Source organism: Magnolia sinica, chromosome 17, assembly GCF_029962835.1.
Source record: "Magnolia sinica isolate HGM2019 chromosome 17, MsV1, whole genome shotgun sequence".
Classification (NCBI taxonomy): Eukaryota; Viridiplantae; Streptophyta; class Magnoliopsida; order Magnoliales; family Magnoliaceae; genus Magnolia; species Magnolia sinica.
Window position 1 is genome coordinate 22,568,684 of NC_080589.1, and position 288,358 is coordinate 22,857,041.

The 288,358-nt window shown below is 39.1% G+C and overlaps 2 protein-coding genes across 11 annotated transcripts; both read right to left on the minus strand.

Annotated features, from left to right (window-relative positions):
• Positions 1–91,713: 91,713 nt before the first annotated feature.
• LOC131231488 (mitochondrial Rho GTPase 1-like) lies at positions 91,714–237,236 on the minus strand. 10 transcript variants are annotated; one of them, XM_058227698.1, is made up of 17 exons: positions 236,863–237,230; positions 235,071–235,203; positions 234,371–234,520; positions 197,222–197,398; positions 196,779–197,030; positions 196,053–196,121; positions 159,458–159,513; positions 147,840–147,921; positions 125,495–125,593; positions 125,076–125,287; positions 124,756–124,825; positions 120,665–120,780; positions 112,186–112,336; positions 97,556–97,742; positions 92,383–92,451; positions 92,149–92,188; positions 91,714–91,936 (listed from the first exon to the last, which is right to left on the minus strand). In XM_058227698.1, the coding sequence occupies exons 1-16, from the start codon at positions 237,075–237,077 to the stop codon at positions 92,163–92,165; spliced, it is 2,064 nt and encodes a 687-aa protein (XP_058083681.1). In that variant the 5' UTR covers positions 237,078–237,230; the 3' UTR covers positions 91,714–91,936; positions 92,149–92,162. The 10 variants fall into 10 exon arrangements, 7 of the variants coding, with proteins under 7 accessions (XP_058083681.1, XP_058083687.1, XP_058083685.1 ...); XR_009164385.1 differs by having other exon boundaries at positions 91,840–91,936; positions 92,308–92,451; positions 236,863–237,229; XR_009164386.1 differs by lacking the exon at positions 92,149–92,188 and having other exon boundaries at positions 92,308–92,451; positions 236,863–237,229.
• A 28,515-nt stretch (positions 237,237–265,751) lies between these two features.
• Positions 265,752–266,594, minus strand: LOC131230463 (uncharacterized). The gene is made up of 2 exons (XM_058226386.1): positions 266,427–266,594; positions 265,752–266,330 (listed from the first exon to the last, which is right to left on the minus strand). Exons 1-2 carry the CDS (start codon positions 266,592–266,594, stop codon positions 265,752–265,754), a joined length of 747 nt encoding a protein of 248 aa, XP_058082369.1.
• Positions 266,595–288,358: the final 21,764 nt, after the last annotated feature.

The following is a 288,358-nucleotide window of genomic DNA, read 5'->3' on the forward strand; positions in this document are numbered from 1 at the left end:
TTGTGAAACTCCCGGAGCCCAAGTTTTACTTTCATCTAAAATTTTGATGGCCCATGCAAAATGAAAACATTTTCCTCCCTTTATTTGCATTTCTCTTTTCCATGGCCCAACAGAATTTTAGATTAGGTTGAAATTTTGGCACATGGGGTTTCATGGAATTCTGCATCACATGGACCGTTCAGATTAGACACCGAAAAGGTACGCACGTGCATAGGTGCGCAGGGGAGCATGACTCTTGCGGGAAATCTGCGTCCCTTTTAAGGAGGACACGGATTGCGTACTAACCCCGCCCGTCCCTGGCTCCGAACGGGCAGTTCTGTGGACGGGCCCACCGTGATGTATATGTACATCCAAACCGTCAATCCCCTTTCTCAGATTATTTTAAGGCACAAATACATAAATGAGGCAGATCCGGCGCTCAAGTGGACCACACCAAATAATAATTTTGGTTGCATTAAAATGCACCGGTTGCATTAAATGCAAGAGTCATCTGTGATGTGGTCCATTTGATTGTTGGATCTAACTCATTTTTTCCTTAATGCCTTAAAAAAATATGAGAAAAGGGATAGAAGGTTTGGATCTAAAGATACATAACGGTGGGCCTGCCCACAGAACAGCCCGTTCGGAGCTAGGGACGGGCGGGGGTAGTACGCAATCTGTGTCCGTTGTACGAACGGTTCAAAGATCAAAGTTACATGGGCCACTGTGATTTTTTTTTACCATCCAACCTATTCATTAGGTCATGTAGCCGTGGATGAAGTGAAAACACAAAGATCATCTTGATCTGAAACTTCTCAAGCTCTCAAGAAGTTTTTAACGGTGGACGTTCAATCCCCACCTTATAGTCCAATTAATCATTGGACTTGTTTCTTTTATTGGATCACACCTTAAATCATCTAAAAAGATTGATGGACGATGTGGATCAAACACATAAATCATGGTGAGGCATAAAGAAATTCTGCAGGTTAAAGGTTGATTTTGTATTGCGCAAGCAATTGAAAAGAAAAACTTTCCGTAATAACTTGAAAAGGGGTACTTTTGGAAGCAAAAAATTTTTGTTTAATGAAAAATCACGGAGCGCATTCCGCGTTCACCATTAAGCCAGACTCCTATCACTGAAAGAATTCAGTGAAAAACCACTTAGCGCTTTCCGTCTTTCGCATTAACAAGCACCACTAAACACGGAAAATTTTCCACATTCCGCGTTAAGTGCAAAAATTCAGCGTTAACAAACATGGCCTTACTGTCAGATGATACACTCAATCTGAAGCCGTTAGATCTAGGATCATGTTTCCATGATCATAGTGTTTATATGATGGCCTCATTGTGGATGGTGGATATCCTAGAAAAAATCCATTGATTATTTAAATTTTGAATATGAGGTTTTAACTCTTTTCCTTGGAATATGAACTGCTCCGTAGCCTTTGTTTTGTTTGCCATTTATTGAAACTTTAGGATCTTTAAATTTTGAAGATTTCAGACACAGCCATCATCAGCTTTGCATGTATCCATGTGAACGGTTTGGATCGACGAAAATGGCCGCAGTTCCAACGGCTAAAATCTTAATAAATTCTAGAACAGTTAAGGACACATTGTAAGCTTGTATCAAACCTTTGCCTTACAAAGACATCAACCTTATCTCTCTTGTCCAGAGAAACTCACGTGAGAAGTGAGAAATGAGATGCTTTGTGTATGGACTCGGATAACGCAGCGCAGAATACGGCACCGTGTGCTGTGTTGACGTGGCAAAGGTTTCTGGGCCTCACCATGATGTATATGTTATATCCACACCTTTCATATTTTACCAGATTAATTTATGACATGAGGACAAAAATGAGGCATATTCAAAGATTACTCTTGCCCAGGTGGTAGACTCTCGGGAGTTTCAACTCCAGGTCAAGGGTTCGAGTACCTATAGGTGGTGAAATTCCACCCGCGTGAGTGTGTGGGGCTGTGTGTGCGTGTGGTAAAAAAAAAAAAAAAAAAACCTTTGCCTTTCTAAGACATCAACCTTATCTCTCTTGTCTAAGGAAACTCTCGTGAAGTGAGAAATGAGTTGCTTTGTGTATGGACTCGGTTAACGTAGCGCAGAATACGGCACCGTGTGCTGTGTTGATGTGGCAAAGGTTTCTGGGCCTCACCATGATGTATGTGTTACATCCACACCTTTCATACATTTTACAAGATTAATTTATGACATGAGGACAAAAATGAGGCAGATCCAAAGATTAAGTGGATCACACCACAGGAAATAGTAGGAATTGAATGCATATGATTGAAAACTTTTTGGGCCACGAAAGTTTAGGATCGAGATGATATTTTTGTTTTCCCTGTATTTAGGTCTGTGAATACTTATAAACAGATTGAATGACAAATAAATATCATGGTGGGCCCTAGAAAGGTTTCAATAACTGGCATCATTGTCCCACTGCTTTCTGTTTTGCCGTCGACCTGAGATTTAAATCTTACTCTTTTTTCTTTTCTTTTTTTTGATCAAAATAGATGGACGGTGTGGATATAACACACGCATCATGGTGAGGACAGATAACCTTGCACGTTAACACACTACTGTAGTGGTGGCGTGCGGCACAACGCGCAGTCCCCTTTCCACTGGAAGCTGATCGGCTGGTATACCAGCCACCACCGACCTGGCTGGTGTGTTGACGTCACCAAGTTTTGTTGTTATGTCCACTTTAGATGTGAATTTGACTATTTTTAAGGTTTATGCATTAAAATAATCTGCAAAATAGATGGACGGTGTGGATTTAACACACGCATTGTGGTGAGACCAAAGAACCTTGGACGTTAATACACTATTGTAGTCGTGGCGTGGGTCACAACACGCACGCAATCCGCAGAGTGTACCACACACCCACGACTTTGCTGGGGGCGGATTACTTACTACGCCCACCTCTTCGGAGCTCGGGATAGGCGGACGCTCCAAGTGCCAGTAAAGGTCCACTCCAAGTGCCATTAAAGGGCCACCGTGATGTCTGAAATTTATCCACACCGTCCATTCATTTTTCCATATCATTTTAGAATATTTGTCATCCAACCTTTTGACATGGTCTTATAGACCCGGATGAATTGAGAAAACAAATATCATCTTGATCCTAAACTTATGTGGTCCCTAAGAATTTTGTAACGGCAGTAATTTAATTCATACCGTATGGTCCATTTGAGCTTATTTTTGTATTCATAATTTAAAATGATAAAAAAAATAAAATGATTAGACTGTATGTGGATAAAATTCATATATCACTGTGGTCCCAATTGAAATATTTACAAGGCCACATAAGTTTTAAATCAAGTTAGTATTTGTGTCATGTTTATCACAATATGAATGACGTTATGAACGGTATAGATGGCATGCAAACATCACTGTCAACCGGGAGGTTTCAATGGTAAGAATTTTCCTACCCACCTTTTCCTTCGGTGCGGCTCACTTATGCGTTGGATCGTTCTAACTTTTGATCAAGTCTAAAGAGCTCGCAAAACGCATGGACAGAGTAGATTTGGCGCAAACATCATGTTGGCCTCACCTAGGTTTGGAGCTAAGGAACATCCTGCGAAAGCCTTTTGACGGAAATCCGTGTTCACGGGCGGAAATGGATTGGCTAATCCCCCTGCCACTAGCTCCGTGGCTGGTGATCGGTGCTCTGTGGGGCCAAGGGGAGTAGTCAATCCGTTTCCCCCTTAACCGTTCGTACAACTCCGAGCTGGAGGTTCGTCAGCGCTGAGCTGTTTTCGCACGACACATGCCCCACCAGCAGGTCGGTGGTGGGTGGTAGGTACACCATCTAATCGGCTACCCTTTTCAATTTCCATGGCTTTCCAATATACGTACCGAACTCGGATTGCGTGCTGTCCCACACCGGAGCGGATTAGGTGTTACCCGGATACGCCTTATAACGGTGTTCCGCTGGCCGTGATGATGCCGTTGCTTAGGTTTTCAGCTATATGTGCGGGGCTCACCTCGATGATGTTGTTGATGTGGTTGTCGGCCGTGCATGTCGAGGCGTAACATAATTGAAATTGCGGCTCCATTCAAACCAACTATGACCCAAGCATGAATACGTCGTAGCGCCAAGATACATGTAGTGTATGACCCAAATATGTTGAGATCTCCTGTTCACCCACTCACTTAATCTATAAATATGATCAGACAACACTCAGAGGGTGGGGTTCATCCTCCGATGATGAGTTGCACCTTTTATCTTCTATATGAAAAGACCTTTAAATATAAATAAATAAAAATGAGGAAGGGATTTTTATGTTCGGTCATGGAGAACAGTTGTGAAACACCTTTCCAGGTGAAGAACTGGATCCATCGTGCGAGCGTATGTTCACGACCCCAAGTGCGGGGCTATACTGTAGTAATAACTCGGCGAGAGTGAGGTCGAATCTACAACAAATGGAGAACACGACAAAGAATTCATCTAAGTCCAATGGTATGTCAGCATTTTTAATCCAACGATTTAGAAAATGGTTTTAAATAATCAAGATAAAAGCCTAAGGATCCAGGAATCCACTCGTAGCAATTACAATATATATTTTATTGATTTAACGATTATAACTCAATTGGAATCGAAGTCCTAATCATCTAATAAAAAAAATAGAGCAGTTAAACCATTTATAAACAATATTGGAATATGAATTCAATTGAACAATTCTCTCATGAATCACTCGGACATCAATCATAGAGAATTAAAAGTATCCAAAACACTTTTAGGTATCATTTGATCAATTAATTACACATATTGATTCCTTCTCTAGGTCGAGGCTAAAAAATTGTTAAATTAAGCATTCATCACACCCAACATGCACAACAAATTAAGAAATAAATAACTCATAGACTTTAAAGTAAAATCAAATCTATTCAATTTAATATCATAATTCCAACCATTGCTTGCTGAATTAAATAAACTAAATAATGTAATAAATTACAAGCTTAATCCATTAGCCTTAACTAAGAGATTAACCTAACAAGACTAACATTTTAGAAAAAATAAAAAGATCAACTAGAATCCGTGAAGAAATCGAAGTGGAAGAGCATTGTTGAGGCTCTACGTAGGCCTTCTCTCCCTTTTCAAGCCTTAGAAGATACTTTGGAATGTCATAGGTATTATTTATAATTGTGGAACACCGACTTTTGCACCGACTTCAAGATTTCGCAAACCGACATTGGATTTACGCACTTTTTTACGCTTCGGTTGCACTGAAATTGCATATGACAAAGTTGTGCAGAATCTGTCAAATTTTGGTGGGACCGAAGTTTGCTTTAGTGGGATCGAATTGAGGCTGAAAATTTCGCTTTCTTGATGGACTATTTTGTGCGATTTTGGTTGGACCAAACTAGACTTTAGTGGGATAGAAATATGTTTTTGGAATTATTTCAGGAGTTTCTCTTTTCAGACTCGAAATTTCAGAATATGATTTTTCTGGCCAATTTTCAGGATTCATTTCATTTACTTCAAATCTTTGATTGTCTTCATTCCTCAATTAGTTTCCTTGGATATTTGGCATGTGAATTCTTCATTAATGACTTCCATATCTCCAAATTTTTATTTGTTAATCTTTTGAGTATAAATCTTCTCTTTAAGTATTCTTTTTTCTTTGGCTTTCAAAATCACCTCGCAAGAGTAAACATGTGAAAATAGATCGATTAAGCGTATTTATGTTCTTAAAACCAATGAATAGCAAGGGAGAAATATGCAATATTTCACACTCAACACACCCCTCAACCATAATTTTGCTAGTTTTGAGCAAAACATGTGAAGAATGAATGTTTCAAGCCTTCAGTTTTCAAATCTTTTTTTAGAAAATAATATCTTGTGCAATCCTATACATGTGAGTAGAATTCAAAGATATAAGGATGAAATCTCATCAATCTAAAGTTCAATGTCAATAGCAATATTTTAAAGCAAGTTCTTCTTTTTCAATTACCTAATATAATGCACCAAACATCAAGTTTCTAGTGTGTTCAGTGACTCCCAACTTGTATTCTATACAAGGTAACCTTCTTTCATAATGTTAGCCATGCTTATCACTTCCAAGTGGATAGATCAAAACAAGTTACTGACTCTGAACCTATCTCCTTCTCACTTATTTTTGCAGCTTCCAATTTTATATCGATGACTTTTACACTATTCATCCCTTTTGTTTTTATTTCTCATCGAAACATATCTAATAGGTAGCCATTTTTTATCTTACTATTTTTTAGCTGCTTTTTTTCTTCTTATTTTCATACTTAAGGTAGATAAGGATCTTCAGACTTGGTTCCTAATAACTTTTTAGTAATTGTCAAGCTAAAACTAAGATTTCAAATTATCTTTTCAGGATATGATTTAGGTGTGAATTTGTGAATTAGACTCAATTGATGTTTAACTTTTCTATTAATCAATTCATTGAAAGAACTTATTCAAAAATCTACTAATTAAACTAAACTTTAGATTTTTAAAAGATACTCTATATCTTCTCCTAATACTCACAATTTATTCAGATTTACAACATAACTACATTAAAAAAGAGTTTTGAAACTGAAATTTTAATTTTTTTTGAAAATGTTTACTCAAAACTAAGAGAATACTGATTAGATCTATCTAATCTCACCCCAATATAAAATCTACATTGTCCTGAATGTAAGAAATATACAATAATAGCAGTAATGAGACTGTCAAATAAAAGAATGAGTTAGAAAGATAGTACTTGAGGAAGATGAATGAATCAATTAAAGTATTTAATGTGTAATTGGATTGGTACGAAACTAAAGCAAAACTAAAACAAATTAATCCTAAAAATCCCACTCTTAAGAAAGTAGTAAATTCTTAATCCTAACTACCACTTATCCTGAGGCATCGATTCTTCCTCTAACAAGTATCTTAACAGATTTCTGGCAAAGTTTTCAACAAGATCATCTAGAGACCTACTTTGGAGTAAGTTTGGCTGTCCTGGACCGTCATCATCCATAGAAATCTGTACACCTCACCAAAGAATTTATTCTTTACACCCTGAGGTGTCTAAAGAGTGTATGTTTCACTTGCAACAGAAAAAATTTCAATGTGAGGATGCTGAGGTGAATAACAGACTACAAACAATTGAATATTAGAAAATTTGTGCAATGTAGTCTCTCTAAAATCTGAAGTCTTAAACTTCTATTCAGAATTCAGCTCCTCCATCTATAATGGTAAGAATTCAGCATTTGTGGAGGGTTGGTTTTCAATACAATTATCTACCCGATCAATTTTAGGTACTGGGAAACAATCCCGCAGGCATTCACTATGTCTCTAATCATAGGATCATTTTAATCTTCAAAGTGTGTGAAACAGACTTCTAGAGGTTCAAGAGTTTTAGTTGAAAGAGGCTCATCATCTTCAAATGTATCAATCAAGTTTACCTCATGAATCACATTCTCATTCTTTTATTGTTTGTGCACATTAAACACATTCAGTTTATGGTCATATTCCCAAAGAAATCTTCATAATCCCATTCCGACAATTGATTATAGCATTAGTAGTGGCCAAGAATGGTCGGCCTAATATGACAGGGATTTGAGTGTTCTCGTTTGTAACTGGGTGTATATCGAAGATGATGAAATCTACCGAGTAGAATAATCTATCTGCTTGGACAAACACATCTTCTACCACACCCCTTGGTATCCTAGTCGAGCGGTCGGTCAATTGTATTGTTGTCATGGTGGATTTCAACTAACCAAGGCCTAATTGCTTATGTACCGATTATGGTATCATATTAACACTTGTCCTAAGGTCTAAAAGTGCTTTATTAACCCGGAAGTTTCCTATTACACATGAGACCGTAGGACTTTCAAAATCCTTGTATTTTGGGCGAGGTTTGATTTATGATGGCACTCACCTATTCAGTTAACAACATGAGTATTGGGCCACGACAATGTCAAGCCTAACTTGAAGAGAGTGAGGATGAGACGGGAAGTGAAGAGGAAGAAAGTGATGAAGAAGAGAACGAATATGAAATAGAGGAAGGAAGCGAGGGAGAGGAAGAGCAGGAAGAGGAAGAAGAGGAGGCCCAAGACTCTGATGGGGGCTCTCCTCTTGCAACACATAAGCACCACCGTGATCGGGCTACTTTGGAAGCCTGCTTAGCTTAGATTGAGGAGGGCCAAGTCACCCTGCAATAGGAGGTCAGTGAGACCCGGGCAAGGCTTGAAGAGAGTCAGGCCTTCATGAAATAGAAATTCAAGAAGGTGTCTCATACCTTGAAGGCTCTCCTGTGCTATCTGTAGGATAAGGGTGCTCCTCCATCAGCAGATTCAGACGGCTAGTCCTATGTTGTAGTCGTCTTTAGGTTTTCTTTGCTTTCCTATTTCTTATGTTATAGCCTTGATAAACTTAGTAGTAGGGTAGATTTTATGGTGTGTTTGATGTTTAAAGTTTTGTTAGATTTAGCTCACATGCATCTTCGGTCATGGTCCATGTAAACCTACCTCCCATGTATTATGACAATTTTGGTTTAATGAAATGCATGCTACACCTTTTGTTATGAAATGTATAGAATGCTTGAGAAATTGAGTGTTGTTATGCTAAATCTTACACATTTTGCACCCTATGTGGTATATATGGAATGCCACCTAAGGCCACTCGGAGTATGACACGTCTTACACTTGGCAATCGATTGACAGGGCACCTCCCCTAAGCGATATCCATACAGACCACAGTTTGGGCCCAGATCACGAGACTATGCCAGATTCACAGCCGGCCACTGGCACCACAAATGGGCCGACACCTTTTACACCACTGGTTCCGGAGTAGAACCGTGCGTCTACCTTGACGCCTCACATGCCTCAAGTGGCTCCTCCTCCTAATAAGTTGGAGCAGATGATGCTCCTTATGCAGTAGCAGCAATAGTAGATTTGGACCAACATAGCAGGGGCCCTTGCCCAGAATATGAGTGTGGTCCCGCCTGCATCACCTGTGCACCCTGCTGGGAACATGAGTGCCAACGGCTTATTTGAGTAATTTCAGCGCTTCCGACCTCCTACTTTTGCGGGTACTCACAGACCCTAGGAGGCCGAGCATTAGCTTGACTGCATCTCTAAGATGCTGAAGCCACTGCACTGCACTGAGGCAGAGCAAGTTGAGTTGGTCACAGAAGTCAGTCTCTAGTGGGACAGTATCCTTCAGACTGTTGCTCCCAGTTACGTATGGACATGGGAGGCTTTTGAGACACGCTTCCACGGGAAGTATTTCCCTCTCACCTACCATAATGAGAAGGAGGAAAAGTTCCTTCGCCTTCGACAGGGAGGGATGACTGTGGCGAAATATAAGAATAGGTTCACGGAGCTAGCCAGATATGCTCCTTTAATCCTAGTGAGCGAGCCGATGAAGATGCGACGATTTTCTAAGGGTTTGTGGCCTGAGATCCGCTTGAAGATGTGTTGCGCTATCATTAACAACTATGTTGAGCTGGTGAGCATGTCCTTGCAAGTTGAGCAGGATGGGGATAGGTTATACTGTACGCGTGTACCTATGGTTCCTAGGCCTCGACCAGATTTTCCGAGCAGACCGTTCCTCGGTAAGAGGCCACATACAGATTCTCCTCCTTGGCTTACGGCTCCATCGACACATCAGAGGCGACCTGATGTATGGTGCACTTACTGCAAGAGGTCGAGCCATTTTGACACTTACTGCTTCACCAGGATGAGGGACAACAGCTTCATGCCCCCTCAGAAGATTAATCATCAGATGCCACTAGCTGTCTCAGCTCCACCTCTACGATCAGTACTGCCTACACAGCCTTCTTACAGGCCATCTGTACCTCGATTTAGGCCTCCTCAACGGCCTATGACACCATAACCAAACTGTTCTCAATAAGCTTGTGTGCACTCACTTGCAACTGAGGCATCCAAGACAGTAGTTATAGCACCGGTGGCTTTTGAAGTCACAGCACATATTTAAGGTACACTAGTCTTCTTATTGGTAGACACCAGGTCCACTATCTCTATAATATCATGCGTAGCAATCAAGCACCTGGGGTTGAAAACTAGTCCTATGGTTGGGTTGAGACTCCTTACCACCACAGAGACTTTCTCAAACATACCAAGATGTGTAAGGGTTGTTCGATAGACTTAGGGAGTAGAATAGTACTCGTTGACCTAATTGTTGCCCCGCTGTGTCATTATGATGTCATTCTCAGAATGAATTGGCTCACTGAGATGAAGGCAGAGATCGATTATGATACTAGAGTGGTGACAACCCATGGACCTGAGAGCATGACCTTTACTTTCCCAATTCAGGTCAGTTGGTACTACCGTGTTAGTTGTTATGCTACCTTGCTAGAGAATGTTGATGATCCAACACTTGGGAGCACGCCAGTAGTTCAGCATTTCACGGACGTGTTCAGAAAGAAACCTGGATTACCTCCTCAGCGTGAGATCGATTTTACCATTGATCTAGTGCCTAGTGCTACACCCATTTCGATGTCGACATATCGCATGCCCCCATGTGAGATGGAGGAACTGAGGAGACAGATCGATGATCTGTTGGATGCAAGCTTCATACAACCGAGTGTATCCCCTTGGGAAGCACCCGTACTATTTGTAAAGAAGAAAGATAGATCACTGTGATTGTGTATTGATTATCGTAGGTTGAACCAAGTGACAATGAAGAACAAGTATCCTTTGCCCAGGATAGATGATCTGTTCAATCAGTTAAAAGGGGCACAGTATTTTTTAAAGATCAACTTATAGTCAGGGTATCACCAGTTGCCCATCAGGGATGAAGATGTGCAGAAGACAGCGTTCAGAACCAGCTTTGGGCACTACCAATTCCTTATGATGTCGTTTAGACTCACAAATGCACCGACCGTATTCATGGACCTGATGAACCGGGTGTTTCGGCCATCTCTGTACCGATTCGTCATCATATTTATCGATGACATTCTATATACTCCAAGAGTCGGGAGGATCACAAGGAACACCTACGAGCAGTTTTCGGTACGCTCAAGAAGAACCAATTGTTTGCCCAGTACAAGAAGAGTGACTTCTGGAAGGAAGTGGTCAAGTCCTGGGACATGTGGTGTCCAAGGAAGGAATAACTGTGGACCTTGATAAGGTGACCGCAGTTCAGGATTGGGAGTAGCCCGATTCGATTACTGAAGTGAGGAGTTTCCTTGGCTTAGCAGGTTACTATCGCCAATTCATTAGGGACTTTTCTAAGATAACTAGGTCGTTGTCTCAACTCACTCGGAATGACCTTAAGTTTGCTTGGAATGAGAAGGCAGAAGCAACCTTTTAGGAACTAAAGGACAAGTTGACATCTGCACTTGTGCTAGTATTGCCAGAGCAATGGGTCAAATATATGATATACACCGACGCGTCTCATGTTGGTTTGGGTTGTGTTCTGATGTAGAAGGACAAGGTTATTGCCTATGCATCGTGACAGTTAAGGAAACACAAGGAAAACTATCCTACGCACGACCTGTAGTTAGCAGCCGTCATCTTTGCATTGAAGATCTAGAGACATTACCTCTATGAAGAGGAGTTCGAGCTCTTTTGTGACCACAAGAGCCTCAAATACATATTTACGCAGAGGGACCTGAATATGAGGCAACGCCGATGGATGGAAACCTTGAAAGACTTCAAGTTCGAGGTCTCCTAACCATCCTGGCAAGGCTAACCTTATGGCAGATGCGTTGAGCCGCAAGAAAATGATAGCATTTGTAGCTCCACTAATGATAGATGAGTGGAACATGGTAGAATTTATGCGAGACTTCGAGCAGAAGCTTACGGTAGAGGAGCCGTTCGAGAGCGTCGCACACGTTCATGTGCAGCTACTCATTGATGACAAGATTATTGTGGCTCAGAAAGATGATGAACTATTGGCAATGATGAGAGAGCAAGTGAGCGACAATGAAGACTCGGAATGAAGAGTTGGTATGGATGGGGGTTACATTATTGTGGCCACCTATGCGTCCCAAACCTTCATGACTTGAGAAGGGAAGTTCTCGAAGCTGCCCATAATTCGAAGATGGCGATGCATCCTGGTAGTATGAAGATGTATCAAGATATGAAGCACTCGTACTAATGGGACAACATGAAGGCCCACATAGGAGACTATGTATCCCATTGTCTCAAGTGCCAACAAGTCAAGGCAGAATATTGCCGACCTCCTGGTTTACTTCAGCCCATGCCCATAGCTGAATATAAATGGGATTTCATTTCTATGGATTTCATCTCAGGGTTACCGAAGACGAGGAAGGGACATGACTTCATTTGGATGATTGTGGACCAGTTGACGAAATCAGCTCATTTTCTCCCAATTAGAATCTCAAACTCAGTAGAAGATTTGGCCAGGCTGTGCATCAAGGAGATAGTATGTCTGTATGGAGTTCCTATGGAGATTGTATTGGATCGAGACAAATGATTTACATCTATCTTCTGGACTCGTATCCATGAAGCAATGAGTGTGAAACTGAAGTTCAGTACCGCATTCCACCCACAGACGGATGGGCAGATGGAACGGGTGAATCAGGTGTTGGAAGATATATCGTGAGCTTGTGTGCTTGATTTCAAGGACAGTTAGGATGACTATCTTCCTTATACTGAGTTCGCTTATAACAACAGCTTTCAGGCGAGTATTGGCATGGCCCCCTACGTAGCACTATATGGGCGTCCATGTAGAGCACCACATTACTGGGCAGAGGTTGGCGAGAAGAGTTTGATTAGCCCAGAGTTAGTACAGGCGACCTCGGAGAAGATCGACATTATCAGGTGTTGATTTCTGGCACCGCAGAGCAGACAAAAGAGTTATGCCGATACAAGGCAGCGATCCCTAGAGTTTGAGATTGGGGACCACGTATGAAGGTCTTCCCCATGAAGGGAGTCCTTCGATTTGGCAAGAAGGGGAAGCTCATACCACGATTCATTGGGTCATTCCAGATACTAGACTGAGTGGGTGTAGTTGCATACCGCCTTGCTTTGCCCACACCACTCACCAGTGTATACAACGTATTTCATGTATCGATGCTGAAGAAATACATTCCTGATCCTTCCCACATTATCAGATGGGAGCAGGTACAGTTGAGTGAAGATGCTGGTTATATCTACGACCGACGCGTATTCTAGATAGGAAGGCACAAGTTCTGCTTAGTAAAGTTATTCCACTTGTGAAGGTATTGTGGACACATCATACTGAGGAAGAGGCTACTTGGGAAACAGAAGCCGAGGCCCACAAGAACTACCCTCAGATTCTCGAGGAGTACGAAAAGGTACTAATTTTGAGGACGAAATTTTTCTTTAAGGGGGGTAGATTGTAACGTCTCAAAAAAATACATACAAAGACTCGAGTACCACCTCATGCAGAAATCACTAAGGACTAAATCCTTTGAAAATTAGATGGAAATTAATTAAGTACTAAACTGAATTACTCAGCGAATTAGCTCGAATCACTTTCTATACGAACCGTAAGACCCAAAATCAGTAGAATCACTAACTCTACGTTACCAAAAAACCTAGGATCAATGTCAAAACCCAGTTGCTCTCGGGAGCATCTTGAAACTCCGCATCGGACTTAGACTATGCGTCGAAAGTCCGATTACCGTGAAACTATATGGTTATGACCGCCTTACTGGGCTTGACAACCAGCTCGGGAATCAAGTCTAAATAGTATCCAGAAACGTACAACTTGAGCCCGGAACGAAGTGTGTGAGAAACGCGAATATCTATAGAAAATGAACTCAAACTTAAGTGAATTGGGTCATTCGCTTGCAGGAAAAATTTAAGGTTTTGGACCGTAAGATTCTGATCCAACTACACCCTTGGATCAGGGAAATTTTCCCACATAGGTCAGCGTACTTGTAGCCCTGATCGAGTGACGATAGCCGTTGAACTGAAACTGGTCCTCCATGGTCGATCCACAAATCTGATTGAACTGAAATCTTAAACTGACATAGATCCATTGTTAGGAAACTTTCCTAAGACTGTGTGTAGAAAATGGACCTCCAGATGAACTCCGTTGGCCCGAAACGGACGACTTTTGGCTATAACCCAAGTATACCATGGCCCTGGGGCCATTGACTTCAGTTCTGGGCCTATATAAGGGCCTTAACCCACCCCTCTCTCATTCCATACAAATTTCCTAACCTTAAGAGAGAGAAGAGAGAAAAGACAAGGAAAGAGTGAGGAGAAGTGAGAGAGAGTTGTAGTTTATTACTGGGATTCATTCCCGCCACTCCACGTGCTGAATCCCCTCTTTCGTGTTGCTATACTGGCAATTTTGACTCCATATTTGGGTAAGAAATCCTAACCCTAATATGTTTTAGGTATCCAAATAGGTAAAATGATGAAATAGCTAACCTATTTCATGCTATAGGTTGCCGTTGTGCCATAGACAAAGACGTTGGATTCAAACTGAGTACGATACGAGTATACCGACGAAAGGTGTGGACTATAAACATTTAGGTTATGGTTTTCAAGGCTTTCAATGTCAGTTAATGATTTATGACTGACTTGATTGCTGTCACATGTGCATAAATGCGATATTTTCCGTGTATTATGCATATATGAACTATGTTTAGTATAATGCATACAATGTGTTTGTTGAAATGTTTGAATGAATATGAAATTATGATTTGTGCTTGCCATGATTATTTATTGAGAATACATGGTTGTTGTATGGGTGATAACTCCCTTGTGAAAGGATATGCTATAATATACGTTATAACTAATTTACTGCATGTATATTGATATGGATAGTCTAAGTGTTTGATAAAATGCCTAAATGAGAAAATGCTTGTTAAAGTGTGTTTAATGAGGGTGTTGAGATAAGATCCTCAATTACCTTATCTATAATTACAGTTTCCTTCACGTAACTTATCTTACTACTACATGACTTATGGGTGAAATGCCTATGCATGTTAACATGTGCACTACGTGTTTGTTAAAATGCTCAAATGAGATTTATATTTGAATTGGTTGTCACACATTGTTTTTGGCTAACACATATGAATGCCCATTGTGTTTGAGTATGATTGAGACTAATACGTAGTCTAGGCAATCGGTAACGGTTTACGATAAGTGGCCAAACCAGTTTCGCCACGACAAATAAGTCCAATGAATCTGAGTCGTATGGTGATTATCGATAGTGATTAGGCCACGAGGAGTGCATATGCGCTCCATCTCGATTAATTTAACATGTGCTCGTACCAGTCGAGCTTGTCAAGTAACCCGATTGGCCTAATATATGTTCACCATGTATGGACGATACTGCTTGAATCTAAGGTACCACTTATCATTGAAAAGCCCGTTTAACCTTGGTACCACGATCCACTAAGACTCATGAGATAAGCATGGTGGTGTTGGACATCGTGTTTGAGCTGTCGACCTATGTTGGGGTGACTAGCCTCCCCGTAGTCTCTAGTGAGCAAACCAAACTCGTGAGCCGAATATGGTGGTATGGGACATTGTATTCGAATTGTCGGCCTACGCTAAGGTCATGAGCCTTTCTCGTAGTGACTTCGAGTATAAATTAGGCCTACGCCGAGGTGACGAGACTCCCATAGCGACCTGAACTTGCCTGTCCACTGTTTTTAAATCTGGGGTGACATTGCCATGTAACTTGCCTATCGTATGTGATTAACTAGGATTGACAACCCTATATGGATCATAGTTTGGGTAAATGATATAAAGGGAGGTACCTTAGCTTCCCGAATCTGCTGTATGAATATGTTTAATTAAGAACTTGGCTAACACGACCATGCACCGTATTGCATGTGCCTTTGGCGTGGGAGTTGAGCACAGTGGGAATTTAACATACGTGGCCATGAGATGATGTCACAGAGGGAGTGCAAGTGAGGGCATGCATCATTAATACATATCATCCTTGCATTAACCAGAGTACTTAGGAATGCTTGTTGTATTACTTTATCATTACTGCTTGAATGAATTGATAACATGTTAACCTTTGCCTTATAGCTCCATTGAGTTGATCACTCACTCCCACTCTGGGACGGTGTTTTAAAACACCAACTAGACTCTATTGTAGTTTCAAATGATGGCGAGGCTTACGAGTGGGAGCCAGCCTTCTACGACGATGACGAGGAGTTCTCCTACAAGTAACTCTCTGGCTGGTCTATGTAGACCTAGAGTTGCATCGCAGGGATCGTAGGGATATGGACTAGTTGAACATTACACCTTATCATTTTGTAAATTTTTAAATTATACATGTAACTATTTAACTTGGTGACATGTTCATACTCTGGGGACTTACAACCACTTATATGCTTTATATATTTGTCACAGTCTTCTGCTTGCATAATCTAATTGTCTCTGGAGTATGATATGCTGATTTGGTATGATCTCACTCATGTTTAATGTACAAATATGAACAACATTTAATCATCATTATCTATGTTACATAAGTGATGCGTTGGAACTCGGGAGTTGAGTTTCTGCTCGATCCTTGATTTTCGGGGCATTACACTAGCGCACAATGGCTTCTTCTAGCGCATAGTAGCCTCTGCCAGCGCACAATGGCTTCCAGCACAGCATTTAACATAGTGTCTTAAGGCCTGATACTTTTATGCATAATGTTGCTGCTAAATATTTGTTTTATATTATAATTCATAATTATTCTATTTTGGAATCAAATGAGAGAAGGATGTAAAAGAACTTGGAATGAATAAATGATGTCATTATTTTATTTTCTTTTATTCATAATTAAGTGAATAAGATAATATCCCAAATCGAATGCATTTGTTTCTTGTTCGAAACAAAATGGTGACTCCACTGGGGATACCTTTATGATATTCACTTAATTATTAACTTAAGAATTGTATGGAGGATAACCACAACTGTTTAGCATCAATAAGGCACCAAAATGGTGACTCTTAGTGGGAACATCCTACCTTTCATCTCCAAATTAGAATATAACTTGATTTTATTACCAATTTATGTTGTTTTGTAATATAGAGAGAGATTCTTCACCGCAATCAACCAACCAATCAATGGCAATCTTTCAAAAGAGTACAGTCTTCTACTTCACCACGACGGGTTTCGTCGTAGAGTATGCTGAGAAAGAGGCGTTAACCAAGCGTATGGAGCCACGGGCAATTGGTACAGTTATAACTGCTTCCCCAATTGCACAAGAAGAAAGAGATGATTGGATCATCATCACTCGTAGAAGGACAAGAACCCGAAATATCACTGTGACAGGAACGAATGTACCACTGAGAAGAGATAGGGGACTGATAATGCGAAATATAGCCAGGAAACATCCTGAACTTACTCCGCCGACAATTTACCCTACGCAGGCGATGATTCCTCCAGCCACATAAGATTTCCCTGCCTTGCCTATTAGGAGTTCCCGGTGGACAAGAGAGCAAAAAGGAAGGGCTTTATAGGTAAGTCTACCAGGATCCACATCACCAATATCTATGTCTTCCCAATCGGCTGGTTACTCCAGAAATATACAAAGATCATATGAGTCTCCTCTCTCGGCGACTCCTATCATGTCAATACACTCTCATTTAGCATCGACTACTACCTCTTCAGGGAATGGAGAGGCTGCCATTCACATGGCCAGAACGACCCGAGGGTCTTCTCCAACTACAGATGATTGAATCGCTAAAATGGCAAAGGCACATAAAGCACTGATGGAAGAATGTAGAAACCTCCAGGGGGCCTTGGGGACTCTTACGCATAATGTAGCCCAGATGGTGGCACCCCCAGCGACCAATAACGCGAATGAACGAGAAGAGCACCTCAAAGGGTTGCAGCTACCGAGGACCGGGTCACACAGATCTGCCTCCATAATGAGAACTATAACTCAAGAGAAAATACGACAAGTTGTTAAGGAAGCCGTAAGAGTGGAAAGGGAACGTGAGAACGTTGGTCGGTTCAGATATCGGACACTATATCCACGGGAAGTAGAGGATGTCACGTTCCCAGTTAACTTCAAGCACCCTGATTTTCAAAAGTTTAACGGAGAAGGGTCGCCAGAGGAGAATTTGATGCACTTTATTACCAGCATGGGGAATTTGTCCACGATACCAAAGTACTGTCTACATTTGTTCGGATCATCCCTAACAAGTAAAGCGTTTTGATGGTATTCTATTTTGGCTCCAGGATCGATATGTACATGGGAGCAGATGTAGGATGCCTTTATGTCAAACTTCTTCTCTTCAGAACATGATGTCAGCATTACAGAGTTGGCTTCAATAAGGCAGAGAGAAGGGAAACCAATGGAGAAGTTTATAGACAGATGAAAGACATTGGGAGCCACAACAACCTGAAGAAAAAGAACAAGTCAAGATATGTTTAAACTCCATGAAAATGGGAATTGCATTTAGTCTCACTAGCACCGATATTAAAACTTTCCGTGACTTAGCTACCAAAGCTCATGCCCTAGAACTGATGACCTAAAAGATGCTAGCGTTTCACTATGAAACAGCCAGAAGGGGACCCACTAGGTTAATTGTAAATACTGTGGACCATGATAAAGGAAGGCATGAAACAAGGGACTTAGGAGAAAAAAAGACAGAGTGGAAGGAAGAATCAAACCATCCTAGAAGCAGATTCACTGGAAAAAGGCCCAGATCGCTTAATTCTCATGAAGGATTTACATTCGATAAAAAAGACGTTGTTCTTATGATGAGCTAGTTGTTGCAGGAATTACCCTGAAGATCGTTTACAGACAAATGAAAGACATTCAGACGATAGAATTACCCTAAAGATGCAGGAAGATCAAGAGAAAGAGATTTTTGCCACTACCATCATTTGGTAGGGCATCCGACAGAAAATTGTTATACATTAAAGTGTATAATACAAAGAATGATAAATAGGGGCAAAATACTGATTAGAAAAGAAAAAGAAAGAGACACAAAGGCGACAGTGAACGTGTTAACAGTTCGAGACAGTGCTCATGAAAGAGCAGAAAAAGAAAGTCGCAAGATGTCAAGGAAAGCCACAGTAATTACGCTATGGTCGGGAAAAAGAATGGCAAGTCCCCTAAGGTAGAAAGTTAGAACGACAAGGACTGAGGTCATCAAGGATCAACGTGATAGTGACAAGAAAGAAGGGAAAGAGGAAATGGCAAAAGTGACTTACGACGTCTTCAATCATTTGAAGGGTATACCAGCCCGGTTAAGTGTTTACGACGTGTTAAAGTTATCAGAAGATTTCAGGCAAAGTCTAATTCAAGCGCTATCCGACCACAATGTCCAAGAAACATTGTTGGTGGAAATGGAAAGAACGCAAAGAGCGGGAAGACTGTATGCCAATAATTTCCTTCTCTGATGATGATCTAATTTGTGATACAGGACATAACAGGCCATTGATGGTAGTAAGCCATGTTCGCGGCATAAAAGTAAAAAGGATTATGCTAGACAATGGATCTACGGTAAACTTGTTACCATTAACAATGTTGAAAAAATTGGGTTACCATCATTCCAATCTGCGCCCTAGTGGAATGATGATACATGGCTTTAATCAAGATGGGCAGAGTGCGCTCAGCAAAGTTACGATGACATTAGAAATAGGAGACTTAACTACTGATGTTGTTTGTCACATGATCAGTGCGGTTACAACATATAATCTTCTCTTGGGAAGACCGTGAATACATCAGTATGGCATTATACCTTCTACCCTTCATCAATGCTTCAAATATTATAAGGACAGAATACAGTACAAAGTAATGGCCGATGTAAGACCATACACAGAAGATGAAGCCTTCTTCGCAGATGCCAGTTACTATGATGGATTTTCCAGAGGGGAAGAGAAAAAGAATAATGAAAGAAAAACCCTAAAAAATGCTCATGTGAAAATGATAAAAAGAGAATCTGAAAAGGCAAGATCATTTGAAACTTCAGAAGTAAAGAAGAAGTTCTATTTTATGCCGAGACTTTTAAGGTAGCCAGGGCAACCACCATTAACATTACTGTCACCTGAATAGTTAAAAATATTGCAGTCAAACTATACAGTACCATTGCCATATGTCGAAAGAAATAAGCCATTCTCGACTGTTCCAGGACAGTTTTGCGTGGAAGCCAATGTAAGATATCCGGAACTGATTGATTTTTACGCCTCTTCGGAAGAAAAGATAGAAATGAGGGTTGAGAATAATGTGTATCACGGAGAGCTGACATCCTATGATCTCAAGAAATGTAGTCCAACAAGTCAAAGAATGATGAAAAGGATGGGTTTTGATAATGAAGAACTAACTGGTTTAAATCATGGGAAAGGAATTCAGGTCCCTATTGGAGTCAGTCAGAAGAAGAGAGAAAGATTTCAAGGATTGGGGGCAGAGTCTTCAGTAAATATGGTCACAGTTGATCAGATATCAGAGGCAGATCTCGAAATAGTCAAACATCTTGAGACAGCTCCAAAGCAGATAGAAGATGGGAGGCAGCCGACAATAGATAGTTTACCAGAGGTGAATTTAGGCACAAATGAAGAACCGAGAAATACATTCATAAGCGCTAGTCTTCCTAAAGAGGAAGCTGAAGAGTATATTCAATTGTTGAAAGAAAATAAAGATGTTTTCGCCTGGACATATATAGAAATGCTGGGTTTGGAACCTTCTGTGGCCATACATCGATTAAATATTTCTAAGGATAAAAGACCGATTAATCAAACGCAAAGGTGATTTCATGCAGATTAGGCCCTCTAATAGAAGAAGTGAACAAGTTGATCAAAGTTGGATTCATCAAAGAGGTCAAATATCCCAAGTGGATATCGAATATTGTCGTAGTAAAAAAGAAAAGTGGACAAATCAAGGTGTGCATAGATTTCAGGGATCTGAATGAGGTTTGCCCAAAGGATGACTTTTCCCTCCCAATAATGAAACTGTTGATTGACAATATGATGCAATACGCTGTCATGTCTTTCATGGATGGCTACGCTAGTTACAATCAAATTAAGATGTCTCCTGAAGATGAAGAAGCGACAGCGTTCAGGACCTCATTAGGAATTTACTACTACAAGATCATGTCGTTCAGTCTCAAGAATGCTGGGACGACATATCAAAGAGCATCACAAAGTATCTTTCAAGATATGATGCACAAACATGTTGAATGTTATGTTGATGACCTGGTGGTTAGGTCAAGTAATCATCAGGAACATCGCGAGCATTTAGCATCAGTCTTTCGTCGACTAAAAAAGAAGCAGCTAAAGATGAACTCAGCTAAATGTGCTTTTGGAGTGCTCTCAGGAAAGTTTCTCGGCTTCGTCATTAAGCACAGGGGTATTGAAATTGACCCAGGAAAAATTAAGGCCATCTAAGATATGCTGCCTCCGAAAACATTACAGGAACTGAAGAGCTTGTAAGGAAAACTGGCGTATATTCGTCATTTTATTTTGAATTTGGCAGGAAGATGTCAGCCATTTTCTCATTTAATGAAGAAAGGAACAGAATTTGCGTGGGACAAAGCCTATCAAAACGCGTTCGATTCGATAAAAGAATTGCTGAGACAGCCTCCGGTATTGACAACTCCTATAAAAGGTAAACCACTTATCTTGTATATATCTGTGGCTGAAAACTCGCTGAGAGCTCTGTTAGCATATGTAAATGAAGATGGAAAAGAAACTGCTCTTTATTATCTGAGCCGAACTTATTGGGCGCAGAATGTAACTACTCTCCGATTGAGAAAGAATGTTTGGCACTAATATTTACAGTATAGAAATTGAGACATTATTGTCTCTCCCATGACATAACTCTGATCTCAGAGCATACCCAATAAAGTTTTTAATGACCAGGCCGATGTTATCAGGAAGATTAGCCAAATGGATGCTGTTACTTTCGGAATATACAATCACCTATGAACCGGCGAAGGTAGTGAAGGGACAAGCAGTGGCAGATTTCTTGGCATCACATCCCATAACGGAAAGTGAGACGATTTGTGACAATTTTCCTGATGTGTAGGTAATGATGATTAAGTCATAAGGTCAATGGCAGATGTACTTCGATGACGCTTCTCGAGCGTTAGGAGTTGTTTTCATCACACCTCAGGGTGATTTATTACCATATTCTTTCACATTAGGCACTGCTTGTACGAACAATGAAGCTAAATACAAGCTCTAATCATTGGAATGGGAATCGCCCATGAGATGAAAATAAAGATGTTGCATATTTTTGGGGATTCCAAGCTGATTATAAATCAGCTAATGACTGAGTTTGAAATAAGAAAGAAAGAACTCTTGCCGTACTGTCGAAAAGCCCAACGGTTACTAGAGCGATTTTGCCATGTTGAAATCAAGCACGTACCTCGATCTGAAAATGCAAAGGCAGACGCTCTAGCTAGTTTGGCAACAGCCCTGTCCTATTCAAACCGAAGTCCGCTCCAAGTGACTATAGAAGAAAGAAGATTCCTGCCCTCTCCCGAAGTAGTCGATGAAGTCGTCGAAGCGCTTCCTATATCATGTTTAGAAGTGACAGCAAATGATTGGAGGCAATCATTCATAGATTACCTCAAATGTGATATCTTGCCAGAAGATCCAGCACAAAAGCAGCAGATCAGACAGAGAGCAAGCAGGTTCATCATTTGTAGTGAAATGCTCTACAGAAAATCTTACAACAGGATGCTGCTACGTTGTCTTAATAAACCAGAAGCAAGTCATATGCTACAAGAAGCTCCTTCTGGGGAATGCAGGGCACATCAGGCCGGACGAAATTTATTTCATCGAATACATGGAATGGGGTATTACTGGCCTGCAATGTTCAAAGATGTAATAGATTATATAAAAAGGTGCTACGAATGTCAGATTCATGGAGATGTCGTACATATTCCCCCTGAAGATCTTCATCAAACAGTCACTTCTTGGCCTTTCGCCGCCTGGGGACTCGATGTTATTGGGCTCATAAATCTGCCTTCATCTAAAGGAAAACAACATATTCTAGTAGCAATAGATACTTCTCTAAGTGGATAGAAGCAATCGCATTACGCAATGTTAGAGAGAAAGATGTAGTCAATTTCATTAAACATGTGATAATATATCCCCACGGCATCCCGAAGAAGATTGTTACTAATAATGGTACCCCTTTTAAGAACAGAGGCATGGAGAAGATGTGTCAAAAGTTCGGTATCCACTATTCATTTTCAACACTTTACTATCCATTGGCAAATGGATTAGCAGATGCATTTAACAAAATGATTGTGAAAATACTTAAGAAGACGGTAACTGGAAACAAGCACAACTGGGACGAAAAATTGCAGGAGGCATTATGGGCGTACAGGACCACTCACTGAATGGCAATGAGTACAACCCCGTATTCACTAGTTTATGGCGTAGAGGCAGTCATTCCGATTGAAACATAGGTCATGTCGCTCAGAGTAGTAATGCATCAGTCAATTACAGATGATGAAAATGTAAAGATAAGGCTGAAAGAACTGGACCTGCTTGATGAGAAACGTCTAGCAGCCCAGCAGCAATTACAGTCGTATCAAGCAAGAATATTGGCTGCCTTTGATAAACAAGTGAAATATCACTCTTTTAAGAAAGGGGATATGGTACTAATGTTGAAAATACCAATAGTGGTGGGCAAGTTTGAGCCTAAATGGGATGGGTCGTACGTCATAAGAGAAGTTTATTCAAATGGAGCATATAGAGTGGTCGATCAAGATGGACGAGGCATTAATATACCAGTCAATGCACGCTTCATCAAGAAGTATCATCCCTGAAGATGGTTCTAATTTTGATCTAGAAGATTATCACCATAATGCTTCTACATCAAAAGGGGGAAAAGGCAAGTGAAGTCATGTTCACGCATATTCTTTGTTAGATAATCGAATAAAGGAGGAATTTCAGATATATCACCAAAGATTACATATCAATGGTTTATTAAAAAGAAAGTAACCATCGTTCGTTGAAATTCATCGAAATTGGTATCATCACCAAGCCGATATATTATTATTATGAGCATAGCGCGAATATTGTCAACATTATTAGCAGTGATGATATATTGATCAAGATATTCATTATTATTATGACAATGATGGTAGCTTATCATCATTTAAGGCAGCCTAGCTAAGCCTATATGACCAACTATGCATAAAGCCTATCTTCATCGCCATTCGGGCAGTGGTGAGAAGCCAGTGGCCCTAAAAAGACCAGGAAGGTCATCAAACGCATACCCATGCAGGCAGCAGATGGAGTCAGTGACTAAAAGCCCTAAAGGGTCAAAAAGTCCTCAACGGCCAATCACGCATAACACCCATGCCGTCTATATAGCTCTCCGATAGCGTCATGGGGAACGGATGAAATTGCCCTCCCGTGAATGGGCCCAACCTTGCAAACGAAGAAAACGCAGGCTGCAGTGTGCGCTCTTTGGCCATTGACCATAGATAGGCCAACCATGCGTAAGAACCTCCAAATTCTTGGCTTAATTTCAGTAGTAACTCATGAGGAAGGGTCTAAACCTACTCATTGATGGACTGACGGCCCTGGATTTGGTAGCCCAAAGGTCGCCTTGTGCACCCCGTGAACTCTAGAGAGTTACTGCGGCCAACCCTGTGCATAAATCCAACCGAGTTCACGGCCCCGGTAGCTTCACTGGGCCCCTCTGATGAATCACGGTTTATGAACTCACCAGGCTATGAGAAGTTTAATGAACTCATAAGAGTTATAGAGACTATCACGTGAGACCCGACTCCACTACTCAAGAGTCTAAAAAACTATGTTGCTCCACTACTCAAGAGCTTAAACTGTGTGTAAAGCTAACTAACTAACTTTGAAATGAAATAGTTCCGCCCATTGAAATAAAACATCACGTAGGGTCGTCATAAAATGCATAGATATAAATAATAAAGTAATAAAGCATGAATATGAAAATATTGCAATAACATGTATCTCGAAATTGATGATTGTATTATCAAGAATGAATTGTGCTCTAAATAAAACACCGCAAGCTGTTTATGTATCATAACACAAAAGGAATATTTACATACAATGCCTACAGATCTTCAGCTATGTTTAGTATTTCTAAGTAACATTTTAACTCTTCTTTTAATTGAAATTGTGCCTCAATAGTTGTGCGTTCAGCTTCAAGAATCATGCTAGCTTGATAAGGAACGCCAATCAGTTCTGATTCCAAAGAAGCAGCAGCTTCCCTATTCCTTGTTTGTTCAGCTTATTCGGTATCAATTACTTGAGTATTCATTTCAAGCTCTTCTTTGATCTGACGAATAGTTAAATCTTCTGCTTCTTTCTAACTCTTGAGTGATAGAATCTCTCTCTCAAGAAGAGCAATTTGATCGTTAATGATCGCCTTACTTCTATCGGAAACTTTTAACTTCTCATGAAGAGATTGACTAATAGCATTGCAGTTAGCAAGAATATCATTTGAACGAGAGAGTTTCTCCTTAAGTAATGCCAATTCCTTCTGACGACTTAGAATTTCAGGAGCAATGACTATACTCTGTACTGCTTCTAAGTTTTTCATGGAATCATAAAACTGTGACAAGGAGGCATGAAGTGACTGAACATTAACATGCGTCAGATGAGCCCAATGGGTGAGAACTGCTAGAGCGCTATCCAAAAAGGGTCACTGGGTTGGATCTTTAAAAGCACCGATGATAATGAAAATTGCGTTCTTAAAGAGTCCCAACATAAGAGGTGGCACCTTTTCCAAAGAGAGTTTATCAAAAGCTACAGTTACTAAGTTAGACCCTTCAGATCCACTTGGAGTTAGCACGACTGAAACTGAAAGACAAGAAGAAGAGATTATAAGTTTAAAAGAAGATACATGTGTATATAATGATGATATAAAATAAGAAAAGAAAATATATACCCAGATTAGAGGCAACAGTAGAAGTAACTTGAACAGAATGGGTTGTGGGTGTTGCAGAGCTGGGGACTTCCGTAATCATAACAGCATTAAAAGAAAGCTCTTGAGCCCCTACAGTACTCGAGTTAAGAATACTAGGAGTTGGGACGTCATCCGAATCAAAAAGAAATTCTAAACTTTGAGCTACTGGCTGGATAGGAGAAGGACGCACAGTAGGAACTTATCAGTCTAAATGGGGGCATCAGATGTTGTGGGGACTAGCGGCAAGGTTTCTTCTGTACTGGGAAGAAGAAGTACATTCCCCATCGTTGCCTGAATTTCAGATGATTGAGCTTCTGCTTAAAGTTGATGTTCCGCGAGCAACCACATCAGCAGTTTCCATGATACATGGAGAATATGAAGCATCAAAAGAAAGAAAGAAATTCACACCAGGAGAATAACCATATTCTCCATAATCGAGTTGCTCCTCATCTAGGGAGGTCACCGAAATCAGATGAGAGGTATCTGGATGAGTGATTGGAGCATCAGGAAGTGGTGACTCAACTCTAACATTGCCTTCTTCTCCAACATCTACCTTAGCATTAGTATTTGCATTTAGCAAAGCATCTCCCTCATTGGTTAAGCTTGTGGGAGAAGACATATCATCGCTTGCAGTATTCACTGAATATTCTGATGAGCTGTCTTCTTCTGATATGGTTTGTTTTCCCTTATAAGTAGTTTTCACAGGGAGAAGACGTGCACTTTGAGCAAGAGAAGGGACCTATTGTGCCAAAACTTCAGGAGACAATGACTTAGCATGGTAGCGAGTCATAGGAGATGTAGTAATAACAATCCAAAGCACGGCCAGAGAAGTTATGGCTGTAGCACGATTTGTTGTGGTTTCTGTAAGATCCACGACAGGGATAACTGTGGCAGTTGTATGTTCAATGGTCTAAGAGATTGTAGAGGAGATGGGCTCTGTAGCAGGAGGAATGACGGGAGTAGGGTTTGTAGGCTGATCTCCTTCTACAGTAGTAGGGGAAGGCAGAATACCGCCTGCAGTTTCAAATTCATTACGAGGAGTGGCCAATCTTTCTCCCCATTTTATCAAGTCGAAAGGAGAACCGAAAGCAATCCATCCTTCCAAAGTGTTTGGAGGCTTTATTTCTCTGATGGGCTCTTCCACAAAAATTTTACGACAAAGTTGTCCCGGAACGGCGGCCTGATCTTTCTCGTAAAAATATCTAATTCTTTACTCCAGCGTGTAATTCCTCAAGCATGGAGGAGGAACCCAGATAGGTCGATCTACCTGAAAACAGTTGTGTACCAAGTAGTAATGATGTGCCTACCATCGCATCTAGGTATATGAAGTCGTTACTCGATGATTATACCTGGGGAGAATAAATCGAGAACCAAAATTTCTTGCTAAGAGCTGCTTCCATATTAAAGCCCAATTATAAGGGCTGACTCCATAGCTTCTCATTGTCTGTGTGACCTCCTCACTTGCCTGGGGCATAGCTTGATCATACCCAAATTGTCTGGCAAATCGACTTGGGTAGTATGGTTCTCGCCAAAACTCTACTCCTTCTCGTATAGGAAGACTAAAAGAACAAATACAGAGAAAGAAGGTCCTCTCAATGGGTTTCAAGTCATTGTTATCCTCAACTTCTCTGTCTTCAGCTTGGTAATCTAAGTAAAAAGGGAAGAAGTCGATAGATTCCATGTTGTCAATTTTATCTACTATCCATTCATATCCCTTCTTTATCATCTTTCGCTTCAAGAAATGCCACAGGGGTAAATGATCGGGAAGGACATAAGCTTTCTCTGGGTCATTATAAGTCTAGGGGAAATAAATACCAAGCCATCTGAAGAAATAATGCCATGGAGTAAAAGAAGATGTAACTCCTAGTGCCGAGCTTGAACAGTGCGCCGCGGCATGACCAAAAGTTTTATATAACGAGCATAAGACAGGAGGGATCAGAGAATATCTTTTTCTACCTTCCGCCATCGCGCTTGCCGCCACAAATAAGGTTGATTGAATAGAGTCTAAGCTTTTCGAGCTAGGAAGCACGACTAAGCTCAAACAATAAGCTAAGAAAGCAGCTAATTCAGTTTCAGCAGTGAATTCGGCCGGGCCCCTTATCTTTTTACAATTAGCTTCTAGCTCAGCACAATGGCTGCTAGGGAACCTGAAAAAGGAAGGAGTGAGCAATTTATATCTATAGGTAAGTATTGTCTGAAAGGGAAGGAAAATGTGAAAACACTTACACCAAGTATCGAGAAAAATATGCGAGCCATTAAAGAGGGGAAATCTTATGGACATCGGCAAAATAAGACATTTCGCGGAAAAGCTCGATGGTTGATGCTGTAATTTTGGGTACTTTATTGGGAGCAACATAGGAAAATTCTTCAATCGAGTGAACGTATTCATCGAGGAAAGATCCAAAAATGGGCAGGCCGACCATCCTATATAGATCCCATAAGGTGATACTTACTTCCCCTACCGGAAGATGGAAAGAATTTGTAGTAAAAGACCAATATTTCAGAAAGCCCTTATAAATCATCGTGTCCTTCTAAAAGAATTCTGAGGTGGCTTTTATAGCATAATATATATTTGCTGCCATAAGGACATTTTTGTACTTCTTTAAGATTGTTTTGGCATATGCGTTATAGTACGGATGATCATTCCAAAGATCCCGTGTCCTAAATTCTTCTTTGCCCCACAGGGAGTCGCGATATAGAAACGTTGTTAAATCGTTTCAAAGAAATGAGTGAAATATAAGGAATGAGGGTTGTAAAATGATGTGAGGGTTGTAACAGAGGAAGCCTTTCTCTGTGAGATAGCCTTCGAGGATTTGCGGCTCCTTGATCACCCAATTTGACATGTATAGAAGCCTATTTTGTGTCATATAGTCAGTCGATTCGCTCTGAAGAACGGACCGGTGGCGTTGAAGTTACAGAGGAAGAGCAATAGTTTCATCTTTATAAGGGTTGCAAAATTTAATTGCCTCGGCATTTAGCTTAATTGAATCCCAGGCATTTTAGAAACGCCTCCGATTGTGTTCTCGAATCTTTTCTTGAAAAGCTTTATCTTTGCTCTTTTCTCTTGTTTGCTTCGAAATGGTTGGAGTAGGAGAAGCCTCTGCAGTGGAAGGATGGGTGTCATCTGTGCCAAAATTGGCTGTGCATTTTAACCAATCCTCCCAATTAGACTCTTGTCCTGAAGTAGGGGGTCCCTTTATCTCCTTCATCAGTACGGCCATGTGGATATGTTCAGATAGGCGTTGGATGCGATCGGCAAAGTTAATAATGACAGGAGTCAGCTCTTTGAAGAAGTATAGTTTTTAGTAGATCGGGGTCTTTTCTGACTACGAGTCTCAGCTGATTCCAAGTCAGAAGGCCCAGCTGTACTTGGGGAGGCGAGAGGTCTTTTTGAGTTAGCCATTGGATATCTATACAGGAGTCAGTGAATAAATTAAAATCGGGAAGAGAAGTTCATTAAGTGAAAGGGGAAGTATAAAAGATTGCTAAAAGGGAAGGGGCGAACAAATTTGGAGTCCAAGTCTACACTTAAGCATAAGTCAGTGAGTGTAGAACATTGTGCACAAGATGGTGTGCACAAAACATTGTGCACAATGTAGTGTGCGCAAAAAGTGCATTGTGTGTAAGATAGTGTGCGCAGACATTGTGCGCAAAACATTGTGCGCAAGTTTGTTGTGCACAAGACATTGTGCACTAAAATAATTGTGTGCAAGTTCATTGTACGTAATGTCATTGTGCACTACCTATCCTTGCATTAAAAACTGGTTGAGCGCAATGAAGTATTGTACGCAAAGTTCTGTTGTGCGAGATAGGGGTTGTGCAGCGCACAATGGTGATTGGTGTGAAGAATAACTTGACAAGGAAACAGTGCAGCAGGCAAAAATGAAGTGAGGAAAAGAGTAAAAGTGTTGTATTTATAGGCGAGGTCTGGCTCGTTGTGCGGTAAACATTGTGCGGAAGACATTGTGCACTAAATGATGTGCAGAAGACGTTGTGCGTAGTTCAATGAGCGCATAACAGAGAAAATAACTGTACGCCAAAGGGTTTAATGATGTGCATAACAAAAGAAAGCAAAAATAGTAGTTAGAATGAATTTTTATTGATCCTACATTGTTTATTTTGTAGATATAAAAACAAAAGAATGCAGGATCAAGGGGGCATTTGTTGAGGCATAAAAAGAGAAAGAAAGACAGTAGAAAGTTCGTTGTGCACAACAGTGCTAGCGCACAGCATGAGACAGAGCACAATTGCTTCTTCCAGCGCACAGTAGCCTCTGCCAGCGCATAATGGCTTCCAACACAACATTTAGCATAGTGTCTTAATGCCTGATACTTTTATACATAATGTTGCTACTAAATATTTGTTTTATATTATAATTCATAAATATTCTATTTTGGAATCAAATGAGAGAAGGATCTAAAAGAACTTGGCATGAATGTATGATGTCATTATTTTATTTTCTTTTGTTCATAATTAAGTGAATAAGATAATATCCCAAATCGAATGCATTTGTTTCTTGTTTGAAACACTCAGCCCTCATTATCTGCAAGTCACCTCTTTCCCAAACAGTCGACTGACAATGACATAATGGTAGGCAACATATTCGAATCACTACCCTTTCTGACCAGGAGGGTGGGGTGTCCACTTGCTTTGGCTCTCGGTTACTCGCAACCATGGCCAAAGAGGGGCATCATAGACACCTCACCCATGGTAATTTCTTGAAAAGGCAAACATAGTACGAACCATGATCTAATCTGAACCTAAAACCCTAGTCCTAACCCAAAACCCTAATCCTAACCCGAAACCCTAATCCTAATGCGAAACCCTAATCCGAACCCAAAACCCTAATCCGAACCCAAAGCCCTAATCCGAGCCCAAAATCCTAACCCGAACCCCGAAACCTTAATCCAAACCCTTAAACCCCAGCTTAACTCAACTTAGCCTAGGCCGAACCCTAACCTGAACCTAAAACCTGTCAGAATCAGAGTATAGACTCAAATCAGCATGGAAACACACCTATTTGAACCCCAAAAGCCCGAAAAGAAGACTATCAGACAAGTCAGTGCACTAAACGAGGCCCATCGGATGAAGCTCGGCTCGAGCCCGGCCTGGACGATAGTTTGACTACCGCCGGTGGTACTGGATTACCTCCGCTCACAGGGCGCTTGTGTCCTTTGAGCAACAACTGTCTTTGCACCTGAAAGTCAACTTCCTTTTAAAATTACCCCTCCAGCCTGCACTATTTACCATTTTACCAACCCCAAGAGCCAATGAGAGTGCGCCACATGGCGTTTCACTCTCTTCAACCACTCACAAGCTTGCATGTCAGCTTTCACAATTCACGGCCGCAAATATTACCACAATTCCATTGAAGAAGGCTATAAATAGCCCTCTCTTCTTCTCATTTTCACACAACACATCCACATCCAAGAGAGAGAGAGAGAGACAGAGAGAGAGAGGAAGAGAGTGAAGGAAAGGGAAGGAGCCCCCAAACCTCCAAGTTCTGATCTTTTAGCCACCCCCTAGCCCTTCCTCTTAACCTTTTTAATCCTTAATCCTAGCCCAGATTGGTCATGGTTCGCTCCATGTTTTAGCCTATTCAAGTTCAAGCCAAAGATTAAATCATGTCATACAAGCATTCACCATCATGACATCTATTCCCTTCTCAACCCCCATACTTCTCTAGATCTCTAATGAACATATGGTCTGTGACTTGCCGTACCACAAATCCTATCACATCAGAAATTCCTGGTGACCTAGTCCACTTTTCTTTACTTTTTTACATAAGAATCATTACATCCGCTTTCTAGACATGCCGTTGGACGTATGCTCTGTGGCTTGTCGAAATCTCGGATCTTGCCACATCAGAAATTTGCATGTGTGTCTAGTCCTATTTCATCCTCAGCATCCATCATCCCTTGAGATTATTTTACCACACCAAGTAGAGACCGTACATTTGTATGGGCAAAGAGGGTGCCTAACACCTTTCCTCTTTGTAACCGAGGTCCCTTATCCAAAATCCCGGATTGCGGATCAGGAGTCAATCTAAGGTAGGAGAGTCTTTGAATTTCTCCAACCTCGCGTATTCCGCGGGTTCAAGCTGACTGCGGGATTCTGAGATTTATTGGCTAGTGGCGACTCCAACATCCACGAATAAGCCTAATCACCCCCACAAATCAAATCAAACACGTCAACCAACATTGGCACCGATTTCCAGCATTCACAGTTGTCTTTAAACAATTTAAGTTACCTTTGCCCAAAAAACAGCATGCCTATTAGACTGGCTCACTACATCATCTAACTCATTCAAAAAAGAAGAAGAAGAAATTTAGCAAGTGTATATTAGATCTAAGCAATTCATTCTGTAGGTTACACCATGTCCATCTACTCATGGCCAAAAATTAGGCGTGTCTAGACATCAGGGAGGGCAGACCACCAAGGGGCAGCGACCCATGGCTAGCCAAGGCAGGCGAACCACTAGCGGGTAGCGGCCCATGGCTGGCCGATGAGCCACGACGGTCCACCACAGCGAGCCATTATGCTTCTAGAATAATAAAATAAAAAATAATCTGATCGAGTGGCCGAGTGGGTCCTACCTGATGAATGGAGAGACTCGCGTGGTCAGATCGGGATCGGGATGGCCTAATAAGTGTGCCGGGTTGCGGAGTGGAGTCTGGAGTGGCCAGATCGGCAGTGGCCTAATGAGTGTGCCATGTTGCCTACATTTGGGTAGAGAGGGTAGGCATTTTGGAGATTTAGGATTCATAGTGGAGTCTGGACTCTGGAGTGGCTAGATCGGGAGTGGGGTGATGAGCATGTCGGGTTGCTTGTGTTCGGGTAAAGAGGGTAGGGTAAAAAGTAAAATAAGGTAATATATATATGTTAGGGTAAAATAGTAAATATACATACTTATTAATAGATCCAATCCAGATTGGATCGGATTTCAGATCGGATCCGTCCAGATTGACATTGATCCAAACTCAATCCGATAAATGGTCAGATATGCCTGATCCTACTCGAACTGCACCGATCCAGGCCTTCGGTTCTGTTCGGATCGGGTCAGAAATGCCTAGCTCTAGCTACTGGGTAGGGTAAAAAGTAATAGTAAAATTATAAAGTATATATATACTTATGGTAGAAATAATAAAAATATTTAATATATATACTTAATAATAGATTCGGATCGGATCGAATCCTCTGATAAATGGTCAGATCTGATTGATCCAACTTGAACCGCACTGATCTAGTCAGTTTGTGCGCAGCTCTACACCCAGGCTTATGTGAACTTATCAACATATTGGATGGTGAATAAAATCTAAGGAAACATTAAGGTGTGTTCTAACACATTTTTAATGGTAGAGTGTTCAATCACCACTGTTACTTAGAGTATAGTCTACCTGATAACTGAATCATCTTAATTTTTGGCATATGCTCTAAAATTATTTGAAAAAATGGATGGACAGCGTGGATACAAAATATACACATCAAGACGGCCCCTAGGGCTACAACGTCTTCGGAAGTGGATTATGTACATACTGAGTAAATTCTATGGGTCCCACAGTCATTAATACATTTTAGTAGATAAGTTTAGGTCATTTGACCAAAAATGAAGCATATCCAAAGCTCAAATGGACCACACCACCAGAAACAGTGTGAGTTGAACATCTACCATTGAAAGTTTCGCGGGGTCATAAAAGTTTTAGATCAATCTGATATTTGTGTTTTCATTTCATCCATGTCTTTGTGCTGTTATGAATAGGTTAGATGACAAATATACATCACTGTGGGCCATAGAAAGGTTTTGAATGGTGGAAATCATTATTCCCACGATTTCCTGTGGTATGGTTCACTTGAGCTTTAGATATACCTAAATTTTGGGCTCAACCACTAAAATGATCTAAAAAAGCGGATGGATGGAGTGGATAAGACAAATACATTCAAGGTGGGCCCAACTGGGTTTACTAAATGACGTTCTCTTTTGTATATATATATATAAAATAATGATAAAATAAATTTAAATTTAAATAAAACATAATTCCTAGTTAGTTAGAATTGTTATCATAACGTTGGTTTAAGATTCATACTATCTGTAACTCTTCATTGCTTTTCAAATACCTATTTTTGTGGTGTATCTAAACTACCCATCATCTAGACCAACGATTTAAACTAGCTAATATGTGGACCCATTGATATGCTTCAAGCAATTCTTCCAACACTAGCCATCCCATAGTCTTAGCCACAAATCAATTTTTCAGCTAACCACAATGCACCATCCATCCATCGTTTTCAAAATTTAACCATCTAAACTTCGACCACCATCAATCCAAACTATCCATTAGAGAGATCACCTAGATTATAGATCTACATTTTCTTTCGAGTCATACTAAGGCCAGCATCCTAGTCCATACCATTCCGCCGACTCCCGCAATCCTCCCTATCGAATTTCGGCACCCCATGACCTGTAATCGCCATTTGTGTGCAACCCAAAGTCTCTTTCCATATATCTAAGCTAACTCGACCCGAGACTTGTACCTTAGCGATCGCATCGTCGCTATGGTTCCAACGCCGCGACTTGCACACCGATGTCATAGCCAGGCTAGGAGTTGTGGGCCCATGTTTATTTCAAGGAAAATGCCACGCATTGTAAATTCTGAGAGAATCTTTACCCAAACATCACATCAATCAATTAAGTCAAGTCAAGTAGATAACCCATCCCTCTCTTACCAATAAAGCATAACACCCATCTCTCTCCTATTCCCAAAGTCAACCAAGCCCATCCCTTCCTTACACACACTCATCCCTCTCATCCCATCCCTCTTACAACACCCTCTCTTCTCTCATTCTCTCTACCATTTCCTAAGCTTCCATGAGAGAAAAGCTTTAAGGTGGAATAACCAAGTGTGGCCCACTTCCTACCCCCTCATCTCACCATCCAACCCTTCAAACTTCATCATCCACCCTTAAAGAAGAAGCCTAGGAGCTAAGGAGTCCAAGGAGTTAAAGAAGAGATCCATCGGTGGGTGATTTGTAAGTTTAGATTAGTGATTTGATAATGGTCCAAGTAGGGCCTACTGATTGATGGTATGGATCTCACTTTGGACCCTAGGTGTGGCCGATGGCCCAACATGATTCATATGATCATCCCATGATGGGGCCATTCTCCATGGACCCAATCATGATGTTTATTTTTTCCATTTATGGAAAGGCCATCTAGACCTTGCATTTTTGGTGGAGAAGGGATCTCCACTGTTGATTTTGATTGGTGCGCCCATATATAATGGGAACCTCTTGATGTATGTGTTGTATGAACCTTAGGGGAGCTCATAGTGGCGGAGCTCCCCCACCTTGCGTCTCTTCTCTCTCCCCTGTTTGCGGCCCACCATGATACATGTATTTTTATCCAAACCGTCCACCGAACGGACCACCTTGCTATCCACTAGTGGGACCACCCACGCTGTCCAAATGAGCATGCATGACCGGCCGGTCACACGGGCCCAATGGAAGGGAAAAAACACAAAGATCAGCTAGATCCCAAGCTGGGTGGGCCACTTATGTGGACCCCACCATACATGTGTTGTGCCCCTACCGTCCAGCACATGGACGATGCTGGACACACCTGATATATGTGTTTTGCCCACTATCTAGCTGGGACGATGGGACCCACTAGATGTATGGATTTAATCCACACCTTCTAGCGGTTCTGTGGACCCCACCTTGATATATGTGTTGTACTCGCACCATCCAACAGTTCCGTGGGACCCCACCTTGGTGTATGCACTTCATCCTCACCATCCACATGGGGCCCACCACGATATATTATTCTCACCGTCTATCCATCTATGTGGGCCCCAACAGCTTCAGCTATTAGAATGACGCTAGCCAGTTCTGTGGCCTGGTCTTGATGCATGCATTTTATTCCAGCCGTCCATCATCTGGATGGTGGGCCCCACCAGCATATGGCTGGTGGGATGACGTCAATAAGTTTTGTGGGTCCCACCTGAAATTTGAATCTATCTCATTCTCCTTGTAATGCGTACATGGGACCCCACCATAATGTGTGTATTTTATGTCCATGCCATCCATCTGCCGGGCCCACCTTGATGGATGTGTTTCATCCACACCATCCACTGTTTGGACAGTGGGAGATAGCTGTCGTATTGACGTATGCAGGTTCTGTGGGTTCCTGATCATGAGGCATGTGCTATATCTTAACCGTCCATCTGCTAGGTCACACCAGCTATATAGCTACTGTAGTGACGTCAGCAAGAGGGTCTGACCATGCAGTATGTGTTTCATCCTAACCGTCCATTGATGATAGCAAGTTTTGTGGGTTTGATCTGAGGTATGTGTTATATCCAAACCGTCCATCCACCTTGTGAGCTCGTCTTAAGGTTTGAGACTAAAAATAAGACAGATCTGCCTATGAGGTGGACCACACTACAAAAATCAGTGGAGAATGAACGTCCACCATTGAAACCGTTTGGGGTCACAGAAATTTTGGATCAATATGAAAAAAATTTTCCTCTTAATTCAGGCCTTTGTGACCTTATGATCAGATTGGATGGAAAATAAACGTTATGGTGGCCATGTGAATTATTAACAGTGGAAATCATTATCTCCACTGCTATTTGTGGTATGGTCCAAATGATCTTCCGATGTGATTCATTCTTTGGTTAATGCTCTAAAATGATCTCTATAATAGATGAATGGTGTAGGTAATCCAACTAGATCAGTGGGTTCCAGCCAATGTATATGAGGCCCATTGTTGTGGCCTATGTGATGCGGCCCACCCGATGTATATGAGGCCCATTGTTATGGCCCATTGCGATGTATATGAGGCCCATGAGATGTGGCCCATTGTCATGTATATTCGGACCGTGTATGAGGCCCATTGTGGTGAATTTAGGCCCATGAGATGCGCCCCACGGTGACGGATTTGGGCCCATGAGATGCGGTCATTTGTGAGGTATATAAGCCCATGTGATGAGGCCCGTCATGATGTATACGAGGCCCTTGTGTGAGGCCCATCGTGATGGTATTTTATATGTGTGAGGACCATTGTATATGGGGGGCCCAATTGTGATGTGTAAAGCCCACCACGATGTATGTGTTATCTTCACACCGTTCATCCATTTCTCTAAGGCCGTGGATCCCATTACCTTGGAAGGCCCACCCTGATTCATGGATTTTATGCCCACCATGGGGCTACCTTATGAGGCCCATCATATTGTATGTGTTTCATACACAATGTCCATTCATTTTCCCGATTTGTATAAGGTTCGTGGTCCCCATAGAGAGTTAGATTCAAATCCCAAGTGGACCACACTCTAGGAGACAATAGTGGTTAAATGTCCACCATTGAAGTCCTCCTTAGGGCTCGTTGTTAAGCCCATTACCTTGGGAGTAATGATGGTTAAATGTCCACGTTGTTGTCTCCCTAAGGCCCATTGTTAGGCCCACTCTCGTCTTTGACTTACCCCAAATTGTTGGGCCCCCCATTGATGATACCCATTTTCTCTTGTTAGGTTATCCTGAACTATTGGACCCCCATTGATCTAGTAATACCCATCTTTCCCTTGTTGGGCTATCCCAAACCGTTGAGCCTCCATTTGATAATAATGCTTTCCACCATACCCTGTAGGACCACCCAAGGCTTGGAGTCCATCTTGTGTTCGTACTGGGCCTTCCATGGGGAATGTGGCCCACCTAGATTCATGTGTTTATCCAAGCTTAGTAACCTAAACCTGAGGCCCACTTAGATGATGAGCATGACCGTTTGTAGGGTTACATAGTCCTGGATGTGTGGATCCTACCAAGGCTCACATTGTATTTGTATCGGGCCCTCATAGAAAAGCCCAATTGTTCGTAATAAAGGGAGTGAGGAAGTCCACTTGTTGTACATAGATTCACCCTTTTAACTCACCTTGTGATATACCCACTTGACTCACCCCATAAGGCATATCTTATCCTTGTATTCAGTTGCTAGAACCTTGGTATCACGTATATATCATCCACACCGTCCATTTACTTCTTTGGGACAAATGTGAGGCCTATCCTTGATGTTAGTACACCATCACCTCTTGCTGTAGATGGAAGTATATATGGTATAAGATTTAGTATATCCACTGTGTAGAGCCTATCTCGATGTATGGGTTAGATCCGTCGTCCTTCTCATGGACCCCGTCTTGGAATATATGATATATTAGTGCCTTGGGAGGCTAATGTTAGGCTAATGTAAGACATACCACATGGACTCCTATTGTTGTAGAAGGGACATGTCTTTAGCTCCTCCTCTTTGTATGTGATATGCCAGTGATGGTCGAGTGTGGATTATTGTTGTCTGCCCTATCAGATAATCATACCTATATACTTTATTACATCATAATACATGCCCATGCGCATCATATGTATGCTTATTATGAAGAGTGATTAATCATAGCATATGCCATTGGGTTAGTTTATTATGGGACTCTTTGTGAGACGGAGTTGCCCCACATGATCGCGCGATATGCCCAGGTTTGATGTGTGACTAGATGGTATGAGTCATGCATCTCACATTTGTGAGATATGATCACTTGGCGCCCCAGCGACATCAGGGCCATGGCTTCCACAGGTACATTGTGGACAGCCAGATGGGATACCAAAAATATTTGGTTCTAGCACCATGGGCGCAAGGGTGTCCTTAGGTAAAAGTCCCAGAATCCTCTTGGTACTGGAGGAGACTCCCACTATGTCGTGGTTGGTTGGAAGGGGGTGTGGCCTTATCTGCCCAAGGGTAGGGGGCATAGCTAGGCTGAGTTTGACCATTTCATAAATGGGTCCGCTATCGACATGCCGGGTTAATATTGGCCGACTACTGGCTAGGCGGATAATGAGGTCTCTTCCAGTGGGCAGCGATCTGGTGTAGAATGTACTAGACCTCGGTGATATCTTAGAGATGAGCCATATTAATATGTGGACTTACTGAGTAGAAATTGCGTACTCAGCATTTGACTCATTCATTCATTCATTCACTATCCACTCAGACTAATGGTGCGTAACTTGATCATTATGTACACCTTCGCAATAACTATGATTTTGGTTGGGTACGCGACTAACCTAAGATGAAGAGTTTACCACACTGAGTCTAGCTATCCAAATTTAGGTATGAGACTAGTTTGGATAGAAGTCCCTTATGATAGACCTCATAGCTTGCGATACTATGTATTATCATTTCGACTTCATACTCCAGTTGAGTCATTTCTTTCACACCGCATATTACATTGCATCCTCAGAACATATTATTTGGTTTATTATGCTTCTGTATTGCATAGCCTGAATAAGGTTGGTGGTATTATGGACTCCCCAGAATCTACATATTGTATTACATCCGCGACAATGGCATTTGAGTTACTACGTTTCTGCATTTATATGCCCTAGATGAGGCTGATAGTATTCGTGGCTCGTCAGGAATTACATATTACATTGCATCCTTGGCATCTGATATTTGGCTCACTATGACTCCGTATTACATAGCCGATCTGCATTGCATACTCTGATATTGAATGACTAATAGACTAGCCAGTATTTCTGCTTACTCTAATATTTGTGTGCTTAAAACTTATCTTGCGTACACACATACACTACCCTCTAAGCTTTCTATAAGCTTATGCATGATAGATACGTGCAGGTGATGATAGGATGCAGTCGAGCTGAAGCAGGAGCGTGCAGCGGAGCTTCTGGAGCTTTTGGCATTTATCTTGTATTTTCCCTTCATGTATTGTACTCAAGTTTTTTTATATTAGTGGATATGTGATGATGATGTTGCCTCTGTGATTTGGGTATGCTTGCTGTTATGCTTCATTACAAAAAAAATCATACTGAAAAACCTCCTTGTAGGATCCCAGGATCGGAACCTGGCGTATAGGAGCTGGGAGCCGAGAACGGGGTACTACGAAGGCTATAGGCACCAGATTGTGCGATTGGGAATTCTGTGAGCCCGTTTTTCAGAGTTTGGGGCGTGACACTCTAACTTAAAGTCACAAAGTAGAAGATCGATTTGGATATCCCCGAATCCCTCTCTAGTGGCCCCACTACTAAATAAAAAAAAGGAAAGAAAAAGAAAAGAGAAAGAAAAGCATAAATAAACTGAAATTGTGGTAAAGACCACTTTAGTTGAAGTAGGAATATGCCAATATGTCCTAGAGGGGGGTGAATAGGACTTTTTAATAATTTTATAACAATTTAAAATCCTATCACTCTAATCCTAACAACAAGCATACATTAGGATTACTCAAGAGTAACTCTACTGGCGTCCAAGCCCGGTAGAGCATCCAATCACAAACAATTTAAGAGATGAACAATATGCAAATTAGTTTATGACGGGTATGACTGTGGGTGTGTGTGAGATGTGATCTCAGATAATCAAATATGAAAGTATTTAAGAAAATCACATAAGAAAATGGAAGACAATAGAAATCTCAAACATATTCATTTTTATAGTAGTTCGACTACTTACTACTCCACTCCTGGCAATCGCACTCAACCTTTAAGTGTATCAGATTTCACTAAAGAGGTTTCACATGGTTTACCTCAAACCCAAGGTTTTAAATCAGGTTCACCTTTAACCAATACATCCTACACCTAGGCTGACAGTTTATGCTCTCACGAGCAAGGGTTAACACACAGCATCCGATTTTAGGCATACTGGCCAAGGATCCACACAAGGAACCTCTCTCGTTTATGCTCTCACGAGCAAGGGTCAACACAAGGCACCGACTTTTAGGCACACTGGCCAAGGATCTTCTATGAGACCCTAACTGTTTATGCTCTCCACAGAGCAAGGGTCAACACAACGCACCCACCATGCACACTCCCGCCGGAGGCCTCCTAGAGGACATGCAAGAGGTGAGAAATACCTTAGACCCAATCCTACAAAGGAATGATCACAAGGGTCCTTTGGACTCTAATAACTTACAGATAAGCGGATGAGTCCCTTTTAGCTCATTATCGAAGATCTCCTCCTTTATTGATGAAGAGTCTTCTACTTCCTTGAACCGCAACTCAGAAGATGTACCAATGCATGGCGACGGGTTAGGTCAAGGTTGTAATGGAATCCTACTCTATTGAAAGTTTCCTATAAGGGAAATAGAGTGATTCCAATTATTTATGCATTCAAGGCATCCCAGCTTAATGATTTTCCATTAAGGTGGTAGCTGGATGATCCTTGAATGCGGAAGTTCATTCCCCAATCCACTCTATTGAATGTCAATGATGAGGGTGGATTGGAGGATGAACTTCTATGAGAGAAAGGGCTTTGGGTATATGATCTAAGGTTAAACACTCAAAAGCACTCTCTTCTTTCTCTACCAGCAGTTAAGGCCAAGCTCTCTATAAATAGGCAAAAGGTTCCAACGGATATAAAACGGTCACATTTATGACAAAGTTCGATATCATTGAGCAGGGTCGATATCATCGAGCGTATACTCTCGATTGCATCGACTATCCGCTCAATGACACAAACTCAAATGTCATACACTTTTGAAACCTTTTGCCAGCTGGTCGAGGAAATCGAACATGCGTCGATGTCATCAGATTTCGAACTCTGATTTCATCGACACAAGGTTCGATTCCTCGACACTTTGAAAAGAGAGAGAGACTTGCCATTAAAATCTTTCAGGTTAAAATAATGATCGAGGCACACTCGAGATCATAGGAATTTGAATGTTAATGATATCGATAGTCGTGTCAATACATCGATAAATCTGAAGGATTTTCTAGTTAAGCTTGCTGGACAGTTTATGTCCATTTACAATGCCATCGACTCAGCCTCATTATCATCGATATTTGAATATCGATTCTATCGAGTGACCCTCAATCCGAGATAAAAACTACCTGAAAATATTGATGGTAACTAAGTGTCCAAGACCGATATCATCGAAGGTCATCCGATATCATCGACATTTGAATTCTGAGGATATCGAGGAGAACTTCAATATATTGAAGATTTTATGATTTTCCTTAGAAAAATAGGGACACAATATCTCTGCTGTCGATTTTATCGAGTCAACTTCGATAGACTCGAGATTCAAAGATCAATGATATCGATATGTATATCGATACATCGATAAATCCGTCCAGAAATATATGTGGTTGTTGGACATATTTTGTCCTCATTTCGATGGTATCGATTGGTCATCGAGGACATCGATAGCAAGGTTCGATTTCATTGAACACCTTATTAATAAATCGACAAAGGTAGAAAACTTAGAGATTTTCTGCAGTTTGAAAAAGTTTTCTAACCCAAAAACCTTATGATATTCTAATCAATTTTAAGGGTTTTAAATGCCTGGTGTTTTGGGACATGGGATGTGAGGCTTAGATTTACCTATGGCGAGTTCGGGCACACATCTGGTTGAGGCAGACAGTTGATTGATCTTCCTATGGAGCTTCTCTATCTAGCTGACTTAACACTCACGCTAATTGACAAACCAAGGCACTTTCAATCTCCCCCTTTGTCAATTACGTAACAAAATACCGAAACACCCTAGAACAACTTCTATACTGACACTCTAAATTGTGTGCACATGAACTTTACACAATTTTATAATGCTATCTAGTTCACATACACAAATATTCAGAAGCTGCTCCCCCCAATTGCATTCTCCCCCTATCTTGGTGCAGCTGCTTTCCTAACACCTGTATCACCATAAACAAATATACACAATTTTTTCGTCGGGGTATTTGACTTTTGTTCTCCCCCTTGTTGTCAGTCATTGGCAAAGGTACACAGTTGATATTTGACTGAAGTTTGAAGTATTTGAGAGAACCATCATGTAGAGATCATATGCACATAACAGATAGATGTAAGACAAACATCGCATTTCAACAACCATGTATGCATAGACAGTATGTAGATCAAAATATCATGTTCGCACAGATCATAAACTAGATGAACTAGGGGATCTTAGAACATAAGCATGGCAGTAAAGGTAGATATGAATTATAACCAATCATAGCCCAAAATATCCAAAACATATATACTGCCCAAGATTGGCAGTAATATAACACTTATCCCAAAAAAAAAAAAAAAACCAAGCCCATCCATGGTCACCCAAAACAAAATGTGATCCTCATTCAAAGGATATTGCACAAACTTGTCAAACTATGCAAGTTAGTAATTCATCACAAGGATGCAAATATGAGCGAAGGACATTGAAAAAGATATTTATGTCCTAGACGTTCCACAGAGACTCCAAATGTGTGATGAAGAAAAGAACGTACTACAGACAACGAAGGCCTTTACTGCGCAGGTGGGGAATCCAGAATTTGTTGTGTAGCATGTTATAGAGTCACCAGCATGTTTTTAATCTCCAATAGACAGACTTCACAGTCATCCAGCCGTTTCATCATGTAAGATTGTCTATCAAGCAGATCCTATATAGTGTCTCATTCTGTGACAGCCTGAGTGATCTTGACAGAGACGGGGCTGTGCACAGGATTATCCTTGCCTGAGGATGGATCGATTCTTCCCCCACGAAACACATTGTCAATGATATGCATGTTGCAGATATCTTCGTAGTTGAACCAGGCACACGGATGCGGGAGATCATTAGTAGGAGGCAACCCAAATTGACGTGAAAGGTTAGACATAAGACATGGAAAGGGAAGTGTAGTGATGGATTCTTCTGTAGATGCACGAATTAACTATTGTAAGATGAGAGTGGGTAGATAGACTGGAATACCTAGATGAATATCATATAGAATATTGAGAATGTATGGAGAAAGCTTATTACCGGAGACTTCACAAGGATAATCATTAGTGTTGAAAATGCTATGAAGAATTTTATATGCAGGATTGAGAAGCTTAACATGAAGAACATTCTTTGCATTTTTGGGTATTGTAGCACCGTTACAGAGCGCTCGAGTAACTTCTCCCCATACACCCAGACCATTCATATTTTGTTCTGAAGCAAGTATCCTAGTGACTTCTACACCAATCAGACGACTTATCAGATTAGGAGTGACGTGCTCGGTCCGATTTATGATAGCGACTAAAATGATTGGAGGAACATTTTCAACATTGTAAATTGAGTTCAGAAACTGATGCACAAGATTATGCTGAAATCCTCCACCAAAATTCACGATATTTCCCCACCCAATCCGTTCTAAGAGATCGATGATCCCAAAGGGTTCAATGCTCTTCCTCTAAACTTTTCATTCTGCCACAAAGTTTAAGTTGAAAAGTGAAGATAAGCTAGTTGCATTTTTCTTACCTTTCTTGTTTTCTGTTGAGGAACGTTGTGAAAGAATCAGTCCTTTAGACATTTTATCTTGAGATGAAAGGGAAAAAGAACTGTTCTGAGAAATACACTGCCATACTGAGATCAACAAGTGAGCCTCTTCTTCCGTTCTTCTATTTTTAATTGAGCAGTAACCTTCGATATCATTGAACATCGTTTCGATGACATCGGAATACCTTATTTGATATTTTCAATGAAGATCGGAGGGAAGCTCAACTGACCCAACAATTCAGCTTCTCGATAGGTCATCAATGGTATCGATTCTTGTTCGATGTTATCGAAACGTTCACTTGATGTATCGACACTTATATCGAAGATGAATATTTTGCATATTTCAGAATTTCGACAACTATTGTGCATAATTTCTTAAAATCAGACAGTATACACAGCAAAATTTTGTACAAGCATTGTACAAATCAAAATTATAAACATTAGAATGTTTATATACAAAAAGATTGAGGTGAGAGACCTTAGATGTATCATTAGGAGCTCAGCAAAAATTGCATCATTTCAGCAAATATCCAAATCTCGATGCATGACCTAGACTTGTTTTTCTATGCTTAGTATTTCTAGGCATAGGGATCATCCTTTCCTTTACCTTTGATGACATAGCAGTGGTTATTTGTGCGAGAACACTTCATCACTAATTTTCCTGAGAGGTTTAGGATTTTGCATTTTTCTTTGTTGAATGTAACCACATGCTCATTGTCACATATTTAAGAGATGCTTAGAAGATTGTGTGTTAATCCTTTTATACAAAAGGCATTCTCATTTTTGAGCAGATGTATTCCTTTAATAACTCCCTATCCAATTACCTTAGCAGTGTTTCCATCTTCATAGGTGACTATCCCATTATTAAGAACTAAATAATTTGTAAGGAGAGATTTGTCACCTGTGACATGTCTTGAACATCCGCTATCCAGGTACCACTTAGTTTCATTGCCTGGTATATGGTTTGAATGAGTAACCAGACAATTCTTCTTTTCTTTTGGAACCCATTTTGTAACAGGATTTTTAACAGTGGTAGATTTTTCTTTCTTGTTTAATTTGACCACTTGATTCAATTGCTCCTTGTTAGTCATTTTAGGTGGTGGTGGATGTGAATCTCTTTTATCCATATTCCTAAGTTGACTCCAGACATTTTTCATTTCTCTGGTTAGTTTGAATTTTCCAATATGATTATGACCAGAGCTATGTTGAGTCTTCCTAGGAGACATGCATTCGATCTTATAATGACCAGAATCACCACACAAATGACAAACAGGAGTAGTTTTTGTATTACTTCCTGAGGCAGCAGTTTTTCAACCATTGGTGCTACATTTCCAGATTTTGATTTAAATTTATCATATTCTAAGCCACTCTTGTCCTTTCCAGGTCTTCCCATACCTAAAAGTTTTTCTAACTTCTCACCACTCTGGGAAAACTTATAGTTTAGCTTAGCAATTTTTTTGAATTCTTCTAAATCAAACAGGAGTGTATGATTTTCATTTTGAAGAAGCATGTTTTTGTCTTTTTATTGCTCAACCTATTTGTTTAGTTTGTCAGACTCAGATTTAAGGAAGGTGTTAATTCTCTCAAGTCTATCATTATCTAAATGATATTATTGTAAATCATTTATTAGATGTGTATTAATTTCCAGAGTTTTATCCTAATCTTTTTACAACAATTTTTTTTTTTATTTTCAGATATTCCAAGTCTTGTAACAATGTTGATGCTATGAATGTAAAGTTGATTGTAAGCATCTTGTAGTTTATTCTGTTCTTTTTCTAGTTTCTTCATTGTCTGATGGAAATGATTCAGTAGTTTGTAGTTCTTCCTCGTTCTCAGTTTCAATGGGAATGATTGGAGTAGTGGAGACCATAAGAATTTTCAAGGATTTCTGGTCTCCATCGCTCTCTGAGTCGCTAGATTCTGAGTTTGACTCCTCTGTATCATCCCATGTGGTAGCCATTGCCTTACCCTTAGTTTTTCTATTTGGGCATTCAGTAGACAGGTGTCCAAACTTCTGACAAGCATAACATTGTGGTTCTTTGGTCTTTTTACCAAATTTACTTGTAAAATGCTTGTTGTCCATCTTTCTTCCTTTAAATGGATGGCCACGATTTTTCTAAAAGAACTTCCTGAATCGTTGAGCCAACAAAGCCACTTCCTCATCTTCATCTTCTCTTTCACTTTCAATGTCCTCATTTGTTGTTTTCTTTGAAGTTTTGAGGACAGTATTTTTGGATTTTAGGGTTAATTTGAAGTGTAGTTCAAATGTTTGTAGGGAACCTACTAGTTCTTCTACTTTTATTTCATTTATGTTTCTACATTCTTCAATGGTTGTTACTTTAAGATTGAACCGTTCCGGTAATGATCTTAGTATTTTTCTACAAACTTTTAGGACCGGAACTTTCTCACCTAATCCACCCATGGAGTTGCAAATGATATTCAACTTTGTGAAAAACTCCATGAAGGTCTCATGCCCTTCCATTCTGAGACTTTCGAACTGTGATGTCAAGAGTTGCAGTTTAGATCTATTCACAGTGCTTGTTCCTTCATGGGTTGTTTCCAACAAATTCCATGCTTCTTTGGCTATCCCACACATACTGATTTGATTAAAAATATCTTGGGACACAGCACAGTAGATAGCATTCATAGCTTTAGCTTTAGATGTTTGCTTTTCTTTGTCAAATGTTGTCCATATTTCTTTGGACTATGCCATTTTCAAGTACTACTTGTTCAGTAGGTGGCACATATCCTCTTTCAACAATATCTTAAACATCATGATCCAAAGATCTCAGAAAGTAGTGCATCATAACCTTCCATTATGCATAATTTGATCCATCAAATACTAGAAGTCTAGTGACCGATGAGCCCTCTCCTTTGGCCATATTCCCAACTTCAGTCAAGATCACTCTCTAGGCAATGAAGCCCTTTAAGAGAGACCCGCTCTGATACTAATTGAAATTGTGGTAAAGACTGCTTTAGTTGACGTAGGAATATGCCAATATGTCCTAGAGGGGGGTGAATATGACTTTTTAATAATTTTATAACAATTTAAAATCCTATCACTCTAATCCTAACAACAAGCATACATTAGGATTACTCAAGAGTAACTCTACTGGCTTTCAAGCCCGGTAGAGCATCTAACCACAAACTATTTGAGAGATGAACAATAAGCAAATTAGTTTATGATGGATATGACTATGCGTGTGTGTGAGGTGTGATCTCAGATAATTAAATATGAAAGTATTTAAGGAAATCACATAAGTAAATGGAAGACAATAGCAATCTCAAGCATATTCATTTTTATAGTGGTTCGACTACTTGTCTACTCCACTCCTGGCAACCGCACTCAACCTTTCAGTGTACCAGATTTCACTAAGGAGGTTTCACACGTTTAACCTCAAACCCAAGGTTTTAAATCAGGTTCACCTTTAACCAATACAACCTACACCTAGGTTGACAGTTTATGCTCCCACGAGCAAGGGTCAACACATAACACCCGATTTTAAGCACACTGGCTAAGGATCCACACAAGGAACCTCTCTCGTTTATGCTCTCACGAGCAAAGGTCAACACAAGGCACCCACTTTTAAGCACACTGGCCAAGGATATTCTACGAGACCCTAACTGTTTATGCTCTCCACAGAGCAAGGGTCAACACAACGCACCCACCATGTACACTCCCGCCGAAGGCCTCCTAGAGGACTTGCAAGGGGTGAGAAACACCTTAGACCCAATCCTACAAAGGAATGATCACAAGGGTCCTCTGGACTCTAATAACTTACAGATAAGCAGATGAGTCCCTTTTACCTCGTTGTCGAAAATCTCCTCCTTTGTTGATGAAGAGACTTCTACTTCCTTGAACCGCAACTCAGAAGATGTACCAATGCATGGTGACAGGTTGGGTCAAGGTTGTAATGGAATCCTACTCTATTGAAAGTTTTCATATAAAGGAAATAGAGTGATTCCAATCATTTATGCATTTAAGGCATCCCAGCTTAATGATTTGCCATTAAGGTGGTAGTTGGAGGATCCTTAAATGCGAAAGTTCATTCCCCAATCTACTCTATTAAATGTCAATGATGAGGGTGGATTGGAGGATGAACTTCCATGAGAGAAAGGGCTTTGGGTATATGATCTAAGGTTAAACACTCAAAAGCCCTCTTTTCTTTCTCCTACCAGCAGCTAAGGCCAAACTCTCTATAAATAAGCAAAAGGTTCCAACGGATATAAAACAGTCACATTTATGACAAAGTTCGATATCATCGAGCAGGGTCGATATCATCGAGCGTATACTCTCGATTGCATCGACTACCCGCTCAATGACACAACTCAAATGTCATACGCTTTTAAAACCTTTTGCCAGCTAGTCCAGGAAATCGAACATGCGTCGATGTCATCGGATTTCGAACTCCGATTTCAATGACACAAGGTTCGATTCCTCAACACTTTGAAAAGAGAGAGCAACTTGCCATTAAAATCTTTCAAGTTAAAAGAATGATCGAGGCACACTCGAGATCATAGGAATTTGAATATCTATGATATCGATAGTTGTGTCAATGCATCGATAAATCCAAAGGATTGTCCAGTTAAGCTTGCTGGACAGTTTATGTCCATTCTCGATCCATCGACTCGGCCTCGATGTCATCGATATTTGAATATTGTTCTATTGAGTGACCCTCGATCCGAGATAAAAACTACCTGAAAAATATTGCTGGTAACTGAGTGTCCAAGACCAATATCATCAAAGGCCATCCGATATCATTGACATTTGAATTCCAAGGATATCGAGAAGAACTTCGATATATCGAAGATTTTATGATTTTCCTTAGAAAAATATGGACACAATATCTCTGTTGTCGATTTTATCAAGTCAACTTCGATAGACTCGAGATTCAAAGATCAATGATATCGATATGTATATCGATACATCAATAAATCCGTCCAGAAATATATGTGGTTGCTGGACATCCTTTGTCCTCATTTCGATGGCATCAATTGGTCATCAAGGACATCAACAGTAAGGTTCGATTTTATCGAACACCGTATCGATAAATCGACAAAGGTAGAAAACTTAGAGATTTTTCTGCAGTTTGAAAAAGTTTTCTAACCCAAAAACCCTATGATATTCTAATAAATTTTAAGGATTTTAAATACCTGCTGTTTTGGGACATGGGATGTGAGGCTTAGATTTACCTGGGGCAAGTTCGGGCACACATCCGGTTAAGGCAGACAGTTGATTGATCTTCCTATGGAGCTTCTCTGTCTAGCTGACTTAACACTCACACTAATTGACAAACAAGGGCACTTTCATAAACAATTTAGTGACCAACGGTGACTAAAGAATCCAACCCAAGTCAATCTTCCTCCATCGTCTTTGTTTCATAGCTGCAACCTATCAAACCCAAATCTATCTGTAGCCGTCCAACAATTGGGACTGTTAACTAGATCCAAACTGTTCTTTTAATTAGGAACTAAGAAGACTTCAATGACATATGTTCAATCCCACCGTTTCTGGTCTTGCGACCATTTGAGCGGAGTGTCTTCTTCTTTTTCGAGTCCATAATCTCACATGATCTGCAGAAACTATTGGATGGCTTGGATTCCTCATCCTGTACCTCATTGGACCCCACTAAGTGTTGCCATCATCCGAAACATGCGCTTTTACAAACACGCCAGTTTCATTCTAAATGGAACTTCTCCTCCACACTCACGACAATGCCACATCCCACAATCTGTGTGCATTACTCCAACAAATCCCAACCATTCAGAGCTCTCCAGATCTAAAAATTCTCATCGTTCTACCACATCTTGTCATTACCAACCAATCCCAACGGTGCCCTACTTGAAAATGCCTTCTCGAACATAACCCGGTGCATGTGATAGCCGTACTATTCTCTTTGCGAAACCAGCAAGAAAATCTACCCAACCATCCGAATTTGGAATCCATTTTAAACTCCAACATTCACAAGGAAATTCCAGAGAGAGAGAGAGAAGAGAGTTTCCTCCATTCGAGTTCAACATCCAACTCAACTGACTCAAACCAAGCCATAACAGTCCAGCCACACCTCCTTGTTGTATTATGATAACTCCTGAAACCTGGCTAAGTCCTCTAGATCATCCCCAGGTATGTCGTTTGATTAAGACCAAGCAATTGTTCAAACACAGCCTGCTCTTGTGGTATCATTGCACCATACATATGAAACTTTTAACTTCTACGTAGATGTTTTTATTTTTCTTTTAACATGGGAATCGGGCCTGGCCCACGCTAATGTGTGAGATCTAATCCACATAGTCCATCTAATTATTGAGGTTGAATTACATTGGAACCCCGAATATTAGGTCGATCTAACCATCAGGTGGACTGTGTTGATCATATGGTATTTGTTAAAAGAGAAGTATTATTGTGTGGGCCACTAAGGTTTCAAACCAAACTGATTATTTGGCCCAGCTTATACCATTCCTTTACGGGCCATTAATTAGCCGGGATTTGACCGATGTATTTAAAGTGTACTTTAGATTTAAATAAGAAAAATCTTAAAACTTTAATTCATCTAAAAAATAGAGTAGAATTCTAGAGTTTTTCAGTTCGACACGTATGATTATCAATCCAAACCGACAGAGAGATCCTAATCAATTTTGATAAAATATGTACTTTGTCGGTTTGACTCGGTCCGACCAACAGAGGGTAAAAATAGACTGCTTATACTCCAAATTTAAGGAATCTAATGAATTGAAGCATTTGATTTATGATTAACTATAATTAGTGGGTTATTTGAAATGTAAGTGGAATGGTAGAGACCACTTTGATTAATCAAGTAGGTCCCGCATGAAATGGTGGTGATTACAAACCTCGTATCAAGGGTTGGATATGAAGATATCCAGATTTGAGAATATTGTGGACCCTGATCATGTCCTCAATCAATCAAAGGTGGGCCCCATCATATGAATTCATATAAATCAGGATAATGATTTTATGTACATGTTGTGTTTTAGGAATTTCTAAACTAACCTATTTCGATTATTCAAAAAATAATTTAACCTTACAAAAGTCATCAGGTGAGCGATTTCAACATGTTTCCTCTTCATTATTATTAAATTAATCATTTGATTGTTTTTGCTAATTGGGATTCCTTGTGTTAAATGCTTGTTTACTTAAAATTAAAATGACATATAGTGCTATATATGTGACAATTGTTAACATGATGCATAAATCATTCTCATACGTCCATGTCATGCGGATTAACTGTGTTAAATACATGGGGGCACTCCCTGAATGACTTGTAGGTACCTACGGTACTGGGTGACCTAGGGGACCATTCCTGGATGCCCACAATATGTGAAAGCCTACCAAGATGGTGGAAGCCTACCCTAAAAAGGGGGATATGCGGGTTGATGGGATCTAACTCAAGCAAGTGGACTGATCAACCCACTTGATGCATTCACGCATCCATACATCTCATGACATTCATGTATTTCTATTTTAATTATGATGTGCATGAACCATGATGGGTTTACTTACTGGGCTTGGTCAGCTGACGTTTTATTGATGGAAAAATCATACAAATTTAGTGGACGATGAAACCACTGCTCAAGTTTTAGGGCAGGAAGGTGAACCAGTGGACAATTCACAAGGGCTACAACCCTATCTTGGTGAAGACGCTAACATATCTAGTTGAACTCATGTTCTTCCTTTAATTATTTCTTTGAATAAAATTTAAGTTGAGTAATTGAAAGTTATGAATAGTTAAAACTTTTGTTAGTAAATGGTTTAATAGAGCCCTAAATGGGTGGGTGTTCACAATCCCAAGTGCAAAGTCGCGATGTAGTAATAACTCAGTGAGACCGATGTCGAATCCACAGGGACTATACTTGTACGTAGCCTGAAAATAAGTAGAACTAGAACTAGAACTAGAACTAGAATTGGAAATAAAACTAAATCTAGAAGAGTTGAGAATAATTGTGAATACATTATCAATCAAAGAGGGAACTAATGTGCTAAAGATCCACTTGTAGCTATTAAGATGCTACCTCACTTGATTCAAGAAACACAACTGGAATCAAAGTCCCATCCTATCCAATAGGAAGATAAAACAATTGAAGCACAATCTGAACTTATCATTGAAATAGTTCACACATGAAGAATCATTGTAAGATCGGAAGGGAATTCAACCATCTGAAACTGCCCTTGTTTGTCAATATACATGAGTATTGAGTTAGTCAGTCAAATGAGCCCCAAGTTGAAGACATCAAGTTCAAGACTCATCAAGATGAAGGCATAGATCATGCTTAAAAGGTAAACTAAGCCTTATATACCCAAAACAAACCCTGACAGGTATATGCCCCTAAAAAAACCTAACTTACCCACAACAACTCCTAAAAATTTCTGGTAAGATTGGGTTGTTTGTAGCACTTTGAGTATTGGAGGAAGAATGAAATATACAGGTAAAATAGAAATCATGACGATTACATCGATATGTAATCGTGGACACCTTTGATGGCATCAAACATGGTTCAATTGCATCGAAACCAACCCATATAGTCTAGCAATAAACTGAACAAATGCTAGGAATTATCGATTGCATCAACCTTGGGCTTATTTCCTTTAGAACCAAAAATACTTTAAGTGCTCCTCTATGTAATCGAAGCTTCTTCAATAACATCAAGAGTAAGTTATATATGGCATCGAAGATTGATCGATGACACCAAAATGAGGACTAGTTTATCCAACAAGCTTTCCAGGTAAAACAATATGTTCGATCACATCGAAGACCGTTCAATTACATCGAAATTCAAATCTTGATCACATCAAAGGTCTGATCGATTACATCGAACAAGGGACAAAACTGTCTAACAGCCATTGTGTATTTTTCAAAGAGGAATCCTGATGGTATCGAATACCCCTCAATCACATCGAAGTACATGTCAATGATATTGAAGGGTGCTCGATGAGAATAGACAGAATCTGTCCTACACCCAACTAAATATCTTATGTAGGGAGTCAATGTAATCGGAGAAGGTTCGATGACATCAAAATTCAAAATTCGATGGTATCGAATACCCTTCGATGGCATTGACAATGTCAGATTTCTGCCCGTTAGGGATTCAACTTTATAAATACACATGGCTTGCTTCTTAGTAACTGAACTCAAATTTCAGAGAATTTAAGAGAGTAATTGCAAGAGTTAATACCCTTATCCTCATTCCTTGTTTTCCATTAGAGTTCATCATTCAATCCTTTGCATAAGCATTTACTCTTATCTTCTTTGCTTAGATTGAATCATGAACTCTGACATTCATTAAGTTTCCAATAACACTCTTTACGCAAATCATTGTGTTAGAATACTTGAATGCTTAGCTTATGAGAATCTTCTCTATGTATTTAAATAATATCATTTAATAGAAAAGATTGAACCAAACCCTAAACCTCACAACCTCGGAGCATTGATCGAAGCATCAAAAGCGATTACAGTTCAAGGGAGATGAAGACTCTTCATCAACATAGAAGATCATCTACAAATTATGCAAGAAGGGGATCACTCACTTGTAAGTATATCGAGTTAATTAAGTCTGAAGCCCTTTCCTCGTGTAAGACTGGGATTCAGAGTTTGACTTTACAAACTTGCCAAGACCTCTCGTAGGCCTCTTACGGGAGAATACGTTGTCCTTGTGTAGAACATATTGCCCTTATGTAGGACATGTTGTCTTGTGTAGGCATAGGTTGCCTTGTGTAGGCTCCTAGTTGTGTCATTGTGTATGACTTATCGCCTTGTGTAGGCATTTAAGGTTGTCTTATATAGGCTCCTTAGTTAACATTGTACAGATTGTGAAGGTTCATGGTTAACCTGATTTAAAGCCATTGAATAGTGAAATCCAGTACACTCTAGGAAAGAGTACGTCAGCTTGGAGTAGAGTATGTAAGTAGCCGAACCACTATATATAATTGTGTTTGGGATTGCTCTTTATGCATTGATCTAATTATGCTTATGTCTATCAAATGATTATTATGATGCATGATTAAGTAAATGTCTAAAGCATTGATAGGAATCACATCTCACACACTCTCACGCACACTATCTTCATAGGCTAAGTGCTTTACATGTAAATCTTGTGTAGACTATTTGTTTAGACCCTCTATTGGCTTTGAAGACATAGAGTTACTTTGCCTTACTTATCTTGCTTGAAGTTAGGCATTGTTTGTTGTTATAAGAAAATAATTTTTGAAAAGTCCTATTCACCCCCCTCTAAGACACTTACAAATTCCATACTTCTACAATAACGGTTCTACTGCAATTTCACAATCCAGTATGCCCAAGAGACGATGGTGAATCACAAAGTTTACCAATCTCAACAATATAAAAATAGATAAGAAGATATTTAAAGCCATCACAACATCTATTATAATTTGAGTAACAATAAATCACAGAAAACTGAAAATATTCCTTAATTTAAATTAGGAATCAATGAAGTTAAACATAAACATGAATCAAAGCAAGATAAACATCACAATAAACTACAAGCTTCACCTCATAGCCCTAGCTAAGAGGTTTAGTTAACCATAGACATGATTGAGACTAAAACAGTTAAATAAAATATTAAAAATAAAATAAGAAAGAAGAAAAACTCTTGGGAGGCTGTTCCACCCTTTTGTTCTACTCCTTGAATCCTAATTCGTGTTTTAAACTCCTTAAAGAACCCATATTTATAGCCTTTGTCCGACCATCTTTGGAAATCACCTCAAATTTACGCACTCTGCATAACACCTTCAATGTCATCGAACATGAATCGAATCCGGAAGTCTCACCTTTGCGTAATGCCTTTCACACCGTGTAACTCTTCATGTCTTTGAACATAACTTCGATGTCATCGAAGGGTGTTTGAGTGATCGAAAATGTATCCAGAGTGTTCCAGTGAGTTGCTCCAGAAATCTTCAAAAATCTCGATGTCATTAAACTGCCTTCGAGCAATCGAACATGTTGTTGATATCATCGAGAAATGCATCCAATTTCTCCAGCAACTAAACTTGATTTTCAGATAATTCTCGATTTCATCGAACTACCTTCGATGTCTTCGAACACTTACTTCAATGTCATCGAACGATGTTCGATGGCATCGACAGTGAAGTTCAGTTTTTCTATTTTTATGCACTTTGCACTTTCGACTTCTTTTCTTCTTTACTTTCTTTCCTTAAATTTTGAGGTCTTGAAATCTTCAATCTTGGTCTCCTAAGATCCATCCTTTGCCTTGGTGATTCTTGAGTATCAAATCCATCCTTTTAATATTCTTTTCAATTTAAGCTCTTAGACTCACCTCGCAATACAAACATGGAAAAAATATATCCATTAAGCATTATCTTGTATATAAAACCAAAATATAAACAGGGGATATATGCAATATTTGACACTCAACAGTGGGCTATGGTACTATACTTAACTTTCGTGAATGTAATCAATATGTGGATTGAATGCCCATAAATGATCGTGATGGTGGATATATGTGTATTGATTGAAATAAAGGAATGTGAGATGCTGAAGGTTTGAGTTTGAAAACTTAGTATGCATTTTAACTAAGCCTCTAGAAAATGGTATGACAGAATGGTTTTCGTAAACATGGTGTACAAGTCATGTGTCGTAACTTGGGTCTGAGGGTACACACTCTGTATACGAATTTTGGGGCATGACAGTGAACACCTCTATGTAGGGTTGTTCATGAGTCGAGCTAGCTCGATTAACTCGGCTCAAGTCAGCTCGAATTAACTCGGCTTGAATGGACGACTTGGGCTGAGTCAAGCTATTTATTTGTAGCTCGAGTTGAGTTCAAGCTAATTTCGACCATGGGGCATTTTAACTCGACACGACTCGAACTCGACTCGACTCGATTAGTAATAAGTATTAAAATTTTAAAATTTAAATATTATATATATATATATAGATATATATATATATATATATATATATTATATTTATATTAAATTTATTATATAAACTCTTCGGTCGGCCTTACCCTTTCCCTTTCTCCATTTCCCTTCCTTCTCTTTCTCTACCCCACTCAGCGCCGCACGCCCACCCGACCAGCCATACACCGGACCACCACCACCACCAGGACTAGCACACTGCCCCCACGGCCAGCACTCCACTGGATCACCACCACCCAATCCCGATAGGGTAAGTGCCCAAATCATCATCATCTTCTTCTTCTTCTTCTTCTTCTTGTTCTTCCTCTTCTACTAATTGGGCAAATTGGGTACTGTTGAAATATTCTTAAGATCTACCTTGAATCTTAATGGTTAAGAAATTTATTAACATTCTTCTTGTAGACGTGCGACTGTGATGATAGGATTATATCATAGGTGAGAAATGCAAACTACCCACTGGGCTGCTACACGTGTGGTTCTTTATTGTGTTAGGTGAGGTCGTTTACAATGCCATAGTGTCGTTGAGTGGTTCCCATCTCAGCCCTTCTTTACAAAAACTCACGGCCAGTGGTTCCCATCGAGTTCTTTTAATATAACCTTCATGTGTGCTGCACATACTTTCCATGTGCAATTTGAGAAAAACAATGTGCGCATAGGTTGAATGCAAATCTACTGCTAGCATCAAAGAAATGACTTAGTCCATGAGAACCAAACCCCCCCTTGTTGTGCCACTCCATGTTTGGCCTTGACCTCAAAAACCATACCCACCCAAAAAGTTGAGTCGCGGCATAAGTCAATGTAGACACCCCCGTGTGACATTTGATTCTCTCCAATCTTGCCCAACGGATTGTCTGACAAGTTCATAAGAGTTCCAACAACAATTTGATTGTTGACTGTCATTTGAGTGTTTCCTACATTGGCACAAAATGAAAATGTTAAAAAACTGCCATCCTGAATGCAAGAACTGATAGAAGTTGGTTGCAAAAGATACATAATCACATGATGTAATTCATTTTGTTATATAAAGAAATACCAATTGAAAATATGTATCTAAGTCTTTGAAATTGACATATTTAAGACAGATCTGTTTCAAAATACTCTTTCATGTTGAAAGAGATTTAGCAGCAATTCAAATGAACGTTACTCAAATGCAGGTAAATATAGAAGCAACCAAAAACATCTCCTACGCATAATGCATGTCATATGGTTTTCTCAGGCCATGAGAGTTGCTCCCGAAAGGCAGACTTACTAAGTAATTTTCTTCAGAACAATGATATAAAAAATTGTAGCGTTAACAAAATCTACATTCAAGAAGCATGACATATTGGCAGAAACGATGATATTGATCTACCCAAAAAAATAGCATAATATACTTGTGCCGATTTATCTTCCCGAATCCTGAAGTAATACATAATAAAACTCTCTCTCCAACCCAACATCAGGATTATTTATCATCAAAGACATCTTCCCCTGGATTAATCAAATAGTGTTCAAATAGACTCACCAAATCTCCCCAGCCCAGCGCGCATCAATATCATTGATCATCAAACAACTCATTTTCCCCTGTATCAATCAAAGAAAAGTCATGAATCCATGCAAATTACATCACAACCTTAAAGAGAACGCAAGTCCAACGGACTTGCTGATTGAACTGAATAATGAAACAAAGAAATATGCAGATCAAACAGTGAAGAAATGTTGTAAGAAGATGGTTCTGCAGTAGGGTTTACTTATTTCACTGACCAATTTTGGATGAATATATATATATGATAAATTTGGTAAAAAAATCCATCCCCAGATCAATGTGATGTTTGCTTGGTAGCCCATGAAATGTGTGTTGGACCTGTGGATTGGACTAAGTGTCCCAATGCAACTAGGACTACTGGTGCTCTGAGATCAATGGAGTATTTCTCAAATCAGAATAACCATACAATAAAATCATAAAAAAGTGAAAAACCACCATGATTTTAAAAATCTCATGATACGTGGACAATAATATCATTTCAGTAGTTTTGTCGACAGTTCGATATGGAACCGATTGACCCAACACAAGGGTTCAAGTTAAGGTTTGAAAACTCCAACCCGCATTTGAAAATGGGTTAGGTTCAGGTTGAGGGGTTGCATCGTCTTGAGGTCAGGTTTGGGTCTGGTTGACCCTCAACCCAACCCAACCTACCCGAATTCTAACCCTCTATCACAGCCCCTTTAACGTACGAAAGAAAATTAACCACTCACCAACATCTCTTCAGGACCTTACAAGATGGGATGTATGGACTAGATTAAAACCGTCACTAGTCCAATAGTAAAGTCCACAAATGACATTGTTCAGACAATCCTAACCCTTCATCAATTGCATACAAATGGATGCTAGAAGAAGAAAATCAGCAGCGACATGCATTCACTCATGTGCATAAAGATGTTCAAAAATAGCTAGTTGTATTAACCATTCATGTTGGTATGTGCCCGCGCATGTGTGTGGACTTAACTTCGGTTTTATGTTTACTTCATATGGTTTTTGTCTTTTTTAGTACCATATGACAGTTGGCATTACAACGTGTATAAATAGAGAACTCATTGAGGAACCAATATGTTCCTCAATATGTTTGGATTTGTTTGCATTCAATCCATGCTTTAAAGCCCATGTTAAATGAGTATCTTGATTGCAGCTCTGAAATATGCTTTGTTTCTAATTGGTGTGCAACAAGTAATGTCTTCAGATGATCCATCAACCGATATTTGGGATTATGGATCCCAAGTGTACTCTCCAACTTTTGAAAAAATGAAAATCCAATGTAAATTGTGTGGGGCCATATTTGTTAACAAAACAAATCGGCTTAGACTATACTTTTCAGGTCCAGGGGGGGGACGCAAAACTATGTCCCAAAGCATCAGAGGAGATACGATTTTTATACCAGGCTCTTGTAGACTCCAACAAGAAGCCTTCTACTCCCTACCCCACACCGAATACAACTAGCCATATGATATACAATAACAGACTCATTCTAATCAATGAAAATTCTGAAATAGAGAGGGAGAAGAGAATAAGTAGGGAAGAGGAAGAAGAGAATGCAGCTAGATTAAGAAGACTGGAAGAAGAGCAATTACAACAATTAGCCTTGAAGTTCAGCAAGGAAGAAGTAGATGTATCAAGATATCAATGATGTACTCCTTGATAATATGACATAGAATTAGGACCGAACTCGGTAAGTAAGAAGCCATCAAAGTTTATTTCCAAACTCACCTCATTCTACATGAACTTGTGTATTCCGTATAGATCAGCTCAAAAAAATAGTTTTAAAAAATTAGTTGAATCTATACAAGAGCATGGTGAAATAATATCCCCACCTTCTGATTCAGAGGAGGTTAATGATCATATTGGAGAGGATAGTACCACTAGACTAAGCTTGGATAACGAAAATTATGGATCTGATCTAGAGTAGGAAAATTAACTTTAAAGTATTAAGTTTTTTAGTTGCAATCTTATAAACTTGTAGAGTTGCAGTTGTAGACTTGTAGTTGTACTTGTATGGACTTAACTTTCTTACTAAAATGTTATAAGTTAACTAAAATGTTGTATGTTAATGATCATATACATTATTTTTTTATTTCTTCTTAAATTTTTTTTCTTATATAGTTGTAACTGTATGGATAAACTGTTTTTTATATATTTTCATAGTTATTCTTTACATATTGTCATATTGATTCTTATGAATATTTATCATCTGATGTTGTTAATTAATATTTAGGTCACCTAGTGGTTTAGTAATGTAGCCCCCCTTTAGGAATTTATATTGAACAAGTATAATCATTCCACTGAAAATACTTGTTCTTTATGGATTCCTAAATTGTCTCATTTTGGACAGCTCTATACCATACCATGTACTTAGGTTGTCATCATTCAATTTACATGTGGTTGAAATTTCGGCAGTGTTTCTCTATGTTTTCTCCGGATATATGGTTCTTTACTAGTTGGTTTCCACTACATGTGTAATGGATTACATGTGAGTGTGACAACTAATTAGTATTGAATTTTACATATATCTGGAAAATATAGGGAGGTGCTGCCAAAATTCGGCTCGCATGTAAATTGTATGGGGACAGTACATAGTATTTTACCAAATGGGATAGAGACAATTAGCACCTCTAGATAGAAATAAGTAGGAATAAGATATTTAGAAACAATTAGGAAATAAAATTTGAAACAATTATGGATAATTTATAGTTATGTATATATATGTATCCCGGTGGATTTATTTATTAAGAGACTATTTGAGATACTTGTGTCTTGCAGTCTATAGAGGGGCTCGATATTGTTTGTATTATATATTTATATATACGTATAAATGTCGTTGACTGATTCTTTCAACCTATAAAAGCCCTGATCTTACCCTACCCTTATGATCTTTTGATTTTTAGATGACTACTGAAGAAAACCCAAGTATTCCTGGCCCTGGTGCGTCAATCAATTCTTCTTTTGCCATGGATGAAGAAAAATTAGAGAACAAAATTGAAATAGCTTCAGGTTCTGTGAAAGGGAAAAAAAGATCGGTGATATGAGAATCTTTTGATGAGATCACACAACCAGATAGTTCAGTCAAGATTAGATGCAAGTTTTGTAAAATTCTTTACAGCAAGATTCTAGTTCTTCTACAACTCACTATCAGAGGCATCTTGATAAATGTATAAAGAAATCAAGAACATTGAAGGATGGAGTTCAACAACTACTTTCATTTACTATTTCTGAAGATGACGACTCTAAAGCTGCACTCTCAACGTATAAGTATGATCTGGATAAACTGAATGAGTGGTTTGCGAGGTTAGTGATAGTCAATGAGAAGTCATTCAGCATACTAGAAAGCAAGGTTTTCATGGGATTTTATAAATTTCTAAATCTCAGAGTGAGAAGGCCTCTCGATCTACTGTGAAAAGAGAGTGCATGAAGATGTATGCTGTTGAGAAATCTAACTTGAAAGTTCTCCTCGAATCTGTATCTAGAATAAAATTGACTTCGGATATGTGGACGGCTTCGAATTAGAGAAAGGGATATATGTCATTGACCTCACACTTCGTTGATGCGGATTGGAAACTACAAAAGAGGATTTTAAACTTCCACCACGCTCCTCCTCCTCATACCGGTGTGGTACTGTCCGATTGTATTTACAACTGTCTTGTTTAGTGGGGCATTGAAAAGAAAATTTCTTTAATTATTTTAGATAATGCCTCGTCCAACAATACTTTGATTTCTTTCTTACGTACTCAGTTCAAGGCTGCCGAAAATTTATTCTTCGAAGGTAAAATATTTCAAGTTAGATGTTGTGCTCACATACTCAACTTGATTGTGCAAGAAGGGCTGAAAGTAATTGATTTAATGATTGTAAACATACGAGATAGTGTTAAATATATAAGGGGGCCACCTTGAAGACTGAATACATAGAATGATATAATCCAACGTTTGGATTTGAAATCTAAACAATAATTGAAGTTAGATGTCTACACTCGCTGGAATTCCACTTATGAAATGTTGGATACGGCTTTATAATTTAAAGTTGCATTCCCTGAACTTAAAGTGCGCGATAAAATGTATGTATACATGCTAAGTGATGAAGACTGAAAGAAAGCTGAAGATGTTCATCGGTTTCTCAATGTTTTTTACGACTGCACGAAGATTTTTTCAGGAAATAAGTATTCCATGGCAAATCAAGTTCTTCCTAAAATTATTTTTATTATGAATGCACTAAAAAAATATCCTACTGATGGTCCGAAATTTTTAAAAGCGATGACTCTAGGAATGCAGTTGAAATTTGATAAGTATTGGGTTGAATGCTACTTGTTAATGGCCATTGCAGTTGTCCTGGATCCACGATACAAGATGGCAATGGTTAGATTTGTTTTCAAATCGCTTTATTCCATTTCTGAAAGAGTTTCAGCGAGATCGCCATTATTAATACTGTAATTGAAGAGTTGTTTGCATCATATGTTGATAATTCAACTAAAACATCAAGTGCAATAAGTACTTCTCGAACTGTGAATAGTTCTTCTACTGCGGGCAAGCGACTTCGTGACTTTATGTCTTTTTTAGACAAATAAGAAACGGAAATGTAGAAAACTGAATCCGAAGTGGAGAAGTATCTAAAGGAACCGGTCATAAGGATACAAGATAATGATTTTGATGTTTTACAATTGTGGAAGTCTCGAGCTTGTGAATACCCTATACTTTCGTTGATGGCATGGGACATTTTATCAATTCCAATTTTGACCGTGACATCAGAATCAACTTTTAATACTGGGAGCAGGGTAGTTAGCAAGTATCGAATCTCACTCGCCTCGAATACAGTTGAAGCATTGATATGTACGCAAGATTGGTTGCATTCAGTTTGGGGTGATAATAGTTTCGATGCTGAAGAGTATGAAGAGGACAATGGAATTGAAAACGTATGCCAAAATGCTTGAAAGAAGATAAGCTTTAAAAAAATTTATGAACGGTTTTATAATTTTTGATGTATTTTAACGCTTTAGAATTGATGTTAATGTTGATTGTTGAGGACAAAATATGGTTTTGTGGTATGATACTGATAATATCTAAAGGTTTATGTCTTAGTAATGTGGCATTAGCATATGAGACATTTAATTTGTATTTTTTAGCCAAAAATTTAATAAATTAACATATGATGATACGAACAAGCTCGAGCTCAACTCAAGGTAAACTCGACTCCACTCAAACCACTAGCTCGACTCGAACTCGACTTGACAGCTTTGGCAAACAAACCAAGCTTCAATGTTGAGCTCGAGCTCGAACTCAAGTACAACATGGATAAGCCGAGCCGAGCTTAGCGCACCTCAACTCGACTTGGCTCAATGCCCACCTCTACCTCTATGAGACCAGTGCACTCGCTTCCTCAGGTGCCCTCTGGCAAACTGAAAAATAAGGTCTGAAAATTAGTCCTGATTTTTTTTTACACACCACTCACACCCATATACATTTATGCACTCACACCACAATGGGATTTCACCGCAATGGGTAATCGAACCCATGACCTCATGTCGAAACTCTTGTGAATCTACCACGTGAATTTTAGTACTTATGAGAACTGAAAAATCTATCTGGTAATTTATCTGGAAAAAAAGTCATGAAATTTGAAATTAAGCATTTTAAAAAAATCTATTTAGTAAACGCAAATCATTGATGTTTGAATGTAGACATTCCACCTTAGATAAAATCAAAACCCATTTGTCAACTTTAGTTAATCACCATCCAAAGCAATTGTATCGCCAGAAGTGAACCCTCTAGTGGGCCGCCACCACTAAATAAAAAAAGGAAAGAAAAAAAAAAGAGAAAGAAAAGCATAAACAATTTAGTGACCAACGGCAACCAAAGAATCCAGCTCGACTCAATCTTCCTCCATCGTCTTTGCTTCACAGCCGCAACCTATTACACCCAAATCTATATGTAACCATCTAACAATTAGGATTGTTAACTAGATCCAAACCTTTCTTTTAAGTAGGAACTAAGAAGACTTTAATGGTATATGTTCAATCCCACCGTTTCTAGTCTAGTAGCCATTCGAGCGGAGTATCTTCTTCTTTTTCAAGCCCATAATCTCACATGATCTGCAAAAACTAATGGATGACTTGGATTCCTCTTCCCGCACCTCAGTGAACTATTGAGTATCAAATATTGCATATTTTTCCCTATTTATGTCTTGGTTTTACGAACATGATAATGCTTAATGGTTTTGATGCGAGGTGAATATGAAAACTTTGATTGAAAAGAATGCTAAAAATATGGATTTGATGCTCAACAATCACCAAGGCAAAGGATGGATCTAAGGAGACCAAGAATGGAGAATCCACATGCTAAAGATCCAAGGAAATCAAGCACAAAGGATGAAGAAAGGACTTAAAAGGACTTCAGAATCCGTAGGAGAAAACAGACAAGTTCGGTCCGACCGAAATCGCACAAAACAGTCCAACGACCAAAGATGAAATTCATAAGCTAATTCGGTTCGACCAAAGGTTAATTCGGTCGGACCAAGACCTAAATCATCCAACCGAAGGGAGGATTCAGTGCAAGCGAAAGTACACAAAAAGCTCCAACGAAGAACGATGGATTTTTAAGTTAATTTGGACTGAAGATTCATTCAGTCCGATCGACAACTTAAGTTCGGTCTGACTGAACCCAAGCTTGGTCTGATCAAAATCGGGCAATTGCTGAAATAGAATCCTGTCACGCTTCGGACTTGACTTCGGTCCGACCGAAGGTAACTTTGGTCCGGCCGATGCGTAATGCGGCTGCGTAAATTAAGGTGGTTTCAAGGTCAATTTGCAGAAATTACAAGGCAGTGCGTAAGATGGCGATTCACAACTACAAATAGGAGTCCCTAGGATGTTCCTAGGAATCTTCTAGGGTTCAAGGAGTGGAGCCAAAGGGTGGAGCATCCATCCAAGAGTTTCTTCTTCTTCTTCCTTTGTTTTTATGTTTTCGTTGAGAGTTTTAGATCCAATCATGTTATGGTTGGGTAAACCTCTTACCTAGGGCTAAGAGGTGAAGCTTATAGCATGTTGGGATGTTTATCTTTCTTTGATTCTAGTTCATATTGAACTTCATTGAATTCTAATTTGATTTTAAGAAATATTTTCATTTTTCTATGATTTATTATGACTCAAATTACAATAGATGCTGCAATAGCTTTGGATATCTTCTTTTCCTATTCTGAGGTTGTGAGATTGGTAAATCTTGTTGATCACCATCGTCTCTTGGGCATGGTAGGAATCCCTTCCAATTATCACAATACTCCTTTATTGAGGGTTAAATCAATAAGAAGTTCACACATTTGATTATCTCATCTTCCGATTGGATAAGATTGGACTCTGATTCCAATTGTCTTTCCTGAATCAAGTAATGTAGCATTTTGATAGCTACAAGTGGATCCTTGGCACCCTAGTTTCCACCTTTAAATTCACAAGTTTTAATCAACTTTATTCACAATTACTCACCTTTATTTCAGATTTAGATGTAGATATTTTTCTAGTTCTAGTTCTAGTTATTTCAGAATACATAGAAGTTTAGTCCCTGAGGATTCAACCTCGATCTCACCGAGATTATTACTAATTCGCGACCCTACACTTGGGGTTATGAACAAGTTTTTGGCATCATTTCTGGGGACTACAACTACGTTTTTCTGAGATTAATTAGTTTTAGAATTAGGTTAAGATTATGATTTATTTTTCTGCTACATTTTTAGGTTAGGATTTTTTCTGAAATTGCTTTTAGAAACTAACATTGTTTTCTATTTTATAGTATCCTAACATAGAAACCCTAGTCGGGTAACTTCTCTTCAATCTCTCTTATCTTTTTTAGATCTCTTATTTGTTTTATTTTATTAAGTTTTCTTTTTAGGCAGTTGTTTAATTACTTAAGGGCTGAAAGTCTTTCACGCCCAAGTGGGTTCATGACAACACTCGACGTCTCTTAAGTGAAGGAGGATTAGTCAAAGGGTTGCCTATCCATCACTGGATTAGACATCACTTGAGATCCTCTAGTCAGTAGAAGTTATGGCTGCAAATCAACCTCAACCTCCAATTGAGAAAGTTCAGGATGAGAATGAGATGCATCATGCACCCCCACCTCGTACTCTACGAGATTATTTACAACCGGCAGGGGTGAGTACACCTTCCTGCATGATATTCCCATTGAATGCATAAACTGTGGATATTAAACCAGGGGTAATTCAACTCCTTAGTTTCATGGACTAGAATCTAAAAGTTCATACTTACATATAAAATAGTTCGATGAGATTATATCTACATTGCACTTCCCAAACATGTCGAAGGACATAGTTAGACTAAAATTATTTCCTTTCTTTTTGAAAGAGAAAGCTAAGTCATGGTTACATTCCTTAAGACCACGGTCCATTGGCACATGGGCTGAGATGACAAGGGAGTTCCTTAAAAAGTTCTTTCCCTATCATAAAATAAATACCTTAAGGAAAGCAATCATGAATACGCGAAAAGAGGATGAGACCTTCTTCTAATGTTGGGAGTGATTGAGATCTCATAAATTTTTTTCCACAACATGGCTATGAAATATGGCATAATACAAGCTTTTTCTATAAGGGATTGACCTCATCCATGCGCCAATTTGTGTAGATGATGTGTAATGGGGAATTCATGAACAAGGAAGTCGATGATGCATGGGATTGTTTTAATAAACTTGTTGAGAACGCGTAATCATGGGATACATCCTCAAGAACCACTACTTTTAAGCTTACTCAACCAAAGGAAATGGGAGGAATTTATGTCTTAAAAGAGGAAGATGATATAAATGCAAGATTGATCAAACTCACAGGAAAAGTTGAGGCTATAGAACTTAAGAAGGCAAAACCTAAAAAGGTTGTGGAAGTTGTTTGTGGTATTTGCGCGTGCAATATACATACAACCAAAAATTATCCAACAATTCCTGCTTTTCAAGAGATATTGACTGAGCAATCAAATGCCATGAACAACTACTAAAGACCTTTCAGTGGACCCACCTCAAATACATATAATTCAAGTTGGAGGAACGATCCAAATTTCAATTGGAGGAATGGACAAACGGATACTCCTCAAGGGATCCTTAACCAATTTCTCAATCAAAGGAAACTTCAAGAGGATCCGGTCTTAAAACATATACAAAACCAAGAGCTTTTTAATCAAGGTATGCTGCAAGCTTTTCAAGACCTTACAAATGCCATACAAAGGCTTGAACTAAAAAATTTGATTGGGTAGAAAGGGATCCTTCCGGCTCAGCCTCTCCCCAACCCAAAATTGTAATATGAAATCAGTGACCTAAGCTCTTCAAATCAGATGGAGCTAGCTAAGTCTATCACCACTCTTAGAAGTGGAAAGACAATTGACAAATCTATTCCGGTGAGGGCTAAAAAACATAGGGACCTGAAAATATATGAGAATGATATACCTAACATTACTCTACATGGGTTAGAACTGGAACCTCAAAGTAAGCCAATTGCGTCATTCCCTCAACGGTTGATTGTACCAAAACCTCTATCTAATTCTCAGAATATTCTAGTGGTGCTAAAACAAGTAAAGGTCAACATTCCTCTACTGGATGCCATTAAACAAATCCTTTCATATGCTAAATTTCTGAAAGATCTATGCACTACCAAAAAATGATAAAACATTCAAAAGAAAATTTTCCTAATAAGCAAGATGTGCCACAAAAATATAGAGATTCTGGTAGCCCAACTATCAATTGTATAATTGGGAATCACCAAATTGAGCACACACTTCTTGACTTAGGAGTGAGCATTAATTTAATTCCTTTCTCGATATGCGAATAATTGGCTCTAGGTAAATTAAAACCCACCCGAACCACATTATAACTTGTTGATTGCTTAGTTCATGTACCGAGAGAGATGATTGAGGATGTGTTAGTCCAAGTTGATAAATTTTACTATCCAGTAGACTTTATTGTCCTGGACACTTAACCCATCGTAGATATGAGCACCCAAATTCCCGTCATTCTTAGTCGCCCATTCCTTGCTATATCAAATGCAATCATTAATTGAAGGAATGAAATTATGAATTTATCATCCAAAAATATGACATTGGAGCTCAATATCTTTTTCAACATGAGCAAACAGTCAGAGAATGTTGATGATATCCACGACATTAACTTGATAAATTCCTTCGTGAAAAATAGAGCACTTTTGACTCTATACTCGACACCCTAGAAACCTTCTTGGCCCACTCCCTGATTTAGATGATGACATTATTAGGCAGATGGATGTCATGCTTGATCCTGTGCCAGTACTTAAAGTTAACCGGTGGAGGCTACAATTTGAAACCTTACACCAAACCGATGTAGTGCCTCTACCATCTAGCCTCAAGGCACTCAAGCTTGACCTAAAACCCTTATCCGTTGATCTTAAATATGTCTATTTAGGTCAAGATGAGACATACCCGGTGGTGATTTTATCCCACCGTGAGAAAGAACAAGAGAGTGTGCTTATTTTCACTCTTATGAGCATAAAGGAGCCCTTGGATGGTCGATGCGGACCTTAAGGGAATTGACCCTTTGATTTGTACTCACCACATTCATCTTGAGGATAATGCGAAAACCTCCCGACAACCACAACGTCGATTAAATCCAAACATAAAAGAGGTGGTTATGGGATAAGTGCTTAAGTTGTTAGATGTGGGTATCATCTACCCTATATCCGACAGTCAATGGGTGAGTCCAACTCAGGTGGTTCCTACGAAGACCGAAATCACCATCATAGCTAATTCTGATAATGAACTCATGCCAACTAGAGTTACTACTGGTTGGAGAATGTGCATTGACTATAGGAAATTGAATACCATCACAAAGAAGGACCACTTTCCTTTGCCCTTCATTAATCAAATTTTGGAAAGACTAGTTGGTCATTCTTACTACTGCTTCCTTAGTAGGTATTTGAGCTACAATCAGATAGAGATAGCCTTTAAAGATCAAGAAAAGACAACATTTACATGTCCTCTTGGCACATTTTCTTACCGAAGAATGTCATTCGAACTATGTAATACCCCCACCACCTTTTAGCAATGCATGCTAAGCATATTTTATGACTAGAGCTAGGCATCGAACCTAATCGGATCGGATTCGGTCCAACCTGATTCAATCCAGAATGCTAATAAACTAACCCGAACTCAATCCGATCCAGGACCAGATCTGAGAGATTTGACTCGATCTGATCTGTTTCGCGCTTGGCCTGACCCGACCCGAGTCTGACTCGCCTAGGGAAACTGAGTTGGATCGGGTTGGGCACGATTCGGATCAAAAATTTTAATGGTGAAAATCATTATCCTCATTGCTATTTTTAGTGTGGTCCATTTGAGCCTTAGATATGATTCAACTTTTTTTCAAATGCTCTAAAATGATTACCAAGTTTGGATAAACGGTATGGATATAATAAATACATCATTATGGGGGCCATGTTATTTTCATTTCATTTGAGCAGTTCGTACAATTCAGAGCTCGAGACGGACACTCCCCTCACCTTTGCATGACACATGGTGCAGACATGTTGTGCACGAAAGCACGGGGTGGTGGAAGCAGATTGTGTACGGAGTAACTCAGTACCCTTAATGTACTGAGTAAACTCTGTGGGGTCCACCGTTATTTATATATTTTATCCACTCCATTAATCCATATTAACAAATAATTTTAGGGCTTGAGCCTAAAAAGAAAGCATATCCAAAGCTTAAGTGGATCACACCACTAGAAACAGTGTGATTGAACCTCTATCATTGAAAAAAATTTGGAGGCTACGAAAGTTTTGGATCAAGCTAATGGTTGTGATTTCTCTTCATCTATGTCTTTGTGATCCCATGAATAGGTTAGATGACAAATAAACATTACTTTGGGCCCCAGAAAGGTTTTAACGGTAGAACTGTAGAAATCATTATTCCACATTGTTTCCTGTGGCATGGTCCACTTAAGCTTTGGATTTACTTCAATTTCGGGATCAACACTTAACAGTAGCAGGAAAAATGGATGGACGGTGTGGATAAACCACATACATTCAGAGTGGGTCCAACTGAGTTTACTCAGTACGATAAAAGCGTATGAGTAACTCAGTACGCAATCAAATTTCCAAGGTGGTGGCTTGCTTAGCAAGAAAGCACACCACGTGCACAGTGCATTGCACTATATTCACGTTAGCAAGTTACGTGGATTTGATCATGGGGTATGTGTTATATCCAAACCATTCATGCATTTGGCGACCTCGTCTTAAGGCTTGAGACGAAAAATAAGACAGATCTAACTATCAAGTGAACCACGCAAATTGTTAAAGGTGAAAATCATTATCTCTGCTGCTATTTGTGGTGTGGTCCAGATGATCTTTGGATATTATTCATTTTTTGGGTAATGCTCTATAATGATATCTAAAAATATATAAACGGTGTAGATATAATAAATACATCACTGTGGGTCCCATATAACTTTAATCTCCTTTGAACCGTTCGTACAACCCGAAGCTCGAGGAGCATTAGACGTCGCGTCTTTACATCACAGGATGCAGATTTCCTGTGAAAGGCTTTCGCAGGAAGCTCCTGCGCAAGTATTTCGGGTGGGGCCCACAGCGATGTTCGTGAGAAATCAAACCCGTCCATCTATTTTTTGATCTCATTTTAGGACATGTGTAAAAAAATAAGGTGGTCCAAAACTTAAATGGCCCACAAGAGATGACAAAGTGAGGATTTATTTTTCACCATTGAAATATTTATATGGCCATCAAAGTTTTGTATCGGTCTAAGTTTTTATTTTTGGTGTTTTCACTTCATCCTAGTAAAAATGACCTTATAAGCAGTTTGGATGGCATATAAACATCAAGATAGATCCTAAGAAGGTTTCAACGGTAGGAATTCCTTTTCCCACTATTTCATCTTGTATGGCCTAGTCGAGTTTTAGATCCTCCTAATGTTTGGTCACATATTCTAAAATGAGCTCAAAAAATGAATGGATAGGTTGGATTTCTTATAAACATCATGGTGGACACCGCCTTGCATCCCAGCACAGCAACTTCATGAGAAAGCCTTTTGCAACAGGTGTCCTCTCTCCTTCTTCCTGAGAAAGCCTTTCGTAGCAGGCGTCCTCTCTCCGTCTTCCTGAGAAAGCCTTCCGCAGCAGCAGGCGACTTACAGCAGCTATATAGCTAGTGTGTACTAAGTAAACTCCATATCAGGTCTGGTCGGACCAGATCGGATTTATTCGGATCAGATCTCGAATCAGATCGGTTCGGATTGACCATAATCCGAACCCGATCTGAAAAACATTCGGATCTGAAAGTCCTAACTCAACCCGCACCGATCCAGTCCGTCGGTTTAAATCGGAACGGGCCGGATCGGGTAAGATCGGGTTGGATCCATCGGATCGGGTCAGAAATGCCCAGCTCTATTTATGACATGGTGGGGTTTAAAGGTTTTAATGGATGACTTCTATGTTTTTGGTCCATCCTTTAACTAGTGTTTAGAAAATCTTAAATGTGTGCTAAAGCGATGTGAGGAGAAGAATTTAGTTCCAAATTAGGAGAAATGTCATTTTATGGTTCCCAAGGGAATTGTGCTGGGACACATAATTTCATCCAAGGGAATTGAGGTAAATAAGGCAAAAATCAATCTTCTTTCTAACCTACCTCCACCTGAGAGCATACATGACATGCAATCCTTCTTAGGACATGCCGGATTTTATAGACGATTCATAAAGGACTTTAGTCACCTCTCTCGTTCTTTATGTAATCTTCTCCAAAAGGACACCCCATCCAAGTAGAGTGAAGAATGCCAGAGAGCTTTTTCTAAGCTTAAGGGCATGTTGACTACCGCTCCTATCATGCAACCATCCGATTGGAATATTCCTTTTGAGATTATGAGTGATGCATCTGATTATGATATTGGGGCGGTGTTAGGCCATAGAAAAGAAAAAAAGCCCTATGTGATTCACTATGTGAGTAGAACTCTAAATTCTGCCCAAGTGAACTGCTCTACTACGGAGAAGGAACTCTTAGCCGTAGTGTTCGCTTTGGACAAATTTAGGTCCTACTTAATCGAATCCAAGATCATCATCTACACTGAAAATGTGGCATTAAAGTACTTTCTTTCTAAGAAGAATGCCAAGCCTCGTTTGATAAAATGGATTCTCCTACTCCAAGAATTCAATATTGAAATATGAGACAAAAAAGAAGTAGAGAATACAGTGGTTGACCATCTTTAAAGACTTAACCTCCCTGATTTCCTTAAGCTGACATTAATAAACAACATGTTCCGTGATGAACAATTGTTTAAACTTTTCCAATTACCTTGGTTTGCTGATATTGCGAATTATCTTGCTACAGGTTTTACGCCAATCCAATGGACTGCGCAAGATAAGAAATTGTACACCGAGGTACACAAATTTGTCTGGGATGATTCATACCTATACAAATATTGCCCATACTAAATTCTAAGGAGATGTGTGTCTGAAAAAGAACATCAAAGCATAATCTCCTTTTGTCACTATCGGGCTTGTGGTGGTCACTTTTCTACAAAAAAAAAGGACCACAACCAAAATTCTACAGTGCGGCTTTTATTAGCCACTATGTTTAACGATACTTATGAGTTTTGCAAAGCTTGTGAGTGTTGTCAAAAATTAGGAGGATTGTCCAGTCAAAACATGATGTCATTGAACTTCATTCTAATTATTGAAGCATTCGATTGTTGGGGCATTGATTTCATAAGACCATTCCCTAATCCTTTGGAAACATTTACATCTTGTTAGCAGTAAACTATGTTACTAAGTGGGTCATGGTGATCCTGTGCCGGAACAATGATCATCAAATGGTTATTCAATTCTTAAAAGAAAACATCCTTTCTCGGTTCAGAACACCTCGAGCCATCATAAGTGATGGAGGTCCACACTTTTACGATAGGCCATTCGAGAATTTAATGAAGAAATATGACATCTCTCACAAAGTCAGTACACCCTATCACCTGCTGATAAGCAGTCAAGCTAAAATTTTCAACAGGAAAATTAAACAAATTCTGAAAAAAACAGTAAAGCTCGATCGCAAAGATTGGTCCGTCAAATTGACCAATGCTTTATGGGCTTACTATATAGCTTACAAGAGTCCCATTGGAATGTCTCCCTTTAGACTCGTCTATGGGAAGGCTTGCCACTTATAACCTGCGAAATTACAACATAAGGTCTACTGGGCAATTAAGAATTTGAACTTCAATTTGGACAATGATGCCTTAATTTAGATCAAGGGACACTGGTGAAAAGCTGCAACATGCTGCAACGAGCCATGTGATTCGGATAATGACTCATGATATAATAACAATATTTCAGCTTCGCCAACTTGCTGTATGAACTGAGACTAATAACCACTTGGGTAATTATTCATATCATAGGATATGTTGTGATTTGGCCTTGAAGTCGCTTATGAGGGCGTATTGGTATTTACAAAATGGGCATTGAAGTCTCCTGTGAGGGAGTGTTGGTGTAAGTGTTATAATGTTTAAAGCACACTTCACACTTTGTTTGTCAAATTTCGTTTAGTCAAAACATCTTATCAAGTGATCTTTAAGTATGATTCAAGATCTAGTAAAAGATCAAGATTGAGTAAGATCAAGATCAAAATCTAGTAGAATATCAAGCTCAAGATCAAATTAAAGATCAAGCTCGAAAGACAACATGAAGTCAAGATCCACTAATGTTCTAGCAGAAGATCAAGCTCATTAGAGAAGTTCAAGTCTCTAATCTACTTCAAGACAATGAAGTTCATTCCATACAAGTATTATAAACCCTAGAAAGACCTTAGGTTTAGGTGCTTTCAAAATCTATTTAAAATTGGAGTTTTATGCTTGTATTTGGTTGAGTTTCGACCAACATAAGTTTTGGCTCGACCAGCCTAAGATTTTCTCAACCAGTCCTAGTACAAACGAGTGAAATAGAAATTTTGTTGCACCTTCGACCAGTCGAGTGATCTGCTCGACCAGTCGAAAGACAATCTTCGACCAGTGTAGAGTTTCTTGGCTTGAAGTCCATCAACTACATTAGTTCGGATTTTGGCATCCTCGACCAATCGAAAACCATGTTTGACTAGTCGAAGACCACCTTAGACCAGTTGAAGGTTTGTTAAATCTTATCCCGCTTAAATCCGAAAATCCGTTGGAATAGAATCTGGTGCTTGGGCCAGTCGGAGAAACAACTTCTTTGCTTATAAATTGAGGTTCTCTCTCAATCCGAAAATTCAATTCAAGACTATCCAAATCCTTCTGCAAGTAAGAGAGAAGCTCCATTTATATTCAAGCTATTTGAATGGTATTTATAAATTACTTTTTATAACTTTTTTTTAATTCATTAATCTTAGACTCTGTCATTCTAATTATAAAGAGAGTAGATATTACTCTTCTTATTGAGATTTAAAGGAATTAATACAAGTAACCATTGGTTTAAATTTAATTAAAATCAATAAAACCCTGAAATTTTTCTATAGGACTGAACATTCAACATTCAAGAAAAGCGGTTCTTCGACTACATCTTCTTCTATAGTGAAGATAAGTATACATTCAAATTTTGTATTTGGTTTTTCTGACATAGCCAGAAAATCTCAGTATTGATTTTTCTGAGATAAGCCAAAAAATCTTAGTGAGAGATTTTATTTGTGATGGCCCAGTAAAATCATAACTATATCAAGTTTTAAGGTGACCCTGTGAAAACCTTATTCATAGTGAAAGCTAAGGTGGATAGTAATTTTGGGCGTGGAATAGGTGTGGCTATTTGAGAACAATTTTTAACACACCGAACCACTATAATTCTTGGTGTTTGTGGTGAATGCTTTTATTATTTTTGTGGTGAATGGTTGTAGTTTCGTTTCAGTACAAGTGGTGAATGATTGTAATATTTATTTTATTTACTCTTGCTTAGTTTAGGGTTTTGATTCTAATCACATTCGTGAAATAAGGTTGTCCTACCTAAACTTGTTTGGGTGAAGGTTGTCCTACGAATCATTTTGAATCAACGTTTCAATACTAAGGCAATTGTGATCTTTGATTTATTTATTATTCAACACTTTATTTGATTATTGATATAGTCCTATTCACTCCTTCTCAATGACTTTTTTAGCTCTCCTTTTTAGTTAGATTGTAAGGAGCATGCATCATTTCATCATAATATTAATATACTTACCAACTAGATTAGGAAATTGTTTGTTTGCTATGCCATCATTACTTGTGCATGGTTGTGTTGATACATTATGTAACTACTTAGTATCTATGTGTTAAATATAACATGCTTAAGTGTATTATATGTATGAATATGCATTTGTTGTGATCCTGTTATTCCCTAAAATGTCACACTCTAAACCCGGAAATCGGATTCACAGGAATTCTGATCACCGAATCTGATGCCGATAGCCTCCATAGTACCCCATTCTCGGCTCCTAGCGTCCACATGCCAGATTCCGATCCTGAGATCTTACAAGGAGGATTATTTTTTTTTCCAATGTACATTTAACTCTTAATATGCATAACCACAAGTATACCGAAATCACAAAGGCAACATTATCATCACATATCCACTAATATAAATATTTGAATACAATGCTGAAAGGAAAATACATATGTAAAAATTATCGAAGTCAGTTACATACTCCAAGCTCCATGCTGCTGCAACCTAACATCACCTGCACGCATTTATCGTGCATAAGCTTATAGAAAGCTTAGAGGGTGGTGTAAGTGTATGCATAAGGTAAGTGCCAAGTATTCATCGCAATGCCATAATCATACAATGTCGAAATAGGCGCAAGATCATGAATCATACGTTATTAGAGTAAGCGAAAATACTGGCAAGTCCATAAGTCAAACAATATCAGAATACGAAATACAGATCAACTATACAAATGAGGAACAATATCAGAATATGCGATACAGATCAACTATACAAATGAGGAGTCATAAAGAGTCACCATTCTGTTGATGAGACGTCTTGGGAGCAAGAGCCTGAGATTCATAGGCATTTTTCCCATCTCTTTGGTGTTTGATTATATTGGTATATTGTGTTCTGATAAGATTTCCCTTCCTTGGTGAGTTTTGTATTGGTTGTATTGCGGTTTAAATTTTAAGGATGAAATTTTTATTAGGAGGGGAGAGCTGTGAGGCCCGTATCCTAGATCGTACCATTCTGTATGCTTCCGCGGTCATCCACATCGAGTTTCGGCAACCGCGATTTGTTATCAGCATTTATGCACATTCCGAAGTTGTATCCCGTATTCCAGAGTCAAATCAACCCGAAACTTGCACCCTAGCGACTGCGTCGTAGCCGCGGTTCCTATGCCGCATCTCGCTTGCTGAGGCAATACTCAGGCCATGAGTTGTGGGCCTAAGAATAAATCGAGGAAACACCGCGGGCAACTTGTGCGTCGTTCCAAGAAGATTCCTGGTTGAGAGAATGGAATCTCTACCCATATGCCTTCTTTCCACCAAGTCAACTAAGACCTTACCTCTTTCATACCTTTCATGCCAACAAGGCAATGCTACCCATACCCATCTCATGCCCAAAAAGTCAATTAGCCTCATCCCTTACCTATACACTCCATGTCATCCATCCTTACAACTCCCATCACTCTTTCATTTCTCTCTTCACCCCATTCAAGCAATTCTCAAAGGAGGAAACGTCCATGTCTTCCAAGGAGAAAAAGAGAGGAGCTAGTGTAGCCCTCCTTCCTACCTCCCATCTCCACCATCCAAGTCCATCTCGAACATTGAATTGCACCCCTTGGAGCTCTAGATTACATTGGCGGAAGAAAGAAGTGGAGATCTAGCGGTGGATATTTTTTTATGATTTTTGATGAATTGATGGCCCACTTGTGGTGGGACCCATCTTGATGTATGCTTTGTATTTAGGGAGGGCCCATAGTGGCGGGGTCCCTCCCCTTCTTACCGATCTCTCTCTCTCTTGTGATGGGTGTGGCCCACTAAATCCACATGTGAGGACCCCACCATGATGTATGTCTATATTATATATGACAGCAGGGAGTGGGGACCACTCCACACGTGCTGCACATGTGGAGATGGGCCCACATCAGCGCAGCCACCTCCCAACGGCCCTCTACCCAGCGTCCAGACTCTCTGGACGCTGGATGCCTTAATATTATTATATAATATTATATATACCAGGTGTAGTGTGTGTGTGTATATATATATATATATGTTATATTATATTATATTATATTATATTTAATATAAAGATCCTACGGTGGGCCACTCCCACGGTAGGACCCACGTATATGTTGTATTTGTACACGGTGTTGGCCACCTGAGGTTGGGTTTCATCCACACTGTCCAGATCACGAACGTGGAGCCCACCATGATGTTTTATCCACACTGTCCAATGGGAGGACGAGGGACCCACTTTGGATGCATATCTTGTACAGCCGCACCCTCCAGTCCAGTCCGCTGGACATTGGTGTTTTTTAAGAGATATATATATAATAATAATAATATAATATTATAATAAATGTATTATATACATGTTGTGTATATCTGGTGGGCCCCACGTGGAGCCCACCTCTAATGAACGGATTAGATGGTTTACCACATACCAGCTATATAGCTGCTGTATCGTGTCCGTGCTGTGTGGGCTTGATCCACACCGTCCATCTGCATGGACCACACAGCACGTGTGGGTTTGATCCACACTGCCCATCTGTGGGCCCACACATGAAATATGTGTTTTATCCCTGCTGATGCGGCCATGGGGTCCACAGCATGTGTTTATTCCCCACCATCCATCTATTTTGATGGTGGGCCGCTGCCAGCTGCTGTTGCACGTGCAGCAGCAGCACGCTGGACTCCAACATGATGTATATCCATCCACACCGTCCAGGCCTTGGATGGTGGGACCCACCATGATGCATGTGTTGTATCTATACCATCCAACCAATTTGAAATATCATTTTACGGCATGGGCGAAAGAATGAGTCAGATCTAAAGTTCAAGCGGACCCCACCATTGAAAATTAACGGGGACAGTGATATCCACCGTTTAAAAACTTCTTAATGGCCAAGGCAGTTTCCAATCTAAGTTAATATTTTTGTTTTCACTTCATCTTTCTCTATGCTAACTTATGAACAGTTGGATCTCAAAAAAATGCATCATGGTGAGTCCTATAAATGTTTAACAGTGGGTGTGGCTGCTCCCACGATTTTTTGTAGTGGTCCCTATAGGATTTTAATGGTGGAGATCATTATCACCACTACTATTTGTGGTATGGTTTAGATAATCTTCCAATCATCATCTCCGCCGCTATTTGGAGTGCAGACTAGATGATCTTTCGATATGATTTATTTTTAGCATGTGGTGCGGCTCATTGATGTAGCCCACTCGATGTCTATGAGGTCCATTAGTGCGGCCCATTGATTTAGCCCACTTAATGTGTATAAGTCCCATGTGTAGGGCTCACCGATTGTGCATTGAGGCCCATGGGACGTGGCCCATTGTGATGTATTTGAGGCCCAGGTATAAGGCCGAATATGATATGTATTAGGCCCATGGTGATGTATATTACGCCCTTGTGTGAGGCCACGAGCCCGCTATATATTTGGCCCTATGTGGGCCACTTCTTGGGAGCAATGTTGGCTAAATGTCTACATTGATGTGCGATGATGGTTAAACGTCCACATTGTGACCCTCCCTTAAGTCCTTTGTTAGGTCGAGTATCGAGGCCAATTTCGATTTGTCGAGACCGATTGTATAGGCCGATTCCGATTATCATGGTCGAGGCCGATTTCGATTGCCGATTCTAATTGACATGACCGATTTATCAATTTTGATTATCAATCGATTTTGATTATGGTGAACGATTTGCCGATTTTGATTATCGATCGATTCCGATTGTCGTAACCGATTGCTAATTCCGATTGAAGTGACCGAATTGCCGATTCTGAGTATCGATTGATTTCGATTGTTGTGACCGATTTGTCGATTGAGTATCGATCGATTCCGATTGTCGTGACCGATTTGCCGATTCTGATTATCCATCGATTCCGATTGACGTGACCGATTGCCAATTCCGATTGACGGACCGATTTGCCGATTGCCAATTAGCGATCGAGGCCGATTATCATGACCGATTGCCAATTCCGATTGGCGTGACCGATTTGCCGATTCTGATTATCGATCGATTCCAATTGTCATGACCGATTGTCGATTCCAATTGACGTGACCGATTTGTCGATTCTGATTATCGATCGATTTTGATTGTGGTGACCAATTTACCGATTCTGATTATCGATTGATTCCGATTGTTGTGACCGATTGCCGATTTCGATTAACGTGACTGATTTACCGTTTGCCGGTTAGCGATCAAGGTCGATTATCATGACCGATTGCCGATTCTGATTAACGTGACTGATTTGCTAACTCTGATTATCGATCGATTCCGATTATCATGACCGATTTGTCGATTCTGATTATCGATCGATTTCGATTGTGGTGACCAATTTACTGATTCTGATTATCGATCGATTCCGATTGCCATGACCGATTGTTGATTCCGATTGACGTGGCCAATTTACCGATTTTGATTATCGATTGATTCCGATTGTTGTGACCAATTTACTGATTCTGATTATCGATCAATTTTGATTGTTGTGACCAATTTGCCGATTCTGATTATCGATCGATTTCGATTGTCGTAACTAATTGCCGATTCCGATTGACGTGACCGATTTGCCGATTGCTGATTAGTGATCGATGCCGATTATCATGACCGATTGCCAATTTCGATTGACGTGACCGATTTGCCGATTCTGATTATCTATAGATTCCGATTTGTCGAGACTGATTTTCGAGGCCGATTCCGATTGCCAAGGCCGATTGTCGAGACCTATATGATGTATATGCGAACCGTAGTTGAGGTCCATCGTGATGTGTATTCGGCCTGTGTGATATGTATGCAGCCCGTGTTTAAGGCCTAATGTGATGAATAGGAGGTCTATGTGATGGGGCCCATTGTGATGAATTTGAGGCCCATGGGTAAAGCCCATTGTGATGTATTCGTGGCCTATGGGCAAGGCCCATTGTGATATATATTAGGCCCATGATACATGGCTCATTTGATGTATTCGAGACCTATGTGTAGGGCCCACATGTCATGTATTTGAGGCCCATGAGCAGGGCCCACCTGTTGTGTATATGTGGCCCTTGAGTAAGGCCCATTGTGTTGTCTATTAGGCCTTTGTGTGAGGCCGTGGGCCCATTATATGTTTAGATCTATGTGGGTCATTCCTCAGGGGCAATGATAGTTAAATGTCCACATTGTCGAGGCCGATTGTTGATGCCGGTTATTGATATCGATTATGAGTATGTGACAGCATAGCATCATAATACATGCACATAAGCATCATCTGCATGTTTGTTATGAGGTGTGGTTGACCATTGAATATGTTATTGGGCAAGTTGTGATGAAACTCTCTGACAGGCGGAGATTATCTCTCATAAGCGCATGGTATGCGAAGGATTGACGCATGACTGAATTGTGTGACACATGACTGGATACATGAGCACCCGAGTGCCGAATACCAGGAGGCCGCGTCTCCCACTATATCATAGTCAGTTAAGAGGGGGTGTGGCCTTACCTACCCGAGGGAAAGGGGCATAACTAGGCTAAGTTTGACCATCTCGTAAATGGGTCCGCTAAGGACGTGCCGGATAGATATTGGCAGACTATTGGCCAGGTGGATAGTGAGGTTTCTTATGCTCACTTGGACTATGCTGTTGGGAGAGGGGCAATGTAATTTAGAGTATACTAAACTTCGGTAATGATCCTAGAGATGAACAGTACTGATATATGTACTTATTGAGCAGGAGTTGCATACTCATTCATTCATTCATTCACTATCCACTCAGGCTCGTGGTGCACAACTATTTATTACGTGTACCTTTGCAATGGCCAGAATTTCGGTTGGGGCGCGCGACTAACCTGAGATCAAGAGTTTACCACATTGAGTCTGACTATCCAAATTTAGGTATAGGACTGGTTTGGATAAAAGTCCCTTTTGATAGACCCCATAGCCTGTGATACTACGTACTATCATCCTGACTTCACACTCTAGCATGGTCATTCCATTCACACCGCATATTACATTATATCCGCGGCATAGGCATTTTGGGTTACCTGTGTTTCTACATTTATATGGTTTAGATACGATATCTGATATTTGACTCTTTATGACTCCTCATTTGTATAGTTGATCTGTATCACGTATTCTGATATTACTCCTCATTTGTATAGTTGATCTGTATTGCCTATTCTGATATTATTTGACTCATGGACTTGTCAGTATTTTCGCTTATTCTAATAACGTATGATTCATGATCTTGCACCTATTTCGATATTGTATGATTATGGTATTGCGTTGAATACTTGGCACTTACCTTGTGCACACACTTACACCATCCTCTAAGCTTTTTATAAGCTTATACACGATAGATGCGTGCAGGTGATGTTAAGTTGTAGCAGTGTGGAACTTGGAGTATGTAGCTGACTTCTGTAATTTTTACATATGTATTTTCCTTTCAGCATTGTATTCAAATGTTTATATTAGTGGACATGTGATGATGATGTTGCCTTTGTGATTTGGGTATACTTGTGGTTATGCATATTAAGAGTTAAATGTACATTGGAAAAAAAAAAAAAACCTCCTTGTAGGATCCCAGGATCGGAATCTGGCATATGGACGCTATGAGCCGAGAATGGGGTACTATGGAGGCTGTCGGCACCGGATTCGGTAATCAAAATTCCTGTGAATCCGATTTCCGTATTTGGAGCGTGACACAAAATGTCCCAAGTAACAATCTTGGGGGTATTTCTTCACTATGTTGCCGTTTGACGCCTCCTGTTTGACATATGCAGATAACTCAGGAATAAAACTAGTCGGTGGTGCTCTCGGGACATGTATGAATTTGCATTTGTTGTAAACCTATTATTCCCTAAAATGTCCCAAGTAACAATCTTGGGGGTATTTATTCACTATGTTGACGTTTGACGCCTCCTATTTGACATATGTAAATAACTCAGGAATAAGACTAGTCGGTGGTGCGCTCGGGGTGCCTAATAGATCTCTAGCTTCTTTCCGATTAGTAGTTGTTCTTCTGTTCCTATTAAAATTATTGTGATTCGTATAATTCTCATATGAGTAGTCACCACTTTGGAACTGTAACTTTTGGGTGTTAGCCTTATATTTTTTAGATTTTGTTATCTCTACCTCACTTTGGTTCCACTAAGCTGAAATGCATTACTCTGATTATTTGTATATGAAATGAATGTAAATCTGAATATGGACACATGTGCATTTTATTAAGTTAACACCCTGAAACTTGGGATCGGAGTTTATGTACTCGGGTGTCGATTTTCGAGGTGTTACAAGCTGATTCAGCCTTCTTTGGTACCTTCTTTAATTGTGATCGTGTATTGCCTATATAATCCATAGCCAATCCATTGGGTATGAAATAAACAATTACGTCAGTCGGAAGGAAGGCCATTACAATTGTGTAAGAACAAATACCTGAAATCCAAACAAACTATTAGTTATTTCGATTAAGTTAAATTGTACTTTGTTTTAGAGATGAAGGGGGGAATGATCCCATTGAGAGTCGCCATTTTGACGCCATTACGGCGCCGATTGATGATGATTGTTCTTCTGATTATTCCGAGGTTGGTATTAAACATAGATATTCCAACTAGAGATTCTGGGTTCGATCCTCAGCAGAGTCACCATTTTGTTTCGACAAGAAACGAAGTATTACGATTGGAATATCTACATTCATTATTAAATAAAGAAAAGGTAAAAGAACAACCGTCATCATGTGTTTATTAATTCTGAATTCGCATTACATCCCTCATGTTTCCCTTGATTTCAAAATAAATTACATTGAATCAATGCAACAGAGAATGGATAAGCAGTTCAATGGCAATTTTGACAACATCACAGCATATATGGCGTCTGTTGCAATGACAGATGAGTTGTGTGGGTCAAAACCCTTGCTTCGCTCCAATATTCAAAGGATAAATGCACTAAAAATTGAATCGTAGAAGAACCCATAAAACTATAAAAACATATGAGTTGTGGAAGCTCTTGTTGCATGGGCATGCAACACAAGCCCTATTGCGCGGGCACGCAATAGGCTGGGATGCTGCTAGATCGAAATCTTCTTCTCCTGGGCTGATTTTAGCAGGATACCTAAGTACTGGGACTCCCTGACTCTGAGAGCTCCCGAGCTTCTCCAACTTCTCTGATGATGCAAATGAGGAGGAGAGGGGGGTATTTATAGGCTTCCAGATGTGTGAGCCCTAAAATCCACACAATAACATACTATTGCGTGGGTGCACAACACAACCCTGTTGCGCGGGTGCGCAATTGGCTACTCACCTAATCTGGGCAATCGACCCCCCCCCCCCCCCCCCCCAAACATCACTCTTACCTCTTTCTCTGTAGCTGCGCAACACTCCTCTGTTGCGCGACTGCGCAACAAGGCTATCTTGATGTGAATTTGTGAGTTTTTGTGCTCCAACAGATGTTTATTTTATTTTGATTCGAGTTATTTGGTTTTCGTGTTGAACAATTCATGATTATTAGTTTGAATGAAGCAATATTCTAGTTTATTTTGATCCATTGTTGACTCCGGGCACATTGGATGCTTATGAAGACTATGAATGTTTTCTTACCTGTTTCATAAAGGTTTGATATGTAGAATTCATTGAGCTATCATTGACTCTAGGTATGATAGATGCTTTGAATATACTAATATCAAGTTGTTGATGCTTTACGAGGGAACCAATTCAATAAAAGTTCAGAGTATGTTTTGATGAATGAATGATGTTTTAATTGTTATATTATCCGACTAGATAGATTAGGACTTCGATTCCAGTTGTGTGATTTAATTGAATCAAGTAGAATAACATTAAGATGACTATAAATGAATCTTTAGTGCTCTTGTACTTTTTCTTTGATAGTTTATTCACAATTACTCTTTAAATCCGAATTTAGTAGTTAGTTTAGATTCTAATTCTAGTTCTAATGTATTTTAGAAATCGCACAAATAGCAAGTCCTTATGTGTACAACCTCGGTCTCACCGAGTTATTACTACATTGCAGCCCTACACTTGAGGTTGTCATAACACATGTTTAATATGGTAGTCCCCAATCACGGATGATATGGTTAGGCTACCGGGGTCTTTGTATTTCTAGGGTACATCTTGTTTAAAGGTGACACTTTCTTTATCAAAAATATTTTTTTTTGAATGTTTTCACGTCTCTTAGTCGTACATAGATCTTTCAAGAACTTGGCATAAGATGGGATTTGTTTATGGCATCCAACATATGGATGTTGATTTTCACATGCTTTAAAACCTCTAAGATATCCTGAGTGCTTGACGGAGGTTTTGATGAGATCAACCTTTGTGGGAACGAATTAACCAACTTATACTGTTTCTTCGGTTCTTCCTCATGTGTAACATTACTGGGCCCATCATTGCTCTAAGATTCTTATGAGCCCTTAGGCTTCTTAGCCATCATTATGATGTTCTTGTCAACTATTTTACCACTTCTAAGAATACTGGTAGACTTTGCTTGCTTCATATGCTGGTTCGAAGAGCTAAGGTCACTGGGCTGCCCCTAATCCACTCCATTCTCCTCGAAGAGCTAAGGTCACTGGGCTGCCCCTAATCCATCCATTTTCCTAAGGTTTGATTTTTAAACTTAAACCTGACAATGGATCATTGCTACCCGCACAGTGAAAATGGCCATAAACCCAACAATTGAGATTATTTGTTTGTTTGGCCATCAAACTTAAAATATTAACCAATATTTTTAATCATTATGTCAATCCATCCATTTTTCCAAATGATTTTAGGAAACGAGCCCAAAAATGAATCAGGTAAAAGGCTCAAGTGGACTATACATTGGGAATTAATTATCTATCGTTGAAAACTTTTTTCGGAGCCACAGATGTTTTGGATATGAATTTTGTGTTTTCTGTTCATCCAGAACTATGCGACCTCATGAATAGGTTGGATGGAAAATAAACATCATGGTCCCTAGGAAGGTGTCAGCAGTTGGTGTCATTATGACCACTGCTTCCTATGGTGTGGTCCACTTGAGTCTTAAATCTACCTCATTTTTGGGCTCATAGCCCAAAATGACTTGTAAAACTGGATGAACAACGTAGATAAAATCCTTACATCACAGTTAGGGGTGTACACCGAGTCGAGCTAGGCTCAGCTCAACTCGGCTCAGCCACTCGTGAACCCCAGCTCAAACTCGGCTAGCTCGGTCCTCGAGCCTAACTGGCCAACTCGGCTTGGTTCGGTTAGCAGCTTAGGCTAATTCGAGCTGAGTTCGCCTGTGCAACATTTTCACAAACACATGTACTGTACCTTCAAAATCTCACTGTATATAAAACAACAATAGTGGTTTTACTAGTATTTTATCAAACACCTTCTAAGCAACATAAAAATCAAGAAAAAAAAAAGATATTTGTTTCATATACATACCTTCCTTACGACCAACCACACTTCGTTGAGTCATTTCATCAAACACTTGGTGAGCAACATCAATATCAAAGTAACCGAGTCACCGAACTGGTTCGATCCGAGTTAAGTCGAGCTGGGGCCAGCTCGAACTCATTTTTGAGCTCAAAAAATCAGCTTGACTTGGCTTGAACTCAGCTTTGAACCTAGTCGAATCGAGCTTTTTCTAGTCAAGTTGAGTGAACTAACCGAGCTAGCTCGGTTCATGTACACCCCTAATCACAGTGAGCCCCGCACAACCCCTGCCTGGATGAATTATCTTCAAGGAGAGCGCATGATACAATCTGCTTTCCATTTAACCTTAAAAAAAAAAAAAACAAAACAAAACAAAATTTCTTATGCAGTTAATTGGTGGCCATTTTTGTCATTTTAGAAAAAATATAATGAAAGTTGAGAAAAACTAACAGAAGATACTCTCTAACAATAACTTAATTAATGAGGTATCTTAATAAAAACATAATTTAAAAACGTACCAGGATGCAAATATTGTATTAGTGAGGTACTAATTTGTAAAAATCCCTTTATTATTTTGTAAACCTCATTACCCGGGTGACATTATCAATTGACCACACTAGTTGGACCGTCAAGCTGGCTTGGTTAGTTAATGCTAATAAATGTTGCATGAAGAAAAGTTATTTCAAAAAGAAAAATGAGCTTTTGGCTTAGGTGGGCCCACAATGATGTTAATGTGAAATCCACCCACCAATCAGGTGAGTCACCCCATGCTTGACCCATGGCCCCAGAAATGATCCTCATCCATGGTTCAGCTAGACCACACAATTGGAAACAATATACATGGAAAGCTCAGCCTCCAAACTGTTTCCTTAGTATGGGTCACTTGAATCGCCTATGGACTTGTTTTTTGGCCCGCAGGCCTAGATTTTGTTATGACATCTAATGGTTAGAGTGGATTTCACATTTTCATCAGGGTGGACCCTGTAAAAGTCAAGGGTAGACGTCTCTCCCAACTATTCCATTGGTATGGCCACTTGAATCACTGCTCATCCTTATGTTTAGGCTCTTGGCCCAACATTGCATTTGGTTGGAGTGGATCTCACCTACAAGTCACGGTGGGCCCTGTTTGAAAAAAAATGAAGGGTGGCCCGTCTCGCTAAAGTTAGTTCCCATAATAATAAAACAAAAATGATACGTTCCCGAGGGTTCGGATTTTGGAGTGTAGAACACAGCACTAAAGTCGAAACTGGGTTGACATGGCAAAGTTCTGTAGGCCCATGTCCATTCATTTTTTTCAAATCATTTATGTCAGGAGCCCAAAATTAAGGTAGACACAAATGTCACGTGGACCACACTATAAATAGCAGTGGAGACAATAAACCCATCATTGAAACCTTTTTGGGGGCACCATGTATTTATCTGCCATGCAATATGTTCATTAGATCACAAAGACCTGGATGAAGGGAAAACATAAATATCAGGATGATCTAAAACTTCTATGGACCTCAAGAAGTTTTCAATAGTTGATGTTCATTTCCCACACTTCCACTTTGTGTGGTGGGGATCATGCCCTAAACTGATATTGAAAAATGGATGAACGGTGCGGATATAACACAAGTCATGGTGGGCTAAATAACATTGCCATGTCAACACGACGAACCGATATCTGTGCTATATTATACCGTACGCAACCTGAGTCCCGAGAATAGTGGGGAGCATATCAAGGGATTTTTACGGTAATAGCACCATGGAATGATGTCGGGGATAAAATGATCAATTTCTCATGGGACTATACTTTTTTAGCCCTGAGATGGCATTTTGCCCTCCTTCAGACCAAACCACCCCTTTGCCCAACTGTCCCAGCTACGGTCGTAGCTTGCAAATGTCTTTTCAAGAAGAGGATATTGTAGGTCCCATGAAGCCATAAATGGGCCCACTACTTGGGAGATCCAAATTGTTCATTCTCTTCAGAGCATCCTCTGCCATCATAGGGCATTGATTTAATCTTCATCTGAGACCTCTATGGCTCCCAATAGAGATAACAATGGCACTTTCTTGCAGCTATTTCCTCCAATATGGTCCATACGTGATTTCTTTCCAAATTCTTGGGGCCATGCCTTGAAAATATTTTGCCTAAGCTAATAGCCAAAATGGGTTTCAATGGAGATGCACGATAAGCCCTATAGTATCATTTCTTAAACATATATGTGGGGGCAAACCCACATTCTAACCCATTCAAGGGTTTTCCGATTTTTTTTAAGGGAGGAGACCACCGCCATAGAATTGGGGGGGGGGGCGGGGGCGGGGGGCGGCGACCACCACCATTAAAGAAGGTGATTTTACTTCTACCTCCATGGGACCCATTCTGATAATCACATGAGAGTACCTTCATTCTGGTGACATTTTAAGGTGACAACACCTTCAATTTTGTGACAATCTTTATTTCACTAATCAATTTCAAGTTTTTCTTGAAGTGAGTGTGACTGATATGACAAATAAAGGTAAGAATACGTAGTGTGAATGTTTTTTTTTTTTTTTTTTAAGGGTTTCTATTGTGGATCTCACATGGGCATTATGGATCCTTCGACTAGTGTTGATCCCACTTGTGCATTGTGGATCCCTCCTGATCTATTATGGATACCAGTTGGAGACTATGGATCCCACCTAGGCACCCTTTTGTGAATGTTGAATGAATGAATGTGCATGTGGATGTGGTTGTTGGTTGTGAATATTGATTTATATGAACGCAAATGTGAATGCGGTTGACGCGAAAGTATATGAATGCAAATATAAATGTGAATGTTGAGTTTTATGAATGAAAATATGAAAGTGAATATAATACTGGATGTGGAGGTGGATTTGTATGAATGGAAAAGTAGAAGTGTGTTGATTGTGGATTTTGAATTATGTAGTATAAAATTGTGAAAGTGGATGTGAATGTGGAGTTGTATGAATGAAAATGTGGAAGTGGAAGTGGAGTGAATTTGTATGAATGTGGATGTTGATTGTATGATGTAAACATGTGGAAGTTGATGTAAATGTTGTTTTCTAGGGCATGCATGTGGATGTAGTTGTCAATGTTGAATTGTATGCATGCACATGTGAAAGTACATGTGAATGTAGTTGTGAATTTTAAATTGTATGGATTCCCCTTGAGCATTGGGAATCTTTCCCGTAAGTCCCAGGTAAGATCCACTGCTCATGGGGGGATCCCCCGGTGAGATCCACACTGCTTAATGGGGATCCACATCCAAACGCACATCTTCATACACATCCACATCCACATTTATATCTTCATCCACCTCCACATCTTCAATTCAATATTCACATTCACCTTCACATCCACATACACATTCGCAACCACACCAACAGTCGCATTTAGTCAATTCCAAGCTTATATCCACATCCACATCAATATTTTCATTCATTTATATTCAATATTCACATCAACTTCATGCATTCCACATCCACTCTTTGATTAATTTAATTCAGCAGTCACATACACATACTCATCCATTCTATTCAACATTTATATATCTCTCATTCTATGAATGCGGATGTGCATGTGAAAATAGATGTGCATGTAGGTATGAATTTTGAATTGTATGAATGCAAGTGTGAAAGCGCATGTGCATATGGAAGTGGATGCGATTTTTCAATTGTATGAATGAAAATGTGAAAGTGGATGAGAATCTTAAACTATATGAATGCAATAATGAAGGTGAAGGTGGAAGTGGTTGATGTGTCTGAATGTTAAATTGTATGAATGAAAATATGAAAGTGACTGTCAATTTTGAATTGCATGAATCAAATTATGGGAGCAAATGTGGATGTAAAAGTGGTCATAAATGTTGAATTGTGGATCTCTACTAGTTGGCTAAATCGCTCCTAAGCATCAAGGATCACACCTAGGATTCAATTTTTTTTGACACACACACACACACACACACATAGAGAGAGAGAGTAATGGTCTCTTACGCACAGTACCGCAGGAGACCTTTTACGCACCTTTTCCCTACTCGTCATGCAACTTGTCAAAGTGTGTTTGAGGTGAGCCTTACTGTAAAGTGTCTATGAAATCCACTCTGTCTATTCAGTCTGTGATAGTAATTAAGCCGTGAGGCACAAAAATATGATGGTTTGTGGTTTACGTGCCCCCACCAAGTGAAACAGTTTGGATAGTGGGCATCCTCCGCACTATTTTTTCTTATGCGGTCTACAAGAATTATGGATACTGCTGATGGTCAGAATGGATTTTACAAACACATCAAGGAGGGCCCACCTCCAGTCATCCCTGTATTGGTGGAGCCGCGTGTAGATTCCATGCTGAAATGGTCAGTAGCCACCTTGTTGGTAAGGTGTTGGTGGCTATTTAGTATGTATTTAATCTAAGCTATCCATCCATTTTTCTAACTCAATTTATGAAATGAGCTAAAAAATGAGCTAGATCCAAATCTCAGTTGGACCACACCATAAGAAAACAGTGGATTGAATTCCCACTTCCTAGGGTCCACTGTAATTTTTATTTGCCATCCTACCTATTGGTTAGGTCATAGAGGCCTGGATTAAGGGAAAACAAAAATATCAACTTCTTCCAAAACTTTGGTGGCCTCAAAGAAAGTTTTAATGGTGGGGCGTCCCTATACTGTTTCGCGTGGCATGATCCACCTGAGATTTGAGTCTGGCTGCTTCCTGGGATCATGCTATACAATGAGCTTGTAAAATAGAATGGACAACTTAAATTAAATAAATACATCATTGTTGGGCCAGGAGCGCTGACCAACAACCAATAGGCTACCCAAAGTCTCAACCTGCAATGACAATATCCCAACGGACCACATGAGCAGAAATAGTGCCAGGATGCCCACCATCCAAACTTTTTCACTTGGTGTGGCCGACTTACATTACATATGAGCATCATGATTGTTCTCCATGAATTAATTTCTACAAGGCAGCCAATGGTTGAAGTTGATTTTATATAAACATCATGGTGGCCCTGTAAAAATTCAAAGGTAGGTGCCCTCCTCTCCCATTGTTTCCCTTTTTGTGACCCACCCAACTCACAAATCTGCAAAAATTTTGTGACTCATGGCTTAATTTCTATCTAAAATTTAATGGACGATGTAGACTTAACGGACGCGTTACAGTAATGCCCACCTCAAACACACTAGACAAGTTGCATGGCGGGTGAGGAAAAGGTGAGTAAAAGGTCTCTTGTGGTACAGTGAGCAAAAGACCATTACTCTCTCTCTCTCTCTCTCTCTCTCTCTCTATATATATATATATATATATATATATATATATATATAACTTTGAGTTCTACGCCACCTCACTTACTCGGAAGTAGTGGGAGCCAAGCGCTAAGACTTTGACCACTCTTTTTTAATAGCTCCCTCACTCGTCGATCGTCTAATAGGGAATAGGGAACGAGAAAAGAGTTGTTGCCCCTTTTCTAGTTGTGTACAGTAGTACGATAAGGAAGATTATTAGTGAGGCAGTCTATTAACTCTTACTATTCCTTATCTGTCTTAAGCCCTTCTTTCTACCACATCTGGACCTAGAATCCAAATTTTCTTTAAGACGAGCCTTCTTCCGTGTGTGTGTGTGTGTGTGTGTGTGTGTGTGTGTGTGTGTGTGTGTGTGTGTGTGTGTGTAGAGAGAGAGAGAGAGAGAGAGAGAGAGAGAGAGAGAGAGAGAGTATCAAAACTCACTGGAATCAATCTGGACCTAACTTGACCAGATTCAAAATAGGGTAGGGTACCCATGACGTTCCTAGGCATATCAGTTCATTTGACCTGGTATACCGTTGCCTTTGGAGACATCAGTTCATCTATGGTGTTATGGGTTCATTTGTGAAGGTATACTGTATTTCGAGTTTTGAAAGTCTTTTAGTAATTTATAATAATAATTTTTTAGATATTTTCTTTTGAGAGACTTTCTCGATGATAAAACAAGGAAACCCTCAAAATCCAAAAATCTGCGAAGAAACTGCTGTGCCTAGAAATTGCCGAGAAACAGGTTTGTAATGGAACTATTTCAAGGTTTAAGTTGATAATGGAAGCTATTTTACAAAGCAGTGACTAACGTTCAGTGAGTAAACAGGAGTATGATAATCAAGGTTGTTCATCTTCATGGTGCGGATCGAGTATATACAGTACAAGATCATAGAGACCATTGACTTTGTGGTACCCATGTGAGTGGACTATAACCCAAAAACCAATCATCAGACTATATCCAGGCTGTCCAATCAGTGGCATGCATCAACGGCTAAATGATGTTGAGTGCAAACTGATAAACAGCTGTAATTCAACAAGACAGGAAACACAATTTCCACTGAGATTGACTGGAGTGGTGTGCAAAAGCCCTGTGACCAACTTCACTATTTTACTCAATTAGAGATCTCCAACCTCCGCCTATCTAAACATGTTGGGCTTAAAATCCATAAGAGACATCAAACCACTACCAAAAATACTGTTTTCAACATATCAGTCTATCCGCTCTTCTCAGGCAAACTTGAATTAAATATCAGTTTCCCGATCCAACACTGGAAAATGGTCATGTTGAGGAAACAACATGCCTCCAGGCTGCCTTTATCCTGCAGTTGCTGCAATTTTCAAGCCATTGGAGAATGGCCATCGGAGCTTGATATTAGGCTTCTTAGGGAGAATGACGTATACTTGCCATGATCATGCCATGTGCTTGTTTGGATGCCCTATCAAATTGAATTGCAATTTATAACCGATAAAGTGAAAACAATCAAAGTGTAATGGGCTGAAGATTTTGATTCTTCCTAACAATGATGCATGCACTACAAGATTGACCTCCAACTTAATAATCAAATAAAGTACAATAACCAAATTGCAAGTTCCCTGACGTGTATTCTGAGGCTCTGAATTGCCATCACGTTACTTTGGAGTAGGGCCTGAAAGGAATGTAAAAGCAACGTGAGGGGCCTACCTCCTCATTGTGAAAAGCAAGAAATATGACTAATTCTCATTATTTCCTCTTATTAAACTGAATGTCCCCAGTTAATTTCAATTGGGCATCTAAAGGCAGCCCCTCTCTCTCTCTCTCGCCCATTCTTTTCTTTTCTTTTTTGGACTAAATGAGAAGAACAGAACAACATCAACTTACTGAAATTTGAAAGATCAAACACTCAGCTCTCCACTTGCATCTGCAGACACTTCTAACCACTCATTAAATGTAAGTAGGAGCTAAACATTACAGATGTTATCAAAGCCAGAACTTCTGTCTCCGGCCTAAAGAAAATTGCAACTGCTCTGTACATGCTACCTTCATGTTGAAAATTGAAGAAAGCAACATGCTCCCAGTTCTGACCATATTCAATAGTAGGACAGGGATCCTAACTAGGGATGTTCTTTCTTGCTGCATATACTCTGTAGGCTGCCAACCCAACAATCGCAACTGCAGCACCAGCTGTTTCATGGAACGACAAACAGTTGGAATTCAATAACAAAATAGGAACTACTAAAGAAAAATAAAAGAAGACATGGTACATAACGGAGAAGATTAGAATATCTGCACAGTTCTAAAGGTTCAAAGTTTTGATAGATAATACTACTGAACAGCTAGGATGAAAAAGGAGCTATTGATAAGGCAATTATGTAGATATGACTCATAGGGCAAGGACATGAAGGGAAATTCAAAGGTAGTTTGGACGACAAGTGCAACCCAGGATAGATTTATACACAGTTTGGATCTATCTGATTCCAAAACAGGTCCTAAAGGGCTTGTTTGGATTTGTGGAAAATGTGGTAAAGGAAACATTGTTTCTTGGGAAACCTTGTTTCCAGAAAATGGTGAAGGAAAATTTGTTTTCCATGTTTGTTTTTAAATAAGATTTTCCTAGAAAATTTGGGGCATATTTCCTATTGTATTGTTTGGGAATATAAAATTCCTGGTAGTTATTAGCATGTGCCAGATTAACACGTGACAAATGGGGTGTGCTTAAGCTTAATGGTCTCACACATGACACATGAGGGATGCTTGAAGTTGTATGATGGCAAATGTGTCACAAGCAACACATTAGAACATTTGACATGTGGGTACTTGAACGTAGATGGTGGCATATGTGCACAGGCATAATGACACATGTGGCATGTTGTCACATGTAGCACATATAGAGTGATTGGAGATGGACAATGGCATATGTGGGGCACAAGCGAAAGTTTGGATGGTACCACATCTATGACACAATAGAAGATGGACCATGGAAAGTTGGCTTGTAGTACATGTTATGCGCTTTGCATATGTGAGGCCCAAGTGAAGATGAATGGTGGGCTGGTGGCACACATGCGATAAAATAGAAGATGAACAATGGAAAGTTGGCCCATGTGGCATATTTGAGGTGCTTTGTACATGTGGGGCCCAAGTGAAAATGGATGGTGGCACATGTGTGACAACATAGAAGATGGACAGTAGAACATTTGGATATGTGATCCATGTGAGGCAATTGGAGATAGGCGGTGGTACATGTATTTAACTCTTGCGAAATTCATTTTCCTCCAATTGCAGGATAATGCATTTCTTTTGGAGAGGAAGGTAAATAAAGTTATTGATTTTCCAACAAAAAGAGGAAGGTAAATAAAGTTATTGATTTTCCAACAAAAAGAGGAAGGTAAATAAAGTTATTGATTTTCCAACAAAAAGAGGAAGTGAGAAATAGTGTTTCCCGCCAATTCTCACAAAAAAGTCTCAAAAAACTATAGAAAATTAGTGGTGCTCTTAACTTATCAAAGCTTGACTCTCTTTTTAAATTGAGAAAAGCTTTTATACTCTGGCAAAGCATGATGGGTGATATGCAGGGACTTGGAAATTGCACAAGTGGCATACAAATAGTCTAACTAAATCGTCCAAATTATGGTACCTAGTGTAGAAGTATCATGAACCCAAAATTAATTCCATTATTGGTATCAGATTGGTGAACATTTATTGGATGGTTAAAAGTGAAAAATATCCAATGGTTGTATTTCCACAAACAAGCATCGACGAATCAGAGGCTACTATTGTTTGACCAATCTGTTCTTGGGATTGTGATTTGGCTAAATAGGGTTGGTCAATCCAGTCGGCTTTATTTGAGTTAATATATGCGAGGTGTACAATTTCTGAGTGCCTGCGTATCAAGCGTCATACACAGCCAGAGTATCATATCACTCTTTTAAAATTTAATTTGACTTTGCTAAGCCCACACATTTGCACAATAAAGTTCGTTTACATGCAACACTTGCCCGCATGGCATGAAAGCTCCTCCATCTAATCAAGCCATCAGAAGGGCATTGCTATATCGATACCATAACCCAAAAATCAGGTTGATCAACTCGTCAGGTAGGCTACAGGTTGTAAACAAATGTATGCCTCCAAAAAACTTGGATGAAGTTTTCCCTAACCCATCCACCTGTTTCTAATATTGGGGCACATGTGCTTATTAAACCAGATTTTCTTTTTGGGAAAACAAACACAAGGTCAAGCTAACCTGATGGATGGATTAGATCCCATGCCGGCACATGTGTGTCGTATACAGGATCTTTATTACACATGTGCACACTTAGCAAAGTGCTTAATGTCTTTTTATGATCTTTAGGGTTTCCCTCTCCATTATGGTCTTTACAATTACCCTTTCCATTCTAAAAAATAAGGGCAAATGTTGTTTTACCCTCATTAGTAGGTTCAAAGGCATGCTTTCATAAATATGAAAGCTAACAGTGTTTTTTGTTTTTTTCTTTGGAAAATTAGCAATTGTGAGGAATTTCCGGGTTAAAAAAAAAAAAATCCAAAAAACGGTCATTACAGCCTGTATCATAATAGTAATGGCCGTCACCATTATTGAATACCTTGGCTGACACACCCTTAGAGATTGATATGTATTCCAACACAGTCCTTCAAATCCTTAGTCACAAGATGCTGATAAAACAATTGTATCTCATGAGTTTTTTAAATGATAAAAACTATGGTTTGGTTTCACAAAGGGCTTAGTCCATTTCTTTGAAACCTTGAAACCAGTGGAAGGAACATCCTGCAAAGGGATGTGCATGCTAGTAGAAGAGATAATTCTATAGTTGAAGGCCACTCAAGTTCAAGTCTAAGGACTAAAAAGGGGAGTGGGAGTGCAAAGAAGCTATGAATGGTGTCATAAGAGAAAGAAAAGAAAGAAAAAGAGAGAAGAAGAGAAATGAGAGGAGATTTAAGAGAGGTGAAGGATGTTGTTGAGCTTGCCTTTTTCCCCCATTAGTGGAGGTTTTCCCCACCTACATAAGACTTCAAGGATCTTAATTTTTAGATTTTTGGTGAGTGCATATTAACATTTGTCACACATGTAGATCTTTGTTTCTTCTTTTTGCATATGTTGTTGTGATAGGGAAGGAGGTGGAACCCACCTCTCTTTGATAGGGTAGGGGGCTACCATCCAACCCTAGTGGCTATCCAAGTGGGTCCCACGGTCCATGCATTTTGGGCCATGCAGATAGCCCCAAGACACACCATCCCAAATAGGCCTTAGTAAAACATTAGCAAGGCCCACATTAATGCCCTTTTTGGGGTTTACTGTGATTACTCATGAAAACTACCAAGTGGCCCAATTGCTTAGCCACTAGGCACATGTTTAGGCTGCTCATATGCGTGCATAGTTGAGGTCCCAAGGGACAACTCATTGTGTCCACATAAGCTTGAGTGGTGTGGGCCCATCAGCGTGGAAGCCCACCCGCATGGAGGTTTGTGAGGGGCCCATTAGAGTTGGTCCTAATTGGGCCTCACCTCGTGCTTAGACTTGTGCTTTCACATGATATAACCGATGAATGTTGTGTATGATACAACCCTTGTATGTGGTAGTGTATTAGTTCCTTTGATTAACATGCTAGGCCAATTAATGTGGCACTACACGTACAATGCATTCTTAGGTGCTTAGATATTACACACCATTCATATCTCATCTGCATTATGTGTTTGCTTGACTAGTGGATGGTGACTTGATCATAATAGTGTACACCCGGCTGTGGGGCCTCGGTTAGTACACATGGCATTGTTATAGCTTGCATAATGCATGGGACTTGCATTGATAGCCCTATAGTTTTAGGATATTCAGGCGACCCGTATGAGATAGGGTTGCCACGTATGTATGCACTTGATGCATGACTTGGATGAGGTGATTCATGCATTTCTGCATGACACGCTTGCATGTACACCCTAGTGACATTAGGGTTGTGGCCACCACAGATTCATCGTGGTTGGTAGATATGGACATCGGAAATTAGTTGTGGTTATAGGGCGTGTAGGATCCATGGGTGAAAGTCTCTAAACCCGTTGGTACCATTGGATGCTCCAATGTCTGGATCGAGTGGCTACATGAACGCACGAGTGTCGAATACCAGTAGGCTGTGTCTCCCACTGTGTCGGGGTTGGTTGGAAAGAGGTCTGACCTCACCTACTCAAAGAGTATGGCGGGGTTGGTTGGAAAGAGGTCCGACCTCACCTGCGCAATTGAGGTCATGTCCGACTAGCTTGGAAATAGATGTGCTACTGGCGTGTCGGGTGGGATTTGGGATAGTTATAGGCCTTCCACTGCCATGGCAAGTAGTTTCCACCATTTAAGAATGGGGATGACTCTTCAACCATACACTTGATAGTTGTACTACAACCCAAATTGTCCAAATAACTTACCCAACTGTCTATGGAGCATAACAGAAATTTTACACTGAGAAGATAAATAACCATCTGATTTTTCCCATTGAATTTGGACCATTGACTATTTTACTGTTAACTATCTGTTCAATATACATTAACTAGATTGCTAGGATTATTTGATCCAAGTGATTTTAGAGATATGAACCATCCAAAATGGGACTCACAATTTGGATGGTCTGTATGGTGGTACATGAGAGCCATATGTAAGAAGGATGAATCTTCACGTTTCAAAACAGTGCTAAACTAACATAGGAGCCTAACCCGTTCCACAAATCACTCATATCTAAGACCCCATCCTCTGTAAATCAACAACAAGAAGCCTTTGTATCCTTTCTCAGCACCTTGATCCAAGTCCCTTGTAGGTTAATAAGCTTTCATATCCCTTCTCAACACCTTGATCCATGTCCTCTTTGATGAGTTCCGTCGACCTTGATAAAAGTTTCCACTCCAAGGTTGCCTCTAGTTTCGTTAACAAGTAGCCAAACCATCTCAACTTGTTCCCCATCATTTTATCTGTTTTTTTTTTTTTTTGAAAAGTGTCTCCATCACTTTACCTCCTTTCAGGGGAAAACAGGAATACCCAAGATTGTTTGGCAAAAAGCTCCACAACTGGTTGCCCACCTAAAATCAAACCTCCTTTACCCTAGCTGGGGATTAGTTAGCTCATTGGTATAAGAAGTTATTTCTCTCAATTGTTATGCTGCCACCAGTGTCAAAACATGCAAATAAAGGATTCCTTGCTTTGGCAAATTTTCAGTGTTCCCAAAATTTTTAAGTACTACGAACTAGCAAGATTTTAAGGGGAAAAACTTGTTTATAATAAAAAGGAGAAGCTGAATCATACCTGAAACAAACATTAGTGAGCGATTTACAAGCAGCCGATACTGCTTGCGGTTTTTCCCAGCTTCAGTTTCAGGAATGTTCAAATGGGGGCACTGTGCTGCAACAATAATCTGACGGAACACATTATTGGAATCTCCTAACTTCATGCTGACAGGTATAGGCGCTTGAATTCCCATTACATGGCAGACCTACGAAATATTAAGGAAACACATAAAAGTAGTAGGTCAACACCAATATACACTCCAAATGTAATGAGACATTGCCATAATCTACAAAACTGTAGTTGATGGAGAAATGGCATACATTAGGAGAGAGGCAGTTTTATTTCGTCATCGTCATCGTCATCTAAGCCCTATCCCAGTTAAATGCATATAGGGCCTGTTTGATTTTCCAGCTCAAGTGTAGTTACCATCTAAATGGGTAATAATTATTTACCTAGGTAATTACCACATCTTTCCCAATGCGGATGTGACAACTTACTTTTTTAACACTTAAATCGAGAAATTTACAACATCAATGTGGGGCCCATTGAGATGTATATTACTTATCTACACCGCTCATTTGTTATGCCAGTCGAATTTATGGCATGAGCAAAAAAATGAGGCAGATCCATAGCTCAAGTGGACCACACCACAGGAAACAACGGGAATCAAACGCTTACAATTAAAAACTTCTTGGGGCCCTTCAAAGTTTTGGATCAAGCTGATATTTGTGTTTTCCCCTTATCCATGTCTGCGTGACCCTATGAACGGGTTAGATGATGAAAAAAACCTCAATGTGGGCTCAGTGAAGAAAATAACTTTCAATGGTAGACGAATTAAGGCCATTGTTTCCTTTCGTGTGGGCCAAGTGTTGGATCTGCCTCATTTTTTGGTTCATGCTTCAAAATGTTCTAATAAAATAGATGGACGGCGCAGATATATCATATACATTACGGTGGGGTCCGCATATTTAAGTCAACACTTTTGTTTTGATTTTCGAGGTGGAATAACTCTCATATTTTCAAACAAGGTGAAAAAGTAATAATTACTTATTTACCATGATTTACATGTATCATGGAAAACCAAACAGGCCCATAGAGTAAAAACATAAATGGCATTCCAATGGAATAGTTACTGAAAGAAGGTAAAAGGAGTGACAATCAAGATAATGAAAAACCACATCACCCAAATAACAGTATCACCATCCATACAACTTCCATGGATGGGCATCAAGGGTAAGATGGGTGTTATTCAACTCTTATTAGAAAAACGCCAGAGTAGGTGTTGGAAAGGTGCAGCAGTTCTCAGATAGTTCAAGTGGAAGATAAAATTATACAAAAAAGAATAATAATAAATTGTGTTTCTTTACAAGAATGTAGAAGGATTCAAATATTGTATTTATAAAGAGAATAAGGTTTAGGCTGTCTAGATGAACTTTGTGGAACACATCCTGTTACTCATATACAACACCCAATCATCAAATCTTTGCCAAGCAAAATTCGTAAAGCCAACTCCAAATAGCGCGAGCAAGGAATTTATTTTCCTTCCTAGAATGTAAAACTAATATTTTAAATATTGTATTAAAAAAAAAAAAAAAAAAAAAAAGCATTAGTTGCAGGATGTGTTTTGCAGAATGCATCCAACATGGCATCTAGTCATCAAAACCTTTGCCAAGAATTTGAAAAGATGATTGCAAATAGCTAGAACAAAGCAATGATGAGGATGGTGATGGCCATGGCCATAATGATGATTTACAAGAATAGGACATTCAGATTAGAACCAACAAACGATAAAAACAGTACAAGAGTGACCAAGTAATAGATGACCATATGGCTACACAATCACTGAAGCTGCTTGTGGGAGAAGGAACATATTATAAAGCAGGATCCAGAAAGGACCAGGTTTCTAAACAGGAGAATGTGCATTTGGTAGAAGAACCCGAGAAACAAAAAAGTTTCAACCTTAATTCCATAACAATAGATTCTTGGCATGTCGGACAAGATATTGGACATATAATACTCAAATGGTTCAGAATAATTGCAGAGAAAACTAAGGGTCTGTCTGGATTCATGGAAAGCATTGGAAAGGAACTGGTGTTTCTTGGGAAACCAGATTTCCAGAAAACTGTAGGAAAGGAAACAGTGTTTTCCTTGTTTGTTATTATTTCCTAGTTCGTTTCCAACAGGATTTTCCTAAAAATTTAGGATCTATTTTCAAATTTCTTGTTTGACAAAAACAAAACAACAAAACAAATATATATATATATATATATATATATATAGAGAGAGAGAGAGAGAGAGAGAGAGAGAGAGAGAGAGAGAGAGAGAGAGGAATGCTCACCTACTCACCGGTTCGTAGCTAGTTTCATGTGAACCTCAACATCATTTGTTGGATCTGGCAGACGGATGAGATTAAAAGAGGTTTGGCGGGCGTGCCTCAAAACACTCGGTAAGACTCGCGATCTCCCAATTTCATTGCCGAATTTACCAGTATCTCTTTAGCTTTCCCTCTTTGCCTTCACTCGAAAACGAAAACTGTTTGCGGTGATTTGAATGTTAATTGAGTGGTGATCAGTGTTCGAATTATCTTCGATATTATCTTTATCTCTAGCTCAGCGATACCGATAACACTAGTAACGATACTGATAATGTTGGTGGTATCAGAAATTCTAGGTATTAGCAATGTATCACTAAGTATCGCCAATGTATCAATATCGCTAATGTAATCTTCATTATTTTCAACTATGTAAATTCTAGGTATCACTTGTATTGCGAATGCATCAATATTGTCAATGTATCGCCAATATTTTCGACTATGTAAATTCTAGGTAATGCTTATATCATAAGTGTATCGACGATATTTCAATAATATCGCCAACGTATTGATATCATCAGAATTTTGTTTATTAGAAAATTTTTTATTTCATAATTTTTTCGTGGGCACATGGTTGTATATAGTGTTCAATTTGTCATTGATAATATTAATAATATCTTGATATTATTGATATCGCAACACGCGCGATATTGAGACCACAATCTTTCGTTTCCTTTCCAATTGTTGATGATTTCTTGGTGAAATATCATGTGTTGTTGATATTTTGCAATATCAATGGATGTTTGGACTGATTTCTTATAACAACACATGCTTTTAAGGCCTCATTAAATGAAAACTTGTTATGTATGTATTCTTTTTGCAAGTTTTTATTTTAGTTTATTTCTAAATATGCAAATATCTATATTTTAACGTTTCCTGAAGTTTCGCTAAAAATTCCATTGTTTTCCCCGCATTTCCGGTTATCAGCGATATCGATATTGTTTCCGTATCCTTGGCAAGCAAACTTGTAGCGATACCAATACTTCCAACACTGGTGGTGATGTATTATATCCACTTCGTCCATCCGATTTGCGATATCATTTTAGTATATTAGACCAAAAATGGAGTGGATCCAAAACTCAAGTGTGCTACATGAGAGGAAACAATGGGGATTTAGTGACTACCATTGAAACATTCATTTGGCCACAAAAGCTTCTTATCGGGCTAACTTTTTCATGATTTTACTTTGTCTCATTATGAATGACCTTTTAAACGGTTTAGATGGCATATAAACATCAACGTGGAGCTCAGGAAGGTTTCTATGGTAGGAAAATCATTCCCTATTTTTCCATCTTATATGGCCCACTAGAGTTTTGAATCCGCCCCATTTTTGGTAGTATATCTTAAAATGATCTCGCAAAACATATGGACAGAGTGGATTTCTCACAAACATCATGGTGGATCCTACATAGCATACCTCGCTACATGCACAGTCAATACGCAATCTGCTTTAAGGAACGTGGATTTCCTGCCAAGCCTTTCGCGGTAAGTTCCTGCGCCAAATACCTAGGTAGGTCCCACCACCATGTTTTATTTATTTATTTATTTTTATTTTTATTTTTTTAAATCCACTCCGTCCATCCTTTTTTTTAAATCTCAATTTAGGATATGAGGTAAAAAATGAGCCGGATCCAATACTCAAGTTGACCAAAAACGTGAGGATTGAACACCCACAATTGAAATATTCGTAGGGTAATAGAAGTTTTGAATCAATATAATATTTCTTTTCTCAGTTCATCCCAGTAGGAATAACATTAGGAACAGTATGGATGGCATGTAAACATCACTGTCGACCCAGAAAGGTTTCAACGGTAGGAATTTCCCTACCCACCTTTTCCTTTAGTGAGGCCCACTTGAGTACTATATCATGCTTACTTTTGGTCTCAAGTCTTAAAAATAGCTCAAAAAACATATGAATGGGATAAATTTTTCACAAACATTATGATGGCCCCACCTAGTTTCTAGCATGCAACTTCCTGCGAAATCCGGGAGCGGACTGTGTACAGAGAGGACGCGGATTGCGTCCTACCGCCGCGGAGGACGCAATCCGCGTCCTCTCTGCACACAGTCCGCTCCCGAATTTTGCAGGAAGTTGCATGCTGGAAACTAGATGGGCATCATGATGTTTGTGAAAAATCTATCCCATTCATCTGTTTTTTGAGCTATTTTTAAGACTTGAGACCAAAACTAAGTAGGATATAATACTCAAGTGGGCCTCACTGAAGGAAAAGGTGGGTAGGGAAATTCCTACTGTTGAAACCTTCCTGGGTCAACAGTGATGTTTACATGCCATCCATATTGTTCCTAATGTTATTCCTACTGGGATGAACTGAGAAAACAAATATTATATTGATTCAAAACTTCTGTTGCCCCACGAATATTTCAATTGCGGGCGTTCAATCCTCACGTTTTTGGTCAACTTGAGTATTGGATCCGACTCATTTTTTTACCTCATATCATACAATTAGCTTTTAAAAAAAGGATGGACGGAGTGGATTTTTAAAAAAACATGGTGGTGGGACCTACCTAGGTTTCCGGCGCAAGAACTTACCGCGAAGGGCTTGGCAGGAAATTCGCGTCCCCCGAAGCGGATTGCGTATTGATTGTGCATGTAGCGAGGTATGCTATGTAGGACCCACCATGATAAATGTGAGAAATCCACTCCTTCCATATGTTTTGCGAGATCATTTTAAGATATACTACCAAAAATGGGGCGAATTCAAAACTCTAGTGGGCCATATAAGATGGAAAACTAGGGAATGACTTTCCTACCATAGAAACCTTCCTAAGCTCCACGTTGATGTTTATGTGCCATCCAAACTGTTTAAAAAGTCATTCATAATGGGATGAAGTAAAATCATGAAAAAGTTAGCATGATAAGAAGCTTTTGTGGCCAAATGAATGTTTCAACGGTAGTCGCTAAATCCCCATTGCTTCCTCTCGTGTAGCACACTCGCATTTTGGATCCACTTCCTTTTTGGTCTAATATACTAAAATGATATCAAAAATTGGATGGATAGGATGGATATAATACATCACCACTCAATCAACATTCAAATCACCGCAAACAGTTTTCATTTTTGAGTGAAGGCAAAGAGGGAAAGCTAAAGAGATACGGGTAAATTCGGCAATGAAATTGGGAGATTGCAAATATTACTGAGTGTTTTGAGGCATGCCTGCCAAAACCCTTTTAATCTCAACCGTCTGCCAAATCCAACGAATGATGTTGAGGTTCACATGAAACTAGCTATGAACAGGTGCATAGGTGAGCATTCCTATATATATATATATATATATATATATATATATATATATATATATATATATATATATATATATATATATATATATTCTAGCTTGTCTCTAGCACGTGCCAACTTAGCACATGGCACATGTGGATGCTTGAAGATAGATAGTGGCATGTGGCACAAGTTTAACATGGGTTTACACCATAAATTATCATCCAGATTATTCTATTGAGCGATTCAAAGCTCTTTTGGTAACTAAGGGCTATACGTAGACCCATGGACTTAATTATGAAGAGATTTTTTCTCCTGTGGCCAAACTAAACTTTATTCAAGTGTTGCTATCAATTGCAGCTAACAGGGATTGGCTTCTTTATTGGTTGGACATCAAGAACACCTTTCTTCATGGGGATTTAGCTGAGGATGTCTTCATGGTGCAACCTCCTAGATTCATTGCTCCAAGGGGAGACTGGCAGAGTATGTAGACTTCAGAAAGCGATTTACGTCTTAAAGCAATCCCCGAGGGCGTAGTTTGACAAATTTAGTAAGGTGTTGCTTACTTATGGCTTCTATCAAAGTAAGGTTTATCACTTGGTTTTCATGAAACACGGTGATAAGGGCATGATAGCATTGGTTGTATATGTTGATGATATCGTCATTACAGGGAGCAGCAAATCTGGCATCCTTGAGCTCAAGAAGTATCTCCAAAAGCATGTTCAGAAAGGATCTGGGGTTGCTTCTACTTCTTGTGGATTGAAGTTGTTAGATCGAAGTCTAGGATTAACCTTTCTCGAAGGAAGTACGTTCTTGATTTGCTAAAGGAGACCGACATGCTTGGGTGTAGATTAACTGATACACCTATAAAGACTCGTGGAAAGTTATTGGATGATTAGGGAGAGTTGTTTGATGATCCAAGTAAATATAGGGGGATGGTTGGAAAGTTGATATATCTCACAGTCACTCAGCCAAATATTGCCTTCTGAATTAGCGTTGTGAGTAGATACATGCACCAGCCAAGTATTCCACATTGGGAGGTAATCATCAAGATTCTCAGATATTTGAAGAAAGCACCTAGCCAGGGGATCTTATATCGGGCTAATGGTCATCTTCATATAAAGGCATTTGATGATGCTAATTGGGCAAGTTCCATCATGGATAGGCAGTCTACTTTAGGATACTGTACTTTTGTTGGAGAAAATCCAGTCACTTGGAAGAGTAAGAAGTAGAATGTCGGGGCTCGTTCCAGTGCAGAGTCCGAGTACAAAGCCATGGGTCATGCTGTTTGTGAGCCGTTATGGCTCAATTCCTTATTATAAGAGCTTCATTTATTTGCAAGTGGTACTATGATGCACTATTATGATAATCAAGCAGAGGCCCACAGTGCAACTAATCCAGTCTTCCATGAGAAGATTAAGCATATAGAGGTTGATAACCATTTTATCCGAAAGAAATTTACTTCCAATGAGATTACCACAGGCTATATTTGGTCCAAGTTACATGTTGCAGATATCTTTACTAAGGCCTCACTATATGCCTAGTTTTCTTTTCTTAGTTCCAAGCTGGGCAAGACCGATATCTACGCTCCAACTTGAGGGGGAGTGTTAGAAAGAGGGAATATTGTATTTTTGGGTGGTCCTGCAAACTATCATATCTATTATTTTATTAATATAAATAGTGGAGAAGAGAAAAGCCCTAATCTTGATTTTCCATCTAATTAAGATTGTTAACAAAAGTTGAATTGTGGCACATGTGGTACATGTGAGGTGCTTGAAGGTATATGGTGTCACATGTGGCACAAGACATGCATTTGGCACATTTGACACATAGGCACTAAAAGTAGATGGCAGCATTTGAAGCATTGGCACCAATGACACATGGCATATTAGGAGTAATTGAAAATGGATGATGGCACATGTGGCACATGTGGCACATTCATATGTGGAGTGCATTACATATGTGAGGTGCAAGATAAGATGAATGGTGGTATTTGTGGTACAAAGCTTAGCGGCTGGTAGCAAACTCTGGATGTTTGGTCTTTTCCCAATAGATTGGATGTTGATCTCTCATCAGCTGGACAACCTGGCCTGATTATGTTGCTTTTTTCAGCTTTCTGTTTTGTTGCCTTCTAGGCCGTGTTTCAAGTTGTATAGGTTTCTAGGTTTTGGGTTCAGCTCTTTCTGTTAAACACTTTTTTTTTTTTAAAATTGTTTGTGGTTTGCTTTTGTGCTTTAATAATATTTTTAATCTTTAAAAAAAGACCTTTAGGCCAATACAAGTATCGGTTTTGACGGGCACTGATACGCCCATTGAAACCGATATGACACATCATGGTGGGGCTAGCCCACCCAGATTGAGTATGATAAAACTCATGGTTTACTCCTAGATGGGTACAAGTGTTCAGTAGAGTCATTGATGCATAGCATCCTAAGATTTTCCAGAGGTTATCGATCTAGTCCACCTTTGCATCATAAATAGTAATGTGCTGTCCGCAAACTGAAAATGAGATGTGATGGGGCCGGACTAGCAACACGGAAGCCCGATATAAGTCCCACCTCTTAACCCTTGGTGAGCATCCTGCTAAGCACTTATGCTATAACTATAAATAAAATGGGGGATAATGGGTCCCCTTGCCTTAGACCCCTCGATGCCTTGAAAAATCCTTTTGGTGTTCCGTTGATTAGAATTGAAAAAGATGCAGATGACATGCATACCCTCATCCAATTTACCCATTTGGCTCTGTACCCAATTTGTCTCAACATATATTCCAAGAAGCCCCAGTCAACATGGTCGTGTGCTTTTTCTATGTCGAGCTTGCATACCACGTCACCTCTTCTCTCCTTATGTCGAGAGTCGATACATTCATGGGCTAAGAGTACATTGTCTAATATTTGCCTGTTTGTAATGAAGGCACTTTGGTTTTCCACAATGACTGAAGATAGTACTCTTCTGAATCTGCTTGCTAACACTTTAGCCAGGATTTTGTATGGCCTTCCAATGAGGCTAATAGGCCTATAGTCTCCAAACGATACTGCTCCTTCCTTTTTAGGAATAAGGACAATGAAAGTAACCCCCATACCGTTAGGACTTAGGAATGCAGCCCCTGTCATAGAATTCCTGGATGAAATCAACCACATCTTTCTGCACTGTCCTAGAACATTTGGAAGAAGAAAATAGGAAAACCATCTGGCCCAGATGTCTTGTCATTTCCCAACGCATCAATAGCCTCCTCAGTCTCCTCTTGTGAAAACGGTCTTTCCAAGGAGATCTTATCTTCTTCCGATATTTGCTAGAAGTCTAGATTGTCCAGGCTTGGACACATCCAAACTTCCCTTGATAGTAGATTAGCATAGAAATCAACCGCGGCTTCGCATATTTGATCCTTGTCGTATAAGGTGGTACCATTAATTAAGATTCTGCGAACGTGATTATTTCTAGCTTGTGCACTTGCTATACGATGAAAGAAAGAGGTATTTCTGTCACTTTTTTTTTTTTTAATTTTTTTTATTTTTGAATTTAAATTCCATAGTATATATTTCTAAAACGGAAGGGGATTTACAGAGGCTTTGAGTGGGCATCAGCCACATCACAAAATGATTGATACCTCATCTATCGTGTAGAGAGCTGGAGCTAAATCTCCCTCAAGTAACCTAAGCCTACCTTATCCAAAAACAGAAAGCCTACCGTATCGTGTATTTCTGTCACCTTCTTTGAACCATATGACTCTTGATCTTTGCCTCCACAATATTTCTTCTTGTTGAAGGAATCTAGTAACTTCAGTAGAAAGAGCAAGTCGTCTAGATTGGTCTTCTGCAGATAGAGACCAAATTGTCTGGACTGGTCTTCTGCAGATAGAGATTCTGCTTCTTCTTTGATGTTTGTCATGAAGCTCACTTATTATGGTGTTAACCTTTTCTGCTCCATTGCTGAAAACTTCCTTCTTCCATGCTGTCAATTTGGCCTTGTAATTTCATTTTCTAGAATAATTTGTTGTCGGCTGATCCCGCAACTACGAACTTGCGCCACCATTCTTTTACCAACTCTGTGAAATTGTCGACTTCCATCCATGCGAGCTCGAATCGGAATGGTTTAGGACCCCAGCTATCTTCCTTGACTTTGAGAAGGATCAAACAGTGATCTAAAGTTGTCTGAGGAAGAGCTTGAAGAGAAGCCATATGGTAATCGTCGGCCCAGTCTAAGGAAGGATATCACGAATCTGTCCGAGAATGATCCAATGTGGCAGTCCTCCGAGTTCCATTAATCTTTATTCCATGTGACTAGAACACCTCCAGCAGAGCCTTCTGCATTCAAAGCTAACCATACTAGGTTTTTGATTCCCCAAACAGAGTGAAGGATATTATCATCAAAAACATCTTTGTTTCTTGCAGTGCCAGAATCTGAATTTTGTATTTTTTACATACCTCTTTTAGTTGACCGCGTTTATCGAGATTCCCCATACCTCTGATGTTCTAGCAAAGTATCTTCATTGATGAACTTGTCAGGGTTCCCTCCCCTTTCAACTGTCGCAACTTTTACTGACAATATCAAAGATAGCTGGCCTTCCGAGACTCATCAGTTCCCTCCAGCCCTAGGGAACTTAGGCTTAAATTTTTGTCTACTAATCTCCCTCGCCTTTTGCTTACTTCTTTCCTCAACAAATTTCATGAAAGCTTGCACGTCGTCATCTTCTGCTCTGAATGACAAGCTAATAGATTTCCCCACATGGCCAAGCATGTCCTTATACCATTCCTTTTCAACTTCTGCCAGAGGGACGGAAACCTGGGAATCCAGCATTTCATCGAGGAAAAAAGGAGAAGACGGGTTGCTAGCTTGGATTGGAATCTCCCTGGCTGTTTGAAGGGGAGTGACATCCAGCGCATTGTTGAAAACCTCAAAATTGGTGTTTTCATCATGGATAAGGCTCAAGTCCCCCTCTAGGTGAGATCTGTCACTGATCTGAATAACCATTTGTGTGCCTGGAGAGGATGCCCAGATTTCTAAACAAGAAGAGTGGTCGAAAGGACCAGAACTCAAAGGGAGGAGAGGAGAGTAGCAACCTGGGGTGAGAGAAGTGGTTTCTATGCTAGACAGCCGATCTGGAGCTTGAAGAAATACTCCATCATTTCAAAACACAGTGTCAAGATCTATACTTTAGGTGGAACATGTGCTAGAGATGGCATGAGTGCCATATCATGGTGGAACTCACATGTGCTTGGTCTTTGTAGTCGAGTGAGAGGTTTGGGAGACATGTCTCGTTGATTTCAGTAAGGTAAACAGGTGTAGTGCTAGGATGGTGAGATGGGGACAAGGAAGGCTGTAGACTGACGTCGCAGATGAAGCTTGCTTGCGAATTGGCCTCGGCATTAGCGAAAGGACCTCATTTTCTTTGATATCGAAGCCAGTAAACAAGGCAAAGCCTCCTTCCGAGCCATCAGCTCGAGTACGAGCCGAACCTCTACAAGGATAGAATTGGCTTTGGATACGTTGTTGTCGACAGATACCTGAGGTATGTGTCCTCCCAAGCCTACCGGATGAAGCATTTGTTGCCACGAATCTCCTCCAGAGATGTTGACTTGTGCAGGTGTACTGCAAGTGCACTAAAGCCAAGCACCTTCTTCACCTTCATCACCCTTATCCGCAACAACTGAGATGACTCAGCCCTTCCTCCTCTTCCATTCTTCGCCCCATCTACAAGGAACTCCCCAGCTGAATTCTCTTATAAGCCCCACCACCACTTTCTCCTCTCCAATCCATAGATCGATCGATTTTGGATATATCCGGACACATCTTCTTCTTACACAAATCCTTGCAGCGCTGATGTCTTCGTTGTTAATGGTGTTTGGGTTTAGCGCTATGATATCTCCAAGGCAAGATCTGAGAGCCCTAAAAACCTCTTCTACCTAAAGTATGAGTGGGTTCCCCATAACAATACCATACATTACTCTCTCCAAACATAGATTTTTCTACCCATCTATGGACCTCCAAGACAGGGCCATCGTTGAACGAGGCAGCCACTGCAATCGCTAATATACATCTGCATCGGTCCTTAACAATACCCAGAGCTTGACCTCCCCAAGAGGATTGAAAATACAATCCTCATCCTTAAGCTTGCAGCAGGCTACCAACTTTTGATTTCCGAGATGGAAGCACCTATTCTAAAGATGACTAAAAGTGCATTTGCAAACTAACTCCGGGTTCTCTTCAATATGTCGGAATCACTGTTTTAAATATCGACGATATCGGCCGATATATCCCACATGTATCTTGTATCCCACCTTTGCGATACGAAACGCAAAAGTAGTGAGATATATTCCACATGTTCGATCTAGTGAGCATTTTCGAATTTCGATGCTCTTATTTTCTATAATTCATGTTGAATTAGTGTCAAATTGTTACAAATTCATGATTTTTCATTTTCTGCATGAAAAATCATGGATTGGGAGCTTCTATTTCGAGATTTGGAGGAGATGGGCCGAGTTGTGAAAAGTTGAAAAAAAAATCAAAATTTTCCAATTTCTTACAAATCGTTTGCAGTCTTTGTGTTCGAACATCACATTAAAAATGTTTGTAACCTAATTTAGTGATTCTTCTTTTGCTTTTGAATGTATTGCTTGTGTTTCCACACGCCTTCTTACATTTATAAATTATATGAATAGACATTGAATATACTTGCATCAATTCAGTTAGACAACGCATAGATTAGGACCCCGTACAAAGAAAACCTATTATGTGTACTTGTTTTTTGTAATGTTTTGATTTATAAGTGTGTATTGATGTCTTTTTAAACAATCACCGAAGTTTCATCAAAATATTCAACCAATTTCCCAATGTTTACCCATGTTTCGAACAACAGCGATACATTGCACAATACAACCAATATATCCCATGTGATAACCGATACGTATTCGTATCCCAAGAAAGCGATACATAACACGATACCGATATTTCGAACACTGGTCGGAATTTACTTTCACTACCCAATTCCCTGCCATGTTTTCATTCCATGCCCGAACAGTGAAATCACTACGGGACACTGAAGGTCTAGAAACTTCCACCTCCTCTTAACCATGCATCGGTTGTCCTTCCACTGCTTCCAAAAAGGATTTAGGAATCCATATAGGTTTGAGCCTGCCCCTCTCAATTGGATCTCTTTCCCCAGAGATAACCCCTCTTCGATTTGAAACCCCCTTGCAAATCTGGATTTGGAGTTCCAACCAACTCCTTGTTTCCGGCACGGGGCATGTCTGTCACCTTTATCGGTCCAAAGCAAGCTCTCTGCACAACTAGAGTTCTTCCGTCAAATATTTGGTTGTTAATCTCGCGAACCGCCCTACCTAATTCTTCCTCGGTTTGCATTCTTATGAATGGGAAGCCCCTCGAAGTTTTTCTTTGTCTATCCCTCGGGATAACTAACTCCATAACTTTGCCAAATCTCCGGAAGGCTCAGAGAATATGATTGGCACTCCAATGATGGGGGGAATTCTCCACGAATATTGTTAGAAAGTTTTAATGCAACAGATCTTCTGGTCCAACTATGAATCTCTTTTTTCTGGATATCGTGGTCCACCCATCTCTTTGGTTCTCTTCTCCGAGGAGGTTTCCTGCAATTGCTTCGAATTTTTGCTTTCCTTTATCCTCGAGAATGAACCACCAACCCAATTCATGATGTTGGGATGAAGAGTCGACTGTATGATTTGGAAATGATGTATAAATCTTCTCCTTGATTTCCAGATTTCTCCAACGATGCGCCATCTTCTGTGCAACTTAGAGATGCATCGTCGATACCTGGAATTTCTGATACTAGTAGTGTCATCAATATTGCTACCGATGTTATCAGTATCGCTGAGCCGGAGATATGGATAATATTAGGGATATTTCGGTAATATCGGGGATACTTTGAACAATGGTCATGTATAAAGTCAAAATCATACTGTAAGTTCCTAATGAGGCCTTCAAAAAGATGTTTTATGAGTTTTCATCATTATAAAAAGAATCAAATAAAGCTTTGAGTTTAAAATCACATAATGAAACTCTGGGAAAACAATTTGAATTTAAGTTATGTGGATAAAATAAAATAAGTATACATTTGTAAGTTAGAGTCAAATTCTAAACACCATTAATACAATAAAAACGGTAAATATGATTACAAATATCCATAATAGATTCCCGATAAGTCACGGATCAATTTGGTGTTTTGACAACACATAAGAAAGCTCCACAATTTTCTCTTATGGAATTTTATTTTTTTTTGACACATTTAAAAAGATTCTTAAAGCCCCTACAAATTTAAAAACATCAAATGGAAGCCCAATAAAATTTAAAAAAGAAGAGAACAAGTAAAACTTGAATCATAAATCGGGAGTTGAATACTAAATTGTAGATTCAAATTATAGAATCATAGGATTCATCCAGAAAGGGATTCAAAAGTGGGATTCAAATTGTTTTGCTTACGATTCGACTAACACCGTATAGCAATTCGTAATTCATATATTGTTGGATTTTGACAACAATGCTTAGTGCACACGTGGGGTTCAACAGACCTATTTGCAAAAAGTGAATTATCACACACAGTTAGCCCGATGATACTTGTCGTGCAAATCTTTCCCTCCACGTGCCATTTGTCTGGGACATTCGACCCCTGTAAACAATAGGCCCCACAACAAAAACCATTTTTCTTGAGAATGGGGTACATACAATTATTAGGTGAACCATACCTTTGAGTAAGACTGTTGGTTCTACATTAAGTCAAAATGCGTAGTTCACCTTTGCATGGTGTGGATGTCTTACTCAAGGGGCATGTTGGTGGGAAAAATGTTTTTGTATGGAAATTAATCATACAAAATATGTGCCCTTAGTCTTGTTCTAAAAACAGGACCAACTTGTGTCGCCATTTTAAAGTGATTTTTCCTCTAGAGGCACTTAGAACTGCTCCAAGACAAATGTAAGTATTTAAATATCAGCACTAGTGTGATAAGAAAGAACATGATAATAGATATAAGTGACTGAGGATGCAGCGAAGTGTAAATTATACATACCCTTGTTGAATCTTGTACAGCCATTGGAGATGGGTCAAGATCGCCCTTGGTTGGAACCACGAGGCAAGGCATCCCAAAACCTGTAACTTCTCCATGACTAGCAACATCCACAAGCAATTCCATTGATTTTCTCCATGAATTTTCATCAGAACTGCAAATGATAGATCTAATATCAACCAATACTTTTCCTCTATAAAATCAGCAATTGAAAGATGGTCAAATGAGACTGCAATTAAAATTCTTCATTGCCAAAACACACTAAAGAATAATGTGATTAGTAGAGAAGTGGCATAAGATCTGCAATTCTTTACACTTAGGGCCTGTTTGATTTTCATCGTGTCACCGGGAAAAGGTAAATACCCTGGAAATGGGTGATTATTACCGTTTCGCCTGTTTGAATATTCACGGGGATTTCACTTCTTGGAAACCGGTTCAAAAGTAGTAGTGGCCATTTTAGGACCCCATCTCGATGTATATGATATATCTGTTCCGTCCATCCATTTTATCACAACATTTTGAGATATGAGGAGAAAAATGAGTTAAATCCAACACTCAACTGGCTCATACCAAAAGAAACAATGGCCCCAAGAAGTTTTTAACGGTAAGTATTTAATTCACATTTTTCTATGGCGTGGTCCACTTGAGCATTGGATATGCCTCATTTTTTGGCTTATATCATAAATTTATCTGACATAATGGATGAACGGTGTGGATATATGATATGCATCATGGTGGGACCCACAAATGTTTTACAATATTTGCCACTTTTACCTCCAAAAAGTAGGCCGTCAAATCAGTTACGGGGAAGTGTGCGGCAACTATGTAGGGAAATAATTATTACCATTTACCCGGGTATTTCCCATTTCTTTGAAAAACAAACAGGCCCTTAATCATCTATAAGAAGAATAGCACTGCAAGACTCCTGATATCTCATACTCTAAAGATTGTAAATAAAAACAAAAACGGAGGAACTGCCAATTAAACCTAAAAGAGGTGGACAGTTGGTAATGCACTATATATGGGCATGCAAGCATGCGTGCGTGTATAATCTCACACACGACTAGTATATCTAACCAATTGCGTGTGTGGGCTCCACCATGTTGTTTGTATGACATCTCACCCATCCAGAAGGCTGTCCCACAATGAAAAAGGTATGCCATAAAAATCAGGTTGATCCAACCATTAGATGCACCCATTGTTCGTATCCCTGAAATTATCCAAATATCCTCGATATTATTTGTATCTCCAGCTCGGCAATACTGATAACATTGGCAGTATCAGAAATTCCATGCATTGACGATGTATCACTAAGTATCGATAACACCAATATTTTCGACTGTGTAAGTCGCTTGTATTGCCAATATTTTCAACTGTGTATACTCCATGCGTCGCTTGTATCACCAATGTGTATCAGTGATATTATTTATGGATATTTAGATTGTTGGATGGATAAATGGGATTGATGGGCTCGTTGGACTGATTTCTTACGACAACACATGCTTTTAGGCCCCCATTAAATGGAAATTAATTATGGATACATTCTTTTTCCAATTTTTTTATTCTTAAATATGCAAATATGTGTATTTTTGCATCTCCTAAAGTTTCACTGAAAAATTCCACTGTTTTCTCTCATTTCCCCAATGTTCCCCCGCATTTCCAGTTATCAACGATATTGAAATTGTTCTTGTATCCCTGGCCAACGAAATTTGTAGTTATGTCGATACTTCAAACGATGGATGCACCCCACATGAATGTGGAGTTTTTTGGGTGGTTCTTCACTGTTTACTATAGCATGCCCAAACTCATGCTAGGGCATTCCCTGTAAGTAATTCGCCACATTGGAACTCGACTGTAGTGAGAAATGGGCAAGGGTTAGCCAACACGTCCCCTAGAAATGACGCACCGCAACACCCCTTTGCTGCAAGTAGGCGAGGATTCCTACCTCATTCTAGACGTGCATGAATAAAGAAGCTAGTCTAGAAGAATACAATTCATCTTGTCACATATCAAATATAGGAACATTGACAAATAGGAGTATGGAGTTAGCAGATATGATGAAATGGAGGAGATTTAACATAGTTTGCATTCCAAAGACCTGTGTTTTGAACAGCATTGTGGTGTAGCATATAGAAATGTGTTAAATATTGACGTATATTGGCCGATATATCCCACGATATATCTTGTATTCCACCTGTGCAATACGAAACATACAAGTAGTGCCGATATATCCCATGTTCGATTCAATGAGCATTTTCAATTTTCGATTATTTTTTTATTTTTTTATTTTTGTTGAAATTATGTTAACTTAGTGTCAAATGGTTACAAATCCATTGGTTCTTCATGCTTTGCATGAAAAATCATAGAGTTGGAGCTTTGATTTCGATATCCATTAGTTCTTCATGTTCTCTACTTTTTTTTTCTTCAAAATATTCTTTCAACCAGTTGTCAATTGAGACTAATTTCGAAGTATTTAGGAGTATTTGATGAAATGATCATTACATAAACTCTAATTTGAAATTTGAGTGTATGTGATTTGATTGGGGAAAATTTTGAAATTTCCTCAATTTCTCCCAAATTGCTTGCAATGTTACACTCCAAACATGAAATTAAGCATGTATGAGAGAACAAGTGTACTAATTTGTTAAGTCCTTGTAAATTTTCGGAAAATAAAAAGCATTTTTTAATTAAAAATTGATAATAAAAAAATTATTAAAATATATATTTTTTTCGAAATTTCCCTTCAACTAGTTGTCAATTGAGACTAATTTCGAAGAATTTAGGAGCGTTTAATGAAATGATCATCACATACAACTCTAAATGTTATGAATTCAATTTGAATATAGTTGCATTAGTTTAGTCCAACGGAATATAGCCTAGGACCCTATGCGAATAAAACCTATTATGTGCACTTCTTTTTTGAGATGTCATGATTTAAAAGTGTGTATTAAGGTCTTTTTTAACAATCTCTGAAGTTCCATTGAAAAATTCAACCATTTTTCCAATGTTTCCCCATGTTTCCCCAAAAGTGCGAGAAATTACCCCATACAAACGATATATCCAATGTGATAACTGATACGTATCTGTATCCTAAGTATGCAATACATAATAAGATACCGATATTTCGAACATTGGCGTATAGTGCACGTTACGTAACGCAGTATAGCAAAAACGCTACGTAGTGCTGAAAATAATGTATTTCCCCTGTAGTGTATGCTATGGGGGGTATAACGTGAACGTATGCTACAATGTATGTTATTTAAATAAATAAAAAAACAAACTTTTGTTGTGAGTTTAATCCATTTATTTTATAATGGTGGCGGCCCATCCTTCTCACACGTGGAGATGTGTAGAGGTATCCAAACCTTCATTCGCACACGTGGCAATGTGTAGATGATTCACCTAACCATTTTTGATAATCTTATCCATTTAGAAATGGTCCTCCACATGTACGACTAAGAGCTTATGCCATGTAATAAATGCCATCAAACTCATATTTAAAAAAATAAAAATAATAAAAAAATAAATAAAAAAAAAAAAAACCTCTGAACTTAAGAGAGGGTTTCGAAGAGCCTTCTTTCGAAAGCCCTAAGTTGTCGACACAGCTCCCGTCCCAGACCCAAAGAGAAGTTTTGCAATTCTCTCAATCCAAAAAGCCATTGAAGAAGAGACTTTTGCCACTAAATTGACCCTGCAAGAAGATCAATATGTTGTATTTTCAAGAGCATTAAAGCCCAAATGAGGAAAATCAAGTTCTCCCCTTTTCCACATACGTATGGACACGAAGCTCAAAAAAATAGTTTTCTAATTGATTGAATCTCTAACCAATGTATGTTCTTGCCCCTTAATCTCTCTTAACGAGTTCTTTTTCATTTTGTTTCTTTTTAGGAGGTCAGTTCCTATGGATAGAATTCTTGTTCGACATTCTTATGTGTGGGGCCTATTGTGGCGTGTGTATGGCATGCATGTGACCCATCCAACCATCACATGGGCCACCATGCTGTGTTTCGTTATTTGTGCATTGTGTTTTATGCCATGGCATTAAATCCAACAGTTCAATCTGTCATGTGGGCCACCACTCTACAATGTGTACTGTCAACTGTGTAGTGTAGTGTGTACTATGTAGTGTCCAACTATCAATTGTGTAGTGTAGTGTAGTGTGTATTGCTTTTTTGCCGTTTGTCCTATATAGTGTAGTGTGTACTGGTTTTTTACTAGTTGTCCTGTGTAGTGTAGTGTGTACCGTCAACTGTGCATTGTCCATCTATGAGTTCCGTTTTTTCAGTAACTATGGTAAAATGATCGTCCATTGTGATTTTTTTTTTTTAGTAAACTAAAAGAGGGAGATGTCTGACGGGAATGAGAGATTTTGCATGGAAATATGTCGCCAAGTATCCACAAGGATAAGGTCGTAGAAATTATGCGTTTTGTAAATTTTGTGGTCAAAGATGTAAATTATGTGTTTTGTAAATTATTATTTTTACCTCTAAAAAAAGATGTACGGGAGGCATGACCCGCTTAAAGAATCACTTGGCTAGAGCCCACAATGGGATAAAGCCATGTAATTTGATAGGAGGAGATTGCATTGAATCGCAATAATGTAAAGCATTCCTCAAGTGATTTACATTTTCATTTTTATCGATACTATATTTCCACAATTCGTGAAATCATTTCATCAATTTCTAATTAATTTGTGTAACTAATTGGTGAGCACGCTTTGAAGATAGAACACCACAACTTAAGAGGTTTTCAATCGAGGTTTTAAGCTTCACATGCAATGCTTCTGGCTGTGAGAGAAATTAGAGTACTTTTGAGCAGGTGACTCTTCTACTCTTCGATGTTTTAAATTTGTTAATTAGTACATTAACAAGTCTTTGATAATTGGTATAAATCATCATATGGTATTGCAGATTCACATGAAGAGGAGAAATTGACTAGAGCAAGAAAAAAACTCTCCAGTATATGTGATATATAATATAATATGAAATTGAGGGAAAGAAGTACGAAGAGGAGGGCAGCAATGGATCCTATATTGGTTGACCACATTGCTTCAGATGATGAGTGGATTGCTGAGAAAGAAGACCACATTCTCCCAATCCCAACTGATGCATCGTAGCTTGAAGATCAAAACATGGCATTTGATATTAGTTCTATTGCAACTATTCTAGATTCAAATGATCTAGCTAGCAACAATTTGATACTCGTGCTATTTCTTTCCTTCTCGTTGTTGCAAGCTGGTTTGTTTTAATAAAATTATTACTCTTACAAAAAAAAAGAAAAAAAAAAAAGAAGCTACCAACAATGCACTACCACCAACATCTAGTGGTTCGAGTTCAACTCCTTGTTCTCCAAATCCTCCCCCTTCCATTAGTAAAACTTATAAAAGAAAGGCAATCAATTTAATTAAGTGCTTTTAGTTATACAATAGCTTCCAACTTCTAAGATTAAGTTTTTCATGCACATTTTTTCACAAAAAAACCAATGAATACATCTCTTTCTGGAAGTTGGAAGCTATAGCATAACTAAAGTGGGCAAGACTGTTCATGAAGTGAACGATGTAGATGATGTAGGCAATGTAGATGCCGATACCGATGCCGATGATGAAAGGCCTAGGCCTGGTGACAAAATGGATGAGGATGACAATGATGACGATTTATTAGATGATGAAGATGATCTCTAGAATCTAGAGTCTAGAGAATATGACATTTCTTTTGTACTAAAACCTCTAAACCTTTGGGATTTTATAATATAGTTTATACTTATGAATTGTGACTTGTGGTTTTAATTAGACATCATTAATTAAAGTAGTTTACTTAGAAAGTTAGTGATGTGATAGTGATTTGAATTGATTTAAATATCTAGATTATCTTTCTTTTACTAGAAAAACGAAGCATTTGTAGGCATTTTTCTTTTTTTCTTTTTCGCATTTTTTAATATTTATTCTTACTATTTATCATAATTTTCCTATTTTTAATATATAAAAAATAGAAATATCTTTTAGCTTATGCTACACTATAGAGGGTTGAACGCTACACAATATGCTATACACTATTTAAAACATTGTCGGAGACCAAGTGGAAAGGGGCAAAAACTAGAGAAATTCAAAGATACAAATTTTGGGATATAAAAATAGGGAGTGGTAGATAAAGACTTCAAAGGATAAAGTTGTAGATGTTAGGAAACAATAAAGACTTAAAAGGATAAAGTTGTAGATGTGAAGAAACTGAAAGGATTTTATAGGGGGGAATCAATGCTTTTAGTGCATATGCGCCGCAGGTAGAGTTAGAGGACGGAATCAAGAGAGTGTCGGTAGGATATGGATGGACAAAAGCAAGGAATTCCAAACGAAAAGTGGATATTTGTAGGAGGGGGCTTGGGGCTTGTTTGCTAAAACTTAGGGCTTGTTTGTTAACACTTGAAAAAAAAAAAATCAATAAACGTGGAACCCATAAGGGGTTCCGCATTAAGTGTTATTTGTTAACGCGAAACCATGAAACCGCTCTGTGATTTTCTCCGATTTTTTTCCATGATGGAGGTTTGGCTTAATGGTGAATTCAGAATGCGCTCTACGGATTCTTCTTAAGAATAAAATATTTACTTCCAAAATTTCCCTTGCGCACATTGCAACAAAGATTTTCTCCCTAATAATAGATTGTGTCATGCCCCGAACTTGGGAACCGGGCTCACTAAATTCTCGGCCGCCGAATTTAGTGCCAATAACCTTTGTAGTACCCCATTCTAGCTCCCAGCTCTCATACGCTAGGTTCCGATCCTGAGATCCTAAAAGGAGGATTTTCGGGGTGAATTTTATTTATAAATGAGTATAACTATAAGTGTACCAAAGTCACAAAATATCATCATCACCACATATCCACTAATATAATTTTGGAGTACAATGCTGGAAAGGGAAATACAAAATATAACCAAGAACTCAAAAGCTCATGCTCTGGGCTCAATGTTGCTGATACGCCCTAGCATCACCTGTAGCGTAAACAAACACACATAAGCCTCCTACGAAGCTTAGTAGAGTGTGCGTGTGCGTGTGCACAATGCATATGACAAGAATACAGATATCAGAGTATGCGAAAGATGATGGATCACCTAAGAGATCCAAGGGTTTTCATATCCAGGGGATTCGAAAACAATCAAATTTACACCCCATAATTCCCTATTGTATGGATCACCTAAGATCTGGATCGGCTTGAACTTTGGGCCCAATAGTAAAATTGAGTTGGCAAAATGGATGGATGGCATGGATGAAACATACGCATTATGGTGGGACCCACGAGTGGTCACAGTAGCCCTTGGAAGGGTTCAAGCATGCGTGGCATAAACTTAAAGGAAAAGAAGGAGAAAAGAAAGGAAAGGGAAAGAAAAGCAAGGGAAGAGATCCAGCCATCAGGGTGGCCCCCCCGCCACTATGGGGTCCACCATACACTCCATTCATGATCAAGGTAGGTCCCACCCTAGTGGGCCCACCAAAATGGGATAACACAAAGGAAACAAATGGTTTTTATCCTCCAATGCACTTGCAACGTCGGATGAACGGTTGAATCGTTTCGGATCAATGATCGGACAATCCACAAACTCCTCTCCACTCCTAATATCTTCTAATCTCTTTTCGTTTCTCTCTTTAACCTCTATATCTCTCCCTAATTCTTCTCAAGCTCTCTTTTTTCTCAAACCATCTCTCTAATTTTCTCTCTAATCTTTCTTTCTTTTCTCTCTTTCTTTCTTAATCTCTCCCTACTCTATCTCTTTCTTTCTCTTAATCTTCCTCCACTCTCTTGCTAGGAAATGTGTGGAAATGAGAGGGATTCAGGGAGTTGTGGTAGAACTTTTAGAATATAGAGGGGATTAGGAAAAGATGGAGGGGTAGAATGGGAAGAGGGAGGAGAGGAATGGCTTATCATAGGTAAGGCATGGGTTGCATGGCAAGGGCATGGGTTGCTTTGACTAATGGGGGGAGTGGTGATGGGTTGATTGATAGGACAACCTTGGGATTTGTGCAAGTGAGGCCCACGTGCGTTGCGCGGCCCACAAGTATTGAGACCTGGTGCATGATCCATTATGATTTATGGGTAGGTTCATCTTCTATTTGTAAGATGAGGCGACAACTTGCAAACCTTTATTTTTTTGTCTTTTGAAATATGGGAGAAAACAATAAAAAATCTAGCCAAAACTTTGATTCCTCAAAAATTATCAAAAGAAATCTAGAGTACTCAAAGTGAACACATTTAATATCCAACGAAGCTTCAAAGTGTCGTTAACAAAGAAAAGACCATTTATGCTTTGAAGATTATTGGGATTGAGAGAGAGAGAGAGAGAGAGAGAGAGAGAGAGAGAGAGAGAGAGACTTAATAATTTTCATAAACACAATACTTCCTTGCATAAAAGAATCCACAGAACATAAAATAGAAAGAACATATTTGGAAAAGTCAGAGACAATTAGACAAGAACAAATGAGCTGCTCAACAAATACCTGTCGTAGACAAATACTGCTATGTCACAAGCTGCCAAGGACTCTTTACTAGACAATAGCTTTTTAACTCCATCTTCGGGTACCTCACGCATTACAAGGGTCTTCTTCTTACTACCCTTCACGGACAAGAAAAAAATCATATATTTAATGAAAGGCACATTAAATGGTAAAAGAATGAAACTAATATATGGGCTAAGAATAAAAAAAAGATGATGCAAGACCATTTGAGGCATCAATCATGGTCCAACATTGGATATCACAAGCTGTCCAATTTTGATATGACATGTCTATCAAAGGATAGAGCCAAAATAGACCCCACTTGATCACAAGCATTGTTGTCATGTGCAATTGCATATGCCCATATCCATATGTAGATCGCATATGCGATCATGGCATATGCGATCGCATATGTTGCATATGTGAAAATATGTGATCGCATATGCAATGTATGCGATCGCATATTAGCCATGGCACATTGAATTTTTATTTTTATTTTTTTGCAAAAAAAATAATATTTTGCCTATAAAAAGGCTTCCAAATCTCCTCCATTTGCAATATTCTAACTCCAAAACTCTCTTACTCTATTTTTCTCTTACGTTTCTTAATTACAAGTGGTCTTAATCTCCCTGTCTCTTGTATTTCCTACTTCCAAGTGATCTTAATCTCTCTCTCTCTCTCTCTCTCTCTCTCTCTCTCTCTCTTACATTCCCTCTCTCTTGGAAGTTGGAAGATCAAGATTCAAGCACTTTTAAGTTTCAAGGAAGATATCTTGTTGATTTTCTACCATAATAAATAAATAGCTTGTTGATTTTGTTGTTACTTCTTGTTAACTATATTGTTAAATGTGGATGACTTGATGTTTAATTCATTATTTAATTGATTTTATCTCTCTCAAATGTATTTTAAATGTGTAAAATTAGTTATCTATTAACTTAGAAAAGTTCTCCTCAGTTTCTTATATTTTTTTTTAAAATTATTATATATATATATATATATATATATATATATATATATATATATATATATATATATTTTAAATGTGTAAAATTAGTTATCTATTAACTTAGAAAAGTTCTCCTCAGTTTCTTATATTTTTTTACATTTTTTTGAATTTTTCCCTAATATATATATATATATATATATATATATATATATATATATATGCGATCACATATGCACATAGGCATATGCGATCACACATGATCACATATGCGATTCGACAACATTGATCAAAAGTGTCATAGGTCCACTTTTATAAAGAATCCAATTGGATTTTGTGCCCACTTGTCCAATCAGGTGATGTTTTAAGTCGTACATTTCCTGAAGGTTTTGAGGGTTGTAAACCAACTGTACAGCACATACAGCCCATTCAGTTGCATACAAAGCCTCATATGGCTGACATATCAAGAGGATAATTAGCTTTTGATTCCTTAACGGCAGTTTCTAAGTTTCTTCATTCACAATCCATCTTTTATGGCAACTTAAGTAGAATTAGACAACTACACGGACCAATGAGGTATAAGGAAGACAGAAAAGTCAGATGATATTCTTTCTAGAATGGTGTAGATATTGTAGAGAACTTTATAAAGGCCCAAGGGCCATGCATAGGAGTCAGTGATGAAGATGATAATTGAATAAGAATTTTTTTAGTAGTGTATTCATGTTTCCTGCGATTTTATTCAAAACCTACTGGTGCAATGCCTCTAGAAGCCCTTTGTTGCAATTCAATTCAGCTTGTGTGGAACCCACATATCCACATTCACGTTTCCTGCAATTGTATTTGAAACCTACCAGTGCAATGCCTCTAGAACCCCTTTGTTGCATTTCAATTCGGCTTGTGTGGAACCCACATCAACCATTTGTTTGCTGTTTTCTTAACCATCATTGATGATAATTGAGCATATTACAACAAAAAAGCACTCGTCTTCTGCTAAGACAGAATGTAATATATGAACTCTCGAGAACTCATTCCTAGAATTCAAAATCTGAGCAATTCGTGTCAGCAGGACTTAAACCACTATAATCCGTGAAGATAAGGATTGAGCATGGTATTAACATTTTTCTATGTTTAAAGAAGGGTGTAGCTCATGAATAATGTTAACTTCGAAGAAAAATACATGCCGTCAGTTTCTACTTTAGAAGGCACGAAACCAAAGATAATTTCATCTAGAGTAACAACCTGAGAGGAGGGTTCCCAAATGACCAACAAGGCAAAAATGCATATAAAAAGTGAACATTATTATAAATAAATGAGAGAAGTATCAGGACACCTCAAAATGTTTAAATGAAGGTTCCTTTTACCAACTAAACACCAGATTGTGATGACGATAATAAATGAACAAATTGGACTTTGACAGCGAAGTTATTGGGGGAAAAAGACTCAAATGCAGTGTGACGCCTTATTTGGTGCATTGCTCATGGCAGAAGTACATGAACCAGATCATAAACTGGATATCCTACCATCGACCACCATTTGCAAATCACATGGATTGAACAACCCTACCATCTAATTGGTAGACCTTTCACACTGGACACCATTGCCAGTTATTCTCTTCTGCCATCAATTTTCAGGTCACTGAACAGATAATACTATCCAATCAGGTCGATTTTTCTCCCAGAGAAATCACAATTAGAAAAACTCAAATGAATGGTCCAAAACATGGACTGTTGCACCACCCTCACAAATGGGCTCAGCTGAAGTGTGCCACACCTTGCATGCAGTGGCTTACTTTCTAAATTTGAAAATTTCAACATAACAATAAATTTCACGAGGATTCGGAAATAAAGATGGGCCTAGCAAATTGTATCAAAAGAATGGTCCTAGATTCATGGCACCTGGTCTATACATGAGCAAATGGACAAGTTTAAGAAGGCTTTTGGCTTCTTTTTTTTTGGAAGAGATGTTGCAAAATAAACAAGAAAGACTAAAGAAGCAAGTAATATGTGTCATTATTTTGTTTACTACTCAAATGTCTATTTGATTTTCAAGTGATTTACTTTAATCTTTATGGGTTTATGGTAGGTGAGTTACAGAGATCATTGTGCAGCATTGCAAAGGTTGGCATTTTGTATTTTGAGTCTAACGTGTGGTGCTACTGGTTCTGAACACAACTAGAGCACATTTGAGCTGGCGAAAATTATTCAACTGATTCCATGATTCTCATTGTATAATATACTTAATTGTATACTTTACTAACAAGGAAATATTTTTTTCCCGCAGATGCATTCAAAAAGAAAGAGAAATAGACTCGAGCAAAAGAGTTTGAATGCCCTTGTTTTTTGTCAAATACAATCTTCAACTTGAAGTGTGTATTGTGAAGAGAGAATAATCAAAGGCTTAATCCAATTTGCTTATCAGACATGGACTCTGATAGAAATTTTGAGCTCTCATAGCTGGTTCCAAGCCCAGATGGAGGGTTGCATCAGGTGGGCAGCCAGGGTTAAATTTTGGAGCAAAGTGGAATGGTGGAACAGAATTATGTAGCCAACCCTAATTAGTTGTGATAGAGCTTAGATGATGACGACGATTAAGCGTGCCAGATCTAAACAAAGAGATCAGGGTCCATATCAAAACCCAACCCAACATGTGAGCTCAAGGCCTTTCATGGACCACCATCTTTGCCCACTATAGAAATAATCAGATCAAACCCTTACAACAGATTGAAATCCCAGGCAAGCCAGGAATCTCAGCAGGCGCAACCCTTGGGCCTTTAAGCTCGGCCCAAACCCAAACTGGGATGTAGTCAGGACAAGCTAGCCCAGCGTTACTTGCATCACACATCCGGGTTTTTTGCAGCCAATAATAAAGACCTCTGGTGCAATGTGCACCAAATGAGGAACCTCAAGTTTAGAGTCATAACAGCACTAGTCAATTAGAACATGCAAGTTTCACGAACATCAAAAGCAAGATGGACTGAACTTATTTCCACGAAGGAGCATAAATAGCTAAAAGATTTCTATAACCAGCAACAACATCAGAATATTAAAACACAAAATTTTGGAGAGGGATAACACTTCAGTCTCTATAGTGTGAGAGAGAGATCAAAATTCCCACCAGGTAACAAGTACATACTTCTTAAAATAATACCTACCCCTGGTAGCTCAACAACATTTACTGCAAAACGCTCGCTGGTGGTTGCAGTATATTTTTCTGAGAAAGGCCTGCAGTTGGATCCAGCAATTACAACCAGTCAAGGTTGATTAATGAGAAACGCAGAAACTATCATAACAGGTGCATTTTAAGGAAGACAGTTTGAAAGATATGACAATAATATGTATGAATGGCTATAAACAGAGATGTTTAAACAAGTTGATTCAAATGACCTCATCAATCAGATTCGAATTAAATTGAGATTACTGTACTGACTCAGACAACAAGTTCTGAAGGTAGCAAGTTCGGAGGGTGCAGTACCTTCCAATAAGTGCATTCAACAGTGCGGACTTTCCAGCATTTTTAGGTCCAAATACATAGCACTGTAAAACATTTCTCTGTGACTGTTGCCGCTTGCAATCTAAACGACGCCTCCTAGTTATATGGAATGCGGAAGCCGGATCCCCACTGTATCCAATGTAGATCAAATTTGCTAAACTGCTAGCTGGCTCTACTAGTGTCATAAGGGTCCACTGCAAACACAGGCATGTTCTCAGGTCTGAAATGCGCAGGTAGCTTGAATAGAACACAACTATGTCAAGTCAAAACTTTATTGAATTGGATATCAGGTCATCAACAATCAAAGTCCAAACTATGTCAAAACAAGACTTTATTGAATTGGATGTCAGGTCATCAAACAATCAAAGCCCGTGAAGGGATCCATGACCATGACTACACACCAGCAGGTTCCTTATTGATTTCAATGCTTTCCAAACAGTATCAGACCAGGTCTCTTCTTTCAAGGTGACATGGAATCGTAGGCTCCACATCATCAGGTCCTGTCAGAATCTAAGTTATTTTCCACAAACAGAACCTAAGAATTGCATTCAAGTATGTGGAAAATTACAAGACACACAATGGAGCCAAGGAAAGCCTGTTGCTAGAAAAAAGTAAAAGGCCATAAAATGCCACTATTTAGGAGTCATCTGAGGCCTTTCATGAATGAAATAATTTTATTGGAAAAAAAGGGCCACACACATGACACAGCCTCTGTTTTTTTTTTTTTTTTAAAGGTCAGTATCACAAACATTCCTTACTAGATTCCATCTTAATGCCTCTCAACAATATTCACAGTGATCACTTTCCAACCCTTCTCTAGCCAAACGGTCAGCCACAGCATTGGCTGAATGATCCACACGTAGTATAGAGAGGTCAAGAGCTCGCATAAATCAATTGCTTCCTCAACTATATTCACCAGACCCCATGGGCAGGTGCCTGAAGTGAGCCAACTTAGCGCAACCTTAGAATCCCTTTCAATGATGACTGACCTGGGTGGGATTACGCATGGATATGGGCTTTATTTCTTGAACCATTGCTGCATCTATGGCAAAATAATAATGGACTCTTAAACTAATAATTTTTAGTCAAGCAACAACTAGAAGATACCATCAACAAATGTAGACTTGTAGAGTGCCCACTTTAGATGTTAGTCCTAATGTTTGTACAACCCATGTTTTCAGTATCACCGATATCAGCCGATATATTGATTATCGCAAGTTGGTAATAGGACATCCTACTGTAATATCTAAAATAACTGGTGTCGCAGATAATATCATGCGATATCACAATATATCAAAAATATTGCACGTGCCCCTTTATATTTTTGCAATATATCGACATTGGCATCAATACATCACCGATATCACACAGTTATCCAAGGCAGCGCACCCCCTTCTCAAAAAATCCAAAAAAAAAAAAGAAGTCTTTAATTTCCAAAATCCCTTTTTCCATATCATTCTATATTGATTTCAGCCAGTCTATGATAGATTGTTGGAAGGAAAACTTCCACATTTGGGAGAAATTGTGATTGGAGGCTTCATGGGGCTGGTTCCAATACGGTGAGTACTTTTGAGTTTTGATTCGTATTTTTCTCGTGTTTTTAGGTTGTATTCAGCAGTGTTCGAAGTATGGGTATCGCTACAAGTTTCACTGGCTGGGGATACGGAAACAATATCGATATCGCCAATAATATCGTAGATAACTAGAAATGTGGGGAAACATAGGAAAAAACAGTGGAATTTTCAGCAAAACTTTAGGAGATGTTAAAATGTACATATTTGCATATTTAGAAATTATATATATATATATATATATATATATACACACACACACACACACACACACAAAAAGAATGCATACATAACAAGTTTCCATTTAATGGGACCTTAAAAGCATGTGTTGTTCTAAGAAATCAGTCCAACCATCTCATCCGGCCTATTTAACCATCCGACCTTCCATATGTCGATATTGCAAAATATCAACAACACATGATATTTCATGAAAGAAATCATCAACAATTGGAAAAGAAACAAAAGATCGTGGTCTCAATATCGCGCATGTTGCGATATCAATAATATTGAGATATTATCAACATTATCAATGACAAATTGAACACTACATAGAACCATGTACCCATGAAAAAAAATGAAATAAAATTTTTTCTAATAAACAAACTTTCGATGATATCAATATGTGGGCAATGTTATTGAAATATCGTCGACACACTTACGATACAAGCATTACCTAGATTTTACATGGTAAAAAATATTGGCGATATTGATGCATTGGCAATACAAGCGACGCCCAGAATTTACGTAGTTGAAAATATTGGCGATTACATTGGCGATATTGATACGTTAGTGATACTAAGTGATACATTGCTAATACCTGAAATTTTCGATACTACCAGCGTTATCGGTATCGCTACCAGTGTTATCGATATCGCTAAGCTGGAGAAAAAGATAATATCAGAGATAATTCAAACATTGGTAAACAATAAGAAATAGTTACAAATGCACGATTCTTCATGTTATGCATGAAAAATTAAGGATTTGAAGTTTCAATTTCAAGATTTAGAGCAAGTGGCCGATTTGGGGGAAATTGGGGAGAAAAATCAAAATTTCCCCAATTTCTCCCAAATTGGTTGCAATCTTAGTGTCTAGACATAAAATCAAATATGTATCAAACCTGATATGGCAACTCTTGGTAATTTGGGGACTTAGAAAAAAAAATGTTTAATTTTATTTTATTTTCAAAATTACACTTCTATCAACAGTTAATTGGCCCTGATTTCAGTGAAGTGTTTGATGAAATCATCATCAAATACACTCTAATTTTGGAATTTGAGGGTGGGTAGGCAGATTTGGGGGAAATTTCAAATAATTTCTTCCAATCAGATGCAATCTGTGTCCAAACACAACATCAAACATGTATCAAACCTAATATGGTGATTCTTGGTAATTTGAGGATTTTCCGAAAAAAAATTAATCAAAAATGTTAACAATTTTTTTTTTTTTTCGAAATTCCACCTCTATCAGCAGTAAATTGGCCCCAATTTCAAAATATTTAAGAGTGTTTGATGCAATCATCATCACATACACTTTAATTTTAGGATTTAGGGGAAAGATGGGACGATTTATGGAAAATTGTGGAAAATGAAAAATTCGAAATTCCCCCAAATTTTCTCAAATCAATTGCAATCTTAGTGTCCAAATATGTATGTAACTTCATCTACACATTATTGCTAGATTAGGGATCTTTTGAAAATTATAATTAATTTTTAATTAAAAATAATTACAATATGTTAATTTATTTTTATTTTTTTTCCAAAAATTCATTTTGGTTGGTGGTTAAATTCCATTAATAATTATGATTGTGGTACACTGCATATGCCAACATTGTGGTTTGCTTAACATCCTTTTACAAGTAGAACGTGTCGGGAGAAAAAGGGAGAGCCTAACATTAGATGGCATTATGAGACCCCTCTTCCCAATAATCAATTAGGTTCCCAGTACAATTTGTGTAGCCATGTAATGAAGAGTGGAGGGGTAACCCACTTAGAAGAACACTTTGTAGGAGGGTATTGAAATGTTTTAGATTGCACAAAATGTATGAATGTGAAAGCATAGATAAATAAAGTGTTGAAAAATGGTGTGAAGATCAGAGACAAACGTTCTACACGGGAGATGGAGATTAGGGACGAGTTAGGGCGGTCAACGCACAGTCTCAAAGATGTAGTGGATTTGGATGTGGAGGATCCTAATCTTAAATGGACCTACAAGGAGCCTTTACGGGATGAGCAGGAAAGGGATTAGGGGAGGCGGTGGGAGGCAAGTAGACCCACTTTTGAGGGGTATGTGAAGAAGGTTGGTGTGGGGGGTCGAGCAGGGAGCACAGAGAGCAAGGGGTGGTAGTAAAAGAGTTGGAGGGGGAGTACTAGTCGAAGGAGTGGAGGGAGGGAGGGAGGGAGGGAGGGAGTAGAAGGGGGGTTAAGGGGGTTGAGCCGCAGCAATAGCATGCAGGTGTCGAATCTACCTTTAAATACGAGGATGTACAAAGAGGCGAGGAATGCAAAAGAAATTGAAGCAAATGTTTAATGACGGATAGATGAGGAAATTGGGGAAGTTCATTGCAAATTTTTTTTACTTATGATCACATACCAATGAAGGCAGCGATCAACTTGCACTTCAAAAATATGATCATAGAAGTGCAGCATGAGGGTGAGGGTGTGGTGCCACCCACGCCATATGAGATAATAGGCAATTATTCAGATGAAGAGTATGCTAACATGTAACGTTACGTCGACGAGTTTCGACCATCATGGTAGATGTACGGTTGCACTATGATGTGTGACAGGTGGACCAGACCGATGAGGATGTTGGTCATAAATTTTACGGTCTATTACATGAAGTAGACGATGTTCTAAAAGTCCATAAATGCCAGTAATAAGATCAAAATCTCAGATTACATCTATGGGCTAATGCATGATGCTATGAGAAACGTTGGGAAGAAGAACATCATGCAGTTCGTTACAAACAATGAGAGCACATTTGTGAAGGTGGGAAGGAGTTATGAAGAAGTATTCCTTGTATCAAACCCCGTTCGCATCCCATTGTATAGATCTCATGCTAAAGGCGATAGGAAATAGGCCTTCGATGAAGGCTATGATTACCAATGCTCACTTGATTACAAATTTCATCTACAACTACAACTAGTTAATGGCCAAGATGCGTGAGAGGTGTGGTGGGGATATAGAGCAGCCTGGGGCAACATGGTTTGCCACAAATTACATTGCCCTAAATAGCCTTCTAAAACACAAGGAGGGTTGCAAGAGCTTTACGACTCTAGGGAATATGCGGATTGGAATAAGAGCGGGAGGATTGATGAGTTTGTATTCAGCAATGCCTTTTAGGAACACATGCGTAGTGTGGTAGGTATTTTGGAGCCCATATTTACGGTGTTAAGGACGGTGGAGAATGAAACATCCATCGATGAGATCCTTGTTTGAGTCCATGCGGTTAATGGAAGAATCCATCAAGGCACCCCAATGTATATAAATGAGTGCATGCAATAATTGATGACTGCTAGGAAACGACTCTTGCCCACCCACTTCATCAGTCCGATAAGTATTTACATGATTTATATTTAATTTTCTATTTGCTTCAATACTTTGAGTTATTTGCATAGCATGTATGACTCTTTTCTTATACCAATGTGTGAATATGTGCATGTTGGGTTTCAACATAATTCTTGAATCTCTAGTACCACTACAACCATAGACTCTTTGAAGACAATAGCTTGAAGAAGGCTATGCATGAGGTTTATAAGAAGCTATTCCCCAATTGGTCGAGGAAAGCCAACTTTGGTAATAAGATAAGCATGTTCCACACTTTACTCTCTCTACATTCATCAGAACCTTTACACTCAAAATTAATGCTAAATGCCATTAACACCCACTTTATGAGTGGGTTAAGTCAGATGTCTTAGACACATCAGATGGACGACCAGAGTCACATGCAGCAAAGAAGGCAGCGTCACAAGCAAGGTATCGCGTATCGGTATCGGTGGGCGTAACGGTGCCCACCGTTACCTATACGGATACGGGGGCGTAACGGCCCGTAACAGTGCAATTTTATTTTTTATTTTTGCCAAAAAAAAAATGAGAAAATATGGATTAAATCCGGAATATTCTAAGTATTCCAAATATGCGTTCATTTATAAATTGGAACATATTTATGGTGGTGTAATGGTCCACTCTTTGGTGAGAAGTTTTATCGAACTATCTAATGAATTTATGAACCAGACAACCTGGATATGACTGCAAAACTCATATATTTAATTTTCTATCTACTATCAATGATAGATATATTAGAATGAATGTAATATCAAAATGTCTTACATGTGTAGGTGTTTGCAATTATTTTTCATAATTTATTCTATTATTTTTCATAATTTATTCTATATCAAGTTATTAACAATTTAACATACCTGAGGAGGAGTGTCTCTACTCTAGAGTCTATGACTCTATACTAGAGTGAGTCCAGAGACTCCAGACTTACATAAATTACAATGTTCATTCTATTTTAAAGTCTTCACTCTTCAACATGTCAAAAACTTCTCCTCCTATCCTGTTCCTATGGCTGTAACTATGATTCCTGTCCTGTGACCTGTCATCCTCAAGTCAAGAATATTATTTTAAAAAATTAGTAGTGTCTGATATACCCTCCTGCAACTTGATTAAGGATTACTTGATTAGTTGTCAGGAGAGCTATTTTGAATACAAGTTTGGCAGTGTCAAGTGTGAGCCTACAATGCCAATAATACTGTTGCAAATACTTACCTTAATACAAATATATACTTACAATTACTGTAATAAAATACACAAGTCACCACCAAAATGAAAATTTGCATTTTTGTGGTTGCTCGACCTCCACATGATCATCATCGTCATCATCAGGCTGAGGCTGTCCAATAGGTGGAAGTGCTACATATCCATAGTATCCAGTGCCAGAAGGAAATACTAGATCAAGGAAACCAGAGGATGACTGATCGTGACCAGGCAACGACTCCGACCCTGAGTAAGGATATCCACCAGTGCCCGTCGAATAGCCATACTGGTGCCCGTACTCAAGCTGTTGAGAATCTTGACATTGAGAGTGTGTTTGTGATGAGTAACTTGGATTTGGATCTGGATATTTATGACTATAATCATATGGATATAGATCGGGAAGACTACTCCAACATGAATGTGATAGAACAAGCTCAGTATAACTATACTCATAATCCAATTGGCCATAAGAATATTCATCATAATAACCAGGACCATGAGTCTGCTGATGTTTCAGATCTCCCAGACCCGGTGCACCACTAGACCTATCCTCTTGCTGGCAGTATTGTTACTCGGTACACTTATAAGTCTGACCTCGTGTACTACCTTGTCGATGTTCATCGGCATTACGATCTGTAGACGGCTGTATGGTGTACTGAGCAACACCAGAAGTGTCAGCACCAGGGGCAGGGGCGTCATCATCACCATCATCCGACACAATCACGCTACCACTACTCATACTCTTCTGTTGATCTTGAGCCATACTGGGCATAAAAGTTGCCCCTCTTTCTTGGTCCAACACAGTTGCACGACTCTCTAGTTGTGCTTTGCGTATTAGTGAGTCATCAATTTTCAATTCTTCACTATCCTCTTTAATTTGCTTTTCCCTTATTTCCAACCAAGGTAGAAGCGGGTCATTCTCATCATAAATATTGTCCAAGTTTATTGCACAATAGTCTGTGTTATCGGCGGCTGTAATGCTCCTATGATGTCATCGCATTCTTAGCTTCATAATGTAGTGCATGAAGACAAGTTTATCCAACGTCTTAATCTGCAATCTATTCCTATTCATTGAATGAATAAGTGTAAAACAACTCCAATTCCTTTCGCAGCTAGAAGATGTTGTCTGGCTCAAAACTTTTACTGCAATTTTTTGAAGAGCCTTCGTACTCTCTCCAAAATTCATCCACCATTCGGCCGGTTGCAACCTAGATACTGCATGTTGTGCAAGAGCATTTCCAAAGCTACTCAGGCGATTTTCAAATGTATTTGATTCATTCAACGTCTTTATTTGCATATCTAAGTCACTCTAATTTCTTTATCACATTCTTTAGCCCGACACAAACTTCATTATCCGCAACAAATGATTGGGCATATATATACCTAGGATTTAGGCAGTAACCTGCTGCATGAAGATCGTGATGGAGTTGTCTTGTCCATCTCTTGTCGATCATCCTCCAATAAGACTCCCAGCTTCTACAATCACGTTGAATTGCCAACTTTGCCTTATCCATGACATCGTATGGGAAGCCCGTGGTAGGTGTTTCGTCGGTTTCAACAAGACAGAGTACCCTCATTAGTAACTCCATCATCTTTAGGATCGACTTGACCCTTTTCCAATATTTATTGTCCCACGTGGTGTTCGCAACTTCAACCGGTGTCCCTGATGTCTTCTGCCCATGTTTCGTGTTAAGCCAATCTCGGGAAGCGAACATCTCACTCAACTCTCCCCTATGCTAGTATAAACTCTCTAATGTTATAAAGTTTGTTTCGAATCCAGTCGAGCCTCAACAACTCTCGTCCTTTTGTGAACTTCCTCATTATTGTGACTACTTGATTATGGTTGTAAATAAACGTCATCACTTCTCTTGCCCTTTCGACCATTTTCTTAACATTCTTCTTCCCAATATCTTCTAATATAAGATCAATACAATGGGCAACACATGATGACCAAAAAATATGTGGTCTCTTTTTCATCAACTTATGTCCTGCAAGCTTATATGATGCTTCATTATGTCACAATCAAGGTATCCCGTATCGATATCAGTTGGCGTAACAGTGTCCTCCGATACTGATACGAATACGGGGGTGTAACGGCGATACGAGGGCGTAACGGTGCAGTTTTTATTTTATTTTTACCAAAAAATATGGATTAAATCCAAAATATTCTAAGCATTCCAAATATGCATTCATTTATAAATTGGAACATATTTATGGTGGTGTAACGGTCCACTCTTTGGTGAGAAGTTGTATCAGACTATCTGATGAATTTATGAACCAAACAACATGGATTTGACTGCAAAACTCATATATTTAATTTTCTATCTACTATCAATATAGATATATTAGAATGAATGTAATATGAAAATATCTTATGTGTAGGTGTTTGCAATTATTTTTCATACCTGTGGCTGTGACTATGATTCCTATCCTGTGATCTGTCATCCTTAAGTCAAGAATATTTTAAAAAAACATTAGTGTCTAATATACTCCCCTGCAACTTAATTAAGGATTACTTAATTAGTTGTCAGGGGAGCTATTTTAAATACAAGTTCGGCAGTGTCAAGTGTGTGCTTGGCTTCTTGCAATAATACTGCTGTGAGTTGTCTGCTGCAAATACTTACCTTAAAACAAATATATACTTACAATCACAAGTCACCATCAAAATGAAAATCTGTTTTTTGTGGTTGCTCGACCTCCACATCATCGTCATCATCAGGCTATGGCTGTCCAATAGGTGGAGGTGTTGCATATCCATAATATTCGATTACAGAAGGAAATACTAGATCAACGAAACCAGATGAAGACTGCTCCTGATTAGGCAACGACTCCGACCCCGAGTAAGGATATCCACCGGTGCCCGTCGAATTGCCATATTGGTGCCCATACTCTGGCTGTTGAGAATCTTGAGATTGAGAGTGTGTCTGCTGTGATGAGTAACTTGAATTTGGATCTAGATATCTATAATCATATGAATATGGATCGGGAGGACTACTCCAACATGAATGTGATGGAACAGGCTCAATATAACCATAATCATAATCCAATTGACCATAATAATATCCATCATAATAACCAGAACCATGAGCCTGCTGATGTTCCGGACCTCCCGGACCCGGTGCACCACTAGACCTACCCTCCTGCTGGCTGTATCGTGACTTGGTACACTCATAAGTCCAACCTCGTGTACTACCTTGTCGATGTTCATTGACATTGCGATCTGTAGATAGCTGTATAGTGTGCTGAGCAACACCCGAACTGCAAGCACCAGGGACAGGGGGGTCATCATCACCATCATCCGACACGGTCACGCTATCACTGCTCGTACTCTTTCATTGATCTTGAGTTGTACTTGGCATAAAAATTGCCCCTCTTATTGGGTCCAACACATCTGCACGACTCTCTTATTGCGTTGTGCGTATTAATGGGTCATCAATTTCTAATTCTTCACTATCCCCTTCAATTTTCTTTTCCCTTGTTTCCAAGGTAGAAGCGGGACGTCCTCATCATAAATATTGTCCAAGTTTATTAGACAGTAGTCTGTGTCATCGACGGCTGTAATGCTCCTATGATGTCGTCGCATTCTTAGCTTTATATTGTGGACAAGTCTATCCAATGTCCTAGTCTACAATCTATTCTTATTCTTTGAATGAATAAGCGCAAAACAACTCCAATTCCTTTCGCAGCGAGAGGAAGATGTTGTCTGGCTCAAAACTTTTACTGCAATTTTTTGGAGAGCCTTCGTACTCTCTCCGAAATTAATCCACCATTCGGTCGGTTGCAACTTAGATATTGCATGCTGTGCAAGAGCATCTCCAAAGCTACCCTGGCGATTTCCAAATGTGTCTAATTAATTCAACGCCTTTATTTGCAAAACCAAGTCAGGCTCTAAAGCTAGACCCAAACATTTCCTTACGTAGATACTAGATATAAATTAGATATGACCTATGTCTATATGAGATTGTGACTTGCGAGTCTACTCATTATTCTAAATTTATATACAGTTTTCAGAATCTAATCAACAAAAATGATTTTATATTCTAAACCCTAAGAAGCTCCAAAACCTGTCCAATATAAGAAAATATAAACATAAAATCACTAATTCGAAAATATAAAAAAAATATAAAATGACAACAACAATTTGTAAAATGGACATTAACATGTTCTACTATGATTAACACATCATATTCTACCATTAAAATAGCAAAACATTTAATAAAAAATGATTTATCAATTTTATTTTTTTTAAAAGGGCCGAAAATAGTGCAAAAATAGAAAAAAATTATAAAAAAATATAAAATGATGACAATAACCTGTAAAATGGCCATTAACATGTTATACTATGATTAACACATCATATTCTACCATTAAAACAACAAAACATTCAATAAAAAATGATTTTTCGAATTTAAAAAAAAAAAAAAAAAAATTGGGCCGAAAATAGTGTGTTAATAGAAAAAAATAATAAAAAAATATAAAATGATAACAACAATCTGTAAAATGAACATTAACATGTTGTACTATGATTAACACATCATATTATACTATTAAAATAGCAAAAAATTTAATAAAAAATGATTTTGCGAATTTAAAAAGAAAAAAAAAAGGCCGAAAATAGTGCGTAAATAGAAAAAAATTATAAAAAAATATAAAATGACAACAACAATCTGTAAAATGGACATTAACATGTTCTAGTATGATTAACACATCATATTCTACTATTAAAATAGCAAAACATTCAATAAAAAATGATTCTTCGAAAAAAGATAAATTTAAAAGTCCGAAAATAGTGCGTAAATAGAAAAAAATTATAAAAAAATAGAAAATGACAACAACAATCTATAAAATGGACATTAACATGTTCTACTATGATCAATACATCATATTCTACTATTAAAACAGCAAAACATTCAATAAAAAAATGATTTTTTGAATTTTTTAAAAAAAAGGGCCAAAAATAGTGTGTAAATAGAAAAAATTATAAAAAAATATAAAATGACAACAACAATCTGTAAAATGGACATTAACATGTTCTACTATGATTAACACACCATATTCTACTATTAAAATAGAAAAACATTCAATAAAAAATGATTTTTCGAATTTTTTTAAAAAAAAGGCCGAAAATAGTGCGTAAATAGAAAAAAATTATAAAAAAATATAAAATGACAACAACCTGTAAAATGGACATTAACATGTTCTACTATGATTAACACATCATATTCTACTATTAAAACAGCAAAACATTCAATAAAAAAAATGATTTTTCGAATTTAAAAAAAAGGCCGAAAATAGTGTGTAAATAGAAAAAATTATAAAAAAAATATAAAATGACAACAACAATCTGTAAAATGGACATTAACATGTTCTACTATGATTAACACATCATATTCTACTATTAAAATAGAAAAACATTCAATAAAAAATGATTTTTCGAATTTTAAAAAAAAAGGCCGAAAATAGTGTGTAAATAGAAAAAAATTATAAAAAAAATATAAAATGGCAACAACAATTTGTAAAGTGGACATTAACATGTTCTACTATGATTAACATATCATATTCTACTATTAAAATAGCAAAACATTCAATAAAAAAATGATTTTTCGAATTTTAAAAAAAAAAAAGGCCGAAAATAGTGAGTAAATAGAGAAAAAATATAAAAAAAAATATAAAATGACAACAACAATCTGTAAAATAGACATTAACATGTTCTACTATGATTAACACATCATATTCTACTATTCAAATAGTAAAACATTCAATAAAAAAATGATTTTTCGAATTTTAAAAAAAAAAAAAAAGCCAAAAATAGTGCGTAAATAGAAAAAAATTATTAAAAAATATAAAATGATAACAACAATCTGTAAAATGGACATTCATGTTCTACCATGATTAACACATTATATTCTACTATTAAAACAGCAAAACATTCAATAAAAAATGATTTTTCGAATTTTTTTTTTAAAAAGGCCAAAAATAGTGCGTAAATAGAAAAAAATTATAAAAAAATATAAAATGACAACAACAATCTGTAAAATGGACATTAACATGTTCTAGTATGATTAACACATCATATTCTACTATTAAAATAGCAAAACATTCAATAAAAAATGATTCTTCGAATTATTTTTTTTAAAAAGGCCGAAAATAGTGCGTAAATAGAAAAAAATTATAAAAAAAATATAAAATGACAACAACAATCTGTAAAATGGACATTAACATGTTCTAGTATGATTAACACACCATATTCTATTATTATAACAGCAAAACATTCAATAAAAAAATGATTTTTCAAATTTTTTTAAAAAAAGGCCGAAAATAGTGCGTAAATAGAAAAAAATTATAAAAAAATATAAAATGACAATAACAATCTGTAAAATGGACATTAACATGTTCTACTATGATTAACGCATCATATTCTACTATTAAAACAGCAAAACATTCAACAAAAAAAATAATTTTTTGACTTTTTAAATAAAAGCCAAAAATAGTGTGTAAATAGAAAAAAAATTATTAAAAAAAATATAAAATGTAAACAACAATCTGTAAAATGGACATTAACATGTTCTAATATAATTAACACATCATATTCTACTATTCAAACAGTAAAACATTGAATAAAAATTGATTTTTCGAATTTTAAAAAAAAGGGGCCAAAAATAGTGCGTAAATAGAAAAAAATATAAATATATATAAAATGACAACAACAATCTGTAAAATGGACATTAACATGTTCTACTATGATTAACACATCATATTTTATTATTAAAACAGCAAAACATTCAATAAAAAATGATTTTTTGAATAAAAAATGGTCGAAAATAATGCGTAAATAGAAAAAAATTATAAAAAAAAAATATAAAATGACAACAACAATCTGTAAAATGGACATTAATATCTTCTATTATGATTAACACATCATATTCTACCATTAAAACAGCAAAACATTAAATAAAAATTATAAAAACTATTTTTGAGGAATTTCTGGAAAATGGCTCACGGAGCTTCGAATTAAGAAAATCATTAATATAAGTTGTTTTTATCTGTAATATCAAGCTAAGAGTGGTCGAAAATAGCAATAGAATGATTTAGGAAGAGCTTGGAAGAAAGAAGTTTAAAAAAAAAAAAAAAAAAGTGAAAAAACAAACCTTAAAAAGCAAAAAAATAAAAATAAAAAAATGACCATTTTCTGACCGTTACGGGTCTGTTATTGGCCGTTACCGTTACATATTGGCCGATACATAACCGATATGGGACACCTTGGTCACAATCTGCACTACATTCTCCTCTCCAATTTCATCCACAACTTTATCCAATAGTCCAGTAATATAATCAGAATTTTTTGTTACGGCTGAGGCATCAATTGACTTGTGGTATATAGTTCCCAAGTGGTAGTACACCATGAAGTTGATCATGCTGCGTCTGGTTGGGCCAGTTCAGCCATTGCACATGATCGTGCATCATCTGGCCTGCCATACAGGTTTAAAGGTAGCCACATATGCTTTCACATCCGCATTCTCTGCATCTGTACATTTCCCACTAATATCCCTAGCCATGGGAGCTTTAATTCCTTCACTTGCTTCTGTTGTTGCATCAATTACCACCTGCCAATATAGAGAATTGACCACGTTAGGATATATGTTGGCATGTATAAATAACTTTGCTGCTACCCTACCTAACTTCTCAACGGAAGTTCTGCTCTACATTTGCTTTATCTTCTTTTGTTTAGTTGATTCTTTCCTAAACAGGATTGGATCAATAGAGGGTCTTCTAGGCTCATTTACTTCTTCATCCAAATGTATAGGGGCATCACATGAAGATGCCTCTCGTCGGCTCCCAACCATACGTCGTAACCCACCAAACCTACCCCCTGCCCTCACTTGCAGAATCAATTATATCTTCATCACAAACAGCCATATATTTTGCACTCCCCATCCCCCCCCGGTATCACTCATTGACCTACTCGCGCCAAACATGCGGCAACGTTCTTCCTCTTCACAAGCTAGGTGCGAGCTCTCTCTCCTAACTATAGTTAATTCCCGATCTAAATCTTCGTCAGAATCAATAATATCTTCATCACAAACGCCCATATATTCAGAACCAAACACTTCCTGTCGAGCCGCATCCAAAATCTCATCTTTCTTCTTTTGTCCAGTAGTACGTTTACCCTTCGACTCATCCAGACTGGCTTGCATTAAAATCATTATCTCTTTCGATACTCTATTACATACCGCAATTTGACCCTTTTGATGTGCCAAATGTTGTTTGAGACGCGTAATTCCACCAACTACTAGTTTATCACAATAGTTGCACTTCATTTGGTGCCTAGTACCACCAAACCTCTGGCAATGTTGCCATCCAATATCCTCACTAGTTGGCCAGACCCAGACATTTCCTTAGGTAGATTAGATATGACCTATGTCTATGTGAAATTGTGAGTCTACTCGCTATTCTAAATTTATATATAGTTATAAGAATCAAATCAATAAAAATGATTTTATGTTCTAAACCCTAAAAAGCTCCAAAACCTATCCAATATAAGAAAAATAAAAGCATTAAGTCACTAATTCGAAAATATATATATATATATATATATAATCACAAAAATAATCTGTAAAATGGACATTAATATGTTATACTACGATTAACACATCATATTCTACCATTTAAAAAGCAGCACATTCAATAAAAAATGATTTTTGGATTAAAAAATGGCCGAAAATAGTGCATAAATAGAAAAAAAATATAAAATCACAACAATAATCTGTAAAATGGACATTATTATGTTCTACCATGATTAACACATCATATTCTATCATTAAAACAACAACACATTAAATAAAAATTGATTTTTCAAATGTTTTTTAAAAAAAATGGCTAAAAATAGTGCGTAAATAGAAATATATATATATATATATATATATATATATAAAATCATAACAATAATCTATAAAATGGATTAATGTTCAACTATGATTAACACATCATATTCTATCATTAAAACAACAACACATTAAATAAAAATTGATTTTTCGAATTTTTTAAAAAACAAAAAGGCCGAAAATAGTGTGTAAATAGAAAAAATTATAAGAAAAATATAAAATCACAACAATAATCTGTTAAATGGACATTAATATATTTTATTATGATTAACACATCATATTCTACCATTAAACAACAACAAATTGAATAAAAAGTATAAATACCTATTTTTGAGGAATTTCGGAAAAATGGCCCATGGAGCTTCAAATCAAGAAAATCCTTAATATAAGTTGTTTTTATCCTTAATTTCAAGCCAAGGGTGGTCGAAAATTGCAATAGAATGATTCAGAAAGAGTTTGGAAGAAAGAAGTATAAAAATAAAAATAAAAAAGTGAAAAACCGAAGCTTAAAAAGAAAAGCAAAAAAAAAAAAAACTAACCGTTTTATGACCGTTACAGCTACAAAATCATGGGGTGGGGGGTTGGGGGGTGCCCATTTCGACCTTGTATCACTTAACGGGGTCGGCCAATACGTAACCGATACTGAATTTCCTGACAAGGGATCGATGTTGATGCTCATGTACAGAAAGCTAGATCTCCTCCCGAAGCTTTCAACACATCGAAGAGTCTGGAGGGCGACCAGTGGCAATCACTGTCACGTGGGACGCAACAACCAAACCCTCTCCAATACTCAGGGCAATATGGATAGCGATGCGGGTGATGTGTCTGGTGATAATGATAATAATGTCAATGATGATGATGACAACGGCGGTGACGATGATGGTGACGACGATGATGATGGTGATGATGGCAATGGGCATGGTGACGGTGACAACAAGCCTCGGCCTCTGAGTCAAAGGCCTCATAGTCCATTCACTGGGGAGCGATTTTAATCACACCACCAAGGACCCCAACCATGGTTCTCGTACAGGAGAACCACAACCCTGCCTTATCTATAATTAGGCATACGAGTGTCGGCGTCTACATAAGAAGAAATAGATCCAAAAGCAAACTAATCTTAAGGAGCTATTAGCATAGTGAATGAGGGACACAAGTATTCGTGATAAGCGGGTGGCTCTAGTCTGGGACACGGACACGGCGGGATAGCTCTAGTTCTGGACCAGAGTCACAATATAGGTATGGATGACAAACACATGAGTGCAACTCTATTTTTGTGCCAAAGGATAGATAGGATACAAATCTGGTGGATGTGACAAGCAACTCCAACAGTTATGGCACATCGTTTGTCAACTACGGTTGGGAGTTCATGTCTACATACGGGCAGAGATATCCATAGTATGGATAAAGGCAGTAGTATGGATATTTAGGAGCTTCATATGTACCTACCTCAAATCCAAATCAGCCACAAACTGTGACGATTATGCAGTACCCACGGATGGCGTACTGGTTCAAATCGGAGAAGAACTAGCTTTATGTTAGAGATTATCTTCACTGGTACAATTCTACTCTGTGAGATAATGAGACAATGCCCAGCACCTTTGAGATGGAGATGATGATTTTGAGCCATCGCACAACTCTATATGGGTTTAAGCCACAGCCAAACACATCATTCACAAGTATATTTCTAATTTTCTACTTTTAAATGTATTACTTGTGTTTTCATGGATGTCTTGTTACAATTTTAAATTATATGAATTCATTTTGACGATGATGGCGGCCCAAGCTAAGAACGAAGACATCTCTCTTATCCGCCTCTTTCAGACTCTGTCTGATTCCATGTATGTTGCCTCTGCTATCGATATCACCCGAATAGCTCCGGATAGATTCCTCTTCTTCAAAACCAGGATGGAACTCATATCTTTCTACTCAGACTCTTCCTTACATACAAGGATGGGCATCTCCAAAGTCGAGGCATGGAGCCCACGAAGGGACATAACTGAGGAAGGTGTCTGGATCTCTCTGTTCGGGATCCCTGCTCATGCATGGCTCGAATTGGTCTTCACTAGTTTGGGAACAACTTTTGGAAAAGTCCTGGAAATCGAGAGATGCTCTGCCCTTGGCCTCGTTCAAATTGGAGCTAGAATAAAGGCCATCCTCCAATCGAGCGCAGACATTCAAAAGGTTCAAAATTTGGTTGTGGCCAACAAAGAATACTCAATTTGGGGCATGTTGGATTCCTCTCATTCGCCTCCGATTGGGAATCACCAAGACCTTCCCAGAGCCCCACAAACCTCCACTAGACAATGTGTTGAGAGGGTTTTTCACCGCCCAGCCCCACCGCCCCCGGAAGCTGCACGCCACCCTATAGGCCCCCCTATAGCCCCACCTCCATATGCTTGCCTGCATAATCCTACCAGCCCAGTCGCAGCTCCAACTCAAATATCCACCATGCTAGATGTTTGTGGATATTCCCCAGTCACTATCAGGAATTTTCACCTTCCAACTGTTTATGAAAATGCCAATGAATCCCCCACTATTCATTGCCCCTTTCGTGCTCTGGATTACAACCCAAACCCCATCAGTAATCCCCTATCCTGAGTGTTTGTGGTAGCGTCCTACACTCTCCCATGGGACCCCCCATCCAAGGACTAGGGAAGATGCCCATTTGGAAACTCAGTCGGCTACGCCCAAGCTTGGTTACTCAGAGGTCCCCACTTCAGATTTTGGCATCCCTGAAACACATTACATGGAACATTTTCGCTTTCCGATCTCCAAGCTACCAAACCTTTGCAAAGGAGTCCATAGAGCTCTCTCGGAAGGCCACAAACCTCTAAAAATTGGGAAATCCTTTGAAGAATCTTTGGAAGATGACGATACCATGGCAGGGAATTCCTACCCAATCGGATCTCCTGGGAGGAAAGGGGCTTTCGGAGATGCTTGGATTTGTGTTGATCTCTCCCCTTTCTTCCATAACCTGCTGCCTGTTCCCATTCACCCCCTGAGCAAACCAAAGGCCACTCCGCCCTCTCTAAGCTCAGACGCTCTTCCTTGGCTCTCCCAAAGCCCAAAGAAAATTCCCCCTCCCCCCAATTCATCTACAGCCCCTATGTTTGCACTCAGGCAACACTCTCCTTCAATCATTGTCCAAGCAGATGGATCAGTCCTAGCTTCCGGACTACCTAAGGCATCAATTACTCCCAGTCTCCCCCTGTTGGATTAGGTTGAAGTGCCTTTCCTTGGAATTCTCTCCCGTGAAGAGGGGGCAGTAGAGATAAAGCAAAGCCCCAAACACCGCTAGTACCGAAGAAGAATTAAGAACAGGAAGCTGCTGTCAGATCAGGTCCGAGACAGCCATAACATGTTTTCAGGTGACGGTAAATCCCATACAGGTTGGAATGGGATGCTCAGAAAACTGAAACGAAGGGGTACGATAATCGAGAAGCCCTTTAATGGATGACATTCTCATCTAGAACGCTCGTGGAGTTGGGAACTCTGCCACCATCAGAACTCCGAAATGTCTTTCAAACCAGCTCAGGCCGACCATCTTTGATATACTGGAACCGATGCTCAAGGACAATAAGCGGGTTCGTATTGGGCTCAAACTTGGCTACCATTCCTCTCTCTCCAATGTTGACCAAGGAGGAAAAGAGTGGATCTTCCATTCCTCTTCCTTGTCCATCAATTTGGTCGCTTCATCGAACCAAATGATAACGATGGCTTTAGGATTTCTGGGCAGACCGTCACTAGTTTATGCTTCTTTCGTGTATGCAAAATGCTCTAGCTCCCTTCGCAGGCTATTATGGGACCAACTTGCTCTCTTGGTGACGGGCTGCTTAATCCCTTGGCTGGTGGCAGGAGACTTCAACGTGGTACCCAACTCCTCTGAGAGGAGAGGAACCACTCCTCTTGCTTCCCTCAGCACTGCCGAATTCTCAGATGGGCTGAACAGAGCTGGTTTGATCGATGTTGGAGGCAACAAATTCATGTGGTGTAATAACCGTAATGGCCAAGCTAGGATCTGGGCCAGACTCGATTGAGCATGCTGCAACAACCTATGGATGGACACTTTTCCCTCTTTCTAGGTGGCCCATCTGCCCAGACTCAACTTGGACCATGCTCTTCTCCTCCCCTTTCCAGCACAGCAGTAGACTTTCCCAAAGCCTTTCAGATTCCAACGCATGCGGCTTCTCCAAGACTCATTTCAAGACCTGGTAAAAAAAGCTTCGATTTTAGACATTCTACGGGAGCCATTGTTAGTCCTCCAAAACAAACTCGAAAATCTCAAACAGGCCTTGAGGATTTGGAATAAAGAGATTGTAGGTAATATATTTCTTAACCTATAGAGTGCAGAAGGGGAACTCGCTAGGGCCGAGATTAAAGCTCAAGACACCCATAACCCGGAAACAATGAGTAATCTACATCAAGCTAAGATCGAGCTCGCCAATTTAGAACTCTGCGAGGAGATTCTCTGGAAACAGAAATCCAGAAATCAATGGCTGAAAGTGGGTGACTGGAACACCAAATTCTTCCACAGCTTGGCTTCAGAGAGGGCCAGAAGATCCACCGTCAAAGAAATCAAATTGGAGGGTATTGGGAACCACATATAAATAAAAAGAAGAAGAGTAACCATCCAAGTATCTCTCCAGTCTTGGTGCATTTTACAGGGTATTGGGAACTACATATAAATCTGCTTACAAAGAAAGTTTGAACAATCTAATTCAAACTATACAAGAGCATGGTGAAAAGCTCTCCCCACCTGATTCAGGAAAGGTCAACGAGTATGTATATGAATAATTTACAGCTCAAGCTCGGCAAACAAATCTCCTCACCTGTAGTAAATAACAACAATAAAGAAACACATCTAATGTTATAGTAAACTTGCAAGTTTGTAATTAGAATATTTTTAGTTTTATACTTTTTAGTTTGTAAGTTGTTTTTTTTTTTTTCTAGTTTTATTGTGTTAATGATTAAATGTTATGTACAACCTTAACTCGAAAGCTCGACCTCGAATTCGAACTCATCTTGAAAACTATTCTCGAACTCGGCTCGATCTGGCCCGAGCTGCTGACCGAGCCAAGTCGAGCTGGCCACACGGGCTCAGTCACCAAGCCGAGCTGAACTCGAGCTGGGGGTGGCTGTTGATCGAACCGAGCTGAGTTGAGCCCAGCTCAACTCAGTTCGACTCAGTGTCCAGCTCTATTGGTAATAAACTTTTTTGCCAAGTTTCTTCCAGACTTTATTGCGATTCAGTGGCTCAAGAGACCAATATTTCTTTGTCTCTTTATTAAAGAGGTAGTGACAATTTGGAATCCACACCACAAGGACCTAATGTGGAAATTGAAGATTTCACTCAAGTGCAAGTTAATGTCTATCCTTTTGAACTCTTAGGAAAAGAGGCAAGTGTGCAGTTTTATCAAGGCATTGGCTCTTATATGACATTATCCTACTCACCTAAGAGTGATTGCACTAGGGTGGTTGGCAGTTAAAAATAGAATGCTAACCATCAACGATTTGCACAATACAACTATGATTCTCACCAATGGATGAATCATGTGCCTCAAAGTTGAGTCTATTAAACATCTATTCATTCTTTGTTCCTTCTCCCATGAGATGTTGATGATTATGATTCCAAGCCATAGAATTTGTTGATCATATATTCAATCACATGGGCCTGGGCTACTCCAGGTTAAATCGATGCATCTTTACTCATGGAATGGGGATATGATGGGGAAAATTGAGATAGATTCTGTCATCTTCCTTCTAGTGATGTGGTTTATATGGAAAGAAATAAACACTAGGTCCTTCAAAAACCAATTAGAATCGATGAAATTGGTCTTCGAAGGAGGGCAAGAATTGGATCATTTTTAGGGCATCAAGTTTAGTCCAGTTTAAAAATTGTAAAAGGGAGGATTTCTTGGGTTCTTGGGATTTTTTTTTTTTCTTCTTAATGCCTTCTTTTGGGGTGTGCACGCTAATTTCTCAACATCCCCTCCTGTATTTTTTTTCCTTCCCTCTCTTAAGTGATCATTCAAAGTGATCATTCAAAAGCAAAACCAACTGATGGTGTGCCCTCTAGTTTTTGGCAAGTTAGTGAAAGGATGCGACAAAAATCAACATCCAAAATCTAGACACTGAAACACTTCTCAAAACAGAAGAAAAGTTACAAAATAGAACAGTACAAAAAACAAAATTCAGCAAAATTTTGAAGTATCACTACAATACAGCTCTAATCAAAACAGTAAATGTAAGTATGTAGCAAATAATCAATCAACAAAATACCAAAATTATGCAATGACTATTTCAAAAGTACAGCTTGCATGAACAATATGATGGTGATTGATTGCTCCCTTCAAAAATTTAGAGAGCCCAAGTGGCAGATTTCAATGACATTACCACGGCACATTTTCCATAAGTTTTTCCAGAGTGTCATGTGTGCAGGGAATGTTCAAGCGTTCCAATGGCTGCACAAAAATGGTACCAATGAAGACAAATAGAGGCTGTAACTGATAATGGCAGTGGTCATCATATGAGCTGTTTGCCAAGATTTCCAAACATGGAAAATGTATAGTTGCTTACATTTCTACAATGAATGATGAGTAATATGTTAAATTCATTGATAACTGGGAAGTATTGGCTGGGCCCAAAAATGATACATACGGAGCATATTGAACGATACAGGCCCACATCGGCTGATTTTTTAGCACTAAATCTTAAAAAATAATCAGAAAATAGGAAAAGATGTAAAACATCAGAATCTATCCTTTTTTGTGTTTTTAATATGTATTCAACAGTGTATCAGACCATTCTTTTATAAGAATGCCGTATATCAGCTTGACCTGGTGAAATTCAACCGAATAGGTCTTAATCAACAAAAACAAAGCACCATTTAGGGACCATTACGCGTGAATACAACAAAAATAAGATGAAAAACAAAAAGTGATGGTTTATCCCTTCCAATATTTCCCAAAACGGTCTATTCCGCTTCTATTCATAGTACACCACTCATGTTTTGATCTTCAAAATATGCCTAGATCTAGTCTAATATCAGTTTCCAAGCTCCTTTTTCATGGTTGGCATGAAAAGAGAAATGGAAAATGAGAGAAATGTTGAAATAGAAATTTCAAAATAGGGCCTCCATGGCTGTATCGGCCGTGTCAACCATAATGGCACTAAATCAGTGTTGACACGGGGCGTATCAGCCTATATTGACCAATATGGGCCAACAAAACCATTTTCCCCCCTTAATGGATGGGTTCACCCCTGTAACATACTAACATGTAACGGGGGTGACCGATACCACTAGAAAAAGGTCATTATGGCCGTAACATAACAGATATTCAAAACAGTGGTCACAACTCAGAGATGCAGTCAAGTAGTCCTAAGTTTCACATGGGAACATGAAACATGAATAAGATGGAAGAAAAAGTTCAAGAAACATATGGCATTAAATTGTAACTTCATTTCTTGCCATACCAACAGAAAAATAAAATAAATAAGAGTGTAAGAATGCAACGAACAAGTGAAGGAAATACACACCTGTGACAAAAATCCATCAAGTGATAATCCTTGCAATGCATTCTTCTCTGTAGCATCCTTATAAACACCTTCAGCCCATGGACTGTGCTCATAAAATCAATTTTGAGGGCATACAAATTAGATAAACAATAAAACGGAAACCGTATTCAGAAAAGACCTACAAATACCAATATTGAGGAACTGTCTAATAGGGTCAAATTCTTCTTCTTCTTCTTCTTCTTCTTCTTCTTCTTTTGACATAATGTACACAAGTTACCGGAAACCTTGGCAATCAGAACATATACTAGTACAAGAATAATAGATACTGACATGGTGGCAGAAAAGCTCAAAAGGTTGTCAGTTGAAAAGAAAAAAGGAAAAAAAGATCAGTAGATAATAAATGATCCACTGTTTTATTTCCAAAAGACAGAAAATTGTCTAAATTTAATCAAGTAATTCAAGTAACACTATGGTTACATGGTGATTTATGGATGACATGGACCCAGCAGAAAATATCTAACAAGTTATTATTGTGATTCATTTTAGGTTCATACTGCAACACAAAATTTAAATGCCCAACCATGATCATGAGTCAAAAAATTAGACATCAGTACTCACGATTATGCACATGCATTGCATTGTGAAATACAACATACAAATACAAAGAGAGAGAGAGAGAGAGAGAGAGAGAGAGAGAGAGAGGGAGAGAGAGAGAGTGAGAGAGAGAGAGAGAGAGACTACAAATTCATAAGCCCAAGTTTTTTAGTGTTTTTATGTTAGAAGAACAATATGGCTACATAGTATATACCGACTCTGCACCCAACACATACATAGGGCATTTTCATGCAAGTCTTAACGCATCGTATAAAACAAATCAGAATTAAGCATAAGCATATTCGAGAAGCATCAAACTGCCTACTTGACAATACTTTTTTTTTTTCCATTGCTTCTTTATTTAATGATGTCGTAAGGCATAGTTTCCAAAAACCAACCAATGAGGCATGACTAAACCAAGGTGTGTCGTAACGGTAACAATGGGTGCAACGGTCCCCACCATTATCATTAAGCATAACAGGAGGCATAATAGTTATAAAAGGCACCCCCTTTTATAGTAGGCCTGCTCATGCGAGCACTCAATGCTCGCATTTAATGCACAAAAAACGGCTCCTCAACACTCCCGCTTGGACACGTGGAGCACTACCATTCACTACACAGCTCCGCAACCGAGGACAGGCCACACGTTAGCACCCCATACGTTGAGCACCAAACAGTCGCCTTGACAGCGCACGTGACCTCGAGCCACGACACGCCAGCTCGAGCATTGCTCATAATGATTGTAGATACACCCTGATTCCTGTGCACACCGCCTTACTCTACATTAATGGCAAGCAAATCTGACACTCCTGACACAAGATGGTCCAACCTGAACTAGACCAACCTACTTTCCAAGACCGCTTTGCAAACTCAGAAGTAGGGAAGCCTTACTGTTATGGGAAAAATAGATCGTCCAATAAAGATAAGGTTAGGTCGGAACCCCATGCACTTAGCAAGGTCAGCCAGTTACAAATACTACTAATGACACCACTCCCGAGCAAGAAACCAGATCGGACTCGATCTCGCGACTGTCCTCAAGAGCAAGTCGGAAAACCCATTAATGTGCCCATTGCCAAAGGGAACTCGACATAACATCCAGGTTAGCAAAACACCCAGGTCGACATAATCCCTCCTCTACTAATTCTGACCTGGTCCAGACGGTATCCGCCCGAAATCCCAGCTAAGGATCTAGGAAGGCAATCGCAACACGGATTTGCTCGAGATCTTAGCAGAGGATCTCAAGAGATCTTCATGACATATACGGGATCCGAATCCTTCTACAATACACACCTACAGAATAGGGAGACTGCCTTCCATTCCACCGCCCTCTCCTACCTATAAATAAAGGCATCCCTAATGGTAAAAGGTACGCACAATCTCTAGCTTAAAACCCTGTTTACAACCAGACCCAAATTCCCTACCTGATTTAGGCATCGGAGGGTCCCCTATATAAGCTAGAGTCTCCTTTGTTTGTTCCTTGTGCAAGTGCTTAAAGGTCCAGGGAAGGTTAACCAAATTTCTGCATTAACAAAAACCATCATGTGCACTTGTTTTTTGTGATTCTTTTTTTTATTTGTGTATTGGTGGCTTTTTAACAATTGTTGGAGTTTCATCAAAAAATTTGACCAATTTCTCAATGTTTCCCCATGTTTTCCAACAACAGTGATAAATTACCGAATACAGCTGATATATCCCATGTGATAACCGATATGTATCCATATCCCAAGGGTGCGATACATTTTTCTTTTACTTAGAAAACATTTTACTTACAAAAGGGCGAAGCCACTATTTACAAAAAATACACAAGCGAAGCCAAAATTACAACTTAAGCCAACTAACCAAGGCTTTCCCTACCACCATTGACACTATCGCCCATTCCATTACATTTGATTTAGCTATATTAAATACTTCCAAACCCCGCCCCGCCCATTCCGAATGCATCGATTGTTCCTTTTTAACAATAAGAACCAAATCCTCGCAAGCAAGCACAACCGACACTTTTTTAGCCTTTTGCCGAATACGCCATTGTGCCACATAAAGAAAAACTGAGCAATGGAATCCAGCAATACCCATGCTATCTTGAACGACTTGAAAAAACCTTCCCAAATTGCACAAGCAAAAGAACAACGCATAAATGATGATCTACCAATTTTTGCATCTTTTAGACTCATTACACAAGCATTCAGAATAATCATATTCCTCTTTTAAAGATTATGCATCGAGGTGCAATACATTATGCGATATATAACCGATATCCAAGGGTGTGATACATTATGCGATAACGATACCAACAACATTAATCTCAGCTTGTTAGATGAGCTGGTAGAGACAGTGTAGTGTGTGTGACTGATCCAGGGTTCAATCCCTGGTAGTGTTCCCTTTCCCAAAAAAAAAAAAAAACAACATCAATCTCAGCTGGGAACCCAGCTTTAATATCCATTTTCATGGTATCGTGCAATATATCATGTGATGCATTCACTCCCCGCACTATAAATTCTTAATGTATCATGCGATATATCAATATCGAGTGTGATATTGAAATGGATAAAAGGAAACCGACACGGTTGTCTAGAAAATCATAAAAAAATCATAAAAATCTTCTTTTTTTTGCAAGAAAAAAAAAAATCTTCCTAGTCAATCTACATCAATAGGTCCACAGGTCTACAAAGTCTTTTGCGCATAGGCCATCAAAGTCTACAGAGTCTTTTGCGCATCACATCCATTCATTGCATCAAGAAATCAGGCGAAAGATCATTACTAGTAATGAACATTACAAATTTTTTGCAGACCAGTATAAACGTTTCAAGGAATTCAATGTAGGGGACTCTGTGATGGTCCACATTAGGCACAAGCGATATCCTCAGGGGGTCATTCGTAAATTACACGCACGTAACGCTGGACCCTTCAAAATTATAAAACAAAACGATCTCAATGCGTATGTGGTAGATCTTCCACCTTCCATGGGAATTAGTTTCACATTCAATGTGGAGGATCTAGTTGCTTTTCAGGTGACCACTGATACTTTGTCTTACCCTTCGCTCACTCATCCCGATTCCCCAGATCTGTCCCTTGATACATGACCTCTTCCCGACTTTTCTTCCCAACCTCTACCTCTCATACCTAACCTTCACACATGCAGAGAGGAAATAGAGGATATTCTGGACCATCAGATAGTATCAATGTCGGACGGCGGATTTCAGAAGTACCTAGTTAAATAAAAGTCACGCCCAGCTTCAGACAGCACGTGGCTCACTGAGAAGCTTCAGAGACTTGATCCTAACATCTTGGAGCGGTTCAGGAGTTTTGTTTCACCAGTAGAGAAATCTATACAACCGAAGAGAGTTGATGGGTACATCACGCACACACGCACACACACGCCGCCCCCCCACTCACATACGCAAGGAGGAGGGCCCCACCATCGATCTGGATCGATGACGACGTCCAGAGAGGGTCTCCTAGTTAGAAGGCTGAGTTTTGGTTCGTTAGAGTGGGCCCGATAGTTAAGTAAAGCCCATCATGGGTTCTCATGATCATGGCCCACAAGTTTGATTAATCTCATATTTTAGGTCTTGCTTATTAATGTTATTTAGAATATCATGGACAGTTTAGATTACTTTGATTAGTTATTATTTTTGTTTACTTCATCGCCAAGTAATAGGTTGCGCACATGGCGCGAGTTTTGGGGTATAGGGTTTTCTTATAAATAGGCACCCCTTGTAGGTTATTTTTTTCTCATTGAAGATTAATAAATTCCTGTGTTTTTCTACTCCTCCGAGTTCTTGAGTTGTGGAAATCCAATTGAGTGCAAAGCCCTCCCTTCATCAAAAGGTTGACTACCGTGGTGCAAAGCTACATCTATCCCGATTCGCCCCCATCCTCTACCATCCCTACTTCTCATCTCCTATAATCATCTACACTTCGAATCCGTTCTCTATTGTAGCAATTCTTCTCCCTATAGCAAAATTTTAGAATCTAGCCCTGCAGCAGGGCTGAAACTTCGGCAGAGCACCACGCACAAACTACAAGTCGGATCGACCCGAAAATCGGGGGTTTTGGAGTCCTCCCCTGGCCGACCAGACCCTAGAAGTCGGTTCTCGGAATCAGGGCTCGCTCGCATGTGCAGCCAGGCTCCTGCGCACGTGCGTCAAGCCTGGCCCGCTGTCCGCACACATTGACTATCGCCAGGTTCAGATTTCCTGCTTATTTCATCCCCCTCATACCTGTTTTCCATATCCATAACCCTAGATTGCATTATTTTCAATTTGTTTGTTCCTTTTCTTACCCTAGGGTTCTCAGAACTGAAACTAGTGAATCCCTTGGATTAGGGACAAATTATTGTGCATATGTGGATGAGTTTTACTTCCCTTTGAGTATCGTTTGGTCCATAATTTTTATTGATCCAGCCCTAGCATGTGTAGGCCTGGACCCGCACAAATTCCCCTTGCTTGAATGTTTAAACTTTTCTGTGGGATGTGGAAATGAATGTGTCTAAATTAGTTTGATCTAAAGCCTGAGATCTTGCATATCATAGTTAATTTTCATGTCCTACATCAACGTGCCAAGGGCAGAGCTGGAAGTTCAACGGGCAAACTTGGTCAACACCATCCAAAAGAAAATATGGATCAGGGATGCCATGAGACATGTAGGAAGATCTATTGGTCTTTCCTTTGGTCATCATCCAAATGACTATATAGTTTTGTTCCAGTGTATAGAGTCTCGCAGCAGACCTCTGATTCAAGTTAGATCGAAAAGGAATTTTCCACCCAAATCAAGCAGCAACAGGGAACTTCGCAACCTAATATCCAGCCCCAACCAGATCAGTGGAACTTATGCGGAAGGCGGCAAGAAAGAATTAAGGGGTAGATCAATTCTTAGATGAAGATCGTATCATGGAACGTTAGAGGGGTGGGGTCTAAACAGAAGAGAATAATCCTTAAAGATATATGGGGCAGATGTCATTTGCCTGCAGGAAACTAAGGTTCAAAATTTCAATGAGAAACTTATGGGAACCCTCTGGAAAGAGAGATGTGGAATGGGCTACTGTAAACGCTAAAGGTAGTGTAGGAGGTATTCTTCTGGCATGGAAGTCGGCAGCTTAGGCCATGGAGCAAAGCTGGAAAGGAGAATTCGCAGTGTCAGTTATTCCAAGAGAGGAATGCTCTAATTTTAAATGCCTAATCATTGTTGTTTATGGCCCTAATCAGGAGGATAAAAGGAGTGCGTTCTGGGACGAGTTGAAGGCAGTCCGGCAGAATTTCGATGGCCCCTGCTGCCTAGGAGGGGATTTTAATATTACGCGCTACACAGAAGAGAAATCTAAAGGGGGGAGGGTCACTGCTGCTATGTGATGCTTTTCGCACGGGATTGAAGATCAGGAACTTTTGGATCTTCCTCTGCTTAGAGCCAGATTCACTTGGTCCAACCAACGAGTGATCCCGACTTTGTCTAGATTGGACAGATTCTTGATCTCAACTAATTGGCTTGAAGCATTTCCGATGGTGTCTCAAACTATCCTTCCAAGACCCATTTCTAATCACTACCCGTTATTGCTCTCTGTAAAAGAGCAGGACTGGGGTACAAAGCCTTTCAAATTCGAATCATCTTGGCTGTTGATCGAAGGTTTTCATCAACTCATTAAAGATTGGTGGGCAGGTTTTTAGGTAGAGGGCTACGCTGGTTATAGACTCGATTGCAAATTGAAACTTCCTAAAGAAAAGATAAAGGGGTGGAAAGTAGTGGACCTCCGAAAAAGGGACCTGGAAACTCAAGCAATCCTCTCAGAGCTACAGGTAATAAATGCAATGGCTGAAGTTGGCCACGTCCACAGCAGATGGGATCAGAAGAATCCAGTTGATTCAACAATATTCAACAAGGATGCTTGAAGATGAGATCTCTTGGAAGCAAAAATCGCGAAGCAAGTGGATGAAAGGAGATAAAAATACTAAATTCTTCCATAGTATAGCTTCTGCGCATGCAAGAGTTAACAGAATCAGCAACATAGTAGTGAATGGCACTCGAATAGAAGACAAGGACAAAATCTCAGAAGAATTCATACAGTATTTTAGCACTCTCCTTCAGGGAGAAACTTCACCCAGGCCTAAGCAGACCATCTTCAGATAGATTGTATCTTAGAAGATGAGAACAAAGGTCTAGAGTCCCGTTTTTCGATTGAAAAGTGAAAGGGGCGGTGGACTCCCTGGATGGAGATAAGGCTCCCGGCCCTGACGATTTTCCAATGATCTTCTTCCAAACTTTCTGGAATATTCTGAAGGAAGATGTTATGGATTTCATGAATGAGTTCCACGAAAGAGGGTGGATCTTCAAAATCTCTTAAGGCCTCTTTTGTAGCACTCATTCCTAAAAATACGGGAGCAAAATCCTTGACAGAATTCAAACCAATTAGTTTACTTGGCGGGGGGGGGGGGGGGGAAGGTCAGGAAGAAGGCACCATCAGCGGGCTAAGAGTGAAAGGAATGAATACAGTCATCTCTCACATTCAATTCGCAGACGATACGCTTCTATTCTGTAAAGCTGACCAGGAGAAAGTGAGTAACCTTCGCACCACTATCAGATGCTTTGAGGCAGTATCGGGCTTGAAAGTTAATTTGGGAAAGTCAAAGATGTTTAGAGTGAATATGGAGGATAGCAAATACAGGAGTTTGCCGATTACTTTGATTGTCCTATGGGTAGATTTCCTACCACGTTTGTGGGTCTCACGCTTTGTATCGGTAAGCCCCCAACATCTCCATGGGACAAGGTCATTAATAGGTTCGAGAAATATCTTGCTAGATGGAAATGCAGATATCTGTCTTTGGGTGGGCGACTCACTTTGATCAAAGCGGCACTCTCGAATTTACCTTTATACTTTATGCCCCTATTCAAGTGCCCAGCTTCGATCCTCTCACTTCTAGAAAGGCTCAGACGAGACTTCTTATGGCAAGGGAAAGAAGAGAAAAAAGAAATTCCATCTGGTAGATTAGAAGGTGTGCAAGGAGAGAAAAGAAGGTGGAGCAAGGGTAAAGGATCTCAAAACAATGAATCAAGCCCTCTTAGGAAAATGGATTTGGAGGCTTAGGACTGAGAATAGGACTTTGTGGAACTCCCTAATCAAAAGTAAATATGGTTATTCAGAGGGAGGATGGTGGACAAAGGACTCATCGCGGTACAAAGCTTCTGCTTTGTGGAGAGACGTGACATCCATCAAGAATAGGGTCCTTAAAGGTATTGGCTTTGCTCTAGGTGACAGCAAAAAGATTCATTTTTGGGAAGAAGAGTGGATGGGAGAAGCTACCCTCAAAGAAGAATTTTCAAGCCTATTTCGGTTAGCTCTGAATCGTAATAGCAAAGTTGCGGATTGTTACTCAGTGGTGGGGGAAGAAGTTGTATGGAATCTTGTGTGTAGAAGAGATCTCCAGGACTAGGAGATTGAAGACTATATGGCCCTTCTTAATCGTATGAACAACTGCAAGCCGGACCAATTTAAGGAAGACTCCCTGGTATGGAAACTAGACAAAGCTGGCCACTTCTCGGTCAAGTCCCTATACAGTCTTATGGGAACCGACTCCTCTGTCAATCCCGACAACTTGATAGAGCGAGTTTGGAAATTCAAAGTCCCTCCAAAGATAGCGGTGTTCGGATGGTTAGTTGGAATGAAGAAGGTCCTGACAGTCGATAACTTGAGAAAAAGGGGCATGATACTCACTAATGTATGCTTGTGTTGCATGGCCAATGCAGAATCTATTCACCACTTGTTCATTCACTGCCGGCTCATCAATTATATATGGGTAGTTATTTTCCCCCTTTTTGGTATTCATCGGTCTTTTCTAGAATCCACAGAGAGTTTGCTCTCAGCCTGCCAAGGCGCTGAACTAGGAAACTAAAGAAAGGAGATTTGGAAAATGGCCCTCCTTGCTATCTAGTGGTCAGTATGGGAAGAAAGAAATGGGAGATGCTTCAAGGATATCTTGAATTCAGCGGATTCTCTAATTAATAGGGTGAAATTCTTGATGGTGGAATGGGCTTCAAATGTTGCTTCTCTAAAGGGATGTAATTTGTCTTTTTTAGGTGAGTAATCTACTCGCTATCTTAGCGGGCTGATTCTCCTTGCTTTTGTAATCCATTTCTTTTTCAATATAGAAATCGTTATCTTAAAATAAATAAAATAAAATAAAATTGATTTCAATATAGTTTACTCTAGTTTGTTGGAAGAAAATCTTCAAAATTTCTTCGAAATCACGATTTGAAGCTTCCGGGGCCAAATTCTAAAAGGTGCGTATTTTTTAGTTTTGATTCCTTTTTTTTTTCATTATGATGTAAATAGTTTCAAATGGTAAGAAACCTATGATTCTTCATGTTTTACATGAAAAATTATGGATTTGGATCTTTGATTTTGAAATTTGGGGGAGATGGGACGAATTGCAGAAATTTAGGGAAAAATCAAACTTTCTCATTTTTTTTCCCAAATCGGCTACAATCTAGGTGTCCAAACATGAAATCAAACATGTATATAACATGATCTACACATTCTTGAAATTTTGGGGATTTTTCAAAAAAAAAAAATCATTTTTAATTAAAATAATAAAAAAATGTTTAAAATATAATTATTTCAAAATCCACGGGTATATTTCTAATTTTCTACTTCTTTTACTTTTGAATCTAATGCTTGTGTTTCCAATTTCCATACATGTCTTCTTGCATTTATAAATTTTATAAATTGGTTTTAAATATAGTTGCATCACTTTAGTCAAACAAAACATAGATTAGGACTATAGAAAAGGAAACATACTATATGCACTTGTTTTCTGTGATTCTTTTTATTTCTAAATGTGTATCGGTGTCTTTTTAACAATCCCCGAAGTTTAATTGGAAAATTCGATCAATTTCTCAATGTTTCCCAACAACAATAACAATTAATTACATGATACAACTGATATATCCGATATGCAATAACCTATATGTATCCATATACCAAGTGTGCGATACATTACGCGATAACAATATGGAAAACATTGATTAGAGTACACATGTGAGAATACAACCCCAACTCTCACAATAAAATAGAATAAGACATTCCAAACACAAACCCATAAGGAGGATGCAAAGCCACTAAACATAACCCTAAAGCCGTCAATATGTTGGCCCTTCATCTCCTCTAATCTCAGCCATTTATTTTCAAATAAAATAAATTCACCAAAACCCTCAGCAAGAGAAGTACCATAGCTGAGTATCGTACAACATGCCAAAGCCTGTATAGTGCAACAAGAGCATGGAGTACTATTCTAGGATGTGTGTAGCATGCCCTTTTGTTCTGGAAATTAGTAATTGGCTCGTGGCCTACGATTAGCCCTTGGGAATATGAAAAATCCTACCAGCGACATATCAAATACACTTCAACAGCATAAAGAGCATAAGGAACTTCAATTGTAAAATCAACCTCACCACTGATACTGCAAGAAACCATCATAATGTCACCTCAAAAGCATATTCAATCAAAGACTCAATCGGTCAGCATGAACATCCAAACTATGTGATCAACAGAGTCACAACCCAGACCTTTGCTAAGCCCAAACACCTCCACATACGTGCCAAGTGGACATTCGAGCAGGTGTATCAAGTGGGTGCCACTATACAGATGTCCATGCCGAAAATCAAGCAGGTCAACACATTAAGCTGGACACATGGACAACAATAGAAGCTTTGGAAGATTTGACAAGAATCCAGATTCAATGTACATGTACCAATCTGATGAATTCACCAGCCTACTTGTAGGCTAGGACATCTATAAAGTGGGGCTCCCCTAAAGCACAACAATGACTAGGTTGATACATATAGTCACACACTGATATAAAGGTGCATATGGCAGTGCCAAAACTCCACAATCCAAATCCAAACGGCCTATTATAAGCTGATATCTAAGTAACAATCCAGACCATAAATCCTTCTATGATACACACCTTTTGCACAAAGTTTTTGTCAATTTTATGGCAACTGGCTGAATATTTTAAAATATAAAAAAGCCAAAGCCTAGATATATATATATATATATATATATATATATATATATATATATATATATAGCAATTATGGTACTCATGCTTAGCAGGCTGCATTACGCAATGCTCAGGTCAACATCAAAATCAGATATCAAGTACATGTTTCAGAAAACCAGAATTCCAATTTTTCCCCTTTTTCAATAACTCACCTTGGTCAAAGATTCAAAGGATTATGTACTTTACATTGCATTAAACCTGAGGCATACAATGGCAGTAACGATGCATGCAAAAATTGTGCTCAACATGTAGCACCAGCACCTGAGTTATATGTCACTGTATATAACTGCATAAACGGTTCTAGAGAGCTAATTCAAATAAATCATGGTTACAGCTGTACGATCGGTCCCAAGTAACATTTAGTTTAGTTATTATGCTGATTTCCATTTTAGAAGTTGTACAATTCCATGTGCATGAGCAATAACAGAGTATGCGTGGTTTCAGTAGGAGCAGAACAGTTACCACCAGGAGCCAGGAAACATTAAATCCAAGAAATCACAAAAATCAATGTGATTACATAACCAAAAGCTATCACAAAGAAATATCCACATCCTAGCTACTATGTTCTCATGACTTACGAGAAAGATCATTAATTTAGCATCCATTGTGCCCCAAAAAGAACTGATTTCCAATTCATATCCACATTATCCAATATCAGCCACAATAGATTCCAACATTTTGGAATGGATGGCCAGGGGAAAGGTGGAGGATTGTAAAATTGTCTTTTTTCCTGGTGTAAAGAGTTGGGGTTGTATTCTTCTCTGCTTTGGCCTTTATTCTAGCGGCATCATTAATAAAATAATTTTCTCCTTAAAAAAATAGATTTTTCCAATATGAAAAGTATCCGGTAACAACTATGAGAAAGTAAAATGCCGTGTTTGTTGTTTCAATCAAGAACTGAACCTCCTAATGCTATAAAAGGATGAAAAAATAGATTAAAAATACTGACAGGCTATAGATTATTATTATTTTTTTTTAATGAAATGAAAAATTCACCTCTCAGGTGCAGTTGAAAAGAGATCATCGAGCTCAGCAGGCCGTAGTGCCCCATCCTGGTACCCACGAGATCCATAGGGTCAGAATCAAGTAACAGTGGGTAACATTTATAATAATGCTACTCATAGCCTTAATTTATACTCCAGAAAGTATAGAACCACAAATATCATGAAAACAAGACCTCAAAAAAGGGAGCAGGTAACATTACTGACCTATTCTAAACAAGGATTGCAATAGGAGTCACGAGCAGTTCAATTATTTAGTTGTTTCTTAATTGTGTTTCTTTTAACTAAAGGTAATTTTTTAATTCAACATACCCTCTTCGTACCAGTAAAACGAAGTAATGGAATACAATGTGTTGTTCAACTATTGCTTTTATGGTATCAAAGCCTTCTCATTTCAGGATAAGCTTCCCTTGGAATTATTTCACAATCAAAGGCGAGTATCACCATGAATTACAACCTTGGGTGAAGTTAGCCATTCTCACCTTAATCTACCCTTCTTCATCTTTTTATCCTCAAATTCCATCTCCTTCATCTTCCTCTCCTTGTAGCCTTGCATCCTAGCTTCAAATATTAATTTAACTTGGACCACGGGAATTTGACGAGAACTGAGAATTCTCCCTTGCAAGCAAAAGCGGAAAGAGAAAAGAGTTCAAGGAGTTTTAGGTAGCTTGGATTGCAATTGGCAATGGCAAACAAGGTGTATTGTTGCGGTAACAGTGGGCATAACGGTCCCCACGGTTACCGATATAGTTACAGCCCGTATAGGCCAATACAGGCCCTGTAACGGTCTTTTTTTGTTTTTGTCAAAAAATCTGAAAAAAATATCCATTAAATCCGGAAAATTCTAAATATTCCAAATATGCATTCATTTATAATTTTGAACATGTTTATGTGGTGTAACGGTTCACTCTTTGGTGAGAAAGTTATATCGGGCTATCTAATGAATTTATGAACCTGACAACCTGGAATTGACTGCAAAACTCATATATTTAATTTTCTAACTATCTAATATCAATGATAGATATATTAAAATGAATGTAATATCAAAATATTTCACATGCGTAAGTGTTTGCAATTATTTTTCATAATTTATTCTATATTAACAAAGGTGTACCGTTGCGGTAACAGTGGCCGTAACGGTCCCCACCATTACTGATACGGATATGCCCCTTGTTGGCCGATACTGGGCCTGTAACGGTAGATTTTTTTATTTTTATTTTTTTGTCAGAAAAATCTAGAAAAATATCCATTAAATCCAGAATATTTTAAATATTCCAAATATGCATTCATTTATAATTTTGAACAAGTTTATGGTAGTGTAATAGTCCACTCTTTGGTGAGAAGTTGTATTAGGCTTTCTGATGAATTTATGAACTTGACAACCTGCAATTGACTGCAAAACTTATATATTTAATTTTCTAACTATCTAATATCAACGATAAATATATTAGAATGAATATAATATTAAAATATCTTACATATGTAGGTCTTGCAATTATTTTTCATAATTTATTCTATATTAAGTTATTAACACACCTAAGTGAGGTCTCTAGACTTGCATAAATTACTATGTTCATTCTATTTTAAAGTCTTCAACATGTCAGAGACTTCTCCTCCTATCATGTGATTCTTGTCCTATCATCCTCAAGTCAAGAATATCTAATTAAAAAAAAAAAATAGTAGAGTCTGATATACTTACAGTTAACTATAATAAAATTCACGAGTCACCACCACTCACCACCAAAATGAAAATCTGTTTTGTTGTAGTTACTCGACCTCTATCTCCACGCATCGTCATCGTCAGGCTGCGACTATGGAATAGTTGCTACATATCTATAATATCCAGTGTCAGAGGGAAATACTAGGTCAACGAAACCAAAAGATGACTAATCCTAACTAGGCAACGACTCCGACCCCGCCAGTGCCCGTCGAATAGTTGTACTGGTGCCCATACTTAGGCTGCTGAGAATCTTGAGATTAAGAATGTGTTGTGATGAGTAACTTGGATTTGGATCTGGATATCTATAATCATATGGATATGGATCAGGAGGACTACTCCAGCATGAATGTGATGGAACGGGCTTAATATAACCATAATCCCATTGGCCATAAGAATATCCATCATAATGCCAGAGACTATGGGCCTATTAATGCTCTGGAGCTCCCGGTGCACCACTAGATATAGCCTCCTCATGCTGGTTGTATCATGACTCAATACACTCATAAGTTCGACCTCGTATACCTTGTCGCTGTTCATCGGCCTCATGATTTGTAGACAGGTTGTATGGTGTGCTAAGCAAAACCTGAAGTGTCAGCATCAGGGACGTCATCACCATCACCAGCATGATCTTCCAACTCAGTCTCGCTGCTACCACTGCTTGTACTCTTCTGTTGAACTTGACCCGGACTTTGCATGAAAGTTTTTCCTCTTTTTCGGTCCAACACAGCTGCACGACTCTCTTGTTGCGTCGTGCATATAATTGGGTCATCAACTTCCAATTCTTCACTGTCCTCTTCAATTTGTTTTTCCCTTACTTCCAACTAAGGTAGAAGCGGGTCATCTTCATCATAAATATTGTTCAAGTTTATTAGACAATAGTCCATATCATCGGCGCTTGTAATGCTCCTATAATGTCGTCGCATTCTTAGCCTCATGTTGTAGTGCATGAAGACAAGTTTGTCCAACATCCTAATCTGCAATCTATTCATATTCTTTGAATGAATAAATGCAAAACAACTCGAATTCCTTTCACAGCTAAAAGAATATGTTGTCTGGATCAAAACTTTCACTACGATTTTTTGGAGAGCCTCCGTACTGTCTTTGAAATTCATTCACCATTCGGCCAGTTGCAACCAAGAAACTGCATGTTGTGCAAGAGCATCTTCAAAGCTACCATGGCGATTTCCAAATATATCTAATTCATTCAATGCCTTTATTTCCATATCTAAGTCAGGCTCTAATATCTTTATTAATTTCTTTATCCCGACACAAACTTCATTATCCGCAACAAATGATTGAGCATATTTGTACCTAGGATTTAAGTAGTAACCTGCTGCATGAAGATTGCAATGGAGTTGTGTTGTCCATCTCTTGTCAATCATCTTCCAATAAGGCTCTCAGGTTATATAATCACGTTGAATTGTCAACTTCGTCTTATCCATGGAATCGTGAAGGAAGCCAATGGTAGGTGCTTCGTCGGTTTCAACAAGACGAAGTACCCTCATTAGTGGCTCTATCACCCTTAGGATCCTCTGGACCTTCTTTAAATACTTGTTGTCCTTTATAGGGTTCACAACATCAACCAGTGTCCCTGATGTTTTCTTCCCATGTTTTGTGTTAGGCCAATCCCAGGAAGCGAACATCTCACTCAACTCACCCCTATACTGGTATAAACTTTCCAAGGCTATAAAGTTAATTGCGAATCTATTAGCCACAGGCCTCAGCAACTCTCGTCCCTTTGTGAACTTCCTCATTATTGCGACTATTTGATTATAGTTCTAAATAAATGTAGTCACTTGTCTTACCCTTTCGACCATTTCCATAACACTCTTCTTATTCACAATATCTTCCAATATAAGATCAATACAATGGGCAGCAAATGGTTACCAAAATATATGCGGTCTTTTTATCATCAACTTATGTTATGCAACCTTATATGTTGCTTCGTTATTTGTCACAATCTGCACCACATTCTCCTCTCCAATCTCATCCACCACTTTATCCATTAGGGAAAAAATATAATTAGCATTTTTTGTTTCAGCCAAGGTATCAATTGACTTATGGTACACCGTTCTAAAGTGGCAGTACACCATGAAGTTGATCATGTTACGTCTGTTTGGGTCATTCCAACCATCGCACATGATCGTGCATCCTCTAGCTTGCCATATGGTTTTAAAGGTAGCAAAGTATGCTTTCACATCCGCATACTCTGCATCTATCAATTTCCCCCTAATCTCCCTAGCCGTGGGTGCTTTAATTCCTTCGCTTGCTTCTATTGCTACATCACTTACCACCTGCCAATATGGAGAATTAGCTATGTTAGGTGGTATGTTGGCATGTATAAATAACTTTGCTGCCACCCTACCTAACTTCTCAATGGAAAGTTCTACTCCACATTTGTTTTATCTTCTTTTGTTTAGTTGATTCTTTCATAAACAGGATTGTATCAATAGAGGGTCTCCTGGGCTCATTTACTTCTTTGTCCAAATGTACAAGGGCGTGACGTGAAAATGCCTCCCATCGACTCCCAAACATACGTCGTAATCCACCTAACCTATCCCCACCCCCACTTGCAGATGTAGCCGCACTCCTGACTGCACTACGACCCCTCCCCCGTATCACGTATAGACCCCCTCATGCCATACATTCGCCGACGTTCTTCCTCTTCATGAATGAAACGCAACTTGACCCTTTCAATGTGTCAAATGTTATTTAATCACGTAATTCCGCCAGTTATTAATCTGTCACAATAGTTGCACTTCATTTGGTGCCTACTACCACCTACCCTCTGACAATGTTGCCATCCAATATCATCACTTCCTTGTTGGCTAGTTCTAGACATTTTCTTAGGTAGATGTCACCATGCGAGAGTCTACTCGATTCTCTAAGTTTAAATAGAGTTTTTATAGGAGAATGAATTAATTAATTTAAATCTCAAAACTTAATGTAAATAGATTAATAGAATAAAGTTTGAACTTCTGAATCTAATCAATAAAGAAGAAATTATGTTCTAAACCCTACCAAGCTCCAAAACCTGTCCAAAATAAGAAATAAACGTAAAGTCGCTAATATGAAAATAAATAAATATAAAATTACTTGAATAATATGTTAAATGCACATTGATAAGTTCTACTACGATTAACACATCAAATTCAACCATTAAAACAGAAATACATTGAAAAAAAAAAAAAGATTTTTCATAATTTTTAAAAATCAGTCAAAAATAGTCCGAGAATAAAAAATAAATATATAAAATCAGTTGCATAATCTGTTAAATGCACATTGATATGTTCTACTATGATTAACACATCATATTCAGCCACTAAAACAGGAAAACATAGAAAAAGAAAATGATTTTTTGTAATTTTTAAAAATTGGTCGAAAATAGTCCGAATATATATATATATATATATATATATATATATATATATATATATATATATATATATATATATATATATATATATATAATCACTAGCATAATATATTAAATGAACATTAATATGTTCTACTATGATTAACACATCATATTCAGCCATTAAAACAGAAATACATTTTTTTAAATTAAAAAAAAAAAATGATTTCTCATCATTTTTAAAAATCAGCCGAAAGTAGTCGAAAAGTTTTTTTTTTTAAATCAAAATAAAATATAAAATCAGTTGCATAATCTATTAAATGAACATTGATATGTTCTACTATGATTAACACATCATTTTTAACCAATAAACAGAAATACATTGAAAAAAAAATGATTTTTCATAATTTTAAAAAATCGGCCAAAAATAGTCTGAAAATAAATAAAAATAATAGTTGCATAATCTGTTAAATGCACATTGATATGTTCTATTATGATTAACACACCATATTCAACCACTAAAACAGAAAAAGATTGAAAAAAAAAAAAAGATTTTTCATCATTTTAAAAAATCAGACGAAAATAGTCCAAAAATTAAAAAATATAAAATCAGTTCCATAATCTGTTAAATACACAGTCATATATTCTACTATGATTAACACATCATATTCAACCATTAAAACAAAAATACATTGAAAAAAAAAATGTATAAATACTTATTTTTGAAGATTTTTTGAAAAATGACTCACGGAGCTTCAATTCCACAAAATCTTTGAAATAACTTGTTTTGATCATCAAATTCAAGCTAAGAGTTCTCGGAATTTGCAGTAGAATAGTTTAGGAAGAATTTGGAAGAGAAAAGTACCAAAAAAATGAGAAAATTAGCAACTTAAAAAAGAAAAAAAAAAAAAAAAAAGTGTCCGTTTTTTTTTACCATTACGAGACAATAACGGCCGTTATGGGCCGTAACAGCTGTTACGAGTTGAAAAATGGGGAGGTGACCATTACAACCCCATAACATCTAAGGGTACTGAACAATACCGAAACATAACCGATTTTACATACCTTAATATCAACATACTTGAGGAGTGAGGACTTACATAAATTACAATGTTCATTCTATTTTAAAGTCTTCAACATGTCAGAGACTTCTCCTATCCTATGATTCTTGTCCTCAAGTAAAGAATATAAATTAAAAAAACTGTAGTGTCTGATATACTCCCTTGCAACTTGATTAAGGATTACTTGATTGGTTATCAGGGAGTTATTTTAAGTACAAGGTGGGCAGTGTCAAGTGTGTGCTTGATTGGTAAATGTGTGGGTAATAGACTAATGAGTATATAGTAATATTTACCTTAATAAAAATATATACTTACAGTTACCATAATAAAATTCACGAGTCACCACTTACCACCAAAATGAAAATTTACTTTGTTGTGGTTGCTCGACCTCCACCTCCACGTCATCCTCATCATCACGTTGTGGCTGTGGAATAGGTGTTGCATATCCATAATATCCAGTGCCAGAGGGAAAAACCAGGTCAACGAAACCAAAGGATGACTAATCCTGACTAGGCAACGACTCCGAACCTAAGTAAGGATATCCACTAGTGCTCATCGAATAGCCGCATTCGTGCATGTACTTGGGTTGTTGAGTAAGATTGAGAATGTGTCTTTGATGAGTAACTTGGACTTGGATCTGGATATCTATAATCATATGGACATGGATCAATAGGACTACTTCAACATGAATGTGACGAAACAGACTCCGTATAACTATAATCTCATTCGCCATAAGAATATCCATCACAATGCCCAGGACCATGGGCCTGCTGATGTTCCGGACCTCCTGGTGCACCACTAGACCTAGCCTCCTGCTGGCTGTATCATGACTCAGTACACTCATAAGTCTGACCTCGTGTACCATGTTGATGTTTATTGGCCTCGCGATCTGTAGACGATTGTATGGTGTGCTGAGCAACACCAGAAATGGGACCATCATCGAGGCCGTCACCACCACCACCATCATGATCATCTGACTCGGTCTCACTGCTATACTGCTCGTACTCTTCTGTTGAACTTGGGCCAGACTTTGCATAAAGTTGCCCCTTTCTGGGTCCAACATAGCTACACAACTCTCTTGCAGCGCCATACGTATTATTGGGTCATCAACTTTCAATTTTTCACAATCCTCTCCAATCTATTTTTCCATTGCTTCCAACCAAGGTAGAAGCGGGTCGTCCTCATCATAAATATTGTCCAAGTTTATTGGATAGTAGTTCATGTTACCAGCGCCTGCAATGCTCCTATGATGTCATCGCATTCTTAGCCTCATGTTGTAATGCATGAAAACAAGTCTATCGAACATCCTAGTCTGCAATCTATTCCTATTCTTTGAATGAATAAGTGTTAAACGACTCAAATTCCTTTCTTAGCTAAAAGAAGATGTTGTCTGGCTCAAAACTATTAGTAGAATTTTTTGGAGAGCCTTCGTACGTTGTGAAATTCATCTACCATTCGGCCAGTTGCAACCTGGATACCGTATGCTGCGCACGAGCATATTCAAAGCTATCCTAGCGATTTCAAATGTATCTAATTCATTTAATGCCTTTCTTTGCATATCTAAGTCAGGCTCTAATCTTTTTATCAATTTCTTTAGCCCGACACGAACTTCATTATCCGCAACAAATGATTAGGTATATATGTACATATGATTTAGGTAATAACCTGATGCATGAAGATCGTGATGTAGTTTTGTTATCCATCTCTTGTCGATCATCTTCCAATCAGACTCCTAGCTTATACAAACACATTGAATTGCCAACTTCGTCTCATCCATGGCATCGTAGAGGAAGCCCATGGTAGGTGCTTCGTCAGTTTCAACAAGACGAAGTACCCTCATTAGTGGCTCCATTACCCTTAGGATCCTCTGGACCTTCTTTAAATATTTGTTGTCCTTTATGGGGTTCACAACATCAACTGATGTCCCTGATGTCTTCTTCCCACGTTTTGTGCTAAGCCAATCCCAGGAAGCGAACATCTCACTCAACTCTCCCCTATGCTGGTATAAACTCTCCAAGGATATAAAGTTCGTTGCGAATCTAGTCGCCACAGGCCTCAGCAACTGTCGTCTCTTCATGAACTTTCTCATTATTAAGACTACTTGATTATGGTTCTAAATAAATGTCGTCACTTGTCTTACCCTTTCGACCATTTCCCTAACACTCTTCTTATTCCCAATATCTTCCAATACAAGATCAATACAATGGGCAGCACATGGTGAGCAAAATATATGTGGTCTTTTTATCATCAACTTATGTTATGCAGCCTTATATGTTGCTTCGTTATCTGTCACAATCTGCACCACATTCTCCTCTCCAATCTCATCCGCCACTTTATCCATTAGGGAAAAAATATAATTAGCATTTTTTGTTTTGGCCGAGGTATCAATTAACTTATGGTACACCGTTCTAGAGTGACAGTACACTGTGAAGTTGATCATGTTGCGTCTGGTTGGGCCAGTCCAACCATAGCACATGATCATGCATCCTCTAGCCTACCATATGGTTTTAAAGGTAGCCACGTATGCTTTTACAGCCGCATACTCTACATCTGTTAATTTTTCCCTAATCTCTCTAGTTGTGGGTGCTTTAATTCCTTTGCCTGCTTCTATTGCTGCATCAATTACCACCTATCAATATGGAGAATTAGGCATATTAGGAGGTATTTTGGCATGTATAAATAACTTTGTTGCTACCCAACCTAATTTCTCAATGGAAAGTTCTACTCCACATTTGTTTTATTTTCTTTTGTTTAGTTGATTCTTTCCTAAATAGGATTGGATCAACAGAGGATCTCCTCGTAGAGTTGTACACGAGTCAAGCTAGCTCGATAAACTCGCTCGAATCGACTCGTTTGAGCTCATTCCGACCAGTGTTCGTAATATCGATACTATCGGCCGATGTTATCGGTATCGCACTCTAGTGATACAAAACCGAGCTAGAGAGACTTAAAAATTAAAATAATAATAATAATAATAATAATAATAATAATAATAATAATAAAAGGTAATGCTCGATATCGTTGAGATATCAATGAATATCAGTCGATATCTCACAACATCACAAAATATCGTGTGATATCGACGATATTAGAACTTTTAACAGGCTTTTTCACAGAACACACTGTAGCCACCTACCCATTCACGAGGCTACTGTAACCACCTACCAATTTCACCGATAAAAGTGGTCAGATATCGGTAGATTCGACACAACGAAACAATTCGAAACAATCGGAAAGACAAGGAGAAAAGCAAAAAGCTTTAAACGGTGGATTTCGTACCTGGAAAGAGGTTGGTTATGATCGGAAAGAGGTGGGCTGTGATCGAAAGCTCCCCTAAAAATCGAATCATTACAGCTTGAAGGTAAGTGAATCTCGTCTAACCCAGGAAAATATCCCCAAAAATTGAAAATTTTCCAAGATTTGTGCGTGATTTGGGGGTTTGGGGTTTCGAAATCCCAAAACCCTTTGCCTCCCAAAATCGGCTTAAAGCCCTTTTGAAAGCCATTCAGGCACTGCTGGGATGCTAGGTGGGGTCCACCTTGATGTTTGTGAGAAATCCACTTCGTCCATCCGCTTTCCGAGATCAATTTAGGACATGTGACTGAAATTAGGCGAATTCAAAACTCAAGTGGGCCGCACTAGAGGAAACAATGGGGATTCAGTCACCACCGCTAAAATATTTTTAAGTGGGCCTCACTTGGGATTTTTACATGAGGCTAAGTGGACAATTTTTTCACTTCATCCCAGTGGGAATGACCTTATAAACAGGTTCGATGGCATAAAAACATCAAGGTCGAGCCCACAAAGGTTTCAACGGTATAAAACTCTTTCCCCAGTTTTCCCTCTCGTATGGCCCACTTGATTTGTGGATCCACCTTATTTTCTGGCATATGTCCTAAACTGATATCATAAAATAGATAGACGGAGTGGATTACTTACAAACATCAAGGTGGACCCCACCTACCATCCCAGTGCACCAACTTGGTGCGTACACGTTCTGAACGGACGTGGATTCGCTGGCGTACAGTGTACGCTCTTATCGAATTGATAAAACTTTGTTGGATCCATCTTGAATGTATGTGGCTTATCCACGTCATCCATCCATTTTTCCATCTCATTTGAGAGGTTGAGCCCAAAATTGTAGCATATCCAAAGATCTAGTGGATCACACCACAGGAAAGAGTGGGAATAATGATTTCCACTGTTGATACCTTCTTAGGGCCCACAGCGATGTTTATTTGTCATCCAACCTGTTCATAAGATCACAAAGACATGGATCAAGGGGAAAAAATATGATCTTAATCCAAAACTTCTGTGCCCCCAAAAATATTTCAACGTCAGACGTTCATCCGTTTTTGTTCTCGTGGTGTGGTCCACTTGAACTTTGGATGTGCTTCATTTTTTGGCTGAAGATCTAAAATTATTTAGTAAAATGGATGAGGGGAGTGGACAAAATACATAAATCATAGTGAGTCCCACAGAGTCAACTCAATACGCTTGGCGTACTAAGTTACTCAGTACACAGTCCGCTTCCATGTAGCACGCACCACTAACAGACGTCACCTAGTTCTGTGGGTCCCATCATGAGGTATGGGTTATATCCAAACCATCCATCCACTTGAATAGCTCATTTGAGGGGTTGAGCCAAAAAATAAGACATCCAAAAATCAACTGGACCACACTGTAAAAAGCAGTGGGCCCTATGAACGTCTAGCATTGAAACCCTTTTGGGGGTCACAGAAATTTTAGTTCAATATGATATTTGTTTTTCCTCTTCATCCAGTTCTGTGTAACCATATGAATAGATTGGATGGAAAATAAACGTTATGGTGGGCCCTTTGACTATTTTAACGGTGAGAATCACTGCAATATGTGGTGTGGTGCACTTGAGCTTTAGATATGACTCATTTTTGGGATCAAGATCTAAAATGGTCTCTCCAAATGGATGAATGATGTGGATATACAAACAACATCATTATTGGGCCCATGTAACTTTGATCTCCTTTGAACCGTGTACAACTAGAGCTCGAGTAGCGTCAACGGTCGAAGCGGGTTGCGTCCTACCCCATCCGCACCGTAATCCATCCGAGCAAGGCTCTGTGGGGTCCACCGTGATGTAAAGGTTTTATCCACGCCGTTAATCCATTTTCTAAGATCATTTTACCTAATGATCCAAAAAATGAAGTAGGTCCATAGCTCCGGTGGACCACACCAAAGGATGCAGCGATGATAATGACACCCACCATTGAAACCTTTCCGAGGGCCACTGTGATGTTTTTTTACAATCCAAACTATTCATACGGTCATGTAGACCTGGATGAAGGTGAAAACATAAAAATCAGCTTGATCCAAAACTTATGCAGCTCCTAAGAAGTTTTTACTGGTGGGCGTTCAATCACCACTTTGTGGCCCACTTAAGCCTTAGTTCTACCTCATTTTTGGTATCATACCCTAAAATAATCTGTAAATATGGATGGACGGTGTGGATAAGACCTTTTCATCATGGTGGCCCTCACACACAAAATGGGATTGCGTACCGAGTTACTCAGTATGCTCTTATCATACCGAGTAAACTCAGTTGGGCCCACCTTGAATGTATGTGGTCTATCTAAGCCGTCCATCCGTTTTTCCATCTAATTTAAGGGGTTGAGCCCAAAATTGAAGCATATCCAAAGATCAAGTGGATCATACCACATGAAACAGTGGGGATAATTATCTCCACCGTTATTACCTTTCTAGGCCCCACAGTGATGTTTATTTATCATCCAACCTGTTCATAAGATCATACAGACATGGATGAAGGGAAAACACAAATATAAGGTTCATCTAAAACTTCTATGGCCCCCAAGAATTTTTCAACAGTAGACATTCAATTAAACTATTTCCTGTGGTGTGGTCCAATTGAACATTCTATACGCTTCATTTTTAGGCTCAGGCCCTAAAATTATATGGTAAAATGGATGGACGGATTGGATCAGGTACATAAATCATGGACCACATCGAGTTTACTCAATATGCTAAGTGTAGTGAGTTACTCACTACGCAATCTGCTTCTGTAAAATACAAATATCAGCTAGGTTGGTGTACGTCACCACATTGTGGACCCCACCATGATGTATGTGTTGTATCCACACCGTCCATCCATTTAGAGAGATCATTTTAGGACATGAGCCAAAGAATGAGGCAGATCCAAAGCTCAAGTGGACCCCACAACAGAAAACAGTGGGGATTGAACGCTTACCATTAAAAACTTCTTTGCCCACAGAAGTTGTCGATCAAGCTGATATTTGTATTTTACATAATTCCATGTCAGTATTAACTTATAAATAGGTTGGATCTCAAAGCACCAATGATTCTCTTGATTGTATTTTACATAATTCCATGTTTGTATTAACATAATTCCATGTCTGTATTAACTTATAAACATCATGGAGCTAAATAAGGATGTTGGGTTCACATCACCAATGATTCTCTTGATTGTACGGCTTGTGGACCCACATCTTCCTACAACAGTTTTATAAGGCACGTGATGAGGCACATGTGTTTAAGATCTCAATATTTTAAGTGGATTTTCTTTGGGCCATATGGTTCATGCACACGGGAGTGGATTAGGTGGCACCCCGATAACACTTTAGTGGGTGTTACCTTTACCATGGGGCCCACCTTGATGATGTGTTGTATATCCACACCATCCATCCATTTCTCTAGACCATTTTAGGACGTATTGCAAAAAATCAAGTACTTTCAAATATCAAATGGAACACACTAAAGGAAACAGTGGTGATTGAGTGCCTCACCATTAAAATTTCCAAAGGGCTCATTGTAAGGTTTTCGTAATGTTTAATTGCCATCCGACCAATAAGGATGTTGGGTTCACATCACCAATGATTCTCTTGATTGTACAGCTTGTGGACCCACATCTTCCTGCAACAGTTTTATAAGGCACGTGATGAGGCACATGTGTTTAAGATCTCAATATTTTAAGTGGATTTTCTTTGGGCCATATGGTTCATGCACACGAAAGTGGATTAGGTGGCACCCCGGTAACACTTTAGTGGGTGTTACCCTTACCATGGGGCCCACCTTGATGATGTGTTGTATATCCACGCCATCCATCCATTTCTCTAGACCATTTTAGGACATATTGCAAAAAATCAAGTACATTCAAATATCAGATGGAACACACTAAAGGAAACATTGGTGATTGAGTGCCTCACCATTAAAATTTCCAAAGGGCTCATTGTAAGGTTTTCGTAATGTTTAATTGCCATCCAACCTATTGGTAATGTAAAGAAGACCTATATATTGCATGTATTTTTTGACTTGAGTTGCGCACTGCATATTGGATTGTGCTCTATGGCCCCACCATGATTTATGTGTTTTATCTACGCCATCCATGTGAGATTTGGATAATTCTCATTTTTAGGATCATTTCTTAAAATAATATGATAAAATGGATGGGCGGCATGGATATATAGCACATGCATCAAGGTGGACCCTAACAAGTTTGAATATAGTATTCTTTTATAGATAAAATGTCAGGAGGAAGAGGGAGATAACCTGATAAAGGGTGGCAATATGGCCAGCCCACTCCCGATAATCGATTCAGGAGTATATGTAATTTATGTGGCTATGTATCAAGGAGTGGGGGGTAACCCACTTGAAGGAGCATTTATCGGGAGGGTATCGCTGTCAAACAACCATTCACTCCAAAAGCTTAAGCTGTCAGAGTGTGGTGTATCAATGTATATCAAGGGACTTTATTACTCTAACACCCCCCCGAACATGCAAGGTGGGAACTCCGCACGGGAACATCTCGACGAAGGTGGAGGGACACTCACACCACAAATAGGCCGGGCTTAATTTCCCGGTCCCTAGGCCGGACCTGATTTTCCTGACCCCCCGTGGGAGAATAATATATTAACGAGGCATATTTGCTGCTCTCGAGATTCGAACATAGGACCTTCCACTCCGATACCATGTCAAACAACCATTCACTCCAAAAGCTTAAGCTGTCAGAGTGTGGTGCATCAATGTATCATCCAAATTAGTCTTGTCACAACGAAAATATGCGTTCGATCTTCTCATGGAGACCGGCATGTTAGGGTGCAAGCCTGCTACCACTCCCATGGATACTTCACAGAAGCTTCGACCAGATGATGGTCCTCTCCTTACTGATCCCGAGATGTATCGACGACTTGTAGGCCGGCTTATTTACCTGACTATTACTCGCCCAGATCTCTCATTTGCAGTGGGGGTTGTTAGCCAATTCATGCAAGCTCCCTGTACTTCTCATCTCACGGCTGTCTACCGCATACTTCGGTATTTAAAATCAGCCCCGGGTCTTAGCCTCTACTTTCAGTTGCATGGTCATCTTCATCTTTCTGGCTATTCCGATGCTGATTATGCAGGTAGTACTTTTGATCGCCGCTCTACATCCGGCTTCTGTACCTTCCTAGGTGGCAATCTTATAACCTGGAAGAGCAAAAAGCAGCCAGTTGTTGCCCGGTCCTCGGTTGAAGCTGAATATCGTGCTATGGCTCATGCGACATGTAAACTTGTGTGGCTTCGCAATCTTCTTGAAGAACTTGGCTATCCTCCTTCGGGTCCTATTCCTCTTCACTGTGACAATCAAGCGGCCATCCATATTGCTCGTAACCCAGTTTTCCACGAGCGAACCAAGCATATTGAGGTTGACTGTCACTTTATTCGGGAGAAAGTCGCTTCTAAGGAAATTATCACTCCTTTTGTTCGATCTGGGGATCAACTTGCTGATGTTCTTACAAAATCCTTGAGTCGAGATGCTCTTCATCGTGTTCGTGACAAGTTAGGCATGATCAACATCTATGCTCCAACTTGAGGGGGAGTATAGAGAATGCTAGTGTATTGTATTTATTGTGTGTCCTTTTAGTGCATGTGCACACTTCCCTATTCCCCTGCAGTGTACTATATGCTTTTTCATAATAAAATATTATGTGTTAGGGCATGCAAGCCTAACACATCATCTCTCCCAAACTCTCCTCCTTCTCTCTCAATATTCTCATCTCTTCTTCACATTATCCTCATCAAATCTTTTTCTATTATCGCAATATTGTAGATTACCCTCAGTGCCCACAAGATATGCGAGAAGAGATAAGGGTCCTATTGAAGGAAAAAAAAAATGTGAAGATAAAAGATGAACGATATGCACGAGAGAGGGAGATTAGGGAGGAGCTGGGGCAGCCACCATATATACGTGACGAGGATGTAGTGGATCTCGATGGCGATGATGATCCCGAATATTCCAGGGAATGGGCGGTGTTCCTAAAGTCTGTAGATGCGAGTAATAAGATTAAATATGCTAACTACATTTACAAACTAATGCACAACGTCATGCAAGATGTTGAGAAGAGAAACATTGTGCAGTTTGTTATGGACAAAGGGAGTACATTTGTCAAGGCGGGGAAGGATATTCAGAACAAGTATTATATGTATTGGACCCCCTGCCCAGCCCATTGCATCTATCCCATGCTGGATGCGATCGGAGATAGGCCGTCAGTGAAGACCGTAATTACTGATGCATGGCTCATCACAAACTTCATGTACAACCACACCTGGTTATTAGCCGCGATGCGTAAGAGGTGTGGTGGGGATATAGTGCGCCCCGGGGCGACATGGTTCGCCACAAATTATATCCCCTTAAGTAGCCTCCTCAGACACAAACAAGGGTTACGAGAGCTTTTCGCCTCTCATGATTACGAAGAATGGAAAAGGAGGTTGACGAAAGTAACCTGGAGAATCAAGGAGCCAGTACTAAGAAATACATTCTGGGATCGCGTGCATGGTGTAGTGGGTATTCTAGAGCCCATTTATGTGGTGTTGAGGATGGTGGACAACGAGACAAATCCATCGATGGGGTCGTTGTATCCGTCCATATAGCTGATGAAAGAGGCCGTCATGGTTAAAGCTCCCAATGCATATAAGTGGGTGCATGCAATAATAGACGACCATTGGGAAAGGACATTTTTTCACCCACTACATCAGGCTAGTAAATACTTATATAGATTTTTTTTCTATATGCAATAATAAACGAGGGTTGTACTGATGTGTATATGTTGGTTTTCAGCGTATTTCCTAAATCCCAAATACCACTACAACCGGAATCTCTTCGAAGATAATTCATTAAAGAGGTTTGTACAGAAGGTGTACGATCACTTATTCCCCGATTGTACGGGGAAAGGCACCTTTGGTAGTGAGGTAAATACGTTCCGCACTTACATTCTCCTTATCTTCATCTCAACCATTCCATACTTATCCTGGTTGTTATACGCCACGATAGATTGTTAGATTCCGCGACACGGTTGGAATGTTTGGATGCCACCCTGTGATGAAGTCACGGAACACCATGATGGCATGTGAGTTACTGCAGTAAACTTCTATATTATTTTGGAAAATCTAAAATAATGAAAGATTTTTATGATATGCGGGCGAATGGTGGTCCATGTACGGGACTGATTGCGAGGTTTTACAGCAACTGGTTGTCCGTGTGTTTACACAGACAGTGTCCTCCGCACCCTGTGAAAGGAATTGGAGTACATTCTCCCTCATCCACACAAATAAACATAATATACTAGGGTATGAGAGGATTCAGAAGCTAGTGTATTGTCACTACAATATGAAGTTACAAGAGAAGCTACTCCACGCGGAAGGAAGAAGAAAAACGCAGGAAGACCCACTCGACCTGATGACAATCGGACAGCATACATATGCTGAGGATGAGGAGGATGACCCACTTTACCAGTGGGTTAGGTCAGATGACCTGGATACCTAGGATGAGCGACCAGAGCCACATGTTGCGGCAGAAGCAGAGACACAAGGGATTGATGTTGACACACATGTGAAGCAGCAAAGGTCTCCTGATGAGGCATTCGACCCATTGACGAGGAGTCCGGAGGGCAACTCGCCACAGTCACTATCACGTGGGACATGTGGCGAGGAGACATTGTCTGACACCGAGATCGAGTCAGAGAGTGATACGGGGAATGGGTCCAGTGATGGTGATGGTAGCGGCAAGGGTGACGATGACTCTGATGACAGTAATGATGATAGTGACGGGGATGGTGGCGGCGCGGGTGGGAGTCAGGATCAGAGGCCTATTAGCCCTTTCACTGGAGAGGAGAATCTCGATCATGCCACGCAAGACCCTGACCATGGTTCTCGTCCAAGAGAACCACGACCCCATCTTATTTATAATAAGACATACACACGTCAAAAGCTATTCCAGAAAAAGCAAACTTAGAAAATTTCAAATTTTGAGGAGTTGTTGGCAAAATGCACGAGGGAGACAAGCGTTCGTGAAAGGCAAGCTGGCTCTAGATTTAGATCACGGACGAGGGAGGGGAGCTCGAGTTATAGGCCACAACATAAATCTGGATCACAAACACAGGAGAGTAGCTCGAGTTCTGTGCCACAGTATTGGCATGGATATGGACCTAGCGGATATGCGGCGAGTGACTCCAGCAGTCAAGGTACATCATTTTTTAACTATGGTCAGGAGTTCACTTCTGCATATGGGCAGGGATATGAGAAGCAATATGGATATGGCCATCAATATGGATACCAAGGAGCTTCATATGTGTCATTCCCAAATCCATATCAGTCACAGACTGTGACGATTACGCAATACCCACAGATGGGCATACTGATTCAATTCGGAGAGGATGAGTACCGGTGTTATGTCAGAGAGTATCTTAACTAGTACCACTCTACTATGACATGGGCACAATATTGTTGATTTGTGGAGTAGCAATACTATTCCCAGGCCCATCGAGATGGAGATGATGATTACCAGCCACCGCGCAACTCTGTGGGGGTTTAGGCCACAATCAGTCCCCACCATTGATATGTATATTTCTCATTTTTTACTTCTTTTGCTTTTAAATGAATTAGTTGTGCTTTCATACTTAACTTTGATACATTTATAAATGTCATGCATTCAATTTAAATATAGCTGCATTAGTTCAGTTAAACATCGCGTAGCATAGGACCCTATATAAAGGAAATTTATTATGTGCACCTTTTTTTGAGATGTTATGATTTAAAAGTGTGTATTATTTAAAAGTGTGTATTAAGGGCTTTTTTAACAATCCCTGAAGTTTCATTAAAAAATTCAACCATTTTCCCAATGTTTCCCAAAAAGTGCAATAAATTTTGCGATACAAACTATATATCCCGTACGATAACCGATACATATCTGTATCCCAAGGGTGTGATACATAGCGCAATACTGATATTTCGAACACTGGTTCCAACTCGACTCGCAAAAAGTTTCGGATCAGGCCGAGGGCAAATAACTGTAGCTCGAATAAAATCAAGTCGAGTTCGAGCTTGGTCAGGCTCGAATCGACTCGCCTCGAACCCGACTAGAACTCGACTCGCTCGAAATATATTAATATTATATATATATATAAGTTTAAAAGAGAGAGAGAGAGAGTAAGAGTGTAAAGTTCAAACTTTAAACCCTACTTAAACCCCTTCACTTTCCCCCTCTTGTCTTTTCCTTTTGCTACCCTACCCGAGCCGAGTGACTGTGGGAGCGGTCCAACTTCCAAGCAGAAATCCAGCAAGCCCCACCATCCGACGAGCCAAGCGGTCCGACTTCCGAGTGGAAATCCAGCAGATCCCACCTCTCTCTCTCTCTCTCTCTCTCTCTCTCTCTCTCTCTCTCTACTCTCTACTCTCCTTCAATCCTTGTTCCTTCAACCTAGGTAAGGTAAATATTTCTATTTTTTTTAATGCAATCGAGTTGGGTCAGGGTTGCGACGAGTTGGGTCAAGGTTTAGGTCGGGTTGCGACAAGTTGGGTCAAGGTTTAGGTCGGGTTGCGTCGAGTTGGGTCAAGGTCGGGTTGGGTCTGCGTCGGGTTGGGTCAGGGTATGGGTTGGGTTGCATCAGGTTGGGTCAGTGTCGGGTTGGGTCAGGGTCGGGTTGAGTCAAGGTTGGGTCAGCGTCGAGTTGGGTTAAGGTTGGGTTGCGTCGAGTAAGGGTTGGGTCAATGTCGGGTTGGGGGTTGGGTCAATGTCAGGTTGGGTCAAGGTTGAGAAATTCTAAATTTGTGTAGACTTGAATTTGCTTCTTGACTTCAAGTAATCGATTTGTGTTTTATTAAAGTAGTTTACTTAGATTAAAGTAATTGATTTGTGTTTTATTAAAGTAATTTACTTCAAGTTATTGATTTGTGTTTTATTAAAGTAATTTACTTAGATTGGAGAATAGTTGAATTTGAGATTACTTGAGAAATTCTAATCTTGTGTATAATTGTACTTGATTACTTAAATTTGATTTATGCATAATTCAAGTATTCAACTACAAATCATATATTAAATATATGATTTATAGTTGTATACTTCAATTAAACACAACTCAATTAGTTTTAGAGCAACTTCACTTGACACTTGACACACTCGACAGATGAATTTAATAATCTACCTAGCCATTTAAGAATTCATATACAATAAATTATATTCAAATCAATTATTGGTTTGATATTATATATATATATATATATATATATATATATATATATATATATATATATATACGAATTATTAAATAGTCCAAGTTGGACAGTTTGGTAATATATCATGTACCTTAATGTTGCTGACACAATCTAGATAGAGTTCGAGATTTGGTGCATCAACCCAATTTATTCTCTGAATATATGGTTCTCAACTAGCCGATTCCCTCCCATCTTTAAAGAATAGATAATGGTGATTACACTCAAACAATAGAGAATTTTTACATATATTCGGAGAATTATGGGGAGATGCTGCCGAATTTTCAACTCGCATGTAAATTGCGTGAGTAGAGTACATGATATATTACTGAATGGGATAAAAAGTGAAATTAAAAATTAAGAGACATTAAAAAATGCCTACTTACAAAACATTTATTACAATCACACCTTCGAATTTCACATGTCGTACACATGTTTTCTTATTTTCATATTTAAAGATGGCTAGTGAGGATGTCCCTACTACCCCTGGTGTTGGTGCATCTGCCACATCCCCTCTAGTTGTTGATGTAGAACAAAATAAGAGAAACTTAAATTCAGATACATAGAATAAAGGAAAAAAAAAATCAGCAATTTGGGACGATTTTGAAGAGATTGAGGTGAAAGAAGGTTCGAACCGTGTTATGAAGGTTAGATGTAAGCATTGCAAGTCAACATTCGCAAAACATTCTAGGAAATCAACTTCACATTATCGCAGACATATTATTAATTGTGCTAAGAGTCCAAAAATCCCTTCGGGCCAACAATTGCTCTCATTTGCCTCATTTGGAGGAAGCGACTACGATATACAAGCTGCTCTCATCACTCATAATTTTGAAAAAGACAAACTAGAAGAGTGGTTTGCAAGAATGGTTATTGTTGAGGAGAAACCATTTAGATTTATAAAGAGCAGAGTTTTTAGCGAATACAGCAAATACTTGAATCTAAGATTTAAGAAGTGTTCGCGGGTCACGGTAAAAAGAGAATGCATGAAGATGTATATGAATAAGAAGACAAAGATGAAAGCCATTCTGTCATCAGTCTCACACAGTGTATAAAATATCAGCGATATTATTGGTGTCGCCGGCTATGAGACACCGAAACCCCGTTTTTTCGATTCGCTCCCAAAAATCGCAGATAATATCGCCGGATTATCGGTATTTTCAAAAATATCGTGATATGTCGCTGTTCCCACCAACTACGGGTGGGAACTGTAGCCAACAACCCCCCCTTTGTCGATAAAAGGGGTAGTTGTCGGCGATAAAATGTAAAAAAAAAAAAATCTAAAAAATACCTGCTTTTCGCCCGGATCTGGAGGAAGATGCGAATTGACAGCCTTGAGTGTAGATCGGAAATTTCCGGTAAGATTCAACCCCAAAAATTTCCTTTTTTCCGTCGAAAAATCCTACAACTTCTCGAATCCGCTTGCGGGGCGAGATCTTGAGGGTTTTTTCTTATTTGGGATGAGGGAGAAGGATTTTCGGTTGAAATTTTGGAGAAATCGGTGGGAAGGAGAGGAATTTTGAAATTTTGAGAGGGATTTTTGGAATTTAGGGATCGGGCGGACGTAAATGGGATCGCGTACGTGGTGTCGTACGCTGTTAACGTACCGATTACATTTTGTTGGGCCCACTGAGAATGTATCTGGTCGATCCATGCGGTCCATCCGTTTTTCCATCTTATTTTAGGGGTTGAGACCAAAATTTAAGCATACCCAAAGATCGAGTGGACCACACCATTGGAAACAGTTGGAATAATGATTTCCACCATTAAAACCTTTCTACGGCCCACAGTGATGTTTATTTCTCATCCAACCTGTTCATAAGATCACATAGACATGGATGAAGGGAAAACACAAATATCAGCTTGATCCAAAACTTCTGTGGCCCCCAAGAAATTTTCAACGATAGATTTCAATTCATATAGTTTACCATGGTGTGGTCCACTTGAGGTTTGGATATACTTTGTTTTTAGGCTCAAGATCTAAAATTATCTACTAAAATGGATGGACGGAGTGGATAAAACACATAAATCACGGTGGACCCCACAGTTGAAACCTTCCTGGTTCACGTTCAAGTGCTCAAGTGAGCCGTACTAAAGGAAAAATGTGGTTTGGGAAATTCCAACCGTTGAAACCTTCCTAGTTCAACAGTGATGTTTAGATGTCATCCATACCATTAATAACGACATTACCATTGAGATGAACTGAAAACAAAAATATTGGCATGAATCAAAACTTCTGTGGCCCCACGAATATTTCAACTGTGGACGTTTAATAATCACTTTTTAAGCTCACTTGAGCTTTAGATACAGTTCGTTTTTGGCATCATATCATAAAATGAACTCACAAAACAGATGAACGGTGAAGATTTTTCACAAACATCACAGCGGGCCCCACCTGAGCTTGTAGCGCAAGAAGGAAATCTCACTCCCGCACTGCATGGGGTGGAAAGGTTTCAAAGGTGGAAATCATTATTTCCACTATTTCCAGTGGTATGGTCCACTTGAGACTTGTATAAGCTTCAATTTTGGGCTCAACACCTAAAATGATATGGAAAAATGGATTGAAGGTGTGGATAAACCACATAAGTTCAAAGTGGGCCCAACTTAGAGCGTACTGAGTAACTCAGTAGCTAATCCGTTTCTAGATTGGCTACTACAAAAGCCGTAGCCAAAGACACCTAGAACCATAGCTCAACTCGCAGACTGAGTGGAGATACCTGGTTTCAACACATGGTATCGATCCCTATGTGGACCCAACCATGATGCATGTATTGTATCCATACCATCCATTAATTTGGAGAGATATTTTTATGGCATGAGAAAAAGAATGAGATAGATCTAAAGTTCAAGTGGACCCCACCATAGAAAACAGTGGGGACAGTGACGTCCAGCGTTCAAAACTTCTTAGGGGCCACTGAAGTTTCTGATCAAGCTGATATTTTTATTTTCACTTCATTTATCTCGATGTTAACTTATGAATAGGTTGGATCTCAAAAATACATCATAGTGGACCCTATAAATATTTCAACGATGGGTGTGATTGCTCCCACGGTTTTCTGTGGTGGATCCACTTTAACTTTAGATCTATCTCATTCATTTTCTCACGCATAAAACCATGTCTGCAAATGGTTGGATGGTATGGATACAACACACGCATCATGGTGAGTCCACATAGCTTGGTGATGTTACTTCAGTAGCCACTTGGCTACTGAACTTGTCAGCATCTAATCCACGTCCAATTATAAAAATAAAAATAAAAAAACGGAGTGTCGATGCCCCTGCCACCAGCCAATGGCTAGTGGTCGGTGCTCTGTGGGCCCCACCATGATGAATGTGTTTTAGACCTGCCGTCCATCTATTTTTCTACATCATTTTATAGAATGAGACCAGAATTGAGGTATATAATAGTCTCAAGTGGACCACATTATTGGAAACAGTGTTGAATAAACTTCAACCATTAAAAACTTTCTTAGGGCGGTCCTGTGGTGTCAAGTGGACCATTAAAAACAGTGTTGACCTAATCAACAGATTGGATGTCAGGTAAACAGTACAACGGTCCTTAGGAGGATTTTAATGGTGGATATCCAATCACTATTATTTTCCTGTGGTGTGGTCCACCTGAGATTTTAATGGTGCATGTCTTAATTATTGTAAGCTTGCATTTCTATTATAAAAACTAATTTTGGATACTAGTTGAGTGATTTCTTATGACAACGCATACTTTTTTGCCCCCATTAAATGCAAACTTCTAATTTAATGCATTCTTTTTGCAAAATTTTCATTCTTGAATATGTAAATATGTGTATTTAGGCATGTCCTGAAGTTTCACTGAAAAATTCCACTATTTTCTCCATATTTCCCCCTTTTTCCCTGCATTTCCAGTTATCGGCGATATTATCGGCGATAACGATATTATATCTTTATCTCCGGCCAACGAAACTTGTAGCAATACCGACAACTCGAACACTGGTCTCACATATAAATCTTACTTCAAACTTGTGGATGGCATAGAACCAAAGGAATGGGTATGTGTCGCTAACTGCACACTATGCGGATGTAGCTTGGAATCTACATAAGACAATTTTCAACTTTTGTCACCTTCCTTCCCCTCATACTGGTTTGGTTATTTCACACTGTGTATACAACTGTCTTCAAGAGTGGGGCATCGAAGGTAGGATATCTTCAATCACGCTAGATAATGCATATACAAATGATGTTGTGATTTTGTTTTTACGGAGCCAATTCAGGACAGCAAGGAATCTTTATTTTCGGGGAAATTTTCCAAGTAAGATGTTATACTCACATTCTGAATCTAATTGTGCAAGAGGGGCTAAAAATAATTGACAGCACAGTTGAGAACATAAGAGAGAGCGTGAAGTATATACGGGGGTCACCATCAAGACTTAGCATCTAAAATGACATACTCCAATGTTTAAATGTTGGAAGTAAAAAAAACATTGAAGTTAAATGTGTGCACTCGTTGGAATTCAACGTATGAAATGTTGGATGTGGCAGTCGAGTTGAAAATTGCATTCCCAAAATTTGCAGTTCATGATAAAGCATATGCTTGGTTACCTAGTGAAGATGATTGGAGAAGAGCTGAAGATATTCGTAGTTTTCTTTGAGTTTGCTATGACTGCACGAAGTTATTTTCTGGAAATAAATATCCAAAGGCAAATCTGTTTCTTCCAAAGCTTTGGAAGATTAAGGATGCTCTTCAGAGAAATGTCACAACAGGTCTGGATTATATTCAGAATATGGCGCTAAGCATGCAGTGAAATTTGAAAAGTACTGGAGCGAATGTCACCTATTGATGGCTTTAGTTGTTGTACTTGATCCTTGCTGCAAAATGGGACTGGTTAATTATGTTTATAAGAAGATTTATCTGTTTGACAAGGCATCAATTGAAACATCTAATGTTCGTGTGGTAATTGAAAAATTGTACTCTTCTTATGTGGGTAATTCTACCAGAAGTTTGGACACAACTTATGCATGATCATGGCTCCAATTTGTCTATAGGTGATGACAATTTTCTTGATGAGTATTTCTCAGCCTTAGAACAAGATGAAGCAAGTTAGCAAACAAATGAGTCAAAATTAGATGTATATCTGATGCGGAGACAGGTGCATTCAAGGTGTACCAACGAAGAAAGCGCCAACCACAAGTGCCGTCCTTGTGGATAGGTGAATATTGAAGAGCTGAAGACCTTTCACATGTGATTGGACATATAGAAGACCCCACATAGGGAAGACACATGTGAAGGAAGATTGGAGAAAGAGGACCGAGCGCCCAAACTTTCTCATACTTATGTTATTTGCATGTTTTTTGACTTAGTTAGGGGTCTTTCAGTAATCTTATATCTTTATTTGCTTATCCTAGGGGTATTTTAGTAATTTTATGTCTTTATTTGCTTATTTAAGTGGGGTAAAGCCCTAAACACGAATTTCAACTATTGATGAATGAAAAGCAAACCCTTTGGTTGCCTCCTTCCTCTCTTCTCTCTAATGGTGCTTCTTCTCTCCCCTTGATCTTCTTCTTCTAATTTCTTCTTGTGCCCCTCCAACTTCCTCAAGGTAATAACTTTCTTTCTTCTATTTTTTGTTTTGGCTAATTCCTCTTCGATCAAAATCTTGAGAACCGATCTAAACCCTAAATCCCCAAATTCTCAAATCCCTAATCCGAGAAACTTCTTGGTTCTTCGGACTAGTGATCTTCATTGATCGATTGGGTGTGACCATGCAAGATCGGGAGGTCTCATCCCTCGCCGGATCCAACCTAAGTAGTAATTGAATTCCATACTCCATGGTTGTAGTGATGGCCCGCTCCATTGCATGTTTCCTTTATGATTTTCTCAGTTATGATGATTATTGTTAGAATTTTAGATCATTTATTCCTTTTATTTCCGCTGTTTAATTATCTCCATGAGCATGCATCATAATTAGGGCTGTCCTGCGTCAAATTTGGTATCAAAGCCTAGGCTTGCATGGTTTTTGTCTAGATCGAGTTATCAAATTAGGGTTTTGATTTTTAGGTTTAACTTAGGAAAGTTTCAGGTTTAGAAAGTTTTCAATTTTAGAAACTTTCCAATTTTAGAAAGTTCCTAATCTGGAAAATTTTCAGATTTGAGTTGTTTCCTGTTTCAACTTAATTGTGTCAGTTCCTAGTAGTTTTGCATTCATCGCATTCATCTTGAAAGTCATAACACCTAGTAGTCTAGTTAGGTAGAGTTTGGTTCAAGTCTTCATTGTATGGCCACAAGAAGAGGTAGAGGTTTCGGACTTCAACCTACCATGAATAACGAGCAGTTATCTGAGCAACTTGCTCAATTGATACAAAAGATAACCGCCCTAGAAGCGGGTCAAAGGCGTGAGTTTGTCCGCCTTGAGAACCAAATTACCACCACCATGACTAAGGTGGAGCAACTAGAGGCGTCCCAAAAGGAAAACCCCGTTGTAGGGGAAGATGCGCACTCCCAAGTGGAAGGAATCATTGAAGAACGTGCTGCCACACGTGGTGGTAGTGAGGATAGAGATCGTGGTAACGGTCGTGGTGTGGGGCGAGAGGCACGAGCCACATGTGGTCATCAAGACCGTTATGATCCAGATGAGCGTGCGATGAAGAGTGTGAGAGTTGAGGCCCCGAGTTTTGATGGACGCTTGGATCCCAAGGCATTCCTTGACTGGGTTGCTGACATGGACCACTATGAGTGGTATGGCATGTCAGAAAACCGTCAAATGCGGTTTGCTAAGATGAAGCTTGTGGGTCAAGCCAAGCTCTTCTGGACCAACACCGAGCGTAGGGTAGAGAGAGTTGGTAGAGCCCCTATCACACATTGGTATGAGATGAAAGAGAAGTTGAAGGAGAAGTACCTTCCTCTCTCATACCGTCAGAAGCTCCTTGACCAATGGCAATCCTTACGCCAAGGGTCAATGTCTGCCGCTGACTACATCGCTAAATTTGAAGAGGATGTGATGCGATGTGATATCCGAGAAGACCCTCTAGTAACGCTCTCACGTTTTAAGACGGGCCTTTGTGCGGATCTTCAGCGTGAGCTTATCACTCGGCCCTTAACGGACTTAGATGAAGCATATCAAGTCGTGCAGGAGTTAGAGCAGTATCTGAAGGCTCCTGTCGTTCGTCGTTTTGAGTCCCGAGACTCCAATACTAGATCTAGTTCCCAAGGAACTAGACCTAATATTGGTAATCAACCTAGGGCACAGGCGACCATTCCGCCTAGGCCTAGGGAGGACAAGGGCAAAGGGGTTCTTGGTGCCGGTCCTAGTAACATGAGCCAAGTGAGGTGCTATGAGTGTGGCAACCTTGGCCACATGTCTAATCAGTGTCCTACGAAGAGCCGTGGGAGAGCCTTAGTTATAGGCGAATCCCACGAGGGTGGAGATGACCAGGGTGATTATGAAGTTGAAGAGTATCACCCTGAAGGAGGACTTACTGATGAAGAAGTGGATGGAGAAGCAACGCTTGCAGTAGTCAGGCGTGTGTTAGCTCAGTCTAGAAGTAGTGCTGACTAGCGTCGAAGCACTATCTTCTACACTATTGCCAAGTGTGGTGAAAAGAATTGTAAGGTGATAGTGGACAGTGGAAGTTGTCAGAATGTGATTTCCACTAGCACCTTAGATCGCTTAAAACTGAAATCCACACCTCATCCAGACCCGTATAAAGTTTCTTGGGTTGACAAGACATCCCTACCTGTCACCCAGCAATGTCTAGTCCCCATCGAGTTTGGGTCATACAAAGAGTCCCTGTGGTGTGATGTTTTACCTATGGATGTGGGACATGTTATCCTAGGTAGACCGTGGCTATTCGATAATGATGTCACGATCTTTGGCCGTTCGAATGCGTGTACGTTTATGTATAATGGTAAAAAGATCAAACTTAATCCCATGCCACCTGAGAATACACTAGGAAAGAAGGATGAGAAGGCAAGTGAGCCTAGAGAAATGGGGAAATCCAAACCTAAGTCTTTACATATAATCAGCGCAAGAGATTTTGAAAAAGAGGCTAAGGAGGATTCTATGGTGTATGCCCTTGTGGCTAGAGAAATTACACCTGAGGTTCCATCAGAGTTGCCCTGTGAGGTGATCTCGGTCCTGAAGGAATACAGTGATGTATTTCCTGAAGACTTACCGAATGAGTTGCCACCTATGAGGGACATACAGCATGCCATTGATCTTGTCCCAGGGTCTACTCTACCGAACCTTCCTCACCACAGGATGAACCCTGCAGCGCATGCAGAGTTGAAGAAGCAAGTTGATGAGCTTCTGCAAAAGGGTTGCATCCAAGAGAGTATGAGCCCATGTGCTGTGCTTGCATTGTTGACGCCAAAGAAAGACGGCACGTGACACATGTGTGTGGACAGCCGTGCCATAAACAAAATTATTGTCAAGTATAGGTTCCCTATACCTAGACTTGATGATATGCTTGACATGATGGCCAGGTCCACTATATTCTCTAAGATAGACCTCAAGAGTGGATATCACCAAATTCGTATACGCCCAGGAGATGAGTGGAAGACGGCGTTTAAGACGAAAGATGGACTGTATGAGTGGTTGGTCATGCCCTTCGGCTTGACTAACGCACCCAGTACTTTCATGCGGGTGATGACACAAACTTTGAGGCCGTTCATGGAAAAATTCCTAGTGGTGTACTTTGACGATATTCTTATTTATAGTACCACTAAGGAATCACACCTTGAACATTTAAAGAAGGTCTGTAGTGTCCTTAGGAAGGAAAAGTTGTACGCTAATCTTAAGAAATGTGCATTCATGTCTAGCCAAGTTGTGTTCTTAGGATTTATAGTGTCATCTGAAGGGATGCGCGCGGACCCTAGAAAAGTCAGGGCCATAGTTGAGTGGCCAGAACCAAGAAACATTCATGAGGTGCGAAGTTTTCACGGCATAGCAACTTTTTATCGTCGATTCATTAGGGGTTTTAACACGATCATGGCTCTCATTACCGAGTGCATGAAAAAAGGAGAGTTCGTGTGGTCTAAAGCCGCTGTCAAGGCTTTTAAAGAAATTAAGGGCAAGATGGTGGAAGCTCCTGTCATGCGTCTACCTGACTTTTCTAAAGTCTTTGCAGTAGCGTGCGATGCGTCTGGTGTCGGTATAGGTGGAGTGTTGAGTCAAGAAGGACACCCAGTGACCTATTTCAGTGAGAAACTGAATGAGGCAAAACAAAAATACTCCACTTACGATAAAGAATTTTATGCGGTAGTGCAATCCCTGAGACATTAGCGACACTACCTCCTACAGTAAGAATTCGTTTTGTTTTCTGACCATGAGGCTTTGTGATATTTGCATTCTTAAAAGAAACTTAACCCAAGGCATGCCAAGTGGGTAGCGTTTCTTCAGGAATATTCGTTTGTTTTGAAACACAAGGCCGGGGTTGAAAACAAACCAGCGGATGCCCTTAGGAGGAGAGTGGCGTTGCTCAACTCCTTGAGTGTAGAGGTAGTCGGATTTGAGCAACTGAAAGATGAATACCCCATATGTCCTGATTTTGGGGGTACTTACGCGTCTCTCTCTAGTGACCAGCATATTATGGGTGAATATGTTCTTAAAGATGGTTTTCTTTTCAAGGGAGACAGACTTTGTATTCCCCGTATGTCCCTTCGTGAATTCCTCATCTGGGAGCTTCATTCAGGAGGGATAGCTGGCCATTTTGGTCGTGATAAGACCATTGCCCTCGTGGAAGATCGTTTCTATTGGCCAAGCCTCAAGCGAGACGTAGCCAAAGTTTTAGGGCAGTGTCGAACATGTCAACTGGCAAAGCAAAGAAAGCAAAATACTGGGTTGTACACGCCATTGCCAGTGCCACATGCTCCGTGGCAGGACATTAGTATGGACTTTGTGCTCGGGCTTCCCAAGACTATAAAAAAGCACGATTCCATTTTTGTCGTTGTGGACCGTTTTTCTAAAATGGCGCATTTCCTCCCATGTTCGAAGACGTCAGATGCGTCTCATGTTGCTCGTATCTTTTTTGATGGTGTGGTGCGTCTCCATGGGTTACCTAAAACCATAGTGTCTGATCATGATGTTTGATTTACTAGCTATTTTTGGAAGACACTGTGGCACATTATGGGAACTCGTTTGCAATTTTCTACTGCTTACCACCCACAAACAGATGGTCAAACTGAAGTGGTAAACCGTAGCCTTGGAAATCTTCTACGTTGTCTAGTGGGTGAACATGTTAAGACTTGGGACCTAATTTTACCAACTGCTGAACTTGCTTATAATGGGTCAATTAATAGATCTACAGGGTTGAGTCCTTTTGAAATTGTAAGTGGTTATAAACCTAGAATGCCCATAGATCTCTTACCTATGTCTGTTACCCAAAGGTCTTCTGAGTCAGCCAATGCATTCGCACGCCATATTCATGATTTGCATACACATATTAGACAGCGGTTAAATAAGAGCAATGATGATTATAAAGTTTCAGCTGATTCTCATCGTAGAGTGCAAGAATTTCAAGAAGGAGACTATGTAATGGTGCGAATAAGGCCAGAGCGATTCTCTCAAGGATCAGCAAAGAAATTACAAGCGCGTAGTGCTGGACCATTCAAGATATTACAAAAGGTTGGGTCCAACGCGTATCGGGTTGACCTTCCATCTGAAATGAGCATTAATCCAACTTTTAATGTGGAAGATCTAGTCCATGCCCATACTCCCATTGTTGATACATCATCCCTTTCATGGCCTTTTTCTGAGTTTGCTACCCAACCCCTTCCACCCCCTCCTCCACCCATTACCCATAAAGAAGCAATTGAGGAAATCTTGGATGACGAGATAGTATCCACGAGAGATGAGGGTTTCCAAAGGTATCTTGTCAGGTGGAAAAACAAACCATCGTCTGAATCTACGTGGTTGTCGGGCGACGCATTGCAGGGTATTGATCCAGATCTACTTGAGCGCTACAAAAGTTTCAACTCGTCGGGGTCGAGTTTTTCTCACCCGAGAGGAATTTATGCGGACACAGGTGCATTCAAGGTGTACCAACGAAGAAAGCGCCAACCACAAGTGCCGTCCTTGTGGATAGGCGAATATTGAAGAGCTGAAGACCTTTCACATGTGATTGGACATATAGAAGACCCCACATAGGGAAGACACATGTGAAGGAAGATTGGAGAAAGAGGACCGAGCGCCCAAACTTTCTCATACTTATGTTATTTGCATGTTTTTTGACTTAGTTAGGGGTCTTTTAGTAATCTTATATCTTTATTTGCTTATCCTAGGGGTATTTTAGTAATTTTATGTCTTTATTTGCTTATTTAAGTGGGGTAAAGCCCTAAACACGAATTTCAACTATTGATGAATGAAAAGCAAACCCTTTGGTTGCCTCCTTCCTCTCTTCTCTCTAATGGTGCTTCTTCTCTCCCCTTGATCTTCTTCTTCTAATTTCTTCTTGTGCCCCTCCAACTTCCTCAAGGTAATAACTTTCTTTCTTCTATTTTTTTGTTTTGGCTAATTCCTCTTCGATCAAAATCTTGAGAACCGATCTAAACCCTAAATCCCCAAATTCTCAAATCCCTAATCCGAGAAACTTCTTGGTTCTTCGGACTAGTGATCTTCATTGATCGATTGGGTGTGACCATGCAAGATCGGGAGGTCTCATCCCTCGCCGGATCCAACCTAAGTAGTAATTGAATTCCATACTCCATGGTTGTAGTGATGGCCCGCTCCATTGCATGTTTCCTTTATGATTTTCTCAGTTATGATGATTATTGTTAGAATTTTAGATCATTTATTCCTTTTATTTCCGTTGTTTAATTATCTCCATGAGCATGCATCATAATTAGGGCTGTCCTGCGTCAATATCTCAAGGAGCCAGTCATGAAGGTCTCCAGCCAAGACTTCGACGTTTTAAACTGGTAGAAGACTAGAGCTCGTGAAGGAAAATACCCTACACAGTCAATGATGGCTTGAGATATTTTATCAATTCCAATAACAACAGTGGCATCAGATTTTGCATTTAGCACCGGTAGTAGGGTGGTGAACAAGTATAGAAGCTCTCTCGCACCTTAAACAATTGAAACGCTCATTTGTACGCAAGATTGGTTACATCCAATTTGGGGTGGCAATTCATTTGATGAAGAGAATGATGAAGAGGACGAGACCGAGAGTCTAGACGAGACTGACGCTACACCTTCATATGTTTAAAGTTTAAACATTGTTTTAAATATTTTGGACATTTTGATCTTATTACTTGTTCTGTAAGACTTTAATTTCTGTTATTTTTGGAGCAGAGTACTTGACATTGACATTGAAATTTTGAACCTACTATAATTTATTTCTTGAAAATTATATTGGCTTCATGACTTCTCCAAAAAATGTTATTCTTTATTAACAAAATTCCTAGTGCAAAAATGTCGTCTGATGACCCATCCACCGACATTTGGGATTACGGTACCCAAATCTACTCCCCAACATTTGGAAGAATGAAGATTAAAGACCGTTTGTGTGGAGACATTTGTCAACAAAACAAATCGGCTAAGAATACACTTATCTGGTTGGGGAGGAGACGCAAAACCATGTCCTGATGCCTCACAGGAAGTACTAATTCTATTTCAGTCTCTCTTAGACTCAAATAAGAAAACTCTCACCCCCTCCACACCAAATTCAACTAGCCACAAAAAATATCATAACGAGCCTATTATAACAGATAAAGATTCAGAAATAGAGAGTGCAACAAATTAGTAAGAAAGAAGAAGAGGAAAATGCCATATTAAAAGCTCTAGAAGAATAACAACTAAAACTTACCTTGAAGATAAGTAGGGAAGAGGCGGAGGCATCTAGATGTCGATGTCCTCCAAGACAACATGACATCAAGGTAGGGCTGAGCATGGAAACAAAGAAGAGCCACAAAACATCAAAGTTTCTCTTCAGGCTCTCATCATTCTATAAGATGTTGAGAACTCCTTATAAATCAGCTCATAAAGAAGGATTGAAAAAGTTAGCTAAATCTATACAGGAACATGATGGTGAAGTTTCACCACCTTCTAATTCAGAAGAAGTAAACAATTACCCTGGAGAAGATAACACATCTGGATCTGCAAACATATTTCCTGCCATCGATGAAACTAAAAACGGCTCAAGTGGATGGAATGACGAAAGCGATGCTGATGGATTAGGTTCAGATGAAGGCGATAACTCTCTTATCCGTCAGTCGGGAAGGCATTCCTCATATGGACCATATTAACAAGATGCCGATGAATTTTGAGTGAATTTATGGTTTTCTTATAACATTCTCATATTGTTATTTGCTAGCTTGTATTAACTTGTTATGCATTGCCATTGCACCTGTCTCAATTCTAACAATATTGAATTTTTATCATTTTAATTATTTTATAATAATTTGTAAAATAATATTAACTCGACTCGAATAGCTCGCTCGACCTGACTCGATCCCAGCTCGACTCAACTCAAACTAGCGAGCCGAGTTGAGCTAAAGGAGTGAGCTCGAAGACCGAGTCGAGCTAAGCTCGAGCTTGGGTCATGGTGGGGTCAAGCTAAGCCGAGCTTGGCCTAGCTCGACTCGTGTACAGCTCTCTCCTGGGCTCATTTACTTCTTCCAAATGTACAGGGGCATCACGTGAAGATGCCTCCCGTCAGCTACCAAACATACATCGTAATCCACCCAACCTATCCCACCCCCACTTGCAGATATAGTCGCACACCCAGCAACAACCCTCCCCCCCTATCACGTATAGACTCCCTCGGGCCAAACATGCGCCAACGTTCTTCCTCTTCACGAGCAAAGCGCAAGCTTTCTCTCCTAACTATATTTACTTCCCGATTTGAATCTTTGTCAGAATCAATAATATCTTCTTCACGAACACCCATATATTCAGGACCAAACACCTCCTGTCAAGTCAACTCCAAACTTTCATCTTTCTTCCCAGCAGCACGTTTCTCTTTCTACTCATCCAAACTAGCTTGCGTTAAGGTCATTATCTCCTTTTGTACTCTGGAACATACCACAACTTAACCCTTTCGATGTGCCAAATGTTGTTTGAGTGGCGTAATTCCACCAGTTATTATTCTATCATAATAGTTGTACTTCATTTGGTGCCTACTACCACCTACCCTCTGACAATATTGCCATCCAATATCCTCACTTCCTTGTTGGTCAAACCCAGACATGTTCTTAGGTAAATATGGCATATGTGAGTCTACTCGATTATCTAAGTTTAAATACAATTTTTATAGGAGAACGAATTAATTAAATCTCGAAACTTAATGTAAATAGATTAATGAAATAAAGTTCGAACTTCTGAATCTAATCAATAAAAAAGAAATTAAGTTTTAAACCCTATGAAGCTCCAAAACCTATCCAAAATAAGAAAATATAAACATAAAGTCACTAATCCGGAAAAAAATAATATATATATATATATATATATATATATATATATATATATAATCAATTACATAATATGTTACATGCACATTGATATGTTCTACTATGATTAACTAATCATATTCAACCATTAAAATTTAAAACTGAAAAAAGATTAAAAAAAATAAATTTTCATAATTTTAAAAAATTGGCCAAAATACTCCGAAAATTTAAAAAAAAAAAAAAAAATCAACAGAAATATAAAATCAGTTGCATAATATGTTAAATGCACATTAATATGTTCTACTGTGATTAACACATCATATTCAACCATTAAAACAAAACAAAAAAAAAAAAAAAAACAAAAACAAAAAAGAGAGATTAAAAAAAAATAATTTTTCCTAATTTTTAAAAATAAGCCAAAAGTAGTCCGAAATAAAATAAAAATAATAGATATAATCAGTTACATCATATATTAAATACACATCGGTATGTTCTAATATGATTAACACATCATATTTAACCATAAAAAAAATTTAAAATTTAAAATTTAAAAATTTAAAAAAAAAAAAAATTGAAAAAAAATGATTTTTCCCAATTTTTAAAAATTAGCAAAAATAGTCTAATATATATATATATATATATATAAAATATGTTAAATGCACAATGATATGTTCTACCATGATTAACACATCATATTCAACCATTAAAACAGAAAAATATTTTAAAAATGATTTTTCCTATTTTTTAAAATCGCCTGAAAATAGCCCAAAATTTTTTTTAATCAAAATTAATATAAAATCAGTTGCTATGATTAACACATCATATTCAACCATTAAAACAGAAAAAGATTGAAAAAAAAAATGATTTTTCCTAATTTTTAAAAATCGGACGAAAATAGTCCGAAAATAATAATAAAAAGAAAAAAGAAACATAAAATTAGTTGCATAATATGTTAAATGCACATTGATATGTTTTTCTACGATTAACACATCATATTCAACTATTAAAACATAAAAGGATTGAAAAATATATATTTTTCTTAATTTTAAAAAATCGAACGAAAATAGTTCGAAAATAAAAAATTAGAAAATCAATTGCGTAATCTATAAAATGCACATTCCTATGTTCTAATTTGAATAATGCATCATATTCAACCATAACAACGGAAATTCAAAAAAAAAAAAAGTATAAATACCTATTTTTGACGATTTTTCGAAAAATAGCACACAGAGCTTCAATTCAACAAAATCCTTGAAATAACTTGTTTTGATCCTCAAATTCAAGCTAAGAGTGGTCGGAATTTGTAGTAGAATGGTTTAGGAAAAATTTTGAAAGAGAGAAGTGCCAAATTTTGAGAAAAATCGCAACTTAAGAAGACAAATATATATATAGCCATTTTTCTACCGTTACGGGGCAATAACGGCCGTTATATGCCATAACAGCCGTTACGATTCCAAAAAAACAAGGGGGCACCATTATGGCCCCATATCACGTAATGGTAACGACCGTTACTGTTATGTATCGACCACTAGAAGGGCAGCAAGGATTTTTTAGCCCCTTATGTATACAAGGCCCTAACGAGTCCTTAGTCGTGGACTAAGACAAGGAGATCCCATTTCTCCCATTATGGCCGATACGTAACCGATTTTGATTACCTTGATGGAAAGAAACTCCCAGTTTCAAGAGAGAAAGGGCTTCGAAGCTCCCCTTCCCAAACTCTCAATTTCACTCAAGGGCCTGTTTAGATAAAGTGGAAATTTGGATAAAGTGGAAAGCATGGGAAAGGGCTCAATCTCGCTCTCCCATTGTTTCATAGTATGGCTCATAAGTTTAATCCCCACGATGGTTAGTGCATCTATGTATGTCTCCTTAATTCTTATAAATAGGTATCATAGGACTTTTCCTCCATTCGTCTAGCATTTTCTTCGACCTTACAATCTTTCTACAAAACTTTGTCAACCAAAATAATCCAATATCTCCCATATACTTCCAAACATCTATTAGTGTACCATCCAGTCCGAGGGTCTTTCCCGTTTTCATCTTTCTCAAAGATTCTTTCACTTCAGATATCTAAAACCTACAAAAGTTTCTATGGCCTCCGACGTTGTTTGAGTTTTTAGTTCCTTATATCCATATGCTTTTTAAATGGTTCTCATTTAACAAGTTCTGAAAATAGCTTATGTACCTCTCATTGATCTCATTGTCCTTGACTGGTACCCCTTGGTCATTGCCATTAATGCAACTAACATTCCTCAATGCATGCAATATTTCCCATTTGACGTCGATATGTTTCTATATTCCAAGAGTGCCATACAGAATGGATACCAATACATAAAACATTGAGTATGAGAAACCAATTATAATAACAAAAAAGGAAGTGCATCAAAGAAGAAGGGGCCACAGGTAACACTTTGATCATGAGAAAAGATATGCAACAAGCCCAAATGAATTTATCAAAAAGTACAGTAATACTATTAATATAAGCCAGTACTTGAAGCCATATTAGCATAAAAGCTATGTTCAACATCACCAATTAGAGAATGAAGAGGAAATTAATACATACACCATCAATGTCAAACATGAAGAAGATCCCTTTCAAGAACTCCATAGCTTCATTTGTTAACTCCACACTCTACAGCACACAATTTAGGGATGGTATAAGCAACTAATTTAGGGATATTATCAGCAACTTGAAACGAAACTTTTTTTTCTTAAAAGATACTAGAAACGAAACCTTAGAAGCAACACAACCTATTTTGACAAAAGAAATTATCAATTATCGGGGGGGAGACACTGAAATCATCTATAGACAAAAATCCAGCTTGGCACGATGATTTAGTTATAACTATAAAACAAACTCATAGAAATTATACAAAAGACTACATAGAAATAGAAAGTGATGACAGGTTCAAGTAGATAGACCAATCAAGTGTTCTTTTTTTTTTTTTTGAAACTTTATTTAAAGAACAACAAACATTTTTTGAGTCAAATCTATATATATAGCACCATGCACTATTTGCTCCAATTTCTCACACTTAACCTTTCTAATTAATTAAAAAGGAAGGTTTAATTAAAACTAAAACACATTATGACTAAATTTTCAATTGCACTCCACATTCAAGTATTAATTAAAACTAAAATATTCAATGATTAAACATGTTACCAATCTATTTTTTTCGAACTCGAGTATTGGTTAGCCCATGTTATGACTAAATTTTCAATTGCACTCCCCATGTTGATTACCCAATTTGTACAAGCATTGTAATTATTTTTTCTCAATGAGAGATACCTGGTCAGGAGCCCGTTTGAATGCAACTGGAATAAGATCTTCCCTTAGTTTCATATCATTGTCGTATCCAAATTTCCTTAGAACCGTCCATGTTGTTTCAAGGCGCCCCTTTTCTATAAAAAGTGCATGGAGGAAAAGAAATCCAGTCAAGGTGAGACCATGGTCATTAACCCCCTCAGGCAGCTTATCTTGTACAACCTTCTTAACACCCACTATTTCAGATGGTTGCAATGGAGCACTAAAACATCTAACCTGTATACATGCAAAATGCAGTTATTTCAAAAATGTTAATTGATGCATGCAGATGTTAGGCATCAATGTGCCACTAACACCACAACATTAAACATGTAAAAAACTTTTGAGCAAGCTTACAAAATAAAAGATGCTCTCAATGAGAAAAGCTCAAAATAATTCAGCTTCAAATATATTGATGAAATAAAAACCTGAAAATCATTCAACTCGGCATCACTGAGAGCCCCATCTCTGTCATTATCACAAAGAATGAAAATACGTTTCAAAGCCCTCACACATCGAGGCTTTAAAGTTTGTGCTTCCTGATCAAATAGCGGGGCAGTCGGATGAAGCACCGCCTTTTGGGCATAATAGAAAACTTCGGGAACCTGAAAGGAAGAAATGATATATTTAATTATCTGAGAGCACAAAGCAGACATACTACTCTATAAAGAGCATAAGATTGAAAGTGACAAAATAATAATATATGAAAAGAAGGGGCTACAGTAATTTGAATACCATATCCATCGAAGCGTTATGCAACTCAGAATAAGGCTTACCTTGAATTTTGAAACATCCAAAGTTTCCAGTAGAAAAGACAGACTCAAATGTGAAGCAATGGCTTCTTGATTGGTAGTGTTGATAACATTATACGGAAATAAATAAAAATTGAAAGGATCAACTCCACTACAAGACAAGTGAAGTGACAAAGATAATTCATTAAAGAACCATTGAGACAGCAATGACCTTATTGCTAGTGAGAGCCAATATAAAACCAAAAGGAAGTTGAATATTCAATAAAGAAAGAAAGAAAAAGGTCTAAGGTACCTTCGGACAATTTTTCTTCTGAAATCTCATTTTCCAAAAATAAAAAATTTGGTAGCGCCTACACCAACACATCAGCCAATGAAAATTGGAAGTTCCAGGCAGATCAGAATTTCCAATTTTGTAAATGTTGTACACATTCCTACCCTTGTGATGCATGGGCAATTTAAACTATTAATAATTTATACGAGCATAAAGAGACATTGCTTGGAAATTCCGGTCCCTGATTCTCCCAGGTCAAAAACCAGGCTAGTGGCAGAACCAAAACCAGGATACCAAGGACTGAGAATAAAAACTCCGGATAATTGGAAAATATGAGAAACAATTCTTTTTAGCCCCATATTTTCAAAATAGAAATAAAAGGAGATGTTGAGGCAGAGAGAGAGAGAGAGAGAGAGAGAGAGAGAGAGAGAGAGAGAGAGAGAGATGGAGAGAGAGATGGTTACTACCCAAAAGGAGAGATTGTTATTGTCTCATGTTTACATGGGCCGATGGAAGCTCTCTCCCCCACCCTTTCTTCACACCCACCACTTCAGCTCATAAATACCACCTACCCCATCCCACCATCTCATAAATAGCACATCTTTTTAGCCCCATCCCACCCCACCCCACCCTCCCTTTCTAGCCCCCATCATCTCATAAACAGAACATGTTTTTAGCCCTGTCATTTCATAAATAGCACACCTTTTAATCTTGTCTTTTTCCACACCCAACCCTTGTCTAGTCCAATCTATCTACTTATCCATCCATCTATCGATCTATATCCCTCCCCCCTTTCCTAGCCCCATCATCTCATAATAGCGTGTTTATTTTAGACTTTTCTTTTCACACCTGACCCTTATCCATCCATCCATCCATGTATCTATCATAAATAGCACTTCTTTTTTCTTTTCTTTTCTTTTTTTTTCTTTTTTTTTTTTGCCATTTTCTTTCTTTTCACACGCAACCCTTGTCCACCATCTATCCATGATGAGAGTCAAACATCCACCCCATCCATCAGATGTGCCCCTCCCCATCATGCTTAAAGCTAAAAATCTTACTCGATCGATCACTTACATGGGCCAAATGGTAGGAAGCAATAGAGAATGGACATCCACCCATAATAATGCTTCTTGATTGTTTCTGGGACCTATCAATTTATGGTTCAAACTTCAAACATCCAACCATCCACTGTGTGTGTCCCGTCCCACCTAGATGAGGGGTCACACCAAATTATAGGCCACTCCAAAACTCAGGTAGGAACCTGATTTTAGATGTTTTCAGCATGATTCGCACTGTCCAGATACTATTGCCCACCAGACTTCCAGATGCGGCTGATTTTTGGGACATCCCGTCTCCAAGATACCATTCACCAGATGCACGGTTCAGATGTTCAAAACATCATGGTGGGCCTTACAAAAACATTTCCCTATATATATATATATATATAAGGAAATGGTACTATGAGGTCGAGCTCTGTGGCCCCCACTGTGATCTATGTCAGACATCCACACCGTGCATTTGGTGGGTCCCCTCTAAGTTATGGTATATCCCAAAAATCAGTCATATCCAGAACTCAAGTGGGCCATACCATCTAAAAACAAATGAAATTGTGCCCCAAATCCCTCAAATCATCTCCAAATCAAGCAAGTTTTACTATTATTTAAGGTATTGATGTATTACATACCTCGCAACTCACATACATTTCATTTCAATATACAGAGCTTAGGGACTTTTTCCCCTATTATGTAATTCATATACATAACAATTTGATATCATTTACCCCCATAGATCTTAAGAAAAAATTAAATTTAAATTCAGGTAGATAGTGTTGCCGATTTGGAGATTGATTTGAGGGACCATTCAATGCCCCAAATCAGCCTCAAATTAATGCAACCTTTCGACACTTATCCCACTAATGGATTGGTGGACATTTATTGGACAGTGAAGAATGAAAAATATCAAATGGTCCTATTTCAAAAAACAAGTGTCTTCAAATTAATGGTAAAATTTGTTCAAACAATTTAATTTTGGGATTGTGACTTAGCAACAATGGTCCCAAAATTTAATTGGTTAATTTTGACTTGATGTATGCCTAAAGTACAATTTTTTTGGGGCCATGTACGTGGGGCCCACTCGATGTATGTATTATATATCCATGTCAGTCATCCGTTTTGCCAACTCATTTTAGGGCAAAGTAAAAAAATGAGGAAATCCAGAACTTCGGTGGACCACTAGTGGGTCAAGCGGGCCACCTTTTGTATTTGTATATCCATGTCGTCAATCTATTTTGCCAACTCATTTTAAGGCATGGTCCAAAAATTCAGGTAGATTTAAATCTCAAGCAGACCACTGGTGAGCAAGGTATTCCGTATCGGAAACGGTGGCCGTAACGGTCACCACCATTACCAATACGGGGGCATAACGACCGTTACGACCCCCATAACGGTTGAAAATTTTCTTTTGCCCGAAAAAATTTGAAAAAATATCTAGAAAATCAAGAGTACTGTAAATATTTCAAATATATATATATATATATATATATATATATATATATATATATATATATATTCATTTTTTGTTTTGAACATGTTTATGGTAGTATAATGGTCCACTCTTTTGTGAAAGTCTTGTATCAAGCTGTATAGTGAATTGTTTAATATGATTATGTCTCTAATGTTTACACATCACAATCAAGCATTAGAACTAGAAATCATAAAAAGGCATAAATACTGTCTTTCCAATTTTTTGAAAAAAAAAAAGGCCCTCAGAGATTCGTTCAAATCACTTCAATCCACAATTTTAATCTTAAAAGTTATAGTAAGAGTGGTAGAAATCTGCTCTAAAAAGATATAGGAGAGTTTTTGGAATAAGAAAAGTGAAAAAAAAAAAAAATGAATTTAAATAGAAAAAAAAAAGTGATCGTTTTTGGACCGTTACGGAAGTAACAGTTATTATGCCCTATAACGGCCTTTACGATCACCGTGATGGACGATACGGTCTAAAAAAAACTAACTGCCCCTTTTCACCCCCGTATCGCGTAATGGTCATGGCCGTTAATTATACGTGTCGGCCTTTACAGGCATATCGTAACGGATACAGAACACCTTGCAGGTGAATGATGCCTTAAATGTGGGGCCCACCTCAATGCATTTGTTGTATATCCATGTGGTCCATCCGTTTTGCCAACTCATTTTAGGGCATGGTCCAAAAATGAGGCAAATCTAAATCACTAGTGGACCACACAATAAGGATTGAATTCCCACCATTAAAATTTTCTTAGGTCCAATTTTATTTTTGGATCAAGCTATTATTTGTGTTCTTGCTTCATCCAGGTCTATGTGACCTTATCAATAGGTTCGGTCGCAAATAAACATTATAGTGGGCCCTAAGAAGATTTTAACGGTGGACATTCAATCCCTATTGTGCGGCCCAATTGAGATTTGGATCCTTTCATTTTCGGGACCATGCCCTAAAATGAACTAGAAAAATTGGACAACATGAATATACCACACATAAATCAAGGTGGACGTCATGCAACGGAATAGTGCAAGTGCACTGAGTTACATACACTGCAGAGCATTTTAAGTGTGTGGTTGTGAAACAGACACGCAGTCCATTCGTTTCTTCTAAAGAGAGAGGGAACTAAAAAGAAAAGAGGGAAAGATAGAGAAAGAGAGAGAGGGCCACACTATGGGGAAGAAAGAAGAAGAAGAAGAGCAGTTGTTGTTGTCATCGTCGCAGCCACAGCAGCCTAAGAAGAAAAAGAACAAAGAGGAGAAGAAAAGGAAAGAAAAAGGAATGTTTTTTTGTTCATTTTCTTTTTCCTTTTCCCCCTTTTTTTCTTTAGGGTTGTGTGTAATAGCTATTACGGGACCGTAATAGCCATTATGCCCTGTAACGGCCGTTATGGCCTACGAGGCCATAATGGCCGTTACCATCCGAAAAAGCTGGAGGTCCCCTTTTCGAACTCGTATCGTGTAACAGCTTCAACCGTTACAACCGATACATAACCGTTTTTGCACACCTTGCCCCAAACACTCCATAAAACCACAAGCAAGACCATGCACCAAATAACTAATTCTTCCTTTGCTAGAAACCCCTCATGCCACGCCTTGGATAGAATGTCGCCTGATGGCTCAAAACGCACTCCAAAAGGTTCCTAGTTAACGAAAGTCAAGCAAACAATTTTCCTAGTTTTAGTCTAATTTAGTTCACTTGAGAAACAAGTTCACTTAAATTAGAAAATCATCCAACGGTCTACAAATACAAATCTTGTAAAGCAATTTATAAATTCTAAATGTCACATGTGTCCTTGATTGTTATCATGCAGATTGAGTTGGCTTCGCATTCATGTTATAGACCTTAACTATTCACAAATTCCCCTTTTGAGGTAATGCACTAGATTGCAAGTGTGGGGCATGTCTTGTTGCCATGTGAGGGTGTTCAGTAAACATGTACTGGCAGGTTCCTGCTACCCTTCACAGCCAACTACATGGGCATATCTTTACCACTTTCAGTTCAATGGCCATACAAGTGTCTCCATTCGTGCCAACTTGGGTGTCCACGTTTAGGGAGTGTTTGTTTTCTCATAAGTAGGCAATGATTATTTACCCATGTAATTATGGCATCGGTCTCCAGGTTGACGTTGACAATGAGCTGGTTTGCAAAGTTTCCCATTCAAGAGAATTGAATTAGTACAATTTCCACATATAAAAATCATGGGGCCCACCTTGATGTTTGCATCTTATCCACGATGTCAATCTATTCCGCCAGCTCATTTTAGGGAATGAGCCCAAATACTGAGGCTGATCTGAAGCTCAAGTGGACCACACCATAGGAAATGGTGGGAATTGAACGCCTAACATTGAAAACTTCTTGGGTTAGATGTTTTGGATCGAGCTGATATTTGCGTATACCCTTGATAAATATTAGTGTGATCTTATGAATGGGTTGGATGATAGTTACACTAATGCAGGACAATGTTTTCTATCCTAGAATGGTAAGAAAATTCAGATTTTAGATAATGTCAGCAAAAACAATAAATTTGAGCAACTACATGTAAATCCAATCAATCGACAAGTAGTAATTATATTAGATCCTAGGCTATTACATGCTCGGAATTAGGAACTAATAATATATTAAAGCAATTAGGTCCCAATGTAGTTGAGAAACTCCAAATTAACATAGGGCTAGGCTATTATTCAAAGGGATTCACTTGTATCCTAAGGGGGTTTTTGGAGCATGGGATTAGATGGGTTTTAGTGGGATGGAATTACCAAAATGTAATGATTACACTGTGTCAGGGATTGTCCTCTAATCCCATGGCTTGGATGCCATCCCACTTGATGTTTTGGAAACGGATTGGCTACTCATCTTGCCACTACCGGTCGGTGCTCTGTGGGCCCCACCATGATGTATGTGTTTCATCCGTGCCGTCCACCCATTCTTCCACATTATTTTATGGTATGAGCCCAAAAATGAGTTTGATCCAAATCTCAAGTGGACCACACAGTTGGCCCTAGGAGGTTTTTAATGGTGTAATTCAATCACTATTGTTTTCCCATGGTGTGGTCCACCTGAGATCTATATCTACCTCAATTTTGAGATCAAGCCCTAAAATTATATTTCAAAATGGATGGACGGCATGGATAAAACATGTACATCATGGTGGGGTCCAAACAGCACCGACCACTAGCCACACGAAACCCAAAGTAGCATCACAAAAACCCTTGTCTCGGCATTGATTCCAAGAGGGGGGGGCTTCACAACCCATACCATTAAAAACCCATTCTTCCACGTTATTTTATGGTATGAGCCCAAAAATGAGTTTGATCCAAATCTCAAGTGGACCGCACAATTGGCCCTAGGAGGTTTTTAATGGTGTAATTCAATCACTATTGTTTTCCCATGGTGTGGTCCACCTGAGACCTATATCTACCTCAATTTTGAGATCAAGCCCTAAAATTATATTTCAAAATGGATGGACGGCATGGATAAAACATGTACATCATGGTGGGGTCCACACAGCACCGACCACTAGCCACACGAAACCCAAAGTAACATCGCAGAAACCCTTGTCTCGGCATTGATTCCAAGAAGGGGCTTCACAACCCATACCTTATGTGAGTCCTAAATAGGACATTGCAACCATCCATGGGATCTTAAAACCCACTCCCACCTACTCTCATTTAAACCCATGCGCCAAACGCCCCCTAAAGTGATTAGATAGGGGTTGAGGTTTAGGGAGAATTAGGTTTATGGATTGGAAGAAAACCGTTGATTTGGTATTTGGGGATTTAGGGTTTGGGTTTCAAGGGGGTTTTGATTTAATAGGAAAGGGGAATCAAAAGAGAAGCACAACAAATGAAGAGGTTTAGGTTGGGTTAAGCACAATGTGAAGAAAGAAAGAAAGAAAGAAATGAAAAAAAAAAAAAAAAAAAAGGATGAAGACAATGTAAGAGATAAGAAAACGATTAAAGAGAAAATATCTTTGAGGGAGAGAATGAAGAAGGTTTTGGCTTCACACCAAGTAGTAACCTTCATATTTGCACCAAAGGAAGGACTAACACCTTTAGAAATCCCCAATCAACAATGAAGAGAAAAGAGGATTAATTCATGCGTCATAATATAATAAATAAATAAAAACCTGGGGTGCGGGGGGGGGAGGGGTGACATCCGAGGCTTTATAGCCTTTTGGACTACAAATGACTAAAATGACCCTTCAGTTATTTTTTGTTCCAACTAAGTCCCAACTCAAAACAAATGTAATAACACTCAAAATAAAAGAAAATAAACATATACTAATTATCCAAACCACTAAATAACATAAAAATAAACTAATCCTAAAATATGTGATGTCCCTCGATGAAGATGGCCCACGATCAACGGTCTGATGATTTACTCCATCTAATATGATGGTCCGATCACCTCGTCCATCCAATCCAATGGTCGAAAAAACTCCCTCTAACAACCCACATGCATCTTCCCAATGTGGGGTCTTCAAGATGCCCGTACATGCCATGTGGGGTCTTCAGAATGGGTACTCATCTAGCCACAAAGAGACTGGAGTTTGTCTCCTCCTCTGATACGTGCATAGGGGCGCACATGATGTTATGTCCCCATCAACTCTCCCCGGCTGAGAAGATTTCACCTCTGCAAAATAAAACTACCGTATCGCTCAAGTGAATCCAGATCGATGCTCGAGAACTTCCTCTCTGTAATCTATGTACTGTCTAAAGTCAGCTTGTTCTTCCACTTTATGAGGAACTTCTGAAATCCTCCTTGGTGTGTGGAAATTACTTAGTGATCCAAGATTTCCTCAATCTCTTCTTGCCTAGCAAGTATAGATGGCAAAGGAGGCAAAGGATGGGAAGACGAATCAAGCAATGGTCATGGATCTAGATTACTATGACGGTCAAATGAAGTATTGGAAGTGGTATCTGGCGTCCCTTTAAAAGATACAAGATCCTCCACACTAAATGTAGAATTAATACCCATGGAAGGTGGAAGATCTATAATATACACATTAGGACCAATTCATTTCAATATCTTAAAAGGTCCAACACTACAAGCTTGTAATTTCTTAATGACTCCATGTGGAAACCATTTTGGCCTAATACAGACCATCGCATAATCACCTACATGATAGTCTTTGAACGATGATGTAGAAAGTTTATAACGTTCATTACTCATATTGATCCTTTGTCTGATTTCATTATGCAATGCATGAATGTGTTATGCAAAGGACTTTGCGGACTCTGATGGCCTATATGATAATGACATGCGAATGAGGTCGATAGATTTTCTAGGGTTATAACCCTGTACAACTTCGAATGGACTCATGCCTATAGACCTATTAACCGAACTGTTATATACTACCCCTGCAATAGGTAAGACTGCATCCCACATTCTAGTGTGATCACCCATGAGACATCTCAACAAATTACCAAGACTCCTATTGACCACCTCTGTTTGGCCATCGGTCTGAAGGTGGTAAGCCGATGAAAATTGGAGCTACGTACCCATCATATGCCACGGTGTCTTTCAAAAATAACTCATGAACCTAACATCTCGGTCAGACACGAAGGTTTTGGGCAAACCATGCAAACGGACTACCTCGCCAAAGAATAGCTTCGCCTAGGAAAGCAGGGTATTCATCTCTAAGTTGCTCAAACCCAGTAACCTCTACACTCATTGATTGTAGAAGAGTCAATCTGCGACTAAGGGCGTCTGCAGGTTTGCTTTCGATGCTGGCCTTATGTTTCTGTTAGTGTTGTGCACATTTTTATTTTGTCAAATTTCATTGAGACAAAACACCATCAAGTGATGGAAAGTTCACCGACAAGTGATGGAGAGTTCACCAACAAGTGACGGAAAGTTCACCTTCAAGATAAACTTCAAGTGTTGGAAAGTTCTTCTTCAAGAACAAACCATGAAGTGTGTATAATGCAAGAACAAGTTCAAGACGTGGATAATGCAAGCTAAAGAATGCTCAAGTTCTACTACTAGTAGAAGATCAAGCTCCACCTTCAAGTAGAAGATTCGTTCTATACACTTCAATGTCCAGCTTTGTCAGGTATAAATGACCCTAGAAAGACCTTAGGTTAGGTTCTTTCAAATGCTAAACTTATACGGGGTTTTATACTTTTATTAGGCTTTAGTTCGACTAGTCTAAGCCTTATTTCGACTAGTCCAAGCTTTGGTTTGACCAGTCTAAGATTCAAACTCAAAAAACGGATAATTCTGGTGGTTTCTCGACCAGTCAAGCAAGGTGCTCGACTAGTCGAAGGAACACCTTCAACCAGTCGAAGGGGGGCTCGACTCGAAGTCCAGCAACTAATTTTTTGCTCCCTCGACTAGTCGAAGGCAGTGCTCGAACAGTTGAACAGGGCCCTCGACCAGTCGAAGAACAGTTTTATCCAATCGCGTCAAAAATTTGAAATTTTGTTAGATCTTAGACGAGTCGAAGCAACCGAATTTCAGCCTATAAATAGAGGCCTTCTCTCATTCCAAATCAATTAATTCAAGCTAGGAAAAGCCTCCATTGAGGAAGAGAGAAGTCTCCACTATCATCAAGCTATTGTGCGGTATTTTAAATTTATGTGTATACCTTTTGTTTTGATTCTTTGATCTCTAGTTTATGAATCTTAATTTTTTAAAAGAGATACACTCTTCTTTTTGAGATCTAAAGGATTCAAACAAGTAGCCTAAGGTTTGATCTAATTTAAAATCAATTAGAACCTACAACCCTTGATTGTATTACTGGACATTGAACGTTCTACATCAAATGAAACGGTTCTACGGGCTACATCAAGCAAGTCTTCAATAAGGAAGATAAGTATCATTCTGTATTTTTATTTTTGGTTTCTTGAGATATTCTGTATTGGTTTTGACTGAAATAGCCAGAAAATCTCAGCGTGGGGTTTTATTTGTGATAGCCCTTCTGAAAACACAACTGTATAGGTTTTAAGGTGAACCTATGAAAACCTTGATTATTAGTGAAAGCCAATATCACATGGGTTGTAATTAGTGGGAGTGGAATAGGTGTGGTTGTTTGAGAACAGTTGGTGTACACACCGAACCACTATAACTTCTGGTGTTTGTGGTGAATGGTTTAAATTCCTGTATATGTGGTGAATGATTGTAATTTGGTTGTGTGGTGAATGATTGTAATTTGGTTATGTGGTGAATGCTTGTAATAGATAGCTTTCTCTCTTGTCACTTGCTTACTTTGTGATTTTGATCCTTACTATGTTCATGAAATCAGGTTGTCCTACCTAAAACATTTGTTTTTAGTGTAAGGTTGTCCTATGAACAAAATTTGAATAAATTTCTCAAAACTACTGCTATTGAGATCAATGACTTATCCTGATTTATTCATTGTATCTGTTATTTGAATTTTTATTTGGCATAGTCCTATTAGCAGTGACTTATCCTGATTTATTCATTGTATCCGTTATTTGAATTTTTATTTGGCATAGTCCTATTCCACAACCCCCCCCCCCCCCCCCCGGACAGTTAGCTCTTCAGTTTCAGTTTCAATACGAACGAATACTCTTGAAGAAACTTGACCCACTTAGCATGCCTTGGGTTCAACTTCTTCTAAAAGGCAAGATAACGTAAGGCCTCGTGATAAAAAAACAAAACGAATTCTTACGGTAGCAAGTAATATCGTATGTCTCAATGACTGGACACCGCATAGAACTCCTTGTCATAGGTAGGGTATCGTTGCTGTCTCATTCAACTTCTCACTAAAATAAGCAATGAGATGCTCATTATTGACTAAGCATTCCACCTATAAGTACACCAAATGCATCACACACAACTTCAAAGACTTTAGAAAAGTTTGGAAGGTGCACGATGGGAGCTTCGCTCACTTTGCCCTTCATCTCCTTAAAAGTTTTAGAAGTTGTTTTAGTCCATACGAACTCCCCTTTCTTTATGCAATCGACAATGGGAACCATGATGAAACTAAACCCTCTAATGAACCGTCTATTAAAAGTTACGAAGCTGTGAGAGCTTTGCACCTCGTGAATATTCTGTGGTTCAGGCCACTCAACTATGGCCTTGACCTTCTCGAGGTCCGCCCTCATGCCCTCAGATGACACTGTGAACCCTAAGAAGATAAGGTTCTCTGACATAAAGGTGCACTTCTTAAGGTTGGCATAAAGCTTTTCAGCTTTGAGGACCTCACAGACTTGCCTCAAATGGTGGAGATGTTGTTCCTTATATGTGCTATAAATAAGGATGTCATCGAAGTACATAACAAGAAATTTACCCATAAAGGGTCTCAACACCTGGGTCATCACTCTCATGAATGTGCTCGGGGCATTAGTCAAGCTAAAAGGCATGACTAGCCACTAGCATAGCTAATCCTTCATATTGAAGGTTGTCTTCCACTCATCACCTGAGCATATTCGTATATGGTGATAACCACTTTTGAGCTCTATCTTCGAAAATATGGTGGCATTAGCCATCATGTCGAGAATGTCATCAAGACGTGGTATAAGAAACTAGTACTTGACCGAGATTTTATTGATGACCCTACTATCCACACTCCACACACATGCGCCAGGTGCCATCTTTCTTAGGCGTGAGAAGCGCTGGTATGGCACACGAACTCAGACTCTCCTCAATGAAACCCTTTCTAAGGAGCTCATCTACTTACTTCTTCAGCTTCATGTGCTCCATAGGGTTCATTTGATAATGAGGAAGGTTTGGTAGAGTCACCCTACGGACAAGATCAATGGCATGTTGGATGTCCCTCATGGGTGGAAGCTCATCCGGTAAATCATCAAGAAAAATGTCACTAAACTCTTTAACAACCAGAATCGCCTCAAGTGGCAACTCTACTCTAATCTCTGGTATACTTTCTCTAGCCACAACGGCATACACCAACGAATCTGCCTCAGTCTCTCTTTCAAACTCTTTGGCATTTATGATGTGCAACGACTTGGGTTGGGATTTCCTAGACACTTTAGGATCGTTTTTCTTAACGTCCTCCTTTTTCGAGGTGCTCTTGGGTGGAAGAGGGACCAACCTGATCTTCTTGCCCTCATGTATGAATGAACAAGTATTTGAGCGGCCGAATATTGTCACATCACGATCGAACAACCAGGGCCTACCCAAGATGATATGGCCTACGTCCATAGATAACACATCGCACCAAAGCATGTCCTTGTAAGATCCAAACTCGAAAGGAACCTAAACACCTCTGGGAAACCGAAATCGAAGTCTTGTCGACCCAAGAAACTCTCTGGGGATCAGGATGAGGACTAGCTTTCAACTTTAGGCGATCTAAGGTGCTAGTGGAGATCATATTTGAACATCTTCCACTATCTATGATCATTTTGCAGTTTTTATCTCCACTCTTGGTGTGAGTATAGAAAATTGTGCTCCTGCGCCAATCATCATTACCCTTAGATTGTGCTAGGGCACATTTGACAACTGCAAGTGTCATGGTATCAACTCCTTCATCACTAGCACCTCCCTCAAACTCATACACTTCTTCGTATTCGCCGTAATCATCTTCACCTTCTTCCTGTTCTTCAATTATGAGGGCCTTAGGTCGCTCTTTAGAGGAACACTCATGAGCGAAATGACCAAATCCTTGGCAGTTATAACATCGCCTAAGTTCGCCACCTCGCAAACTGGTGCTAGCAACTCCTTTGCCCTTGACATCCTCTAAGTTGGATTGAGAACTGGTAAGGGACTTGGATTGACCCCCAAAGTTAGACTTAGCTCCCTAGGGAGTGGTCTAAACATTTGAGTCTCAAGAGTCGAATTGCCTCCCAAATTGCAGCTTGAGGTAATGCTCGATGTCTTACACCACTTGGTACATTTGTTCCAGGGTGTCGACGTCGCAAGAGAGCTCTCGTTGAATATCAGTTCGGAGGCCCTTCTTGAAACGTGAGTGTAATCATCAGGTCCTAAATATCACATCACATCATGTATTCTTCAAACTTAGCGATGTAATCTGACACAAGCATGGTCCCTAGCGAAAGGATTGCCACTGATCCACAAGCCTTTGACAGTACGAGAGGGGAAGATATTTTTCTTTCAACATTTCTTTCATCTCTTCCCAATGCGCTACTGAGGCACCTCCAGACCGCTTAATCTTCCGCTCCGTGTTGATCCAAAACAATTTGGCTTGGCCCACCAATCTCATATTGGCGAACCTCACACAATGGGCATGTCATACCACTAGTGGCCCATGTCCGCCATCCAATCAAGGAATGCTTTGGGATCTAAGGGACCATCAAAATTCGGCGCATCTACCTTCACCCTCTTCATGACTTGCTCATCTGGATCATGGCAGTCATAAAACTCTCTTTCCTAGAACTCTCTCTGAGGTGCTTCAAAATGAGCACTACCACGGCCGCCAACTCGGCCACAGCCTCCAGTAGGACCTCCTACGTCAATATGCACTGGACCTCTCACTTGGGATTGGCCATCCTCTCCGGTGTTGGGGTTGGCTTGTAGAGAGGTCTCTATCTGCTCTAAAAGGTTATTTTGGGCAGCCAGTTGATTGTTGTTGGCTCTACCTTGCGCCTCTATGGTTATCAGACAGGTGTTCATATATCGAATGAGCTCAATGAGTTGTTCTAGATTCATCATGGGGTCAGGACCAAATCCACGTCCAGATTGCATGGGTATGCACAGAGAAAACCTAATGTGAAGAATCTATACGACCCTATATGATCCTAGACAACTCTAGATGACCCTATATGACTCTATATGACCAAAGAGACAATTTTCCCTAAAATTCCAGCAATGTAACTAATGAAATATCCTAGTACTAAAATTCAGCAATGTGGCAAGAAGAATTAATGTGTTAGGGAAATTCGGTGAAGGGATAAGGGTAATAATGGTGTTAAATTTCCAGCAATAGGTCAAAAGAAACACTAGCACAAAAATTCAGCACTATACCTCGAGATATGACTAACACTTGAAAATTCCAGCAATGCAGCTTGTGAATTAACTAGTACCAAAAATTTAGCAGTGTACATATGGGAATAACTACCTCTAGAATGCCACAATATGATGAATGACACTACATATAATGACGGACTCAATCTGATGTGATAACAATTAATTTCAAATTACGTCAACTTCAAAGGTATGCTGAAAATCAGCCCACTGAAATTCAGCCTGCTGAAAATCAGATTTTCAGATTACTGACTATCAAACTGCTGACAATCATTTTTCACAGAAACTGTTATGCAGAAAATCAGATTTTCAGCGATTGTTTGTGCAGAAATTCAGAGACGTGGTGATGTAGTCATGCAGAAATTTGATCGAACACCTAGCATGCAGGAATTTCTGCAAACATGTAATATGCAAAATCAAACCTATGCTAAATATGATGATGAACACCCTAGGCTAAGCCTAAGATGAACCTACCCTATGTTAACCTATGCTTTGATATCAAAATTTGATGCAGGACAATGTTTTCTATCCTAAAATGATAAGAAAATTCAGCTTTTAGATAATGTGAGCAAGAACAATAAATTTCAGCAACTTCATATAAATCCAAACAATCAACTAGCAGTAATCATATTAGATCCTAAGCTATTACATGCTCGGAATTAGGAACTAATAATATATTAAAACAATTAGGTCCCAATGGAGTTGAGAAACTCCAAATTAACATAGGGATAGGCTATTATTAAAAGGGATTCACTTGTATCCTAAAGGAATTAGATAGGGGTTTAAGTTTAAGGTGAACTAGGTTTATGGATTTGAAAAAAAAAAAAAAAAAAAAATGGGGGGAATTTGGGATTAGGGTTAGGAATTTGGGTAAAAGGGAAAATTTGGGGATTTATGGTTAGGGTTTCAAGGGGGTTTTGATTTCATAAGAAAGGGGAATCAAAAGGGAAGCACAAAGAATGAAGAGGGACAGCCGCACATGGTTGTTCGTACATGCGCACGTGTGCATGTGGATGCGTGCGTGGGTAGGGGAAAAAATGGAGATGGGTGTGGGGATGGGTTTAGGTTGGTGTAGGTTAAGCACAATGTAAAAAGGAAGGAAAAAAAAATAGAACGGATGAAGATGTAAGAGATGAGAAAAGGATTAAGGAGAAAATACCTTTGAGGGAGAGAGAATGAAGAAAGTTTTGTCTTCATACCAAGTAATAACCTTCGGATTCGCATTAAAGGAACAATTCGCACCTTTCGAAATCTGATGCGGGGACATGATGACCTAATCCTAGATGCATGTGTAATCAGGTTAACGAATGTTCAAGTAAATACACGAATCAACTAACCGTTTCCAATCAAAGGGATTAGGTAAATTTCAACATAAAGATGAGATCATTCCATCAGGATCATGCCCCTTAGAATAAAATCGCGTAGACAGTAAAAAGGGAGGACTTATGGATATGAGGATATCCCAGATCTAGCAAAAGTCAGTACACGGCTAAGTTCGGATCTGATTCTACTGACTAACCATCGCTCTTTTCTGTTCAAACTAGAAAGGGAATATCCAGAGGAACGAAATGAGTGAAGAATGAGGGTTCGAGATGAAAAAAGTACGGGTCCTTTTGTCGTTAAAAGAAAAGGAGGATGATTCTTACCTTTTCCTGCACCTTGAAGATCTAGAAAGAAGGAAACCTAAAATCGGGGTGGAATCCTCAACACCCAAGGGTCAATCTTGAAACCCTAATCTCTTGTATAAAGAGGAAGAAAAGAGACAAATTTATATTCATTCAATAATAATGAAAATAGGGTTCTCACAACGTATATATAAGCTATGGAAAAAGTAAAAGTGCACTACTAAAGCCCTTGAAAACAAGAAAAATAACTCCAAAAAAAAAAAAAAAAAAACGAAAAATTAAAGAAAGCGTAGTTAAGCCCTTGAAATAAGAAAAATAAAAAATAAAAACAAAAACGCCTAAAACTAAAACACCAGTATGGTAGGGTGTGAAATCCGACCCATGAATCTATGGTCAGGGTGCGGTCATGCTGCTCCTGCACTAGTAGCTCGTAAGAAAATAGGTCCGATGGACCCACCGTCCATCCACATCAACTCCTCCGCTCCAGTACTCTGTCGGCGATGCCTCCTCCTCTGGTACAATCTAAAGGGTGCACTACTAATGTCCACATCAAAATCCCCAATCAACAATCAAGAGAAAAGAGGAAGAAAACCATTACTTTTACTTAATTCATGCATCACAAAAAATAAAAAATACCTGGGGCGGGACGTCCAAGGCTTTATAGCCTTTTGGACTAAAATGACTAAAATACCCTTTCAGTTCTTTTTTTGTTCCAACTAAATCCCAACTCAAAATAAATATAACAACACTCAAAATAAAAGCAAATAAACATATACTAATGATCCAAACCACTAAATAACATGAAAATAAGCTAATGCTAAGATATGTAATGTCCTTTGATGAAGATGGCCGACGATCAATGGTTTGATCATGTACTCCATGTGATCCGACGGTCCGATTGTCATGTCCATCCAATCTAACGGTCGAAAAAAACTCCCTCTAGCAACCCACATGCATCTGAAAGTGCCCTTGTTTTGTCAATATGCGTAAGTGTTGAGTCTGTCAGTCCAAGTGAGACCTTAGATAAAGACATCAAGAGTAAGACTCTGCAAAGATGAAGGCCATGATCAAGCTTAAACAGGTAAACTAAGGCCTCATCAACCCACAACAAACCCTAACAGGTATATATCCCCATATAATCCCAACCTACCCTAAAAATGAATTGTTTCAAAAACATCTTCTGGTCAAGTTGGAATAAAAATGCACGGTGGGTATAAATGGAAGAAAGAAACAAAACTGGAAAATCACTAGTCCTTGTCGGGTATATCAAACTGCAATCGAGGGTATCTTCGATAACATCGAACACACACTCATTTTGTCTAGAAATAAAATAAAAGATATGTTGGAATCATCGATTGTATCGATCGCTGTTCGATATCATCGAAACCCATGTTTCGATAAAAACAAATGACCTTCGACTACTTCAACTTTGGGCCCCTTCCATAAAGCCAGAAAATACTCTAAGTGCTCCTCGATGACATCGAACCCTCCTCGATGTTATCGAGAGTAAGTTATCGATGTCATCGAAGTCCATTTGATGACATCAAAACTAACTCAGATTGTCCAGCAAGCTTTCCAAAGAAAACATATTTTCTTCGAGTTCATTGAAGACCATTCGATACCATCGAAATTCAAACTTCGATGGATCGAAGGTCTGTTCGATAACATCGACCATGGACAAATCTATCCAGGAACCTTTGTGTATTAAAAAGAGGATCTCGATGGCATCGAGTCATCCCTCGATGCAATCGAAGTGCACGTCGATTACATCGAAGGATGCTCGATGAAAAACGGACACCCAAATGAAAATCTTGTGTAGGGAGTCGATGCAATCGAAGATGGTTCAATGACATCGAAATTCAAATTTCGATGACATCAAACACCCTTTGATGGCATCGATAATGTCAGATTTCTACCCTTTTTTTTTTTACCGTTGGGATTTCAACTCTATAAACACACTAGTGTTGCTCTTTGTAAAATGAGCTAGAATCCAAGAGAATTTGAGCCTGTTGCTTCAAGATCTACATACTTTCTTCCTCACTCTCTCTTTCCCATTAGAGTTCAACATTTAATCCTTGGCACCAGCACTAACTCATCATCTTCTTTGCTTGGATTGAATAATGAACTCTAGCATTCACTGAGTTACCAACCCACCATCATAAGAAATTTCTAAGTGTTGGAACTCTTGAATGCATAGTTCATGGGAACCTTCTCTATGCATTTAAATCATATCATTTCATTAGAGAAAAACAAAACCTTAAACCTCACAACCTCCGAGCATTGATCGAAAGATTCAAAAGCGGTTGCGGTTCAGGGGAGCTGAAGACTCTTCGTCATCATTAAAGGTCTTCACATTGTGCGAGAATGAGACTCATCCACTTACTTGTATGTACTCAAGAGTCTACTGTGTTTGAAACTCTTTCCGTGTGTAGGATTGGGATTCAGAGAGTGTCAAACTCGCCAAGTCCTAGTTGTAGGCCTCCAATGGGAGAATACTCTGTGTCCTTGTGTAGGACGTGTCTCCGTGTATAAGACTGACTTGTTGCCTTGTGTAGGCCAAGGTATTCCGTATCAGTAATGGTGGCAATAACGGTCACCACCATTACCGATACGGGGGCATAACGACCGTTACGGCCCCCGTAACGGTTGAAAATTTTTATTTTGTCGAAAAATTCTAAAAAAATATCTAGAAAATTAAGAATAATGTAAATATTTCAAATATGTATTCGTTTTTTGTTTTGAACATGTTTATGATAGTGTAACGGTCCACTCTTTGGTGAGAGTGTTATATCGGGCTGTCTAGGGAATTGTTTAATATGATTATGTCTCTAATGGTTACAGATCACAATCAAGCATTAGAACTAGAAATCAGAAAAAGGCATAAATATTGCTTTTTCAATTTTTTGAAAAAAAAAAGGCCTTCAGAGATTTCATTCGCTCAAATCACTTCAATCCACAGTTTTAATCTTAAAAGCTATAGTAAGAGTGGTCGAAATCTATTGTACAATGATATAGGAGAGTTTTTGGAATGAGAAAAGTGAAAAAGAGGAGAAACGTGAATTTAAATAATAATTTTATATAAAAAAAAAGTGATTTTTTTTCGACTGTTATGGGAGTAATGGTAGTTATGCCCTGTAATGGCCTTTACAACTACCGTAACGGCTGATACGGTCTAAAAATAGTAACTGCCCCTTTTCACCCCATATCGTGTAACAGTCATGACCGTTACCTATACGTATCGACCTTTACGGGCGTATCATAATGGATATGAAACACCTTGGTGTAAGCCTCCTAGTTAACCATGTGTAGGTTGTAAAGGTTCATTGTTAACCTGATTTAAAACCCATGAATAGTGAAATCCAGTACACTCTAGGAGAGAGTGTGTCCGCCGGGAGTGGAGTAGGTAAGTAGCCGAACCACTATATATGATTGTGTTTGGGATTGCTTTGAGTATATTTATCTAGTTATGCTTATGTTTATCATACGATCATTATGATGCATGATTTAGTTAATGTATAAGTGTTGTTAGAAATCACATCCCACACACCATCGTATACACTATCCCTATAGGCTTGCTCCTTATTTGTAAATCTTGTGAAAGCCTATGCGAATTGGACCCTCTATAGGCTTGGAAGCCTTAGAGTTACTTTGCCTTATCCTTTTGATTAAAAGTTAGGCATTGTTTGTACTTATTAGAAAATTATTCTTGAAAAGTCCTTTCAACCACCCCCCACCCCCCCCTCAAGGACATTTCGTCATACTTTATACTTTAGTACTAGCGGTTCCACTGCAATTTCAATTGGTATCAGACGGGTTCCTCTTGAAGGGTTTTAACAACCTAGAGGGAGATCCTTAAACTGAAGTAGGAATTATGGCTAAAGGAGAGGGAACTTCGGTCTCTTGACCTTCTATTTTCAATGGTTCCAACTATGCTTATTGGAAAGCAAGAATGCATTATTTTCTACAATCCTAGGATCATGATGTTTGGGAAATCGTTGAGATTGGATATGTGCCACCAACCGAAAACATTGTATTGGATAATGGCACAACCATCACTAAGCCCAAACCAAAAGAAAAATGGATAAATTTTGATAAAGAAAATGAGACAAATGAAGCAAAAGCTATGAATGTCATTTACTGTGCAGTCTCTGAAGAGGTGTTCAACCAGATCGGTATGAGTAAAACCTCAAAAGAAGTATGGGATTTGTTAGAGACAACCCATGAAGGAACTAGCACAATGAAGAGATCAAGGTTGCAATTCTTGACTACTCAATTTGAACACTTGAGAATGTGAGAAGATGAGACCTCATGGAGTTTTTCACAAAATTGAATATCATATGCAACTCCATGGGTGAACTTAGAGAGACAGTTCTTGTTCTGCCAGAACGGTTTAACTCCAAAGTTACCACCATAGAAGAATGTAGAAATATTGATGAGATGAAAGTGGAAGAACTGGTAGGTTCTTTACAAATATTTGAACTACATCTCAAAACCCCCACAAATTCCAAAAACAATGTTCTCAAAACCTCTAAAAACATAACTACAATAGAGGAAGAAGATAGTAAGAACGAAGATGGAGATGAAGAGGTTGCCCTCCTAGCTTAAAAATTCAAAAGATTCTTTAACAAGAACCGTGGGAAAACATACAATAACAAAGGAATTCATTTGGACCGCAAACGTCAAACAGGAAAAACCATCAACAAGTCCAAAGAGCTCCAATGTTGTAACTGTAGAAAATACAGTCACATTTCCACAAAATGTCCCACAAAGAAATTTAAAGGAAAAGCTATGGAAGCCACTCGGGATGACACCGATGACTCAAACTCAGAATCAAGCGAGTCAAAAAGTGATGGAGACCAAAAGTCATTAAAGATACTCGTGGCCTCCACCAATATAGTCATTCCCAAGGAATTAGAAGAGGAAGATGAGCTTGATCTTGAGAGAATTAAAAATAGAAGAGGAATTGTTGTGAAAAGTATTACCTTTGATAATCTAATCAAGAAAATTGAGCTTATAGAATTAAAAATCGAGAAATTAAAAAGAGAAAACAAAAATTTGAAACTATAAGTAAAAAAATTCTAATCATATAGCAGAACTAACTCGTAAATTCACTCAAAGCAATGAAAAGTTTGAAAATTGCTAGGCATGGGAAGAAACTCCAAAAACATGAAAAGCCTAGGATATGAATTAGATAATTCCAACTCTTCCTCTACTTCATCAGAGATGATAAATTCAACTATTCCAAACCAGAAAATTTTAATTGATTCATCATGCCATCATTGTGGAAAAATAGGACACTACAAATGGGAATGTCCTACTTCCAGAAATTATAATCTCTCTTCCAAGTCGAATCAGAAAGACATACCCAAATCATCTAGATGTCACTCTAAGAAAGAATATTCCTACTCAAAGAAAGTCGTTACCAAGTGGTTAACACAAAACAAATACAAGTGCCCTAAGGATAATGTAAGAATGAACTCGGGCTCTTGCAATAATTGGTCCAAGTAAATCAATCAGTGACCTTGACCCATCCTTTTGATATATTTTATAATGGGTCAAGTGCTTCATAAAGGAGTTTTAGTAAGAAAGAGTGAGCAATAGAAGAAGGTTCTTTTACTACAAGATATTGGTCAAGATGTATATCACAATCTGTCAGAATTAATTCAAGAACATTAGGAAACATGGATAAATGATGATAAATTCATTTTGGAATTAATCTATTATCAATCTCTTGACTAATACTTTCTACGGATATATATTGAGATTGTTAAGATTCGTGTAATACAAGAAAACTTTATATAACCTCAGCTTTTTCATATAATCTAGGTATCATGCATGATTTTGGAATCATTAATGAAAAACATTCTGGATGTTCTGATACCGGAAAATTGGACCAGAGAAGGTTGATCTATGTTCAAAACAGAAAATCAACCATCTGTAAAGAAAGATCAATTGTTCTATGGTCCATTATTCTAATGATAATATTTGAGGAATTTTGGCCTCATCACCCTTTTTGAAAAATATGTACAGTCTATAATTTTTTATCGATCTTTTGATGTACAAAACACTGATGAATAGGTATATATGAATGTACATCACCTTAGGTTGGCACAACTGAAAATGATAAATGAGTTGTTTCGAAGGAATTGAGGGACGTTCGATGTCATCGAACCACCTTCGATGCAATCGAACATTACTCAATTGCATCGAAGCATTACAAAATCTCCATGACCTATCTGGACTCTCTTCGATATCATCGAACATGGTTCGATGGAATCGAAGTATCGTCTTCAATAACATCGAACATATTTCGATGGAATCGAAGAGTCGGGATCTATATATATATATATATATATATATATATATATATATATATATATATATATATATATATATATACACGGCACGGGCGGGAATTTCTTTTCACTCGTCTATCTCATTTCTTCCCGCGTCGGCTCGACTTCCAAACGTTGGTGGCTCCTCCAACAACCCTTTCTCTTGACTATTTGGGCATCAATCTTGGTAAGATTAGGGCTGAAAGTGGGGTGGGTTCAACCCGACTGACTCGTGACCGACCCGACATTGGGTTGGGCTCGAGCAGGATGTATCGGGTTTTGGTCTCGGGCATGGGTTATACAAACAACAACCTAATAAAACTCGGGTTGGGCTTGGGTTACAATCTCGGGTTGCCCGACCCAACCTGAACCCTACCAAGTGTAATTGAGTGTGGATTGTCTGTGTTGAAGGCACAAGAAATTCCATTAAAGTCGAGTCTCATTAGTGCAAATTATTTTGGATGACTCAAGCTAACAAAATACACTGGATTTCTTTCTCCCAAATAGATTGTCCTATATTTTAGGTTGTTTATTTAGAAAAATAAAGTTCTTTACGATAAATTATTACATATATAATTAATAAAATCATAGGTACAAAAAATAAGACGTGTATTGAAATATAATAGACTAATGTAATAGTGAAAATATTAGCATGTATCCACCCGACCAACCCTACCCAGCTTGCTTGGGTTGGACTTGGGTTGAGAATTCCCAACCCGAGGTTGGGTTGAGTTGGGTTAGGGTTGAGGTATAGGAACCTTGGGTTGGGCTAGGGTTGAGCACTAACCCGACCCAACCCGCCCAACTTTCAGCCCTAGGTAAGATACTCCTCATTAGCCTAAATCTAGGGTTCATCTATCAAAGGAGTTCTTACATATCATTTAATTTGCCCTACTTTCCCTTGTCTCAAATCTCTGCCATTCCTCTGAATATTCTGTTCACTTCTGAGCTTTTCTCTAAAATGGGAAAGGATAAAAGCAAGTCTATGGAACAAGGAGAATCGTCTAGGGCAAAACAGAGTAAAACCGTTGCCCACAAAAAATCAGCACCACCTCCAGCACAAATGGACTCTCCTCTACAGAGAAATGATCCGAACCGGAAGTCCAAATCCCAATTGAGCCACCGCCTCCAGAAACACTATGAGAAATTTAGAGTGAGAAAAATGGTCTATGAAAGACAAATTAATCGAAAATGTCTAGAGCCCTAGGGGATTGTGTCGATTCTTGAAGCAGTTAGGTGGTCAAAAGTACTTGATTTTGGTGGTGTGACTCGTGGTGAACAGATATTCAGGTTCCTAGCCTACTGTCACTCACCCGTTTCTAACCCTCCGTCTCTGGATATCACCATTGGCCAAACAACTACACATATCACTACAGCTCTTATTGGCCAATACATTGGAATTCCCACCAAACCCCAAGGTTTTGCAGAATACGATTTCAATTCATTAGAAATTCGATCCAAAATCACTAAGTATTTATGCAATAGCAAAAATATTCCTTGGCATGAAAGGAATGGTCTGCGTGGATCCTACGTCCCCTAAATTCTAAATCCTTCAAGGAATTTTCAGCTCAAATGTCTATCCTAAGGGTACAAACAAATCAGACCATACGAATGTGTCATGGGAGAAGGTGATGGGTCCGATGGGAGTGCGATTGAGGGTAATGCGGGTAAGTCCGACTCCGAAGACCAACACCACAATAATCCAAACGGCGAAGGTGTAATCGCATCCGAAGACAAGGAAGGAGAGTGGCAACAGATTCAGCCCAGGAGACAATCACGACCACTCCAAGATATTGGAAAAAGGAAATATGACTCATACCCCACCATCTTTGTAAAAGGGTATCCTCATGGTTGGTTTCCAATCAACCTGGAGAAAGTATTCGGCCGGGACGGAGCTGTTATGGATGTCGTGATGCCAAGAGACAGAGAATCTGGCCATTATCGTGGATTTGTGCTCATTCGAATGAGCTCTGAGGTAGAGCTAACCAAAGCAGTCGATATGCTTTCATGGCGCAAGTTTCAGCGGAAAGAAGATGTTGGTGCAAAGGGCTCGTTTTGGACCTGATCAAGGAAACTATCAATCTGCTCCTACCGGAATCTCTTCCCAGAAGCGGATCTCCCCCACTGCTCTCAAACCCTTCAAATTTTCTGCTCCGGCACCTCAAAAGCATAGACTATCTTTCAAAGAAGCTCTTATAAACTCCTTTAGAGCTCCCTCGCCTCATCATTCAAAGAAGCACACCTTAGACAAAACTCCTCCAGATCCACATAAGCACTCCAACAACAGTCACAAAGTCGAAAGGGACTCATCCTCATCAGAACGTTGGATAACCATTAACGAAGATAGTATGGCTCCTTCCTGTAGCTCTCTCCGAAGATCACTGGAGGCGATCACGAAACCAGGGGCTACCATTAAGGCAATGACACACTGGATCAACGAGTGTTGCCGGTATCCACTAGCCCTATTCAACATCAAGCCCATTGGCTTCAACGAATTGTGGATCGACGTCGACCCTGAAGTCAATCCGAACATGCTTATCATGGCCGGAACCATTCACAAAAACGGTTCGGTTGTGAGGATGATGAAGTGGGAGGAATTCTCATGTTTTGAGATGGAGGAGATCTAGGGTCTAATATGGTCTGTTCCTCTGGAACTCTGGCATGCGGAATTTTTCAACACGGCTGCCTCGCGCTTAGGCACTCTGATAGAAATTGACATCAAAACTCTCAGGGGTGATGAAATAGGCGTCATCAGGGCTAGAATCCAGAGAAAGAAGGGCCACCCTCTACCTCATCACATCCTAGTCAGGGCAGCGGGGCGAGATCTCCTTCTCCCAATCCAAAGGGAGGATCCGTCAAACCCTATCCATCGGTGGGGTGACATCTGGAGACTTAAGCAGCCAACGCCTCCATCTGCAGCTTCGAAGCACGTCCAAATCCTCCCCAGATCGTCGGTAGGGGAAGGAGTTCCCGTCCAGGTTCTTCGCGGAGCACCGATACCAGGTGAAGGAGTACCCAGTCCGATATCCCACGGAGCACCAGACTCAACCACTGCTACGCGTCTCCAAACGGCTGACCCGATCAAGGTTTTCGTCAGACATAGGATGGCGTGTACGTCACCCAAGTGCGATTCGGCACCTGCAAACATGCGTCTTATCCCACTTCCCTCACACGCCACGCAATCTCCATCCAGTTCATACGCGTGCGTCGCGTCCCCCGGGCGAGCGTCGATTCATGACACATGTCACCCTCTCCTCGAGGCTTCATCCAAGCGCGCGACGCCAGTGCAGGAAGCGTGTCTTGCTCAACGGCTCACGATCCTCGCGCGAGACGCGTATCCCGATCCTCATGTCGAACCAACAGGTGGCAGCCTTGGCAGCATCCTTCACCTCATCAACGAGCCTCTGATTCTCGCCTCAATTTCGGAACATCCTGCAAACCTCCATGGTCCTGATGCGGACGACCCGTCACCCTACCTCCACGTGTCCGCAATCGGCTACAACTACGACTTCCGTCACCCTCCAACATCGACCCACGAGGACCAAAGGACTTATCCCAGTTTCTCCAGCAACCCGCGTCCCCTAGTGAAATCTCCTCCCCTCGCAACGGAGAATCTCCCTCGGGGTCGGATGCAGATGAATAGACATCCTCTACTGCCTCTCCTCAGTCAAAGGTCAACCTCGACTCCCTTCCAGAGCAAGCCCTCATTGAGATGCTCCTAGAGGACAGCGAAGGGGTCATTCTGGAGGCAGAACCCCTTCAAATCAAGGAAGATCATTGCCGAGTGGCGCAACCCCCCGACACATTTCTCTTAAAAGGTCCTGAGGAGGAGAGAGCCAAGCTGATCAAGACCATCCAGAGAAAGAAATGGATCCGGGACGCGGTGGGACACGTCGGACGCACCATCGGTGTGTCTTTTGGGGATCACCCGGAAGACTTCATCTCTCTTCCACTGTATCGAGAAGCGCGGTCACCCGATACTTCAAAGCAAGTCTCCAAGGAAAGCATCAGACGGATCGCAAAGCATCAGGGAGATCCAGAGTCTGATCCTACGATCCCCCAACCCTACTCCCTCCATCACTTCCTCTTGGGTTACTTCACCTCGGGGCAGCTCGGTTCCCAAATGAAAATCCTATCCTGGAACATCAAAGGAGTCAAGTCCAGACGTAAGAGGAGATTCATAAGGGACGCCTGCGCTAGGAGTAAAGCTAACGTGATATGCTTATAAGAAACCAAAGTCCAGCAGTTCAGTAATAGATTGTTAGGATCGATCTGGAATCGTTCAATGACTCAGTGGGTCAGTCGGGACGCTGATGGATCTTCAGGCGGGATCCTGGTGGCGTGGAAGACCTCTTCCTGGAATCTAATAGATAGCTAGAGTGTATCTTACTCTCTATCGGTAATTCTTAAAGACACTGCATCTGATTTTACATGCCTTATCTCTTCTATCTATGGTCCGAATCAGGATTCTCTAAGGGAGGAGTGATGGAAGGAGTTGAGCTCAGCCAGAAATAAGTTTGCTGGTCCTTGCTGTATAGAGGGGGACTTCAACATCACCCGTACGGCTGAAGAAAAATCCACGGGCGGTAGAACCACTGTGGGCATGCGCCGTTTTTCCCAATGGATAAAAGATGAAGCTCTGGTGGACCTTCCTTCGCTGGGAGCAAAATTCACCTCGTCTAATGACAGGGCGACCCCCATCTTAACCAGGATCGATCAGTTTCTCATCTCACCTGAATGGCTGGATTAATACCCCCAAATAGCGCAATCTGCTCTCCCCAAAACTACCTCCGACCACACCCCGATCTTGCTGGCAGTTGACAATCGAAACTAGGGCCCCAAGCCATTCAAATTCGACGTAGCATGGCTCCAGATAGAAGGTTTTAAAAAGATGATCGAAGAATGGTGGGCCGGTTTTTCGTGCTTAGGTTTTGCTGGCTTCAAGTTATGCAACAAGTTGCGTATGCTAAAACATAATCTGAAGGAGTGGAAGGAGACAGAGGCAAAAAAGCGAGAGGCCGAGTTAGTGGGCATTATGGCCAAGCTAAAGAAGATAGATCGGGATGCTGAAGGCGAGCAGAATCCCCCCTAGGCTGACCAAGGCCCTCGCAGCAAAGCTCAAACAGGAAGAAATTTCTTGGCATCAGAAATCCAGATGTAAGTGGATCCGTGAGGGTGATAAAAATACTAAGTTTTTTCATCACATGGCCAGCGAAAGAGGTCGGACGAACACTATAAGTAGCCTAACAATTGAGGGCACTAAGACAGACAACCAGGACCTTATATCGGAAGAAATTGTCCGGTTTTACAAGGATTTATTGAAGATTGGATCAGACCTTCCCTCGATGATCTTCCTTTCGCCAATCTATCTGAAGAACGAGCAGTCTGTCTGGAAGCTCCCTTCTCTCCCATAGAAGTAAAGCAAGCCATCAATGATATGGAAGGGGACAGGGCTCCTGGCCCTGATGGGTTTCCAATAGCATTCTTTCAATCTTTCTGGGAGTTACTCAAAGATGATATAATGGGATTTTTTTCTGAATTTTATTCGAGAGGCATTCTATCCAGAGGAATCGGGGCCTCATTCATTGCCCTCATCCCAAAATGTTAGGGAGCCCATACGTTGTCTAAGTATAGGCCGATTAGCCTGAATGGGGGCCCCTACAAGCTCTTAGCAAAAGTCCTCGCTTCTCACTTGATCAGAGTCATTGGTTCGGTTATTTCCCATCATCAAAGCACCTTTATTCCTGGTCGCCAGATTACAGACTGTGCCCTTATAGCGAATGAAGCTCTTCATTCCAAATTCATATCCAAACGCAAGGGCCTTCTCTGCAAACTAGACATTCAGAAGGCATACGACCACGTTGATTGGGATTTCCTCCTGTATTTGCTTCAAAGTATGGGCTTCAGCAGGAGGTGGTGCAATTGGATTAGAGAGTGCGTCGAATCGGCAGCCTTCTCCGTCCTTGTCAATAGTTCTCCCAAAGGCTTCTTCCAAAGTTCCAGGGGTCTGCGGCCAGTGTTTAAATTATCGGCGACAATATCGAATTGTCGCCGATAATATCGGTATCGCTGGCTTAGCGATACCGAAAACCCATTTATTCGAATCGCTGCCAGATATCGCCGATATTTTCGAAGGGTGGGAACTGTAGCCAACAAGAGATATTTTCGGCGATAAAATCGTCGAAATCAAAAACAAAAATCGCAAGAAAATACCTGTTTTTCGCCGGATCTGGTTGAAAACACGAATTTCAAGAGCTTCACGGCTGTTGAGTGCGGATCGGCAACTTTCTAGTAAGATTCAACCCAAAAAAATCGGCTTTTCCATTGAAAAATCTCCGGCAGCTTCCCAAGAAAAAATCGGCTTGCGGGCTATGAAAATCTTGAGATTTTGTTGGAAAATAAAGGGTTTTTTAAAAAAATTTGGGATGAGGGAGAGGGATTTTCGTGTTGAAAATCCAGAGATTTTGGTGGGAAGGAGAGGATTTTCAGGGTTTTTACGGAAATTGGGGATGGGATTTCATTTTAAATCGGGGGTTTGGGTTTTGACAGTGCAGGTCGGTGCTCCGTGGGCCCCACCATGATGCATTTGTTGTATCCATTCTGTCCATTAATTTTTAAATATAATTTTAGAGCTTGATACAAAAAAATAGGTAGATCTAAAACTCAGGTGGACCACACCACGAGAAAACAGTAGTCATTAAATGTCCACCATTTAAAACCTCCTGGGGCCCACTGTAATGTTTATTTGATATCCAAGCTGTTGATTAGGTCTTAAATACCTGGGTGAAGGGAAAAAAGAAATATCAGCTTAATCCAAAACTTTCGTAGCCCGCAAGAAGTTTTTAATTGTAGACCGAATACGTTCAATCAACATTGTGTGGTCCACTTGAGATTTTGATCCATCTCATTTTTGGATGGTTATCATAAAATGATCTAGAAAAATGGACCAATGGAATGGATTAAACATATGCATCATGGTGGGACCACAGAGCATGGACCAGTGGCGAGGCTTTAAATCGGACTGCGCACTGAGCTACTCAATACGCTTTTATGGTAGTGAGTCAATTCATTTGGGCCCACTGTTAATGCATGTGATTTATCCACACCTTCTATTCATTTTTTCTGCTAATTTTAGTGGTTGATCCCAAAATTTAAGTAAATCCAAAGCTCAAATGGACCATACCATGGGAAACAGTGTGGAATAATGATTTCCACCATTGAAACCTTGTTAGGGCCCACGATTATGTTTATTTGTCATCCAACCTGTTCATAAGGTTGAACGGACCTCGATGAAGCGAAAACACGAATATCAATTTGAGGAAAAGCTTTTGTGGCCTCCACGAATTTTTCAATGGTAGAGGTTCAATCACATTGTTTCCTGTGATGTGATCCACCTGAGCGTTTTATATTCTTTCATTTTGTGGTAAAGCCATAAAATTATGTATTAAAATGGATGAACAAAGTGGATAAAATAAATAAATAAATAATGGTGGACCCCACAGTGTTTACTCAGTGCACTAAGGTTATTGAATAACTCAGTAAGCAATCCGGTTCCGGTACTGGTGTACCTCACACCAGCTATCTATCTGGCGCATTGACGTCAACAAGTTCTTTGGATCTGATCACGAGGTATGTGTTATATCCAAACCATCCATCTATTTGGCGTGCTCGTCTTAAGGCTTGAGACGAAAAATAAGATAGATCTAACTATCAAGTAGACCACACTGAAAAAAAAAAAAAGCAGTGGGAGATTAAACGTCTACCATTGAAACTCGTTTTTAGGGTCACAGAAATTTTGGATCAATATGAAGTTTGTTTTTACTCTTCATTCTGTCCTTTGTGATTTATGGACAGATTAGATGGAAAATAAATGTTATGGCAGGCCCTATGAATTGTTTAACGGTGAAAATCATTATCTTTGCTGCTATTTGTGGTGTGGACCAGATGATCTTTGGATATGATTCATTTTTTGGATAATGCTCTAAAATAATCTATAAAAATAGATGAACGGTATACATATAATAAATACATCACTGTAGGCCCATGTAACTTTGATCTACTTTGAACCGTCCGTACAAGAGGAGCGTCAGTGCTCGTCTTCGCATGACACATACCTACAACAGCTATATAGTTGGTGTGTGGTACACCAGCCAATCCGCTTTCGCTTTGCGCACCTCCGTACAACCATGATACATGTGTTGTATCCATACCATCCATCCATTTGGAGAGATTATTTTAAAACATGAGAAAAATAATAAGGCAGATATAAAGCTTAAGTGGATCCCACTGTAGAAAGTAGTGGAGACAGTGACATCCACCGTTCAAAACTTCTTAAGGGGCCACAGAAGTTTCCAATCAAGCTTATATTTTTCTTTTCGCTTCATCTATCTCTATGTTAACTTGTGAATAGGCTGGATCTAAAAAACACATCATGGTGAGCCCTATAAATGTTTCAATTGAATAGGCTGGATCTAAAAAATACATCATGGTGGGCCCTATAAATGTTTTGTAGTGGGTCCACTTGAACTTTAAATTTATCTAATTATTCTTGTAAGTTTGCATTTGTATTATATAAACTCATTTTGATTACTATTTGAGTGATTTCTTACGACAACATATGCCTTTTGGCCCCCATTAAATGGAAACTTATTATTTAATGCATTATTTTGTAAATTTTTCATTCCTGGATATGTAAATGTGTATTTAGGCATGTCCTGAAGTTTCACTAAAAAATTCCACCATTTTCTCCATGTTTCCCCCCTTTTCCCTACATTTCCGGTTATCAGCGATATTATCGGCGATAACGATATTATATCTTTATCTCCGGCCAGCGAAACTTGTAGCGATACCGACAACTCGAACACTGTCTGCGGCAAGGCGATCCGCTCTCCCCTTTTCTCTTCTTGGTAGTGGGCGAGGCCTTGTCTCGCATGCTTATCAAAGGCCAAGAAGCAAGCCTTACCAGCGGGTTTATCGTGCAGGGGATGTCCGCTCCAATCTCCCACATTCAATTCGCTGATGATTTCCTCCTCTTCAGTAACGTCAACCAAACCAAAGTCAACAACTTATGCACGATCATCCGTTGTTTTGAAGCAGTTCCGGGTCTACGTGTCAATCTGTCCAAGTCTACAATGTTGGGGGTGAACATGGAGGAGACTGAGTACAAGGATCACGCTGATTTCTTTTGTTGTGCTTCTGACTCCCTTCCCACTTCCTTCGTCGGCCTTCCTCTTTGCATTGGGAAGCCCCCAAAGAAGTCCTGGGATAAGATCATCGTCAGGGTGCGATCCTATCTTGCCAATTGGAAGAGTAGATATCTATCTCTAGGAGGCCACCCAACGCTTATTAACTCAGCGCTGTCCAATCTTCCGATCTACCAGATGTCGTTGTTCAAGTGTCCGGCCTATATCGTGAAGGTATTGGATAAGCTCAGAAGAGACTTTCTTTGGCACGGAAAATCAGGTAAGCACAAATTTAACCTGATCAACTAGAAGGTAGTTTGTCTCCCGAGGCAAGATGGAGGTGCAGGCATCAAGGATCTAAAGCTTATGAACTGCGCTCTTCTAGGGAAATGGTTGTGGAGACTCGGAAATGAAGATGGGGCCTTATGGAATGACTTGATAAAGGGCAAATACGACAGATCAGATGGAGGATGGTGGACAAATAACAAATGCAACCGCAAGATGTCTGCCATATGGAGGGACATTCTCTCCACCAAGCCAGAATTTCTCAGAGGCACTTCCATGATTACTGGCAATGGCACCCAGACTCATTTTTGGTTGGACTCCTGGGCAAGATTAGCTACGCTAAGTTCCTCCTTCCCGAATATTTTCCGCATTGCAAAGTACCCCCCATGCAGGGTTGCCGATTGCCTATCTTCTGAAGGCGGGAAACCCGTTTGGATCATTGAATGTAGAAGGAACCTTACAGAAAGGGAGATCGACGAATACGGTGCCCTTCTTAAATGCATCTACAATCTCACTCTAAATCGCAACACGCCTAACAGATTGTCTTGGCATCTGAACAAACAGGGCAGATTCTCAGTTAAGTCTCTTTATGGTCTCCTGTCTGCTAATCTTCCCCCTCCTGCTGGTCTTCGGCGGTACCACGGATGGTACTACTCGGTCCCTCCCAAAATCGCGGTTTTCGGCTGGTTAGTTGGTAACCAAAGGGTCCTTACTGTTGATAATTTGTGGAAACAGGGTATGTCTATAACCAATATATGCGTCTGCTGTATGGCCAACGAAGAAACGGTTAATCGTCTTTTCATTCATTGTCCCTTTATTCACAAGATATGGCCGGTCTTCCCACTCCGTTTCAACGTGTCTTGCTGTTTTCCAAGTTCGACTGATAGCCTCCTCTCTCTCTGGCATGGGATCAAATGTGGGAAACACCGGATTCCTCTCTGGCGTATCGCCCCTCTTGCGGTTTGGTGGGCTGTTTGGATCAAAAGGAATGATCGGTGTTTTAACAACAAAGCCAATCCAGCGGACCACGTCGCGTTTAGGGCCATCCATCTTCTGGTCGAATGGGCTACCTATTCGTCTAAGCCTAATGATTGTAATTTTGAGTTTTTAGCTACTTAGCAGCTCTGCTATCTCAGCAAATCTGTGCTCCTTCTCTCTTTGTTGTTTTCGCTTTCTTTCTCGTTTAATATATTATCCTGCTTTATCTCTCAAAAAAAAAAAAAAAAAAAAAAAAAACAAATCAGACCATACTCCATTTATGTTGGGTATACTCTACGTTGTCGGTCATGAAGTACAACTCTGTTCACCAACTCGTCCTTCATCAGTTGGCAATCGCAGTTCAAGGCACCTGAGATACTCGTATTCCATTTCTGCATTTTCTCTGTCTCCTATCCCGGCATGTGGGTCCGCTTACCACAACCGATCGTCCAAGACCTCCTCGTAAGTTCACAATATCAAATATCAAGAGAATGGGGTCTGCTGGATGCCCCTGCTTCCTCCTCAACTCCTCATTGATATGACACCATGGGAGAAACTGAAGCAGAGGAAGGCGAAACAGAAGCGATGGAGACAGAGGCGGCTGAGACTGAGGATGAGAGAACATGCCAGTGATGTCCCATACGAGCCAGTCAGTCGTACCATCAACATGGTGGTCAACGTGAGCGACGAGAATCAATTCTTCATCAGCTTCGACAACAAGACGAGCGACTGTCGTAGTTGGAGCAGGTTACTAGAGCCATGCAAAGGGGATTGGAGAGGGTGAAAAAGGCTATTCAGGACCTGATAGCGGTTGTCACATGCCTACGTGACGACACCGTTCCTCATGGAGTTGGCCCTTCCACCTAGGTTGATCTATTGTTGGAGATTCAGGGTCACAGGCTTGCCTATCACCTATTTTTTTATAAACTAGCCAATCTGATTACTCTTCATTTTTTTTTATCTTTATTAGATTTGTGTGAACCCTTAAAAGATGTATGTTGTTACATTTAGTTATGTGGATATTTATGCCCTTAAGGGCTTGATCTTTTTGGATGATGATACTACCCAAGCTTGGGGTAGTTATTTTGGTAAATTTTTGTGGATGAATGATGATATTTTACCTTTTTTATGATGATTATGCCCTTTATGCTCTATGTTTGTATATTACTCATGGCATGTCTATTTCACAGTTAGTTCTTATGTTACAGGCTTCTATCTTATGAATTTATGTGATTTTTTTCCCTCTAACCTTGGATATATTTGCAAATTCCATACTTCAGTTTTATTGGCCTATATCCTCTGTTGTTTACCCTTTGCCAATGATTAACAAAATGGGGGAGAACCATGTTATGCTCCCAAGTTTGTCGCTATTGTGTTTATTAAATCTTAAAGCAAGAACTTAGGGGGAGCATGAAGGGGAGAATGAACAAAGAGGGAGGTACAAGCAACTCAAAAAGTTTGAAGATTTGTTATGTATTGAGTTGATTGTAATAACCTAGGGTTTGTTAGTTTGTTTTGTCACGTAATTGACAAAGGGGGAGATTGAAAGTGCCCTTGCTTGTCAATATACGTGAGTGTTGAGTCTGTCAGTCCAAGTGAGACCTTAGATGAAGAAATTAAGACCAAGACTCTGCAAAGATGAAGGCCATGATCAAGCTTAAACTGGTTAACCATAGCCTCATCGACCCACAACAAACCCAGACAGGTATATGTCCCCATATAATCCCAACTTACCCTAAAAATGAATTGTTTCAAAAATATCTTCTGGTCAAGTTGGAATAAAAATGCACAGTGAGTATAAATGGAAGAAAGAAGCAAAACTGGAAAATCACAGGTCCTTGTCGATTACATCGAACTGCAATCGAGGATATATTCGATAACATCGAACATCGTTCGATGGCATCGAACGCACGCTCATTCTGTACAGCAATAAAATGAAAGATATGTTGAAATCATCGATTGCATCGATCGCTGTTCGATATCATCAAAACAAATGTTTCGATAACATCGAATGACCTTCGATTACTTCAACCTTAGACCTCTTCCAAAAAGCCAGAAAATACTCTTAAGTGCTCTTCGATGACATCGAACCCTCCTCAATGTTATCGAGAGTAAGTTATCAATGCCATCGAAGTCCATTAAATAACTTCGAAACTAACTCAGATTGTCCAGCAAGCTTTCCAAAGAAAACATATTTTCTTTGAGTTCATCGAAGATCATTCGATACCATCGAAATTCAAACTTCGATGGATCGAAGGTCTGTTCGATAACATCGACCATGGACAAATCTATCCAGCAACCTTTGTGTATTAAAAAGAGGATCTCAATGGCATTAAGTCATCCCTTGATGGAATCGAAGTGCACGTCGATTACATCGAAGGATGCTCGATGAAAAAAGGACACCCAAATGAAAATCTTGTGTAGGAAGTCGATGCAATTGAAGATGGTTCGATGACATCAAAATTCAAATTTCGATGACATCGATAATGACAAATTTCTGCCCATTTTTTTACCGTTGGTATTTCAACCCTATAAATAAACTAGTGTTGCTCTTTGTAAAATGAGCTAGAATCCAAGAAAGTTTGATCCTGTTGCTTCAAGATCTACATACTTTCTTCCTCACTCTCTCTTTCTCATTAGAGTTCATCATTCAATCCTTAACACAAGCACTAACTCATCATCTTCTTTGCTTGGATTGAATAATGAACTCTAGCATTCACTGAGTTGCCAACCAACCATCATAGGAAAATCCTAAGTGTTGGAATTCTTGAATGCATAGCTCATGGGAACCTTCTCTATGCATTTAAATCATATCATTTCATTACAGAAAAACAAAACCTTAAACCTCACAACCTCCGAGCATTAATCGAAAGATTCAAAAGCGGTTGCAGTTCAAGGAAGCTGAAGACTCTTCGTCATCATTAAAGGTCTTCACGTTGTGCGAGAACGAGACTCATCCACTTACTTGTAAGTACTCAAGAGTCTACTGTGTCTAGAGCTCTTTCCTTGTGTAGGATTGGGATTCAGAGTTAGAGTGTCAAACTCGCCAAGTCCTAGTTGTAGGCCTCTAATGAGAGAATACTTTGTGTCCTTGTGTAGGATGGGTGTCCATGTATAAGACTTGTTGCCTTGCATAGGCATGGGATGCCGTGTGTAGACTCCCAAGTTGTGTCCTTGTGTAGGACTTGTTGCCTTGTGTAGGCACCTAGGGGAACCTTGTGTAGGCCTCCTAGTTAACCTTGTGTAGGTTATAAAGGTTCATGGTTAACCTGATTTAAAACCATTGGATAGTGAAATCCGATACACTGTAGGAGAGAGTGCGTCCGCCGGGAGTGAAGTAGGAAAGTAGCCGAACCACTATATATGACTGTGTTTGGAATTGCTTTGAGTACATTTATCTATTTATGCTTATGTTTATCATATGATCATTATGATGCATGATTTAGTTAATGTATAAGTGTTGTTAGAAATCACATCCCACACACCACCACATACACTATCCCTATAGGCTTGCTCCTTATTTGTAAATCTTGTGAAAGCCTATGTGAATTGGACCCTCTATAGGCTTGGAAGCCTTAGAGTTACTTTGCCTTCCGTACATGCCATGTGGGCTCTTTAGAATGGGTACTCATCTAGCCACAAAGAGACTGGGGTCCATCTCCTCCTCTGATATATGCATAGGGGCACACGTGATGTGATGTCCCCATCATAGATATTCCTGTGGGCCCTACAAAGGTTTCAATTTTGAATGGTGAACGTCATTAACCCCCTTGTTTCATGTGGTATGGTCCACTTGAGCTTCCAATCTGCCTCATTTCTTAGCCCATGCCCTATAAAGAGATGGTAAAATGGATGGACAGCATAAATCACTATTGGAACCCCGAATTTTGACAATACCAAAGCCTTGTTCGATTTCATACTTTATGGCGTTGTTTTCCAAGCATAATTACTAGGATATTTCCCTCTTAAACAAACACCCTTCAAAAGTAATATTATTAACTATTTACCCCTATTTACATATGTAATTGAAAAAACAAACACCCCCTTATTTTATGATAGAATTGACACAAGGGAACATTCATGTGCATGCCTCAAGCTTGGTGGTATTGTTAGGCAACAAGCCCTCCATGTGCTTGCCCTTTTTGGGGTGTCTGTATATGGGTTTAGGATTTAGCGTTTACTAGCACGATTCGTATTGGCATGAGTCTTGTCAATATGAGCATCTACCATGACCATTCCAAAAACAAGGTAACGTTCGGTGTGACAACCCCAATTTCTTTTCGTCGTTTATGCAATGGCAGCCCTAAATTGCTGGGAGAAAGGCCATGATGATGATGATGACATGAGTTGTAGTGATTGTTCTCATTTTTATTTTTATTTTATGAAATATAGTTTCATTGCTCTTGTTGTTTATGTCTTTTGACTGGGTTCTTGAAGAGAGATTCTTCAACACGGTGGTACTACTCAACCTTTTTTGGTGAGACATCTCAACAGAATAGCTGATTGAGTTTATCATCCTATTCCATCATTCACGGATAGCACCAGCTTATGGAATTTTACAACAGAAGTTTGCAGGTAAGAGGGATATCCTGTCCTTTTCCATTTCCACGGGTTTTCCATTTCCATATTTTGGATTCTCTCCACCAAAGAAGTCCCCGTGTCAAAAGGATTTCTAAATGTACATTAAAAGAGAATCTTAAAAACAAACCACTGTTGCACACCTGAACTTGCTTCAATGCCGAGCATTCAATACATGTCTCAATCTCCCGAAACTGTTGCATGATTGGCGACATCACCTGCTCCAAGCTAACTTGTTGTTGCTCATCTCTCAAATCTAACTTGCAACCAACAACAATCACTGGCACCTTCACCTGTGCACATCACAAGACAAGTACAATAACAGGCAATTAAGTGGAAATTACTTGAGCCCAGTACCAGTTAATTATCTTGTGCCGCTTCTACATAATCGACGTGTGGCACAACAGTGCAGTGATCCATGCCTGTACATCTGGTGGGCTATACAATGAACTGGATGTGATTTTATATATATATATATATATATATATATATATATATATATATATATATATATATATATATAGAAAACCACAATGACAGGGAAAACCTCGCCATCTGCTGGGTGACCCACAAACGGAGGCTAAAAAGGACTATTGATAACAAGACTGTTACCAATTGGTAGATGGAATCGTCCAATTGATGTGATTTTGACCTGTGGTCCATTATGGTGCAGACCATCAGATATATGGTCTAGATCACTAAACTGTTGGACATATATCCAGTGCTCTAGTGGAGATAGGATAATCAACCTGCGCAGTGACCAGTGACCACAGGTTAGGAACCCTGTTGTATAATTGAAAAGGCAAAAAAAAAAAAAAAAAAAAAAACAGCAAAACAAAGTACCTCCAACCGACGAAGTTCTGGAAGCCAGAAGGTACTCAGTCTGTCAAGCGTGGACGGCTGATCACATGCATATGTCAGTAAAACTGCATCCGCCAGCTTGCATTCAGTAGCAAGCTTACCTCTATGCTCCGGGCTATTAAATGGAAAACAAAAATGCAATCATTAAAAAAGTATTGATACATCAAAACAGAGAAGGAAATAATGTTTCGAACTCCTCCAACAGTTAGTTCCACCCACGCAAAAGTACTTTGGACAGTAACATGTTTTATTACAGTTACACTTTGAATGTTATGACTCAAATAAAACCTTATATAACAGTATGAATCTTATTTTGAATCACATTCTCCTAAAGTCCTAACTGGATCTAATGGATTTACTAACTCAGATCTTATGATTCAATTGATTCAGTTGGAAAATAAAGATAATGGTTGTGGGAAGAACCATGGCCCACAGAATTACTATTTGCTTTCCTTTTTTTCCTTTGGAAATTTTGCAGGGCCTGTTAAGCCCAAATAACTTCTCTCGCACTTGCATTAAGCACTTTTGACAGGATATTTGAGTTTTGTGTCTTTTTGGAGCAAACCATACAAGGACAACTTCAATACAATGTTTACAATGGAGATGATCTTGACACAATTGACATTTATTAACAATTATGCCATATTGACATTTATTTTAAAAAACAACTATACCATATTGACATTTATTTTTAAAAAACACCTTAAAATGATAATGATGGCTCATTTAATTTGCATTACAATCTACAAAGGAAATTGGAAAACTGCAGTGATTACAAATTACAATACCCGTCTCCTAGGTAATTTGACCAGCAATTCCCATGCTTGGATAGGCGTGGTAAAATCATAATGATGATATTGCTACAATACTGAAATGTCAAATCAATAGGAAAAACACATTGATGTGTGTGTTTGGATAAGTGATTCTACTGAATACACTGTAAAATTGTAATGATTGGAAATTCCCTTACCTATCTCCTATTATATTAACATTTGACCATCGGATTCCCTAACCTGTCTCCTATTATATTAACAGTGACCATCGTATTACATGTTTAAACAAACATTGTAAAATCATAATGATGGCACTTTTACATTACATTACTGATGTAATTCGCAATCCAAACAAGCCCTTGATTTGAATGATTGGGCAGGTGTGGAAAATAAGGTAGAAAACCGCCTCAGTCAAAAATTGCACATCTTATCTACCCTATCAATATCCGTGTTGAACTCCAAGAACTAAATGGAGACTATACAGCCAAGAATGATGTATGGAAAAGTATTTCAGCACTTTCTAAGGGCCTGAGCATTGAGTTACCATGAAATAGTACGCATGATGGGTATCTATTATATGAGACACGGTTTTTATCTTCCAAAAACATTCTTTGGAGAGCTTGTGACACGAGAGCTTCACTCAGGTGCCCTAGTCATCACTTTGGATAGAAAAAAGGACAGCCCTGATCAAGAACTGCTTCTACTAGCCAAGTTAAAGAAAGTCAATGGAATCATTACTCGGCAATGTCGAGCTAGTCAGCTAGGCAAAAACAGCAAGCAGAAAACAGGTGTTTATACTACTGTCCATCCCGCCAATAGTTCTAAACGTCACCAGTTTACATCTTTGCAAACCCCTCCGGCAATTCAATTGCCATTATAAAATTCCGTCACAAAATTGTTAAAAAGGCACCATAAGAAAGACTTACTATGGCCAAACTGCTCCTATTGGGATGAAAGCGTCAGCATTTCAAGGATACAAAACAATTATATTAGTTCTGTACCTGGATGAGGTGTCAATGATGGTGATGGGGACACGGTCTGCGTAGAAATCGGATGGCAGACGAGTGGGCGGCAAGACGGATGGGACGTTTTCTGGAAACGATTCGGCCGCGATAGTCACAATGAGGCTTGATTTTCCAGTGCCACGGTCACCGACAACAACAACACGGACGCTCGTGCGACCGCCAAAATCATTGGGGCCAGCAGAACCCGCCATGGAGACTGGAAAATGTGAAAGGGAATCTGGGAAAGAATAATGTACAGATTCAATGAGATCTATGTTTTTCCTTCTTTTTTTTCTACAGACAGAGAGAGAGAGGAAATGAGAAATGATAGCTAATAGTTATAGGTAGGATTTCTTAGACCTTCTACTTGGCCTTTTTTTTTTCTTTCTTTCTTTCTTCTTCTTCTTTTTTTTTTTTTTTTTGTTAACGAGGGTTGATGATGTTTTTCAGAAGGCTGCTGCTTGGAGAAGAACCAACAGTGAAGGGGCGACATGGGAAATGAGAAATGCGTCGCGTTCCTATGTACTGTCTCGAGAGCTATAGCGCCTAGAGTCCGAATGATAGCCAGCATCTAAAATGTTACCGGGGATTCGTGGGGGGCATGGCCTTCCAAAACCTTCGATTCTTCAACGGTTGGGTATTTCCATGACAGTAACCATCTGATTTTTCCTTGGACCACTCGCTATTTTGCCCTTAACCATAAATTAGATGGTTCCGATTTCTTGACTCGTATGATTCTATATGCATGCTCCATGCATTATATTTCCAATAATCTGGATGGTCTATATACCTGTACATGGGTTCCACATGGATGCTGGTTAAGTCACCACCAATAATCTAGATGGTCTACTATGACAGAAGTCCACACGTTCTCACGACGACCCAGCTATTTCACAGGAGAAGCAAATGAACCTTCCAATGGACCGACCAGCTCGACTGTCATTTTTATTTTTCACCTGATGATCTCCTAGGACACTGTTAGACCATCCATGTAATGGTGTGGCTTAGGATGTGTTTTTTTTCCTGTAATGCCACCCAACTTTTGCACACATGTACTGAAAAATGGGAGAAGGAAAGCCAAGGGTATCCATGCCTAGAACGTGTGGATCCCAATCCTGACCGTTCATCATCAGGACTGATCATACTCAAGTGTTGTCGTGTGTGTTGTTGAATCACATGGCTCAAGTAATCGCTATATCTCTAACAATGTGGGTTTTAATTTATAAACTTGTGTATGTGCACATTTCACAATTAAATAGTGTTTATAATATTCGCCACAACCAGCTCTAACAAATAAGATATTGTCATATGTTGGCACACTTCTGCGGGAATAAAGAAAGGTACTCATGTAGAGAGAAACCGTAAGAATATGAAACACATCTCCGCTAAAGATACTCCGGAAGTGCCATAGCACTTGTAAACATTCATACGACCGAAACTCAAGAGATGGACATCCTCCCATGGACATGTAGCAAGAAGATACAGGTTGCACATACATGTTGAGGTGTGAAAAGTCATACTTTCCAAGTTGTTGAGAATTGGACAACGTACGTTGGCCATGTTCAAGTCAGCAAATGAAGGGCAAACACTGATCGAGATGACTTGCAATCACACCATAACCATTCATGGAACCTATAATCTAATCGTATTTGTTCTCGAGACCAGTAATCACACCATAATAGTTTCTCAGGGCCTATAATCTAACCATATTTGTTTCCGATGTTTACACCCATTTTTCGATGCCCTGACTTGGCCAAGTAAGAAATTGCCACATAATATTACTACGTGATTAGTACACTCCGGAAGCGTACTTGCACCCGAAGAAATCTTCACTTGATTTTCCTTCAACATTTTGTATTCTACTATTAATGCGATGGTACAAACCCTTACGCATGCCTTTGAAAGGATGAATTGTCGCATGCCACGTGGCCACAATCAATGTGTCAATTTATGAGGAAACGTATCAAGCAAGATTATAAAAGACCTGTCGAATAACAGATTTATTATTGAACATGAAATATTGCATATTTCTCCTTGTTTATACCTTTGTTTTATGAACATGATAATGCTTAATTGATTTATTTATACATGTTTTGTCTTACGATGTGATTTTGAGAGCTTAAGGTGAACATGATCTTAAAAGCATAGATTTGATGCTCGGAAATTACCAAGACAGATCTTTAGAGGTCAATATTGAAGATTTCAAGAGTCCAAGATCCAAGAAAACCAAGTGAAGAATGAAGAAATTCGAGATTGTAAAGTGCAAAAATCTGGAACTGCTGAACTTGACAGTTCGATACCACCGAACACAACTTTGATGCCATCGAAGTAAGTGTTCAATGTCATTGAAGGAAACTCGATCCCATCGGAAGAATAAAAAAAATCAAGTTTGGTTATTGGACATCTGGGTGCAATTCTTGATGCCATCGAAGATCTATTTGAATTTTATTTTTTGAAGACCAATTCAATGCCATCAAAGCCTATTTGACGACATCGGAAAAATCATGATTTTGACATCAACTTGTTGGACAGTTTGGGAGCATTTTTTGATCTCATCGAGAACATGTTCAATGACATCGAAGCCAATTTGATGCAAAAGAAGGTTGGGCAATCTTATCGATGGACTTACGCAGATGGTTGTTGGTAGTTTTCAAATTTGAATCGAACTCGATGATCGAACTTCGATTCCTTCAAAGTCGAGATAACTGCGTAAATTGAAGTCGGTCCGAACAAAGCCTATATAAAGGGATCTTCTGAGATATTATAAGCACGAATTAAGGTAGGAGGAGTAGAGGAAGGTGTTGGAGAACTTCAATGAGTCTTCTATCTTCTTCAATCTATCAATTTTAGTTAGTTTTTCATATTTTTCTTTAAGAGTTTTAGTTCAATCATGTTTTTGGTTGTTTAATCTCTTAGCTAGAGCTAAGAGGTGAAGCTTGTAGTTTATTTTAATGTCTTTCTTACTTTGATTCAAGTTTATGATATTCATGTTGGATATTTCATAATTAACGGTTTAAATAAAGAGGTATTATTAAATTTACTTTGATGTATCGTTGACTCCGGGCACGGTGGATACTTAGGAATTTCTTGAATGCTCTCTTCTCTGATTTATGGTTGTTTGATATATAGAATTCTTTAATCTACCATTGACTAAGGGCATGGTAGATGCTTTGAACTCTCTAAATCAATACAATAAAACTATTATATGAAAAATTGTTACTATGAATGATCAGAATTTGTTTTGAATTGTTTATGATGTTTTAACTGCTCTATCATCCAATTGAATAGATTGAGACTTCGATTCTAGTTGAAGTATTGATTGAGTCAAGTAAGATGGCATTAAGATGATTGCAAGTGGACCCTTGGTGCTTTAGTTTCCATTATATTGATAGTATACTTCACTACAATATTATTCTTAAATCTTCAAATTTAGTTCCCACCTAGTCCTAACTCTAAAGTAGTTTAGAAAATCACAACATGTTCAGTCCCTGTGGGTTCGACCTCAGTCACTGAGATTATTACTACTTCGTAACCTTGCACTTGGGGTACAAGTGAACAAGTTTTTAGCGCCATTGTTAGGGACTACGCTGTATTTTCTGGATTATTCTAGTTTTAGAATTAGTTTAGGATTAGGACTATTCTTTTAGATTTTCCATATTAGTTCTAATTTTCCTAGATTATAGTTGTTTCTATTCTACTTGCTAATCTGATTTTTCTGTTTTGTAGCATCTAACTTAGCAGCTCTTATTGAATAATATCCTTCTAACTTTCTCTTTTTCAGGATTTCTAGCTTTTAAATTTCTATTTGTAAGAGTAGGTTGTTTAGAACTAGAGGGATTTAGAGTATTTCATGCCTAAGTGGGTCCGTGACAACACTCTACGTCTTTTGAGCGAATGAGGATTAATTGAAGGGTTGCTATCCATCACCGGATTATACATCACTTAAGATCCTCTGAGTTAGTGGAAACAATGGCTGCAAACTAACCTAACCATCTGGTTGAGGAACTTCAAGATGAGAATGAGGTGCATTATAATCCCCTGCCTAGAACATTACAAGATTACTTACAACCTGCGAGGGCGAGTACACCTTCTTGTATGGTGTTTCCACTTAATGCAGGAAACATGGATTTCAAACCGGGAGTAATACAACTCCTTCCCAAATTTTATGAACTAGACTCTGAAAGTCCAAACTTGCACTTAAAAGAGTTTGACAAGATAGTTGCTACCGTACACTTTAACAACATTTCAGAAGATACTCTAAGACTGAAATTGTTTCCCTTCTCACTGAAGTAAAAGGCTAAGTCATGCCTGCACTCCTTAAGGTCGTAATCCATCGGTACATGGGTTGAGATGACCTGAGAGTTCCTTAAAAAGTTCTTCCTGGTTCATAAGACAAACACCTTAAAGAGGGCAATCATGAATTTTACCTAAAATGAGTAAGATACTTTCTTCTAATGTTAGGAGAGATAAAAGGATCTCTTGAATTGGTGTCCACATCATGGCTATGAAATATAGTGGGTACTAAGATTTTTCTATGATGGATTGACTTCGTCCATGTGCCAGTTCATAGAAATAATATGTAATGGCGAGTTCATGAACAAAAAGGCCGATGATGAGTGAGATTATTTTGACCTACTTGCTGAAAACGCCCAATCATGGGACACCTCCTCGAGGCCGATCACTTATAAGCCAATTCAATCAAGAGAGAAGAGAGGGATGTGTGTCTTAAGAGAAGACAATGATATGATCGTTAGGGTGGCCAATCTAAGTCGAGGCCATAGAACTCAAGAAGGTAGAAATGGTTAAACACGATTAGGCCGTGGAAGTTGCCTACAGTATTTGTGCTAGGAACATACACTCAACATAGGATTGTCCCATAACTCCTGCATTCCAAGAGTTGTTGCATCTGCAATTGAATGCCGTGAACAACTACTAAATCCCATTTAGCGGACTCACCTCAAATACATACAATCTCAGTTGGAGGAACCATCTGAACTTTAGTTGGAGGAATGGACAAATAGCTAACCCTCAAGAGGCCCTTACTCAACTTCTTAATCAAAGGAGGCTTCAAGAGAATACGGTTCAGAAATTCATGCAAAATCAAGAACAATTTAACTAAAATATGTTAGATATCAAAATAACTATGGGAATATTTCCATCGTCTATTCAAAGAATTAAGTCACAATTAGCCGTTATAGAGAAAGTGACTCTTCCAGCCCAACCTCTTCCTAACCCAAAACAACAATGTGAAATAAGTGATCCAAGCTCTTCAAATCAACACACGGAGTAAGCCAAATCTATCACCACTCTTAGAAGTGGAAAGATAATTGACAAGACTATTCCGAAGAGGGATCAAAAGCCTAAGGACTCAGAAGAAGCTGAGAGAGATGATAGACCTATCATTCCTCCACAAGAGATAGAATTGGAAAAAAGCATACAAGCCGATTGCGTCATTCCCCCACCGGTTGATTGCACTAAAACCTTTATCTAACAATCAGGATATTTTAGAGGTTTTAAAATTGGCGAAGGTCGACATTCCTCTTTTGGATGCCATCAAACAAATACCCTCATATGCCAAGTTCTTGAAAGACATTTGCACGACAAAAAAATGGCAAAGTATCTAAAAGAAAATTTTTCTAACTGAGAATGTGATGTCATCCTAAAGCAAGATGTGCCACAAAGGTACAAGGATCCGAGTAGCCCGATTGTCTTTTGTGTAATCGGGGACCACCGGATTGAGCACACACTTCTTGACTTAGGAGCGAGCGTAAATCCAATTCCTTACTTAGTTTATGAACAATTTGGCCTTGGTGAATTAAAACTCACCAGGACCACACTTCAACTAGTTGATTGTTCGGTTCGTATACCAAGATGAATGATTGAGGACGTGTTAGTCTAAGTCGACAAATTCTACTACCTAGTGGATTTTATCATCTTGGGTACATAGCCCATCATAGATGTGAGCACTCAAATTCCAGTCATCTTAGGCCATCCATTTCTAGCTACATTAAATGGCATTATAATTGTAGGAATGGAATTATAAAATTGACTTTTGGAAATATGACATTAGAGCTTAATATCTTTAATATGTGCAGACAATCTGAGGAAGTTGACGATGCCCACGAAATTAACTTGATAGATTCATTCATGGAAGAAAGAGCTCTTTTGACTCTTTACTCTGATGCTTTAGAGATGTGCTTGGCCCACTCCCCTAATTTAGATGATGAAATGATTAGGGAGATGGATGTCTTGCTTTATGCAACACTTCTACTTAAGATTGACCGCTGGAGGCCATAATTTGAACAATTTCCCTTTAATAAGACAAAACCTATGCTGTCAAGCATCAAGGCACCAAAGCTTGACCTTAAACTGTTGCCGGCTGATCTTAAATATGCTTACTTAGGTCAAGATGAGACATACTTGGTGGTGATTTCTGCCCACCTAGATGAAAGACAAGAGAGCATGGAACAACTCTATAATTCATAGACTTACCAATTATAAGGCACATACGAACAGGGAATTAAAGGGTGTATATAATCATTAAAGACATGTAGCATGCTAATTATGATCATTCAACGGATATACTAATCAAATGAGGAATGACCAATGATAGTCTAAGCTAAAAATATATGATATTAAAATTCAGCAACTTTAAAGCTTAAATTTTCATAATGAATGAGGTTTAATCCTCATATTTACCAATTAAGCACAAAATGATACTAGAATCCTCAAATTTTCCTATATGTTCATCGTGAGGATGAAAATTCTGAAATTTTCAATTAGACTCATAATTAAGGTTGAAATCTTCGAGTTTATCAATTGAGCTCAAAGATAAGTTTTGAACCTCTGATTTAACAATTAAAACCAAATTGACCTTCCAAGGTCACATATTCCTTATCAAAACCCATTTGAATGTGAATTTTCTAGGACCCGAGTTATGTTTAGTAGGTGATTTATCTATGTTATTCATACCTTGATTATCATTACCCTTGATTAGTATTGACTTGGCATTTTCTTTAAGTCAAACAATTTGAAAAGGCTGAGCTATATATCCTAAGGAGGAGGAGGAGGGGGGGGGGGGGGTCCTATGCCAAATAAAAATTAATAAGTAGAATATAGACAACAGATAGCCAAAAAGAATACAAATAACAAAAGGAAATAACAACCTCAAAAATCAAGTATTGAGAGGTTGATACAAACTTAGTTTTAAGGACAACCTAACACCAAAAACCAATGGTTTATGACAGGACAACCTTACTAGAACATGGGTGAGTATTAAAAACTCAAACTCAAGAGGATATAAAAGAAATAGAAACTAGTCTATTAGAACATTCACCACATAATACTGAAATATAAAGATTACAACATTCACATCCACAAATACATCCCACAATCTTAAACCATAAAAGATAAAGAAATAAATCACACATCCACCAAACACAGAGAATTATAGTGGTTTGCTTGTGTGTATACCAACTGTTAATAAACAACCACATAACTACTCCACTCCCAATATTCACTCCCTTGGGATATTTGCGTTCACTAATCAAAATAGGTTTTTCAAGGTTCACCTAAAGCCTTCACAATTGTGTTTTTAGATAGGCTTATACAATTCAAAAAATTCCTCGCTCTGAGGATTTCTGGATCACCTTAGACAAAACCAAAATAGAGATTTTCTGGAATAATCTCACAAACCAGAAATGAATTGAATTACAGAAAATAAAAACTTATCTATATGATGATTCTGAAGCAGCCCGGTAAAACAACTTGATGACGACATAAATATTCAACGTTCAGTCTCATAAGTGTATATGGTTCTAAGTCTAGATGATTTTTAATTAAATCAGTAAGGGCTTTGTATTGATTTTGATCTCAAGGGAGGGTAAATCAAATATCCCTTTTCAAAATGAGAATGGAGTAGAGAATCAAAATAAAAAACAAGAGCTACTTTAAAGAATCTTAAATATGCCCAAAATAGCTTATAATATACTCAACATCATCTTAGAGTGATTGCTTAAGAATGATAAGAATTGAATAGAAAACTCTAAAATTCGAGCACTATTTATAGGTGAAAAATCGGTTGGCACAACTGGCCTTTGGTTAGCTACGACTGGCCTTATCCAAATAGATTTTCAAAAATTCTGGAGCGATAAGATTTTTTAGCTGCATGACTGGCCTTATGGGTCCCACGACTGGTCGAGTGGCCTGCTCGACTAGTTGTTGGAGTCCAAATTACTCGCTACGAGTCGAGCACTGTACGACTGGTCGAGCACTATTCACATGACTGGTCGAGCAGTTCCAGGAATGTCGTAGACCAATAGAAAAATTCTAAAAATTCATAACAAATCCTGAACTGGTCGAGAAAATACTAGGAATAGTCGTGCCAGTGCTAGGGCTAGTCGAAAGAACAGAATTTTACACTTATAAAATGACTAAAATGACCGACCGAAAGTATGAAATGATCTAATCATGATCTAAGGTCAATCTAGGTCAATCATACCTTACTTGTGAGATAGAACACATGAACACTTAATCTATCGATCACTTCAGTAACTTTAATTTTTACGATCTTTAAAGCTTTAACTCGACATACCAAACATAATCTCAACTAGGTCTTGAGTTCTTGGACTTTTCTCGTTCCAGATCTTAAACCGCAATATTCTTAAAAACTCTGTTTTCACTGAATATATTAAAGTCTTCACTTTCTTCCAGTTTGAAGATCTCGGTAAGTTCGTCGTAGATATCGGCAAGATAGATTCGGCACAAATAAAACGAACGTCGAAGATTCAATGTGAACAGATGCACAAGCTTGATACAAATCAAGATACAAACTTGAATTGGTTTGTCATACCAAAATATGACAATACTTAGGGTTTATCAACATAGCACTTCCAATCTCCCCCTTTATCAAATTTGTGACAAAATCAAAATTACAACATACAATAGATATTCAAACAACACATTGCACAAACATGTTGCACTAACATGCATATACATGTATGATATGATCCATAATAGATATCATGCATAATAATCAACTCTCCCCCTTAATCCACTATTCTTTGCAAAAAAAAATATTAGCCACATTTCATCATACCATATCCATATATCATTCAATATTACAATGTCTCCCCCTTTTTCTCACAACATGACAAAGGAAGTGAATAAGAATAATTGAAGAGAATAAGAGAGCATGTAGAATTAATAACTACTCATCCAAATCAAATAAACAGAGTATCTGAACTGAATAGATAAAAGTTTAAACAAAATTATCCTATTAGTCATAGGGAAAAGAGTTAGTATAAAGTTATTACAGATACCATCAAATTAAAATAAAACTAATTAGATCCTGAAGAGGGAGCAGGAATAGATGGATCAATTTGATGTAAACTCTTATTAATGCGTCTCATATGTTTGTGCATATAAGCAAATTGAGAATCCTGGGTTACACGAATCTGAGCCACCTGTTCCTTAAGATTATTCAACCTCTCATTGAAATCAGAAGGCTGATAATTAGGGTCAGCCTCAGAATCTGATTCAAGTTCATCAAATAAATCATCAATATTAACATCTTCTTGAGGTAAAGCATTAGCTTCTTCAGCTTCATCTCCTCCAGCATTCCCATTAACTTGACCAGGTGCCAAGTCCAGGTTCATCTTGTTGATATTAGAATTGTTAAATGGACGGATATTAATAGAACCTTCTCCAACAGGCATAGCTATCAAAGCATGATTAGCTAAGACAGTCATAAGATAAGTGAATGGAATATCGTTATGACCAGGATGGAGACGACACTGAATAATATGATGACAAATAAGAAAAGGAAGACAGATATGGATGCTAGATACAACTGAATGCATATTGCAGGTCATAAAAGAGGTCAGCTCAGTCTTGTTACCTGAGCGAGGATAAACATTCGAAATAAAAATCTTATGCAAGACCCTATATCTAAGTAACACATATTTGGAATTGAGCACAGTACCGCCGTTCCATTCCGCATTCATGTAACAGAGAACTCTCGTAATCAATTGTTTAGCATTTTCAGAAGGTCTAGATTGCAAAGTGGATATGGGTATGCTGTCATCAACAACAGATATATTCATGATTGCTGAAATTAAATGACGGTCTACCTCAATTGGACCTTCTCTAGTTGACATAGTAAATGTCAAATCTTCTAGAGAGAACTTAGTAATGCAAGTGAACATGGCCTGCGCAATGGATCGGTATACAGGACCGCCCCAAGATAGTATGTTTTCCTAACCTATAGCTTGAAGGAGAGGGACAATGTTGAAACGCTCAAGATGATCAACAATGACAACATGCTCAACAATAACATTTCTAAGATGGAAATCCCGCACATACTCGGGATCCACTTCGGGATGCCGTAGGTGACACACAGTAATGGGTGTGGAACAGGTTGAAGAGGGACCACGAGTGGTTCTCTTCCTATTTCTTCCTTCCATTGCAATAAGAAAACAAAGAAACGAAGGATTGCAAAAAAAATGAAAGGATTCCAAGCAAATCAGATTTTAAGAAAAAAAACCCTTTTAAACCACTATAAATCTGAAACAAGAAGCAAAATCAAGATTAAGGATGATTGTAGAACTTAAATCCACAAGGAAATAAAAAATGAAGCATTAACCGGAGAGTAAACGAGAGATGGGTTCGATCGGTCGTGGTTGGGCTTGATGGAGAAGAAGAAAGATATGAAAAAAGTGACATTTTTTCCAAATAAAAACCCATTTCATAAGTTTCACAACTGGTCGTATAACACTGAATGTGCAATTTTGTATATATTTAAATTTTAAAAAATGTAAAATAATATATACATGCATTATGATACAAATGAGCATAAATCATCAGTTCATATTGCACATACCAAGATCAAATTTCAATTTTACAAATTGATTTTTGTCGAGCGATTTTGTGAATATGTCAGGTAGTTGATTCTTGGTCTAAATATATTCTAATGAAATTATCTTCTTCCACCAATTCATGAATATAATGATACCTAATGTCAATGTGCTTGGTTCGTGAATGCTGAATAAGATTTTTAGAAATATTAATTGCGCTTGAGTTATCACAATATAACATCATAGATTCTTGCGCAATTTCATAATCGCTTAGCATTCTCTTTATCCATACTAGCTGAGTGCATGCATTACTTGCAACAATATATTCAGTCCCAGAGTGGAGAGCGATACGGAACTTTATTTCTTACTTAGCTAGGAAATTAGACAGTTCCCTACATAAAAACAACAACCGCTGGTTGATTTACATCATCAATGTTACCAGCCCAATCAGCATCCGTGTAACCAGCTAATTGCACACTAATATCATGTGGATACCAAAGACCAAGATTAGCTGAACTAGTGACATATCGCAAAATTCGCTTAACAGCAATCAAGTGAGACTCTTTAAGGTCCAATTAATATCTGACACAAATTCCAACGCTAAAAGCAATATCCAATCGACTCGTAGTTAAATAAAGTAAACTTCTTATCATACTGCGATACAACTTAGGATCCACACTCTTACCTGTTGAATCCTTAGAGAGTTTCAGAGTGATACTCATTGGAGTATCAAAATTCTTCACACTCTCAAATTCAAACATTTTAACTAAGTTCAGAGCATATTTGGTTTGAGAGATGAAAAATCCATCAGGAAGCTGTTTGACTTGCAACCCTAGGAAATAATTTAGTTTTCCAACCATACTCATTTCGGATTTGGACTTCATAAGATCTGCAAACTCAACAGTCATGTTAGCACAGATAGATCCATAAATAATGTCATCAACATAAATTTGCACTATTAAAATATGATCATTATGTTTCTTAACAAATAATGTTTTATCTATACTCCCCATAACAAACTCATGACTTAAAAAGAATTTAGTTAATTTCTCGTACTATGCCCTGGGAGCCTATTTCAAACCATAGAGTGCCTTTTTTTGGCGATAAACATGATTAGCATGCTTAGGGTCTTCAAAACCCTTTGGTTGTTCAACGTATGCTTCTTCATGCAAATCACCATTTAAAAATGCACTTTTAACATCCATTTGATATATTTTGAATTTTTTAAAACACGCAATAGATATAAAAGTCAGATTGATTCAAGACAAGTTATTGGGGCAAAAGTTTCATCGTAATCAATACATTCAATTTGGGTGTATCCTTGTACAACCAGCCTAGCCTTATTTCTAATTATGTTACCAAATTCATCAGACTTATTCTTGAAAATCCATTTTTTTCTGATAATATGTTTATCAGTTGGTCTTGGAACTAAATACCAAACATCATTTCTCACAAACTGATTAAGCTCTTCTTACATAGCTACAATCCAGTTTTCATCAGTAAGGGCTTCTTTTATGTTAGCTGGTTCCATCTGAGATGTAAAGCACATGTAGTTACACATATTTTCTAATTGTTTGTGAGTGCATACACCAGTGAGGGGATTTCCAAGGATTTGATCAGTAAGATGATCTTTATTTGTTCATAGTTCAGTGTTATTTAGATTGGATGAAGAGTCTGGTTTATCAATTAGAAGAACCTCATCATCTTCTGAACTTGAGACAAGTGTATTCAAATGATCATCAATGACCACATTAATAGCTTCTTGTATTACATCGGTCCTCTTGTTAAGTACCCGATATGCTCGACTGGTCAGAGCATATCCTAAAAATATCCCTTCATCACTTTCGGTATCAAATTTACCCAGATGTTCTTGGTCACACAAGATATAACATTTACTGCCGAAAACTCAAAAGTATTTGACAAAAGGCTTCTTATCAAACCACATCTCATAAGCCGTTTTATTATTGGATTTTTTAATATAAACACGGTTAATTATATAACAAGCAGTATTTACGACTTCAGCCCAAAGATTTTTAGGAAGCTTCAAACTATTTAACATTACATTTGTCATTTCTTGAAGTACCCTACTTTTCTTTTCCACTACCCCATTTTGTTGTAGTATTTTGGGAGCAAAATATTCATGTGATATTCCTTTTTCTCAAAACTGTTATTTTCAAACTCAGAACCATGATCACTATGGATCTTAGTGACTTGTAACTCTTTTTCATTTTCAATACGTTTAAGTATCCTTTTTACTTCATTGGGAGTTTCAGATTTCTCTCTTAAGAAGACTACCCAAGTATACCTGGTAAAGTCATCTACAATGACTAGAATATACTTCTTGCGACCTCGACTCTCCGTTCTGGTTAGTCCAATGAGATCCATGTGAAGAAGTTGGAGTGGTTTAGATGTGGCAGTGGAGTTTATCTTTTTATGAACACTCCTGGTTTGTTTATCAATCTGGCACGCGCCACATATCTTATACACTTTCTTTATTTTGGATAGATCTCTTACCAAATCACTTTTGCTCAATCTATACAAGTTGCGATAGTGTACATGTCCTAGGCGCTTATGCCATAGTTCGGTCTCATTGGTATGGACCATGTAACACAATAGCTTAGATGAGCTTGAGTCACTAACTATATAGCAGTTCTCACAAGTTCTGTGACCAGTTAATATTATAAAATCATTCTTATTTATGATTTCACACTTTTGGTTTGAAAAGTTTACACTGTGATTATTATCGTAAATTTAAGAAATGCTTAATAAATTATGTTTTAAACCTTCTACATATAAAACATTCTCAAATAGAGGGAGGTTAGGGAGTTGAACCATACCTTGGCCAACAATTTTGAATGGCTCGTGGTTTTGAATGTGGTGGCGGCAACCAAACAAGCAACCTTAAGGACCCATTTTATTACAGTTTTGGGCTTATGAGCATAGTTAGTCTTCTTCTGATTATAATTGTTATACGTCCTACCCACTGAGTTAGATTTTAACAGCTCCTTAAGCAAGTCTACAATTTTCTTAGCTAAAGAATTACGGTTCTGATTTTTATAGTTGATATGGTTCTTTTTAGGATTTAAGGATTGAAAAGTTTTAGTCGTTTTGGAAATATTTTGATTCAAACTTTTCCCTTTTGACTTAAAAGACTCTCCTTTAACAAATTTAGGTGGAGTATTCTTATATTTGGGAGAAATATTTTTATCGTAGCCCAATCCAGATCGATCACCACATTTTTTGGATCTAGATAGGAGTTTTTCTAATTTAGGGCCACCTTGGGCATACCTCCATGTGTCCTTCAAACTCAAAAGTGAAGAGACTTCTAGTTTTAGGTTTTCATTTTCAGATTTTAAGTTTTCAAGTTAGGATGTTTTGAAATCTAAGTATACGTAGTTTTTTCAAAGCAATCTGAAAGGTGTGATTTTTTCAAAACCAGATTATCAAAATTCTCTTTCAATTTTAAAAACTTTTCTTTCTGTAGTTTTAATTTAACAGCTATTTTACAACTTTCCCTATATAGGGCATCATAAGCATCCTGAAGATCTTCTTCATTCTCATGATCACTTCCCAAATTTTCTTCACTGGTTGTATCGTTATCTGAGAAAGTGAACTTGGCTAGAGTCATTACGACTTTAACATCATTACCCGACTCAGTTTCAGAATCTTCTGACTCAGAAGAGGCTTCAGAGCAGGAAGATTCATCCCATGTAGCCAACATACCTTTCTTTTTAGGTTTGTCCTTTTTAGGATATTTGTTCGCTAGATGCCCATATTCATGGCAGTTGTAGCATTGGCTGTCTTTTAAAGATTTTCAATTTTTTGATCTTGATCTTTTCTTTTTAGTAGCCTTTTTAACATCAACCCTCTTTTTACTTTTAAAAATCTTGTAAAACTTTTTAGATAAAAGGGCCATATCATCTTCAGAATTTTCTAAATCAAAATTGTTATTTTCATGAGAGATGCTTTTAGAAGACTTAAGGGAGATAGATTTACCTTTCGGAGCTTTAAAGTTTAACTCGTAGGTTTGTAAAAAACCAACCAGTTCTTCAACTTGCATATGGTCTGTATTACGAAGTTCCTGAATAGTCGTGACTTTTGAATTGAACCTTTCAGGTAGTGAGCGTAGTATCTTTGCACAGACTTTGCTTTTTGGGATGCTATCTCCAAGACCCCACGTAGAGTTGACTATGTCATTCAACTTAGTATAGAAGTCCATGAATGTTTCACTTTCTTCCATACGTATTTCCTCAAACCTAGTGGTGATGATTTGTAGTTTAGATTTCTTGACAGTAGTCATACCCTCATGTGTCATTTCTAAGATATCCCAGGCTCGTTTCGTAGTATCACAAGATATAATTCTTTTGAATTCATCTGGTGATAGTGCACAGGTAATTGCATTTAAAGCCTTGGCATTGACACTACTCTCGGTTCTCTGAAGAGTGGTCTAAGTGCTATAGGGAGCAACACTTGGGGATTTAGTTCCATCAAGGCCTAGAACTTCAACAGTAAGTGGAGTCCATTTAGTTATTGTGGCTTGCCACACATTCTCATCAAGAGACCTTAAAAATATTCTCATTCTGGCTTTCCAATAAGCATAATTAGAGTCATCAAAAGGTGGAGGCCTAGTTATAGAAAGGCTATCAAAATTTGACATCTTAAAAGCTCAGATCGGTTAGCTTAGGAATTAAATCCAATTAAACAAGCTATTAGGCTTTGATACCACTTGAAATGGCCGAGCTATATGTCCTAGAGGGGGGCTGACTAGGACTATACCAAATAAAAATTAATAAGCAGAATATAGACAACAAATAGGCAAAAAGAATGCAAATAACAAAAGAAAATAACAATCTCAAAAATCAAGTATTGAAAGGTTGATATAAACTTGGTTCTAAGGACAACCTAACACCAAAAACCAATGGTTTATGGTAGGACAACCTTACTAGAACGTGGGTGAGTATCAAAAACTCAAACTCAAGAGGATATGAAAGAAATAGAAACTAATCTATTAGAACATTCACTACACAATGCTGAAATATAAAGATTACAACATTCACATTCATAAATACATCCCATAATCTTAAACCATAAAAGATAAAGAAATAAATCACACATCCACCAAACACAGAGAATTATAGTGGTTCACTTGTGTATACACCAACTGTTAATAAACAGCCACACAACTACTCCACTCCTAATATCCACTCTCTCAGGATATTAGCGTTCACTGATCAAAATATGTTTTTCAAGGTTCACCTAAAACCTTCACAATTGTGTCTTTAGATGGGCTTACACAATTCAAAAAACCCCTCACTTTGAGATTTTCTGGATCATCTCAGATAAAACCAAAATAGAGATTTTTTAGAACAATCTCACAAACTAGAAATGAATTGAATTACAGAAAAAGCAAAAACTTATCTGTATGAAGATTCTGAAGTAGCCGGGTAGAACCAACTTGATGATGTCGTAGATATTTAACGTTCAGTCTCACAAGTGTATAGGGTTCTAAGCTAGATGATTTTTAATTAAATTAGCAAGGGCTTTGTATTGATTTTGATCTCAAGGAAGGGTAAATCAAATATTCCTTTTCAAAATGAGAATGGAATAGAGAATCAAAATAAAAAAAACAAGAGCTACTTTAAAAAATCTTAAATATGCACAAAATAGCTTAGAATGTACTCAAAATTATCTCAGAGTGATTGCTTAAGAATGATAAGAATTGAATAGAAAACTCTAAAATTCGAGCACTATTTATAGGTGAAAAATCAGTTCGCACGACTGGCCTTTGGTTAGCTACAACTGACCTTATCCAAACAAATTTTTAAAAATTCTGGCGCGATAAGATTTTTTCACTGCACGACTGGCCTTGTGGGTCTCACGACTGATCGAGTGGCCTGCTCGACTGGTCATGGATACCATACGACTGGTCGTGTGAGTCCAGATTACTCACTGAAAAACTGGTCGAGCACTATTTACACGACTGGTCGAGCAGTTTCCAGGACTGGTCGTATACCAATAGAAAAATTTTAAAAATTCATAACAAATCCTGGATTGGTCGAGGAAATACTAGGAGTAGTCGAGCTAGTGCTAGGGCTAGTCAAAAGAATAGAATTTTACACTTATAAAATGACCAAAATGATCGACCGAAAGTATGAAATGATCTAATCATGATCTAAGGTCAATCTAGGTCAATCATACTTTACTTGTAAGATAGAACATATGAATACTTAATCTATCGATCACTTCAATAGCTTTAATTCTTGCGATCTTTAAAGCTTGAACTCGACATACCAAACATAATCTTCAACTAGGGCTTGAGTTCTTGGACTTTTCTGGTTCTAGATCTTGAACCGCAATGTTCTTGAAAACTCTGTCTTCACTCAATATATGAAAGTCTTCACTTTCTTCCAGTTTGAAGATCTCAGTAAGTTCGTCGTAGATATCGGCAAGATAGATTTAACACGAACAAAACGAACATCGAAGATTCAATGTGAACAGATGCACAAGCTTGATACAAATCAAGATACAAACTTGAATTGGTTTGTCACACCAAAATTTGACAATACTTAGGGTTTATCAATATAGCACTTTCACAATTAGAGTTAGCGACATCTTCATTCGATCAATCTTTTTAAGAATGGTTGGAAACTCTCTCTATGTCTCTCTCTCTTTCCTACGATTCTTTAGGGATGCTTCTCCATTGGTGTGTCATTTGCTCAGTCACAAAGAATTCTTCAGTTTGGTTTGAGACTGATATGGATTGGGTCATTTTAAAGCTTGCACATTCAAACTTAAAGTGCCCAATATCTCCAAAAGTATGGCATGCAAGAGAGACTCCTAAGTTACTTTCCGAAGTAGACGAGTCCATTTGGATTACCAGAGGGATTGAGGCAAAGATATGATTAATAAGTTCAAATCCTTTATTGTCCCTAAACGGCTTACCCATACTACGTTTACAGATATGTTCATGTTCTTGGTTAACCTTAGCCGATATCATTCTAAAGCTCATTCGGATCTCACTCCAGGTGGTTAAGCCTTTTAAGAGGAACCTCCTCTGATACCAATTGAAATTGCTGTGTGCAGAAGCTTGGCGAAGCTAAGGAATGATGACTATGTCCAGGGGGGGTGATTAAGACCAAATAAAATTTTAGCCAATTAAGACACAATTGCCTACTTAAACTAATATGAAATATAAACTAAGTTAGCTAATTAACTTTAAGGCTTCAAAGCCATTAAATGGTCCAATCACATAAACTATAAAGGATGTGACAATTAAGCAACTAGTATATAAATAATAGTGTACATGTGTGTGTGGGATGTGCTACTTGTTCGCCAACTCCAAATTCAAAGTTGCAATGTATTAATAACTTAGTAATACCAAGGTTGAATCCATAGGGAATGGGGAACACGGCCTAGTATTAATCTAAGTCTAACTTTCTCGGTTGGATTTTAATCCAACGATGTAAAGGGAAAAGTAAACAGTAGTGATAAAACACTTAAGGATTCAGGAATCCACTTTTAGCAATATTAATTTCAATTAATTAATTCAATCTAAGATAACTCAACTGGAATTGAAGTCTTAATCTATCCAATCGGATGATGGAGTGGTTAAACCATTCACAAGTATTAAGATGAATATGTATTCAATTGATTGGTTCTTCCATCAAGCACTCAAACATCAATCGTAGGGAATCGAAAGCATCTAATGTACCCTTAGGCATCATTGGATTAATCCTAAGAAAGCGCAAACTTTTTAATCCATCATCCAGAGGTATCTGTTCTTCCTCTGGCAAATCCTTAACAGATTTCTCAGTAAGCTTTTTAACAGGATCATCCAAAACCTATTTTAGAATAAGTTTGGATGTCCTGGACCAGTACTGTCCAGAGAAATCTATACACATCATCAAAGAATTTCTTCTTTACGTCCCGAGGTGTCCAAAGAGTATATGTTTCACCTATAGTAGAAAAATTTTCAATGTTATTGGGCTGTGGTGAATAAGAGATTACAAACAATTAAATATCAGAAAATTTGTTCAACATAGTCTCCTTAAAACCTGAAGCCTCATAATTCAACTCCTCCACCTGTAATGATGAACATTTGGCGTTGGTGGAAGGAGGGTTATCAATACAACTTGTTGCCTGGTCAATGTTAGATACCGGGACACAATCTCGTAAGTCATTCACTTTATCTCTAATCATAAGATCGTTTGAATATTTAAAGTGTGTCAAGTGCTCGTTTAAACCCCAAGTGCAAGGTTACGAAGTAGTAATAATCTCGGTGACACCGATGTCACACCCACAAGGATTGAATGTGTGTGATTTTTGAGTTACTTTATATTTATAATCAGTAACTAAACTTAAAATTATAATTGAAAGAGATGTTGTTGTAAATTGAAACTAACAAAATTATGGACACTAGAGCACCAAAGATCCACTTACAGTCCTCTTAATGCATCCTTACTTGATTGAATCAATACTTTAATTGGAATTGACGTCCTAATCTATCTAGTTGGATGATATAGTAATTAAAGCATCATAAAATAATTCCAACATAAATATGGACATTTATAGTAATTATCCAAGTATAACAGTCTTATTGAATTGATTGTAGAGAGTTCAAAGCATCTACCATGCCCATAGTCAATGGTAGATCAAGGAATTCTACAAATCAAACAATCACTAAATGAGAAGAAAGCATTAAGGGTGTTCCCAAGCATCTACCGTGCCGAGAGTCGACAGTAGATCAAAGTAATAATCAAAATACTTCTTAAATTCAAACCATAAACTATGAAATATCTAACATAAAGATCATAATTTGAATCAAAGTAAGAAAAACATCAAAATAAACTTCAAGCTTCACATCTTAGCTCTAGCTAAGAGATTAGTTAACCAAAGACATGATTAAGCTAAAACTCTTAAAGAAAAACATGAAAAACTAACTAGAAAATGAATAAGAATTCCTTGGGGGTATCACCACCCTTTTCTCTACTCTTCCAACTCTAATCCGTGCTTATATGAGAACCTAGAAAATCACTATTTATAGGGAAAATTCCGACCAACTTCAGAACCGACTTCAATTTACACAGTTTTATGTAGCTTCGATGTCACTTCGATGGGACTTCAATGGCATCAAAGCTTCGACTTTGAGTTTGATTCGAATTTGAAAACTGTTCCTCGTAAGTTCTTCGATGAGATCGCTCGACCTTCGATGACATTGAATATGTGTTTGATGGAATTGAGAAACATCCTAAACTTGTTAGCAAGTTTGTCCCAAAATTTATGAAAATTTCAATGTCATTGAATTGGCTTAGATGTCATTGAGCTTCGCTTCGATGGGATCAAAGGTGTCTTTGATGGGATTGAGAATTACATCCATATGTCTAACAACCAAACTTGATTTTCTCTGAAATTTCGATGTGATCGAGCCTCCTTCGATAGCATCGAACATTTACTTCGATGGCATCGAAGTTGTGTTTGATGTCATCGAATTGTTAAGTTCAGCAGCTTCAGATTTCTGTACTTTACAATCTCGATTCCTTCCTTATTCAATTAGTTTTATTAGGTCTTAGACTCTTGAAATCTTCAATCTTGACCACCAAAGATCCAATCCTTACTTTAATAATTCTTGAGCATCAAATTTATGCTTTTAGTATCCATTCCACTTCAAGCTCTCAAAATCACCTCAAAAGAGAAAATATGCGTAATAAATTCACTTAAGTACATTAATTCTCATAAAACCAAGTTACAACAGAGGGGAATTGTGCAATGTTTCACACTCAACCCAAGCATACTTTTAGATGTTCAGAGGTGTTAGTTAAAAGAGGCTAATCATCATCCTCAAATATGTCTATCAAGTTTACCTCATGGATTATATCCTCATCCTCTTATGGTGTGTAGAAGTAAACATATTCATTTTTAAAGTCATATTCCCAAAAGATAATTTCTTGATTCCATTCCGGCAATTGATTATGGTGTTAGTAGTGGTTCGGAATGGTTGGCCTAATATGATAGAAATTTGAGTATTCTCATTTATAACTAGGTGTGTATCCAAGATGATGAAATCTACCGGGTAGTAGAATCACTTACTTGGACCAACACATCTTCTACCACACTCCTCAGTATTCTAGTCGACTGGTCGGCCAATTGTAACATTGTCTTGGTGGGTTTCAACTCACCAAGGCTAATTGCTTGTATACCGAGTATGGTATCAGATTGACACTTGCCCCAAGGTCTAAAAGTACTTTATCAACTCGAAAATTTCCTATTACAGATGAGATCATAGGACTTCCAGGATCCTTGTACTTTAAGGGAGTATTTTAATTTATGATAGCATTCACTTGTTCAATAAAAAAGGCTTTCTTATATACGTTCAACTTCTGCTTTACCGAACATACGTCTTTTAGGAATTTGGCATAAGATAGGAACTGTTTAATTGCATCCAACAAGGGGATGTTGATCTTGACTTGTTGGAAAACCTTAAAATATCATGTTTCTCACTTGGCCTTTTTTATTTGATGAAATATTGGGAAAATGGGGTCACTAGCTTGTATCCGTATGATGGCTTTTTGTCATGTGGAGCATTACTAGATTCTCCATTAGGTCTTTCAACTCCTTAGGTTTCTCACCCTTCCTTGGAATCTCTTTGTCTATTTCATTTCCATTTCTTAGGGTGGTGATGCCTTTAACATGTTCCACATGTTGAGTCGAAGAGTTGAGATCAATTATCTCAAATTGTCCTTTTTCGGGTTAGGTTGAGGCTAAGCCAAAAAGGTCCCAGTCTCCCTAACATTTAGTCGTGTCTCAAGTCTTATAACCGAAGTTCTGAGTTCATTCATATCCTACAGTTGCCCCTGCATGAATGCATCTAATGTATCCTTAAGGGTTCTCTTGGGTTGGGGTCCACTAGTGGCCCTTAAGGATAATTGGTTACATTCGTAGTTGTTTCATTTCTCCAATTAAAGTTCCGCCAATCAAGAGTGTATGTGTCAGAATTTGGTGCATTGAAGGGTCATTGTGTCACGCCCTAAATTCGGAAACTGGGCTCACAAATTTATCGATCGCCTAATCTGGCGCTGACAACTTCCATAATACCCCATTCTTGGCTCCCGGCACCTATACGCAAGATTCTGATCATGGGATCCTACAAGGAGGATTTTTAATGTAAATTTTTTTGTAAAGGAGCATAACCACATGTGTACCCAAATCACAAGAGCAACATCATCATCACATATCCACTAATATAAACAGTTAATTACAATGCTGAAAGGAAATACAAGTATATAATAAAATCTCCACAAAGCTCGGCCTGCACGCTCCTACCTCAATTCTACTGTGACATAACGTTGCCTGCACGCAATGATCGTGCATAAGCTTACAAGAAGCTTAGAGGGTGGTGTATGTGTGCAATGCATGTGCCAAGCATATAAATATCATAGTAAGCAGAAATACTAGCAAGTTCATAAATATCATCAGACTTATCCAGACTAAGCGACGCAAAGACATCATAAGGCAGTATCATATACTGAGGAAACAATGCAATATGTAAACCCTGACAAGTCTATGAATATCGTCAGTCGTATCTAAGTCATGCAACGCATAAACATAGTAAATTAAATGTCATAAACTAAGGGTGCAATGCAATTTGCAAATGCGAAAGAAATGATAAGGCTGGAGTATGTAATCGGGATGATAGTACGTGGTATCACAATTTGTGGGTTCTATCACAAGGGACTTCTATCCAAACTAGTTCTATACCTAAAATTAGATAGCTAGACTCTACGTGGTAATCTCCTGATCTCAGGTTAGTCACGTACCCAACCGAAATCATAGTCATTGTGAAGGTGCGTGTAATGATCTACTTGCGCATCATATGTCCGAGTGGATAGTGAATGAATGAATGATTGAGTCAAATGCTGAGTACGCAATTCCTACTCAGTAAGTCCACATATCAGTACCGTACAACTCTGGGATCATCATCGGGGTCTAACACTCCATAATGGCTACCACCTCCCTAGCAATACAACTAGCGAGTGGAAAAGACCTCATTATCCGCCTAGCCAGTAGTCTGCCAATACCTACTCGGCTCGTTGATAGCGGACCCATTTATGAGCCAGTCAAACTCAGCTTATCTTATAGCCCCCTCACTCAGGCAGATAAGCCCACACCCCCTCCCAACCGACCATGACATAGTGAGAGACACCACCTACTAGTATTCAGCATCCAGGCGCTCATGTATCCACTCGGTCTAGACGTTGGAGCTTCCTTTGATACCAAGAGGGTTTAGGAAATTTCACCCAGGGACATCTATAGCACCACATGTAGAAAAAAATTCTGGTGGGTGTCCCATCTATATCGTTAGGGTGCCAAGTGATCATGTCACACAATACGAGATGCATGAGTCCTATCATCCAGTCATGTATCAGACATGCGCGTACCACGCGATCATGTGGGGCAACTCCATCTCACAAGGAGTTCCATATAAACTAACCCAATGGCATATGCTATGAACAATCACTCCTCATAACAAGCATACATATGATGCATATGGGTATGTATCATGATGTAATAAAGTACATAGGCACGATTATCTGATAGGGCAGACAACAATAATCCACAATCGACCATCACCGACATGTCACATACTACGAGTATAAACTGAACGACGTGCTCCTTCTACAACTATAGGAGCCTATGTGGTATGTCTTACATTAGCCTTCTAAGGCTCTACATGATCCAAGATAGGGGTGACGGGTCTAGTGTAACGCCCCGTGTTTTCAGGACCCGAGTTATAATCCCTTGTAAATTCAAACCGTTTATCATTAATCAGAGTTAACAGCAATTAAGCTAGAATAAACTATGCATTAAGTAAAAACATTTTGACCATTACAAAATTCCAAATGTAGCGCCCATATAGGACTTATACAATCCCAAATAACAAAGTTCATATAAGCAGAAACAAAATCTATCAGCTAGTAGTGGTGCTCGATATGGGCCGCAAGGACCCCGCCTAGCTCCCTAGCTACTCAATCTGCTCCAGCAACCTAGTGAACAACATTGGCCCACCCTATACCTGCATCAACTGATATGGTTTGATATCGTCAATGGCTATCGCAGTGATGAGCACCCTTTAAGATTACGCACTCATAATTCATAATCTAGAATAGATCGCAATTCATAAGAATGAATATGTCAAACAGCACAATGCATGATTATGTTCACATACTCAAAATTAAGCCAATCAACACAATTTCATCATTAGCAAACCATAATATCAATCTCAATACAAGTGACCGTATCCAAGTAGTCGAATAATAAATCTTACAAACTCCATTAAATGGTTAGAAAATCAAGCTTTAAACCTCTACTTCACCCGAAAATCAAATCGTAAGTGAACACCACAAGATGGCTAGAAAATCGCTAAGCGAACACTCGCTTCACCCGGAAATCATGGTACGACTAAACACCGCAAGATAATGAGAGAACAACATACCGACGTCTACTTCACCTAGAAATCATATCGACGTGAACAACGCAAGATGGCTAGGAAATCGCTAAGCGAACACCCGCTCTGCCTGAAAATTATGGTACGACTGAACATAGCAAGATGAAGAGACAACAACATACCGAAGTCTACTTTACCCGAAAATCATATCGTACATGAACAACACAAGATGGCTAGGAAATCGCTAAGCGAACACCTGCTCCACCTAGAAATCATGGTATGACTAAACACCGCAAGATGAAGAGACAAGCAACATACAAACTTTAGACCAATCGAAAATCGTATCGTACGTGAACACCGCAAGATGGCTAGGAAATCGCTAAGCGAACACCCGCTCCACTCTGAGATCACAGTACATCGAACACCGTAAGATGGCTAGCAACCCAACATGCAAAACTTTACATCGCCCGAAAATCACATCGTATGTGAACACCGTAAGATGGCTAGGAAATCGCTAAGCGAACACCCACTCCACCTAGAAATCATCATACGATGGAACGTCGCAAAATGAAGAGAGAATCAACAAGCCACAAAAGGCACCAATGTTCCATCAAGGCTACTAAGGGCAAATTAACGGTCCAATCCATGTAAGGCAAAGTATGGTCCAAGCTATAAGGCAGGTGTGTGGTCAAGCCCGTATAAGTCAAATAGGGCCCGTAAGATGGTTAGTCCTCAACATGTCTCATTCCATCCATTAAATGATCACAAGTAGCAACGTCTAATCAACTAGCAGGTTATACAAATGGAAATAGCATGTGAGCATCAAATCATTTATACTTGCTAAATTTAAAGAGACATGTCCATTATATGAATCAATTTCACAACAAATTAACATATTTATGTAATAAGGTAAGTAACTCAACAAAAGAAATCAATGTACCATCCATATCTAGATTGATGAATTTAAGTGGGAAGCTCAAAGGGTGAGTCCTCACCTTAAATTTTGATTGAAATGGTTTCAACTCGGGTCACCTTCTCTAGTATGGATCTAGCATGGTCGAGAAACTAGATGAGGACAATGAGAGAAATAAATAATCATCATAAATAAAAGCTTAATAACTAAGATTCTATTGGAAGGCTAAAGTTACAAGGCCTTAAACTCACTTTGAGGTGTGGTCTATTTGAGGTAGCTTGAGCTCGGTCTTAGCGAGTTAAAGCACTTAACTCAGTGACGAAACCCGATAGTGGCTGAGTCGACTCAACCATGACTCTGTAGCTCCACCTCTCTCCCTCCCTCTTATTTTCTCTCATTCTTTCCCCCAACTCTTTCTAAACTCTCACAAGGCCCAAACTCAAGCCCAAGCCCAAACTAGGTCGACAACTCAACCGAGGTGATTCGGTTAGTGCAATAGCCACCCAACCTTCCTCTCCCTATCTTCTCTCCTTTTCTTTTTCTTTTTCTTTTTTTTTCTTCTTTCTCTCACCTACTCTCTCCCTGTTGTTGGAACGTTCAGCAGCAACCTGGACCGAGTCAACTCAGACTCAACTCGGCAGCGAGTTGACTCAGCTACCAACTCTCTCTCTCTCTCTCTCTCTCTCTCTCTCTCTCTCTCTCTCCTACTCCTTATCACTCCATCACTTTCTTCTCCCTTTTTTTGCTGGAATCCCAACTAACCTAGATCAGATCCACACATAGCTCAGCCGAGTCAGACTCGATCCCAACCGAGTCGACTCGATTCTAACTGGACAGCAGCCTGAAGCTGCCCTTTCTCCCTCTTTTCTTCCCTCTTTGTTTTTCTTCCTTTCTTCCTCTTTCTCTGTTGGTCCAGACAACATTTGGACTCGACCAGACCGCACCCAACTCGGTGTTGGCCTGAGTCGAGTTAACACAGCTGCAACTTGCACTCGGACGCGAGTGCGGCTACACCACACCTCACTCTCCCTCACTCTACCTTCTCCTCCTACCTCTCTCCCTTCTTCTCTGCTTCTCTAGAGACCCAGCGGCACCCCTGGCTTGAACCAGACTCGGCTCGGTTTGAGCTGGTGCAACACAGCACCACCGCTCTCCCTTTATTCTCTCTTCTATTTTCTCCCTTCTCTCTTTCTCACCATTTTCTTCTCTTTGGTGAGATTCAGACCGAGCCGGAACTCAGCTCGGGCACCATTCACAAGACCCGAAACTCGGAGTGGGTTATGACAACAGCGAAGAAGAGGTTGTACTCGGGGAAGAAGCTTAGACTTTAATGACAAATCGCCACCCGATGGAGTTTTCTTTATTCCGGTTGGTGGATTGATCAAAGGGACATTAGGAAGCTTGAGGATGTGAAGGATCGAAGCTTCAACGAGTTCTTCTCAATGGGTTCGAAGATGGAAGAAAATGGTGTATGTCTCGCTGGTGTGGCTATAGGGGATAGGGCAGCGCACCCTTTGCAATATAAGCTCTTTGTTTGATGCCCTAAATCTCCCTAAGCCGTCAGATGGAGGATGGATGGTCTGGATTGAATTCATGGCAGAGAGAAACTGTTGGTGCAACAAAAACCAGCGTCGGTTTTAGCTGACAGCGCTAGCCTGCATGAAAACAAACGGTCGAGACGAGCTCATTCCAATGGCTAGGATGAAGGGAGAGCTTTTCACAAGGATCCGTTGAGCTGAAAAGTAAGAAAGCAGATTTCTTTCCGTTTTTGAAAATGGGCGCGCTTCTTAGCCTGATTTGTGGCTAAGATTATGTGCACATGTATGCAATCCAACAGTTAAAACCAACAGGGATTGGTTAGACCAATGTCCTGCACATTATGAACGATCTGGATTAGGCAAGGGATCCCTGATAGTGGGCCGAGATCGGATGAGAATGGGCGTTGCTTGTCCAACTGTCGCAGCGGGAGAGGATTTGAAATCCTTCCCTCTTTAGTAGTTGACGGGTCAACTAAGTTTGACTAACTCCCATGGTCCAGTGCATAGTGAGTGCACGCACTCCACGTACATGCGCATTAAAGGTGGGGCCCACTGGGACGTTCGTGATGTGATCCACTCCGTTTATCTGTTTTGTCGGGTTAAACTAGGGCCTGGCCCAAAGAATGGGGTAGATCCATGGCGTAGGTGGGCTGTATCAACTGAAATATGGCCATTTAGTGTCCATTATCATTGATCCGATGGAGATCCGGGATCCACACTCACAATCAGGGTCGTCCATCTAACTGGCGAGCCTATTAGGGCCACTATCTATTTTAGATTATATAATAAAAATATATATACATATTTGCTTAGTATAATAAATTAATAGTCATGGATAAGTATTTATTAATATTTATAATGTATTATTATTCTTTTATTATTATTTATGCATATATAGTATAGTAAGATTAATATTAAGTGATACATATTTTATATGTGTAGTATAATACGACAATATATAGTTAAAATTATAAAATGCAAGCGTTAATTAATATGCATCAATTATATTGTGATGTGTTGGTATGCAATTTATTTTATATACAGTTTAAATAATAAAAATAAATAATATACATAACCTGAATAATTGAAGTAAACATATGTATTATTACAAATAATTATAAAATTATTTTATATTGAAATATAATATATATATATATACACACACACACACACACACACAATCATATCATGAATTATTTGGTCTTCCTGGTAACACCCGAGTACAGAAAAGTACGGGGTGTTACAATCTACTCCCCTTAAAGAGAATTTCGTCCCCGAAATTCAGTTCTTCCACCATGAATGAAATCGAGAATAGTTTCTTACCATCTAAGGTAAGCGGATATCTTACTACAAAAATTTCATGTTCTAATTATTTAGGCAACACAGAAGGACGGTTATAGTAGGTTTAAATCCAATACATCAAACTTCTGCCTGGCCGGGTAGTGAGTCTACTAATATCCTTCTCAATCCCAGTGAATATCGATCTTCTACTTGATCAGGGCATTGAGATCATTGTAACCATCAAGATTTAGAATTTAAGTCAGACCGCATGAATTTGCTTAAACATGGTTCCGTCGATTCCTGTTCCCGATCATTCTATTCATTTGAGATATGTTATTTAATTTCCTATTTTCCTAAAGAATAAACCTAAATGATTCATTATGTTTCAACACTGCAATTTAGCTATCCGGGGTGCTATCCTAAAATCTATAATCAAATCATTTCTAATTGTTTTAGTCACCTTACTACACATTCTTAAATATTTATAATCCTTACGAACTACCTTTTAACTGCTAAGGAAGATTTATAAAGATCGTACCTTGATCTGCTCGCTCAGGGTTGGGTGTATCTAAGGCGTACATGCGATGAGCTCCTCGATCTCGTGCTTGAGGTTGCGAGGCTTGAGCAGGATTCAAGGAAGTCCTCTCATCTCGCTGTTTCTTGAAACACCGCCTTAAGATATGACCTGATTTGCCACAATAGCTGCAGAGTCTACCCTGACTCGAAGAATGAATCAGGTGAGACATTAATTTCACCCTCTTCTCAGTCATATGAGATGAAGATGGTGCCGTCTTGGCTTTGCTTGCTGAACCTCAAATAAGAGCACGTGTTTTGGCCCTACGCTCGAAGTCTTTCTCTATTCACATGGCTTTGTCCATGAGATCAGCGAAGTCAGTAAAGTCGAAGGTGCACAATCCCAACTGGATTTTCGGTCGGAGACCTTCCTTAAACTTTTCCAATTTATATTCCTCATCCTCAACAGCCTTTGGTGCATATCGTAACAATTCGTCAAAGTGCGCTGCATATTGTGACACTGTCATATTCCCTTGTTCCAATTTGAGAAACTCAGATATTTTCTCGTGGCGATAGCACGGAGGAAAGTATTTTTCATTGAACCTTTTCTTAAACTCATTCCAGGTCCACTCATAATCAGATGAGACTCTTCTTAGCATGCCTTCCCACCATATATCGGCGTCGCCTTCCAAGGCATAAGTGGCGAGAATAACCTTTTGGGCATTCGAACAACCCAACGACCTCATCATCTTGGCCATTCTATTCAGCCAGTGTTCTGCTAGAACTGGATCTGGTGCTCCTAAGAAGGACGGTGGCTTCAGCCTCTGAAACCGTTCAAACATATCTACCCCACTAATCTCTTCAGTATTTGAGGCCGATGCATGTATATTATGATGGAGAGCCTCTAATAGTGTGGCGATCGAAGCCTGTTGTTGTTATACGATGGTAGTCAGCTGACTAATAACATCGCCAAGTGGGGTTTCAGGTTGCATATTTGGCGGAAGTGTGCCCACATGACTCACAGGCGACTGAGACGAGATAGTTCTTGATGTAGGCTCTCTTTCAGGGCCACTTGGCCTAACTAGAGGTGCAGGAGAGTACTCAGGACTCCCTTCTCTAACAACTTCTTCTGTTGGCGAAGTTAGCAAATGAAAAGTTTGCGATTTTGAACGATGAGAATTTGTGGCCATAGTCCTATTAAAAGAAAGGATTTATCATTATCCTATCCACATAAGTTTAAACAAGTCTTAACCTAAGATCATAAGGCAGTTTATACGAATCATGCAACTGGAGTATTGTTCAAATTAGGTGCTCAACAACTCCCTATCCCTTGCGATTAGGTGCAACAAGATTCCAAAGATCCTAAGATGACCATCTAAGCATCCTTATACCTACATCTTCTAGTCTTCGACCTATTATTAGGGTCCTACGATAATCTTAAAGTTATTTTTGTGTCCTGAGATGGACTATAAGGGGTCTAAACTTATGAGTTCTTGAATTTAACCCAACTTTCCACAACACCTAAAATTTTATTTATAAGTATGGTTATCCTAGAAATCCTCATGGGAGTCTAAAATTTCTACGTGAGGGCTTGGGTTTAATATACGTTAAACTTACCCAAGATTTCAAAGCTAGTCTCAACAAGCCTAGCCTAGGGCTGGAATTTCGCCTAAAATTCTATATTCTTATTATTAGTTATTTCCATTTGTTGGAACATACAAGAGATGTCGTTTCTAAACAAAGGGATGTATTAGGGGATTTAAATTACAAGATCCTAATCTAATTCCTTAAGCTTATAGAGCGCTTATGTTTGATTTAACGCACAACATGGTGGGTACTCGTTTCCTTACGGTACCTGAGTTTAGTCCCTAGTTTCAAACATGTATAATTTACAAGGGAACCTAAGTTCTTGCTTCTAAGTTCAAATGGCTAAATCTAAAATCATAAGGGACCGTAAAATTTAAGTCCATAGATTCAACAATCACAATTCACAAAGGAACTTAGGTTTGTGTTTCAAAGTACAAATGGTTAACCCTAACTTTTCAAGGGAGCCTAAAATTTAGATTTCTATGTTTATAAATTACGCTAACGCTAAGGGAATGAAACCTAGTTTCAAGTCTCTATTTTCTTCAACGCAACTATGGATTATTTGAGGTCATATAAGTCTCATTTTTTCCCAAGGCCTGGTTTATCTAAACTCGCTCTGATACCAACTATAACGCCCTGTATTTTCAAGACCCGAGTATATAACCTATTTCCGAAAAACCCGAGTGTTAGCCTATAAAATCCAGTATAAATTTGAACCATTTGTCATTAATCAGGGTTAACAGCAACGAAGCTACAATAAACCATACATTAAGTAAAAACATTCTGACCATTACAAAATTCTAAATGTAGCGCCCATATAGGACTTATACAATCCCAAATAACAAAGTTCATATAAGCAGAAACAAAATCTATCAGCTAGTGGTGGGGCTCGATATGGGCCGCAAGGACCCCGCCTAGCTCCCTAACTACTCGATCTGCTCTAGCAACCTAGTGAACAACATCGGCTCGCCCTATACTTGCATCAACTGTTACGGTTTGATAGCGTCAATGACTATCGTAGTGAGGAGCACCCTCTAAGATTACGTACTCATAATTCATAATCTAGAATAGATCACAAGTCATAAAAATGAATATATTAAACAACACAATGCATAATTATATTCACATACTCAAAATTAAGCCAATCAACACAATTTCATCATTAGCAAACCATAATAGCAATCACAATACAAGTGATCGTATCCAAGTAGTCGAATAATAAATCTTACAAACTCCATAAAATGGTTAGAAAATCAAGCTTTAAACCTTTACTTCACTTGAAAATCAAATCATACGTGAACATTGCAAGATGGCGAGGAAATCGCTAAGCGAACACCCCCTCCACCCGAAAATCATGATACGATTGAACACCGCAAGATGAAGAGAGAACAACATACCGATGTCTACTTCACCCAGAAATCATATCGACGTGAACAATGCAAGATGGCTAGGAAATCGCTAAGCGAACACCTGCTCCGCCCGAAAATCATGGTACGACTGAACACCGCAAGATGAAGAGACAACAACATACCAACGTCTACTTCACCCGAAAATTATATCGTACATGAACACCGCAAGATGGCTAGGAAATCTCTAAGCAAACACTCACTCCACCCAAAAATCATGGTACGATTGAACACCACAAGATGAAGAGACAAGTAACATACAAACTCTAGATCACCCGAAAATCGTATTGTACGTGAACACCGCAAGATGGCTAGGAAATCGCTAAGTGAACACCGCAAGATGGCTAGGAAATCACAGTACGATCGAACAATGCAAGATGGCTAGCAACCCAACATGCAAAACTTTACATCACCCGGAAATCACATAGTATGTGAACACCACAAGATAACTAGGAAATTGCTAAGCGAACACCCGCTCCACCCGGAAATCATCATACGATGAAACGCCGCAAAATGAAGAGAGAATCAACAAGCGACAAAAGGCACCAATGTTCCATCAAGGCCACCAAGGGCAAATTAATGGTTCAATCCATGTAAGGCAAAGTGCGGTCCAAGCTATATGGCAGGTGTGTGATCAAGCCCGTATAAGTCAAATAGGGCCCGCAAGATGGTAAGTCGTCAACATGTCTCATTCTATCCATTAAATGATCACAAGTAACAATGCCTAATCAACTAGCAGGTTATACAAATGGAAATAGCATGTGAGCATCAAGTCATGTATACTTGCTAAATTTAAAGAGGCATGTCCATTATATGAATCAATTTCACAACAAATTAACATATTCATGTAATAAGGTAAGTAACTCAACAAGAGAAATCAATGTACCATCCATTTCTAGATTGATGAATTTAAGTAAGAAGCTCAAAGGGTGAGTCCTCACCTTAAATTTTGATTGAAATGGTTTTAACTCAGGTCACCTTCTCTAGTATGGATCTAGCATGGTCAAGAAACTAGATGAGGACAATGAGAGAAATAAATAATCATCATAAATAAAAGCTTAATAACTAAGATTCTATTGGAAGGCTAAAGTTATAAGGCCTTAAACTCACCATGAGGTGTGGTCTATTTGAGGCAGCTTGAGCTCGGTCTTAGCGAGTTAAAGCACTTAACTCGGTGACGAAACCCGATAGTGGCTGAGTCGACTCAACCATGACTCTGTAGCTCCACCTCTCTCTCTCCCCCTTATTTTCTCTCATTCTTTCCCCCCACTCTTTCTAGACTCTCACAAGGCCCAAACTCAAGCCCAAGCCCAAACTAAGCCGACAACTCAACCGAGTTGATTCGGTTAGTGCAACAGCCACCCAACCTTCCTCTCCCTATCTTCTCTCCTTTTCTTTTTCTTTTTCTTTTTTTTTCTTTCTCTCACCCACTCTCTCCCTGTTGCTGGAACGTTCAACAGCAACCTGGACCGAGTCAACTCAGACTCGACTCGGCAGTGAGTTGACTCAGCTACCAACTCTCTATCTCTCTCTCTCTCTCTCTCTCTCTCTCCTACTCCTTATCACTCCATCACTTTCTTCTCCCTTTTTTTTGTTGAAATCCCAACTAACCTAGATCAGATCCACACATAGCTCATTATGAACGGTCTGAGATTGTGCACACACGTATGCAATCCAGCGGTTGAAACCAACAGGGATTGGTCAGACCAATGTCCTACACATTATGAACGGTCTGGATCAGGCAAGGGATCCTTGATAGTGGGCCGAGATCGGACGAGAATGGGCATTGCTCATCCAACTGTTGCAGCGGGAGAGGATTTGAAATCCTTCCCTCTTTAGTAGTTGACGGGTCAACTGAGTTTGACTAACTCCCATGGTCCAGTGCATAGTGAGTGCATGCACTCCACGTACATGCGCATCAAAGGTGGGGCCCACAGGGACGTTCGTGATGTAATCCACTCCATTCATCTGTTTTGTCAGGTTAAACTAGGGCCTGGCCCAAAGAATGGGTAGATCCATGGCTTAGGTGGGCCGTATCAACTGAAATATGGCCATTTAGTGTCCATTATCATTGATCCGATGGAGATTCGAGATCCACACTCACAATCAGGGTCGTCCATCTAACTAGCGAGCCTATCAGGGCCACTATCTATTTTAGATTATATAATAAAAATATATATACATATTTGCTTAGTATAATAAATTAATAGTTATGGATAAGTATTTATTAATATTTATAATGTATTATTATTATTTTTATTATTATTTATGCATATATAGTATAGTAAGATTAATATTAAGTGATACATATTTTATGTGTAGTATAATACGACAATATTAGTTAAATTATAAAATGCAAGCATTAATTAATATGCATCAATTATATTGTGATGTGTTGGTATGCAATTTATTTTATATACAGTTTAAATAATAAAAATAAATAATATACTTAACCTGAATAATTTAAGTAAACATATGTATTATTACAAATAATTATAAAATTATTTTGTATTGATATATATATATATATATATATATATATATATATATACACACACACACACACACACACACACATACATACACATACACACACAATCATATCATGAATTATTTGGTCTTCCTGGTAACACTGAGTGTAGAAAAGTACGGGGTGTTACATCTAGTCCATACGTCGAGATAGGTTCTACATAGTGGATATATTCTTCTATCTACATATTATTCTATCTACCGCAAGGGGTGATGATGTACTAAGCAACAGATGGCTTAGATGATACATTAATGTCAAGGATGGACCTCGCACTTATCTCAACAAAGAGATGGATGGTGCGGATGATATGTACATGTCACGAGGTCCTAGCAAATGGGGTATAAGGGTAGGATACTCCTCTCGTGGTGAGTCAAGTAGGTATATGATAAGGTGAGTTCACAAGGTGAGCTAACAGGGTGAACAATTGGGCTTCCTAAATCTCTATATCATGTAATAAACTGGGCTTTTCTATGGAAAGCCCGATACGTACGCAAAGTGAGTTTGGTGGAGTACTATACCTAGGACTATCTGTCCTTTCAAGCAGATTGGGTACCCCGCTCAACACCTAAGTGAGCCTTGGGTATGGTCACTAAACGTTGACAAAACATGAATCTAAGTGGCCCACATTTCTTATAGAAGGCCTGGTGTGAACACAAGGTGGGCTTCAAGGTTTGGGTACTTCTACTAGCATCGATGGGGGCCCAATAGTTTGGGATAGCCCAAAAAGGTGAGATGGATCATATTTGTACTTGTGGGGGCCCATCAATTTGGGTTAGCCCACAATAAGGGGAGATGAGAACGGGCCTAACAATTATGGGGGCCCAATGGTTTGGGTTAACCCACTAAGGGGAGATGAGAATGGGCCTAATAACGGCCCTAGGGAGAGTAACAATGTGGGCATTTAACCATAATTGCTCTTATAATGTAGACATGAAACCATCATTGCTCCCAAGGCATGGCCCGTTTAGAACCAACTAGGAAGATGAATGGGCATCATAAACATCATTACATATATCATGGTGGAATCACACATCATAATTGGGCCTCATATACATCGCATTGGGCCTCATACAAGGGCCTCACATGCATCACATCGGGCCTCACTCATTAGCCTTAAATACATCACAATGGGTCACATCCCATGAGCCTCAAATACATCACAATAGGCTACATCCCATGGGCCCCAAATATATCACAATGGGCCTCGTATCTGGGCCTCAAATAAATCACAATGGGCCACATCCTATAGGCCTTATGTACATCACATTGGGCCTCACATGGGCCTCAAATAAATCACAATGGGCCTCATACTTGGGCCTCAAATACATCACAATGGGCCACATCTCATGGGCCTAATACACATCACAATGGGCCGCATCACGGTGGGCCACATACATCACAATGGGCCTCACCCACAACCTTATATATTAGGTGGGCCTTGTACATACGACGTGTGGGCCCTACACAGCAGGTGGGCCTTGCGTGAGGTAGGCGGGACCCACTGAGTGGACAGCGTGGATATGAAACACAAACATCATGGTGTGTCCCACCATCCCTACTTGGACGGTGTGGATGAAGCACACATACATCACATGGGCCATGCGGATAAAACAGGTGGGTCCCATTTGAAATTTAGATCTATCTCATTCTCTTTGTAATGCCATAAAATAATTTCTGCAAATGATTGGACGGTATGGATGACCCACGTACATCATGGTGGATCTCTCGTCTAGTTGGACGGATGGTATTGATAAAACACATATATCACCTGTACAGGATGGACGGATGAAACATGTACATCATAGGTGGGTCCCACACAGATGGATGGTTGGGATATAACACATACCTCATGATCAAACCACAGAACTTACTGACGTCAATACAACAGCTATATAGCTGGGTGAATCCACCGTCCAGATGGACGGTTGGGACATAACACATACCTCATGATCAGACCCACATAGCTTGCTGACATCAATACAACAACTATATAGCTGGTGATCCCCACAGATGGACGGCGTGGCTGAAATACATACATAGAGGTGGCTGGACGGTGAGGATAAGACCCATACATCACGGTTGGCCCCATTAGATGGACGATGTTGATGAAACACATGCATCATGGTGGATTTCAACTGTCCAGATATGGATATAAAATATAAATCATGGTCCACATAGACGAACGGTGGATACAACACATGTATCAGATGGGACCCACCGTCCAGCTACTAGACGATGTGAATATAACATATACATTAAGGTGGGGTCACGTGTACGTGGCCCACCTGATCTGAATTAAGCTGATATTTGTGTCTTACATCTCCAGCAATGCCTGCTGCTGGACAATGCAAATACTATACATAAATCCTGGTGGTCCACACGTGTGGACGGTGGATAAAACACTTACATCAAGTGGTCCCATGTGTGGACAGTGTAATGCCCCGTACTTTCAGTACTTGGGTGTCACCATGGAAATTTGATTTAACTTACACGCGTGTGGGAACCCATGTAACTTAGTTATATAGTGATTCTCAATCTATCCATGTCAACCGTCTAGTACAACCTTGATTCATATATTAGGTCATCTAGCCATTGAGTCTCGAGGACAAAGACCATCTCATCATGAAATTTGCACTGGTCTTTAGGAACCCACTATCCTTGGGACCTCAATCGCCTTAATAAGCTAATTAAACCATACATCATGAGCCGTGGGACCTGAATTAGTAAATCCACTGCCCATTAGACTCACAACATTCTACTGATCAATTTAACGATCAGTCTTCCTAAGTCGACCGTTGCATTGTAAAATCTAACCATAAACTACTCCAGTAATAGAGGTGTGTGAGATTGGATAGATGGCTCAATGCTGACGGCCATGATCAAAGGCAGATCCTATGAATAAAAAGACAAACGAATAAGCATCCATGTATATAAATATAGTAACAATACGTAGGGTATAAGAGTACAAATAATATTATTAGGAGCGTCTAATTTACAAAAGAGTTGGGCCTGAACACACCAAAGAGCCATAGAGCCTCTTGTCCGTAGAAATTAAAACCAGGATCGATCCAACCGTAGAGCTATGAAGACCCTGCTATTTAACCAAACTAGGTTATAGTGTCATTAGATTGTCATGAACCTTTACTTAACTGCCCAAACCTATTGGACACTTGATAACTCGAACTAGGATTAAGCTAACCATAAATCAATGAAATGAAATCGATTAATGACTTGATCATTCAGTACAAGTAAAATAAATATATATAAATAAAACAATTAGCATAATATGAACATTAACAATAACATTAAACGATACTTTAATAAGAAAAATATAGAAGATGCCACGTGGACATTCCTAGTCATTACTATGACCATCAATGGACTCCTAGTATTGAAGTAGGACTCCTTTAGACCGTTGATTTTTGATGGTATGGCAATCTGACCGTTAGAGCAATAGAAATCAGCGTTTATAAACTGTAGTGCATTGGCATGGCCCACCAAAGCTTGGGATTTGTCCCATATCAGGGCAGATAGTTCTAATTGGGCCATTGGAACCCTATGATCGGAACGGATTTCTCACAAACATCACTGTGGGCCCCACACCCTTTGCGTGCGTGTGCTAAGGTGGTGCACCTGCAGTTCACCAGACCATAGATCTGGTCAAGGCGGGTTGGACCCAATATTTTCGAAAAAGGAAACATCCTTCTTCCCTTTCGGTTTTGTGTCTGTACCCGTTAAAAAATGGACTGCCTCCGTTTGGTTAAGATGGGGCCCACATCTACTGCTTCACTACATGATCTGAACCGTTCATCGTGTTCAAAGCTTGGGCCTCACCAAACCCAAAATTTTATTTGTGCTGACGCCCATGAGGATGTGCACAGTTCCAGCTGAACCGAGCTAGCGTACAAACGAGTTTGTGTTTCTAGCTGCCCCAAAATCAACCCGGTGTGACCAAGATGGGCCACCTAAATCAAATCCAAACCGTCCATCTGATTCAGGTGATGGGGCCGAACAAATCCACAACATCCGTACACGCTCATGCACATTTTCTTGTGCACAAACTGGGCCCAAAAAAGCCGTGTGCAGCATTTCCAAAAATGGAAAAACTGCAATTTCTATTTTAGTTTGCCAGGAGGACGATCCGCATGAAGTGGAGCCTCTCAATCTCAACCATTCGTTTAGGATTGTCCTAACCGTCCATTCCAAACCGCCCTAGGGTTTTCTACCCACTGTAAAAAGAGAAACCACAAACGGTTTGGTTTTGCTAGTCGTATTTGGAGACTGATGTAAGCCAGCTCAATCCTGACCATTTATTTTCCATCCAACGGCTCTGAGAGATAGGTTTTGGCCATAAGTAAGGAGTGAAAATGGCTCTCTCCTAGCTCCTACGAGAACCCAAAGGAGAAACAACTGTTGTCTTCTATCTCCAAACCCACTATCCTATCCTCCATCGAGCTTCAATGAAACTTGTTTACAAGCTTTCAAGGGACTAAACAGACAATCCCTAAGGACTGGATTGGAGGAAGAAGCAGGGAGGTCGAAGCTGCCATTATCGGAGGTTTTCTTCTCTGCCGAGTAACAGCTTGAGTGCGGCTGGACTGTGTCACGTCTGGCTTGGTTTGGACCTTACGGAGCACACCCGAAAAAGGAGAAAGAGAAAGGAGAAGAAAATGATAGAAAAAGGAGAGTTGGAGGCTGGGACCAAGTCCCGCTGTTGCACTGCATTGTGCAGCCGAGTTTCTTTTCGGGTCGAGCAAGTTCGTTCCCAGTTGGGTCTAGTTTTGCTATGTCTAGGTGTTAAACGTGTGTGTTGCAGAGAGAGGAAAAAGGATAAGAAGAAGAGGGAGGGAGAGATGGAAGAAGGAAGAAAGAAGATGAAGGAGAAGAAGATGGATAAGGTTGTCCTAGCCAAACTGAGTCAGCTCGGTTCGGGACCGAGTCAGATTGCCGGCCACTGGCTGGGTTGAGTCCAGAGGCTGTTGGATCTCTCTAAATAAGAAGAAGAGAGGGAGTGGGAGAAGAAATAGAGAAAGAGGAGTAGAGACTGATATAGAAGAGAGAGGAGGCGGAGTCAACTCGGCTGGAATCGAGTCTACTCGGTTGAGGCCAAGTTTAGATGGGCCGAGTCGAGCATGGGTCCTCATTTTCATACTTAAGGAAATGGAGGAAGCAACGTGCTCATTTAGTGAGAGGAACTTGCTTGGGAAAGGAGGAAAATCAACTCACTCAACTCTAACTGAGTTAACTCGTCGTCGAGTCAACTTACATGGGTCAGTTTTCTCTCCCAACATAAATTGTTTGATTCACTATTATCATTAGTGTTATTATAACTATTGCAGTTATTAAATGCGATTAGCTACTAGAAGGTTAATTTGTGTTAGTACTAGTTAATATAAAACTACAACGGTTGGATGTTAGATATTAGTATCTATTCCTAAATATTACCATTGATAATAGTCCACACTATGTTGACCATTTTTACCACTATTCTATGAGGATTGATAACATTAGATATGATTAGACATTGGTAAATCATTTGTGCTCAACCTAGTTATCATAAACAAATCTTAGTTATTACATAGTAGAATTTCATTTAACTCTCTTAAAACGTTAGTCTCAATGGTAGATCATAGTATTTATTATCGTGACTAAATCCATTATAGATAGCTAGTATTATTATTATCATTAGAAAATATTTATCATTTTGGGATTAGTATAATCCTTAATAATACGATTATAAGTGTAAATCCTAATTATATTATTGTTAGTAAAAGATCTTATTATTATTACTTGCATGATTAGTCATTTAAAAGAATAATGGATAATACCAGTATATTTAAATATGAACTTGTGCACCATCATTATTAATATGGATGGATTAACAATCCTATCATGAATATTATTTGGCCCTATGGTACAATAATAATAATAATATTATTATTAATAATAATCTAGGATTCAAAAACCTAAAATCTAAGCCTATAATAAAATCTTAGGATGAAAATCCTAATTCTACATTAAAACCCTAAGGATAAATGATTCAAACCCTATACTATAACCTTAAACCTAGGAGGTGCGTAGAACTTGGACCTAATTGCCCAAGTTCATGGTTTGTGGTAGGATTCGATTCTAAGGGCGTAAGTACTTAGCGACACTAGAAGGTGATTCGGTTCATCAGGTGATGATTCTTCCCCTTGAGCTTTTCATTTTCCCATTAGCTTAAGTTATAGTTTTTATTTTAATTTATAATTGAGATCTCTATTCTATAATCATGTGTAAATTGTTGGAATTGAGTTGCTACATCACATGCTTAATGTTCATCCTGTATATTTATTTCATGCTTATGAATTATTTGTGGATTGCTTATGGGATTTAAACTGGTACATTAGTGAGAAACCCCCACCTATAAATGTACACCCATACTTAGGATATAACTCGACTAGTTGTGATTGTAATGGACCTTCGACTAAGTGGTTATTGAGTGGTGGTCTAAATTGATCATTAATGTGAGCCTACCATCCAGGGTTGTTGTGTCCAATGATTTTGAAGGATGGTTTCTTATCGCATGGTTTTGATATTGGCCCAACATGGCTTTAGTTTTAATAATAGCCTTATGTGGCTTGGTTTGATATTCGCGCTACGTGGCTTTGTTTGGTATTTTTCCCTATATGGGTTCGATGTTTTATTTATGCAACCGTGCGATAGTAAGCCCCATGTACTGGAATATGATTGGCCACTGGTTGATGAGTTTCCATTAAACATCTTAAGGTGGTAGCCTCATCGGCTAGGGATGGTGGAATGGGACACTATGCCTGAGCTGTCAGCATACGCCGGTGACGAGCCCCCATAGTAACCTTGAGCTTATTTAAATTTACTGATTGTAACTGGACTAATAATGGCTTAGCTAATCATGCATATATGGCACAGACCAATATCTATCGCTATCGTACATGATGTAAGGATTTGTTCGACTGGATAAGTATTCCCAAGTCGATGATTGCATGGATGATGAGCCCACGTCCGCACGGATGAGTATCCCCAAGGCGATGATTGCATTCACGCATCCATGCATATAATAAGACTGCATCATGTATTGTTTTGTTATGTTTTTATAACTACGCTTACCTAATGTGGCGGTGTGTAATCTTGAGGGGAATTCACACTGAGTTGGCCACTCATCCATCAATTATATAACCGTATAGGTAACACAAGTGGCCCAGATGATGTATATGTTCAGACTTGATGAGGAGCAGTGCACAGGTGTCTTGGATGCATGGTTGTATTGCTAGGAGGAGCCGCGCGGTCTTGCGGCTTACATTTATATGTTTTTTGTTATTTCTCATGTATGTAAATCTTGTAATTATAAATGTTGAGACATTGGTTTGTATAAGTCATTATGGGCAACTTCTTATATATTTAAATGATGATGCAACTTTTCTTTACGTTTGATTTGTCCATATTACGCTAATTGGTAGCTCTGAATGAATAAAGAATGAAAGAAAAAAAATATATTGATGAAATTTGGCTCTCTATAAGTTAACACTCTGGTTTTTGGGAAATATGTCGTATACTCAAGTTCTGAAAACATGGGGCGTTACAGACAGTGTGGGTATACAACACATCATCCAGGTGGCCCCATGTCCGGGCCCTGGACGGACGGTGTGGATATGAAATATATAGATCATGCAGAGCCACGTCCAACTGTTGGACGTTGCATTTGAAACAAGTATATCAGGTGGGGTCCAGTCTACGTCCAGGGACTAGACGGTCTTGGATAAAACACATCTATCATGGTGGTCCACGTGGTGGCCCACCATCGTTTTGATCAAGCTGATGTTTGTGTTTTCCCCTCATCCAGACCATCTAACTGGATAGTCAGTCCAGCAGGGTGGACAACAAGGTCGTCCCACTTGCCAGACGGTCTGGATCGTCCAAACATGGGCTAATTGGGTGGGCCAGCAAACCAGGAAAAGAGAGAGGGAGAGGGCGGGAGGGGGAGAGAGAGAGAGAGAGAGAGAGAGAGAGAGAGAGAGACGTGTGGAGGGGAGGGACTCCGCCACTATGAGCCCTCCCTATCTTACAATGCATACATTAAATGGGTCCCACCACATGTGGGCCCTCAAATCCATTGTGGAAATCCTAGATCACCTACCGATTGCTAATCTTCTAGGCTCCTTGGAATGCTAGGCTTCTTGGCTTCAACTTTGATGAAGGATGATGAAGATTGAAGGGTTGGATGGTGAGATTTGGGGGTAGAAAAGTGGGCCTTGATCTTGAGTTCTCTTTTCTCTCCTTAGTTTTTTTCTCTCATGGTTGCTTGGGAAATGGAGGGAGATAAGATGGAATGGGTGAGAGATGGGAGAGAGGAATGGGTGTTGTAAGAAGAAATGACATGGAGGATATGGGCTTGGTTGACTTTTGGGTGAGAGAGGGATGGGTGTCATGCCTTATTGGTAAGAGAGGGATGGGTTAGGTATGGGTTGTACTTGACTTGTACTTGATTGGTTGATGTGATGTTTGGGTAGAGATTCTCTCAAAATTGGAAAATGCGTAGCGTTTTCCTCAAAATAAATCGGGCTCACAACTCCTGGCCTGGATATCACATCGGTGCGCAAGGCATGACATTAGAACCGCGGCGATGGTGCAGTTCCAATGGTACAAGTCTTGGGTCAAGTCGACTCAGATCTACAGGATGAGACTTATGGTCATGAGCAAATGCCGATTACAGGTCGCAGATTGTTGGAATTCGACGGGGAGGATCGTGGGAGTCTAAGGAATGATACAGATTAGGATACGGGCCTTACACGTTGATAGGCATCTGTAGAGGTTTCTTGAACATGCAACACCACTTGAAATGCAGGGATTATAGGACAATCTTTGATTGGGTGCACACACCGGTATCTGGTGAATTTGACCATACAGAAGAGCTTAGATCCTACATGGATAATAGCCTAAAAGAAAAAATAAAAGAAAAACAAACTAGAATTTAGAAGTGGAAGAAGAAAAATGGCTTTGTAGAGACTTCGTCACCCCTTGGTCTCTCTCCCTATCTCTAATTAGTTTATAAAACAACTAAGAAAACTCATTTAAATAGTAAAAGTTCGCATTGACCTTCAACCGACTTCAATTTTTGCACTTTTGTTGTGATTCGGTCTCACCGAAGTTCATTTGAAAAATCTGTGTAGAATCTGTCTAAGTCCCACCGAAGCTGTCTTAGGTGTGGGATCGAAGGTCGAGCCAAATTAATTCTGAAATCACAATTTCTTGTTGGACTATTTTGTGCACTTTCGGTCGAACGAACCGACCTTAGGTGGGATTAAATAATCTGTTTGTTCTCTTGTTGGACTTGTGATTTTTCCAGTCTTTTCTCAATCCTTTCTACTTTCTTTTCTTGGATCTTTTGCATGTGAATTCTTCATTAATGACTTTCACATCTCCAATTCTTCAATATCTTATTTTAAGCTCTAAATCCATCCTTTTAGGTGCATATTTATCTTTAAGTCCAAAACCACCTCACATGATAAAAACATACATAATTATATTGGATTAACACTTAAATGCCAGGAAAGCTAATGTAATTGAAGGGATAAATATGCAATAATTAGGTCTCAATAAGAACCTATTGACTTTTACTAACAAACTCTTATCCTTAATTCTACATAAGGAAAAAGAGTATACAGACTCTTACAAATGACAACTTGTCGGATTGAGCCCATTTTATTATGTTATCTCGGGTTGCTTGATTAATGATCTCACATGCTTTAATTAGCTCCCATTTTCTCCCCCAATCATGATGTCGATGCTTTACCAATGCTTCAACTTGAAGATCAAACACCTTGCATGTGATACTCCGATATGCTGATCAAGGTGATAGGAGTTAGGGTGAATCTCCTACAATTAATGCGAAGTTGTAATGCCGAGAAGATTCACCTATATGGGTGTTCTGGAGGGTTTAGACAAAGATTTAACTATTGATTCAAGTCTAATATCTAGAATAAGGTGGAGATTAGCTTCATCTTCATCATTGAGGATGAAATTTGTTATTGCTTAAATCTAGTCAATCTCATAACACCTCCAGTAAGCTAATGGGTATATGCACGTTAATGGAGAACATAGTGACACTGGGGGCGCCGGTTATGGTCGGGGACCCTCCGATGGCCAAGTCATGTAAATGAACCCAAAGTAGGTGTGGCCAAAGTCAAGATCTTTGTGCATACCTTTTCCCTTAAGCAGGGTGATATATTTATAGGTTTGTTAGGCATCTTGCGTATATGAGTAAATTAACAGGATATGCTAGAGGGTCCCCTATTGGAGATGGAATCTACTCTCGAGGATATCTCCGATTATGCCTCAATTTGCATGATCTTTAGCTAGGATTTTGCTGGGTAATCTTGCTCGTATACATTGTGAGATTCTCCCCAGATTTTTTATCATGTTGAGTATGAAATATTGCATATTTTCCCCTAGTTATGACTTCATTTTATGATCATGATAGTGCTTAATCGATTTAATTATATATGTTTTCTCTTGCGAAGTGATTTTGAGAGCTAAAAGTGAAAAGGATGTTAAAAGCATGGATTTGATGCTCAAGAATTACCAAAGAAAGGATTGGATACTTGGAGGTTAAGATTGAAGATTTCAAGAGTCTAAGTTCTAAGAAAACCAAGTGAAGAGGGAAGAAATTCGAGATTATAAAGTGCAAAAATATGGAAGTCTTGAACTCGACAATTTAATACCATCGAACACAACTTCAATGCCATTGAAGGTGGCTCAATCTCATTGGAAAATCATAAAAATCAAGTTTGATTACTGGATATATGGGTGGAATTCTCGACCCATCAAAGACCCCTTCCATCCCATCAAAGAAAAGTTTGATGCTATGGAAGCTAGTTCGATTACATCAGAAATATCATGAATTTTGGGGTGAACTTGCCGGACAATTTTGGACGTTTCTTGATCCCATCGAGAACATGTTCGATGACATTGAAGCTAGTTCGATGCCATTAAAGGTCGGGCGATCTCATCAAAGGACTTATGTAGACGGTTGTTGACAATTTCCAAAATCGAATTGAACTCGATAATGGATCTTCGATGTCATCGAAGTCCCATGAAAGCTAGATAAACTGCCTAAATTGAAGACAATTTTGAAGCCAGTCCAAACAAAGCCTATATAAATGAATTCTCTGAATTCTTCTAAGCACGAATTAGGGTATTTGATTGGAGGAAATCAAATATTTTGTGTTAGTTTCATAACATTTGCGTGAACTCGCGCAAACGCATGGGTTAGTTGCGCGCACCAGCGCAATGATTGGTTCAAATTGCTTTAGATTGATGGTTAAGATTCGATGAAAGGTGGGCCCATAGTACAAGTCTCGAGGGTTCGCACGTGTGGAGGCCTATAAATACCCTGCTTCCCCTCTCATTTGCATCATCAAGAATTCTGAGGAAGATCAGAGCTTCGAAGAAGAAGAGATTCTAAAGGTATTCAAGGGAAGATAGAAGGAAATCAGTTACGCGAGCCCGCGCAAACCATGTCGTTGCATGGACCCACGCAAACCATATTGGTTGCACGGGTATCATCAAAGGACTTAAATGCTATCGAAATTATGCTCTCCTTAGTTCCAGGATTTTCTCCAGAAGAAAAATACGAGACCATTATGTTCCTTTGATGAGATGTCTCTTGATGAGATGATCGAATCACAAGCCGAAATGCTGCCGAATTTGATATCCATATTTAGATTCAATACTCAAAACTCTTGTGACTTTACATTCCAAGTATTCTAACTTAGAATCAAGGGATCAAAGGATGTAAACGAACTTAATATATAAGTAAATGATGATTGTTTCTTCATACTCTCTTACTGTTATGATTAAATAAGATAAATGTCCCAAATTGAATGCATTTGTTTCTTGTCGAAAAAAAATAGTGATTTTGCTGGGGATTCTATCTTATTTAATATTAACATTTAGAGAGTAATAGGAACTTTCATCTTAGTTTGGCGTCTTTCCGACGCCAAAATGGCGACTCTCAACGGAAACATCCTCCCCTTCATCTCTAAGATAGAATACTTTATTATCCAAATACTAATTGTAAATTTGTATTTTGTTTGAAGGTAAGAAAATACCATTGCAAATTACAAACAATGGCAATTCAACAAGGAAAGTTAATTTTTATTTTACCACGACTAGATTCACAGTGGAATACACTACAAACTAGCTTTTGGACGATAAGGTCCAATCTCTCGCAAACAAGACTGACAAATCTCAAGTGATGGTCGGAGTCATATTTGCTTCGCCTTCAGCACAGGAAAATGACAGAGATTGGGTCGTCGTGACATCCCGAAGAATCAGGGCCCGGAATGCAGCAACAACTAGAATGAATCCATCTGCACAAAGAATCAGGAGTCCAGTGACGCAAAATGCTGCAAGAAAGAATCCTGAGCGTGCTCCTCCTGCGATATACCCTAGGAGGATTGTTCCTCTATTGACATCGCATGATTTCCTGACTCGTAAGCTCGATGGACAAAGGAACAGAAGGGTAAGGCATTACTTGTAAGCTCACCAACTCCAGTGCCGCTCCAAACCACCGACTACTATGGAAGTAGTGGAAAGTCCGATGACGCTCCTCTTTTCGTAAGCCCCATTACGTCGGTATATTCATACTCTACCCCAACTACAACTTCATCAAGCAACGGAGAAGCAACAATACATATGATCGGGATAAGTCAAGGACCCCCGTTAACCGCCGAGGATCATATGGCTGAGATGGCACAAACGCAGAAGACACTAATGGAAGAATGCAAGAACCTTTGGGAAACTTTAACAACTCTCGCGTATAATGTGGCGCAAATGACAACTCCTCTAATGATGGGTAATATGAACGAACAAGAACAACAACCTGAAAGTACCCAGCCGCCGAGAGCAGGATCGCTTGGATCCGCTCCCACAGCAAGAGCAATAACCCAGGAGGAAATAAGACAGGTAGTCACAGAAGCTATTAGAACAGAAAAAGAACGGGAGAATGCCGGAAGATTCAGATACCAAACTCCATACCCGAGAGAGGTGGAGGGTATTCCCTTTCTAGTCAACTTCAAACATCTTGATTTTCAAAAGTTCAATGGAGACGGATTGCCGAAAGAACATCTCGTGCACTTCATCACAAGCACGGGGAACTTTTCTACAATACCGCAATATTACCTTCGACTATTTGGGTCTTCTTTGACTGGTAAAGCATTTAGATGGTACTCTAGCCTAGCAACAGGATCGAGACAAACTTGGGAATAGATGCAGGATGCGTTTATATCCAACTTCTTTTCATCAGAACGTGACGTCAGTGTTGCGGAATTGGCTTCTGTCAGGCAGAGAGAGAATGAACCCGTAGAGAAATTCATCGATAGGTGGAAGACCTTAGGGGCTTCATGTAGATTGTTACCAGAAGAGAAGGATCAAGTAAACAAGTGTTTGAATTCCATGGAGTCAGGAATTGCTTTTGGACTCACAAGCGCTAACATAAAAACTTTCTGAGAATTAGCGACAAAAGCGCATGCTTTGGAATTGATGGCCAGGAAGATGTCGGCATTTCAGACTCGAACAGATAAAAGAGGATCAAATGGACTGTTAGTAAACAATGTTGCTTAAGAAAGAAAGAAAAATACTTTTTATAACAAGCGAGAGATAAGAAAGAAAGAAGACTCAGATCGGTATAAAGATCGAGTTAATGATAAGTGAACTCGGTCGAATGATTATCATAAGGAATACGATTTTGAAAAGGAAGATGTCATACCAAAGATGGAACAACTACTAGTTGTTGGAACCATTCAATTACCCCAACCAAGACATCCAGAAGAAGTCGAAATGACTAAAGATAAGAGATATTGTCGTTATCATCATTATGTTGGGCATTCGACAGAAAATTATTTTACATTAAAAGATATGTTGCAGAGAATGATAAAACATAGTGAAATAGTAATGAAAAAGGATGAGAAGTGAGATAAGAAAGTGATTGTAAATGCTACATTCACAGGGAATCCGTTAAAAATTGGGAAAGATAAAAGGAAGGTTGTTGCAACAAGAGGATGGTTGGCAGCAATGGATTCGCTCAGGAATTCTCGTTATGATTCACGATTTGTGAAATCATCCTCTGAAGAAGTCAGTCCTTATTTAGCTTCTGTTCGCCAAAGAGAGGATGAATTGGTCGAAGAATTCATTAATCGATGGAGAATCCTAGGGGCATCATGTTTGCAATTTGTGAAAGAGGAAAAAGAACAAATTATGCTTACAATGCATAAAGCCTAGCATTGCGCTAAGTCTTAAAGGTTTAAATATACAAACATTTCAAGATCTGATTAAAGAGGCTTGCAATTTAGAAAGAATTATTACACGAGTAGCTGACTTTTATGTGGTCCAATTGATTTCGAACCTTGGAAGAAAACCAATTGATGCGATGGAAGAAGAAAGAAAGATGAAGAAGATGGAAGAAGAAAGAAAGATGAAGAATGGGCAAGGAGAACTTGATAAAGGAAGTATGAATGAACATACCAATAAGCAAAGGAAGAAGGAATTTAGGCAGTCCAAGAATTACAGGAGATAATCATTCAAAGAAGATGATATACTTCCTATGATGAATAAATTGTTAATAGCTAGAAAAATCATTTTTGTAAGACCCCATCCATTCCATACCATTTTCTATGCATATGTACACGATAATCGATGCCCTTAGCTAGACCTGGATTGGTTGTTCATAGTATACACCCGACTAATCGGAACCCCAAGACCTCGAAACTTATTTCATATCGACTGCCACGACGCTACGATCGCGTAGGTACCACCCATGCGTCTGTACGATACTCCGTTAGTGAGATACGCCGTGAAGAATCATTAATATATCATGTGCGCAAGGCGCCATGTACTCCATTCCACACATGTGCACAACACATGCCATGCACACATGTACATGCTACACATGGGTGAGAGAATCTCTACCCATGTGTGTGATGTCACACACCCATACCTCTCCCTCTCTCATGTACACCTCAAGTCAACTCTTTTCCATGCCACACTTTAAGCATGACATCATCACACCATGCCATCCCATGCTCCTTTAACCCACCATTAACTACAAATTATGAATTAATTGTCATAATCCTGATCTAAGCTAACCAAGATCACATTAATTGAATCTAACCACATTTTAACAATTTCTTTACAAATAGTCCTTCATCCCTTAGTATTTCCCCATTTTCTACACATGGAGAGAGAGAGAGAGAGAGAGAGAGAGAGAGAGAGAAGAGTGATCTTGGTGGGCCATCAACTCCATCAATCTCATCCCTTTCATCTATCTCAACCATCCATCTAATCCATCAAGGTGAGTACACCCACTCCACTCTTGGCTTGTTTTCTTTTTTATTATTTGTATGATTATTAGTGGTGACGATTTGATGTGATCAATGATGTGGATACATAGGAGAGTACATATAAAAAGATGATCAATAATGGTGATGATAATGATGTATTTAATGGTGTGTATTCATGGGATAATACATATAATAATAATAATAATAATAATAATAATAATAATAATAATAATAATTTTTTATCGACTTTATGAGGGACCCATTGATTGTGGGCCCCACCAAAATTTTGTAGGCCATCCAAACTGTCCAAAGTGTGGCCCATTGGGCTGGCCACATACTCACACATACACACATGTGACACACATCACATTTAAAATAAATTAACTTTAAAAAGAGAATGGACGCTGGACGATGCGGCAAGCAGCGTCTAGCTGCTTTTGAATAAAAGGGGCAGGGGCCGTGGGCCCACAACAGGCCCCACCCATGATGTATAACTTTAATCCATGCCGTCCATCTGATTCCCCAGCTCATTTTAGGCATTAAGCCGAAAAATGAAGTCAATCCAAATCTCTGGTAGGCCACACCATCAAAAACATTATTTTAATAATGATAAACTGTTAGGGCCCACTGCGATGTTTCTGTGTGTCAAAATATATTGAATATTAGGCCTAATAAGTCTGTTCCGAGCCATAGAATGCAGCAGATGGACTAGATCATCTTAACGTGGGCCCTACTTATGAAAAACCACAAGAAAACAAAAAAATAAAAAAATAAAAAATACAGCATCTGACGCTGTTGCTGTCAGCGTCCAGATGACGCTGCAGCAAGCAACGTCTTGCTGCTTGTGTTGGCAGGGACTGTGGGTCCCAGCCATAGGCCCCACCATGATGTATGTCGGACATCAGCACCATGCATTTGATGGGACCCCTTTAAATGATGGAATCCCCCAAAAATCAGCCGTACACGGAACTCAGGTGGCCCACACCATCAAATATCATGTGAAGACATGCTAAAATATATAAAAGTACTTTTTGGGGCCCACCTAAAATTTGATGCATCTGAAACTTGGACTGACCCTTCCACCAAGTGGGACACACACAATAGATGGACTGGATCTCTCAAGTGACCCACCTTGATGTGAAATATAAAAATAAAAAATAAAATAAAAAAAAGAAAGGGCGTGGAGGAGGTGACGTCCAGACAGAGGGCAGGCCCACCTTTGGGATAAAGTTTGTGGGGCTAATCATGGCCACACCATGATGTATGTGCTAAATCCACACCATTCAACCATCTTACTAGCCCCATCCATTGCACAGTATAAAAAAATCAGGCCCATTAGAAGCTCATGCAGGCCATGCCACTTGGACAGTGGAAATTGTACTCAAAACGCTCAGGTTTTTCTAGGGTCCACCTTGGTGATGAAAAGTATATTTGGGCCATTCATCCACTCCTTCAGACCACTTTGAGACATGAGTAAAAGAATGAGGCAGATCCACGCCTTAGGTGGACCATACTATAAGAAACAGTGGGAATAAAAATCCCTACCATTAAATCCCTTAAGTTCTACTGTGATGTGTATCTGCCACCAAAGTTGGATCAGTCATTGGATAGTGGAGCCAACTCGTTACATGTATTTTATAGAAGTCATCCATCATTTAGACCATGCATGTGTTGAGGGCCTCACCCGACGTATGTACCTTATAGCCATGTCATTCATCTAGTGGGTGGTATCAACATGATGTTGCTTGTTGTACAACTGTTCATGGGGTGGACCCCACCATGTCAATGGGACCCACAATCATACAAAATTTCTTACTTAGTGAATATCCATATTCTCTGTAATCAATGGTTCATTATTTTCCTCCTCTATTATTGCTAGGGTTCTTGCAGGAATATCAGTATCAAGAAGAACTTCAGAAGATGATGGGGCATATTCTTTGCCAGTAGAAGTACCTTCTGCAGCAACACCTTCCTCACCATCAATATCAACTTCTCCCTCTTCGAAATCATCATCTTCATCATCCTCTTCAGTATCATATTTAGCAGAAGCAGTGCCTTCAGATGAAGAGGCCGAACTC

Coding starts and splice junctions, on each gene's coding strand:
- LOC131230463 (XM_058226386.1), bottom strand. CDS start 266,594: ATGGCCACAAATTCTCATCGTTCAAAATCGCAAACTTTTCATTTGCTA. Junction 266,331..266,426: donor CTATCTCGTCTCAGTCGCCT/GTGAGTCATGTG, acceptor TAACAACAACAG/GCTTCGATCGCCACACTATT.
- LOC131231488 (XM_058227698.1), bottom strand. CDS start 237,077: ATGGCGGGTTCTGCTGGCCCCAATGATTTTGGCGGTCGCACGAGCGTC. Junction 125,594..147,839: donor TTGATGGATTTTTGTCACAG/GTGTGTATTTCC, acceptor AGATTCTGACAG/GACCTGATGATGTGGAGCCT. Junction 92,189..92,382: donor AGCAAGAAAGAACATCCCTA/GTTAGGATCCCT, acceptor AAGTGTCTGCAG/ATGCAAGTGGAGAGCTGAGT.